Here is a 238259-nt window from a genome sequence, read left to right on the forward strand (position 1 = left end):
CACGTAGCGCAGCAATTTTTTGACCACACCCCTTTCTGTGGCCACACCCACTAATTACCATGTTTGTTTTACAAAATTTGGCAGGTTATGAAAGTTTGAAAATATTTCTCCTTATCTAAACTGTGTTTTTGTGTCTTACAAAGTATCTTATTTGCACCTGTTAACTGTTCTGGGCTCTCTGCTAAAAGCCAATTAAGTGAAAAAACTTTGTTTCTTTTTCTGGCTGTTCAGTGCAGAGAAAAGAGGGACTTTCCAGTACAAATGAGGGACTGCGGGTTGAGCAGTCAAAAGAGGAACTGTCCCTCCGAAAAAGGGACAGTTGGGAGGTATGCATGGTTGCTAGGGGAATTTGGACCCTAGTAGCCAGAGTGATGAAATTGCAAACTGGAGAGCTGCTGAATAAAAAACAAAATAAATCAAAAACCACAAATAATAAAAAATGTAAACCAGTTGCAAGTTGTCTCAGAATATCACTCTCTACATCATATTAAAAGTTAACTCAAAAGGCAACAACCCCTTTAAAATAAAAAATTGCCGTAACGAAGGAAAATACAGTTTCCAGTAAACATTCATGATACGGTTTAAATGGTGAACACACTCGTACTTGTACAATTATGCTTAAAGGGGAACTATCACAAAAATGAAAATGTAAAATTTGCTTCATCATACTGCAATAAGAAACTTTCTAAATACAATCAATTAAATATTTGGCATCATTTCTGACATAATCAAGTTTATCTTCACTATCCCTCTCTCAGCATCTGTTTCTCTTCATTCTGTCTTTATATAGGAGTTGAGTGTCAGATGAATGATCCAATATATCTTATAAGGGGGCTTTCTTTCCTAGAAGATGTATTAGAGCTCACTCTATTAAAATCACCAGAAATCCTGTCTCTCTACATGCAGGATTTGTGCAAATGCCAGTTATTTTGTTTGTACTGGAATTAGTTATTTGAGTGAGCTCTAATACATCTGCTGGGAAAGGGAGCTCCCTATAAGATATATTGGATCATTCATCTGACTCCAACTCCTGAATGAAAAAATATTTAAAAATAAATCAAAACAGCTTAATAAAAAAAAGATGCAACAGGGGTGGGGGGATGAAGCCATTTAAAATTACAAGACCAGTAAAAAGGAAAGTAAGCTATTATTTTATTTAGTCATAATATGCCAATGCAAAACGTTGTAGATTTTCTAAAATTGGCTGAAATGTATTTTATTCTTAAGTCACACTTCATAAATCTCCAATGTCCAGTTATTAAATTCATACCATTCATAGCAAAAACATTAAATATTTCTAGTCCCATTAATAGTGTAGTTGACAGAAATACTGGGGTCATATTCATCTGAAGAATAAACCACATTTTTTGCTATATGCATATGGCTATAAATAGGCTGAACCTTATGACCCATGAAAATGCTATGCAAAACATGGAAAATGAGGTTGGACTGCAGAATTGATATTGAACTGAAGTAGCAGGAGAATGCCATACAAGGTTATAGCAATTGTTACTAGGTTATTTAGGGAATAAAAATTTAGAGATAACATTTCTTTTTTTAAAATAATTTTAATATGAAGAAAACAAGTATCAGTCTCTTGGATATACCATTTTTGAAACTGGCAACACCAAACAACCATAAAAGTGGACCTGTCACCTCCACATAAAAAGCTGCATAATGAAAGTCCTTTGCAAATTAAACATGGAACATTTTTTTTTTCATTAAAACATCCATCCATGTTATAAAGGTGTTTAAATATCTGAGCTGCCAATCAAATATTATCTGCCCCACCTCTATGCCTGAGGCATAGAGTTGGGGCAGTCAATTACTTTCACTTTCCATTCAGCAATTCCTATATCTCACTGCTGTCCTCACATTCCCTCTTCCCTCCTCACACTCTATAAATTTGTAGTGCATTACACATGGGCATTCAGTCCCCCATTCCTGTGCATACACTAGATTTTGGGGTGATACATGATTTGTCTTAATAACAGTTTACACAAAATGGCACCTGCCTGCTTGCTGTGATTGTGTAATTCCAAGACTGAAGGAAACAAAATGTAAAAAATAAATATAGTGTAAGTAAAGTTTATTTTGCGCAACTAACATGATAGAAAAGAATTTGGAATTATTTCGTAGTGTGACAGGTCCCCTTTAATACCAAATGGGGAAATGTATAAAATGTTCCTGTGTGGATTCAGTAATTAACTACTGCCACTTCTTTAACTATCCAGCTGTAAAATGTTAATGATTATAAAACAATAAAACACAAACACTTCATATAGATAAATATAAGAGAAATAATACATACTATGCTGGTAGTCATCAAAAAACATGTTATATCCAACATTAAATGCCACGGGTCAGCTGCATGTGGTATTCCTTAGTGATACTTTGTGCCCTGCTGTACACAGAGTTGCCTGTACTTTGAACAGTGTCAGATCTCAACCTGTTATCTGAATACCTGACTCAAGACTTTTATAATCTTAAAATCAAAACATATAGGCTTTGTTTGCTGAGCAGGTTTGACTCTGAAGCTGCTGTAGTTTAAATTTTAAACAGAAAATATAAATTTAAATATGTGAATGAGGTTTAGAGTAAGAAACAAGCATAATGCAGAGTATTCAGTAGAAAACTGCCAGGGGAAATATGTTTTGTCTATGCATCCAAAGGCAGCTAGAGCAGAATTTAATATTTGATATAATTACTACAATTGTAGCCATGTGTGCCACTGGCTAAGGAAGGTGTAGGACTTCAGGCTTATATATATATATTCATGACACTGCAAATTAATTGGTGGAGAGAAATTCCAGAAAAGATAGGTAATAGAGGGACATTGCATGTAGAAATAGAGCTGGCAAGGTCGATGTGGTTAAAGGAGACCTAAAGCTTAACTAAAGAAGTAGGGCAGAAATGTTGTACATTATGTTTTGTGCTTCTGTACCAGCCCAAGGCAACCACAGCCCTTTAGCAGTAAAGATCTGTGTCTCCAAAGATGCCCCAGTAGCTCCCCATCTTCTTTTCTGCTGATTCACTGCACATGCTCTGTGCTGCTGTCAGTAACTGAATTTAGGGACCCACTCACAATATACAGTACACATAGAATAGAAATGTCACAATATAAGGCTGATTAGTAATGACGGCTGGACTCTCAGAGCCTGGTTGTTCCAGGGCATCTGAATTCATAATCTGTGAATTGGTCTGGGCTGCTAAAGCAGGCAGTAGTTGGCCTTTACAAACAAATTTAAAGACGCCTAACAACAGATTATTTGTGAGTATAAACTCATGCAAAAGGTAACTTTAATGTGCACCAGGATCATGCAGGTCTTAACGATACCCATAGTAAAACACTAAAAGAAGGGGCTTGTGATTAAATGTGTGAAATGGGTTATGTTGGAACAGTAACTTTTATACCATTTTTTAAAGAAATTTTTCTTGACATAAGGGGGCATATTTATCAAAGATCCAGGTGAATTTTCGAATGAAAAAAATTCGAATTTCGAGCTATTTTTTGTGTACTTCGACTAGGTAATAGCCAAATTTGATTCGAATTTGAAAAAAATGTGAAAATTCGAATTTCGAAATTTATCATGTACTGTCTCTTTAAAAATTTGCATTCGACCATTCACCATCTAAAACCTGCAGAATTGCTGAACCTATTTAGAGTCAATTGGTGGACTTTGAAAAATCAAGTTTTTTTTTTTCGGGAAAAACTTCAAATCAAATTCGATCGAATGCTATTCCTTCGATTTGAACGATTGAAATACGGACCAATTTGATCGAAAACGGACCTATTCAACCAAAAAAAACCTTTGACTTAATTTCGGTTGGTCCTTTTGAATTCAATTTAGAAGTTTTTTCAATTTGAAATTCGACCCTTGATAAATATGCCCCAAAGTGTGTGTGTTTTTTTTTGTTTTAAGTTCTGTCATCTTCCAAAAGGCAAAAAGGAATGTATTGTGCCTCCTAGGAAGAATGGATGGCCTGATCTAAAATTATGTTAAATAGGCTGTGCATAATAGCTATACTGGAACTAATTAAACTAGAATGGAACCAATACAATCTTCAGGGAATATACACGTGTATCCTACATGTGTCGTTTGGAATAACGTTTTAATCCCATTCACTATTCTAAGTTTGTACGTATGTTCTTTTCCTTTTGTTATCAAAGTGTTTCACTTAAATAAAATAAGCTTCTGTAGCTGTCCTAATAAACAGTGAGCTGTTAAAAAAAAAACTTAACTTAAACATGATGGCGTCAGTGTAGATATAACTAAGTGGGTAATATTACTCTAGAGGAGATCTTGATAGCTCAGTTTGTCTAAAAATACATGTGCATTGTGCGATTTTGAGGAGCAAATTCAAAATAAAAGACTTTTGTTTTCACTAACAGCACCATTATTTGTGATGTCATGTTCAGCTAACAGCCAGGACTATAATTAAACTGGATTGTGGTCAGAGGGTAATTCAAGAATAAACACAGAGCATAGACAGAAATGTACAGGTTGTTGAGTTGCCCCAGTCTTTCCACGTTTTACTACTTGACCTGTGTTCCATTAATGCACCAACACTAACAAGGGCAGAGCCGGGCCACGCTGGCCAGGCGCTCTAGGCAAGACGGCCAGTGGCGGCTAGGGTTGCCACCTTTTCTGGAAAAAAAGCAACACAAGCATGAAAAATGTCCCTGGGTGGTGCCAAATAAGGGTTGTGATTGGCTATTGGTTGCCCTATATGGACTGCCTACAGGAGGATCTGTTTGGCAGTACACCAGGTTTTTATGCAACCAAAACTTGCGTCCAGGCCTGGAATTCAAAAATAAGCACCTGCTTTGAGGCGACGGAGAGCAACATCCAAGGGGTTGGTGAGTAACATGTTGCTCATGAGCAGGGGCGCTTCGCCAATGAGGCGACTTGAGACTGTCGCTTCAGACGGCAGCGCCCCACTTAGGGTTGCCACCAGGCCGGTATTTTACCGGCCTGGCCAGTAAAAATGATGGCTGATCCCAATGTTATTAATAGGGAAAAAAGATAAATATATAGGAAGGCCGGTATTTTTATCCAGAAAAGGTGGCAACCCTAGTACTTTAAGAGCCGAATTTCCGGGATTCAAACCGGAAATTCGGCTCTTCTAGCGCAGAGAGCGCAGTTAGGCTCTCTGCGCTAGTGCACTGGCCCTCTCTGCTGTCTCTGCTGTGGACCCCTCCGGACCCCCTCAGGCACAAAAAGGTAAGTGCACAGGGGAGAGGGGGGGCGGCAGCAACTGCTGCCGGGGGCAGCGGAGTGGCCAGGATCACCCCTGCTCATGAGCTACTAGTTGTGGATCACTGCATTAGGAGAAGGGCAGATGACACAGCTGCAGGGGCCCTTTAGGGCACAGACACACACTGCGATTTGGGGAGATTAGTCGCCCTGCAACAAATCTCTTCTTCTTCGGAGCGACTAATCTCCACAAACTGCCTCCCCGCTGGCTAGAATGAAAAGCACTTAATTTTCCGAAGTCGCCGAAGCGCCACCCCGCCGGCTATTTTCATTCTAGCCAGCGGGGTGCCAGTTTGAGAACAAATCTCTCTGAATCGCAGCTTGTGTCTCTGCCCTAAAATGTCTTTATTATGCTTTAATTAAGGCACAGGGATTCCACAAGTATTAACTCCATAGGCAAAAATGGAGGCGTAACACCTGACGGGCCCTAAAATTTACAGGGTGATCGAGGCAGCTCCGTCATAGAATAAAAGGTAAAGTCGGCTCGTAGGGGAGGGGAAGATATTTTTATTTCAATGTATGCGGCCTCCTAGGAAATAATTGCGTGTTTGTGGAAACCTACAGTCTTCCCGCCTAATACACACAAGCTTCAGCAGCTATCCAACTTTCCACACTGCGGTGTCCCTATGTTTATGATGCCTGTCTTTCCCCGTCTCTACAATCACTTCCTGGTTGGCCATCACACACAGACAACACGTCGCCCCTGACAACGCAGCATAACCAAGCGCAGTACGAGCTCTATATTTAGAGCATGCGCAGAATGGCTTAACGAGGTACAACGGAAGCGGCAGCTGTGAGGGCAGAGATGGCGCTTGCGTTGTGGAAGCGGAAGCCGAAGGGTAGAAACAGGAACTAAGGGACAGTGTGAAGCATGCGCAGAATTGTTGTCGTAAAGTGTTGCTGGAGTCCTACGTGTCGGTTATCCCAGACCTGAACCTTTTTTGACCCTTATATTATCATTATAGGCGCATTTCCTAATGGATCTGTCAACCTTACCTGGAAGTGAAAGAGAAGCTGTTCTTTTCCTCCAAAAACGTGGAATGTTGCCCAGTCAGAGAGAGTGTGCCAGTGGGCACCCCATGAAATTGTACTTTGGGGAAGAAATATTTTTCAAATGTTTAGAATGTAAAATTAAAAAAATGTTAAGAGTCGGCAACTGGCTTGAAAACAGTCGCCTTCCCTTTGTGCAGGTCGTTCGATTCCTTTACGGCTGGGCGCACGAATTAACGTCTATAGAATGGTGCCAGCATGAGCTGAACATTAGTAAGTCTACCGCCGTTGATTGGAACAGTTACTGCAGGAACGTTTGCCTTGCCGATTTACAAAATCAGCCCAAGAATAAAATTGGAGGAAAGGGGAAAGTGGTTGAAATCGACAAGGCGCTGTTTGTTAAACGCACTAATAACGCTGGACGGGCACATCCACCCCAGTGGGTCATTGGAGGTTTATGCAGGGAGACTAATAATGTGTTTTTGGAAATAGTGACTGATCTAAAGGCTACGACTTTAATGAAAGCCATTTCGGATAATGTGGAAGAAGGCTCAAATATAAACATGGACTCCTGGCGCCATTACAATGCAAAAGACTTAGAAGAGGCTGAATTCAAACAGTTTGCAGTCGATCATCGCTTCAGTTTTTCAGACTCTTCGAAGGACGCACAGACTAAACTGTGGGGTGGGACCAAGTGGTGTAAAAAATACAGGGGCACTACTCGCCAGCATTTAAACTTATATCTAGTTGAATTTCTCTGGCGTAGAAAGTACCTCGATGAGGATCCATTTGATGCACTTTTAGATTCAATTGCACAGTTTTGGCCCCCAGAAGAAAAGTGACACATCCTAGACAGGTTTGTGCCACCACAAGAGGAAAGAAGATGGTGCTTTTAATTTATCATAGGGACGATGGTGCAGTGCAGGTTGTGAAAGTTTTGTGAACATTGTTACCTACTGCCCTTACGTCCAGACTCTGAAATGATATGAAACAAATTTTCAGTACATGTATGTTAGGTGGATGATACTGTTTGAAATCTTTGTGCCAAGAATATTGGTTGGTTTGTGAATTTGGTAGGTTTGAAATTTCAGCTGCTTATGCACAATGTTGGCCAGTGCATAGTGTCCTGGCTGAGAAGCAAGTGAAAAGGAGAACCAGCACCTCTTAACTTCCTGTAGTTCATATTGTTTGAGTTTTCAGCCCAAGAAAATGGAACAATAGAAAGGCCATTCCATGCTTGGCACCTTGTTTATAGATATCTGTTTGGACTGGTAGCAACATAATGGCCACCTTAAGTCTTGAGACCTAAGTAATTCTAAAATGCGTGTGCATGTAGCTACAGCTACAGACATCTATTTTCTTGCCAGGTTCTTTTGCTCTTCTCATTTCCCCAAAATAACCTTTCATTGGTGGTAGAAAACATTTGCATGTGCACCTGAACCCTGATCATCTCACTCTGTGCAAAGTGGACCGGAATTGCATGGCTGTGTATGTTGCTGTTGAGGGAAAGTTCACCATTTGTATGCTTTTATACAATAATTTTAAATTGTAGAGTTTGTTATCATATAAACCTGTCATGCATGGGCTAACTTCCATGCAATCTAATTGTCTAGCCTGCAGGTTGGGTGATTGGATCACAGGCACTTCAGCCTCACACCCGGTTGGCTACATTTCCTTAATCTGTAATGTGAGGCAACATGTATTTTGCACAATGCTGAAAGGAGGTGTGTGTGCCATCAATTCCTGTAGGGCATGCCCATCACAAGTGAATGCCAAAGGCCCAAAACCTTTCATTTCAGTGCAATAATGTTCTCATGTTTATTTTTTGGTGCCCCTTCATATTTATTATATTATCTTCAGTGCAAATCAATACTCCTTTCCTGACCCTGTTTAAACCTTTGAAAACTTTTGACTTATACAGTAGCATTTTAATTGGGGAAAGCATGGCAGCCATCCGAATACCAAATCTTGTCTCTGGCATCAAGTTGATGTGCCATACACAGTTTAGATTTTTCAGGGCCCCAGGCAGCTATAAAACCATCCCCCTGAAGGTTCTCGTGTAGGGGGAGAAAACATTAAATGCTTTCAGTTCCTTCTGAGTTTAATTGTTATTGTATTCTAATAACTTATCAAATAAGTGTACTCTACAAAGTCATATTGATTCTAACAGCTCAAGCCAGGGAAGTGTTTATGGTATGAGTTGGAAGGGTAAAATGTTACAATCTGGGGTACATCTGATAGTTATGTGCAAATTATCTCTCCAATGCCCCAATATACAGCAATGAAAACAAGTATTGAACACGTTGAGCTGTTGGTAACAAGCCAAGTAATCCACACAAACAAAAAAATCAAAACAAATACCGTATATACTCGAGTATAAGCCGACCCAAGTATAAGCCGAGGTACCTAATTTTACCTACGAAAACTTATTGACTCGAGTATAAGCCTAGACACAACTACAGCCCTGTCTCCCAGCAGCACACATTCCACCAAAGTGACCCCCCCCAGTGATCAACCGGACTTCTTTGCAAAGTTGATGGTGACAGAGAATTGCCAAAAGGATTACTGTGTGCATTGTCCCACTGTCCCACTATCATGTGCAGAGGGTGCTGTGTGATATTGCCATCACTGTTAATCTTTCGTATAACCAACAGAGGGCGCTGTGTGATATTGCCATTACTGTTAATCCCTCATATAACCAACAGAGGGCACTGTGTGATATTGCAGTCACTGTTATTCTTTGATATAACCAACAGAGGGCGCTGTGTGATATTGCAATCACTGTTATTCTTTCATATAACCAACAGAGGGCGCACTGTTATTCTTTCATATAACCAACAGATTGCGCTGTGTGATATTGCAGTCACTGTTATTCTTTCGTATAACCAACAGATGGCGCTGTGTGATATTGCAGTCTCTGTTATTCTTTCATATAACCAACAGATGGCGCTGTGTGATATTGCAGTCACTGTTATTCTTTTATATAACCAACAGATGGCGCTGTGTGATATTGCAGTCTCTGTTATTCTTTCATATAACCAACAGAGGGCGCACTGTTATTCTTTCATATAACCAACAGAGGATGCTGTGTGATATTGCAGTCACTGTTATTCTTTCATATAACCAACAGATGGCGCTATGTGATATTGCAGTCACTGTTATTCTTTCATATAACCAACAGAGGGCGCACTGTTATTCGCTGTGTGATATTGCAGTCTCTCCCCAAGTGAACTGTTGGTATAGGAATGATTAAAAGTGACTGCAATCTCAGCTACTGACCGCTGACCCGAATATAAGCCAAGGTAGACTTTTTCAGCACATTTTGGATGCTGAAAAATGGCTTATACTCGAGTATATACGGTAACTCCATAAATGAAGTTATGTGTAAATATACATCCTAAGTAATCCACACATGCAAAAAATGTCTAAGTTATGTGTAATAATACAGGGAATAAGTATTGAGTACATAAAGAAAAGGAGGTGCAAAAAGCTGTCAGTATTTAGAAAGCAATCCTGCCCCCTATCAGTGCAAATCCAGTGAGCACCGTTGGGTCATAATCTGGAAGTGAAAAGAATATAATTTCACCCTAAACCGACAGACCAGAGAGCCAAATATCACTCACCGAGAACTTCAAATAGACCTTGTATTAGCAGATACAGTTGTTTCAAAGAAAACAATAAGTAATGCACTTAACCGATGTGGCCTATATGCACGCTCACCGCGTAAGACTCCAATGCTGAAGAAAAAGCATGTTGAATCTCATTTAAAGTTTGCTGCACTACATTTGGACAAGCCACTTAAATTCTGGGAGAATATTGTCTGGTCAGATGAGACAAAATTTGAATTCTGGATGTCTGCACATGCCATGTTTGGGGGAGAAATGGTACTTAACATCACCCCTAAAATACCATGCCAACAATGAAGTTTGGAGGTGGGAACATCATGGTGTGATGCTGTTTTCATCATATGGTACTGGCAGACTTCATATATAACCAGGGCCGCCATCAGGGGGGGACAGGGGGGACAAGCGTACCGGGCCCGGGCATGAAGGGGGGCCCGGCAGCGCTGCATTTTTTTGAAGATCCGGGCCCCCCTTACGAGCGCCCGAGCCGTACGTCTTGCCTCTTCAGTGCCGAATGCGGAAGTGCCGAAAAGCCGAAGCCGATGCGACGAAAAGACCTGAAGTCACGGAAAAAGCCGAAGTCACGAAGCGCCGAAAAGACCCGAAGTCACGAAAACAGCCGAAGCCGAAGTCCTGAAGCAGCGCAAAGACCCGAAGTCACGAAAACAGCCGAAGCCGAAGTCCTGAAGCGGTGAAAAGACCCGAAGTCACGAAAGGAGGCGAAGTTGAAGTACTGAAGCCATGAGTTCAATTCTACTGAACACCAGTTTGTGGTTTTTTTTTTTTTAATCCCCTGGCCACCAATGTATTATTTTAATATTCTATAGGCCCCTGCCACCAATCTTTTTTTTAAAACTTTTGTTTTTGGGGCCCCAATTTTTTTTTTAACTCGTAAGGGGCCCCTTGCCACCATTGTTTTTTTGGGGTTTTTTTTTTAAAAAAAAATTAATTTTCTTTTTGGTGGCCCCAAATTTTTTTAACTTGTAAGGGGGCCCCTGCCACCAGTTTTTTTTTTTTTTTCAAAAAAAATTATTTTTTTTTTAAATTTTTTTGGGGCCCCAATTTGTTTTTAACTTGTAAGGGGGCCCCTGCCACCATTTTTTTTTTTTCAAAAAAATTTTTTTTTCTCCAAATTTTTTTTTTGGGGCCCCAATTTGTTTTTAACTTATAAGGGGGCCCCTGCCGCCAATGTTTTTTTTTTTTTTCAAAAAAAAATTAATTTTTTTTCAAATTTTTTTTTGGGGCCCCAATTTGTTTTAACTTATAAGGGGGCCCCTGCCGCCAATGTTTTTTTTTTTTTTTCAAAAAAAAATTAATTTTTTTTCAAATTTTTTTTGGGGCCCCAATTTGTTTTTAACTTAGAAGGGGGCCCCTGCCACCAATGTTTGTTTATTTTTTAGTTTTTTTTTACATTTTTTTTGTTGGGGCCCCAAGTTTTTTTTAACAGGGGGCCCCTGCCACCAATGTTTTTAAAAAAAAAAAAATTTTAATTTTTTTTTTTTTGGGGCCCCAATTTTTTTATAAGGGGGCCCTGACCATCAATAGCTTTTTACAACTTGTGTGGGGGGGGGGGTTACTTTTTTAGCGCTGATGTCTGTGTGGTCTTTTAACTGCGATGTGGGCGGGATATGGGGCGGAGCTTGGTCGTCAGTGTGGGCGGGGCCCAGGGGGCCCCAAAAATTTTGTTGTACGGGGCCCCGTGATTTCTAATGGCGGCCCTGTATATAACTGAAGGAAGGATGAATGGAGAAATGTATTCTTGATAAGAATCTGCTGCCATCCACCAGGATGCTGAAGATGAAACGAAGTTGGACACATCAGCAAGACAATGATCCCAAACACACTGCCTAGGAAACTCGCAATTGACTTTAGAGAAAGAAAATAAAGCTGTTAGCATGGCCCAGTCAATCACCAGACTTGAATCCACTTGAAAATCTATGGAAAGAAGTGAAGCTCAGAGTTCATAGAAGAGGCCCCCAGAACCTTCAATATTTGAAGATAGTTTGTGTGGAGGAATGGGCCAAAATCACACCTGAGCAACACATGCGACTAGTTTCTCCATACAGGAGGCATCTTGAAGCTGTTATTAACAACAAAGGCTTTTCTACTAAGTATTATTACCGTAAATACATTTCAGTGTGTTCAATACTTATTTGCTGTGTCATTCCACTTTATTACACATAACTTCATTTATGAACTTTTTTGTTTTGATTTCTTTGTATGTGTGGATTACTTGGGTTGTTACCGACAATCTGGTGTAAATTTCATGTCAATAGAAAACCGTTGACTTCAATACTTATTTTCCCTGCTGTATATCTATTCCACCTACACTTCGCTTACTCTCTTTTGCACTATTGAATGTAACCTTTATCTCAGCACACAATTTTACTTTATTTTCCCTCTTTTAACTGAAAAATGTTCCTTTATTCAGCAGAAAGCATTTCCCCAGCAGAACGTATGACCCTCTCCAGTTACGTGTTGGTAACAATGGACAATATAAGAAATGTTCTGAGAGATGCATCAACTTTTAACCATATCTATGATGTTTTAAAAACCTGCGTTCCTCATAATGTCATATGTTATGATAGCTTAGAAAATTCAAAACAAAAAATAGTATGGTCTACTATAGACAAAATGAATTGTGAATATATATATTTATATATGAAACCGTAATGTGAATGTGTAGTAAGAAAATATGCCTAGACGAAAAGCACCTTCCATTACAAATGACAAAAAAGTAAGATAAAAACCATTTCTTAAACAGGATAACTGGGTTAAACTAGAATATTACTGTTTTTTATTATTTTTACAGTTTATAAAATGTATTTTAATAAAGTTAAGTTTAACGTGAATTACATTAAACTATTCATGGCACTGCCATTAAGTGTTCAAAGGCATCAGATATATATATAAGAACTGTGTATTGTAATAAAATGCCCATAATTCTATTTATTTACATAAGCTTCCTTGCTTTTAGTTTGCATTGCCCAAGACCACAAGTTTTTTTTTTTTTAGAAAAGATAAGGGATTCTTCAAGTGTTTTACCTGTTGCCTGTGCCAAAACAGCTTTAACAGCACACGATGCCTACCATTCAGTGGTGTAACTAGAGTGCGCCAGGCCCCCCGGCAAAAAAATCTTCAGAAGGGCCCAGTACACGCGAAAATTTTTGACATGCAACAATATTTTTTTGCACATTGGAGTCTATGCGCATCCTTTTCACAGCAAAACTTGCTTATCACTAATCCTTAATTTAATCAGTTTCCTTCTAAGTGGTACGGTATCAAATGCTGTATCAAAGTAGCTCACATCCACTGCCATCCCAATATCTAGGTGTCTGTTCACCTCCTAATAGAGCAAAGAAACATTATATTTGTTGTGATTATATTTTGAAGATTTTGTACATAAGAAATTTTGCAGAACCAATAATGTATTTGAAATATATTAAAGCTATGTATATAAAATATTTAGGCTTACTAACACTGGGCAAAATATGTCTCATGGCTGTTTCCTTTAGGAACCAATCCGCAATTTTCTTTAACTAGTCTACTGCTGACAGAATGACAAAAGCACATCACTAATTGGTACCTCTGGGTTACTGGGCATGAGCCCCAGTGCTTTATTTGTTTTTAATGCTGCTATGCCAGTCAGTAGATAATAAAGGCAGAATTGGATCATTCACAAAGGAGATAGCAAGTCCAGAAGAGGAAGAATTAAACTCATGTTGTCTGCAGGCAGTGTTTACTGTTTGACAAAACTCATTACTGGAGGTACACATTAATTAAATATGTGATACTAAAACCTATTGTCTCTGTAATAAGGATGTTTCTTTGGAATAGAGAGAGGCCCAGGCTAGCTCTCGTGACTTTAAAAGCTTCTACTGCCAACTGTGGGCTTACCTTACCAAACGTTACCACTTTTTAGCTAGTCAAATAGTTTCTACCCATTTAATTAAAGTATATTGAAGATAGGTTTCTTCTTTATTAGAGAAAGAAAAATGGGATTTTATTTTTTTACATGCCCTTTAATGTATCCACCCAACATAAGCTGTGTCAGTCATAAATGCACCATACATTTTACCAGGTATTGTGGCTGCCCTGTAATACATGAATTCTGGCCAGAGGTATTAGGGCTCTTACAGACGAGCGCTTGAAGCTGCGCTCCCCTGCGTTCCGTTTTTATGCGTTCAGCCGCAGGGGAGCGAAGGAGTAGATACATTCAGTTTTTTTTCAATGGGGCTGTAGTCACACACGGTCGGATGTAGGTGCCGAACGCAGGAAAAATGCAGCATGTTGAATCTCAATCTGCGTTCAGCGCCTGTGTGAGTACAGCCCCATTGAAAAAAACTGAATGCGTCTACTCCTGCGCTTCCCCTGCGGCTGAACGCATAAAAACGGAACTCAGGGGAGCGCAGCTTCAACCGCTCATCTGTAAGAGCCCTTAACCAATAAAGAACACACTCTTGCCTTTCAAATAAGCTATACCCCAGCCTGTGCCTGCTGGGTATTGCCGAAACAATTAATATACAGTGCGCAAATGATGTAATTTACAATTGTTTTTTTATGCAAAGAAGAAACAATACTCCAGTGGAATTCAAATGCTCTTCCCTGTCGATGTTGATCAATGTGTCAGTTCTCTCTCTTCTGTCCCTTTCTTCATTCTTACATTTAAAAATTAAAAAAAACCTAAAGATAAAAAATGCCATGTTTTTTGATAACTTTCCCACAGAGGCACTGGTGTCCATTACACACGGAGCAGAAGCTTACCATTTGAGATGAATGATAATTATTCTGTGACTTGCATCACTCAAAGTAAATTTACTGAGCACACAACAAATAAATATATTTTGTATTTACTGTATAAACAGCCCATAGATCACTATCACCTGTGTAATACATGCCTGATTATCAATTACACTAACACACAAGTGAGAAAATACTGTATACACGTGGGGGCACATTTATCAAGGGTCGAATAGCGAGGGTTAATAAACCCTCGAATTCGACCCTCGAATTTAAATCCTTCGAATTCGGTGGAGGGTCCCCATAGGCTAACATTGTACCTCGGTAGGTTTAAACTGCTGAAGTATGTAGTCGAAGTATTTTTTAAAGAGACAGTACTTCGACTATCAAATGGTTCGAATAGTTGAATGATTTTTGGTTCGAATCATTCGAGTTGAAGGTCGTAGTAGCCTATTCGATGGTCGAAGTACCCAAAAAAATACTTCAAAATTCGACATTTTTTCCATTCGAATCCTTCAGTCGAGCTTAGTAAATGTGCCCCTAATACTTCTCGCATCCGTCATGTATTTCAGTGAGGCATGAGACATATGTATAGTTGCATAATGCTCTCTCAAACAGTCATTTAAAGGAAAAGAATTCAAATTATTTGGTACAGAACAGTTAATAATAAAAACAAATAACATGCTACTTGTTTCACATTTTTATTTTTTGAGGGTTCAAATTTGTGTAGTTTTAATTGTGAAGTTTTCAACCACAACTAAACTAATTTAAAAAAGCATGGATGTCTACCTATTTGTTAAAGTATACATATATAAAAAACATGAACGAATCTGAAAAAGAATTGGAAAACCTTAAAATTCTCTTTCGTCAGAATTTTCCTTCAAGTACAAACTAAAAAACTGAACACCTCTAAGAGCTCATAGCAAAGAAATATTTTACAATTTGCATAGGTCAACTCCCATTAACTTCTACACAACCTTGCCAGCTTTTAGATGGAGAAGTTCAACATTTTTTTGTTTTAGAATAATTGGTTAAATAATTTTTTAGCTCTAAAAAGTTTGATTTGGGGAAATGAAAAGAATATGAACCTTAGTAAATCTTTGTTGAAAGTAGACCCAGTGGCGTAACTACCGGGGAACAGGGGGTGCGATTGGGCCACCCCCTCAGGGCCCCCCGGCAGCTCCCGTGCCACTGTCTTCTACGGAGTTCCCGGCGTGCGGAGGGGGGCGGGGGGCACGTCCTGCGCCAGGGCCTGCCCCCCTCTAGTTACGTTACTGAGTAGACCACTTGGTTTCTTTATATTTGAGGAGAGGGAATTGTTGAGGATATGGTGCCTTTTGTGTATTTAAAAGGGGAGCCAAGTTTGTGAGTTTTACTTTGAAAGCAGCAAGTAAGTTGCAGGTAAAACTTAGTCCCTTTGTAAAATGTATAATGAAGCAATAGAATTCTTAATGAATCAGATGAAAATTGAGCTTAGGACTGGCCAGATATGGGATGACTGTGATGTAGTTGGCCAGCTTAAATATAGTGTGTGTGTGTGTTAGGGGCAAATTTACTAAAGGGCGAAGTTTTACGATTTACTAACCGGTGCTGGCGTAAATTCACTGGTGAAGTGGATCGACTCGCTACTTCGCACCCAAGATTCTTTAGTGGACATGCCAACTGACCAGTATTTTACCTTCAGAATGTGGGTGTATACAGATCTATGTTATGGGTCTCTGCTGTTCCATGTCCCGTCGCCCTAGAGGACTGTGCACCAGGCAATCGAACAGAGGAGGGCTAGTGAGTGCGTTCACACTGTTTCTACGAATATTGTCTCTGCTGTCCCAGGCACTGAACCCAGAATCGTTCACCCTTTAATTATCACATGCACAGTAGAGTTTTTGAATTATGTATGAGCTGACTACAAGCCTCCTCCTTTTTGTATATATAGGCCTGTGCTAAAACAAATGTGGCTAATTAAATTAATCTCACCAGTTTACCCAATTAAAATAATGAAATGAATGACTGTTAGTAGAATGATGCCAGAATGAATGGATTAAAATCATTAAAGGGGTTGTTCACCCTTAAATTAACTTTTTATGATGTAGAGTGTGATATTCTCATAAAAGTTGCAATTATTTTTTAGTTTTTATTATATGTGGTTATTAAGTTATTATCTTTTTATTCAGCAGCTCTCCAATTTCAGCAATCTGGTTGTTAGGGTCCAAATTACCGTAGCAACCATGCATTGATTTGAAGAGACTGGAATATGAATAGGAGAGGGCCTGAATACAAAGATAATTAAAGTAGCAATAACAGCACATTTGTAACCTTGCAGAACATTTGTTTTTTAGATTGGGTCAGTGACCCCCATTTGAAAGCTCGAAAGAGTCAGAAGAAGTCAAATTATTCAAAAAATATAAAAAGAAAAAAAACAAAGGGCTAACTGAAAAGTTGTTTAGAACTGGCCATTCTATAACATACTAAAAGTAAACTTAAAGGTGAACCACCACTTTAAATAAAAATATTTGGTCTGTGTCATTCTTCTAAACAGTAGAGTCTGTTCTATAGAAAGTCAGTAGCTTTGGAATGCTATTAAGTGTTTAAACTCTCATTGTCTCCAGACATGTTTGCTGTGAGGGAGACTCCAGGATGTCATTACACAGTATTAAAGTATCACCTAGAACTGACATCTGTATATATTAATTACTGGCACCCACATATACAGCTCAATAAGACAATGGTATTGTAGCGATAATCATAAAAATATCCCGTATGAAGAGATGTAATTACTGTAATGACTGTACAGTTCTGGGGGCCTGTTTACTAACATTCTGATATTTTTTGTCACGAATCATATTTTTTCTCTAAAACCCTAAAAATTTAGATATATGAAGTGTAAAAACCTTGAAAAACTCCTATTGATCCTATTGTACTTTTTTTGTAGCCATTGAGACTTCAAAGGTTTTCTGTTTTTTTTTGCTAGAAATGGTCCAAATAATTAGAATTTTTAGTGTTTTTTATATTTTTTAGCGCATGGTTCACATTGTTTTTTGTTTGTGCTTTTTTTTATTCGGATCTTTAAGTAAATGACACGGCATTCATGATTTTAGAGAAAATACGTTTATACATGGGTTAAAAAACCTCTAAAATGGGCCTCTAGGTGTTGTCACTGCCACGTGTGCTTTGGAAAGTTGTGACAGATAGATAAGGCTAATATCAGATGGGATGACAATACTTAGGGATGTTAGCCCTTTAAATTAGCCCTCTCCTGCCATTCCTTTGCAGTCTCCTAGCTGCACGAAAATATCGCATATAAAAAACATGATGTTCTTTTGATGCCCCTGAGGAAGCCCATTGGTGAAACGCGTCAGGCGTAGGTGACGTCATAGCAAGCTGTGGGAAGAAGGAGACGCTGGCAAAAATCTTCTCCCTAAAAGAACATCTTGTGACACCTGTGAAAAGACTTGTATATATATATATGACTGATAACTCATGAAAAAATCCTAACAGGGACCTGAGAAGGAGGGAAGGACACTAGCCATCGTATATTACACGCGACAACCCTACTGTAATCTTGTATGTAGGCATTTTGGCCATAAATCAGTGAAGGATTTTTGGAATACTAGAACTAACTAAATACAGCACGCGATAACCCTATTGTAATCTTTTAAGTAGGCACTTTGGCCACAAATCGGTGAAGGCTTTTGGAAACACTGGACCTAATTATACACATCACTGGAACATTAAGAAAGGTGGAAACCCACACTAGAGCCTGTTCTTTCTGAACACATGGTGCTTCAAAAAGAATGAAAAATACTACACCATATTACTACTTTTTTTCCTGTTTTTTTCACTTTCTTCTTTCCGTTTGCTTTAGGCGCGGATCCAAATAACCTTTATTTTTTATAATACCAGATGGGGCTGTGTATCAGCCCCTAGGAAGCAATCTGCCCCTTACACCCTGCGACAAAACCTGGTGCATGTGTCTACACCCGGGGTGACACACTAGTTCCAGGTGCAGACACAGCCCACGCGCACTAGAATCAGAGGAAGAGATAACGGAAATAAAAGGAAGAAGTAGTGGTTAGACACTTCTAATAACTTCTGTATAGTATGTGCAAATGCACAGGGCCCTGTGAGCTGGGATATGGTTGTTAGTAAAGATGAAGGTGCCCAAACCCTAATCAATCTTAGAAACCCTAATATGCGGGCATAGTCTGGTGGAAATTCTGATCTGACTAGCCACATATGAGACCCCGTGAGATGATGTTATTCTTGGTGTCTTACTCTTTATAGTAACATAGTAACATAGTAACATAGTAAGTAAAGTTGAAAGTTAAAAAAAGACACGTCCATCGAGTTCAACCTTTTTTTTTTTTTTTTTTTTTTATTAACTACCTATCTGCCAGTTGATCCAGAGGAAGGCAAAAAAAACCCATCTGAAGCCTCTCCAATTTGCCTTAGAGGGGGAAAAATTACTTCCTGACTCCAAAATGGCAATCGTAGCCTCACCAATTCACTATACACTTAGGGGTAGATTTACTAAGGGTCGAATTTCGAAGTTAAAAAAACTTTGAAATTTGACCCTCAAATTGAAATACTTGAATATCGAAGTCGAAGGATTTTTAGCGTATTCGATCAATCGAATAGAAATCATTCCATCGAACGATTAAATGGTTTAAATTGAACGATTTTTAGCGATCGATCTAAGGATTTTACATTCGATCAAAAAAACTTAGAAAAGTGCTGTGGAAGGTCCCCATTGGCTAACATTGCACTTTGGTAGCTTTAATGGAGTATTTTAGGATTGGGATTTTTATCAGCTTTGGGCTATAATACATCTCTAAAAATTCAAGTTGTTTTTTTCCATGAAAAATTTGAGGTCTCCCGTCTCCACCAAAAAACCTCGATTTTTTCTGGTCGAGGTTTTTAGGGGGAGAACTCGAATTTTTCATGTGCCCCTAAATGTCCTCCATGCAGGCGAATGCAGAAAACAATAACAAAATAGCGACATTTGCAGTTTTAAAGAGCCAGTGATAGTATGTACATTTTACATAGGTTCTATACAATATAGAATTTCAGTTTTTTTTTAGAATTTAAGTTGCTGGAACCTACATTTTGTTAGTAGTGAGTTAAAAGGACGTTTCTCCGGGTTCTTAGGGTGAAGCGCAATATTAGTGCTGGCATCTGTGCCAGTATGAGGAGGGAGGGGTAATGATGGGTGTGTGTTTCACCAATCCCTTGGGGGCATTACAGTTATAAATAGAAAGATTGTTCTGATGAGAGAAAGCCAGTCTTGAAATATTGAAGTCTCAACCCAGAGGATTGGACATTGTCTCCTTTTACTCCACAAGTAGCTTCATTCAGGTATGTACATTTATACAGGTATGGGATCCGTTATATGGCAACCAATTATCCAGAAAGCTCTGAATTATGGAAAGGCTGTCTCCCGTAGACTCCATTGTATCCAAATAATCTGAAACGAAAACCCTTTTCTGTAATAATAAAACAGTAGCTTGTACTTGATCCCAACTAAGATATAATTAATCATTATTGGAAGCAAAACCAGCCCATTGGGTTTATTTAATGTTTACATGATTTTCTAGAAGACTTCAGGTATGAAGATCCAAATTATGGAAAGGTCCGTTATCTGGAAAACCCCAGGTCCCGAGCATTCTGGATAACAGGTCCCATACCTGTAATTGTATATTTTATTATGTGTTTTTAGATTTCTTGGGGGACACTGGTAATTTACAGTATAGTACAACTGAATCTTTAATATAGCATAAAAAATGAAAATGATAAGGAACAGGTGACTGGGCGATTATTGCGGGTGCTATGTAAAGGGGGATCAGGCATATGATATGTCTTCTGCCAATAAACCTTTCACTATGGCATTGACTGTTACGTAGTCTCTAGATTGGTCTAGATTATCTAGATTAGTCCCTTGGCCAGTTAGGAACCAAAAAACGTTACAGCACCTGGCACCTCACAAGGTGATTTTTTCATTCAGGATTCAGTACTCCAGCACCTTATTTAAATGAGCCATTGTTGTGGCTTTGGCATGTAAGTGGGTCAGACATAATTGATAAATAGTCCTTCAAATAATGATGTTGCAGGCTTTTACTGAACAGAACAGAACCTGTGGCACACACTGATGCTTTGAACCAAGGGGTATATTTATCAAACAGTGACGTTAGAGTTCACCACAGTCCTCTAGAGTGAAATTCCGCCACTCCATTCATTTCTATGGGATTTTGAAAGACGTGTAGTGATGGGCGAATTTGCGCCGTTTTCGTGCGAAATTCCCGAAACGGCAAAAAATTTGCGAAACGGCGCCGGCGTCTCGTTTTTGACGCCGCCACCCGTTTTTCCGACGCCGGTGCCCGTTTTTGACGCCTGCGTCCGTTTTTTCGGAAATTTTTTTTTGACGCCGGCGAATTTTTGCCGCGAATTTTCGCAGGCGTTTCGTGAATTTATTCACTGGCGGCGAATCGCGCAAATTCGCCGCGAATTCGCGCCTGGCGAATAAATTCGCCCATCACTAAAGACGTGTTTATCAAAGGATGAACTTTCACTTTCACCCAATGATAAATACTCTTTTAAAAATCCCATAGAAATGAATGGAGAGAGGCGGAATTTCACTCTAGCAGACTGTGGGGATCTTTAACTTAATTTTTTGATAAATATACCCCTAAGTGTTTATCATTTATTATAGCTCTTCTTTACAGTCATGAATAATCCAGCCTTCCCCGGCACTGGGGGCCCTGCTGTACAGAGCTCACTCACACCCCATAGTCTCTCTCACTCATGTAGCTGAGCAACAATACACAGCAGAGCAACTTAAATCTATGAGGGGACCCGACACGTGCTATTCCCCCCGCTGACTCTTGCTTGCCACAAGAACTGTGCCGCTTCTCCTGCAGCATCTAAGGTTCCCTAACTTGAGCCCAACATACTGTATTTTCTAACTGTGGCTCAGTCACTGTGTCACTACTCCCACTAACCTTCTCATTGGGGTTAGAGATTCCCTTGCTAGATAAACTAGCTAAGGTTCAACTCTGAGCTTTTAAAGGATGAACCTGCCCCTAAGTAGTCACAGAAACCCAGTGACAGGTACCTAGGTCTGTCCTACAGGATCTCAGATTTTGACTCCTAGATATTAATCAGGCCAAAGAGGCTCTTTCTCCCTCTCCACCCCACTAATATAGGTAACATGTCTTAAAACATCACACACTATAGAAAGTAAGCAGGGGGTTCCTATCAGATTACTCTTAGGGGATGCTGCCATTTACTGATGAGATGTTAAATTACACTTTACCGTAACTGTATACAACATTTTTTCTCATTCTTATAGGCACCCTTAGTGATGCATAGTTGATGCTCTACACCAGTGCTGTCCAACTGGCAGCCCAGGCCCCTTGTGTGGCCCCCCATATGAAAGTCTGCCTGCTGTGACTGCTTACCTTGTGTAAACTTTAAAAGTTATCAGTACTGAGATTAACTGGCCCCTGCATTGTTTACTCCTCAAATTCAGACTATAAACTCCTGCATTGTTCACACCTGTAATCCCACCTGCATTGCTCACACCCCTAAAGCCCTGTACTGTTCACACCTCAGACCCAGACTGAAAGTGCCCACATTGTTCACCTATTCACACTCATAAAAACCACTGGATGGGCACCAGCATTGTATCAGTGTACGTAGCACAGTATGAACTGTTCATTTTAGAGTGGTCCTGATAGGTTTCCCTGTCTGATGCTCTATTCTGCCTTCCCTGTGCTCCCTGTGTGTGTCATACTCTGCCTGTCCTATGCTTCCTGTGTGTTTTCATACTTTGCCTTCCCTGTGCTCCCTGTGTGTGCCATGCTCTGACTGCCCTATGCTCCCTGTGTGTGACATACTCTGCCTTCCCTATGCTCCACGTGTGTGCCATACTCTGCCTGTGTGTGCCATACAATGTTTTAGTCCATAATTTTACAAAATTTGCCATTAGGCCCCATAGGGAGTCACATAAGTTTTCATATATTTCTATGAATTAGGAATCGCATTGCTGGAAACCAAACCCATTGCCCATTAGCTAGTTAGGGTGAGATTTTGGATGACTTCTTACTTGTGTTCTTGATTTTCCTAGATTTGCAGGTGACTGTGTGGCTAGTGGTTTCTTTTATCTGTGCCCTTTTTAGCACAGTAGATAGATAGGGCCCTGAAGTTGGATCAGAAACAGGGACTTTAACCCCAAAAAGGGTTGAACACCAATGCTTTCCTATTTCTTTCCCATCAAGGATTGCCTTCTGTATAATAAACACCACTTTATTTAGGCCTAGGACACACTTTACTTTCTATACAGTTGGCACTCACTAAACATCTTTATTTTCAATACATCTTTATTTTTCACAAGTATTACCGGTGAGTGCGTTACTATGTCACTTTATTTATCTTGTTTACCAGCACCCGGACAAGTTGCTTTATAAGTTTAGGGATATGTTTAGGGAGTGCTTCTCCATGCTTCTTATATATAATGTACCCCTTATGTAAAAGATAAGGATATTATAAGTCCATGATGTGTTCCTTGACCATATAAAAGCACAAAGCTGAAGGCCATGGCTTTTTTACATTCATAAAGTTTGAATCCTCTACTTCTGTACGGCTTTTATTGCTTAGGGCCACCAAGTGACATTCATTTGTTTTCCCTGCAGGCTGAAAATGTTCTTCAAATGCGCTGTACTCCTGTGTATTTTAATTATACCCTCTGTGTTTATGGAGGCAGACACTGACAATAGTGACCTAATAAAAGTGAATGCAGAAGTCGTCGATCAGGAACCAGAGATAGTTGTGAATCTTGGCAAAAACTACGAAGAAGCCCCACAAGTTCGCAAAAAGAGAGAAAATGTCCAATCTAGAATCAATAGGGACTTTTGAGCAGGTGGCCTGAACACGGTATTCAGTCTAAAGTATCAGCACATGTAAAGGTTTTAATCAAAACGTGCAGATGTTGCAGGACTAATACTTCAAGAAACACATCACAAGCTCAGTTGTTGGTAAACGTCTGGTGTTGCAGCCCTGCATCATTGGCCTATTGTTGCTTTCACAAAACGCTGTAAAATGAAGTTGGACAAAATCATACTTATTGCATCAAGTGTATAATACCCACACGCTGTAATTGTACTCTATTTCATTTTTTTTTCTTTTGCTTTTCTATATCTTTATCTTCAGGAAAAAAAAAAATCACCTTAAACATCTTACACACACATTCAAGGGAGTGCAAAAAGCGGTACTAATGTAAGAAATAGGCAATTTATATATTGGCCTTTGTGAACTATTGGCTTAGCCATAGGTTTTGTCAAGCCTTGGGTCTCATTGGCTACAGGTTGACCAAGCCATGTATTTGAGTATTTGAATGCGTTGCTTGGCTGTACATTTGTCAAGCCGTGGTTTAAATTGGTCATAGGTTGGTTTGGTCAGTTCCTATGACCATTCAGCTTCTGTAAAGAACTAAAACTTCGTTTCCAACCTTGTCAATATCAGCAGGCTGCAAAAAGATTGAAAAGCAATTAAAAAGTTGAAAACACACATGGCATAATTATTAGTTTATGTTTACAACAAAATGTACACAATACAGAAAACAAACACTTTAAGAATTCAAATTCGACTATTCACCATCTAAAACATGACAAATTGGTGTTTTAGCCTATGGGGAACCTCTACAATAAATTTGGAGTAATTTGGTGTACTTTTGAATCTTATTTCAAATTTGCAGCTCGATCCTATTCACCCGTTTTTTTAAAAAAAATTGTTTTGTTTTTTTTAACGAATTTCGATTGGTCATTTTTTTTTCAAATTTCGAGTTTATGGGAGATATGGAAGTTTTTAGAAACTCCCATAAACTCGAAATTCGCCCCTTAATAAATCTGCCCCTAAGTGTACTGCTTTTTGACCATGCAAACCCGTTTTTTACATTAGCACCACCCTCTGCGTTTCACCTTTGTGCAATAACATGAAATAAATTAATTTGGTTCATAATGTAAATATGATTTCTGTATCCAGTCAGGAAGCTGACGCCAATGATTATATATTTTATTTGAAATTATCTCTGTTTGATTTGCTGGTTTCCCTAGTGCATATCGTGGTCTCGGTGTCTCTTTGCTTTGGTGAATAAGTGACAAAATTGTAATCTAGATTTAATGAAAAGTTATTTTACCTGTTATGTGTATACTTTATGTTCTCTAATGCTGCTGTGTGATAAAGGCAACAATAAATTACTGGCAAAGCAAAAGCTCATTAGTTTTATTTCATTTTGAAAGTCAGAAATAGTACTTTCTAGTCCCAAAGTGCCAAAAGAACCTTTCCTTAACGGGGAAAGGCTCCATCAATCCAAAGTTCCACCGTAGAAGGCTTTGCAAAGTGTTCAGTCTATAAACACAGCTCTGATGAAGCTAGGGAGGGCCCCTTTATCACCAAACCCCTGGCCAGAAGGCACAAAGGGTGCCAAAACATAAACCCCCCCTTAAAATGGAAATGCTCAGTGAATCCCAGGCCCCATGCCAAAAGACTTCACTAATTCTTGAATATTCAGACTCTCCTTCTCCTCCAACTCCAGGCTAGGGAGAGTTCTTTTCCCGGAGTTCGACGGAAGCTTTCCCGGTGTTTCTTCTGTGCATTTTTCAGGGACAGTTGGAGCATGATGGGCATATAGCCCTCCCCTAGGTTTGCAGGGCAGAGCTCTTATGGGTCCAGTTTACCCTCAAATTCCCATGTGAGAAAAAAACACCTAAAAAGAAAAAAAGGTGACACACAGAAGTGCATAATAAAAAATAATAAAATGATAAAACGATGATGTAAATTTATAGCCCCAACCAATGGGCAGAAAAATGCAAATTTTCTCAGTGCATTAGCCAGAAACTGTCAAAGAGCAGCATTAAAAAAAAAATAGTAGGGAAAGCGCCGTACTAAGGCATTGTGAGCTACCACCTCAACGTGTATGTTCAGGAACCCTGGGGTCACAAATCCCAAACTTTCATGTTGGCGCTTTTTGGCCAAAAGATCGGGGTAGGCTGTCTGTAATGGTATGGGGTGTTGCAAACCCCTCCTAAGAACAGAGACTAAGGGGCAGATTTACTAAAGGGCGAAGTGGCTAACGCTAGCGACTTTTCAACAGCGTTGCCACCTGCAGGGGCATCGCTGATTTACTAACAGGTGCAGGCACCAATTCGCTAGCTAAAGAGACTGGCCCTATTGGTCATTCACACTCTACCGCCAGGCGATGTTTGCTCTGGTGAACGGACGCTACTCCGCAGATTTACTAATGGGCGACAATTCGCCAGCGTCTGCTTCGGAAACTTCGCCAGGTGAAAATTTCGCCCAGACAACGCTAATTCACTAACATGCAGAGTTTCATCCTGGTCGCCGTACGCTGGCGAATTTTCGCTAGCGTAACTTCGGCAATGTGAGCAATTCAAAGTGAAGATGCGCTGGCGTTCATTTCTGCCTAGTGAAATTCGCTAGAGGTCTTGCAATCAGGTAATTTACATACGCGGTAAATATAAAGTTGAATGGACATCTTTATGTTGCAGCAAATACATTACATTTACACTGTTTATTACACATGTCCAGGGAACCTTTATAAAGACAATAGAGTTGTTATAATGCCCTACACATGAGCCCACTGTATAGTAAATGTTAAGCTGCTGTTAGACTACAACTCCCAGAAAGCCCTGTTATAAGACTTATAGTTCGACAACAGCTGAAGGCTTGTTACTGGTACTGAAATACAGCTTAATTAAAACACCAAGAAGATAAAAGCCATAAATTAAAAAGCTGTTGCTAATAGTCAGTTTCTAAAAAAACAAGGCTAAAATAAGTAGAAATGATTATATGGCATGTCTGTGGCATGGGCAGCATGTGACCTACATGGTCCAGTACCACCGCTCTTGTGGCCAAACCTCAGCCCTGGCTCACCCCATCTGATGCCGTCTGTGGAAAAAGCGGAATGAGCTTCGTAAATGGTGTTTAGCATTTTATGCAATCCAGGCATGGAGGCGAGTGTGTGAAGAGATAACAAAGGGCCCACAGTCCCCTTGTCCTGTGTATACTGGGCCCTTTCAGGTGCAGATAAGGAAACATACCACAGCTTCAGTGCAATAGCTATTCCCACAAGTCAGGAGGGAGGAAAACTTTATCCACAGGAAGGAAAAGTTTGACTTTGGGTAAGGAGAGGAGCTGGCGGCGCCGCAAGAACAGCGGGCCAATTAAAAATGGATTGCGGGCCGCATTTGGCCTGCGGGCTGTAGTTTGGACACCCCTGCCTTAAGTCTACTAGAAAATCATTTAAACCATAAACAAACCCAATAGGCTGGTTTTGCTTCCAATAAGAATTAATGATATCTTAGTTGGGATCAAGTACAAGCTACTGTTTTATCATTACTGAGAAAAAGGAAATCATTTAAAAAAATTTAAACTGTTTGGATAAAATTGCATCTAAAAGGGTGTTTCATAACTCGGAGCTTTCTGGATAACGGGTTCATACCTGTGCAAGGTTGACTATGCAATATGCACTGAATGCCCAGAGATACAATGGCCAGTAAAGTAGAAGTTGATGCAAAGACAGTGATAGGACACTTGTTCGTACAGGTCTGCAACCCGTATACAAATGCAGAGGTTCATATTGTTTTATAAGCCATTCAATGTAAGACCAAAGAACTATAATACCATTTTATCAGAATGACTGAATTTGGATATATTTCTGGCTTAGTAACCCATAACAATCCATGACTTTCCGACATGACATTTCCAATGTGGACAAATAAATACTGTACAAGACTTTGCACAGTAACTGAATGTAACAAAAAGAAGCAAAAGAAAGCACAGAACAGTTTTATTTAAATAAACTTCTTTTATTCTTAAAAAAAACAGAACAACCTAAGTGCAGGACTGAAGATGAAAAAAGCACACAGTAGTACTTCCGAAGCAAGGCCATCCTAATACTTATCTTTCTACAGAACAGTGAAAACATTATTAGGATATTTCTGTTTTACTAGAAGAGCTCCAGATCACAAAGCATTCCAGTTTCCGCTAGCATGTTTTGTTTCCTTTACCTGTCATGGCCTCTCTATGCTAAAGTTGTATAAATAACAGGAAAAATGGCTTTTTCAGGCCAAACCACAGGATAGGGTGCTCAGTATAAAAAAACGGCCACTAAATGCTATGTTCTTTGCACTATACACTCTACTCTATGGTTTACATCTCAAGCACAGTTCTTTCTGCTCCCAGAGTGAAGTGAAAAGAGCCACACCACTCTATGAATACATTGTGCCTACCTTTGGCTGAGCTGTATGCAAAAGTGTTGGGCAGCATGTGGCATCCCTTTGGATACCCCCAAGCTTGAGTGCCATTTAGACATACAAGCTAGACAGTGAGATGCAGGAGAACCCTGGACTATCCACCTGCCTATGGTGCAGCCTACACTGAAACTAAATAGGAGCAAGTTCTCCATGGATGGGGCACAATTTTAGGATTATAAACTGAGGCCTTGGAAGGAAACACACAGTCACATGACTATCATTTAACATGACAAACTAGCTGTAGATCCTGGCAGGAACTCAATTTCTTGAATTCACTTGTCTGGATATAGTTCATGATTATATTATCTTGTCTGAAGATCAGTGGTTTCATCCCTATTTGTAACTAAATCCTAACAGACCTGTAAGTAAGAATATCTTTGCTAGAATAATAATTATAATGAAACAACCTGTGTTTAAAGGTGATGTTCACCCAACAACCCAACGTCTATTTTGCATAATTAAAGAACATGCAAATGTAAGCAACTTTCCAATATACATTAATTAACAATGGTCAATGATGTTAATGTGGGTAAGCTGTCCTGTGACTTGAGCCAATGAGACTGCAGTGTGGCTGGCCTATGCTCTCAGGTAAAACAGAAATAGCTTGGCAACCATTGGTTACATAGTCAGAAGTAATATCCTTGGCAGGAGTTAACATTAGCACCATATTGATAGACCCTGACTTCAGTATAAAGCAATATAAATGTATATAATGTATATTTACATACAAACATAACACTCAGAGCTTTGGAACAGCTTCTGCTTGCAGACCTCAACACCTATAACTGATGGTGAGGCAAATTCTTGTTAAATGAAATTGTTTTCGGTCATTGATGTGCTACAGAACTCATGTTACGTAGCTAAAGTATAAAATAAAAAAAGTTGAGAAAGTCATGTGCTAATAGGATTCCAGAGCTGTTTTGGCATTTTTTTACAAACATCTCGGTTTTGGTGGCACTAGCTCAAATCACAGACTCAAAATGGGTGGAATTTACACAAAAGCGCAAGGACGTTGGAATGTCGTGCATATATGTGAATAGTGCAGGGCCAGACTTGCTCACTCCAGTCAATTGGTCAGTTGAATATCTCTGCACCCTTTAGTGTTCTTTCCACCAACCAGAAGAAGTGGCAGCAACTCATCACAGTTATTGGTCCATATTTCCATAGGAAAGAATGTAGTTGTGAAAAACGGATTTGCACACTTTGCACAGGAAGAAGTTTATTTTACCCCAGATTAGGATAAACGAACAACTGAATGGTTTGAATTGATAGACCTGAATTGTATAACCTCAACAAGTAGGTGGTTGAAGAGTTGATATGGACTGAGAGTCTGTGATTATTATAGGGTTAATTAACCATAAATGTAGAGATGGAACATTAGAGACCAAAGACCCAAATGAAGCTGAGGGGGGTCAGGAGTATAGTGAGCGCACTGGGGATCCTGACCGATAACAAAATGTGTGCAAAACAGACACAGCTTGGCCACGGTTTGAGGTTCCAGTAATGCATTGCTAGATATTAGCCGAACACCTTTAAATATTTGCTAGAATTAACTTATTTCGCTAGATAAAAATTTCACTTTGGACGTGGGATAAAAAATAGCACCATTTATCTTCTACAGAAAAACTATTATGCACCATGTATAACAAGTAACAGCTGTCAGAATTATATTAATATTATAAAATACACAAACATTTCCCAGACGTAACAGCACAGGAACACAATGGTCTTTCCCGGTTGACCCTGCAGATTGCATTGTTTTTACTAACTTGGCAAATCATACAAAAATTACAATGTACATCAGTTTTCTCTTGATTTGCAGGGTTTCTTAGCTTCCGATTTGCTGTGTTTTAGCTGCAGAAACACAAAATAGAGTGATCTGATATTTAATAGGTGGTGACTTCTAAATTTCTCATATTATACAAGAAGGGGGTACATTATTTTTTATTATACACACCTTCAAGTCATGTGACACAAATAACATCACTTATTACCAGCACCAACTATAACTAGTTGCATCTCTAAACACTGTTTATAAGTGCATTATAATTATATAATTTACAGGATAATTATGGGTCTTGTGTATCATTTACCTCCAAATTGACTGGTAATTTCCACAAATTTTAAAGCACCCCATACACAAATGCATGATCACTAAGGGGTGCAAAACTGCACCCCTTAGTGCTCGTTTAAAGAGCACTACTGTCCAGGTTTTGGTTGCACTTTGCTCCAGATAAAAAAAAATCCAGCACAAGGTGCAGAACGCACCATCCTCACACTCAAGGCACTTGGCATTCCCTAATTTGCAGAAAGCATGTGTCTCCACTCATTCGTCTCTCCACTCATCCGTCCCTCATAAATACATTGCTGCCAAATGCAGGCAGTGCTGAATTCATGGTGGATGGGGGCTGCAGGTTCATAATGGAGCAATTTTTCAATGTGCAAAAAGCATGGCAAATTGCTCCCATTTTTTGCACTTTGCACCCTGCACTGCACTAGGTACATGCCTATTTCATATAATACCAATGAGTCATATGACCCAAGTGAAATCACTAAGCACCACAGGGTTGCCAACTTGTTGCCACAGGGTAGACTATCTTGTTTAAAAAGAGGACATTTGCGTTATACTGAAAAATAAAACTAACAGTATAATAATTAATGTATTTATAGCAAATAATGTTTATGAATACCACAGCAAAGATTTCTATACAAGAATATACTAGGGTTTTCTCTGTCACACACCTGCAGCTTTCCTGTGATCACATCGCTGCTCACATTGTTCCTTCTCATCAAATCGATTGAGGTTTCCACCGCAGCCACTGTAAACAAATGGGCGACATTCTCCAACTACATGGTTATAATACCATTTCAAGGTGTATTTGGCACAGTCTCCCTCCTCCATAGGGAAAGTGCATATATCTAGAAGGATAAACAATGACAAACCACATAATATAAATGTGAGTTATTCAGTTAATGGTAGTGTGTTGGGGGTTGCCTTAATTGAGAATGATTTGGGGATTTTTGTGGACAACAAGCTGTGTAACCCTAAACAGTGTCATGCTTTGGCTACTACAGCAAATAAAGTGCTGTTTTGTAGAACAAAGAGTATTAACTCAAGGGATGCCTCTATATAGGTCCCTGGTAAGGCCTCATCTGGAGTATGCAGTGCAGTTTTGGGCTCCAGTTCTTTAGAAGGATATAAATGAGCTGGAGAGAGTGCAGAGACTAAGTGCTACTAAACAGGTTAGAGGGAGTGAAGATTTAATTTATGAGGGTAGACTGTCAAGGTTGGGGATGTTTTCTCTGAAAAAAAGACACTTGCGAGGGGACATTATTACTCTTTACAAGTACGAGGACATTATAGACAGTTACGATGGGGTCTTTTCCCATAAAAACCACCAGAGTCCACCCCTTTAGATTAGAGAAGAGTGAGGACAATGAGGTTTGGATTGTATTTATGCCTTGGCTTGGATGATTTCATAGGCTATTATATCAAGGGCTAATGTGATACTAAAATCTACAGTGAGTACAGATATTGGTATATATAGTTTATATATATGAGTGTATAGATAGGTCGCTATGAGTATGTGTATATTTTTATTTATTTGCACTGGGGTTTATTTGGATTTTGTTTTTTTTTTCAACCCAAGCTAATTATGTAACCATGTAAAACAATATATCTATCTATAGTAGAGAAGAGATATAATTGCGTTACCTTGATTAGCTACATCTCTTTTCCTTCTCTCATTTGTATCTGGTTCAGTTGGTATGGTCACGTCTGAAAAACAATGAGAATTTATTTCCTCACCTTTGACTTTAAGTAGAGTATAAACTCAAATACTCTTACACTGAAAGACAGTTCTTTCTATCAAACCCATTTCTATTCTTTATATTTCTGACATTGCCAGGCATACGTTTTCCTGTAATAAGTGCCTCCTTGAGGCAGGGCAGATAGAGCATTTCAGCCTTAGAAGAACTCATTCAGTGCATTGTAATAGTACATATCAAATGCTATTACACTGTGTAGTAAATCTTGGATATGCTTTGTAGTTAACTCAGGGAAATCCAACCTATGGCTGTATGGCTTTTGTTAAACTTCCAAGATCCCACTAATACCTGAAAGCTGTTAGTTCTGATGCAGTTAAAAAACACTAAAAGAACAACATGTTGGAAACTAATGATTTAGATTAAACCCCGAAATGCCCAGCGGCTCCTTCTGCTCAAATTATTATTATAAACACTATTCTTCAAGGAACTATTATTATGTATTTGTAAAGAGCAACATATATTGCAACTCTGAACAATAAATGGGTGCATGCAATGAACAGATTACAAAAATGCAGGTAAAGAGGGTGCTGCCCAAACACTGTTTACAATCTCATATCAAAATACCATGACTTCTGCTAGAGCTGGAATCATACATATACCTTTGGCATTCAAAAGAAATTAAATCCAACAGCTCAAAGACTTCAAATATGAGATGGCAATAGGACATCAGTTTTACGTCTAATACATATGGCTAAACAGCGTAACCACAATTTCCTTCCCTATAATTTTGTGTGTTTTAGTGTATTTGTGTTTTGGCAACAACCAGCGATCAACCATTGGCTATAAGATAATAGTGTCTAGAAATCAGGGAACAGATTGTATCTATTGATGGCAGATATAAAGGACATATACAAAAAGCCATCTTGTGCGAGCGTAATGAAAACAGACATACCTAAAGTGATATTTGACTTGTAATTTATCTTATGCCTGGGGTACAGTCAGTGTCGGACTGGCCCACCGGGATACCAGGAAAACTCCCGGTGGGCCCAGGAGTCAGTGGCCCTCATGCTGCTAAACATTTGGCCTATTTCATGGCCATTCCCTATTTCTATGAAAGTGGCTAAATAGATGAAATAATAGATTATAGTATGTAAAGAAAAGAGACTATAATAATAGAGGTTGAGTGGGGAGAGGAAGAAAATAGTACTGAGGGTGGGCCCCCCATCTAAAAACTTTTGGTGGGCCCCTGGTCTGAGGTTTTTTGGTTGGCCCCTGGTGTCCCAGTCCGACACTGGGTACAATGGCAGGAACTATTCACAAGAATGTTGCATGTTTAAAGCAGAGATATGGGAATGACTTGCCATCAGCTAACAGAGAACTCTCCGTTCCATCCTCATCTAAGTCTTCCTTGTAATCCTCCACTGTGTATACATGTTCATATTCAGGATCATTGGTGTTAACCACCACCTTAAGCTCCTTTCCTGCAGAGAACAAACCACAGGCAGTAGAATAAATTAAATATCTTTAGCAGTACAAAATACCAGAACAAGGTATATTTCAGAAACAGGAAGAACCAGATAAGTCTTTTATCAGAAGATATGTGATAGAGAGAGATAAAGAATTGCACAAAATTGCCAGCACTGTACATTATCAAGTAGAATGAACTCCAGAGAGACATCCTTCATGCTTCTCTTATTTTTTATTTAAAAAAACAACATAATATCAGAGCAACTAGGGATAGGTAGACCAGGGATGCACTGAATTCAAATTATTTTTAATTTGGTTAAATGCTAAATCTGAATCCTAATTAAAAACCTGACCTTATCATTGTTAAATGAAATACCTGCCATGATCAATAATTTAGCTTCACTGAGTAAATATCATCAGTTGAAAGTACAATGATGGCTTATGAGATTGCAGTTAGTTTTCTGGGATATTGTTTGACTTCCTCTGGATCAGCTTGTAGAGTGTTTAGAAAAGGATGACCTTGCATATCAACTAAACATGATATGTAAGAATAGAAATAGAAATGCTTGGATTTTGTCTGCTAAAAACATAGGATTTGGCTAATAACTAAATGCTGAGTCCTGTATTCAGTGCATTCCCTCCTTAAATGAGGTAAAGCAAGAGGCAGCATGAATGAAAAGGCCTCAAAGGAAAGGAGCAGTGAAAGAACTATTACCCCAATGATAAGGCAAAGGAAAGCCAACCTTAACCCTTACCTGATGTACATCATAGAATCTTCAGCACTGGTTGTCCAGTATTTGACTGACAACATTCTAGACTCTATGTTTCTTAGTTTCCCTTTGATCTACGTTTAGCAAAATGCATTGTGGCAACAGTAAAGCCAGACCTCAGGGAAATGGTTAACCCAAAAGAATCTGTTGATCATTTCTTAGTTAAAAGCAGTTGCTTAAAGGGCTGGTTCACCTTTAAGTTAATTTTAAGTATGTTATAGAATGGCTAATTCTGAGCAACTTTTCAACTGCTTGTTGTTTTTTCTCTTTTGTATCATTTTTGAATTATTTGCCTTCTTCTGACTCTTTGCAGCTTTCCAATAGGGGTCACTGACCCCATCTAAAACAAATGCTCTTTAAGGCTACAAATGTATTGTTATTGTTACTTTTGATTCCTCATCTTTTTATTCAGGCCCTCCTCCTATGCATATTCCAGTCTCTTATTCAAATCAATGCATGGTTGCTAGGGGAATTTGGGCCCTAGCACATAGATTGCTGATATTACAAATTGGAGAGCTGCTGAATAAAAAGCAAAATAACTCAAAAACCACAAATAATAGAAAATTAAAATGAATAGCAAATTGTCTCAGAATATAACTCTCTACGTCATACAAAAAGTTAATTTAAAGATGAACAACCCCTTTTTTTACAGAAAGCACCAGCCCCAGCTTCTGTTCCTTCTGTAACATGAGACTTGGGGGCAAATTCACTAAAGTGTGAAGCGCTTAACGCTAGAGCAAATTCGCCAGCGTGACGTCATTTCGTTACTTCGCCGATTTACTAACGGGTGCTGGCGTAAATTTGCTAGTGAAGTGTACCTACTCTACTTTGCACCCTTACGCCAGGCAAAGTTGCACTATGATGAAGGGACGTAACTACGGTAATTCACTAACTTGTGCATTTTACTGAACGTTACCTCTTGCGCCAGACTTGCCTTCGCCACCTCAGACCAGGGGAAGTGCAATAGAGTAGATAGGGATTGCTTCAAAAAAAGTTGAAATTTTTTCGAAGTCTAAGTTTTTTGGGGTACCCTCCTTCCCCCCTACATTTCCTAACATATGGCACCTAAACTATACAGTGGCCACATGTGTAGGGCAATATAACACCTGCTACATATACGTCCATTGTACTTTAAGTTGGTGCCGTATGTAAATTAGGTATCACTAGTGTAACTGCGCTTTCCTTGACAAATTAACGCTAGCGCAACTTCGCTACCTTTCACCTCCCTGAGTACAACTTCGGATTTTAGTGAATTAGCGGCACCCTGGTGAAACTTCGCCTGTCGAAGTGCGGCGAAGCCTGCGCTAGAGCAACTCCGCAGGTTAGTGAATTTGCCCCATGATCTGCGCCATTAAAACTCTTGAGAGACCATGCCATATTTGAAGCTTTAAGAATGAATGGGTCAGTTTGAATTGGTTTGGAATGCTTGTAATTGTGTAATTTGGGTCTATAAATCAAGATGTTGCGTGAATTAGGCATTTGTCAACTCAAAGTTATCCACATAATGATTTGCATATCATGAATCTCCATGATTCCTACAAATTAATCAAGATGAACCAGCAAATGGCACTGCTTATACAGAACTTAATTTACGTGCATTATCCAATATTGGATAGGGTTAGATCTGTATTAGTTTAAATGCCATGCTTAGTTGAATGTTACATACCCTGTTATGGCTCTATTGAGCTTACCTAGGGTTGTTATTGTTTAGACAATGAATTTGTATAGAAGAAGACCCATTTGCTTTATCCCAGCAAGAGACCACAAAGCTGAGAAGGTAATAGAACCAGGTCGTTTGTTATCAGTGGGTATTTTATAGATCAGAAAAGGTTCCATTTGAATGCAGAATGCAAACACACCATCATCTTGCTGCAGCACACAAGACTGCTGGTTTAAACTCACCATCATCTTCTTCAATATGAGAGAACTTTAGGGCTGGGACTGGGACAAGACGTGGGTTAGATGGATATGATGGGGGAGATGGATAGTTGGAAAGAAAACCTGGGAGGTTTAAGGACATAACACATGATTTAAAGGAAGGCAGAAGTAGTGGTGAGGATATAAGACTGTATTACATGCATCATTCTATAGCATTCATGTACAGACCAGTTATCAAGTCAGGATCAGTTCAGACAAATAAGGAAGAGGATGTGTCTGTGCCTGACTTCACAATGTGACATGGGACAGAGTAACAAAAAAACAGTCTTCAATGTTACAACATGGCGGCTTCTATAAATGTTTTAATAAAGTGATACTGACATCAAATATGGCAATGAGTAAGACACAATATTATGTGGATGGCATCTAGTTTTGTCCAGACAGGTGTATTGTTAGAGCTACAGAAGAAATACAGACCCGAATGCTCAGGGAGCAACAATGGTCACTTTGTACTTATTCCCTATGGGATGTGCGGTAACCCAACTGCATAAAACAATCCTTAGGCAGTCGGGTTTGTCATTTCAAGATGCTGTATATCTTACAAAATCAGTGCTTCATACAAAACTAAGTGCTATCCCTGGATTATAGGCTCCTGTGAATAGCAATGCTAGATGAGTGAAAAATTCTAAAATTTGATGGGTCAGTTCCATTGCTTCAGTACCGAGTTGTTTTGGAAGCATTATAAGGTCAGTATCACAAAAAGAATAATTTTATGTCCAGTTTCAGTAAATAAGCAGCTATTTTTGTAATCTGATCTAACCTAAATGTGCTATGGCTATGGCCAACAAGTCCTGGACAGGCAATGGCTAAATTCTAATTCTAATGTAATATAAGCTTAAACTTATGGAAATAAAAACTTTCTATATATAAATTAAATATTATCTACCGTTTCTAAACAAATTAAGTTAGTCTTCATTATCCTCCTCTCAGCATCTCTCTCTCTCTCACTTCGTCGCTTTTCATTTTAGGGGGTAATTTACTAAAAATCAAATTTCGATTTTTTTTCCCCCCAGAAACTCAAAAAAATTGTGGTTATCTATTTTTTTTTTTTACAAAAGCTCTAAAAATGAGAGATTTATGAAATGTAAAAACCACAAAACTTTGCCAGGTAAAAGTTGTTGAGGTCCTATAAAAGTCAAAGGGAGGTTCACTGATCCTATTGGACTGCTCTAAGTCAATTAGGACTTTAAGAGGTTTTCTTATTTTTTTTCCACTAGGAATTGTCTGAAAAACTTGAATTTTTAGAGGTTTTCTAGGTATTCATATTTTTATTTAGATTTTTAAATAAATCTCAATAAAATTCATAGTTTTACAGTTTGTGAGTTTAGTCGTGGTTTCAAAAACCTCTAAAACCAGTATAATTCAGCCATTGATAAATAGGCTACTAAATTTCTCTATATCAGAGACTCTATACCAGAAACCGCTGATAACCTTAAAGAAGAAACAAACCCTTTACCAAAAACACCCCCACCCCAGGTAGACCTCCCTCCCTCCTCTCCCCAGCCTAGCTGCCCCCACAGGGTTTTTTTAGGTAAAGGGTTTGTTTCTCCTTTAAAGGGCACCAATTATGACCAAAATCATTTACTAAGTAAATACACTATGTGAAAGTTCAAGAAATCTGATTTTTAAAACAGTTAGAATTGTTTGTATAATGTAAATGATCAGCTCACTATTCCTTCTGCAAGATCTCCCCTATCTCCCCTGCAGTTCTAGCTGAGGCAGCCATCTTGGATTTCACTGGCTCCTCCTACCTATATCTTCCCAGCCAACTGTAGCTCTGAAATCTCGCACATGCTCAGTTGAAATTCCTTGCTTGCTTATCAACCCTTCTAAGCTATTTTCAAATCAGCCAAACCTGTGTGTTAGCTGCTGTTCAGTAGTGCTGCCACCTGCTGGAAGTTACTGTGTGCCCTTCATTTGCATAATGACTTTACCAGCAGGGGACAAGATAGGGAAATCTCCTGATACTTCTAGTGGAGGAGTTTACTAAAACAAGGCATTCTGGGTAGAATACTCAAAGCAGTGTTACAATCTGAGCATGCTCCTGAAATTTGCATATTAGAGTCTCTGTTATAGTCACAGTATGGCCTCCCTCAGTGAAAGAACCCATTTGACAAAGTAAGGGATTTTTTTAAAACCTGCAGTTTTTTTCAAAAAACTATATATGTAGTTTGATTAAACGTGTTTAGCTTGTACTGGTCAGATTGTTAATATGTGTTTGATTTTGGCTGTGATAGGTGCCCTTTAAGCTGTTGGTGGGATGCTGAGAGTTGCATTTTGACAACAGCTGGAGGGCCACAGGTGGGACCTCATTGATGTAAAATGATTTAACAGTTTTTAGATTGTATTATATATCCTTTGTTAGTTTTATTCTATTTATCTCAAAACAGGCATTGAGATGCCAGGTCAGATGATTGATATCCTTTATTTTTATGCTAAACCGCCCATGCTCTTTAATACTGTTTTTAATGTACTCTGCTTTAAAACACACGTGGGATAATTCATCGTGCAAAGGGTGGGAGGTATCATCACAAAACAAAATGCAGTGGCTGAGCAGTTAGTACTGGATACAGGGCAAGCACTAAATATCTAAGATACAGGCACAGGGTCATTCACAGAAAAGACACAGATGGAACCCACAAAAATTGACTGGTCACTAGATGAAATGAATGGGTGACTGATCTAGAGTTAGGCAGCATATTCATGACAGTGCATGTGCATGGATGGATTAGAACATTTAGGTGAATAATGGGCGATGTATTAAACCAACATATGGATACAGTCATGGGTGTGCTTTCCGTGGGGTCAAAACCACCAAAGCTCTAGGGCAACAGTTTTAAAGAATGTATTGTAAATGCTTTTCTGATAGTTCCGACAAATTGATTCATTTTTCTAATATTTGAAAAATGTCATGAATCAGGGTAGTTCTAGAATTGGTGTTAGTTTGTTTTAATCCCATCGACTATAAACTCCCAAGTGCTTCACAAGCTATGAATAAACCCAGTGGCGTAACTATCGGGGGAGCAGGGGGTGTGATTGGGCCAGGGCCCGCACCCCCTCAGGGCCCCCCAGGCAGCTCACGCGCCATGATTCCCGGGCGGTTCCAGGTGTATGGAGGGGGCGGGGGGCCTGGCAGCGCATCCCGCGCCAGGGCCCGCCCCCCTCTAGTTACGTCACTGAATAAACCCCAAAATAAAATGTTATATAAGTGACACTTTAACATGTCAAAACAATAGCTTTTAGTTCCCATGAAGAGGACACCTCCCTAACTCCATCCACCTGCAGATATAGATCTCCAGGTGTTCTTGCACATCTATCATAGCAAATCACACAGCAGTGCTATCATTTCTCTGTTCTGTAAAGTGTTAGGATGACCTTAAATTGCACAGCAGTTGCAAAGTATTACCCACAGGATTTACATGGAATGACAACTGACCTCCACAGGCTGCGGGAGAAAAAGAGAAAAAGAGAAAAGACCAACATTAGTTTGCTAAAAGAATCTTTAAATTTCTGCTTGTTCTTGTCTTTTATACTTTTGCCAGATCGTGTTTAGTAGAAGTCATTGAGAAAATGTTTTACTTTGATTTTGATGTCTACCATTCTAAGGCTGTATAGAGTGGTTCACTATGTGACCTTCAAGCTGCACCGCAATATGTCCATTGAATTAAAACCAAATTGGGATTCGCACTATGCTGTCTTAAGATGGCACAGGTCAAAATCAACACAAGTCTGGCTAGCCCTTGTGTTGCCAAACTATATTTTTCGGCATCCCCTTTGACTGTAAGTTGGGTGCAGGGATTTGTAGTTTAATAATATGTTTTATGGCACCAATAGCCTGTAGCTGCCAATAAGAGCAGTTAAAGGAGAAGGAAAGTCGTTTACCACTTGGGGGTGCCAAATGTTAGGCACCCCCAAGTGAATGTATTGACTTACCTGAAACCCCAGGCCAGTGCTCCTATCAGCAGAAAACTGCACCGGCCTAGGGTTATACCAGTGAGCACCACAGATTGTTTCTCTTCCGGCTTCTTCTTTCTTCGAATTTCCCGGGGCAGACACATGTGCAGTAGAATGAAAAAGCCGACTTTTTAGTTAAAGTTCAGCTTTTCACTGTAATGCACATGCACAGCGGCGAGAAGAAAGAAGAAGACAGAAGAGGAGTGATCCATGGTGCTCATTGGTAGAACACCAGGCCGGTGCAGTTTTCTGCTGATAGGAGCACTGGCCCAGGGGTTTCAGGTAAGTAAATACATTCTCTTGGGGGTGCCTAACATTTGGCACCCCCAAGTGGTAAAAGACTTTCCTTCTCCTTTAAGGGAATACCGACAGTAAACTCTATTAATAATTTAAATGCAGCATGTGAAAGGACTGATCCAGAAAACAGACCCCAGATATAACAGGATAAGAATCTTAGAATATATTTTATTCACAATATTAATAGATGAAAGCCTGAAGCATTTCTGCTGACACAGGGGGTTTTATTATTGGAATAAAAAAAAAAACAAGGCAGAGGGTTGCCCGTTACTGACCTAAGTAATACCCTTATACAACTCTTGAACATGCAAAGCTACATTCTAAGCATAGTATCTAAAAATATGATTTTATGGCTACATATTATTGGTATAATTATAGATTATTATAGATTATAAAAGCAAACTGATCTAAACTGGTTCTCATGCATATAATGGCTTAGGTTGTATTGAAAAGATCCACAAATATAAAGTTCGCAAGGATCGATCAAGACTGCAGGTTAACTGCTCAAGCTAAGGGGCCGATTCATTAACTTCGAGTGAAGGATTCGAAGGTAAAAAGCTTCGAATTTCGAAGTTTTTTTGGGCTACTTCGACCATCGAATGGGCTACTTCGACCTTCGACTACGACTATCGAAGGATTCGAAGTAAAAATCGTTCGACTATTCGACCATTCGATAGTCGAAGTACTGTCTCTTTAAAAAAAATTCGACCCCCTAGTTCGGCAGCTAAAAGCTACCGAAGTCAATGTTAGCCTATGGGGAAGGTCCCCATAGGCTTTCCTAAGTTTTTTGGATCGAAGGATATTCCTTCGATCGTTGGATTTAAATCCTTCGAATCGTTCGATTAGAAGGATTTAATCGTTCGATCGAAGGAATAATCCTTCGATCGTACGATCGTACTATCTGCGCTAAATCCTTCGACTTCGATATTCGAAGTCGAAGGATTTTAGTTCCTAGTCGAATATCGAGGGTTAATTAACCCTCGATATTCGACCCTTGATGAATCGGCCCCTTAGTGTTTATTGTTTAACACAACATGTTTCGAGTCTCGTAGGATTCTTGCGAACTTTATATTTGTGGACCTATTCAGCAGCACACACGGCGGAGGTGCATCACAAGGTTTTGACTTAAAAGTTTTTCGCAGTTTGTTTGAGGTAACAGCACCATTTGTTTTTTGTTGTATTGAAAAGACTTGTTCAGATAACTCACCGCAGTGATGGCTCATTTCCTGCCTGACAAAATTTCGAACTTCTTCTTCCTGAAGACAAAAATAAGCCACATTACTTGTTACAATAGGAATGATTTCTACAGTTCTCATCATAATTTGGGCATGTTAGCTAAATGAAACAAGTCACAGTAACGATCCTTTGCTGTAGGACTGCTTTGCAGAAGTGAAATAATTATACAACATACCACCATGCCTGGACTCCCCTTTTCTCCTTTTGTACCATCTGTGCCAATCATACCCTAAGACATATATTAAATTAGTGTTAAAAAGCAATTATATATGTCAGTCTCATAATATAAAAAAAAAGCATAAGTGAAACCACAGAACCCCCGCCCATACACAACAAAAAATCTTATACATTGCATCAAAGAAGTTCAGTCTTCATCCTTTCCAGTATCCTCCAGAAGCCTAAGGCTGTTGAATCTGTGCAACGTACTTCCAACAAAGTTAACATTTGTACACAACTAAAAGGAATAAACTCAATGGGATGAAAGTGTAAAAATAGTTGATCCTTCCATAAATATGCTCCTAAAATCCCATGCAAGTGAATAGACGTCTCTGAAATTCCCTTCCTTATGGGCAACTACTATTAAAATATAAAAACAAAATAAAATAAACATGAAACCCAAAAACAAGGAAAAAAGATGCATATTTCAGTGTATGTAGGATAAACAGATATGACTCCCCACCTGTTCTCCACGTTCTCCTGGAATTCCTGGGATTCCCCGTGGTCCAATAGTTGATTCCCCAGGAGGGCCTCTCTCACCCTGCGAATGAGGTTAACGAGACTTTTACAGTACGTGCATGCAACAAACTAGACCCTGCCCAGAATTAGTTATAATTTCTCCAGTTAACAGTCTATACAGGTGTTTAACAATAAAAAGTAATTGGGGTCCTGAAAGGATTTTCTGTGAGGCCATAGCTCTCAGAATGACTCTAGACAAGGGCGTGATTATTACTTTTTCTTTTATTATACAAAACGATAGAGAACACTGTACTGTGCTTGCAAGATATACCACTTCCCTTATTCCCATACAATTATGTAAATATGCATTAGTAGTTTATGGCTGATACATGTGACTTGGCATTAATTGTTTCTGGACTGCTGCAAATACAAGGTATTTTTTTTAAGTAAAAAAAATAGCAGGCAACTTTGCCTAAGCATTCAACATCCCTTTAAACTCAAATTGCTTTGGACTAGACTGCAGACTGTCATAGGAAAGATGACACTCAAATAAAGTATCTAATGTCATATTATATATGGTACTACACATAGTTATGAATCCATTTATGTGATTGTTTTACATACCTTCTGTCCCTGAAGACCTTCTGGACCCTTTGAACCAGCAGGGCCTATGGGACCTGGAGGCCCTGCTAATCCATCAACTCCTCTAGGGCCAGCAAGACCAACCATTCCAACAGAACCCTAAAATTAAATCAGTGATATTTAATAGGTGAACGCTATCCCAAAAAAAGTATCCCAACAATGACTGATGGCCACAAATTCTAAGAGATTTTCTGGTTCAATGATGTTGGAAAAGTTTCTAACATTAAAATAAAATTTACTTAAAAATGCAATTTACTTAAAATTAAAATTACTTAAAATTATTTCTGACCCAGAATAATCCTGGCCTTAATGCTGGTAATCTGCTTCCATTTCTTGCTTAAACTAAACATGGTATATAAAGTAGGAACGTCCAGCCTATGACTCTGCTGCTCTTGTAGGACTACAAATCTCAGAAATGTCCAAGAGACCTGAATCAGAAGTTGGGGCTGTCATTATATACTTACCCTGTCCCCTTTTTCTCCTTGGTCTCCTTTTGCTCCCTGCAATCCTTCCATGCCTCTGTCACCCTAAATGGGAAGACCAAAAGTTGAGTGGACTTGGTTCATTGGGGTATATTTATCAAAGAGTGAAGTTAAAGATCTGCACTAGAGTGAAATTCCGCCACTCTCCATTCATTTCTGTGAGATTTTGAACGGCGTATTCTCAAAGGGGTATATTTATCAAAGAGTGAAGTTAGAAATGGCAAAATTAGTGAAACTCTATATTCATTTCTATGGGATTTTGAAAGGCGTATTTATCAAAGGATGAACTTTCACTTTCACCCATTGATAAATACTCTTTTAAAAATCCTATAGAAAATAACGGAGAGTGGTGGAATTTTACTCTAGGGGGTAGATTTATCAAAGAGTTGTTCTCCACAGTCCGCAGAGTGAAATACTGCCTCTCTCCATTCATTTCTATGAGATTTTTAAAGGCGTATTTATCAAAGGGTGAAAGTTCACCATTTGATAAATACGCCTTTGAAATCCCATAGAAATGAATGGAGAGAGGTGGTATTTCATTTTGCAGACTGTGGAGATCTCTAACTTCACTCATTGATAAATATACCCCATTGTGCTTAGGTGTGACCATTTGTATTCTACAATGCACTAATTAGTTCTGAAATGTAACTTCCATAACGGTCATTATTTTACTTTGTTATGATCTAAGGGAGTGACAGCCAAATCTTGAAAACATAAAGGGGTGCCCTTTAATGCAAGATGTCTGAAAACATTAAGAATACTCAAAAATAATTAATATTCTACATACATTATTTCTAGTGATGGGCGAATTTATTCGGCAGGTGCGAATTTGCGGCGAATTCCTGCGGTTCGCCGACGGCGAATAAATTTGTGAATCCGCTGTGAGAATTCACCAGCGTAAAAAAAAAAAACGGACGCTGGCATCAAAAACAAGACGCCAGCACTGTTTCGTAAATTTTTCGTGAATTTCATAGGAAATTCGTGAATTTTTCGGTGAAGCGTAACACCCATATTCACCCATCACTAATTATTTCCAGACTACAACCCTGTTTCATTTTCAAGGGATCCTTACCTTAGCTCCAACAAGTCCTTCCTTTCCAGGCAGGCCTGGATGTCCTGGGATTCCTGATTCCCCCTAGGTTCAAAAACAAATATTTTAATGCACTGTATGATTATATTATCATTTAATAAATTGCTCAGAGAGTCCACTCACAGAATCTCCTTTCCTTCCTGGTAGTCCATGGCGTCCAGGCATTCCAGTGTCACCCTAAAAGACGGCATAAGTATCCTTTAACATCTGCTTAAAACAAAACTTGCAAAGGCACAGTGATTGGCCATGGCATGCAACACTATTTTAGAGATAGACTGGTAAGGTACATAGTACTACATGATGACAAGATAACAACCCAAACTTTGTGTAGAGACTTCAAGTAGGTGACCTCATGACAATGTTAGAATATTCGCTTAAAGGGCATGTAAAGGCAAAAAAATAAAATCCCATTTTTACTTTCTTTAATGAAAATGAAACCTATCTCCAATATAATTTCATTTAAAAATGTGTACAGTTTTTTTAAGAAACCTGACTGTATGCAGTGAAATTCTCCCTTCATTTACTGCTGTGGATAGGAATTGTCAGATGGTGCCTAACTGCTGAGCAGGGAAACAATCATACTTATGAACAGCAGGGGGAGCCCCCGCCTTACTTCCCAGCCATGCAGAACTCAAGCAGCTTTGTTTATGACGATCCCTAAGCAGCCCAGACCACACTGAGCATGTGCACAGTCTTAGTTCTTGCAAAGATGTTTAACAAAGTTACAAGATGGTGACCCCCTGTAGTCAACTTTGAAAGCATAAATTATTTGTTTGATTAGGCTTGTGGTGCATTAAGTTCATGTTTATATTTAGTATACAAAATACAGCATTTCTAGCCTTATTCTATTTTAGACTTTACATGCCCTTTAAAGGCAATAGAGCTAACTTATAAAGCAAAACAGCAGTTGCAGCCATTTTTGGGGAGCACGTTGCAGTGCTGGAAACTAAACTTGGATCTATTAATATACAGTAGAGTATGCAGCTTTGTACTTCTCATACGTTACCTTATCTCCTTTTTCGCCATCTTGCCCACAGATTCCTTTCATACCACGATCTCCCTGAAACACACATTAGTGCACAAACAAGTTATATCTACCCTCTTGGGCAGGGATCCCCAACCTTTTGAACCCGTGAGCAACATTCAGAAGTACAAGGAGTTGGGGAGCAACGCTAGCATGAAAAATGTTCTTGGGGTGCCAAATATGTGCTGTGATTGGCCATTTTGTAGCCCTTATGTGGATTGTCAACCTACAATGAGGCTTTGTTTGGCAGTGCACCTGGTTTTTATACAACCAAAACTTGCCTCTAAGCCTGGAATTCAAAAAAAAGCTCTTGCTTTGAGGCCACTGGGAGCAACATCCAAGGGGTTGGAGAGCAACATGTTGCTCGCGAGCTACTGGTTGGGGATCACTGCTCTTGGGTCTCATGAAAAGCTCCTAATCATTTATTCTTTGCTAAATCTCTTTTGTGTCATCATACATCCACAAAATCAGTACTAGGGAAGCCTAGGACACCTAAAATAGTACAGACCTAGAAGCATGTGCAGGTATGCCTGTACGTCTGTAATCATTCAGTTCTAGAGTCTGAAAATAAATAAAATTGCTAAAATGTTGTACTGCAGTGTTTCTGACGACCACATTTATTTGTAGAGAAGGTCTGCAGACATATATAACCTAAATTATAAATTCAGTAGTGATATTTCAGTGGGTGAGGCCTGAGAGTTGCAGAGCTGTGAGAGAGACTTGGGGGCACATTTACAAAGCTCGAGTGAAGGATTCGAATTAAAAAAACTTCGAATTTCGAAGTGTTTTTTGGGCTACTTCAACCATCGAATGGGCTACTTCGACCTTCGACTACTACTTCGACTTCGAATCGAACGATTCGAACTAAAAATCGTTCGACTATTCGACCATTCGATAGTCGAAGTACTGTCTCTTTAAGAAAAACTTCGACCCCCTAGTTCAGCAGCTAAAAGCTACCGAAGTCAATGTTAGCCTATGGGGAAGGTCCCCATAGGCTTGCCTGAGATTTTTTGATCGAAGGATATTCCTTCGATCGTTGTATTAAAATCCTTCGAATCGTTCGATTGAACGAATAATCCTTCGATCGCTCGATCGCAGGATTTGCGCTAAATCGTTCGACTTCGATATTCGAAGTTGAACGATTTTAGTTCCTAGTCGAATATCGAGGGTTAATTAACCCTCGATATTCGACCCTTCTTACATCTGCCCCTTGGTCAAAAAAGGTAGAACTGCAGAGAACTGAACATTTCTGTCTTGAAGTAGCCTTTCTTTATGATTGTGGATAGGTGGAAATACATTTTAATTATAAATGAATTATTATATTTATCAATTCGCATTATTATCTTCTATTGTATACAAAAGCAATGAAAGTCTTTTTAGATGCTGCCAAATTAGAACTTCCAACAGGCATTCTGGTAGTTGTAGTTAAGCGACATTCTGAGGGCCTCTGGTTGCGAATTCATTTGGATAATTTAAAAAGTGACCTGAACAACTAAATGGAAAATAAAAGACAACAAAGTTGGTTTCTTGTAGGGGCTTACAGCTCAATCTCACCTTTATGCCCTTCAGCCCAAAGATTCCAGGTTCTCCTTTTTCTCCTCGCATTCCTGGGATCCCATCCTTGCCTGGCATACCCTGGGGAAAGAATGCAAGTATGACATTTTCATTGCTTATAACAAATCTAACATGAAGCAATATGAAGCATTGATATAATATAAGCAAACTCACAGACTCTCCTGGTTCCCCAAATGCACCAGTTTCTCCCTAGGAAAACAAGAAAAATTAACAGTTATCCATTCTGTTGCAAATTGGTGGCCGTACCAAGTGTCGGACTGGGGGGCCCAGGGCCCACCAGGCCTGCAGCCTCAGGGGCCCCCAACACTATCCCCCTGCCCCTCAGTCTCAAAGTCCTCAGTCTCTGAACTCCTCCCCTCCCGCGCGCGCACCTCTCTCTCTAGTGCGTGAGCTTGAGCACCTCTGTCTAGGGAGCATCAGCTTCAGGGAGGTAAGGAGAGGGAGTTGCAGGGAGCGGGTCTGGGTCGGTGGGGCCAAAAACAGCCGGGGCCTACCGGGTGTTTTCCCGGCGTCCTGCCGGCCCAGTCCTACCCTGGCCATACCTTTAGAATAAGGTAGACACAACTGATATAATTTCAACATTTATGAACATATCTGTTGGTGCTTTATGGTAATATAATTATGATGTTCCTGTCTTACACATGCACATGTAGCACCGATCCTGTATGATATAACCAGTAAGTTATAGAATTTAAAAAGCGTTCTTACTTTTTGCCCACCGGGACCACGAGCCCCTACAAAGCCGGTGGCACCTTTGTCTCCTTGTTCACCTTTGACTCCCTGTTGAAATGAAAACAAAGAACAATATAAGGACAATGCAGAATATAAGAGCAAAGGCGGTTGGTGTTCCAAGAATGCTGATAATGACAATTTGACAATATTTCAAGTCTTGGCATTTCAAGGCTTCACTTGATAAAGGGCCCGAAGCATGTAGTGGAACATTTATTTCCCCAATAAAGTACTTTGCAGTCAAAGTTCACTGCCTTGGATTTGTCCTGCATTCTACTATATTTTTTTGATCATTTCAAGGCTACAGACAACTGGTCTACTTGGCTTCTTTATCAGAAAATTATTTTGGGGTTACATTAAATTCTAAACTGGATGTGCCCAAGACTAGGGGACATTAGAGGGGTTTTCCAGATTAGAAATATCTGATTTTAATCATATACAACACTTCTACCTGTGGAACATAAGGTTCTTTACAGAAAGCTATCCAATCACCTTGGGACATTTTGAGTTTCTGGTCACAGCAGGAAACTAAGTGACTTTTGCAGTATTTCACATAGCAATATAAAACAAACATGGTGAATTATGTATGACATATAAGAACGATCTGTGCTATGCTACTTGTGTTATAAATTATTCTTATGGCAGCTATCAATAATTAGGTACAAAGGTGTAAGGGAGCTCTGAACTATACATCTGCTACTGTATGACAGCCCATTTAGCCCAGGGTTCCATTAGTGATCAAATTATTTCAAACTGTATAGCCAAAAGGGGGAAGTGTATAAGAGAACACCCACACCATTCCTGTATGATACCCATATTGATGGGTGGTAGGCATGTGCCTAGGCCCAAAGCAGGAGGGGGCACCAGGCATGTACCTTCTCTGCCTCCTACCCATAGTCTGGTACCGTCTACCGATCTGGCCGACGCTCTCTTCCTTGTTGCGCATGCGCATACTCCCTATTCTCATGCATGCCCTTGTGTGTTTTTCCATGTACATGTTTTCACGCATGCGCGTCTTTTACGCATGTGTTTTTGTTCATGCGCGTGACTATGGCATCTGCCCAGACTGGCCCGGTGCTGCTCTGCACATTTGGAGGCCCATTTATCAAAATTCTTATTTGTGTGGTTTTTGAAAACTCAAAAAACTAATTTTTACTAAAATTAAAAATGTCAAGTAACCTATTAAAAGATTCGAATGAAAAAAAAAAAGCATCCGAATATGACAATGAAAACCCCCAAATCCTTGTTTTTGTAAGAATTTTTGTATGCTCAGCAATGGAAACGAACATGCTAACCTCTAAAACCACAAAGCAAACTGCTCCTTTGACTTCTACATTATCTCGCCAGATTTTAGAGGGTGAAGTTTTTCATTAGTATTTTTTGTGGTTTTTACACTTAAAGTGGTTTTTCACCTTTTAGAATGATGTAAAAAGCTATATTCTGAAACAATTTGCAATTGGTTTTCATTTTGTATTATTTTTGGTTCTTGCATTATTTAGCTTTTTATTCAGCCGCTCTCCAGTTTGCAGTTTCAGCAATCTTGTTGCTAGCGTTCAAATTACCCTAGCAACCATGAATCAATAGGAATAAGAGAGGACCTGACTAGAAAGATGAACAATATAAAAGTAACAATAACAATAAATGTGTAGCCTTACAGAGCATTTGTTTTTATTTAGATGAAAGCTGGAAAAAGTCATAAAAAGCAAATAATTTAAAAAAAACAAACTATACAAATAAATAATGAAGACCAATTGAAAAGTTGCTTAGAATTGGCCATTCTATAACATACTAAAATTTAACTTAAAGGCGATCCACCCCTTTGATAAACTTTTTTCACGGTGTAGAATAATTACTATACACAAGGTTTGTTAGCTCTAAAAATAAGATTCATAAATGAAACAAATATGAATGTTAATAAACTGGCACCTTAGAGTGGGATTGCAATTTTCCCCAGTATTTATACATAGCTTTCATCTATAGGTTTAATGATCTGTGGTAGGTGCAAAGCGTTTTGTTCTGTGCCCGCTGCTAGTAAATGATGGCTATTGTGTCAGAGGCAGAGCCGTTTACACAAAGCCAAATCCAAACAAAAATGACTTTATGACAGACGATCCTTACCTTTTCTCCATGCAGACCTTGATCTCCTTTGTCTCCCTTTTCCCCCTCTGAACCTTTTATGCCTCGATCCCCCTGAAAAATATGTTATTTACATGCATTAAAGCCTGCACCTTATAAACATATATTATATTTACTTGCCATTTTGATTAAGCCTTCTACATATTCTCCACTGTACAATTTGGTGATTAGCAATAACAATAATAAAGCTGTCTTTGATGCATTTAATTTTGTTAAATTAAAAGATCTATAATTTACTATTCAGCCTGATCTGTTTCTGTTTTGTGGTTTAATAAAAGCTACCACCGGTATTGGATCCATTATCCAGAAACTCATTATCGAGAGTTCCAAATTAAAGGAAAACTTTACCCCAAAATAAATATTAAGCAACAGATTTGTTTATATCATATTAAGTGACATATTAAAGAATCTTACCAAACTGGAATATATATTTAAGTAAATATTGGCCTTTTACATCTCTTGTCTTGAGCCACCATTATGTAATGGTCTTTGTGCTGCCTCAGAGATCACCTGACCAGAAATACTACAGCTCTAACTGTAACAGGAAGAAGTGTGGAAGCAAAAGACACAACTCTGTCTGTTAATTGGCTCATGTGACCTAACAAGTATTATTTGTTTGGTTTGTTTGTGTGCACTGTGAATCCTACTATCCCAGGGGGCGGCCCTTATTTTTTAAAATGACAATTTTCTATTTATAATTACCCAATGGCACATACTACTTGAAAAGTATATTATTATGAAAATGGTTTATTTACATGAAGCAGGGTTTTACATATGAGTTTTATGCAATATCTTTTTATAGAGACCTACGTTGTTTGGGGGGTATGTTTCCTTTAAGGAAAGGGCGTCTCCCATAGACCCCATTTTATCAAAATAATTTAAAGTTCAAAACAGTAGCTTGTACTTGATCCCAACTAAGATATAATTAATCCTTATTAGAAATAAAACCAGCCTATTGGGTTTATTTAATATTTAAATGATTTTCTAGTGGAATAAAGGTATGAAAAGGACCTTAGTGATCCCCAGTTTTCACCATGCTGTACATACCATCTCTCCTTTATTTCCCCTTGGCCCAGAAGGTCCCTCAATAGTTAGTGTTTCTCCCTGCAGAGTAGCAGTAAAAAAAACACAACATCAGGAAACACCACAACACAGAATACCTTATGAATGAGTACAATAAAAGCCCTACAACTACTTACCTTGTCTCCTTTTGTTCCCAACGGACCTGGGTCACCCTTTGAACACAAAGAAAAAAATGAATATCATCATATCATCTCAGTCACTACAAGATAATGGGATCACCTGGGCTAGGGATTAGGCTGTACTGACTGGATTTGGGATTTATAAAATAACTAAGGAAAATATGGTGTAAGAGAAGCATATCCAATTTGTTTATTACAATATGGAGCCTAGAATAACTAAGTGCTATGTGTATTACCCTGGCTACAATGAAAAATATTCAACTTCTTCCTTAACGAGGCAGGGAAACTATGGAATCTTGTTGGTGGCATCCAAAAATCAGAACATTAATGCTAGAGTGGTGGGCATCATAGTGCACATGAATACTCCAATATATGACACAGCTCCGTTCAAGGTATTGAATTTAAAAAGCCTTTATTAGCATGTGGCTTTTAGATCTGCAGCAACATGACGTTTCCGGCTCACTTGCAGCCCTTTTTCAAAGCAAGTGAGCCAGAAACGTCATGTTGTTGCAGATCTAAAAGCCACATGCTAATAATGGCTTTTTTAGTTCAATACCTTGAACGGAGCTGTGTCATATATTGAAGTATTCATGAAACCGTTTGGACTGTGGGCCACTGGACATGTGCACCGCCTGAACAATTAAGAGGTGGATAGTGGGTAAGTGCTGACTACAACAATTATATCATAGTGCACATGGACAAGGATGGACAGAACCATTGTATGATATCCTCTCAGCTAAAAATATCAAGACAGAAAAATGCTTGAGCATCCACCCTCTTTCTATGTGTCAAATGAAACATTAGAGCAAGGTTTCAGATTTGAAACATTTTCCTTGTGGCCCACCTTGTCTCCTCGTTCTCCTCTATTTCCAGGAAGACCCTGAAGAAGAAGAAGAAATCAAAACATGTTTCAAATCTTTCACATATATCATGATTCCCATCTGTACCAAGCAAATACAAACTTGTAGGGAAGCGGGCACAGAGGACACTGTAGTCTAGCAGAGACACCTCTCTCTAAAAACACATCTTTTATTTGCTTACCATCATCACTTCAGTATGATATTTTAATCAGAAAATAGTTTATAGGAGGAGTTCTGTTAATCTAGGTGTGTTTTGTGTTAAATGATCCATGTGATTCATCAAAGAGAATGATGGTTAAGTAGGCGGGGTCTGTAACAGGTAGCTAATACCAACTGTTTCCCAACTGTATCTTTGGTTGCCTTAATGTGGCCATATAGACCGATTAGGCAGCTTATCTGCCCATGTAGGGGGCATTCCGATGGGTCTCCCCCATCGATATCTGGCCAATATATTGATTTTTCTTGCAATCGAGGACTGCATCAGATAGTTGATGCGTTCCTTGTCCTGTCCTGTTGGCGCCTATTCCCTTCATTGTAATCCGATTGTTTGGCCCTAGGGCCGAACAATCAGATTAACCCGATATCGCCCTGCCTTTGGCGAACATATCGGGTTAAGATAAACTAGTTTGGCGACCTCCCCAAACGAGCGGATCTTATAGTGTATGGCCGCCTTTACTGAGTTATGTCATGAGACATATCCATACAAAATTATCTATAATTGGGCTAAGTTTTTTTTACAACTTATAAACAGACATGGGAAATCTTTGCTTGACTACTGTAACTACAGTAGGTTTGGTTTCACTAAATTCACTAAATTACTTATAAAACTTAGAACATTATTATAAACAGAAAAAAAACATAAAAAGCCTATCATAAAATATATAAAATCAATTCATTTGCAATAACTACTTTTCATAAACAACTCTAGACAGTATATATAGTAGGCCATGCTTAATATGATAGTTTTAAAAGGAATATAAATATCACACAGAGTGACACACAAAAGAAGAAGTGTATATACTAAAAGGTTGGAGGCAAAAACATATACTATCTCAACTTACCAGTGGACCACGGTCTCCTTCTAGCCCTGGTCGACCATCCTCTCCCTGAACAGACACAAATTGGAGAACTTTCAAAAGTGATTGGAGAGAATGTTTTTGCTTATCTCTGTGATGTATTACTTGTACATATCAAGATGGCTAGATATATATGTCTCTTCTAATAGAGAGTTGTCAGTGGCCAAAATACTCACCCTTGGACCTGGATCACCTCTTTCTCCTCTAGGGCCTAACTGGCCAATTCCTGAATCACCCTAAACATAACAGAAAGATATTGTACTGTTTAGAGAAAACAACAAAAAGTTTTATCATGAGTGCATGGTTAGTGACATCTGTACCTTCTTACTAAACATTGCAGTCGTCCACACACTTACATCTTTTAACCATACTGTATTTTTCAGGAGTCTACCCTAGTTATAACTTTTATGAAGACTGAGCAAGAGGCATGAACAGAGCATAGTGGGTTCTTGTCGGAACATGGTTGGGTGACCAAAAATCACCTGGATTTGGATGTTGGGAGGCTGATGTTTCTGATATCAGCACAAAAGTGGTATCATTTCTGGGGATTTGTCATTGTGACTGAATTCTTAGTGCAGCCAATAAGTTGACAATTTCTCCTGACCATGTGTTTAATAGTGTGTGATGTATTTAAGCAGTCGTGTACTGTTTTAGAGTCACTTAGACTGTAAGCTCTACGGGGCAGGGACCTCCTTTCCAATATGTCTCTAACCACATAGTACTTAAGCTCTTTGTCTTGATATGATTTCTGTGTATATTTATTATGTGATTTGTCTTCGCCGTGTATACTTTTATATATATAGTACTTTTATGCACTGTACAGAGCTGTAGCTCCTTAACAGAACTTTACAAATAAAGTTATACATACATACTTGTATTTTTTATATGCATGTTTTAGAACATGCATTGTGTTGACATGTAAGTTTTTAATTTGAGGCCCATTTACTATATAACTATACAAAATACATACATACCTTATCACCTTTTACTCCCGATGGTCCTGCAGGGCCCTTAGATAAAATAGAAGTATATTAATATTAAAAAGTATTGTAAGTTCTTCATTAGGGATGTCGCGGACTGTTCGCCGGCGAACTTGTTCGCGCGAACATCGACCGTTCGCGTCCGCCGAATGTTCGCGAACGTAACGCAACGTTCGCCAATTTGGGTTCGCCTTAGCTGGCGCTTTTTTTTGCCATTTCTCCCCCAGACCAGCAGATACATGGCAGCCAATCAGGAAGCTCTCCCTCCTGGACCACCCCCACACCCCCTGGACCACTCCCCTTCCATATATAAACTGAAGCCCTGCAGCGTTTTTTCATTCTGCCTGTGTGTGCTTGGAAGAGCTAGTGTAGGGAGAGAGCTGTTAGTGATTTGAGGGACAGTTGATAGTAACTTTGCTGGCTAGTAATCTACTTGATACTGCTCTGTATTGTAGGGACAGAAGTCTGCAGGGATTTGAGGGACATTTTAGGTTAGGTAGCTTTGCTGGCTAGTAATCTACCTTCTACTGCAGTGCTCTGTATGTAGCTGCTGTGGGCAGCTGTCTGTCCTGCTGCTGATCTCTCATCTGCATCTGTTCTTCAAACCACTGCCACCTAGCTGTGTGAGCTTTTTCACATTCTGTCTAAATATCAATAATAATACCGTCTCCAGAAACACCACCTGAGTGACGTAGTGTGATTTCTGCCCTTTACAGCACAAAACGCAGCGCTGTGTCAACAATGGATTTTTTAGAAACATATTTGCCCTTGATCCCCCTCTGGCATGCCACTGTCCAGGTCGTTGCACCCTTTAAACAACTTTAAAATCATTTTTCTGGCCAGAAATGTCTTTTCTAGCTTTTAAAATTAGCCTTCCCATTAAAGTCTATGGGGTTCACAACGTTCGCGAACCGTTCGCATTTTTGTCCGGACGTTCGCGAACATGTTCGCGAACATTTTTTCCGACGTTCGCTACATCCCTATTCTTTATGCATCTGGTTGAACAAAACTAAATTTCAAATGATGGTGTCCAAAACATGGTAATATAGGGCCATTCAAACCTTTCATGGTGAAAAGTAGATCCACGAGGGCACACATTTCATCACACATGTAATCATACATGTAATCAAAGTGTACTTATTTGTAAAGCGCTCAAGGCATTCAATTCATAAAACCACTACAGGTTGCAACACATTTTCCAGAATGCCAGGCTTTTCTACCCAACATAACAGAAAGTTGCCACCCCCTGTGCACATGTTCCAACATATCATACTGGGTTATGTATTTAGCATGAGGGAAATGACAGGAACAAGATTTTATACCCTGTGGGCTCAATGGCCACCTGATTGATGCCTCAGATCACTGATTTTAAATGAATACCCAAGCAGACTTGCTGTACTTCAAAGGGATGAATTTACTTGGTGCATTGTCCATGCTCACACTTTTTATATTAGATAATTTGCCTAAAACACAGTACTTGCAATCCCAAAACATAGACACTACTTAAGAAAGGCATATGTTTAGGATATTTAGATTAAATTTTAGATTTAGGATAAGCTGTAGCTTTGAGCAGATGACAATTTTCCCTTGCAATACAAAATCTGGCATAACCAAATAGCCCACCATTGCTCCAGATGCTCCAGGTGGACCTTGTGGTCCCACATTGCCTTCTCTCCCTGCAAATCCCTGCAAACCCTTTAGAAAAAGAAAAACAAATACTTATCTTGTTACATGGTATGATACATTTATGCAGTAATCATATAGATTTATTTTTTAATTTTTTTTAAGTAAGTTTGGACACTTACCCTTTCCCCTGGTTGGCCAAGGGGACCTGGCTGTCCAACTTCTCCTCTTAATCCTGGCTGACCGGGTATCCCTGCAATGCCTTGCAAGCCAGGAGGTCCAGGGGGCCCAGGCAAACCAACATCTCCCTGGGAAATAAAAGGAGTTGGTTTAATTAACTGAAGTGCTTGCAATGTTTGCAATATGTGTCTACTGCAAATCATATAATTTCTGTATATAACTAATCTACAACCCTTAGGGGCAAATTCACTATGTGCCGAAGCACCTAACGCTAGCGTCAATTCGCTAGCGTTGGGCATTTTCGTTACTTCGCAAATTCACTAACGAACGCTGGCGTAAATTCGCTTGTGTTACTTCGCACCCTTACGCCTGGCGAATTTGCGCAACGGACTTAACTACGCAAATTCACTAACGCGCGCATTGTTCTGAACGCTAACTTTTATGCTAGACTTCCTTCGCCACCTCAGACCAGGCGAAGTGCAATAGAGTAGATAGGAATTTCTTCAAAAAAAGTTAAAATTTTTTCTAAGTCCCAAAAAACGCTGGCGTTTTTTCTATATTATGGGTGATAGGCTGAAAAAGATCGAAAAAATTTTTTGGGGCTCCCCTCCTTCCCCCCTACATTTCCTAACTCATGGCAACTGAACTATACAGTGGGCACATGTGAAGGGCAAAATAACAATTTTTATTTGATGTTTTGAAGGTTTCCCAGGCATTTGTAGTGCTCCTTCATATTCCTCCATTGAAATTTGAATTTGGCGCCGTATGTAAATTAACAATCGCTAGCGTAACTTCACTTCGCTTAGCAAATCAACGCTGGCGCAACTTCACAGCCTTACGCTACCCCTGAGCGCAACTTCGGATTTTAGTGAATTTGCGAAGCGCTGGCGAAACTACGCCTGGCGAAGTGCGGCGAAGTTACGCCTGGCGCAACTACGAATCTTAGTGAATGTCCCACTTAGGGTTTACTAAACCTTGAAATTTTCTGGTTGGACTTTTTGGGTAAAACCTCCAATTTTTCGGGATTAATTATGTCCCGATAATGCAAAAAGCCAGATTCAGAAAATCAGATATCAGATATCTTCAAATTGGGATAGGGATATCTCCCATTGACTTATACATGACAGGTCTGAGATGATAAATTCATATTTTAGTAAGGAGCCCCCTTAGTTCTTGTATATTGTCTACTTACTGTAGCAATCATTTGGTGCATATTTTGTATTTTCTTAATTTATGCACTTGTAGAGAGCTTGTAGAGCTAAATGTAGTATTCAAATGTCTTTTGTTATTTACAGTGCCAACGCAACTTAATATTTTACTATTAAAGCCTTCCTATACAGTTCTTAAAACCTACTTTTCAAAAATGATAATTTTGAAGTTCTCTTAAATTATGGTCTCCTGTGATTCTATCAACTGTCACTAATAATATTGTTGCATAGCCAGAGAATTTGTAAACAGATTTCACTGTGGAGGATCTGACTCAAGTGATTGCTGAAAGCAAGAATTCCAAATCCAGGGCTGCCCATGAGGGTGACCATGAGTGTGGAGCTGAATGAAAAACTAGGAATTACTGAGCTGTCCATTACTTTGGTTCTGAATGGGGGACAGATTAGGAATCCTGTGCTATGGTAAAAAACCAAACCTAGCTGCATTGGTGCAAAACCCTCTTAATGGATGATTACTGTAGTGTTAGTCCCACAACAATATCCACCAATTGAGTGGCTTATGACTCCAGTGCATTAAAAAAAAAAAGGATTTAATTGGTCCATCATTTTTTAATCAAACATTTTGTACGCAATGTACTTAAACGCAGACAGAGTTGCATATGATAAAGTACAATATGGACGAAATGCATTGGGTTTATTTGATTTTAAAGCTGAAGATAAAAAGGTAAAGGTAGGATGTTTTACATTATTGTGTACCTTCAAGCCAGGTGGTCCAGTTTGTCCAGCCGGTCCGGGTAGCCCAACTCCAGTCTCCCCCTAGTTAGAGAAGATAGAATAAAGCATCAGGCTCTGTGTAAGTTTTTTAGAATTCTGAGACATTCAGGGAATGGAACCCTACCTTTTCACCTCTGGGACCAGAAGATCCTTTGGAACCCTACAGTAGTAAAACAAATACATGTTAAAATGCACTATTATCTTTAGTGTAAATTAATATTATTTTCCTATAGTTCATGATTCGGAATATAATGCAGTTCATAATTATGAAATCTAAGAAACTCTGCTCTTATTGGTAGGTATGTTTTTGTACAGTTGGGTGAAACATTGAAAACATATCTATGGGGAGCATTTTCTGTGCCTTTGCATTTTATTAAACTGTATTTAACTGGACTTATGTATGTACAATATATACTGTACTGTTGACATTGTGATCTGGCGGCAACCTAGCCAAGATGGGGCCCATCTACACAATGAGCAGAAAGCTGGTCTTTGACATATTAACTAATGGAAAAGCCTTCAATGAGCTGAATCACAGAACAACAACTTTGAATGGCACTTTATTGGAGAAAGTGTGACAAAAGAATTTAATAAACTGGTAGAACTGGCATTTAATAACCAGTTCCCAAAAAAATATTTTTTGCCCTTTTTGGGCACAATATTACTTAAATCTGCAAGTCTCTAACAACAGTCTGCAGCAACAGTTCCAGTTTAAGAAAAAAATTGATGTTTTTACTAGAGATGCACCGAATCCAGGATTCGGTTCCGGATTCTGCCTTTTTCAGCAGGATACAGATTCAGCCGATTCCTTGTGCCTGGCCGAACTGAATCTGAACCCTAATTTGCATATGCAAATTAGGGATGGGAAGGGAAATGACATGACTTTTCATCACAAAACAAGGAAGTAAAAATTATTTTTTCCACTTTTTCCTTTCCCGCCCCTTATTTGCATATGCAAAGGCAGATTTGGTTTTGTATTTAGCCAGATCTTTCACAAAGGATTCGGCTGAATCCCAAAAATAGGATTCGGTGCATCCCTAGTTTTTACAACACGTTGGTTTAATATATGTCCACTAATCTATGGCAAATGTTCTGATTCCTCCTTTTATTCTGTTGTAATTATAAAAAGGATCTAGTTCTAAAACTATATAAGACATACATATACATAATACATCGATACACAATAAAGACAAAAAAAAAACAAGCTTTTCTAAGCAACGAACTTAGAAAACTCAAAAGCAATTCATCTAGCTATAGAATTCAGCAGAAATTTTCATTTTTATAAAGAAATAAAAGTTCAAACATAGAATGGACAATAGCTAATGTTGAAAAGGAAAGATATTTAGTTTAGCAACCTTAAGGTGATCGCCATTTGCATGGACTATAGGGGGCAGATTCACTAAGGGTCGAATTTCGAAGTTAAAAATACTTTGAAATTCGACCCTCGAATTGAAATCCTTCGACTTCGAATATCGAAGTCGAAGGATTTAGCGCTAAACGTTCGTTCGTTCGATCGAAGGATTTTTCGTTCGATCGAACGATTAAATCCTTCGAATCGAACGATTCGAAGGATTTTAATCAAACGATCGAAGGAATATCCTTTGATCAAAAAAAGTTTAGCAAGCCTATGGGGACCTTCCCCATAGGCTAACATTGACTTCGGTAGGTTTTATCTGCCGAAGTAGGGGGTCGAAGTTTTTTTTAAAGGGAAAGTACTTCGACTATCGAATGGTCGAATAGTCGAACGATTTTTACTTCGAATCGTTCGATTTCGTTCGAATTCGAACGAATTTAACCAATTCGATGGTCGAAGTACCCAAAAATACTTCGAAATTCGAATTTTTTTCATTCGAATCCTTCACTCGAAGTTAGTGAATCTGCCCCTAGGTGTGAAATACAATGATAACAGATGTTAAAAAACAATTCCTAGTTCTGTCTAAAGGTGGCCATACATGGAGAGATCCGCTCGTTTGGCGACATCTCCCTCCAATATGCCCACCTTTCGGCCAGATCTTGATCGGTGAAGCCCGTCGGGGGCCCCATACACGGGCCAATAAGCTGCCGACATCGGCCCGTGTATGGCCACCTTAAGAAGGGCTTATGTGGCACTTTTTTGGTTCATTTGTGACACAGGTTTTTTCAGCTGTACCTCTTTTTTATACTAATCCTAGAGGTGGTGCTTACTAGGGGGCTATAGGCTAAGGATCTGGAAAATGGGAAGAGAATTAGCAGTCCAATATCTTTTGTTTCTGTTGTATATTCACATTAACTTACATCTTCTCCTGGATCACCGGTGTCTCCTTTTCTTCCAACTTCCCCCTATTAGCAAATGAGACACATATTAGAATAAGTTAGAATTAGAATACGTGATGAAATTAATATTTATACAGTAGGTGCAGTGGGATTGAGCCCAACAGTATCTATGGATCAGCAGCATTGTACTGCTTTGGCTTTGGTGGTAATATTGTGAAATTAGCTTCCATAATCTGCACATTTGGTGTTCTAAAAACACATGTTACAGGATAAGTAAACTTTTAAAGCAAGTGAATGTAAAATTGATGAGAGTGCTACTCTAAGCACTTTTGTCATTTACATTCATTATTTATTTTCTTTTTATTCAAGGATATTAAAGGGATACTGTCATGGGAAAAAAGTTTTTTTCAAAATGAATCAGTTAATAGTGCTGCTCCAGCAGAATTCTGCACTGAAATCCATTTCTCAAAAGAGCAAACAGATGTTTTTATATTCAATTTTGAAATCTGACATGGGGCTAGACATTTTGTCAATTTCCCAGCTGCCCCAAGTCATGTGACTTGTGCTCTGATAAACTTCAATCACTCTTTACTGCTGTACTGCAAGTTGGAGTGATATCACCCCCCTCCCTTTTTCCCCCCAGCAGCCAAACAAAAGAACAATGGGAAGGTAACCAGATAACAGCTCCCTAACACAAGATAACAGCTGCCTGGTAGATCTAAGAACAACACTCAATAGTAAAAACCCATGTCTCACTGAGACACATTCAGTTACATTGAGAAGGAAAAACAGCAGCCTGCCAGAAAGCATTTCTCTCCTGAAGTGCAGGCACAAGTCACATGACCAGGGGCAGCTGGGAAATTGACAAAATGTCTAGCACCATGTCAGATTTCAAAATTGAATATAAAAAAATCTGTTTGCTCTTTTGAGAAATGGATTTCAGTGCAGAATTCTGCTGGAGCAGCACCATTAACTGATTCATTTTGAAAAATTTTTTTTTTCCCATGACAGTATCCCTTTAAGGGATACGTGCATGAATGAATTTTGTTACAACTGCGCCACCTGCTGGTCAGTTTCTGACAAATCTGACCATCAAGTAGTCAAGGAAGTTGTCAAGAGAAAGAAAGAGGCTGCTCTGATGTTCTTCTGCTTAGGAAAGATTTCTAATTTTTTTTTCTAAGCAGAATAACATCAGAGTAGCCGCTTTCTTTCTCCTGACAACTTCCTTGACTACTTGGTGGTCAGACTGGTGGGAAAAATGACCAGCAGGTGGCGCTGTTGTAACAAAATTCATTCATATTACCAGTACATGTATCCCTTAATATCTTAATATCTTGGAATAAAAAGAAAATAAATAATAAATGTAAATTGCAAAATTTCTTAGAATAGCACCCTCAATTTTACATTGACTTATTTTAAAGGTTTACTTATCCTTTAATAATAAAATTATAATAATAATTTGCACTTTATGACCTGATGTGAGTTATTACGTATATTACTGGTACAATGAAACCTGTGTAAAACCAGGCTCTTGTAAAGTCCAGATGGCAGACTCTAATATTTTATTTTTGACATAATGACTGCCTCTTCAAATCTTTTACTGTAAATGGCAAATGATAAGGGTAACACCGTTTGGAAAAGGATTTGGCCCCCAACACTACACGTTGATACTTTAGCTCTTTTATTACTTATATTTTATGGTTAGAACATACAGTATTAATAGATCGGTAAAAATAGTGTTTACCATTTCCCAGAACTTACCTTCTCCCCTCTTGGGCCTGGAAGTCCTCTGTCTCCTTTTGTCCCCTGAAATACACAAAAGATACTTTATTAGTTAAACGTGTGTGTGTGAGTTTGTAAGGTCTTTACTTTGAGGATAGTTTATTGAAGTTGTTATTGGAGTTTGCACTTTCTTCTTGCGGTTTCTTAAGGTTCTAATTATAGGCCAAAACACTTTGCCACAACTATAACGTCTGTACAGATAAAGGCATTTTCTGAAAAACTAAGGGTCCCTCTTGCATGTACATTTACTTACAGGTTCTCCTGGTATTCCTCCTGCTTGGTCCCCGGGAGCCCCCTGGTATTGTGATGGAAGAAAGAATTCAACAAGTCATAAAGAATATATAGTTTATGCCTATCTCACAGCTAATCAGCTAATGGGGTTTAGGTTGCAAACAGAATAGGCATTGTTATTTACAGAAAATACTTTTTTTGGTACCTTATCTCCTTTTGCTCCAGGGGTGCCAACAACAAACTAATCACAGGAAGGAAAAAACAAAATGAACATCATTCTAACAAAATGAACACATGGATTGTTTTTGTATTTAAAGTGTATACAAACATGGGACACAGGATAGAATTTATATGCTGTAGGTTAGAATGAAATATAGCTGATTCTTTATGATGTGTTTGAGCTGGTTGCCACTTTAGGCTGTGAAACCTCTCTATATCTGCAGAGAAAGACTTTCATTAGAGAAACAACATATTCAGCTGTATCCTACAATGAACTTCTTAGCAATACCAAGAAATAATGCTAATATTGAAGGATCAGGGAAGCCAACTCATTGGCACAAACATTATTAGACTGCACCAAAGATGCCAAACCTATACAGTAGCTACAGTGCATAAGCCTGCAGATGGTCCCTCTAATGCAGTGGCCCCCAAACTTTTTTACACATGAGCCACATTCAATTGTAAAAAGAGTTGGGGATCAACACAAGCATTAAAAGTACCTGGGGTGCCAAATAATGACTATGATTGACTATTAGATAGCCCCTATGAGGACTGGCAGCCTACCGGAGGTTCTGTTTGGCAGTACATCTGTTTTTAATGCAACCAACCCTTGCCAATCCTGGAATTCAATTCTAAGTACCAATATGTTGTGCTTTACAGAGATTGTTCCTCATTCATAACAGTCGCTTCGAGTTTACAATTTAAAATCACCATAACATTCACAATTTATCAGGAGTTAATTATCCTGCCAATAAGTTTTTAAAGTGCGTTCTCTAGAACAGGGCCGTACAAAGGCTCCATAGATTTAACTTCATGATATCATCTTTTTAATTTAATCTGGCCCTCAATTTTGCTATATGATAAAAAAATTGGTTTACTACAGGTAATCAGTTGCATTGCTCTAGAACAGTGATCCCCAACCAGTAGCTCGTGAGCAACATGTTGCTCTCCAACCCCTTGGATGTTGCTCCCAGTGGCCTCAAAGCAGACTATTATTTTTGAATTCCAGGCTTGGAGGCAAGTTTTGATTGCATAAAAACCAGGTGAACTACCAAACAGAGCCTCAATATAGGTTGACAATCCACATAGGGGCTACCAAATGGCTAATCACAGCACTTATTTGGCACCCCAAGAACATTTTTTATGCTAGTGTTGCTCCCCAACTCATTTTTCTTCTGAATGTTGCTCACGGGTTCAAAAGGTTGGGGATCCCTGCTCTAGAACATACAAATTCCAGCCAGGTCATAACTGAACTCAAGACCCTTGTATTGCAAGGCAGAAGTAATAACCATGGGAAAACATGCTGCACCTTATTATGCTGCACCTTTGTCTTTTTTTATTTCCTTTGGTAACATATTTGCCTGTTGTGTAGTGGCTTCTGCCCATCTCGCTAACATCTTTTTACAACTGCATAATACTTACTTCCCCTGGAGTTCCTGAATCTCCTGCTTCTCCTTTGATTCCTACAGGACCCTGGGGGCCCGGCATACCCTATTATGACAAAGAACTGAGAAATGAGTCCTGGAATATTAGAATGTCGTAACACAATGATGCCATACCTTGAATCTTCAAAGGCCTAGTAACACAAAATAATGAAGACTAATGATGTATAAACCTATTTTATAAAGTTGGTCTAGATTTTCTTTAAGTCAGCTCCTTAAAGGCAAAATTCATTATACGCTGGTTAGACAAAATATATATCAGTATAAGTGCCATTGTCTTCAGCTTAATCCTATGCATATTCATGGCATACATTGATAGCCCTACAAAGTGAAATTAAAAATTCTAAAATATTATTTCTAGTCATTTTTTGCTCGTGTTATTTTCTATTTAGGCTGCCTCTTATATTTAAAAAAGAAGGTGCTCCCACAGCACATTGCTTAATACTTTTATCCACCAAGGTTTTTCAGGTGATATAAGGGTATTATTCAAGAATCCATACTCACCATTTTTCCTGGTAGACCAAGTTCCCCATTTTTGCCTGGTGAACCATCTCTTCCTGGGACCCCAGGCTTCCCTGATTCACCCTAGGACCAACACAATAATATATACAATAAAAATGTTAGATGTTATTTACAGCAGGTCTCTGAAATGTTATTATTAAGGAATCTCTGAGAGATCATGGGAGAGGCGACAGACAAAACATACCGATAGTCCTTGAACACCAGGAGGCCCCTGAGGTCCCTAGAAGGAAATATAAATAAGGTCATATGGGACAAAAACTCAACTCATTTGTGGCACTAAAACAAATAAATTAATTCATGGAGATACTTACCATAAGGCCTGGTGGACCAGGTAATCCAGGAGGTCCGGAAATCCCTTGAGGACCAGGTTGTCCCTAATTGAAAAACATTTAATATTTAATGAAAAAACAGATAATATTACTCTACTAAATAGTAATCAGAAGTTCAGAGTGATTTAAATCTATACTTTTATTTGTAAATATATTTTGCTTTGTGTTTCTAAAGATGAAGAGATGAATATCTATCTATCATCTATCTATCTGTCTGTCTGTCTGTCTGTCTGTCTGTCTGTCTGTCTATAATCTAGCTATCTATATACTGTATATATATATAATTATCTCACCCTTTTTGTATGTTCCCCTAACTTGTTTGAATGTGCCACTGACTTAAATTGCTAGCCTTGCCAAAATCGCCACTCTCACCTCCCATGGTCACCTGCTGTGTTATAATTAGGGATTCACCGAATCCAGGATTTGGTTTGTGATTCGGCCAAGATTTGGCCTTTCTCAATTGATTCCAAAAAATCATGCAACTTTTCATCACACAAACGTGAAATGCAAAAATCTCTTAACCATGCGATGCACGTGTGGTTCTCTTTCCCCCTCCCCCTAATTTACATATGCAAATCAGGGTTTAGATTCTTTCACAAAGGATTCAGATGAATTCTAAAATTGTGGATTCAGTGCATCCCTTGTTATAATCCCATAACAAGATGCCAGAAGAGTGGTCAATGGTCAATGAAGGGGGCTACAAATAGATCTCTCTTTAGTTAGCTACTTAGTTATTGTCATAGCCACTATGAATAGATGCCATAAAACTATGGCAACATAGTAATTCTCTACTAAGCACAGTCCCTTTAAAGGAGAACTAAAGCATAACTGAAGAAATAGCTAGAAATGTTGTACATTATGTTTTGGGCTTCTGAACCAGCCCAAGGCAACCACAGCCTTTAGCAGTAAAGATTTGTGTCTCCAAAGATGCCCCAGTAGCTCCCCATCTTCTTTTCTGCTTGATAATTTGCGACGACCCCTGAGCTTAGCTTTTCAACAGCTGCTCAGAGCCCACTGAGCATGTGAATATCACACTTTCCAAGATGGTGACCCCCTGTGACAAGTTTGAAGTCCTGTATCATTGCTGCTATTGATAAGCTGAAACATTAGGCTTGTGCAATAAGTGCAAAATATAAAATATGGCATTTTTAGCCATATTTATTTTGAGGTTTACTTTAACCATATTAATTTTTAGTATTATTCCTTTAACACCTGAACTCACAACCATTCCTATAAGAGATGAGAATATTTTTTTACATTTAAATTGTGTTAAGCTTGAAAGATGCTTTCAACCCCCCCCCCCAAGTAATGAAACATTGTTGTACATGTACATGTATGTATATATGTATGTATTTGGGGTGGGGATGGTGTCACTACACAAGTTTGTTCTGCAGTATTAATCGTCCGAGAAAGATTCCTATTTTACTTACCCGTATGCTGGGCCCTGGTTCTCCTGAGCTGCCCTAAAGAAGATATTTGTCTGTTATTCAAATAACACTTTCTAAAGGATCATTAATGTGATATGCTGATTGCTGAAGTTTTCTGGTTTTGTAAATAGAAACAGAAGCATACCAATTCATTTGTTTAGAAGAAAGATCTACACAATAGGTGATACTCCTGGGTTTCTATGTATAATGTACTGTGTTGACTCACCTTTATTCCAGGGGAACCCTGAATTCCCTGTAAAAAGCAGAATGACGGACATATAAATATATATATTTTTCACAATAACTTGCAATCAGTGTTGCCTCAGTATTCAATTACAAAGGAGACTCATCATAAAAACTAAAATGTTCAGACAATAGAATTGCAAAAATGATATTACTTTACATTTTACTTCAGATTGCATAAGAATATTATTTCCTTATGAACGATCCTGTTTAAAGCAGCAGACTAGTCATCCTGACGGTAGTTAATAACAGTGCATGAACCCTGACAAGAATCATTATACATTATGATTATATTATTATTATATTATAGTATTATAATACTTACTGGGGGACCTTGCTGACCCGGCTCTCCTGGGTTTCCCTGGTTAAAAATAAAAAACATATTATTCAGTGGATAATGCTACAGAATAAATTAACTGCCACTACAGTGTGTTACAGTCATGCAAAGCCACTTGGCCTATTATATTTTAATTGGTGGAGAGCTAATTATGTTACGTGTGCAATGGGATGGTAAAGAGAACCATCAGAATTGGTTAGCAGGTCTTGGCTTAAAGGAGAAGGAAAGCTCCAAGACAGTTTTTTGCCAACATATTAGCCACAATAGTGCAAGCTAGAATACTATATTTATTCTGCAGAATGCTTAACCATACCTGAGTAAACAGTTCTAGCCACTGTCTCTGTTTGTTTAGGATAGAAGCTGCCATATAACCTTGGTGTGACATCACTTCCTGCCTGAGTCTCTCCCTGCTCACATACAGCTCTGAGCTCATATTACAGCAGGGATGGGAGGAGGGAGGGGGAGAGGAGCAAACTGAGCATGCTCAAGCCGTGCCCTGGAGGTTTCAGCTGAAAACAGGAAGTCTGATACAGAAGCCTATGTGTACACAATAGAAGGAAAGAAATGCAGTGTTTCTTTTGACAGAGGACTCAGAGCAGCATTACGCTGAGGGTTTACTAGTGTATTTATATAGACCTTTCTGATAAAGCTTACTTAATTTTAGCCTTTCCTTCTCCTTTAATTGCTCTTACAGTGTAGCCAGCCATTAACTGTTTGTAACTAGAACTAGTGTAAATCTGTGTCACCCTAAAACTATACATTTAGGGGCAGATTTACTAAGCTCGACTGAATAGTTCGAATCCAAAAATATTCGAATTTCAAAGTAATTTTTTGGGTACTTCGACCATCGAATTGGTCAAATTTGATCGAATCGAACGTTTCAAAGTAAAAATTGTTCAACCATTCGATAATCGAGGAACTGTCTCTTTAAAAAATCCTTCGACTCAATACTTCGCCAAATAAAAGCTACCGAATTGAATGTTAGCCTATGAGGACATTGTAGATAGGTTTTGGGCACTTTTTATGATCGAATAAAAATCGTTTTTTTATCGTTTTTATCGTTCGATCGAACGATTTTTATTCAATCGTTCGATCGAACATTTTGACCTAAAATCCTTCAAATTCGATATTCGAATTCGAAGGATTTTACTCGACCCTTTATTCGACCCTTGATAAATCTGCCCCTTACTGTGGCTGGATGAAATAAAGGCACGTTATAACTCCACAGACATAACTATGCAATAGATATTATCCATTATCCAAAAAACACCAAAATATAGGAATGCCAGTTCCTGTATTGTTCTATTTAAACAGCTAGTTCTTTATAGTTGACAGATTTGAAGTTTATCTGTAATGCTATGGCAGTGCCATGTACTTGATAATATCTAAGTTGAATTAATATGTGTTGTTGACAAAACTGTCAAACTGGTTTTTTTAATTTTTAGTCGTCTTAAACCCTTATCCATAAAAACCCAGGTCCCAAGCATTTGAGACAATAGATCCATACCCATACCATGTACCTGTATCAAATTTGAGATTTCTGGTGATAACTGTACAGCAGGACTGTCAGCCGTTTCTTAAATAGGCTGCTTTTTTGTTACACTAAGGGGGTTATTAATAAATCTTGAATTTACCTGGCCTGGCTTTTTGGGGTAAAACTAAAATTTCTATTTTTTTTTCTTTTAAAAACTCGAATTTCTCGAGATGTATTAAAGCCCGATGCAGCAAAAAGCCTGAATCCAAAAATCCACCATCTCAGACCTGCCGAGGTTGTGTATAAGTCAATGGCAGAGGTCCATATTCTAATTGGAAGTCTGCACTGGGTTTAGCTCGAAAAACCTGAAAAAATCATACAATTCGGGGAGAAATCATACTATACGAATTTTTGCTCGTTTTCTATTTCCCGAACTGTTTAATTTGAGCTTTTACAAGAATAAATTAGGTCAAATCGTGAATGGGAGTTTGGTCATGTTTTTTTAATTAAAATAATGAGATAAAATCAGATTTTAGTAAATAACATCCTAAAAATATATGACTATGAAGATTTTCATTCACCCAGGTCATGGCATATCTAATATAAGTAATTAAAAATAAAAACAACAACTGGACTTGCGTAATTATTATATATTATGAGTAATTATTATATAAAGATGTTTCACTACTCATAAAAATATGCATATGCTGTGTATCAGTAGGCTTGAATGTTCATTTTACATGTTTATATATTCAGATATCAGCTGTAATAATTCTCAGCTATTTAAGATGAACTATAAATAGGCAATAGGGGTAAGATATCGGTCTCTGTGCTTATTAAACAAATAAAACATTAATGCTCTCAAAGAACCTTTTATGAAGGCTAAGTGCATTTGGAATACTTTTGAAAAATACTACATGGTAACCTTATTATTGTACGCAGATATGTATTGCTTACATAGGCCAGGAACCTCATTTTAAAAAATAGGTAAGCAGTCAATTCTCAATTTCCAGGACAAACTACCCTTTGGGTGTTGCCTGGACTAGGAAAGGTTCAGACAGTGCTGAAACATCTGATCAGTTTTTGTGCATTGCTATTTCTTAAAAGGGAATGTCACCAATAAGCTTTTTGTATGCTTAATGTTTTCTAGCTACCTGCCTTTCAGTTCACCCTGGAATATAAAATGCCAAATGGTAGATAGGTTTAGTGCCAACCAGAATATATAACTGGTAAACTATTATTATTATTTATCTTTCTACTAACTCCCATCCTTTTATTCCAATTATTCCCTTTCTGCGGTAACCTTAGCAGTGTACCGTGAATCCCCCCTTCAATGTTTTTCAATAAGTACTTTCCTAATTTAGTCTATGTCTGAGCTGGAATCAGATGAGGCACTCTATGTGGCATAGGTTACATTACCATTAAACATAGAGAGACCCAAGTGATCTCATTCTACATTTGTGTGTAGTTCAGAAAATAATATTTCATTGCCCATTATGGATTAATATCTGTGTGCCACTTCCTTTCTTTTATCCAACATTCGTTCTTCCCAAAGATTTGAACTCCCTGTTGATTGATGTTTGAATGAAGCCCCCACCCTTGTCATGGTGCCACTAAGTTGAATGCAAAGACTAGTGACTATTTCTTAATGGAAAACCTATGTCAGTCTTATGCCCCTCCCAACTATTGTGAATTACAAATCTCAGCATCATTAGACCATTTTGTTTACACCAGCAGTACCCATTTACATCCCCGGTATATGTCATCATTATGCAAATGACAAAAAATTATTTCATCAGATTACTGAAGTTAATAAATCTGAGCTCTTCAGACAAACTGTTAAATGAATGAGTGGTTCAGAAACATGCAGTAAGCAGAGAGCCCAGACCAGCAAAGCCAAAGAGAGAAAGAAAAACCTACCGGTCTTCCGAGCACTCCGGGGAAGCCAGGCAAACCCTGTGAATATTTAAGTCCAGTTGGAGGGAAAAAAGGTTAGTCAAGGGTATGCCCAGCAAAACTTTGGGCATTGATAGAATGCCAAATAGACAGAGACCATCAAGAGCACGCAAAGCCATTCCAAGGGCTAGGAGCACCATTTTTAACAAACGGCCCAGACTATGGCCATGCCTGAGAGTTTACTTACAGCTGGGCCAGGAAGCCCACTATTGCCCTTCTCACCCTGGTGCGGAATGGACATAAAACAAACAAGTCAAATGGACAACAGCTATATAACCCAATCCCTGGCCACATTCTGTAGGCAAAAATTCATGGTATAATTGAAAGTAACCAAACTTGTGACAATATACTTGTTAATTAAGTGTATGCAGTGGGCCATGTCTAACAAACAGTGAAAGGGAAGCTCACCACAGCTCACCAGAAGAGAAGTTCTCCTCTGGTGAACCGTGGTAAACTTTTCTTTCACCCTTTGATAACACTGCCCAATACCATTTCAATGTTGCACAAAAATCTCAATAATGGTAACCCTCCCAACAAATACATTTCTCATTATACACCCTTCTTTAGCAAGCAAAGTATTTTATTGTTATTGGCTCTGTCTCTGGAATTGAAAACGTCTTACTAACGTAAGTCTGTTATCTCACCATAAGATCAAGATACTTCTTGCATTGTTTATAAATGCAAAGGGTCAGATGGATCAAAGTGTTAAATTCCCCACAGTAAAATTCCACTGCTCTCTATACATTCCTATGGGATTTTAGAGGCATATTTATAAATGGGTGAATGTTAGAATTCACCATTTGATAAATAGGCCTCTAAAATCCCATAGCAACAAATAGAAAGTTATGGAATTTAACTATGTTTCAGAATTTGATAAATCTGCCCCATTTTGTTTTCCACAATTTACTACTTCCGTGCCCAAGTTTAATAGATCTTTTGTAACATAGTCTTAAAGAGATACTGTCATGGGAACATTTTTTTTTTTCTAAATTAATCAGTTAATAGTGCTGCTCCAGCAGAATTCTGCACTGAAATCCATTTCTCAAAAGAGCAAACAGATTTTTTTATATTCAATTTTGAAATCTGACATGGGGCTAGACATATTGTCAATTTACCAGCTGCCCCAAGTCATGTGTGCTCTGATAAACTTCAATCACTCTTTACTGCTGTACTGCAAGTTGGAGTAATATCACCTCCCTCCCTTTCCCCCCAGCAGCCAAACAAAAGAACAATGGGAAGGTAACCAGATAACAGCTCCCTAACATAAGATAACAGCTGCCTGGTAGATCTAAGAACAACACTCAATATTAAAAACCCATGTCCCACTGAGACACATTCAGTTACATTGAGAAGGAAAAACAGCAGCCTGCCAGAAAGCATTTCTCTCCTAAAGTGCAGGCACAAGTCACATGAATGTCTAGCCCCATGTCAGATTTCAAAATTGAATTTAAAAAAATCTGTTTGCTCTTTTGAGAAATGGATTTCAGTGCAGAATTCTGCTGGAGCAGCACTATTAACTGATGCATTTTGAACAAAACATGTTTTCTGATGACAGGATCCCTTTAAGGTGGCCATAGACACACAGATAATATCATACGAAACTAATTTTCTACAATATTCGGTGCGTGAATGGTGGGAAAAGAGCCTACCGATATCAGCAGAAGACGTGGATATCAGTCGGTTCGTTGATTGGGCTGAACAGAACATTTTAATCGGGCACCTTTGAAGGCAACCAAACATAAGCCAATTGTTTTAAGTGCTGAATCGTCAGATTCAGGTAGAATTCTATTGTTTATACTGGTATCTCTGTTGATTCTGCTCTACACATGTGTATTGAAACAAACTATCTTTCTTGGAAAGATCTTTTCCAAGAAAGATCGTAATTGTTACGTCTATGGCCACCTTAAGAACTGAGACTGAAATGCCCTTGAAAATAAGGCTTGCAAAGAATATTTGATTGAGTTAAAAACCAGAGACATAGATAGATATCTCGGAGTGTTCTGGTGTCTCAGAGACCACTGTAAGGCTCAATTGGGTTTCGATTGGTGCCCATTTTCAATCAGCGTGTTTGAAGCAAGTTATATTTCCAGGATTTTGGAGAAAGTGGGCAAGTCACTCCAGCCCACCTCATTTTCAGATGAGAAAAAAGGGAATACAGATTTGCCAAACATAAAGGTATTCAAAGGGCATCTCTATGGGCAGCACCAAGTACAGAGAGCAATAATGGAATACTGTGCTATCCCAGCTATTTGGCACATAAAATTAATGTCATAGCATAACTTTATAACATAGACTTTGGCAGAGGGCTATGCTTGTAAGGACTCTAATTACCATAGTATTAGTAGGGGTTCTAGATATGGGAACATGCTAGGATCACTGTTGGGAACAAATGGACAAATGGAGTTATTAGGTGCTGAATGTGGCAGAATAATGCATCAAAATATAGAGAAGAAGGCGCACACCCTTTTTAAATAAACTCCAGGGTGCTGATCCAGAGGTGACTCCCCATGAGGGTCTCCATAATATTTAACAGAAAAAGGAATGGATCGCACACCTAATTTTGAAAAAACCAAATTAATTTATTGGACAAAAATATTACAAAAGTTACAAAACAAAAAAACAAAATCATAATGAGCCCAACGCGTTTCGACCTTAAGGGTCTTCCTCAGGGGCACAAAAAATTAAAAAAATCAAAAAGGCCTTTTTGATTTTTTTAATTTTTTGTGCCCCTGATGAAGACCCTTAAGGTCGAAACGCGTTGGGCTCATTATGATTTTGTTTTTTTGTTTTGTAACTTTTGTAATATTTTTGTCCAATAAATTAATTTGGTTTTTTCAAAATTAGGTGTGCGATCCATTCCTTTTTCTGTGGCAGAATAATGGACGGATTTAGATACTGTATCAGAAAAAATGCATTAGGGTCATTTCTTGAAAGATCAAAACCTGGAAACTTGCCTATTGCTGTTGTCTTGTTCCCATCAGTACTTTGACCATTTAGTACATACAGTTATTTTTATTGTAAATCTTACCGGCTTTCCTTCTGGCCCTGCCAGTCCTCTCTCTCCTACGGGTCCCTGCAAGACATAGAGCATTAATGCAGCAGTACATTGAGCCTGTCCATTCAGACATAATTTTAGCCACTGGAGATCTACTCACCGGAGCTCCATCTCTGCCCTTTTCACCAGTGTCACCTCTATCTCCTTTTGGTCCATCTACCCCCTATAAAACAACATAGTAGATAATAAAAACAAAAAAATGCATAAATAAGGCAATTTCATTAAACATTGCTTTATTCTGTAGGTGAAAAAACTTAATTATCATACTATGAATAAAGCCTAAATCTGCAAACATTGTGACAAAAAGCATCACCAAACATTTTTGACCCAACTTTACTCATTTATGGGCCCAGCTTGAAAATCACATTGACGATTGTCTGTATTTACATGTGTTTGTGGCAAGTAACTGACCACACTGGGTAGGACTATGTAGTAACTGGTTAAATACAGTTGATGGGATCTTTGATCCAGTGTATATTTCATGTTATCAGTGCTGTATGGCCCACCAACTCTGTACCAATGTGGCCAATTTAATTGAATCACTGGATTTTCCCATTTGTGGCCTTTGTAAGACTCTTTGAGTACTTTTATGTTTCAAGGAGGCCTTTGACCCATTACGGTGCAGCCATTGCTGAGTCATACTGTTCTGTATATATCAGTCATAGGAACAGAGTATCAGGGCCTAAAGTGAGGAGGTTTTGCATTATTGTGACAGAGACAGTAGTCAGTAGATTGAGCACAATTTAATGATGGAAAACCTCACTTAGGACTTACTACTACAATCAGACCTTATCTCCTTTGGCTCCTTTTTCTCCATCTGCACCTGGATCACCCTGTAAAAACAATATCACAACATAATAATTACAGAATTTTCAACAGCTTCATAAATATGCCCTGTCCAGTGGAGGCCTATTTATTAAAGGTTGGATTTTAGTGGTTTTAGAGGTTTTTTGAAACCACGACTAAACTCACTACGGATGTCATTAGATTTATTAAAAGATCCGAATAAAAAAAGTAAGAATGAAAAATAATGGGCAAAAAATATGAATACCACGAAAATCTCAAAAAATGTGAGTTTTCAGGCAATTCCTAGCAAAAAAAAATACAAAGACCTCTAAAAGTTCAAATTGATTTTAAATGGTAATAGGATGAGCACAGCTGCCATTGACTTCTATAGGACCTTCACATCTTTTACCCGACAAAATTTTGTATTAGTGGTTTTTGTCATTTTTACACTTAACAAATTTTAGAGCTTTTTTAAAAAAATGCTACAAAAAAAACTACAAATTTGTAGAAATTTGTGGAAAAAAGATCAAAATTCGATTGTTAGTAAATAGGCCCTTAGTGTTGACTATTATAACTCAATTTAAATAGGATGTTAATTTTTCATTAATTTTATATATTATAGACTTTAAAAACACAAATTTAAAAATGAAGGACAGTTGCAGATTGTCTTAAAATTCTACAGTCTACAACATATTAAAAGTTATTTTTATGGTGAACTTCCCAGTAGAATGGATCATGATTATAAATAGGATATAATGGGTATCAGTGCTTGTGCTTGACCATCTAGTATCCTTCTTTTAACCAAAGGTGTTTTGGTATTTTTTACCATGGTGTATTGGTACGTTTTTATCTAATAGTCCCATTTCTGAGGCAATTCTTGAAGGTGTACATAAAACTTTTCCATATGAAATGTATATTGCATTTTCAGCTAAGAACATTCCAGACCTTATTTTAATAAGGACATGTGGCAGAATATTATTTCCAAATCTACCAATCAGACTGACCTTGACACCTCTTGGACCTGTTAATCCTCTCTCCCCAGGCAATCCAGTTGCAATAATTTCTACAACTTCCCCCTAAATTAAATTAGAAAAAGTTTACAGAAAACAATGAAACATAGATTTACTGTTTCATTTACAATACAGTATATTTTGAGGTCAATATGAGTGCATTAATGAACCAAAAGCTTTTTAGTTACCTTTGGTCCTGGTGGTCCAACTGATCCCCTGGGACCATCTTTACCCTAAAAAGAGTACATGTATACATTAAAAACATCCACTGATGGTCTACAAATATCATTAGAAACATTATAGCATATAAAAAATGTAAATACCTAAATTTAAAATCTCATATATTGAAGGAAGATGTTTGATTTCAGCTTCCTGGCTAATATATATATATATATATATATATATATATATATATATATATGCTAGCATGATCACAGTGTCACCTAGAATATGTTCTTGCCTGTTCTAGGTAACAGTGGGTTAGTAGTACAGACAACATTTTTTATAAAGGCCTAAGCATTAGCACAAAATGTTGATCACTATAAGCTCTTTAGTGAAAAAGTACTAATTGCTGAGTATGGTGGTTGGAAAATACTGTGGGACATCAAAGAAATATTTGAAATAGAGCAGAACACTGTTATAAATGTATATTTTTGCTGTTCCTGGCTCACGTTTATTCAACAGCAAACAGATCAGGGGCTTGCTAATGCTATTATATGGCTTATGGAACAAAAACAACATTTAAATATTCAAAGAAATACACAAAATCCTCGTTTGACCAAAAAGAGGATCTAAAGATACAATATAATGTTTTTTGTCTCAAGTTAGAAACAACTCACATTGTCACCTCGTTCACCCCGTTCTCCTTTATCTCCCTGTAATATAAATAATAAAAGTGAGACAATGTTGGTGGAGAAATCTCCTGAATGGTGCGTCTTGTAAGGTATTTGTACAAGTCTGGCTTTGTTAGAGAGACAATATTGGTCAATTATTTGACAAATCAAGACACAAGTGGTGCACTCTAGAGTTTACCTGCTAAGAAGGCTCAGAATTGGTAGCTTATCGAGAACTAGAAAGTTTCACCATCTACTCCTTAACATTGTATTATTGATTAGGTTGACTACGTGGCTTCTGAAACTTCAACAGACATGGTGATCATTTCTTTCTCATGTATATTTTATTCTCCAACCTTGCAAATGCAGATGTATAACTTCCAGAAACTCAAACTATCTCCAGAGTTTGGAGAACAACATATTCGATATAGAAAACCATTTTAAATCACATCTCACTTTCTCTCCAGGTTTCCCTTGTTCTCCAGATTCTCCTGCCTTCCCAGGTATTCCAGGAATCCCAGGTTTGCCTGGATCCCCAGTTTTTCCAGGTGGACCTTCAGGGCCTCTCTCCCCAATAGCCCGTCCTGGTGGCCCTTGGGGCCCAGCAGGTCCCAGGTCTCCCTTTTCTCCTTTCTGTCCTCTTTCTCCAGGAAAACCAACTGTTCCCTTTAAAAGTAATGTTACTGAAATTAGACATTGCATTATAAAGAATATCAGTGTTATGGAAAAGAGGTGTAATTCATGGCTATTGTGAATAAATATTTGTGTGTGGCTGTGCAAGGAATAATAAGATATTAGAGTATGTTACGCAAGGGCATGACCACTAATGCTTCTAGCTGAACACACAGTTGGAACCATTTACAAACATATATATATATTATAAGTAGGGATGCACCGAATCCACTATTTGGGATTTGGCCGAATCCCAGAATCCTTGGTGAAAGATTCAGCTGAATACCGAACCGAATCTGAATCCTAATTTGCATATGCAAATTAGGGGCAGGAAAGGAAAAAGTGGAAAAAAATCTTTTTTTATGAAAAGTTACATGATTTCCCTACCCGTCCCTAATTTACATATGTAAATTAGTATTCAGATTTGGTTCGGCCAGGCACAAGGATTCGGCTGAATCTGAATCCTGCTGAAAAAAGCCAAATCCTAGCCGAATCCTGAACCGAATCCTGGATTCTGTGCATCCTTAATTATGAGACTGGTTAAATACACTCAAAGCTTGATGGATACTAGTGACACCATTACAGTTTTTTTAGCTATTAGTTTCCCTCTCTCCCCCCATACACATACAGATTCTGCACTTCATTATCTTACCATTTCTGGCTCTTTGTTCTCTCCTCTAATCCTAAATTTACATTTGCATGTTAAGCAACATCTCACAGGTTAAAACAAATATTACTGTGTAGAAATCTTTATTTTCCAAAAATCCCATTGTCAGTAAGATATCTAAATACGCACATCTCTTCCTGGGGCACCTTTGTCACCCGGAGGACCTGTTTCCCCTTTTAGCTTCATCTGTGTGGAGATGGGGCGTCCTGAGCCATCATCAAAGGTGTCAATGAGATCTTTCAATGAGGAAATCTGTAAAATCAAGAATTTGCAATAACACAGTTGGCCAGATGCAGCTATTGAAAAGTTTAAAGGCATTGATCTCATCAATAGTTTGACAACAGTTTTTGAAGCTCAATGTGCCCATTATGTAAATATACATTTGATAAAGCAGTAGTTGACCTGTTCTTGCCTAGTTGACAAGATGCTATATAATAACAACAATAATAATAATAATAATAATAAAAATAGATAATAATTGGCACATATATGAGAGATGTGGTGGAACTCTATAACGGATTTTGTATATTATTCTACTGGCAATTTAATGCAAAGAGACCTTTTACATTATGAATAATCAGGTCTTGGCCACGGTCACTGGCTACTGAAAGTCAACTTCATGGTTTATAAAATCCATAATTAAAGATCACAAATATTCCAGTGTTGGAATAAGCTTGGTTTTACAGAATTATTTAAAACTAGGTTTACCTTTATTCCAAAAATGCCAAGGGACTTTTCAACATTCTGAAAGACAAAAAATAAATCTCAAATAGATGATGAATGCAATTTATGAATAGTAATTTCCTTAAGCAACAGCATCTAACAAATGTCCACGTCCATAGCCAAATACTAAGCATGGCAACAACATTCAAGACAACCATGACAATACTGCCTGCTGCATTTCCACAAGTACACATGTTGGTCCAAGTGATAGCCATTACAATTATTAGGTTGCCGTTTAAGCTATTTTGTTGTCCCCCTAACTGAACTATGTAATGACCTAAGAGAGGATCCAATAAAAACAAATAATTAGATTAGATCTTTCAGCATGGAAGGTAAAAAAAGATCCATAGTATAGATAGACTATTTCACACAATATGTAGGGGCTGAAGGGTTGTGGAGCATGGGTGGCTCGAGGGAGTGGAATTAAAAAAGTAATGGTTACTGGCAACATATAATGAAGCAGTAGGTACAGGACCCAGTGCCCCTGGTTATGAAGCAGTAGGTACAGGTTCCACTGCCAATTATTTTAACAGGTCTATGGTCTTTTAAAACACCACTATAAGAGTCTGCTTTGTGGGGGCTGATTTAAATATCCAGAAAATACTTACAGCAGCACTTCCAGGGTCTCCTTTAGTTCCCATTTCACCCGGTCTACCCTACACACAATTACAACAAGAGGAAAGTCAAGTTGCAGTAACTGTAAAATATAACCAGAATGATTGTGTCTATCGAGCAATTAACCCACCTGTTCACCCTTGGCACCTTGTTCCCCTCGATCACCCTAGAAAAATAATGAAGACAATTTTGACTGGTCTGTATAGATGCCCCTAACATGGTGCTGATAAATAATTCTGTTAAAGAATGATAATTTCATTATCTCTGGCATGTGTATAGCTCTGAATAGTAATCTGGTCTGCTACAGCTGAACATTGAATACTGTTGTGATCAAGGGTGAAATGCTGATGTGCTTTTTTTTCAGAATGCTCTGGGCAGCCTACAAAACCCAACACAGCTTGGCTGCTAAACTACATTGACATGAATCCTAAGGGGTTGTGTGACAAGTGTGAAGCAATGCCTGCAACCATTTTTTTTCTTTATAAAATATTGAGGAAATTGGTGGGGCACCACTCAGTCTTAATGGACTTAATACCTTGTCCATGGCCTCTGCCACTGATTTCCAAAGTAAACAAGTTCTTAATTAGGCACCAACAACCCTCAAGTATTAGCTGTAGCCTGCAGCAATAAAAATAAGTTGAATAATGCCAGATCTCTTTTACATCCACGGATAGACAAATTTTTATGACAAACACTGCAATTTCCTATTTGTAATCATTGGCGCATGACACATTTACATATAACCAGGGTAACATGAATCCTACCTTTGATCCAGGTTGACCAGCTAGTCCAGGTATTCCCTAATAAAATATTAAAGGCACGTTGGATCAATCACTTCCATGAAACATTTAACTGAATATTAGCAGCAATGCTTTTCAGTAATTACATAAAGCCTCCATCGTAAAACAGTTTAATATAGAAAGAGTACGACAGGAATATCCAGCCTTGATGAACCCCAACTTCCATCTGGAATCAACATATATTAGTAGCCTAGATGTCATCCTAACATTTTTTGAATGTTTGGGAAATAAGTTTGGGAAACCCGTGTGTGTGTATCACATAACAATACTAAATAGAAAATGGAAATAATGATATCACCCACCTGGCCTGGAGGACCAATGGGCCCTGGATTTCCTGGGACACCTGGTGGCCCAGAAGGGCCTACTGAACCTGGTTCTCCTTGTGTTCCTTTTTGACCATCACGGCCCTGCAAAGCAATAGATGAGTTAAAAGGGCTTGCATTTCTGCAAACAACCAAGAAACACTTACAGAATAATATAATTATATTTGTTGTGGTGGATATGCAGTGCATATTTGTCTTAAAGGAGAAGGAAAGCTACAGAGGCATTTTATTGCCAATAGATTAGCTGCAATAGGGCAAGCTAGAATGCTATATTTATTCTGTAGAATGTTTTACCATACCTGAGTAAAAAGCTCTAGAAACGCTCTGTTTGTTTAGAATAGGAGCTGTAGTATTAATGGGGTGTGACATCACTTCCTGCCTGAGTCTCTCCCTGCTCTGGGCTCAGATTACAGTAGAGAAGGGAGGGGTGGGGGGAGAGGAGCAAACTGAGCATGCTCTTGCCCAGGGCAATGAGGTTTAAGCTGAAGGCAGGAAGTCTGATACAGAAGCCCATGTTTACACAATAGAAGGAAAGAAATGCAGTGTTTCTTTTGACAGGGGACTCAGAGCAACATTACTTTGGGGGTTTACTGGTATATTTAGATGGACCTTTCTAATAAGGCTTACTTAGTTTTAACCTTTCCTTCTCCTTTAAGAAGCAAACAAATATATCCCTGAGGTTAAAACTCCCTGTTTTGGATTTTTCAGCCTGTCTGCACCTCTTGACTATACATATATATCCATATCACAAGTCCAGAATCAAGTTAAGTAAAACTAGAAACACATTTGCATTACAAGACTAAGGAAGCATCATACAAGTTTAACCAAGAATACTCACGTCTCGGCCAGCAGGACCCACATCTCCTTTGTCCCCCTAAAGTACAAAAGATACTTTGAAACTCTGTGTTTGCTACTAAGAGTAGATGATAACTAAATATCAAAGATCCAGCTTTTCACAAGGAATGTGTTTAAAATTCAACCTTTTTCACATTTTCCCTAGGGGAAACAAAATGCCTTTTTACAAAATTTACAAATATTTGCAAAATAGAATGAAGCCTTCCCAAGTCAGAATTCTGAGAAACGATCTAGTGGTGTTCAGACACTCAGCCTGTCAGACACCATGAATCAATCAATCCTCAAAGTCTAGTAATTCATGCCAGTATGTAAAATATGCATATTTGACATTGCTGTTTCAAACTTAAAAATATAATTTACTGTTCTTACCTTTCTTCCATCTTCCCCAGGATTTCCATCTTCCCCCTAAAGATAAAGTATCCAGTTAAGTCTTTGTTACTCAGCTACAATACTGGAACATTCTACCTGTACACACAATGCAATATGGGCCAGATACTCACATTTTTACCGTTGAGGCCAGGTTTTCCATCTTCTCCTTGTTTACCCTTGAAAATAGATTAATCACAGATAAATACACCTTTAATGAACTAAATTAGGATTTGGTTATTATTAATTATAATTAATATAATTAAGTATATGAGAAGATATTAGAAGCCACTTTGAGTGCTACTATAATGTTATCAGTTTTCTGCTCTATTCGTTGCAAACATGTTACAGCATTGCACCCTTATTATTATGGATGCAAAAAACAATTAACAAAATAATTTCTTATACAGTGAAATACAGTTACTCAACTCAGGTTATTGGGTTCTAAAATCCTAAAATATGGTTGTACATTAAGGCTTTGTATTTACACCTAGTGGTTGGGTATTGTAGTTCAGGCTGACATGTAGCTATAATACGCAGTAGGAAAGAATTGAAGCAGTTGAATCAAAAAATCTGAAAAACGTATTAAGTTTGAGTAAAGTAAATAAAGTATTTAGTTGTCAGCTTAATGGTACTACAATTTACAGTATAGTTTTTTAGCATATGAAAATACTTTCTACCCGGAACAGCTGTACCATCAATAGAAAATTCACAATTGCTATAACTGCTTACAGGTATTCCAGGTGGTCCAACAGGGCCAATTGGTCCAAGGGGGCCCTGATCTCCTCTAAGCCCAGGTAGACCCTGTAATACATAAAGGTGGTTGATTAGCAGCCAGGGTCAGAGATAAGAGCATGGAAAATTATAACATCTCAGATATCTTGTAGTCTGTTTCAGATTCTGTACTTACATCTCTTCCAGGATCACCTTGCTTGCCAGCATCTCCCTACAAAGCAAACATGTTACTGGAATTAATAGTCAACAACTGCTAGGCAATGCCTCCTATTTCAGGGTGTAAAATACTAACATTGTTTTACCAAGTGAAGCAAAATAGTGTGGTTTACAACTCTGATTTGCAATGTGTGTGTGTGTGTATTGGTGGTAGATTATAACAAGGGCTTTCAGAGTGACTTCCCAAGGCCTAGAGCACCAGCAGGAACCAAATATAAGTGAAAATATTAAAGCCATTTGTCATGCAAACTGATTAACAGTTCTCTATTAGCTTCCCTACTGATTCTTTGTGCTGCATGTGCCTCTCAACCCTATTTGCCTTCCTGATTGACACTTCAATTTATCAGAGAAGAAGGATGGGGACTCGCAAAGTGGTGTTCCCTATAATGTCTTGTAGTTTGTATGTATTTTCTCAAGGTATTTTGCACAGATTATTGTGTAAGTCAATTTGTGTTTGTATGTATGTACATATAGGTATGGGACCTGGGGGTTTCTGGATAACGGCTCTTTCCATAATTTGGATCTTTGTTTCTTAAGTCTACTAGAAAATCATTTTAGCATTAAATAAACCCAATAGGGTGGTTTTGCTTCCAATAAGGATTAATTATATCTTCGTTTGGATGAAGTATAAGGTACTGTTTTATTATTACAGAGAAAAAAGACTATTTGGATTAAATTTGAGTCTATGGCCACTCTGTGATTCATAGATTTCTAGATAATGGATTTTCAGATAACGGATCCCATACCTGAACCACATTTTTGGTGCATTATATAATTTCTTTTGGTTGGTGCTATAACATCCTAGAGGAAGCATTGGTGCCATGGTTTCTCTGGGATACATTTAGGATAAAAACAAAGTTTCTTCCTGGGTTTTTTCTGTGACCACTTACTCTCTGGCCTGGAGTGCCTGGCTGTCCTGGTTTCCCATCCAAACCATTCCTTCCATCAATGCCTGGAGCGCCACGTTCTCCCTAAACATGAAAGGCAGAGTGTTTTGATATATAAATGGTAAAATCAATAAATTTAAATGTTTTGTCTTCCCTTGGTAGGTGCTCACAGGCTCAGCTAATGCACTTCATGCCACTGGGAATCTGGATTATATTTACACAGGATCCAGTGGAATGAAGGACAGCAGCAGGGGCCCTTTAGAAGGAAACTTCTCATTCTAAGCAGAGAGACATGACAGAGAACCAGCTTAGATGTAATAGAGATGGAGGTAAATATAGTTATGTGGATATATGTTTCTGCAGGGAGATTTAGACATAAACTGTGCTAAATACATTATTACATTTTTCATATACATTAGATACTGTAAATGATGTAGATAAACAGAAAAAAAAAATTGGGATTTTCAGGCAAAAATTCTGTAAACATGCGAACTGATCCTTTTATGGGCTACAAATCCCACCATGATATACACTATAGTGAACATAATTTCATTATTATGAACCATAAGTTATGTCAGAACTGCCATTTTATGAGATGAAAGTAGGGGATGTAACAATTTATTTAAACCTTATTATGCAGGGCAACTTTTTAGTACTGTACCAAACCAATTTTCCCCAAACTATTCTGCTTCACTGAACATTACACTGGAGTCTTTTCATGAAGCATAGCTGCTCTGTATACTGTATGTACTAGCTTAGTTTTAAGCATAAACAATCTTTCCAGACTAATTTTATTCCCAAAACATTCAAGTGCGCAAAAGAGATTGTAAAATGTGAAACTATCATTATTTTTTTGGCTAGTGACAAGCATTGCTATTTCAATGCTCAATTAAAAAACAACCGTTGTTTATCTCTTTTTTTCACACTGGAACGGTTAGAAATTACATTTATCTGTCAAGATTGAGATCTTTCTAACTTCTTCCTGGGTCAATCAATTATCTTAACTTAAATTATCTGAATCTATTAAAACACTAAGCCATTAATAGTTTGTTTTTTAGTGGTATGAACATAAGTAAAGAAGCAGTTTAAAACTTCTGCTTTTTTATTGTTTCCATCAATCGATTTATCCATCGTAATTTTGCGTAAATTGCTTCGGGTGACTTTTGGAAAACGCCGCGTGTGATTAGCGCCGACGTTTTTTCATTTTAGCCGGCGCAGAGTTAGGTAAGGCGTTTGGGGAGATTGGTCGCCGCAAAGATGAGGCGATTAGTTGCCAGGCGACCAAATCTCCCCAAAACGCTCAGTGTGGCCTTACCTTAAATGCTTCTGCATACTACTCTTAATATACATTTGGTATTAAATATTCACAAACTGTTCTTTTTTTACTTAGCTACCCCATTGTTCCAATTAATATATAGATACTGTAGTTACAGTCTAATTCTTTTCACTTACATAAGAAGGTTTAATAAACACTCTCTTCACTTACACTGGGAGGTTTGTAGCATGAACATATGATAATTCTTTTTAAAGGGGACCCGTCACCCAAAAAAAATATTCAAAATCCTATTTTATCATATTATTCAAGCAAAATGAACTTTAACTACACTATATTAATTATTTGAATCTTGTTTCCTCTGGAAATTCATAACTATAGCAAGCAGGCAGGAGCCATTTTGTGGACAATGTTAAGTTAAGCCTTGCATCATCTCAGAATCTTGTTTGTGCACCAGAATTGGGGACCCAAAGTCCATCCCCATGCCCTGGCTACACAATTGAATGGTGAAGAGAACTAGGGAATGTGGAGAGCAGTGACATCTAGGAAGTGCTGAATGAAAAGTGAAAGTAATTGCCTAAGGCATGGAGGAGCAGCAGAAAATACTTGATTGACAGCTGAGATGTTTAAATGAGCTAACAACAGCTATGAATGCTTTAATAAAAAATAGAAATTGGATTTCATGTTTAATTTGAAAAGGACTTTTATTATACAGATTTTTGTCTCTGGGTGACAGGTCCACTTTAAGTCAAACTAAAATCTGTACCTGTGAGATCTTAACACAATTGTCTTATATTTGGTTTTGCCTTTAGCCAATGACTTTAATTCTGGCTTTACATAAAGGCAAACCCCTTCACTGTATTCAAAACACTGTGCTAACAACTAGGGAATATTTACATATCTGCTAGAATCCCTCTTGAATTTGATATTCAATAAATCTGCCTCTTTATATACTGTAAGTAACTAGAACATTTTTCAAAGAGTGCAACAACATCAATGCAATTATGCTTCAGGGAATGCCGCAGCTGCCAAAGTAAGATCGCTACTCCTATTCTTACACATAACCTTCTTATAGTATTTTACTTATTGAAATAGTAATGTATTTATTTAATAAATTAACTTTCATGTACCACAAACCATTGTTCCAATTCGTCTGCAAACTGAAGTTGCTACTAGATACCAATGAAGTCATACTTTTAAGTGTTCTTTATTAAAAAGTTCAATGTTTTACCTTTTCACCTGGTGCCCCACGATCCCCTGTCTCTCCCTGTAGTAGAAATATTCACAGTGGTTATTAATAAATATTAAGATTTATGTGGATTATACTGTACTGACAACAAAAAGCAACACAAAGTTAAACAAGTACAAAGAGTTCAATCCAATCCTGTTTACAATCTCTCTGGCTGTAAGACAACTTGGGTTTGCTTATTAAGCAGGAAAGTTGCAGCTTATTTAATTCACCGTATGGGTATTTTAGCACTGACAGTTTGGTTATTTATGACAAATAAATGTTTTACTTCTTTCTAACTAATACATTCAAAGGGGTGCTCTTGTGTTAAAAAGGTGTAAAACTCCCCATATCTTTCCAGAAAATGTCATGTACATACTTAAATTGATATTTATATTAATAATAATTTATACACTACCAGCACAAATATATACAAATAGAAGGAGGTGGGTCAAAGAAGGAAGGAAACTTAAAGGTGACCCACCCCTTTAGGGTAATAAAATACTGGGTGTTTTTTTTTTTTTAAATCCTTAAAAATGTGATCTTTCAAATTCCAGACTCAGACTGCCTGAAAGAGCTTGTGGCAGGACTTTGAGGGTGGTATGGACACATTCATTAGTTTTTTTTTATAGGTTACACACCACATAAAAGTGTCCTGTGTTCCATTACCCTTATCGCTAAACTACCTTTGTCTTGTAATTTCTCTGGTGTAAAATTCACTAACATTGTAAAGGTATATTGGGTTAGCATAGCAGAGAAACCATCATGGCTGAAGAGCCCTTATCAATGCAAGACATCAGGTGACAGCCTTCTTAAAACAGAATGTAATTATATGCCTGAATCTACATACACAGCCTTAAAACCAAAAGCTCACTCAAGGGATTATGGATTCTATCCTTTAGGTCAACTATTCACCCAGAAGCACTGGTTTAATTGCATATGGGAGCACCTGGATAACACCTGAACTGGGAACTGGCACTTATTTGACAGTGTAACAAACTGTAACCTACAGCACTAATACCCCTCCGAATTGTGTCTGTCTGTTAGCCTCCCATTTAGACTGTAAGCCCTACAGGGTGGGGTCCTCCAGCCTTTTGTCTCCTTGACACTGAGCACTTAATCTGTATTGTAATTATATTTTATATTTACGCAAATTGTATTTTTAATGATGCGCTTATTGTTACTTTTAATTTCAATGACCCCTTGTTTGTTACTTCAAATTGATTGTTTTGCTTTACAATGCTTTGCCCTCAAAGAGCGCTATACAAATAAAAATATACATACATACATATGTACTGCCTAATAATTGGGTTATTGTCGAACATTTTGCTGTGGCCTAGACAACATCCATTAAGACTGAGACTTACCCGAGGTCCTGCAGGGCCCCTTAGTCCTTCTAATCCCTGTGCAAAAATAAAGTTTCATATCATATATCATATAATCTCTGAATTAAAAAAAATATTGAATACATATGGATCCCATTAGTGTGTGTGCTCGTTTGTTTCAATACTTGTTAGAATGTGTATGGGTTCTCAATAATAGGATGTGATCTATAATCTGAAACTTTGCTTTATCCAAATAAAGCCCAGAACATATAAATTACACAGAGTGATATATATATGATGGATTTTTCACACTTTGCATTGAAACAGTGGGGATTAAAAAAGAAATAGATTATATTGCTCTAATTAAATAAATCTTGTTCCACCAAGCATTGTATTAGGCACCTACCCTTTCTCCTGGAACTCCATTTGCACCAGCTTCTCCCTTTGCACCTTTCATGCCATGCTCACCAGGGTCACCATCATCACCCTAAACACAACGACCAGTCACAATTTTATAAACAGCACAAAATTGCAGTGTATAGTAGGCTATCTTTTATCCTGGTTAATCAGAGATGGGATTAGCCGCTGTATTTAGATCAACGAGAACACACATCTGATTGGTTGCCATGGGTCACTGCCCAGGTGCAAATTTGCCAACAAATGACCCCCGACTGAAGTGTTTCTCATGAAAGGATTTGGACCCACTCAGAAGGAGGTAAACAGTCATTTAGGGGCAGATTTATTAAGGGTCAAGTTGTGTTTTGCTCGAAAATTCGAGTTTCCGAGGTATTTATTTTTGTCAAAAATCGATTTTTCAGGTTAAAATTTTCTAGATTTATTATAACCCAACCATGGAATCAGCTTGAATCTGAAAATACACCATCTAAAACCTGTCACGGTCATGTAAGAGTTAATGGCAGAAGTTGCTTGAACCATTTGAAGATTAGAAGCCGTCATGTTTTTTGTGTTTTCTTTTGGTGGTTTTTGCTCAATTCGAGCGATTCAGGATTGTTTTTGCCGACAACTCAATAAATTTAATTTTTCAGGTTGTTAACCCCGAACTCGCTGAATCGAGTTATTTGCATTAAAGTTTTTTAACTTTTCCAATTTTCTAATTCTAACTTTCTTATTCTTAAATTAGAAACCATTCCAGTTGTGAGTTCATTCAAGGTTTTAAAAAGCTCACACAACTCTAAAATTCGACCTGTGATAAATAACCCCCTTAGTGTAGCACTCACTCACATGGAAGGTGTAGCTAAATTGTAATATTAAACACTTGTACAGAATGTATAGCAAGCACTCATAGGGGGTTATTTATCAAAATCAGATTTTTTCTGATGTTTTAAATAAATAAAGTCCGACCAAACTAGAATCCACAATTTGCCCTTATTTATCAATAAAAAAACTAGAAAAAAATCAGATCAGGAAAACCATGACTTTTTCGGGTTGTCGCACGAAAACCACAACTTTTTCAGATTGCCTTGCGAAATCGGCGTAAAAGCCCGAGATTATCACACGAAATCCAGCACAGACAACAATATCTTCAAATTGTAAATAGGACCTCTGCCATTGACTTCTACAGTACCTTGACAGGTTGAAAATGGAGTATTTTTGGATTTGGACTTTTTGCAGCCTCAGGGAATAATAAATCATGAAAAATTACAGTTTTTAGCATTCAGAATAAATACATAACCCCATAGTGTAAGTATATAGCACTCATGAGCAGTGATGGGCAAATTTGTCCCATTTTGATTCGCCACGAAATTTGCGAATTTCCTGTGAAATTCATGAAACAGGCGGAAAATGAGCGAAACGCGAATTTTGACGACGGCGTTAAAATAGTTAAAGTTAATGGGCATTTGTTAATCATCGCTGGCGTCTAAATTGTCGCCGGCGTGGAAACCATCACCGGCGTCAGAAAAACTTTGATGCCCGCGAATTTTCACAGCAAATTCACGGATTTATTCACCGGTGGCGAAACGTGGAAATTCAACACTAATTCGCGCCTGGCGAATAAATTCACCTATCGCTACTCATTAGGAACGAAGAGCATTAAGTGGTCACCAACCAGAGAAGATCTAAACCTATTAGGAAATGCCACTAATCAGATCAGGCGGTATTTAATGATGGTCATATAATTTCTTTGTAGAAAGATTACAAAACATATGTACAGATGAACCAGGAGCTCTTACCTTGTCTCCCTTTGCTCCAGCAACCACAGATTCCACGGTGCCCTAAATGAAAGTCCATTGAAACATCAGATAAAGCACTGTATGTGCATATGCTCTCTAAGATATATCACTTAAATATAATACTATAAACAAACTTACTGGTTTTCCTTGTGGTCCTTGTGGACCTTGTGTTCCCTAAGAAATAAAATGCACATTCATTTAGATTTATTGATATGTCTGCTGGTAAAATCATAATGCACGTTGCTTATAACCTATTCATGGTTTACTGTGTCTGTAACACAATTCAGGCTATATAGGCTTCCAATAACAACATACATTTCAAAGGAGTACACTGGAATTTCTACCTCTAAATGTAATACAGTTGGTCCGTATAAATTCCTGTAAAAATTCTGCACACAGTAATTGTGGTGTATGCACAGACATAATGTATTATTGGTTCATACCAACTCACAACGCTACGTACAAATGATAAACAAAGGTTGTGCGAAATTAGTAAGAACATTAATAAAATGTTACATTATAGGTTGTAAACTGCGGGAAGTAAAAAATAGTATTTGGTAACTCACTGGATCTCCACGGTCACCTTTAGTGCCAGGGGCTCCAGGGCTCCCCTAGGAAGAATAAATCATTTTGACTTATAAGGTATACAATTAATATAGGAAGGAGGATATGTGGACCAACCAGCTCTACTCACATTCCTTCCAGACTCCCCTGGATCCCCAGCATCCCCCTTTTCTCCTGGAAGGCCTCTTTGTCCTGGAAGACCCTACAAAAATAATATACAAAAGAGTGTTCCAGAACGCAATCAAAGAAAACCCATTTATAATCATATTGGTTTAAGAAAAGCAGAGTATGTAGTGTAAAATCATGTGCAACTTGTTCTTTACTTTTGCTTAGATGCTATTCCTATGTGAGATTTTACTTCCAGGGTTCCCTTAGTGCACCATGTGAATTACACACTAACCCTACTGTAAAGGCGGCATGAATTGACTAAGAAAAACAAGCTGTAGGCAGTTTATAGATTTGGACACTCATTTTCACCTACAGTAGTAAACTACATGCCAATTGCAAGGTGTGCTATTTTGCTGTTGTCTGGGAAAGCCCCTGTATTGTGGTTAAAAAAATGGTGACGTGTCAATATTTCACACTTTTCTCATAGATGGATGCATACCATTCTGCAACACCTGGAATGTCCAGACATACTCAACATTAATCTGAAATGTAATAAGTATACTTGGCCAAATTTACATAGCGTGTGCCCATAGACCCACTGCCGTTTGTCGCCCCTGTCCCCTCCCCTTTATGTGTACAAATTTTAATTATCTGGGCTGGAGCAATGGGCATTGGCACATGGGAAATTTAAAAGTCGACTGTATCTCCTGAGAGTGTTTTTTAACCAATTCGGGTGTGGTTGGGCAGCATGCTGTCCCCTAAAATCCTTCTGCCACCTAAAATCCAGCCTCCCTAGGTCCGGGCCTTGGTGGCCTTTCCACAAATCCAGGCCTGTAAGTATGGATTTCTTGGATACTGACTTTGCAGGGATCATCCTTACCCTTAGCCCTCGTTCTCCATTCTTTCCTGGGATTCCAGATTCACCCTGCCAGTGGAGAGAGATATATGTAAATATTTTCAACATTATGCAATTCCCGTGCTTTTGAGTTAAGGTCTTTCTCTTACCGGTGTTCCTTCATCTCCTTTTTCTCCGCGCTCTCCTTCTTTGCCACGAAGACCTATCTGCCCTGGTGCTCCAGTTTTTCCAGGCTCCCCATTCTGCCCTGATTCACCAGGTTCTCCCTGAAAAAAGAAGTTGTAGACTTTATTATCCTTCCTGTATCTATGTAGAATATTGAGCTGGTGAACCCTACATCACAACAGTAGAGGTTGATGAAAACATGAAAAATGAAACAGCTCTATAAAATCACCCCTTATTGAAATCTATTTAAAAAAAAAAAAAAAAAATACTTTACACTATAAAAAGAACAAAGGGAAAAAGTACACTCTGCACCAACCCTTAACATTTATATACTAGAAATAGTATATCAAGATCTAAGGGGGGACCTGTGCTTTAGGTGAAATATTTATATCAACACTGTAATGCAGTTAGAAATAACTCCCTGTTAAGAGATATTAGCAACTGACAGAATGAATGAGTTGACTCAGCTCAAGGTGAGAGAACCTGAAAAATGTAAATGAGAGAGAAAGTAAGGAAGAGAGAGGCACACACAGTTTAAATACTCACATGGGGGGGGGAGATTTTGAAAAGGGATAATATGTGGCAGAACACAATATAGAATATTACAAATGAGGAAGAAGTGCAGTAGGTTTGCAAAGAACAAGCAGCCTCAGTAAGGAAGGTTGTGAGAGGCTGAGCTAGTTTTATGTCCCAGGAGCTGGTTCTGTCATAAGGCAAATACCTCACCCCAGTTGGTCCAATGTGAGGAGCAAGAAACTGATGGAAGGGGATATATAATTTAACGTTATACATGATCTAACATAATATATCTCTATGAATCAAGCACATGGAATAAATGTAACTGTACTGTGTGCTGTGGCCCTCAAAACTTGTTCTTACACCTGGAAGAATATGTCTTGGCAAAAATTAAAGAGTTTGCGTTACTATATTCTATATGACTCCGATATACAAAATGTACTGTAAGAATATTATGTAGAATATATGTACTGTAAGAGTAATCTTTTACATGAGCGGATTTTCATCAAACCTGACAAAAAAAAAGTGGGACAGGCTATTTTAACCATCAGGGGTATATATATTATACTGTGTTTACCACACATCACCAGGCTTCGCCATGTAAAAAACTGCATCAAAATAACGGTGGCAAATCTGGCGTTCACATGACGTAAAATTACACACACCATACAATATTTTACACAGCTTTTTGCACTGTTTTTTTGTGAATAAATATGCCTCCAAGTCATGTATTTTCTAACCTCTGCTGCACTTTCGGTGCTGGTACCTTTAAAATGTAAGCCCCGGTACAGCTTCAAGGAATCTGATTGGCTGGAGGGTGAACACTGACCCTCCTTCCAGCCAATCCAGCTTGGTTGGGGATTTGGGGCAAAAGGAGCAGCATTGAAATACTGCAGCAACTCCTCCCCTCCTCCCAATGGTTCTAACATCTATGACTGCAACAGCAGCAGGTCAGTAAGGGAGCAAGGTTGGGTTTTATGTGGAAATTGAGCAGAGAGTGAACAATAGAAAGTAGGGTAAAGAAGAACGTTGATAGAACATAGAAAAAATAGTAAACACAAGTGGAAGAAATGGAATCAAAGAAAGTTAGGGAGAGTGGGATATACAGAAAGGGGGGAGCAAATACAGTATATGTAGAGAACATGGAATTGAGGGGTGTGAATTGGTGAAAAGTGAATGATAGACAAGCAGATGTGAGAGGAGTGAAAAAAGAAAAAAACTGATTGAAGAAGAGTTCCTTGGATGTGAAAAGTAAGAGAAGAAGGGAAGGAAAGCAAAAAAAAAATAAAAAGGAAATAACAGAAAAGCAGAGAACAATTGGAAATAGAATGGGAGTAGGGTTTGCCGTATTTTTTGTACTGTACATATATATGATTTTCTGCCTGTGATTCATGTTGATTCATGCCTTGCAGTGCCCATGCTGGTGGTACAACATAGACACACTGTACACTTTTATTCTGACAATACTGCATTGTAACTGTGAGCTTGGGTAACAATACCTACTACCAATTGCTGTATAACATGCTTGTGGTGCCAATATCCACTGCTTCTCTCTATGCACTCTTCTTGGGGTGTCAATATCAACAGCTTTTTACAATAAATTAACATTGCCAGGCCTGGAGTAGTAATCTAGATATTATGGGAAAAGGGGCTGTGTAAACCCTGTACTTTTGGACTAGTGGGGTGCTGCTTGGGCCTTAGAGAAAATCTCAGACCACACATGGCCAGCGCCCTCTGCTTTATTTGTTATAAAATATACAGTACAATTCCAATGTCCATTGCTTCTAACTGAAATGTGATCAGGATACTATGGTTCGAATGGTAAATCCGAACTTGAATTTTCAAGTTGGTTTTTTGGTCAAAGCTCACAATTTTGAGTTTAAAACCACCAACTTGAATTCAAATTTGAAATTTTAATTCAAATCTAAGATGTATCATCCCCCTACCCTATAGGTCGATATTCGATAGGTCGGCACCTAAAACCTGCTGAGTTCATGTAGTAATCAATGGCAGAGGTCCACTGACCTATTCGAAGAAGTTAATAGCCATTCGATTTTTTTTGTTCAATTTCGACTCAATTCAAGTTTTTGGGTTGGTATCATTCCTTCGAAGTTTAGACATTCAAGTTTTTTCTTTATTAAGATACCATTCAAGTTTTGAGTTCATTCGAGGTAAAAAAAAATTCTAACACTCAACCTTTGATAAAAACCCCCTCAATGTATAATACCATGTCATTACCCTTTTCTCTAATGGGATGCAGCATTGTTCTAGAGATAACACTGGCACTAAACAACTAAAACTGCAAAACGAAACTAATTTAAGCTAATTTACCTAGGACTTCATGCTTCAAAGTACCATCAGTTTATACTTTCCAGAAATTAGCTTTAAGTCAGCCTGTGTGTGCAGCTTCCTTTAGCCTCCCCAAACAAAAAAATCACCCTCTGTCCATGATTTATAGAAACCCTTGAGGGTAGAATTCTCAGAAAACATTTTTTTTATTGTTATACAAAAAACTTACCTTTTGTCCTGTCTTTCCAGCAAGGCCAAGGTTTCCCTAATATAAAAAATATTAACCTGTGTTAATTTTAAACCTAAAAACAATTCTTTTTGAAGTTAACTACAACTGTGACACACTAAGAATGTTGAGAGTCCTGCTTCATAATGGCAACTAGCTTAACATCTCAAAAAAAAAAACAAAAAACTAAATATTAGTTACCCTTTCTCCTGGTTCTCCCTTTGCTCCAGGCTGCCCAGGGATTCCAAATCCTGATGGACCCTGATTAAGAATTGGAAACAAGAGAACTGTAAAAGCAATATTTATAAATTATACATTGTTGCATATAATAATAATAATAATAATGCATAGGCAAGAGGTAATCATTAGTTGAAAAGATGCCAAGGGCTCAGACACCTAGAGCTAACGAGAACAGGCTGCAATACAATGTAGAATCTTTAAAAATATATATATTAAAAAGTGTAGGTGAAGCCCAGGGAGAAGACTAGAGGAATTCTTTATAATAGGGCGACAATGTACATAGTGCAAAAACAGGCAAAAACTCCTCTGTTGAGCCCACCTAAATTAAAATGGCTCACACTATGTCCACATTCCCAAATACAGAAAGGTTAATTTGCTCCTGCTAAGGCTGACCCTAGTGTGTGTGAATGTGATAGGTACGTTAGACTGTAAGCTCCATGGGTTACGAACATAAATAAAAGATGTACAGTATAATTTCAGTGAAGGATCAATACCAACACCAATAATTACATATATCTATTCAGGCATTAAAAAATTATTTTTTTTGGGCTAAGGTCCTACTTTTTATTGTAGTGCATTACCTATTACCTTTCCTGCACACAGCTATACTTTAGGGGTTATTTATTAAACCTCAAATTTTTCTGGTTGGGCTTTTAGGACAAAACTCAATTTTTTTATGATATTTATTACACCCCAATGCTGCAAAAAGCCAGAATCCGAAAATCCGACATCTCAGACCTGTCGAGGTCCTGTATCAATGGGTGAGGCACCTATCCCAAATTGAAGCTATCGTATTCTTCGGTGGGTTTAGCCTGAAAATCCAACTTTTTCTGCGTTTTCGGGTAAAACGAGAAGAAATCAAGCTTTTCTGGAGAAAAGCTTGAAAAAATTTGTACTCAATTTTTCGAGTTTTTTAATGATCAGATTAAATCAAGTTCATTTATTAATAAATAAGGCAACATTGGGCATGGGAGTTTGGTTGAGCTTTTTTAACTGGTACAATGATAAATTCTATTTTAATAAATAACCCCCTTTGTCTAAATATAAAAGAATTTCATGGTCTATTGTGTTCCGTAGAGATTAATGGGATGCCCCAAAAACCTGATCAGCAAAATTACAGGTATTTTCAAATATTATTCTTTTCTACCCACAGAACCACCATTCATTAGATTTCATTTTCTGGCTGTAGAATTGGGATAGCTAAAGCTAACTCTTTAGAAATTGCCTGTGAGCCAGTTTCATATCCGGCTAAATCTTGATTAAAATGCTCCATCAATTCTTTATTAACCACTCACACTTTCTATGGCAGAAAGATGACAGTGAGCCACTACATAAAGGGGCAGAACCATTGTTAAAATTCCACCACTCGCTATTTATTACTATGGGATTTTTAGAAAAATATTTATGAAATGGTGAACTCTAACTTTCACCCACTGATAAATATGTTTCTAAGATTCCCATAGGAATAAATAGAGAGTGCCGGAATTTTAATGTACTGAGCGCGGATTTCACACTTTGATAAATCTGCCCCAAAGTTACACAGGCTTCATATATGTCATGAGACACAATCTTGCTTCTCTCAGGAAGATATTTAGTTTACTCACTCTTTCGCCTTTCTCTCCTTGATCTCCTCTTGAGCCTTTTGATCCTTCTGGTCCGGTTGGACCTCGATCTCCCTAAAATCAAAGACAGTTTACTTCTATAACTGTTTTAATCACACTACTTTCACAAGAAGACAACAGATTTAAAATGATTTGATCTTATCCTGTTACCAAACTATTGACATACAAATTAAAGACTAAAATGAGAAAACAGGAAAAGAGAATTAATTTAGCAATTTGTGAAATTGAATGAATGGGATTATGGTTTAGAAATGTAAAATGCACAAAGAATGTTAAGTATTGTGTTCTTCTGACTGCTCAGTTTCACTTGATTTTTAAAACTGAAGGTTTGCCGAAATAAGCCTGAATCTCGGGGGCAAATCCCTAAATGGCGAAAATTCGCCATCAACGGCTTCACAGCCATCGCAACACTCCGGCAGGCGTAACGCTAATTCACTAAAGTACGAAGTTGCGTCCAGGGCGCCGAATGCTGGCGAATTTTCGCTGTCGTTACTTCGGCAATCGCAGCGAAGATGCGCTAGCGTTGCCTAATTTGCATATGGCGGGAAATGATAAAGTTGAATGGACATATATGTTGCAGCAAATACATTACATTACACAAGTCCAGGGAACCTTACTAAATGAAATAGAGTTGTTATAATGCCCTACACATGAGCCCAGTGTATAGTTTATGTTCCAAATATTAGAAAATGGAGGGGGGGACCCGGTTACCCAAAATAATCTTTACAGACCTTTGCAGGCTATCACTATGAAAAAAGGAAAAGACACCAGCGTTTTTTTTGCACTAAAAATTGAGGAAGTCCTAAGCATTCCATTGCACTTTGCCTGGTCTGAGGTGGCGAAGGCAAGTCTGGCAAATGAGGTAACGTTCAGTAAAATACGCATCTTAGTGAATTTGCGGAGTTACGCCCATTCGCCAGAACGAAAATTCGTCTGGGGTTAGAGTGCGAAACAATGCTAGCGTCTATCTCCTTCACCAACAAAGTGATGCCTGAACTCATTAGGAAATCGGCAAAGTCCCTGTGGGTGGTAACGCTAGCGAATTGCCGCTAGCGTAAGCCACTTTGCCCTTTAGAGAATCTGCCCCTTTTTACCTATCTTTAATTTGAACATCTGAAATTGATGTTGTTTATTAGTGGAATCATTATCATATGCTTTTTACTATGCTAAACTCTCCTTGTCTTGTCATATTAAGGAAAATTGTATTTAACTCTTTTTTTGTAAATTTGTAACAATTCTGTAATTATTGTGAAGTCAAACAGAACGTCACTCTAACATCTGGCTATTCAGCCTTGTTCCAGTTCTGAATGTCACAAAACAAACAGACACAATATGCAATAAACTTTCCAAATTGTCTCCAATAAGGAAAACCATTCCAGGGCATATATCACTTTATAGAGCCTAATCAAGCAAGTAATGAGCTGCATGGGTCCAGTTTTTATTCTCCTGTCACCATAACCAACGAGGGGAAAGTAAAACAAGACTGGTATATGTCGGAATATATCAACATATTCAAAGGAACAAAGACCTCACCTTATCGCCTTTACTTCCTGGAAGACCCAAAGCCTAAAACATAAAAAAATAAAACAAGCATTCATATGAACCCTATGATACCCTGTTTCAAAATCATATATTCATTAGAGATCTAATGTTGTACTCACTGATTTCCCAGGTTCCCCAGGAGCACCTTGATCTCCCTGAAAGGAATAGGATTCCAGGATGTTAAACAATATCATTTTCTTTATGATTATATGAAGAACCAGCTCAGCCTACCTGCTCTATCCATGCTGAGAGAGGTTATAGTATGTTGGCTGAAGTGAAGTCGGAATATAATGTTCCCATGGCAACAATGGGAATGTGGCCTACTTTTTGTAATTTTTTTTTTTTACTTTACTAAACTGCTGGATAAGATTGGTTCACTATATTTCCTCTATTTCACATCTGGTTCACAAAGGAATTATATATTTGTCCAGCTCTAATATACTCTGTTTGTTTTTGTCACTTAAGCTCTAGTTTTGAGGAACATAATCTTTATATATTGCTAAACTTGTTATACAGGCAGGGCCGCCATTAGAAATCACGGGGCCCCGTACAACAAAATTTTTGGGGCCCCCTGGGCCCCGCCCACACTGACGACCAAGCTCCGCCCCATATCCCGCCCACATCGCAGTTAAAAGACCACACAGACATCAGCGCTAAAAAAGTAACCCCCCCCCCCACACAAGTTGTAAAAAGCTATTGATGGTCAGGGCCCCCTTATAAAAAAAATTGGGGCCCCAAAAAAAAAAAAATTAAAATTTTTTTTTTTTTAAAAACATTGGTGGCAGGGGCCCCCTGTTAAAAAAAACTTGGGGCCCCAACAAAAAAAATGTAAAAAAACTAAAAAATAAACAAACATTGGTGGCAGGGGCCCCCTTCTAAGTTAAAAACAAATTGGGGCCCCAAAAAAAAATTTGAAAAAAAATTAATTTTTTTTTGAAAAAAAAAAAAACATTGGCGGCAGGGGCCCCCTTATAAGTTAAAAACAAATTGAACTCATGGCTTCAGTACTTCAACTTCGCCTCCTTTCGTGACTTCGGGTCTTTTCACCGCTTCAGGACTTCGGCTTCGGCTGTTTTCGTGACTTCGGGTCTTTGCGCTGCTTCAGGACTTCGGCTTCGGCTGTTTTCGTGACTTCGGGTCTTTTCGGCGCTTCGTGACTTCGGGACTTCGGCTTTTTCCGTGACTTCGGGTCTTTTCGTCGCATCGGCTTCGGCTTTTCGGCACTTCCGCATTCGGCACTGAAGAGGCAAGACGTACGGCTCGGGCGCTCGTAAGGGGGGCCCGGATCTTCAAAAAATGCAGCGCTGCCGGGCCCCCCTTCATGCCCGGGCCCGGTACGCTTGTCCCCCCTGTCCCCCCCTGATGGCGGCCCTGTATACAGGTATGGGACCTGTTATCCAGAATGCTCGGGACCTGGGCTTTTCCGGATAATGGATCTTTCCATAATTTGGGTCTTCATACCTTAAGTCTACTAGAAATTCATTTAAAAATTAAATAAACCCAATAGGCTGGTTTTGCTTCCAATAAGGATTAATTATATTTTAGTTGGGATCAAGTACAAGCTACTGTTTTATTATTACAGAGAAAAAGGAAATCATTTTTAAAAATTTGCATTATTTGGATAAAATGGAGTCTGTGGGAGACAGCCATTCTGTAATTCGGAGCTTTCTGTATATCGGGTTTCCGGATAAGGTATCCTATACCTATACTGCAGTTAATTCTATTAAACAAAAAAAAGGCAATGGTTTTAGGGCTGCATCGAATCAGGATTAAGTTCGGTATTCAGCCAGGATTTGGCTTTTTTCGATCGAATCCTCATGCCTGGCAGAACCGAATTAGAATCCTTAAAATCATGTGACTTTTTGGTACAAAGCAAGGAAGTGAGTAAATGTTTAACCGTGTGCATTTCTCCTTGTCCCTTCCTGTTTCTACATATGCAAAATGATGGCATGTCCTGTATTACATCACCAATAATAACTTCTTGTGATGCAAGTAGAAACTGTAGAAAAGTAGCCCTGTGGAAGATGGAAAGGAAGCATGTGGCTAGAATCCTGCAAGGAATCATGTCACTATGGCAGGGCTAGATTTCAAGCTGATCCAGTAATACCTTCATAGCAACTTTGAGTAATAAAGGGAAATAAATATGCATCTAGACTGCCAATTGTTGCACCACACTCTCTATGTAGTCCTTGCAGTGTTGTATACAGAAGGGGCTAAAGATGTCGGCACACGAGTATCTGTTGCAACTTCTCCAGCTTGTAGGTCATTCAGAATGCTTAAGGTGGGAAGTGCTAGGGGATAGAAGGCACTGAGGAGTAGTAATGTGTGGGTCTGAAAAATTCAACCCCCACCTGACCTAATCAGCACCCAGCATCAGACTGGAGTACCAGAGGCCCATTGGGGCGTCCTCCACAGGGCCCCCCGCCTCCCCCTCTGAGCCCTCTACCTTTGTCACCTCCCCCCCGGCCACAACCCCCCTTACCTGCAAAATGTTGCCATTGTAGGATCCTCACCCAACCTGTAAGCATGTCTTCTCGTTTTGTATGCTACTATTGTGCACATCTCTTGCTCCAAGACAGGGAATCTTCAGGAGCAGGGAAGGAGAGTACTTCCCAAATCTGACCCACACCCAATCTTAACCCAGAATTAATGGCTAAATTTCAACCCAAACCCACCCCAACCAGTTGTCAACCCATGGGTCACTGAGGGCTTTGGGTCAACCCCTCGATCACTCTTAAGGAGCCTTATATGCAATTCCTTTATCTAGTGAAATGCAGCTTAAACCTGCCAAAGGCACAGGCACATGACATTTGTGTATGAGCCCTAAGGAAAGGAATTGTGCCCATCTAACACTTGTACCTTTACAGAGATGAATGAGACCTTAGGGCTGTCTAGATGTACTCTTATTGGAAAAAGTATGTTCTTTGCCCAAGTACTGTGGCTAGTGATGAGCTTATTTCAGCTGAATCATTTATCCTGTGAGTCCATACAATTTTGGCTACTCACGGTGAATAGATGGTGAAATTCTTCATAATTTCCTTTGACAACCAGGTCAAGAAGAAGATGCAACACATCTCCTGCTTTCCCTGGCTTTCATTTCTGTGGGTAATGCTTGTGCAGTGCAGGAACATTCTACTGCTAGACACAAGCATTGCTCTCATTATTGTAGTCGGTGTCTGTGCCAAACATAAAAGATCTTCTGCTTTGGTAGAGGCTTTACTGACAGGAAATGACAGGCAGTGATCCTGATCACATCTCCTGCATTGATCCCTAAGCAAAAATTTTACGCAAAATTTTTGCAGCAAGTTCACAAAAAACTTTGCCACAGATGAACTCACAGATTTTGCTGCAGAATAATGGATGGAAATTTTTTTTGCTCTTCCCTAATTGTGGCTATGGAAGACAATTCATTCATATTTGGTGACCCTGACTCTGAGGCTTTAAAAACAAACGCATGTAAGCCCGTATCTGTTTTGATCAGTGACCCAACATACTGAGATAAGTTATGATTACTTCTCTAGGCCATTGATCGTCATATTTCTTTTCAAGAAGCAGAAAATACCTTTTTCAGGATTAAAATTAAATTAAGAATGGTTATTCATCAAAAAAACTGATATTGTAAAATTCTTGCCTTGTCACCTCGTGTTCCCAATCCGCCTGCAGGACCCTAGAAATAATAAAGAGAGAAAAAAAGTTGACAGTGACTCCTAAATAAGACAAGGTCCATGTAAGACTGTAGTGAATGACAGTGGTCTGGGCCTCACGTCCATCAACAAAGCTAGAGGACCATCTAAAGGTTCTAGTTTCTAATGGCACAGTCCTTGCTATGGATAGTTCTACTAAACTTTATGAAAACGGTGGAAAAAAAGCTCACAAAACCACTATAACTTCTTAATAACAAACGACCCATTACAGTTTTCTATAGAAGTTAGAACACGCTGCAATAAGAATCTCTACATATTTACATGAATTAAATCTCGGCTGATCTGTTCTGTTGTAATTTATTTGATCTGAATGGTAAGTGGCAGGTCGGGAGATGGGGAAGTCCGATCGTACGTTGATTCATACAATCGGATCTTTGCGTCTGTGGCCAGCCTAAGGGTGAGATCACATGGGGCGTTTTTACAATGCGTTTTTAAAAATGCACGGTCGACTGAAAATACGCCAATGAAATAACACGCACATGATGCATTTTTCAGCCTGTAGTTTTCTTTTTCCAACACGCATTTCTGTTTTTTCTCATTCCCCACAATTCCGTTTTGAAGAATTTTAATGAATTTTTGTGAATAAAAAGTCAAGCGGAAAAGCAATTTATATGCAAAATGTAGCCGGACTTATCGTCAATACGCAACATAATTACGTCACCAGCATACAACACCGCAACTACTTATATATGCGCAATCCATCTCGCAAGAGTTTGCCTGTCATATTGAAAATACACAGTGTATTTCAGTGCATTTCCAAAACTGAGGATCCCAGTGTTTCCTTGGAGTATTGGCGTTTCTGCTGAAAAACGCAAATACTGGCGTCACGTGGTGGATGTTGGCTTGCAAGCGCCACTGGTAATTGCTATAGTTCATATTCCATTATTTTCATTAGAGCTTCATTTTGTGCGTATTTACACTCAAACATTTTTAAAAACGCAAAGTAAAAATGCCACGTGTGACTTCACCCTAATCATATCACATGCTAATTGCATACTCCTATAAGTCCTTGAGGCTATACAGAAATATGCTTCAGCAAACTTCTCATTAAGAATACTTAACTCTCATTACCTCTTAGCATTAATATAATTTGGGCTTTTGCCCCTAGAATTTCTGGATGTGCACATACAAGAATTTTTGTATGGCTTGTAATATGAGCCCATTGACAATTTTTATGTAATTATTTAATTAGTTGGGAAGTGGCCAATGGCAATGGCCTCTGATAGACATAATGGAATAGATATGCAATTGATCAAATGATGTCTCTTATTAATATTTGCAAAAGGAACATTAGAGAAGGTTTATAACACAGTAGAAGGCTTACCGTGGGTCCTGATGGACCAGGCAACCCATTTTGTCCTGGACTGCCCTGGAAATAAAATGAAAAATTAATCACAGCTGATTCACTGTACATTTCTTTAACACAATTCAAAGATGGTAACTTCTCATTGATCCGATGGCTCCACTGGGGAAGTTTATTTATCCAAATCCAAAGTTGTGAATTTTTGTTTTTTTTAATTTTCAAACTTGAAAACATGAATGTTTGCTTATTTATGAAAAAAAACCTTGATCAAATATATATAGGAAAAAAAACTAAAATGCAGTGAAACTGTATTCTACTTATCATTTTCAATGGGTCTACAAACATGAAAAACTCAGATTGATAGTGCATTGCCAAGGTTTGTTGAGTTTATTTATTTTTAAAAAAGTACATTTTTCATTGATCCTCATAACTTTACTAAATTGGCAGACATATTCCTCTTTTAAGGAATTGTTCAGTGTAAAAATAAAAACTGGGTAAATAGATAGGCTGTGCAAAATAAAAAATGTATCTAATATAGACTGGATGTCTAACATAATAGCCAGAACTCTACTTCCTGCTTTTCAGCTCTCTTGGTTTACACTGACTGGTTACCAGGCAATAACCAATCAGAGACTTGGGGGGAGGCCACATGGTTCATATCTGTTGCTTTTGAATCTGAGCTGAATGCTGAGGATCAATTGCAAACTCACTAAACAATTATGTACCATGTGGCCCCCTTCAAGTCACTGACTAACTCGAGTTATAGATCTGAAAAGCAGAAAGTAGTGTTCTGGTTATTATGTTAGACATCCAGTCACTCCAGCCTTTATATATTACATTTTTGGCTAATTAACTATATTAGAAACATTTTTTATTTTGCATAGCCTATCTATTTACCCAGTTTTTATTTTCACACTGAACTGTTCCTTTAAGAGCCTTAATGTCTTACCCTAGAAGACACTACTAGTTACAGTATAATATTATATCTGCCAAACTGAGTTTCTAATAAACTGAAATACAAGTAGCTTGAATATACACATGTGTTATTTATTGCAAATTTCAAGGGCTCTTGGCCTAGTTACATTTACATGACAAATTGAATTTGCACACCTTCAAACCTTGAAATCCAGGAGGTCCACGTTCACCCTGTAAAAGAATCACAATCGTAAGTACTTATATAATCCATCAAACAAGCGTTTGAGGTATTCATGAGTCAGCTGGTTCTTTCTCTTGTTTCTATGACAATGCCATTTTAGTAAACCGTAGGCACAGGGGTTAATTACTTATTTATTCTTGCTTCTAACAACGAACAACTATAAAATACTGTCTTAATACTAGGGATGCACCGAATCCAGGATTCGGTTTGGGATTCGTCTTTTTTCACCAGGACTTGGATTTGCCCGAATCCTTCTGCCTGCCCGAACCGAAGCTTAATTTGCATATGCAAATTAGGGGCAGGGAGGGAGATCGCTTGATTTTTTGTCAGAAAACATGGAAGTAAAACATTTTTCCCCTTTCCACCCCTAATTTGCATATGCAAATTTGGATTTGCTTCGGCATCTCCCAAATCCAAAATAGTGGATTTGGTGCAGGGACTTATTACAAAAAAAAGTTGAAAATGATGAATTGTCTGTTACCAGTACAGTAGTCTAATACCATGTCTCAGCTATTGAGATACAATGAGGTCTGCATTTAGGTTCATCTAAAATAGCAGAGCATTTAATTTAGGCTAATTGATAATGATACCCTCTGTCTGGCGGCATAAAAGGATAGGCCTGGTTTTGGGAGGTTGTCAAATCCCACTTTGTATTTATTGATCAGATCTTACCTTTTCCCCACGTTCCCCATCCTGGCCAGGTGTCCCACGGTCACCCTATCAGAAAAAAGCAGGGGTTGTGCATGAATTTTTGAAGAATTTAGTAGTCTTTAAAATATAGCTAAAACTTGATAGTGTCAGAAGCGCCAATGAAGCAGGATGCCGGTGAAACCAAGCTTGACCTAAAATGTTAAATCTTTATTCATCTTCGTTAAAAACACAACATAGGAGTGGGGGCAGGGGAACCAGCTTTACATGTTTCGTGACCGAAAGTCACTTCATCAGAAGCTTAGGCTCCGCCCCCTATGGGTGCAGATTTTATAAAACCACTCCAATAAAAAATGCAAGTCGGGTTAAGATCAAATGCTAAATGCTTAAATGTTAATATACATGCATAAAGAAATCTCCAAAAATTAATATATACAATATATTCAAAATAATTTCAAATCAATGAGCATATGTTAATGAATATATAATTGCAATGATGATAATGAAGGCAGCAGATTAAACATGATATCCCCCAAAACTAAATTGGAAAGTAAAATAATGATCAATAAATATGAAATTCAAATAATTACCATATATATTGTATTACCATATAAATACAAACAACTCAAATAAATGAAAAACATATAAATATAAATCCAAAATAATCAATTTAACAATAAATATGAAATTCAAATATATATGCATGGGGGATGTGTCAAAATTCATGATCTTTAAAATATAGCTGCCATATGCAGTAGTCCAGGTACAACGAAATAGGCAATTATGGAATATTTTTTGCCCACATCGCAAAATACCTACTTTGGCACCTTGTTCACCAGGTGGCCCTCTGGGTCCCTGAAAAGAATTAGAGAAAAATTGAATGAAAAAGTTTGTCAGCACTGCACATAAAATTGTCCTTTGCGGAAATACCATTCCTTTTATGTACCATGAAACTCAGGTACATTTTACTGTATGTATGAAACTCAGGCACTAGCACTTATAAGTGCACCTATGTGAAGCACAGAAATATATATCAATGGAAAAGACCACATGGATAAAGGGCATTGCATATATCCAACACCTGTATTCATTTTGTGTAAAAATAAATAATATTTCCTAACCGCCAATAAGAAAATAAATCTAATTCTAGGAGGGATATTAGACAGTGAAAGGGTTCAACCACTTGTTTCTTTCCTGTCACCTGACAATGTCTCATCTGGCGACCTTGGTCGGATATTACCTTATTTGAACAGACCAAATGAGGGCTAAATACAGCATTAATTTGCATTACGGAACACAGATCCCCTCTCTCTAATCACTCGGCGGGTATCTAATAAATCATGGCCCCTGTATAGTTATAAGGTAAGTACATAATGGACAGTTCCTTACATGGATTGCTACATTTTCCCTCAAGCTGTGTCTACTATCAGAGATATCACCATTGTTATGAATTTGTTTCTATGTTGCACAACATAGAACAACATAGTGATGCAGTAGATACAGCAATGTTTTGAGGCCACAACAGAAAATAAGGGCACTGTAGAATTTTATGAAATCAATAATGTATTTATATTTCAGTAATTTGGTGTAGCAGACATAATAATTCTTTTTTGTTTCAAGCTAGGGTTGCCTCCTGTCTGGTTTTCAGCCAGAAAGCTCAGTTAAGGGCTGTCTGGGTAAAAACTGCCTGTCTGGATTTCCAGGTTAGAAATCTGACAGGGCTTAAAGTGAATGGAGTGGCAGTCAACTCATCATAACCCCTTGGCATCACAGACACACCCCCAGACTTCCACAAGCCCCCAACATCAACTTCCTGCCCCCTACATCACCAGGCCTGCCCCCTGCCCGGTCTGCATTGGGGCAGAAGGTGGAAACCCTCTTTCCAGGTCAAATAGATAAACATATTACTGTAACTCACTCGGTCTCCTGGATCTCCGGTCCTCCCTGCAGCACCCGGAAAGCCTTCTCCAGCTTCACCCTGGGACCAGAAGAAAATATATAGATATAATATCTGCTACTATATATATATATATATATATATATATATATATATATATATATATATATATATATATAAACAAACAAGGGAAAGTTGTGCTCACCACTAGTTTTTAAAATCATTAGGCGGGGGTGCAATGAGGGTGTGACCACAAAATACATATAGACAAATACAAGATTCCTCTGCACTCAACCCATTATCAATATATTTAAGACAGAGTATATATATATATATATATATATATATATATATATATATATATAATGTATACAGAGTAATATTTATAATATAAATTGATACAGTGAGATAAAGTAATGATAATACATGGCAATCAAAGCATTACCACTCAATACTTAACTATATAAGGATACTTTTAACATTAAGAGACACATCTTCACATAGATATGTTTTAAAAGACTTCATATTTTGCCCAATGTTTAACATATAAGAAAGGTTATTCAGGTTACCATGTGCTCATCTTGCCTGGCCCCCATGCCCATCACTCACCTTTTCTCCCTTTTGCCCTGGAAGGCCTGATAGACCTCGAGGGCCTCCTGGACCTTGAGCACCAGGTGATCCCTTGAAAAACAAACTTATAATTTGTTATGTTTCTCCAAAAAAAAACAACAAATAGTTTTAGATTGATATGTACATAAAATGGACAGCTGTTGCACGTAGCTTAATATTACGAATGGGACAAAATGGCTATATTGATCAGGAAAGTTACGCATTCTAAATTAAATGCTTTGAACAATGGGCCATAGGCAATCATATTGGGAATGACATCTCACTTACAGGGCTTCCTGGTTCACCTTTGACACCAACCCCATTGACCAATCCTGGGAGACCCTGATGGAAAAAATTAATAAACCTCATTATCAAAGTATAATGGAATTTGTTGTTTTTGCACTACGATCAAATAAATACAGTACTAAAACTTTTTGGTAAGGACCAAAGGGAAAAAATACAGACGGGACCTTAGAGAAACAGAGGACCTGGCAAAAGAGAATGCTGGGGTCTCTATATTGGGGGGAATACCTTAAAATCAGGTAATGTATGTCCAACCTGTAGCCCTTCAGGTCTCAGCTCACAGTGGGATGCTGGGAGCTGCAGTGTTAAGGGGATGCAAGCTGGATATTTCTGAAGTATATACTAAAAAAATAACAAATTTTTTGTAAGGGGGTACCCATTTATCTATATAATTAATGTTGATTTGTGTGGATGCACGTATGAAAGTACACTTCCATAAGCATGTCTTTATTGTATCAGATATTTTTATTGCCCATCAGATGGTTTCGGTCCAGGCAGTGCAAGAAGCATTTAGAATTAATGGGCCATGGGTCTTTGAGGCCAGCCCAAGATGGGAGGATGTGAAGGGGAAAAGGGTTGCAGTGCAGGTTAAAGAAAAAGTGATAGAAAATAGAAAATGATTTGTGTGACAAGTTTTGAACCTGGTATGAAAGTAAGATCTTTAGCAGAGAGGCCACAACTAAAGCTCAATGCGTACTTACTATTCTTATCTGAATTGAACTCACGGTTGTAAATAAAGTAAATACAAGTGATATTTGAAGACATCTTGATATTACAATAGATAGTACTACTTCTACCCATTAAACTCTACTTAAGGACAGTTAGATTGTATAAACTGCTTTTTGTTGTAGTTCCTTTACACTAGTTTTTATTCTGTAACATGACTTTTTAACACATACCCATACATTTACAAATACCCCAACCTCAGTCACTTTACTTTTCTCTTTTAATCTCAACATAAGTGTGGTGAATTATAGTGCTGCTCAGTGCCATTAATGCAACATGTGGGGTTAAGTGGGATGACATCTCATCAGATAGCTGATAGTTATGTCTTGTGTAGTTCCAGGTGACACTCGTCCAAAAAGGTCCAAACTCTCTGCTACAAAAATGGTACCACATACAGCTGCTGAATTACTATATCTAGTAGGGATGGTGCAAACCATAATGAATCAATAAAAATCATGGACTACAGAAGGTTGGACTTTGATCTAACGGGTGATGGAGATAGGTAAACTAAAATACACTTACTCTCTCACCTCGGTCTCCTTTCTCTCCCTGGAAAAGAACACAAAATTATTAGCAATAAAAATGACATTTTATTGTAAGTATCGTAGTAACAGGGACAGGATTATCCATGGTACAGAATTCCATAGCAACCAATCAACAGTTAGCTTTTACTAGTCTAGTGTAGTTAGAATTATGAAAGCAAATATCTGATAGTTGTTGTAGTTGTTATAGTTATTCGATTGGTGCAAACATTCTCATGTTAATGCATAACCACTATCTGTAATTGCATCATAGCTTTGTTTAGTTTTCATTGTGTTCTGTTGTGATCTATAGAAGACTATACCTTGATAGATTGCCCTGGGAGTCCTGAAGAACCACTTGGTCCTTCTGGTCCAGGGGATCCTGGGGTTCCAGGGATTCCTCTTTGTCCTGGGGTTCCTGGCTGGCCCGGAATTCCCTAAGACATAGGTAAAATTGTGTTGATGGTAAACAATATATTGAAGATCTGCATTGAAATCTGCCATAAGTTTTATACAACCATCACCTGGTTTGGCACAAACAACAGTTCACTGGCAGAAGAGCCTATGTGATAATTAGGTTGCTAATGAAGGCAGTGGATGAATACTAGAACATCTCTTCTAACTTACAAAAGGTTATATGTGACAGATATATCATTAGCCATGAAACAATTTCAGTCTTGTAACTTGTGGTCTGGAAACATTTAAGACATATTGAGCCATCTGTCCTACTAAACCAAGGGCCTTCAAACTGTCATTCTTTACCAACATTGAAGCTCACTTGTCTTCCAAATTGAGGTCAACAACTGCCAGGTAATCAGAGGAACCTTATGCTTCTTCTAAACACTTGCCAAATATCCAGGGTTATAGTCAGTTAGGAATTCTATTCAAATTGGAAAAGTCACACACTTTGTGAAATTCCAGAAAGGCAGTATGACTATTGAAATGGTGATAGGGTTAAAGTTGGATAAATAATAAAATATTCCACTATACTTACTGGAATTCCTGCCTCTCCTTTTCTTCCGGGAATTCCACCACCACCATTTATAACTTCCCCTGGTTCACCCTGAGACAAAATAATATACAAAAATGATCTTTACCATCACTCTCATGCATTGTATACACTTTTGTTTAAACTGTCCAATGGACAATGAAGGTACACATGCCTATGAACACGGGGCTCCATTTCTTTTTGCCCTGTATTTTATGTAACCACAGTATTCATGCTTCTGAGGCACAAAAGAGTTCATTTTGCCAAACAGTATACCATAATAAGGTTTTATTATTTTGATAAAGGTATTCCCAAATGCTGATTTGCAGACGATTTCTTAAAGATGAAATTGAGGAATTTGGAAGGATTCCCAGCCAATCAATCTTTATTCCCATGTATCAATAGCTATCAGTAGGATGGGTAGTGATAGCCACCATCACTGCTTGGTACAAATTGGTAATTATCAATTAGGTAGCATTATAACATTACTGTTCTAATCTGATAAAACTATTTTTGTTATTATTATGACATTTAATTTCTGAACAAATCTATATGCATATTTTATTCTTTACTGAGATGAGGATTGTGTACTGTATCTAGGGACAAAACAATCTATGAAATAGAGCTGGATATGAGCTTGATTGGAAAGTCACTGTCAATCCAATTGGCTGATGACCTCTTTCAACTGAATTTTTCTTATATAGGTCAGTTTGTACAAAATCAATTTGATCATCCCACAGAAAGAAACACGTCTGGAAATGGCACCTGTTAACACAGTGGGCATATTGGATCATCAGTGACCCCCATACTACAACAAGATCACTTACAATCTACATATCATCTGGTTTCTTAATAAAACCTACCTGGACTCCCTTTTCTCCTTTTGGACCAGCTGGTCCTGAAGATCCTCTTTCTCCCTAAGAGAAGGTATAAATAGAAAGAATCAACTGCGTCAATGAAGAACAGGCAAAAAAGGAAGTTATTCCTAAATAAAACAGTTTTATTCAAATATATTCATATTAAACAATTACAATTCAATACATTATTATACAAATTAAATAGCTGGACACTTACTTGATCTCCTCTCTCTCCTTGTGAGCCTTTACTCCCCTGAAATCAAAGATATTTAGATGTAATAAGGAACTTGTCGCTATGTGGGTATAACTAAGTGTACTTTTTATTCAAACAAGTGTTCTATTTAGTGTATTATTGTTACAATGCAGTTGTATACACAGGGTCAGACTGGGAGGCCTGAGGCCCGGGGAGAGGGTGGTTGGGGGCAGCAATGACAGATTCGGGCAGGGATCAAGTCTGGGCCGGTGGGGCCCACTGGGTTTTTTTCCCAGTATGCTACGGTATGCTGTTTGACCATGTGTATACACAGAATAACTATATAGCAGTGGCTGCAGTGCTGGTGATTATGTTATGTCTCATAATGCTCTAATCTCCAAGGGTTCTGCAAAAAATTCCATGCAGCTGAATACAAAAAACTGCTGCCCAACTTACTAGAGAGCCTGGAGTGCCAGGGTTTCCAGGACGGCCCGGACTTCCAGGGATACCATCAGCACCTGGATCTCCCTACAAGGAAAAGAAAATATGCATATTAGAGAACAAAAGTGTATGACATAGTGGAAGTGGGAAAATATGTATTGTATCTTCTTGTGAATTTTAATTGAGCCTAGTAGATTTTAAAGACCTACTTTTGAGGGGATGTATTTTATGTTGGCACAAATTTTAAATAGATTTAAATATTAAATTTAAATATGAAAAGAATATAGAAATGGACCCCTGTAGCTTGTGCTTTAATCCACCCCTGGGAATCAGGATTTAATTGTAATTCATGTTGTATTCATGGCTGTGATTTGAAGAACAAGACAACCACTGTATTTTCCACCAGCCATTGATCAGGCATTCAATACAACACTCTTTGTGAACTGGACCTGTGGTTTTTTTAAGCACCTTCAAAATAATCTCAACATCAATTGAAAAGCGTCCATGCCCTGCCTGATGATGATACTTGAGTACTATTGTCAGAAGCTACCTGGGATCGAACTCTGAACTATACACTCACAAGCTCCTGCATAACTTCATTGAGCCACTGGAGACCTTTGGAATCTTATCCTACTGGTATGATTAAAGACCTTATACCTTATACGTTTGCTCACCTCCTTCTCCTCCTTGCTCTACCAGGTGTTTGTAATTTGCTAATTAAGGGGCTTTATAAGCCTGTTGCAAACAATACCCTGGTGCTTGATCATTGAAGCTCCCAAGCTAGATCCAGCGTACCACTTGTTCATATGACTCCTTGTTCCTTTGACTCCTGTGCCTGATTCCTGCCTTGTTCCCTGTTCCTGTCCTTGTCCTGCCTGGTTCTCCAATCCCTGCTTCCGTTAACTATTGGATCTCCTGGTATTTGACCCAGGCCTGTCTCTTCAACCATTCTCTGCCTTCAACCTGCCCCTTACCTCGGCCAGTTTATCGGACCCTCCAAGTTTGCCGCTAGTCCTGACCTTTTTGCCTATTCTTCGGATCACTTTTGCCTGCAGCTTGCCTCTGACCACTGACCTGGTAAAAGGACTTCTGTTTTTCTTGAAAATAACGACTTGTGTTGCCTGCACTTTACTTTAAATAAATCTTTCCATGCTACAACATGTTTCTTGTGTATCAGCACCTCAAATACCCGCATGTTACACAGCACCTAGGCTCTTACCTGTAAGCCACTCACCTGTGGCCCAGCCTGACAACTATTTAGGAACAGGTGCAAAATGTCTTCCAGTCTTTTAGCATCGCTAATGCGCAATAAATTTTGCTGTGATATTCAATGGGCTCTCCCCAGGAGTAATTAATAGTGCTACATAACATATGTCTTTTCAAGATGTGGAGAAGAATTGGAAAACTACATTCTTGGCATTAGTTTCAGTAACTTACAGTTTCTCCTTTCTGTCCCCTTGAAGCTGTGCCCTCCCCTGGGGGACCACGAGGACCAACAGGACCAGGTGGACCTGGAATGCCACTGCGTCCCTAAAGCAGAAAGATAAGTATATTCAAGTATTGATACTTTCACATGAAGCTGCTTCTCATTTACATGAAAACCCCACAAAAAAAGTTGATAACTGAGATATGTGAATCTCATGCAGGTTTTAAACACAAAGGGCATCTTTAATAAAATTTTGGTCTTCCAGCTTCCTCCATTAATAATGCTGAGTGATGAAGAAAAAGAAACTCACCGGCTCTCCAGCAGGTCCAGTTGACCCCGTACGTCCAGAACTACCCTAAAAAACAGTTACACTTCCATCACTGTTGAGGCAATTCATTTTGGTTTAAGAAGCAGTTCCTTGTAAATGTACTTATATGAGCCGATTTATTAAAAATCAGCAAACATTCATGACATTTTTAAAATGTAAAGCAATTTCTGTTTTTTTTCTTCTTCAAGGAATATGTTTTCCAGGGATTTACTATTACTGACATCAATATCTTCTTGCAAGTTTTTCCCAAAAAGTGTAATTTAGTGCATAAACCTAAAACTTTTCTATTGGAGTTTTTTTTATTAATCCACAAAAAGATTTGAACTGCTGTTTGATCTTTGATTAGTCAGGTACAAGTAGACTGAATTATTCTTTTTTCAATTTCAATGATATTAGATTAAAATAGAGGTTCCCATACTAATGAACCCAAAACCATGGGGTCCAGACTAAACACCAAATGAACCACAGTCTCAAGGACAATATGGTTGAGATTTCAAGTGACTATATATTTGCTGGAAACTCCTAACATAGGATAACTGATAACTACAATATTTTGCACATATTTCTAATGTTGATTTAATATACTTGTAACCATATTATGAAAAGAGGCCTAAATGGCAAATTCACTAAAGTGCGAAGCGCCTAACGCTAGCGCAAATTCTCCAGCGTGACGTCATTTCGTTACTTCGCCGATTTACTAACGGGTGCTGGCGTAAATTCGCTAGCAAAGTGGACCTACTCTAGCATTACTTCGCACCCTTACGCCAGGCGAAGTTGCGCTATGGCGAAGAGACGTAACTACGCTAATTCACTAACTTCCGCATTTAACTAAACATTACCTCTTGCGCCAGACTTGCCTTCGCCACCTCAGACCAGTCGAAGTGCAATAGAGTAGATAAGGATTGCTTCAAAAAAAAACGCTGGCATGTATTTGTTGCTACATATACGTCCATTGTACTTTAACTTGGCGCCGTATGCAAATTAGGCATCGCTAGCGTAACTTCGCTTTCCTTGATGAATTAACGCTAGCGCAACTTCACGACCATTCGCCTCCCTGAGCGCAACTTCGGATTTTAGGAATTACTGGTGCCCTGGCGAAACTTCGTCTGACGAAGTGCGGCGAAGTTTGGTGAAGCCTGCACTAGCGCAACTCCGCAGGTTAGTGAATTTTGCCCCTAAGTGTTTTCCCAAAAAAGGGGTCTTGAACACAAAAAGTCTCAAAAATACAGGATTACTTACCAGTTCTCCTTTCTGTCCCTTTTCACCCTGTAGTATAAAAAATATTAATTATAAAGAGTAAATGAAATGATAAAGTCATTCTGATAACTGCCTTTAACCACCCCTGCATCTCACTACATCTCCTCACTTGTGTCCTGATTGTCCTCCATTCTTCTCAGAGGCATTACCTTTTAACAACACTCACATTCACTTCCATTTCGTTAAAACCCTGTTTCCTAACTTCGTCTTAGGTTATTGGTTACACCACTCATTTAAGGATGGAATTCCAGAGGGAAGGAGCAGAAAGCAAGGGATTTGTTAGAGAAGGCAAGTTACCATTGCAGCACCACTGACGTAAATCACAGGTCCTCCATATATCCTTCTATAATTGTGGATTGGCCTCTTCAAAACTAATATTAGATCTTACCACTTAAGAGCACCAACAAAGCATTTGTTTGATAATTGCACTTATGGAACACACATATTGATCCATTGGTACTTTGCTTTATACCACATTATATTGGGCTGCCAAGATCTATAATAAAAACATTAGACATCCAATGAACTTACCTGTGGACACTGAACTGTACAAGGCTCCTATACACAACAAAAACAAAAAAAAAAGAAATGTCAATGACAAAAGGGCACATTTACTAAGCTCGAGTGAAGGATTCTAATGAAAAAATGTGAAATTTCGGTACAAATTTTTTGGGTACTTCGACCATCGAATAGGCTACTACGACCTTCGACTTCGATACAAATGATTCGATAGTCGAAGTACTGTCTCTTTAAAAAAAACTTTGGCAGTTTAAACCTAAGGTACAATGTTAGCCTATGGGGACCTTCCCCATTACTTTTCTAAGCTTTTTTTGATCGAAGAAAAATCCTTCGATCGATAACTTAAAATTGTTTGAATCGTTCAAATCGAAGGATTTTATCGTTTATCGTTTTTACTTCGATCGATCGATTGTAGGATTTCGCTAAATCCTTCGAATTCGAAGGATTGGACTTCGAGGGTTTATTAACCCTCGATATTCGACCCTTAGTAAATGTGCCCCATAATGTTTAACTGACCACATAAGGTGGTAAGCTTAATATTTTTATTTAGTATTTTATAATGCTGGATACTTAGGCACTCAGTAATTTGCCATAGTTTAGGTGGGACAAGGACAGAGTAGAGTGGTATGTAGGTCTGATATACTACCCACAGTATCACACATTTAAGAAATCTTTGAAATTCAACAGCAATGCAAATACTATTTCAAAATAAGGTCTTATTAATTATCATAACTATAGTTATCACATTCCATGTATGCCATGTATAAATAATCATTACACCCTTTTGTCTATATTTTGCCCACTAAGCAGTGTAATACAAACCATGCACAAGAGGCTTCTCATTTGCTTAATATTAATAGAACATAATGGGGAATGTAATAAAAGTCGCAAAGAGCAAAACAATTTGCACAAATGAGAATTAAAATTCGCATTTCGCAATGTAATACTCTCCTTTAAGCTATTACATTGCGAATTTTCATTGCACATTGCCCACTTTTAAGACGTGCTTGAAGGTGTCGTAATCTTTTGGAAGAAATGTAACAACTTTTTCAGTAAGAAGTTTTATTACATTCACTGCGCACTTGGGCAAACTATAAAATTCGCAAACCTTATTCCACTTTCAGAAGGGTCGCTAAACAGTTTCTGAGTTTGCAAAAGCTATATTAAATTTGTGCAAAGGAAAATTTGTTCACATAGAGGCAGTGTCGGACTGGGACACCAGGGGCCCACAAAAACCTTTACACCAGGGGCCCACTCAAAGTATTATTTTTTTCCTATACTTACTCAACCTCTATTCTCCTATTCTCTTTTCTTTACATATTATAACCTATTATTCCATCTATTTAGCCTCTTTATTCTCATAGAAATAGGGAATGGCAATGAAATAAGCCACATATTTAGAAGCAGGAGGGCCCACTGACACCTTGGCCCACCAGGAGTTTTCCTGGTATCCCGGTAGGCCAGTCTGACACTGCATAGAGGCATAGCTTTTCGCATTGCGAATATTTTTTCCATTACCGTCTTTTATTACATTCCCCCAAAGGAGCCTTGTATTAGTGCAAAGACGTATTTAGAGTATACTGATCAAAAGGTTTTGGCTCTAAATGATCCTTGAGGTCAATAAAACCTTTGCACTAATACAAAGCTCACTGGTGTTTTTTGTGATATGTTACTGGGCTTGGAGGTGCTGATTCTAAACCACTGTCAGAAGGACTGACTTAACTAATTTGTGTGTAGGGGCTGAGACTGGTTACATTGCAATAGATTACTAAGCTGTACATTACCCACTGTATTTATATACCATAAATGTATAGGCAATACAGAAGCACAGTCCTTACTTCCACTGGGGTTATAATGCAAATTGCTCCTGTAAGGCTGTCCACAAGGCTATTAAGATTGCCAGAATCCCTAGTGAAAAAAACATTCCGAGGGCTTTGTCTGGAGACTATTCGCCGTAACTGCTCCTGATCTGCGCCGTCCATCCCAACTGCCAGAACTTTAAACCCTGCAAAAATGGACAAATCTGATATAATTTCTATTCAGAAATAAAGCCTTAAGTGGACAGTTGTTAAAAAGAGCCTTAAAGGAGCAGTTCAGTGTGAAAATAAAAACTGGGTAAATAGATAGGCTGTGCAAAATAAAAAATGTTTCTAATATAGTTAGTTAACCAAAAATTTAATATATAAAGGCTGGAGTGAACAGATGTCTAATAAAACAGCCAGAATCCAACTTCCTGCTTTTCAGCTCTATAACTCTGAGTTAAGGTGGCCATACACGGACCGATAAAAGCTGCAGACAGACCGTGTCGGCAGCTTATTGGCCTGTGTATGGGGCCCCCCGACGGGCTTCACCGATCGAGATCTGGCCGAAAGTAGGCCAGATCTCGATCGGATGGGACAAAAAATCCCGTCGGATCGCAGCCGCATCTATTCGTTGATGCGGTCCCGCAATTTGACCGCCCATTGGTATTCGTTAGGATACCAATGGGCCCACGATCTGATCAGCCCGATATTGCCCACCTCAAAGTGGGCATATCGGGGAGAGATCCGCTCGTTTGACAACATCGCCAAACGAGTGGATCTCTCAGTGTATGGGCACCTTAAGTCAGCGACTTGAAGGGGGGCCACATGGTACATTTCTGTTTAGTGAGTTTGTAATTGATCCTCAGCATTCAGCTCAGATTCAAAAGCAACAGATATGACACATGTGGCCCCCCCTCAAGTCTCTGATTGGTTACTGCCTGGTAACCAGGGTAACCAGTCAGTGTAAACCAAGAGAGCTGAAAAGCAGGAAGTAGTGTCTGACTGACTTGTTATACATCAAATCACTCCAGCCTTTATACATTACATTTTTGGCTAACTAACTATATTAGAAACATTTTTTATTTTGCACAGCCTATCTATTTACCCAGTTTTTATTTTTACACTGAACAATTCCTTTAAGATGTTCCATGTACAAGAGACTGGATATGATTAACATCCGTTTCCATATTTTCCATATGATTCCTTTCAGACACTACTTATTCCTTCAGTTTAATGATGATAATATCTGTGGATGTAACAGTTTACAGTTGGGTCTACAGGTGGCTAGTGATTGGCGAATCCTTGGTGTTTGCGACGGTGAAAAATTAGCGAAATGCATTGAAGTCAATGAGCATCAAAATAATTTTGACACTCGTCAATTTTGACTCGAGCGACAGTTTTTATACGCACGAATATTTGGTCCAAATGCATTAAAGTCAATGGGTGTCCGAATAATTTTGACGTGGCGGATTTTCCACAGTTTTTGCAGTTTTGCAAATTAATTTGCCGCAAATTTGTGTCTGCCGAATTTATTTGCCCATCACTACAGGTAGCAGCAAATGTAAATGTTATTTACAAGGTAATAAAAACAGTTGCAGACACATCATCCTTCTGGGAACTAAATTTGACAGACTTTTGCCACAACCATTTTCATCCCAACTAGACACTTGCCTGCTCTGTGTTGAAGTATAGATAGGATTGAAAGGGTCAACACCCCTGCATTTGGGACTCTTACACCTTAAATTATCTCTATGGCGAAAGAGTGATGAGCAAAATTTTTCACCAGGTTTCACCATGAAAAAATTTGCATAGATTCAAATGTATTGCACAAAATAAAGTCACCACAGAAAAAAAGTTGCTTGATCACGGCAAAAAAAACCCTACCCATGACTTTAATGTTTTTTGCAAATTTTCTCTGTTTTGCAAATTCTCGGTGAAGAGAAACGGGCCAGATTCGCTCATGAAGAACAAGGTATTTACCTGGGACAGGGTTGCAATCCAGTTTTGCAGAATTATAAACACTGTGCTAGAAAGTAGGGATGCACCGAATCCAGGATTCGGTTCAGGATTCGGCCTTTTTCAGCAGGATTCGGATTTGGCCGAAGCCTTCTGTCCGACCGAACTGAATCCAAATCCTAATTTGCATATGTAAATTAGGGGCGGAGAGGGAAATCGCGTGACTTTTTGTCACAAAACAAGGAAGTAAAAAATGTTTTTCCCTTCCCACCCCAATTTGCATATGCAAATTAGGATTTGGATTCGGTTCGGTATTTGACCGAATCCTTCGTGAAGGATTCAGGGGTGCGGCCGAATCCAAAATAGTGGATTAGAAATTACTGCCTATTCATCATATTGTGAGAGATAACATAAGACAGAAGATTTTAGGAGAATCAAAATGTTATTAGTAACTCTTGGTAATGCCGGATCATTAAGCATGTGATGCCTTTATTGAACAAAGGGAAAACTCTACAACAAGACTGTTAATTCAAGGAAAAAGCAAAAAATATGGGGTCGTGTAGGTCTACTACTGTATTACAAGCCAAAATGGTGGTGGTGCTGCTAAAACCAAATAACTATTTAGGGCTCATTTACCAATGTTACAGACACAAGTGCTGGAGTGCTAAGAAGTACAAAATTGCACTCTTTAGGACCCATACACAGAGTACTTGAGTTGGCAGGCTCTAGATGTGCTCCAAACCTGGTGTTGGGTTAAATGTATGACCCAATGTGCAGAGCTCACTTCTAATGGGTGCAAGGGAGTAATGATGCCCAACTTTTAGCTGCCTGCTCCCAACATGACCTGGTATACCGTTCTTACTATATATAAGTGGCAGCTGTCAGAAGGAGGAATCTGGAGCTGATATCGTAGGTACAATGGGGTCGAGGATAACATTTGGCATGCCACCCACTGGAAGAACTAGGCTCACAGGTAGGTGTTACGTACAGGATTCTCTATCACCTTGCATAATCAACAATCCCAAGCTAATACATTTTTAATGGAGTGCATCCTTCCCCCATCCACTCAGTATACAACAGTGTGGAGCACAGGCAACAGTGTATACAGAGTGAGGGTACAATTCTTTGCACTCTTTGCCATAAAGCACAAGCACCAAATATGAATAGGACCATTTACCTGCATCTTTAATGACTCTTGCTGGTTCTGACACATCATCTCCCGAGGGTCCATCCGCCAACACAACCAATATTCCAGGGACATTATTTCGTCTTCCATAGCTTGTTGTAAACATGTAGTTCTTTGCAAAGTTTATGGCAGCACCTGGTAAAAGTCAGCAATAATATCCATCAAGAATATTACAGCGTTAAATACCATTATATATGCGGGTATGGGACCTGCTATCCAGAATGCTCGGGACCTGGGGGTTTCCAGACAAGGGGTCTTTCTGTAATAGATCTCCATACCTTTAGTCTACTAAGAAACATCTAATTAACCCAATAGGATTGCATACCTCCCAACATTTTCTAAATAGAAAGAGAGACAAAAATGTTTTTGACCTCACCCATTTTGTGGTCAAACCCCCTAATGTTCATTTTACAAACTTTGGCAAATTATGGAAGTTTCAACACATTTCTGTGGTTTTTATGTGTTATTATAATTTTGCTAATGAAGGTGAATTGCGCCTTAAGCTGCAAGTCACAGTTTGCTCAAGAGACCTACTTATCTTAAATAGTTACAATTGTTTCTTTGTTTATCTTAAATTGAAACAAATGTATCTAAGTGCACCTGCCATGTCTTCCAAAAACCTATTAAGTTTTAGAAACTCTTTTTCTGGTTGTTCAGTGCAGGAGATCAAAGAGAAAGTCGGGACATTTCAGTAACAATCTGGGACTGTGAGTTGAGCTGTCAAAATAGTGACTGTCCCCCGAAAAATGGGACAGTTGGGAGGTATGGGATGGTTTTACCTCTAATAAGGATTAATTATATCTCATTTGGGATCAGATACAAGTACTGTTTTATTATGGTTTTGAAATGTTTTATTAAACAGTCTACCGGAGATAGCCTTCTGAAACTTTCTGGGTATCAGTTTTTCAGATAAATTAATTAAGTAAAAAATAATCTGAATAATCGTTTTGTGAGTTGTTACCTTAAAATATTGAGCAGGGCATATTATAGAGCTAAATCAGTGCAAAAGAACGTAATATTGATCCTAACCATTATCTTTTTTCCCCATGCATTGGGCCCAATTTGTAGCACGGCACCTTGAAGTGGTGATGGTTGCACTGACATGTGGGGCAGGCAAGGAGGGTCATCATTGCTTTGTGTACAGTATAAATAGCCCCACGGGGAGCACTTAAGCCCCATACATATCACCTCTGTAGACAACAGCAGTTATTTTATAGTTTGCTCGCTCTGCTGCTGTTTGGTGATTTGTTTTTATTGGCCAACAGGTCCTGCTGTTTTTTCTTTAGCTGGAATCAATATTCTTGCTTTTATATTTCAAAACAAAATCTGTTAATAAAGCAGACTGATCTAATTCTCATTTTGGCTTCAGAGCTTTCAACTAAATGGACAGTTCATAACTTTGCTCACAATAAAGTAAAAAACATACCTATTGAGGTTCCACTTGGCTCTTCAAAAGGAATAGCCCGAATTTGTTGTAGGACTGTGCTTAGATCACTAGAACGATTCAAAAGGATCCAAGGTCTTGCCCTAAAGCTGTAAGAACTGAGACCAACCTAATGGAAAAAAAAATGCAAATTAGAGTAACTTTCCTAAATAAATCAAGGATTAGGAATTGCAGCTATTAGGACTAGTTCCTTCTTGAACCTTGAAATTACTATGTTGAGGATAAATTAAATTTGCTTAAAAAATAAACTGTTTTACTTATTACTGGAAGATTTTATGAGCAGGTATAGGATCCGTTATCCAGAAAGTTCAGAATTATGGGAAAGCCATCTCCCATAGACTCCATTTTAAGAAAATAATTAAAAATTTTTAAAGTGATTTCCGTCTCTGTAAAAACAAAACAGTACCGTGTACTTGTTTTAGACTAAGCTGTATGAATCCATATTGGTGGCAAAATAATCGTACTGGGTTTATTTAATAATTATTTGATTTTTAGCAGACTTGAGGTTCATTGGTGAATTACGGAAAGATCTGTTATCCAGAAAACCCCAGGTCCTGAGCATTCTGGATACCATACCTGTACTACATATATGGGGCACAGTGGGTGATTAGCATTAGGCTTAGTTGGGCAGTCTCCAGTGAAGCTGGGATGGGCTGGGTCTTGACTCGGGTGGAGCTGGGGCATTACTGGGATGAAGGTGGGGAGGAGCATGGGTTGGGGTCTTGTCAGGGGAGGAGTACAAGTTTGTCACTTTTAAAAAAAGAAACCCAATAGATAGGAAAAAAGGTTTTTATCTCAAGAGTCCTAAATCCTGAAATATGCAGTTACCTGGGTGGCATCAGGCCCCAGCTGTCCAATAGAAGACATCACCTTGGAAAGGAAATTTTTCACACCCTCCTCATTGTATGCATTATCCTGGGTTGCATGGACCAAGAAGACGACATCTGTCCGGCCAGTTCCACATGCTAAACAAGCAGCAGGTTGCACAGTTATTATTAGGCATTGTTACTGCACGTAGAACTTTCATACAGTTGGAACTAACTGCACATGTAAGAATGAACCAGAGGTCATATCATAAACCTTTTGTTGGATCAAAACATTGCTGGTTTAACAGATTATAAAATTGTAAGGTTGATGAAATTCTATTACCAGTGTTAGCAAAGACTGAAACAGCTTCACTTTCCCGATTGCCAAACAAAGCTACTGCACGAAATTCATATCTCCCACCAACTTGTAAATTGTCGACATCAATATATCTCTCCTCGCTTGATACCAGACGACTTGTTTCTGGACCCCCTATAGGCAGAAAATAAGGCAAGAGTTGCATAAATGCTTTGTCTTTGGTGTAGAACATGTCTCAGAGGGAATTTAGGGGATTATGAACCACCTACTGCACATTACAATTGACAAAGATATTTTGTAAGGACCGATGATGAGACCCCAGGCCAATTGCTTTTGCACAGCTCATGAAACTCCAATGGGGTGTAGTTAGTTACCCACAAATACAATGATTTTTCCCCACAATTTCAGGGTAATTGTGGCTGTGAACTGATGTGCACCTACCACAATTAATAATGTATTAAAGCACATGCAATCACTGTGAATCAGATGCAATAGTGGCAAAAATTGTCAGGGTCAGGATTGCTCCATTTTGGCAAACCCTGCTTATCATTTACAGCTGAACTGAACTGACCACCAGCGGCAGCTCGTAGACTAACCCCACTCAAGGAGAACCTGATGCTTTGCCTATTATAGGTGTAATTAATGGTAAGCTGAAGGGTCTACTGCCTGATTCCAGCTTTTTTCTATTTTTTTTGTACAGTTCCGGATCATTAACTTGTCATTTCCCAAACTTGTTGTTTCCTGTGTTTGTATATTTTGTAGCTTTAGCTTCTGGTACTTGAACCTTGGCCTGAATAACCTCTTTTACTTTTACCTGAAATTAACCTGTACACCAAATACTATTCTATACTGTCTATTCTACACTTCTGTCCCTTGATGGCACTTCTCTTTTCTAGGTTTGTGCTCTTATCTCTCACTTGCCAGTTCTCTATGCCCTAGTCCAGTCTTCTTTGTTCTAAACCCTCTTTAGGGTTTGGCACCCTTGTCTATTTTTTGGTGTAGCTGAACCCCACACTATTATACCCAGTAGCAACCTAGTACAGCAAAACTCATCCGGAGAGTGCAGGGAATGGTTATAGAAAGCAAAGCACAGGAGTCCAACTACTGGGTTTGGAAGTGTCATGTGAAAAAGCAAACAAAAAATGACATGATGTGTTGTGGAGTAAATTAATTGCTTTTACCATCAGATCTTCTCCAGTAGATCCGGTACCCGGTGCTCCCAGGAACAGTGGTCCAACTCAGTCTTATGCGCTGCTGTGATACATCGGTCACACGGAGGTCTCTTACTGGGGTTACAGAGGGAACTTCCACTGGGCAAAAGTGGGGGAAGACAGAAAAAGTCAGGGAATAACTACTTGAATAGGGATGTAGCGAACGTCGGAAAAAAAGTTCGCGAACATATTCGCGAACTTGCGCAAAAATGCGAGCGGTTCGCGAACGGTTCGCGAACCCCATAGACTTCAATGGGAAGGCGAACTTTAACATCTAGAAAAGACATTTCTGGCCAGAAAAATGATTTTAAAGTTGTTTAAAGGGTGCAACGACCTGGACAGTGGCATGCCAGAGGGGGATCAAGGGCAAAAATGTATCTGAAAAATCTGCCTGTGTGTGCTTGGAAGAGATAGTGTAGGGGGAGAGCTGTTAGTGATTTCAGGGACAGATGATAGTAAGTTTGCTGGCTAGTAATCTGCTTGATACTGCTCTGTATTGGAGGGACAGAAGTCTGCAGGGATTTGAGGGACATTTTAGCTTAGGTAGCTTTGCTGGCTAGTAATCTACTGTTCTCTTTAAACAACTGCCATACGTTGACCTTGTAGGCATTGTTTGCCCAGTTTTTTTGGACGCAGCCACTGAAGCACAGTTGCCAGAAAAAATATGCCATATAAATGCTGAAAATAGTCATTTTTCGCCATACGTTGACCTTGTAGACATTGTTTGCCCAGTTTTTTTGGACGCAGCCACTGAAGCACAGTTGCCAGAAAAAATATGCCATATAAATGCTGAAAATAGTAATTTTTCGCCATACGTTGACCTTGTAGACATTGTTTGCCCAGTTTTTTTGGTTGCAGCCACTGAAGCACAGTTGCCAGAAAAAATATGCCACATAAATGCTGAAAATAGTCATTTTTTGCCAAAAAAAGTGACTCCGGTGTTTTTTCTGGAGACGGTAATATTATGGATATTTAGACAGAATGGGAACAAGGTCACACAGCTCGATGGCGGGTTGAAGAAAACAGTGTGCAAATAATGCCTACAAGGCCAACGTATACACTACTACAGCGGTGGATACGGATTACGTCAAATATATTATGGCTGCTTGAAAAAAGTGACTCCGGTGTTTTTTCTGGAGACGGTAATATTATGGATATTTAGACAGAATGTGAACAAGGTCACACAGCTCGATGGCGGGTTGAAGAAAACAGTGTGCAAATAATGCCTACAAGGCCAACGTATACACTACTACAGCGGTGGATACGGATTACGTAAAATATATGAATGCTGCTTGAAAAAAGTGACTCCGGTGTTTTTTCTGGAGACGGTAATATTATGGATATTTAGACAGAATGGGAACAAGGTCACACAGCTCGATGGCGGGTTGAAGAAAACAGTGTGCAAATTATGCCTACAAGGCCAACGTATACACTACTACAGCGGTGGATACGGATTACGTAAAATATATTATGGCTGCTTGAAAAAAGTGACTCCGGTGTTTTTTCTGGAGACGGTAATATTATGGATATTTAGACAGAATGTGAACAAGGTCACACAGCTCGATGGCGGGTTGAAGAAAACAGTGTGCAAATAATGCCTACAAGGCCAACGTATACACTACTACAGCGGTGGATACGGATTACGTAAAATATATTATGGCTGCTTGAAAAAAGTGACTCCGGTGTTTTTTCTGGAGACGGTAATATTATGGATATTTAGACAGAATGTGAACAAGGTCACACAGCTCGATGGCGGGTTGAAGAAAACAGTGTGCAAATAATGCCTACAGGGCAAATAATGCCTAAAAGGTCAACTTATACACTACTACAGCGGTAGTAAAATAAAAAAAAGTAAAATAAAAAAAAAATGAATATTAAAAAAAAAAAATTAAAGTTGGTGCTGCTGAACTACTAGGAGCAGCAGATTAGCACACCAGTCCCACTCCCCAACACTGCTAGACTAATAGCACTGGGCTCTTATAGTAGTAGTAGTAGTAGTAGTAGTAAAACAACAAAAAAATAAATAAAAGCAGTCCTTACAAGGACTACTGTTATTGCAGCAGTCAGCAGATGAGATCAGAAGCAGGACAGCTGCCCACTGCAGCTACATACAGAGCACTGCAGTAGAAGGTAGATTACTAGCCAGCAAAGCTACCTAAGCTTAAATGTCCCTCAAACCCCTGCAGACTTCTGTCCCTCCAATAACAGAGCAGTATCAAAACGATTACTAGCCAGCAAACTTTCAACTGTCCCTGAAATCACTAACAGGCAGCAGCTCTCTCCCTACACTATCTCTTCAGCACACACAGGCAGAGTGAAAAAACGCTGCAGGGCTTCGGTTTTTATAGGGAAGGGGAGTGGTCCAGGGGAGAGCTTCCTGATTGGCTGCCATGTACCTGCTGGTCTGGGGTGAGAGGGCAAAAAAAAGCGCCAACAATGGCGAACCCAAAATGGCGAACGTCGCGCGACGTTCGCGAACTTCCGGCGAGCGCGAACACCCGATGTTCGCGCGAACAAGTTCGCCGGCGAACAGTTCGCGACATCTCTATACTTGAATACTAAATCATGCATGGATCGCTTTATTATAGTTTAAAACCCAATCAGGTCACATAAAGAGTAATATCTTTATCATCAATACAGGAGGATTTGGGGTATAAAAATAAACATATGATAAAAGGAATTAACAAGAAATTCCAGGAGAAAGTCAAACAAGGAGAACCAAAAAAAACTATACACATTGTTGCACTTTTGTGTTGTGATAACAGAGGATGTTGGGTGAATATGGTATAATCGAGGACTTACGTGTTTTGGCACTGGCAGTGACAGGTTGTCCTTGTCGAGTGCCTATAAGTGCTGTAACTTTCACTGTGTACTTCACTCCTGGTCTCACATTTATCAGTTCAAATGTATTGATGTTACCAGGCACTTCCCTAGATTGCTCTGGGCCACCTACAAAAAAAGAAGAAGCTATGAATGTTTAGCTATTTAATGGATTCTTCTTTTGAACAAACAGTTTATTGTCTCATAAGATTTGATCTCATATTTTATTAAAGAAAACCACTCCCAAACTCCTATGCCCGATTTTAGCTTATTAATTGTTTTAAAAAACCCCCAGATTTAATCGGATTGCGGAAAAACTTGATAAAATCAAGCGAAAACCCGAATCACTTAAATTTTTCAGACTTGGGGCTTTCTGGATAACGGATCTTTCTATAATTTGGATATTCATGCCTTAAGTCTACTAGAAAATTATGTAAACATTAAATAAGCCCAATAGGGTGGTTTTGGTTTCAATATGGATGAATTATATCTTAGTATGGATCAAGTACAAGCTACTGTTTTATTATTACAGTGAAAAGGGAAATCTTTTTAAAAAATTTGGATTATTTGGAAAACATTTAATGTATGGAGACGGCCTTTCTGTCTGAGCTTTTTGGATAATGGGTTTCCATATAACAAATCCCATACCTGTACTTTTTCTGTACAGAAAGCTAAAAAATGGCAGATTCTTCCGTTAATACTGCGACAGGCGATTGGTTGGGATTATCTTTGATTATAACTTCAATAATATTTTAGTATTTCCCAGTACTACCAGAACTATTATACCAATCTTAAAAATGAATATTCTTCCTCTGAATACCCCTCATTTCAATATTTAGTGTAACTACAGCTTTGCAGTTGTACCATCTACGGGGATCCAGGAAACCTTGTAGGATGTAGCTCCTTGTACTCCCACCCAGGTCACACGTACAATGTTGTTCCTTTCAAGAACTTGTAGACTGGTTACACTTCCAACCTGCTCCAGCGCTGCAACAGAGCAGATGAACGGTAAAGAACATTAACATAGAACTTTTACATAGGGATGATAGGTTAATATACAATATTTATGAATTCAAGTATAGACTGTTTATAAGTAGGTTAATATTTGCTTTATTTCTACTAAATATCCTGGGAAATATAATGGCATAGCACACAGTGGTTCCCAAACTTTGAGGCTGGCAGGTTCATTTTGAGTTACTCTGGGAAAGAAAATAGCACAACACACAGTGATTCCAAAACTTTGAGGCTGGCAGGCCCATTTTCAGTTATTCTGCCATGAGAGGTGATAGAGCCCAGCTGCCTTCTCCCCACCCCTATCCTCTCCTGCTGTGGACCCAGGATGAACCAGTTGGGGGAATAATGGATGTATAGAACAGAACCTATGTTTTATATATGTAGGACCCCATAGGGTTAGATCCCCTACTGGTTTGGGTATTCCACTACTAGTCTGGTAATCCCCTATTAGCTAAGCCCCGATCATTGTTACCTATGCCCCTGGGTGAGATAGTTTTCCCTATTGGCCCAGAAGGTTATTAACCATTTCATGTTAATGTTTAATACAGTAAGTGGGAGCATATCACTTTTCCTCTTTGGCCTCAATCTCCTGACCAGGGTGAATGCTGCTAGGAGCCTGGGACACAGTGAAGAATAGTGTACTATGACCCATCCCTTTAGTATAAATTGGGATTTACAGATTGGAGGCAAGTGTCCTCTGCCTGAACCTCTGCCTGAAAGTGTAGGGGCCACAGTTTGGAAAAGGACCCGGTCTACCTCTACTTCATTTGTATATCTAATAAACCATTTTGATGACTTAGAACCTCTGGGATTCTAATCTTATCGTGTAGTGTGAGAAATCAACCAACTCACTTAACATCACTCCACATAACATTATGAATGCCCAGATGAGAGAGTTATAGTATAACCATGATCTTCCTTAAGAGCAGTCAAAGCACCAGTTAAGGTCAATATAGGGTTACATATACTAAGGGAGACAAACTCGTACTTGAAAGTTACATATTTTCATATTGTTGTTTTCTCATATTTGTGGGTGCAGCCATGGATGCTCCAATGAGGTTATAAAGAGCAGGGTAAACAAACTACAATTCATGATGTTCTCACTCTAGATTGAAAAAAAATAACTCTTACATACTGAAACTACATCATTCAATATGAAAAGACGGTGAAGTGAAGTGGCTAGGGGTTGCTGTTGTTAGTGATGCATCAAATCCAGGTTTGCTCTTGGATTCTGGATGAATTCCCAGCACACCTTTCAGAATGCAGAACTCTGTTTTGTCTGAATCCTTGGGGGCAGATTTATCAAGGGTCGAAGTGTAAAAAACGTAGAAATCCGACCATTGAATGGCATTACTTCGATATTCGAAGTAGAAGTTTTTTTTGTATCAAATTTGGCCATATTTGTTCGAAGTTAAATCATTAGATCGTACGTTGAAATCGTTCAAATCGAACGATTCAAATGATTTAATTGATCAATGGAACGATTTTACTTCGACTTCTAAAAACGTAGCCAAATTTTGGATATAGGTTCTAGGAGGTCCCCATAGGCTAACATAGCAATTTGGCGAAGTGTCAAAGTGTCAAAGAGACAGTACTTCGATTTTCAAAGTCAAACTTTTTTACTTTGAATCGAAGTCAAATTTAGGCCTATTCGATGGTTGAAGTATCCAAAAATTAGTTCGAAATTCAACGTTTTTAAATTCACTTCGACCCTTAGTTAATGTGCCCCTTGGTGTTTAGTGGAATGGGAATCCTTATTCATGACACTTTAAAGCTCTGGATTACTGAACAGAACATTTTTTTATTTGTTAACACATAATGCATAATTTTTCTCAAACTTTAATATGCAAATTAAGGTATCTATTTGGTACAGTTTTCAGGCAAACTTTTTGTAGATAAGGATCTGGTGAGGTGAGGTTAACACAGTTCATAGAATTTCAAAAAACCTGTAACTGTTCCGACCTATAGTTTTTTATGACTAGGGTCAGACTGGTCTCAGTATACATTACCTGTTTGAGCAGTGATGGCAACTGGGTTACTCTCCCTGTTGCCAATAATCGCTGACACAAAAACAGTATATGGAGTGCCAGGATTTAAATCAGGGATATCCACCGAAGTGATGTCTCTTGTTACTATTTGCGAAACTTCAGCACCTATCAAAAATATGAAATAAAATATGTATATATATATAACAAATCATTAGTTAATGGTAAGGAAGTAAACCTGGATATATTAAATATAGACTTCTGGTGCTAGATACAGACATGCTCACAAACATGACGTTTTCCACTTCCGTGTTTATATATTGACACAATGTCAAAAGGTTTAGTTTTTCATTTGTATGTTTTTACTGTTACTGCCCACTCTTAAAAGATCAAAAATCCCCCACAATAGCTCTGTATAGACTGAAAATCCCCTGTATTTACAGATCAGTAGACTAGGAAGTGACAGGGATAGCTGCTCAATTCTGTTTCTGTTCAGCAGGTGGATCAATAGGAAACACCACAAGCATGAAAAATGTTCTTGGGTGGTAAAAAAAATTAGTGCTGTGATTGGCCCTGTGGAGCCCATATGTGGACAGGCATCATACAGGAGACTCTGTTTTTACAGTACAGTTGTTTTTTATGCAATTAAAACTTTCATCCAAACCAGGAATTCAAAAATATGCACCTGCTTTGAGGCCACTGGTAGCAACATCCAAGGGATTGGGGAGCAACATGTTGCACATGATCCACTGGTTGGGGATCATTGATAGGTGTAGATCAGTGCTGTCCAACTGGCGGCCTGCGACCTACCCTTGTGTGGCCCCCCACATGAAAGTCTGCCTATTGTGACTACTTACCTTCTGTAAACTTTAAACGGTATCAGTACTGAGATTCAATGTCCCCTGCATTGTTTACACCTCAATTTAAGACTTTGAGCTTCTGCATTGTTCACACCATGAATGCCCTGTACTGTTCACACCTCACACCATGAATGAAAGTGCCCACATTGTTCACATCTCATGTAACTATGTAACTGTTCATATTAGAGTGGTCCTGATAGGTTTCCCTGTCTCCTGCTCTATTCTGCCTTCCCTACGCTCCCTGTTTGTTCCATACGCTACTTGTGGGACATGAGCCTGGTAGGGTTTGTTCTGGGGGTTTGTTAGCATTTGGAAATTGTTGTTAGGGGCCCCTAAGGTGTTTAATCGTGTGCTGGGGGTTGCTGTCCTATCCCAGGGGAGGAGGCAAATGAATTTAAGATATGTTTTAATATGACTTAAATTTTTCACATATGAGTAATGAGTGATATCCCTGCAGTGAACACCAACCATTTGTTTTTTTAGTGTGCTACCACCATTAATGGGGCATGGTCTTAAAAGTTCTTGTGGTAAAATGGATGTGGCTCAAAATGGGTGTGGTTTAAAACAGGAAGTTTTCACTACTGGTTTCCCTTATCAGCCCTCCACCACGTAGACTAGAAAAATTCCGGCCTTCGGTACCAAAGAAGTTGGACAGCACTGGTGTAGATGATTTATGCACTGTTTAAGTTATGTTCTCACTGACCACTAGATGGCATTGTCTATCAAAGGGACTCTTAATTTTCCTTTTGTATATCTCCCTTTTACTGTTTATCACATGAAAAGTCCTCAGCGTTAGTTCTTGCAGCCCTTGTATAAAGTCCTATATCAGCAGCACAAACAAGATGTAAATAACTGGTAAAATAAAATAAGTACATATTGTGTAGAGATACGGGTATTAGTATTGACTAACCATCACTACGTCTCCAAGTGATCCTGTAACTAGTGGCCCTTGGAATGGGGCTCCATGCGATTCTGATTGTGGTTTCTCCAGTGCTCACAACTCTCAGATTGGTAACTTCACTCACAGAGTCATCTTCTGTTTAGGAGAAGGAGAGGATGTTAGTTATGCCTATGGCCTCTCATATCCAGGGTTGTCTTTAATGGTTCAGACATACCATGAGATATAGTTACTGAATGATTGTGATGTGGACTGTGGTTACAGACAAGCATTTAGAAGGGGTGAGCTGTAGTATAGTGGGATTATAGTGGGATTATGACACCATTAATGTCAATTTAGAAGAAAATGCAGAAAGGCTTAAAGGACATGTAAACCCCCTCCACACAAATTTAATCAGTGAACAGCCTCTTTGAAATCTTTAGATACCTGCCACTCTGGTTGTTAAAAGTTTAAGAGTAAGTCTGCAGCATCCCCTTAATCACTTAGAAATCCTTCTCCTTCTCTAACTCACTCTGCCCCCTCCCTCAGGAATTTGCTTTGGCTGTTGATTTATGAGCATGCTCAGTTCAGATTACTAAACACACCCTCCAGTCTAACAGTCAATGAAGAGATAACATTGCTGGTTCCCAAAGAAACTCTGCTCTAGCTGTCTGATCCTATTTTTTTCTCCTAACCATCTCTTCTAAGCTCACTACAGTGCTCAACCCCAGCAGAACTTTTTATCAAAATATGTTGTGCCCGTGTAAAGCTGTATTCTGCATTACATGAACTTTACAGCCTACGTGTCCTGTTTGCAGATGTCAATGTTACTGATGAGGTGTCAGAGGGAAAATGGCAGCTTGGTGAAAGCTATTTGTTTTAGGAAAATGTGATGGCTTTGGCAAATGGAGGGGGTGCATGCAGTACAAATGATGTGGCTTGGGTGGGGAAGATATGCCCAACTTATATACATGGTAGGAAATGTAGGCTTTATATGTCCTTTAAGTGCAATGCAAGGTAAAACATTTTTTAAAGATTACTTTAGAAGAAGTTGCTGTTTAGTAGTTAAAATAAATTGTTCTTGCATTGAGCATATTTTGCAGAACTAGGTGTCCCATAAAATATTTACCTGTCTGTGCTGTGATAGTCACAGGGCTGCCTTCTGAAGTACCAACCAGGGCTGATACACCAATTGCATAGATAGAGTTGGCCTGCAAACCTTCAATGTAAAAAGATGTCACATCGGCAGGCAGGGTCCTGGTCAGTTGACGACCTTAAATGAACATAAGTCATTCAAAAATATTATGATAAATAGCTGTTGAAAATTAAATAGTAAACTTTTGTAACTTGAATTTTTATTGAAAAGTTTTTCACAAATAAAGATATACAAACACAAGTAATAAAGTGAATAAGTAAGAAAAAATACAAAACAAATAGTAAACTTTTCAAATTTTTTTTTTATATCAAATGCAATAAATTTCTGAATATTGCGGTAAAAATTAAATGATCTGAAAATGCTGATTTTATTTAAAAAATACTTTAAATTGATAGTAAGGTTTGGAAAATGGCACGGTATTGAGATAAAGGGTTGTCAGGAATCAGGATATTGGGAACTTTGAGTCTTCTTTTACCAAAAATTTTGAACTTTACTAAATAGGGATAATTTAAAAATGCGGTTGAATTTAATGGGATAACATCAGATCAGAGCAAGTGAAAAAAATTAAAGTTAAAAAGGTGCTCAAAAATTGAATTCTAAACTTTTGTACTAAATAAGCCCCTTAATCTGTATTTCTGAAAATGTGCATATGATTTGGCATGATGCCATGGCTGTGGCAATGGTTGTCATGACTGTATAACCAGCAAATTCAAAAGTACATAAGAACCCCTACAACAACAAATCATTTCCCCTGCCGGCAAATATTACCCCTATTGTCTGCTGGATGCCAGTGGCCATCCAGTTATCCACTGTGTGACAATATTAGTCATAATTTTACTGGCAAGACAAGACTATTGTTCAACACATTGCTACTAGGGGTCACTGTAACATAACAAATCACTTCATGGGAGAGTGAGTTGGAAATTTCAACTTTTGATTACTAAGTCAAATCTTTAAGAAACATAGTATAGTCAAACACTTCCCAAGTGGTCCAATTCTTATCTCGTAATAGGAAGGAATTGCAAATTATTATTATTATAGGAACAGGCTATTAAATTCTTGTCTGTCCATTATTTAAAAAAAATATTTACAAAGATTAGCTGGGCTAGATTAGGGTAATAGAGGAGAACCGAAACATTAAAACAATGAAGCATATCATACATGTCTTGATAACTTTCTGTTCTCTGAACTATTTCGATGAAATGATTTATATTCTTTGATACATGTGTCTATTCATTACTAAAAGTGTTAGTAAGTGTTGGCAAATGAGAAAAAAAAAATTTAGCAACCCTTAGGATTTCCCAGTTCAATATTTAATTGATTATATGTCCATACACAAAATAAGTCCTGTATTTACTTGGATAGTACAGGTAAGGTATCCGTTACCTGGAAACCCATTATCCAGAAAGTTCGAATTACAGAAAGTCTCCATTATAATCAAATAATTAAAAACATTTTTCTCTCTAATAATAAAACAGGACCTTGTACTTGATCCAAACTAAGATATAATTAATCCTTATTGGAAGCAAAACCAGCCTATTGGGTTTATTTAATGTTTACATGATTTTTTAGTAGGCTTAAGGTATGAAGATCTAAATTACAGAAAGATCCATTATCTGGAAACCCCCAGGTCCGAAGCATTCTGGATAACAGGTCTCATACCTGTATTGAAGTTTGACTTGAAAATAAGTCTTAAGTTGGCAAGGTGAGTGGATTGAGGTGTTGTCAAAGTAAATAAAGGTATGGTTTTCTTGGATCAGGAGGAGGGTGATCACAGATGCCAAAATGTTTTATTCAGGAATGCTGGCAAGTATGAATACCCTGAGAGCATCTAAACATAGTTTGGTGGCTATTATTAAAATTCATAGGTTTTTTTTCAGGGATTTGACAAGTATGCATATTCTATTCATTTTAAAGCTATACTCTAGACACTAAAACATGCCAAACTTCTTAATATGACAAACCTCTGTGGCATGCAAGTGCCAATAATGTTTATTACCATCAGCTTGTCTCCAGGTGACCCGGTATCCAGTTGCTCGAGCAATGCTAGTCCATGCAATGCGCAGGCGGTTGGCTCCTCTCTCCAGCACTCGAAGGTCTGTAACTCCACCCACTGCTGACTCTAAACACAAACAAGTTTTTAGACTCATATTGTTGTAGATAATCATTTCTCATTGGTAGATACAAGTATATTTGTTGGCGATAGAATCAGGAGGGTTTGTTGGACAAGTTGCATTGATTTTTATCTTATTTATCATCAGAATCATACTTTCACAGAAGTGCAAACTATAGTGGGTAGGCTAAAAGATCATTTTCTTTTTAATATTATTTACTCCCATGTTGTAATCCAAAGCAGCCAATAAGAATTTTGCCTTCAGTAGCCTTGCTACTTTTGACATGTTATAGGTAACAGTTGGGTTACTACTTCATTAAAAACTGTGTTTATCCATAGTAGTAAAGGGTAATGGCTGGTATCACATTGCTGAATTATGCATCCCAGGGTTAAGCCAACAGGCCAGGGCCACTAACAGAGACCCCTTTTTTGACAGAGGTCCCATAAGAGTTCAAAATATAGTGTGACTAATAAAATCTATTTTTAAGGGACCCGGTAACATCTGGGTCACCTGACCACAGTCACCATAGAATTGTAGGAAAAATGTTTAATTTTGATACAAGAGAAGCTATAGCCTCTAGCTGTGGAATGTTTTGGTGATCACCCACCTGTCCTGACATTGATTGTCACTGGATTTCCTTCTCTTGTATCCACAACTGCAGTTACACGTACAACGTAAGTGATGCCCTCTTGTACATCCCTCAGCTCGTATACAGTTTCATCCCCTGAGATCACTTGAGTCTCCTCAGTACCATCTGCAATTGATAAATAAAAAAGTCAAATTTAAGTTCTCGGAGTTACTCTACAGCATCATCTAGGTCAGTGATCCCCAACCAGTGGCATAGGAGCAACATGTTGCTCACCAACCCCTTGGATGTTGCTCCCAGTAGCTTCAAAGCAGGTGCTTATTTTTTGTATCTGGCTTGGAGGCAAGTTTTGGTTGCATAAAAAACAGGTAGCCAATCACAACCTTATTTGGCACCTCCAAGAACATGCTTAATGCTTGTGTTGCCTGATCTAGGATCATCTAGTTTTTAATTCAGCAAATAATCAGTATTCTGGCTTGATGCACTCAATTTCTCTCAAAAAATCAATTATATATGTATTTTAAGTCCCTAGGAGGTATCTATAACTAGCAGATTTCAGCATATATACTGTAACTAAGAGGAGTAGTGCAGAAATATACAGTACACTTCGGGGTTATATAGTAAACCTCAATTTTTTTCTGGTCAAGGTTTTTTGGGGGGAAAACCTCAAATTTGTAGAGAACAAAAAACTCAAATTTTTCAAGATTTATTATACTCCGAAGCTGCTAAAAATCCGATTCCGAAAATCCACCATCTCAGACCTGCATAGGTCATGTAGAGGTCCACAATTTGAAGATATCGTGATCTGGCCTTGGTTTCATCTGATAATCCAAAATATTTGGGGTGATAAGAAAAAATGGAGTGTTTCAGACGTCAAATCGGAGAAATTCATCCAATTTGAGTTTTCGCTTGATTTTATTGAGTATTTTGACTTATTTTTTTAGTAAATATATTAAAATTGAGCTGGTTGAGCTCAGTTTAATAAAAAAAAAATTAGATAAATTTGAGTTTTAGTAAAAAAAAACCTTTGTGTCTTCCCACAGACTTCCATGTCTTTCCTAGTAAGTTGAAAAAACTGCATAAACATTGGTTGATTACTGACATTCTGGGGACCATGCATCTATTGGTGCCCCCCATGAGCATACACTTGGGATTTATTTTGCCAATATATTTACCATTTAGGCAAAACCTCAAATACATTTTTGTCTGAAAGTTTGCTTAAAATGATGGGTCAGAATAAGTTTTGGGCTTAGCAAACAGTAGTTTCCTTGGGATGGAAATATTTAATAATGGCTGGCTGATGAGGTATAACATCCTGATGGGAAGGTGGAGCAATGTTATAATAATATTCTGCCCCACAAGTTCAAAAAATCTGAGAAACATAAATATTTTAAACCTGGTAAATCATCATCACAGGGCTAAACAGATGGTCTATTAAATTAGAATCAGTCTCATTAAAGGAGAATTAAACGCTAAAAATGAATATGGCTAAAAATGAATATGGCTAAAAATGCTTTATTTTATATACTGAACTTAATGCACCAGCCTAAAGTTTCAGCTTGTCAATAGCAGCAATGATCCAGGACTTCAAACTTGTCACAGGGGGTCACCATCTTGGAAAGTGTCTGTGACACTCACATGCTCAGTGGGCTCTGAGCAGCTGTTGAGAAGCTAAGCTTAGGGCTCGTCACTAATTATCCAGCAGAAAATGAGCTTCCCCTGTAATATAAGCTGATGCTACAGGGCTGATTATTAAATTCTGATGCTAATTGTACTGGTTTCTGTGCTGCCATGTAGTAATTATCTGTATTAATTACTCATCAGCCTTATATTGTGACATTTCTATTCTATGTGTACTGTATATTGTGAGTGGGTCCCTAAGCTCAGTAAGTGACAGCAGCACAGAGCATGTGCAGTGAATCAGCAGAAAAGAAGATGGGGAGCTACTGGGGCATCTTTGGAGACACAGATCTTTACTGCTAAAGGGCTGTGGTTGCCTTGGGCTGGTACAGAAGCACAAAACATAATGTACAACTTTTCTACCTACTTCTTTAGTTAAACTTTAAGAACATATTCCTATATTAAACAATTATATATTTTTTATACTAATAGTGATTTTTAAGCATACTTTTATCATTTTACTTGCTGATTGCAATAACACCAAGCGGATTATAATGATCTGTAAAATGTTTTCAGGATCTGGAGCCAACAAAATATGGAACCACTTCTGTCGCTGAAAAATGAAGCTCTTCTGTTTCAATAAAAGATCCGTTCTGTTTCCTTCATTAAGTAAATGCTGTTTTTACAGTAGCTAAAACTTTAACGCATCAAAATGCAATATATTTCCAACAACCCACAACTAAGTTCACCATAATGTTGTCTTGGCCTATTGAAATTGCCAGACATACTGACCCTCTGAGTTCCTGATGAGTATCCGATATTCAGTGGCTCCTGGAACTCCAGTCCAGGAAAGACGAATACGTCCCCTTCTAATGTCCAGCACACGCAGATTGGTTACAGAGCCAACAACGGAAGATTCTAAAAATGGGGGACAAGCAAATACAGTACCTAATTAAGCAATAGTACACAAAGGTGAATGAATGGGCATTGTTAGCCTCCATAATAGAAGTGCACCAACATATCAAGATGAAGTCTGAGATTTCCAGACTCAAGAATCTATTTTGTTTTATTATACAGAGTATAATAAAGTTATACAAAGTTATCCATACAAATTCTAGTTTAATATTGGTCTGTTTACATGGTGTGAGATGCTGAGTTGCTTGAGTTAAATGTTAACACAAAGTTTGCTCCATCTGTACGTTCATCAGAAGCTGTGGAAGACACAGTGACAAGCAATACATTTTTAAGATGAGACTAGTGGGTTGCTCAGGAGTGCCACTTTGTTGGGACATGTGAGGCATTACCTATTCGGACGCTGATAGGTACTGCTGTGCCCTCTCGTCTGCCAACAAGTGCAGATACCAACAGATTGTAGGATACACCGTCCTGTAGGCCGTCAATTTCAATTGTGTTCTGGGTTCCTGGGATGCGCCTTGTTCTCTCAAATGTTCCTGTTAAGTGAAGAATATGCCCAGTGTTAATAAATCAGCCCCATAATACATTAATTAGACAGAAATGTAACACTGGATGTACTAGACAGGTATCTTACCATCAGCACTGCGGATTACAACTCTGTATTCTGTAGCTGCTGAAACTCCAGTCCACGCCAACCGCACTCTTCTGCCCACTGCCTCTATCACCCTCAGGTTTGTGACAATGCCAACTGGAGGTTCTGTTTCTTTAACAAGACATATTTTAATGGCATTTTGGGTCTGTATTACAATAAAACACAACTCTTTATTGTTATAAAGTGGATGTGGGTAGCATGTTGGTGCACCACCTGATAGGGAACTGTGGGGATGTGTAGGTTACGATCTGTAATATTTTGTTTAAGCTCACCTGTGTCTGATGTAGTTGCTTGGGTTGCCACCTCTCTCCCATCATACAGAGTAAAGAGAGTGATCTGATATTCCGTTCCTGGCCTCAGGCCTGTAATGGTGTGTCTGTTGATGCCGGTAGGGAAATTTACCACCTGAGGAGCCTTGCCGCCACCTACAATTCAGTGCCACAATTTGTTATCAAACCAAGTCCCGCATCTCCTATTCCATTTATCTAACGTTAAGTACTTACCTCTACCTCGTCTCCATTCCAGCCTATACCCAGTCGCTTCTGGAATGATGTTCCATGTCACTTGAATTGATGTGGGGCTGTCTGCCAATGTTCTTAAAACCTGGACTATTCCTGAATCTGGCAGTAAATACAATTGCAACAGGTGTTTGAAGGGCCGAATACAATAACATTCACAGCAGATAGACTATTTAGGCACCATCTCTCCCTACTATATCTGCTATCCCACAGTCACACTCGCTTCCCAGAGACTATTATCCCTCTGTTACTATAGGCACCATCTCTCCCTACTATACCTGCTATCCCACAGTCACACTCCCTTCCCAGAGACTATTATCCCACTGTTACTATAGGCACCATCTCTCCCTACTATACCTGCTATCCCACAGTCACACTCCCTTCCCAGAGACTATTATCCACTGTTACTATAGGCACCATCTCTCCCTACTATACCTGCTATCCCACAGTCACACTCCCTTCCCAGAGACTATTATCCCTCTGTTACTATAGGCACCATCTCTCCCTACTATACCTGCTATCCCACAGTCACACTCCCTTCCCAGAGACTATTATCCACTGTTACTACAGGCACCATCTCTCCCTACTATACCTGCTATCCCACAGTCACACTCCCTTCCCAGAGACTATTATCCACTGTTACTATAGGTACCATCTCTCCCTACTATACCTGCTATCCCACAGTCACACTCCCTTCCCAGAGACTATTATCCACTGTTACTATAGGCACCATCTCTCCCTACTATACCTGCTATCCCACAGTCACACTCCCTTCCCAGAGACTATTATCCCACTGTTACTATAGGCACCATCTCTCCTTACTATACCTGCTATCCCACAGTCACACTCCCTTCCCAGAGACTATTATCCACTGTTACTATAGACACCATCTCTCCTTACTATACCTACTCAAAACACCCATGTCCCATAACTGGCACCTTCTCACCCTCTTGTACCTGATATTATACAGTCACATACAATGAACTACACTCCTGAAATTGTACCTGTTTTAACTCTGGTTGATGCAGCTGGACCTTCTGTTGATCCATACAATGGGTTTACAGACACAGTATACTCAGTGTTGGGCAGGAGGTTTTGTAAAAAGAATGAATTTGTATTGGCATCCACGTCAAAATCCTTTGCATCTTCACCTAAAAGAGAAGGAAACAATGATAACATATTTGGGAGTCATACAAGCCAGTCTGTATTTAAAGGCCCAAGATTTAAACATATTTACATTGTACAGAGCTACAAAATGAGGACAATTTGGGGATTGCTAAATGCTTGGAAATTCGCTGAAGCTTCAGGCAGAGATTAGATGTTGGTACAAAGTTAGGGCTTTTGAAGAATAAGGAACAATGTAATTACATGTCTTTATTGCATAGTGCTACATTTATAGTTATAAAGCTTTACACAATCTTTGCACTTGAAACCTGTTTGGAAATTAAGAATCCTATTACGCTGCTGAGGGACAGGCAGACAGGGCTGTTTTTCACCTTTTTCTGCTGAATGTAAGTGGTGAACAAAAGACCCCGGGGGTCATTTATAAACAGTGGGGGAATTTGCACCTGGTTTGTAACCCTTGGCAACCAATCAGGTGATTACTTTCAGAGCTCGACCTGCAGCTGGCTGAAATAAAGCTAATCACTGACTGGTTGCTATTGGTTACTGCCCGGATGCACATTTGCCCAATGTTTATAAATGAACCTCCCTGTATACCAGTGCCTTAAATCTCATTCTGGCAGACCTTCCAATATAAACTCCCTTAGGGGGCAGCCCTCTTCTATTGTCATGCTGAGGATAGAAGTGAGCAAGTCTTTAAAGGGCAAGTCAACCCCAAAATAAAAATTTGCCAAATAAAACATAATTCTAAGCAACTTTCCAATATACATTTATTACAAATCGTCAGTGCTTTTAAAGTTATTTGTAAAAAACAATTGCTATTGAAAGCTGCATTTGATTACTTCCGGGTTGTTACTTTTTAAACAATGTTGCAATGTTCCCCAACAAAGACAGGTCTGTTAATCAGCTGCCTTGTCTTAAGGTGGCATCTGAGAGATCTTTCCGCGATATGCCGACCTTGAGGTGGGCGATATCGGGCTGATCCGATCGTGGGCCCTAAGGCCCAACGATTGGATCATAACGAAGGGTAACGGGAGGTCGGATCGCGGGACCGCATCAACAAACAGATGCGGCCACGATCCAATGGGATTTTTAGTCTTGTCTGATCGACATCTGGCCGACTTTCTGCCAGATAACAATCGGGGAAGCCCGTCAGAGGGCCCCATACAGGGGCCAATAAGATGCCGACTCGGTCTGTCTGCAGCTTTTATCGGCCTGTGTATGGCCACCTTTGGGCCAGATTCAATTCAGTGAGAAAAAGGTTTATAAGGTGAAAAGTCATGAAAGAGATTCAATTTGAGATGCAATTCAATTCAGAAAACCTTACTGTTTATCACGTGAAAACCTCTATTGACGTCAAGAGAAAAAAAAAACAGAACTGAATTTTGTGGAAAGTTTTTTCTCCTCGCATTGAATCTCGTCAATGACTTCTCACATGATAACCTATGAAATAACCCTGTTCTCACTGAATTGAATCTGGCCCATTGTATCAACAGTCTGAGCCACCAGGAAGAGAATAGAAAGGGACAAACACTGCTTTCAGTTGCAATACAGATAACTAATTAATTTCTAATTGGACCAGTGTTGTTAGTGGAGTACCGCAGGGCTCTGTACTAGGTCCCTTGCTTTTCAACTTGTTTATTAATGACCTGGAGGTGGGCATTGAAAGTACTGTTTCTATTTTTGCAGATGATACTAAATTGTGCAGAACTATAGGTTCCATGCAGGATGCTGCCACTTTGCACAGTGATTTGTCCAAGTTGGGAAACTGGGCAGCAAACTAGAAAATGAGGTTCAATGTTGATAAATGCAGGTTATGCACTTTGGCAAAAATAATATAAATGCAAGTTATACACTAAATGACAGTGTGTTGGGAGTTTCCTTAAATGAGAAGGATCTAGGGGTCTTTGTAGATAACACGTTGTCTAATTCTGGGCAGTGTCATTATGTGGCTACTAAAGCAAATAAAGTTCTGTCTTGCATAAAAAAAGGCATTAACTCAAGGGATGAAAACATAATTATGCCTCTTTATAGGTCTCTGGTGAGGCCTCATCTGGAGTATGCAGTGCAGTTTTGGACTCCAGTCCTTAAGAGGGATATAAATGAGCTGGAGAGAGTGCAGAGACTAAGTGCAACTAAATTGGTTAGAGGGACGGAAGACTTAAATTATGAGGGGAGACTGTCAAGGTTGGGGTTGTTTTCTCTGGAAAAGAGGAGCTTGCGAGGGGATATGATTACACTTTACAAGTACATTAGAGGACATTATAGACAAATAGCAGGGGACCTTTTTACCCATAAAGTGGATCACCGTACCAGAGGCCTCCCCTTTAGACTAGAAGAAAAGAACTTTCATTTGAAGCAACGTAGGGGGTTCTTCACAGTCAGGACAGTGAGGTTGTGGAATGCACTGCCGGGTGATGTTGTGATGCTGATTCAGTTAATGACTATAAGAATGACTTGGATGATTTCTTGGACAGACATAATATCAAAGGCTATTGTGATACTAAACTCTATAGTTAGTATAGGTATGGGTATATAGAATTTAATTAAAAGTAGGGAGGGGTGTATGTATGGATGCTGGGTTTTCATTTGCAGGGGTTGAACTTGATGGACTTTGTCTTTTTTCAACCCAATTTAACTATGTAACTATGTAACTATGTAACTTAAAAACCATAGAAAAATAGTAATGAATGTATCGTCGCGTGAGGGGAAAAGTGTTCGCAAAGGCAAAATTGTTCACTTTGCGAACATTTATTCGCATTGCATGACATTTTTGCGTTAGTGACCTATATTACAAAAATCAGCAAACTGGGAGATGTAGCATTGGGTAATGCATTTAGCAGCACACTGAAGCTCAGCTAAGTTAGATGCTTCTCTAAACAAATTTGTTTTAAGAGAACTTTTGAAGGCAGAAAGATTGGGAGAAAGTTGGACAGAATGTGGGAGCGAATTCATCTTAACATAGTAAGTTAGGTTGAAAAAATGCACATCCATCAAGTTTATCCTTTTATGTCTAAATATAAACTGCCTAACTGCTAGTTGATCCAGATGAAGGTAAAAAACCCTTCTGAAGCCTCTCCTATTTGCCTCAGAGTGTACTATGAGCTATCTTTCATAAATCCATGCTAAAAGGCCATCCAACCCCTTCTTAAAGCTCTAATGTATACCCACATTCAAGACAGGTATGTGGGAAGGTAAAAAGAGGTGTTGAGTAGCAGGTCAGAGGAGTGTAAAAAGTAGGCTGGGGCAGAGTTCGGAACTGCTTTGAATGTCACAGTCATTTACTTGAACTCTGACCAGGATTTGCACCAACGTCACTCAAGTCTACATGACCATCTTTGACAATCTTTAGTACGAGCTGTGTGCTTGGACCTGTTTGGGTCTAATGTATTTTGTCTTGGCAGGAGCAAGCTCATTTAAAGCAATAGAGAATGTGCTATAGTAGACAGTGGTAGCCAAATTTGAACAGAAGATGGTTGAAATATTGTCAGGATCAGCTGGGATTCAAACTCTGGGGTTTGGGTTCCTGGAAATGTGCACTCTCCAGTTGAGCCACTGGAGGCTCTCATGGCTGCTCTTGATCAGTCCTCTTACAACATTCATTGCAGTTTCTGTCTGCTCCCTTGTCTCCAGCCACTTCATTAGTCTCATGAATTCTTCATTCCCCTAATCAGAACCCCTTTTAAACCTGTCCCTGACCATAACTCCTTGCTTGGTTATTTTGCATCCTAGCCCTGATCTTGTTGTTCTGTGCCTTGATTCCTGTTCCTTGTTAGAGTCAAAAGAGGAAGAGAGATGTGATAAGTCTAGAGTATGTAGGTCACGGTATGTGTGTATTTGGGAAACTGCAGAGTGCAGAGAGGGAGAGTTGAAATGTGAACAGATTTAATTAAATAATTATAATAGTTCTGGTTGTGAGCCAGTACATGTGAATTTATTTTACCAAAACATCTGCAGTGTGAGAAACCAAAGAAACCCATTAGGATTGAGCACTTAACAAAATACCCATCAAACATTAACGTTTCCACTTCGCTCTGAAGGTTGTTTAAGGACTTTATTTTTTTTGCTCTTTAATTGTCTCACTCACTATATCATAAATCTCCTGTGTTTGAACAGATTCCAAATACCTAAGTGGGCACCTCCCTGCATACACCGTGAACCACGTAGACAATGCCAGGCCCGGAAATGGGCTCCGGGAGACATGTATTTGCTTTCCCATCATCAAAGGCCAAAGGCGTGTTCTGGCATGATTTAATTTTGTGGTGAGATAAGGTAACACTTGGATGAAACATGCCAACATGACTGATTGCACAGCAGTAGAGCCTGAGCATACATAGGGAGAGCAATGATAAAAAGGTATTGATTTGCTTAAACAGAATTCAGTCCCTATGTATAAAGAAGTTGTGTAAGTAGGTGCTCTGTAAAGCTGATGCTACAAGGCATCTGAAACTCAAATAGTTCCTATAGTCTTCAATGGGGCTGAAATCACTAGCAGAGATATCACATAAGGTCATTTAAGGCCAATAACCTTCAGTACTGTCACACAGTCTCCCATCATTGGGAATTGTCAGATATGGTTTTGGGTGCTTCTCCACTAGTTGAATTACAAAATGCACCGTGTGCCATAGTTGTAAAAGACCTAATTAAAGAGTGCAGGAGCTTTCTTTGCTGCTAAGCATTCTTTATCGTCCAGCAGCTCAATGTCTAAGGTTTTATGCCTCAATGTGTGCTACTGCAGTTGATTTAACATTATTTAATTATTACTGTCTCACCTTGCATAGGCATGACTAGGATTCTTAGGCATAGGCATGACTATTAACTACATATGTGGTTCTTATAACCAGTGGCGGAACTACCGGGTGTAAGGTCCGCAAGGACCGCTCACCCTGGTGGCCTAGTGGCCGGCGGGGACACCCGCCAAGTGCTTTCTTGTCCTTTGAGTGCCGGTTCTCCTATGGTGTGCGGCGCGCACTTCCAGGTTTAACGCACTGGCGTGATGACGTCATCACACAATTGGCCCATTGCCTGCCTGACTATTCTACACTCTTCAGTCCTGATCCTTGCCTGTCTGATTATCCTGTGAACGCTGCCTGTACCGACCCGGCCTGTCTGTTTATTCTTGAACTCTGCTTGTGCTAGCCCTGGCGTGCCTGACTACTTTTTCCATCCAATATCCTTGGTAAAACAATGGTGCCCCTTTGCTCGTCCAGAACCCTTTGCTTGGCTCCTCTCTTATTAAGATTTGGTGACATCCAATTAGCTGAAGTGAAAGGCAAAGCAAGAGCCGAGACCAGGGAGCCTAGCACTGGTTCTGGATTTAGGGTGCTGAACATGACACCGGGGGTGAAGGGGGTGCAATTGGACCTGGGGCCATACCCCCTCAGGGCCTGCCAGCTGATCGCTCACTGATGTAGCCGGTAAGAACATCACTTCTGGAGGGGGGGGACTGGCGCCAGCCAGTTGCGTTACTGCTTATAACCCCTTAGGAAATGTGCATCTGCAGTGTCAACTGGCTAACACTTTTGGAATTGCAGTGTCACCTAGGAGCTGATACTCATAAAAGTTGCTTGTTCTGAAACCCATAACCCACTGGTGCTTGGCCACTTTCACTGAAACTACTGCCAGTGGTGGTATCCTGCCAGATTTGGAGGTCAGGAGAGAACTATTTACACTCATGAACCTAGCAAATGGATAAGAGTTGATGACATTGATTATATCATCAATATAGTGACATCATCAATCCAGCACCCTGGGAAATAGAACATTCTGTATGGCTTAGTGAAATACATGATCTCAAGTAGATAGAGAAGCTTTAACTTCACATCATGCAGAACACGGAATACGTGGAACAAGGGTTCAATGGTCAATTCCTTTTGACTATATACAGTATATGGATTTCCTAAGCCTGAAAACATTATGTGTACAATAAGTAGCTCCATATATGAGTGAACTGGACATAGCAGTAGCAAGAAAATTACCTGACTGTGACACCCATGAAATACGATATCCAGTGGCGCCACTGACCCTATTCCACGTTGCAGTCATGCTCTGCGACGTAACATCCTGCAGGGAGAGCTGCACAACCCCTTCAATTCGCTCTAAGGTTAGAACAGGTAGGTGTTATTGCACAGTAAGTGACAGTCTTGACACAATTATAAAGCTGGTTTACTATAGCAAGTGCAATTTGCAAAGTTAAAAAAGAACAGTATTCTTCCCATCCATGTGTGTCAAAGGGATGGTTCAGCTTTAAATTAACTTTTAGTATGTTATAGAATGGCTAATTCTAAGCAAAGTTTCAATTGGCCTAGATTATTATTTTTTTTAATTAGAGTTTTTTTAATAACTTGCCTCTGTATCCTCTTTCCAGCTTTCAAATAGGGGTCGCTGACCCCACCTAAAAACATATGCTCTGTAAGGCTACACATGTATTGTTATTGCTACATTTTATTACTCATCTTTCTATTTATTCCCTCTCCTATTCATATTCCAGTCTCCTATTTAAATCAATGCTTGGTTGATAGGGTAATTTGGACCCTAGCAACCAGATTACTGAAATTGCAAACTGGAGAGCTGCTGAATAAAAAGCGAAATAACACCACCAATAATAAAAAATGAAAACCAATTGCGAATTGTCTCAGGATATCATTCTCTACATCATACTAAAAGGTGAACAACCCCTTCAATGCTGTTTATAGATGTGATTTAGCCTCAACACCAGTTGATTCTACTCTGCCTGGATGCAAAGTACAAAGTGCTTGGATGCAAGGGAGCCCTGCAGTTAAAATGTGCCTTGAGAAGGTGAGGCTTCCAGAGATTTCATTGCATGTGACACCAACCTATACATAGGCTTGTACCTAATGGATTGTAAGCTAAAGCCTTTTTGGTAATGCTCACATTGGTAGTTGGTACGCCACAAATAATAAGCGCATACTATTTTTTGGGAGTCCATATATAATCTGGAATTCTTTAAAAAAAATGTGATTTTACTTGCTTTTGCTTGTGTTAATAAATAACTTCTTATGAGCTAGCTATTAATAAATGAGTAGCTATTAATATAAGACAACAAGATGCACAACTTACGAGTACGGCCAGTAATTGTAACAGGATTTCCAGTCTGACTCTGGTAACGAGGGTACAGAATGAGAACATATTCAGTGTCAGGTTTTAGGCCACTGACAGTATCTGATGTGGCTCCGGCACCCAAGGTCCTCTCTGCTGTCCGACTGTCACCTGAGGAAAGAAACAAAGAGACAACAACATGACTTCAGCACAAGCAAGTGGCGTATTCAGAAGCTACAGTGAAGCAAATTGTCTTTAGGAACAAAATATTCTGATTTATCCGATTAAGCACCAGGACTGGGAATTAGTTTTCCCTTTGGAAATGCAGCTTCATTAGGGTGTGGTAATGGGAATTTGTTTTAATGAGATACAAGCCAGAGCCAGCAGCAGGCCTGCCCAATTAGGGTCTAGACAAGAATTGAGCTTCTAGAGGCAAATAACTGACAGTTTATAAAGGCATGTAAAATATTTTACAACATTGTCCTTACACATAAATTAATGATGTGCATTTCCAAAATAATCCATTAGAAAGAGCAAATCAGTGTATGGTCACTCTAGACCTGACATTAACCGATGAATTCAGTAGGACACATTTAAGAGGCAAAACATTTCTATGAAAAGGGATGTAAAGTGCTTTGTAAAAAATGGTGCCGCTCAATGTCATAGGCAGGCAGCAAATACAGGACTCTCCTGCACCTTGCACCAGGAGGGGCTCCCTGCAGTAGTTTCCATCTAAATGAAGCACAAGTGCCGCCCATTACCTTTCCCCTATGAATAAGCCACAGTAAGACAGTAAAAATTCAGCACCTTTGGGCCTAACCATCCAAAATAGCAGGATAGACGTTGGTTCCAGACATACATTTGGATAAAAAAGCAAAAACCGGAACAGTGATTACGAGCAGGGCGTCCACCATTGTATGATCATTTGCAGAAACATTTAACATTTCCAGGCCACTACCCTTAGTTAGACATTGGTTCCAGACATACACCAAATAACTCTGATAACATACCTCTTATAGCGTAGGTAAGCCGGTAGCCCACTGGGGATTCAGTTCCAGCAGGGGTCCATGCCAGTCTTAGAAAGGAGGGACCGGACTCCACTATGCGGAAGTTGGATATGCCAAGAGGACTCACTAAAAAAACATTTTAAAGGAAACATTTAGTATTTGATGCCATTTGGGGCTACAATTATGGGACCTGTTTACCAGAATGCTTGGGACATGTGTTTTTCCAGATAATAGATCTTTCTTTAATTTAGGTCTTTATTCCTCAAGCCTACTAGAAAATTATGTAAACATTAAATAAACCCAATAGGATGGTTTTGCTTCCAATAAGGAAAAATTCTATCTTTGTTGGGATAACGTACAAGGAACTGTTTTATTATTATAGAAAAAAAATATTTTTAAAAGTTTGGATTATGTGGATAAAATGGAGTCTATGGGAGATAGCCTATCCGTAATTCGGGGCTTTCTGGATAACGGATCCCATACATTCATGTAAGCATTACTAAAGGCTACTCAAACTTGCCTAATATAAACCCCTACATAGCTCTATACCTCTCCGTTACCCTGCGCTGTGATACCTGGATGAATGCCCATACCTTTTAGAATTTCTGAGAAACCACATCTATTGCAGAAAGTGGAATGGGCACAAATATGTATCTCCATCACCCTCTATCATCTCGTGTAAGATATGGCCTGATGAGTATGAATATCCGATTAACTTGGATATAGACACAGACCTCCACAGTATCAGCCAACGAGAATAACTTACCTGTCCTTCCTCTGCCAGACACAGAGTCCCCAATGCTGTTAGCGTACAAAGCTGTAACAGTGACTAAATATTCAGTCCCAGCTCTCAGACCCTGCAGCACGGCGGCAGTCTGTCCTGCAGTAAAAGTGATCTGTAAATCAAATATCAGAGAACAGTAACTAATAGTATTTCATGCCTTGCACAAAGTCAAACTGAATGATGGGATGATTGGAAAAGGCTTGTAGTGTAGTATAGGATCCTGGAAGTTAACATCAAAGCCCCATAAGCAGTTCACAGTAGTGCCTTAAATATCTGTTGCAATGTCTTCTTTGAGCAGAAGACATTTCTATTTCCATTTGTTATATTCAGTAAGCCAGTTCCATGAAGGATGGACCATGGCATATTTTATTTGCATTTATATTATAAGTGTAATACTATAATTAACAAGGGCCTATTTTTGAACCTCTGTCCAGACCTGTTCATAGAATCCTGTACTCTGTATGGTCTTCACTAGGGGTTTCCTATACAACGCTGTCATTCATTTAAATTAGCTATTCCCTGTATTATATACACCTAGGGGTCAACTGATCCTGGTTGTCCTGGTCCAAATAATACATATTATATATTAAACAAGGTTCTTACTTCTCTCAGCTCTGATGGAATCTGCTGCCCCAGACCTGTGAGAGGAACGTACAGGACTTTATAGCCAGTAACTGGGCCAGTTGCTGCAGCCCATTGGATTCGCATGGAGTTGGCTGTCTGATCAGAGAAAACCAGGTTGGAGGGTCCTGTGTAAGTCTGGGAAGCTGCAGAAAAAAAGAAGGCTTTATTTCAAAGAGTGTAAAGAACATGTAACTGATCCCTATGTATTTTATATCTCAGGTTCAAATGTGAGCACAATAATGTAGGTGTCCACCTAAGTTGTAATTTTAACTACAACACTGATTATCCTCCATAATCAATTTATGTTAGTTGTAGTTTAGCAATGCTGACAAAAAAGACTTCAGGGATAGTCTTTTCATTAGATCATCTGATCGTCATCCTATTTTCCTTCCATGTTACCAAACCAAGGGTGGTTCTAGCATCTCAGAGTTATGCAAATAGGGCCAGTCTATATTACTCATAGTCATAATATAGAAATGTACATTTCAAGTGATCAGTAGACCTGGAGCACCAAGCAAGTGACCCAGGGGATGTGCATCAGTTGCCCATAAATCCTATTGGGACATTACTCTTCAGTCTGTAAGAATGGTATGCAGAGTCCATAAAACAAGTCAGCCTTGAGCTAACTTCTTTGGTATGTAATCTTTCCCATAAAAACTTTCACATGACTTAGGATAATGGGTGTAACCTTTGCATTTCCACAGCTATGATAATGCCACTCAGTTTTGTCTATCTTGTGTCCTTCCTATTATGGTTTTAGGGGCACACTGCATAAGTCTATGTTGTACTAAAATTTCTTCCTATGCTTTCAGCTTCTCTAATGTACTAGCAGAGCTCTGATGTACCTACAAGGGTCCTCAAAAACTCTGAGCTTGCATTGCTGTGGCCTATGATAAGGTTTATGTTTGCTAGTTCCTGGGCCAAAAATAGCTATTGTCAGTTGAAGAAGCTTAGTTACTTTCCCAATTTCCATGTGTCTAGGCAGCTTTTATTGATTTTTAGATTCTGCCTTGGACAAGACCCCACTGTTCCATGGTTTTTTGTGGCACAAACTTCTGTAAACCTTTCAATACCCTGTTGTGTGATGTTATCCTTAAAGAGGATGCAGTAGAATTCATATCCTAGTAAGCAAGGATCCATGGTCTTATGTCATTGAAAGCTGGTCATGAAGAAGACCAGACAATGCAGCTGTCTTATGAAAATTATTACATAAAATCACTCAAAAATTTATATATAGCATAGAGCTTCTCGGTTAAAGGTGCAATTCTGCAATAAACTAATGAATTTAGTGCCTCTTCAAGGTCATTTCTGTAGTACTCATAAAAACCAAGACATTAGCTAAATATAGGACTCAAAGAACTCAAAGATACATTTTAGTTTGTGGGAAAGGTCAAACTTACTGGAATCAGTAATCAAAACACCACCAGTGCTGGTGCAAACTTTCCGAGTCACCACGGGGAGCAAGGTGCTAAGGATTCTGAAGTCATTGACGTAGAAGAAGAAATCTTCAGTTGGAGTGGATGCCACTCGGGTCAACTCCCGACTATCTGCATTCTTAATTCCTGGTGTAATGGAAAGCCATTATTAGGCAGACACAGAGAAATATGTTGCTGCTTCCCTGACAGGCAGTGGTGTTGACTAACTAGCTTTGTTCATACCACAACTGAAGCCAGATAGTGTGAACCAAAGACTTGGTTTTATGATATGATTATTTAGGTTCACTTAGTCTTCCTCAGTTGCCTTGAAAATGTGTTTGTAAGCATTACGGAGCATTCCTAAAACCTCAGTAGGTTGGTATTCTCACTTATGATGACAGCCTGGAATAAAAATACATCCTGGCATTATTTGTACTAGTTTAGTATCTTTTCTGTTACCCATGAGAAGCTGGAAGTATCAAGACACCCCTGTCCTAGCAGTGAAGTTACTACAGACCAGGTCCTGGGCACTGTATTAACTTACCCACAGCAAACACTTTGATGCCTTGATTTTTAAGTCTTTGAGATGGAGGGTCTATATCATCCTGAGATTTTCCATCTGTTATCAAAACTGCAACCTGAAAAGTTAAATTGAAAACAAAATGTCTAGTAGCGTGATTTAACAGGTCATCCTTGTTGTCACAGCTACAAAACATACAACAGAGCAAACAAGTCTACAGTTAGACAGTAATAAGAGCACAGATGAAAACTACTGCAGTAAATTAGAGGACTTCTCCTCAAGGGAAACTATTTTGACACGTACAAGATAAGAATATCTGTTACATAACTATAAATAAATAGTCAGTGTTATTAATCCTTCAAGGCAGATATGGTACGAAGCCTAAAGCTTTGTTGTCCATTTAAGGTCATCTTTTAATTTCCGAATCTTCCTCATCATATTGATTCTATAATCATTTTTTATTTTGAACCATGATTTTGATCCTTAACTATCTCAAAAAACAGGCATCATAGGTCAAAAAGCTTTCAAGTTAATCATCAAACTAATTTTGGTCCCTACAAAGTCAGCTGATGCCTAGTGATGGGCGAATTTGCGCCGTTTCACTTCGCCGAAAAATTCGCGAAACAGCGCCGGCGTCTTGTTTTTGACACTGTCTTGTTTTTGACGCTGGCGTCCGTTTTTGATGGGCGAATTATCATGGGCGTTTCGCGAATCGTGCAAATTCGCGCCTGGCGAATAAATTCGCCCATCACTACTGATGCCCTATATTGATATTTGAAGAACTTGTGATCATACGGTATCTAAGATCCATACCTAATCCCTAATTGTTAGTCTGCCTTTTGATTCTGATGTTTGATTATATCCTAAAATATAAAGAGTATAATTCTATGTACTTGGGAGCAGTTCATGGTACCTTAGGGACATTGGGTCTGATGATTGTAGGTCCAAAGAAATTATCCCCGGCATATCTCAACCCAGCACCGGTCCTTGTGTTTCCACCTTTGTAGCCCAGGTTTCTGAGAGCTTGAACCACTTCTGTCCCATTCCGGTGAGTGGTAAATGTAAACTCTGTTCTGCAGATAATAAAAGAGACCCAACAACAACTTAAAAACTAGAGCTTTTGTGACATTCAAAGACTAAACTGAGTAGCTTTTATTGAATGGTTTGGAAATGGACAGATTCTGATTGGACATGGTAGGAAAGGCATTTTGGTGACTATTCAATGGCTCTCCAAAAAAGTCACTGTTTATAAGCTAAGAATCTGTTTATACCCACCTGGGATCATCACTGTATTGCACTAAGCCAAAACGTACACCTTCCCTGCTGATAACATTTATAAAGGGAATGGTCACCCCTTCCATAAAGGTCTTGATCATCCGAAAATTTGCCCGACCAATACTGGACGAACCATCGACGATGAAGACAATATCCGAGTCATAGACATTCTCGCACCTTGCTGCAAAATGAGCAAATGTTCATGTTCAGCATATTCAAACTTATTTTTGTTTTAATATTCTCGCTGCAAAATATATACAGTATATATAATACATTTTCTTAAAGGTCTATCATATTATGAATATAATAAATCCCTGGACTGTGACACTAACTCTGGAATGTGACCAATGAAGCTTTTATGCTAATCCTGTGTTTAACATTTTGACAGCTGGAAATGTATAATTAATTCCAGTGGAACTTTCCTCTTTTCATTGGTAAAATATCACATCAGCGGGGGAAAATCATATTCACCAGGGCTGTAAATGACATCTGAGACAAAATTGGAAGTTGTGTCTTAAGTTACATTTTCCCTCAAATTAATTTATTTCTAGGACTCTTCCAGCTGATTCCGCTCAGAGGTCTGACATTTCTATTGAGCTGCTGTGCCAAGAAGTTATTGTAGTCGAAACCAGAATCCATAACTGCGAGTTGCAGTACAGGTATGGGATCCGTTTTCCAGAAAACTCCAAATTACCAGAGAACAGGATCAAATAATTCAAATTTTTAGAAATGATTTCCTTTTTCTCTGTAATAATAAAACAGTAACTCATACTTGATCCCAAATAAGATATAATAGATCATTACTGGAGACAAAACAATCCTATTGGGTTTGATTAATTCTTAAATGATTTTTAAGTAGACAAGGTATGGAGATCCAAATTACATGGATATCAAGATTCCTTATAAAGAAAATCCTAGTCCAGAGCATTCCGGATAATAGGTACCAGTTTGCACCTGCAAAGGAGGAAAGTAAGTTGTTTCCATAGATTGGAATATTGCCACATTTTTTAATTAAACAATGAATGTTTGTTATGAAATAACTTCTAAATGAAGCATCTACCGGACCATTTTAATCAGCTAAAGACTGACCAGACTTGATTGCCCACTAATTTCGTTTTGATTTAAGATGAATCTTTTCCAGAACTGCCAGAGCACCAGAGAATCTCATGATGGGCCTCTGCCATGGACAGTGGACATCAACATTTTCTTTTTTACACCTATGCTCTATATGACACCTATTACACTTATTATAATGGTTTTGAGAATGGGCAGTAGGAGGCTCAATCTGGTATGATGGGAAATGCATGGAAGAGTTTGGGCAAACAGGAATATACTTCAGGCATTAAACTAATTATGGTAGAACAGTTTTCCATTCTTTAAATGTTCTTTAAAAAGTGCTCAAGAATCTATACTACTGAATAATGAAATTCCTTGGGATAACAAAGTGAAACATTGATTATAGTGTGCACCAGGCCAATAACCATAAAAGGGTGGTTTGCCTTCACGTTAACGTTAAAGGGATACTGTCATGGGAAAAACAATTTTTTTCAAAATGAATCAGTTAATAGTGCTACTCCAGTAGACTTCTGCACTGAAATCCATTTCTCAAAAGAGCAAACAGATTTTTTTATATTCAATTTTGAAATCTGACATGGGGCTAGACATATTGTCAATTTCCCAGCTGCCCCAAGTCATGTGACTTGTGCTCTGATAAACTTCAATCACTCTTTACTGCTGTACTGCAAGTTGGAGTGATATCACCCCTCCCTTTTCCCCCCCAGCAGCCAAACAAAACAACAATGGGAAGGTAACCAGATAACAGCTCCCTAACACAAGATAACAGCTGCCTGGTAGATCTAAGAACAACACTCAATAGTAAAAACCCATGTCTCACTGAGACACATTCAGTTACATTGAGAAGGAAAAACAGCAGCCTGCCAGAAAGCATTTCTCTCCTAAAGTGCAGGCACAAGTCACATGACCAGGGGCAGCTGGGAAAAATGTCTAGCCCCATGTCAGATTTCAAAATTGAATATAAAAAAAAACTGTTTGCTCTTTTGAGAAATGGATTTCAGTGCAGAATTCTGCTGGAGTAGCACTATTAACTGATTCATTTTGGGGAAAAAATGTTTTCCGATGACAGGATCCCTTTAATATGTTATAGAATGGCCAGTTATAAGCAACTTTGCAATTCATCTTCATTATTTATATTTTAAACTTTTTTTAATTATTTGCCTTCTTCTGACTCTTTCCAGCTTTCAAATGGGAGTCAGTGACCCCATCTAAAAAAACAAATGCTCTGTAAGGCTACAAATGTATTGTTACTAATATAATTAAATCACTCATCTTTCTATACAGGTCCTATCCTATTCATATTCATGTTTCTCATTCAAATCAATGCCCGGTTGTAGGGTAATTGGGACCGTAGCAACCAGATGCTGGTGCTGAAATTTCAAAATGGAGAGCTGCTGAATAAAAAGCTAAATAACTTAAAAAAACACAAATATTAAAAAATGAAAAACAATTGCAAATTGTTTCAGAATATCACTCTCTACATCATACTAAAAGTTTACTCAAAGGTGAACAACCCCTTTAACATTATCCAATCAGAGATAAGCTTTCCAACATTCTAGAATGAGCCACACTAACTTCTGATTTTAATGATTTTATTGGAATAAAAAACAATGTGAGCCCTGCTACAACATAATTAGATGCATTTAACATAAGTTTAGGTCAAAGGAATTTCCATTTATATTATTGATGGAAATGGTTTCATTCAAATGTCAGTAGAATTTATTTATTGTGCCCTTACAGCAGAGTCAGGGTTAACTTCAGGTGCCTAAAAAGCCCGTGGTAAGATATGAGATACGAGTACTGAGAGTAAAGCCAGATGACTGGATTTATCTGTATCTGTAGAAATATCACTCAGTAGGGCTGTCTATCTCATATCTGGAGCAGAAATCATCTGGAGGAAGCTCTTTAGTCATACTCATCATTCTCTTTAATTGAGATCATTTTTCTCTTGGGTCGGGAAGGTGTTTCTTACTGTGTATTGAATTAATATTTTGGCTACAAAATACAATATCGAAATTGACCAGACTTTTTCAGTCCTGCAAAGATGATTCTTGCACAGATCATGTTACCTTAAGTGGCATATTTATCAAGGGTCGAATTTCAAATTGAAAAAACTTTGAAATTTGAATTCAAAAAGACCAACCAAAATGAAGTCAAAGGTGTTTTTTTGGTTGAATAGGTCAGTTTTCGGTCGAATAGGTCCGTATTCGGCCGAATTCGAATCGTACGAATCGAAGGAATAGCGCATTTGATCGAATCCGATTCGAGGTTTTTCCCCAAAAAAACTTTGATTTTTCAAAGTCCACCAATTGACTCCAATTCTTGGAGGTCCCCCATAGACTAAAACAGCAATTTGGCAGATTTTAGATGGAGAATGGTCGAAGTCGTATTTTTAAAGAGACAGTAGTACATGATAAATTTCGAAATTCGAATTTTTGAATTTTTTTCAAATTTTAATCAAATTTGGACTATTCCCTAAAATATAGCTCAAAATTCACCTCAACCTTTGATAAATCTGCCCCTTAAAGTAAACCCTCAAAACATTGATCAGAGCGCTCTTGCAGTTCACATACCGGTAATTGTTTTCTAGTTTTCAAGAGCAGTTTTTACACTGTTAATGTAATGAATTTGAAACAACAGTACCACCTCCTGTTCAGTGTGGATGACTGGCACAACCAGTAAACAATTAAAGGACCAGTAACATCAAAATAATATTTTAAAAAAATTGGTTAGTATACAGTCTTTATTAAGAAATAACTTACCGAAACTCCGCTTGCGCTCTTCTTCAGAAAAGGCGATCCATTGTGCGGTGCTCGATTTCTCCTCCCTGCCTTCCTTATAGGAGATAGCCAGGGAGGAGATATCGAACACCGCATGATGGATTGTCGCCCTGTTGCCTTTTCTGAAGAGGAGTGGAAGTGGAGTTTCGGTAAGTTATTTCTTAATAAAGGCTTTTAAAGTTTAATTTGTCTTGGTGTTTTTTTACAATGTATACGAATGAATTTTAAAAAAATTTTTATGTTACTGGGTCCTTTAAGTTAGTGAAAAAAAGTGTTGTAATGTTGCTTTGAAAAAAAAAAAAGTTTAGGAGCAGAATGGAGTCATTTGAAAGGAGTCCATTCTAAAAATAGCAACATTTACATTTTTTTTCACTAATTTTCTACCGAAAAAATGAACAGCAGGTGGTGCTGTTGTCTAAAATTTATTGTATGAGCAGTGGAAAAACTAATGAATACCAAAGTGTTCAGTAGAGCATCTTGGGCAATTTTATATGAATTTGTATTTGGGGTTTACCTTTAAAATATTCTATTATATTATTATAAGTAGGGTTTGCTTTTATTTTATGTTCAGTAAAACATTTGCAGAGGCTATTCAGAACAGGGATCTTTATTGATGTGAGTGAGAGCAGCCGAGACTGCTTTACACTGATATTGTCACTAAAACTATTATAGAAGTGTTCCTACTCAGTGGTAAGGAGGGGTGAGTCTACCTCCGCTACACATACAGTAAAGGTCCAACCTCCCTTATTTAAGGCATACAGCCTGCACAACAGAAAATAATCCTTCTCCTGGCACAATACAGAACACACAGCACACTCTGCATGGATAGGGCTGTCAGATCTGTGCTTCAAAGAGCTGCACAACGTATGGTATGGCCATTAATAATCAGTAATATCATATTGCAATTGGCCTTTTAACCTCATCCACAGACACTAACACACACAAAGGAGTGGAAATTGATGCTGCTTTCCCTTAGGAAAGGCAAAACGTTTTATCAGTTTAAACACAGGACACCATCATTGCTGTTGTTTGAACCTTAATTCTGTTGACTGCAAGGACTCGCCTCTGGGCATTTGTAAGGTGCTGTTAATAAATAAGTGCCCTCGAGAAGAACTTGTACTGAGCTTGGAGACGTGGATATATTTGCACAGATGACTCATAACCCCTGGAAGGTGCATTTTCTAGTGAAAGTAAACTTGACAAGGCTGTACTATATTTCATAACTCAAATCTTTCAGATCCCCTAAAGGAGAAATATTACACTCCATGCATAAAAGTTATATGCTTTCTTATGGTCTGGAGGCTTTACTTGCTTGCCTCCAATAGATTGTAATAGCCTGCCATCAAGAAACGTGTGAAAGTTATTTTTATTGCCATATTCCAGCCAGCATATCTATCTATCTATCTATCTATCTATCTATCTATCTATCTATCTATCTATCTATCTATCTATCTATCTATTTAAATATATATAATATAAAAAATAAATAATGAAACCACATGAAAGTTGCTTACAATTGGCCATTCTATAATATACTAAAAGTCAACTTAAAGGTGAATCACCCCTTCAAACTCAATTAAATTCTTGAGCTAATTATACTGTAGTTCTGTAGTTCTGAATCTGCCTGAACAAAATTGTACAGCAGTGCAGAAGAATTTGAGAAGAATTACAGTTCCATGGAAGAATAAGAACCAAAAAGTGATTTCTTCTCTTGATATCCACGTCACATACAAATCAGGTGCAAGTGGTGGACATTACCTTGTTGCGCTGAGCTTCTTTCAGGATAAAATGCTAATGAATGCAGTGCCACCAATAGGGCAGTAAACCCTCTCATCTTCTGAGCCTAAAAAAAAAGAAAATTTTAGTTGTCTGATAAAAGTTCAGATGAATTGATTACAATTGTAGTATTCCAGACATTTCTTTCACAAATACAGTCGATACATAGGAACCACTGTTAGGTAAACACACCCAAAAAAGGTCTCTCCTTTTTTACCCACATTTTATCTGATTCATCAGACCAGACTCAATGGGCACATTGGCACTTAGCACAAATACAGGTATGGGACCTGTGATCCAGAATTAAACCCAAAAGGATTGTTTTGCTTCCAATAAGGGTTAATTATATGTTAGCTAGGATCAAGTACAAGCTACTGTTTTATTATTACAAAGAAAAAGGAAATCATTTTTAAAAATGTGAATTATTTGATTAAAATGGAGTCTATGGGAGACAACCTTCCCATAATTCGGAGGATATTGGGTTACAGATAACAGATCCCATGCCTGTATATGGAAGTTTAAAGAGTGTTTAATGAATGGTGTCAATAAGCAGAACATTAGGGATCAGTGGTTGGGGGCCAGCCTTGCCTTGCAGCGCCCCAGGCAACCCAGCCAGCCGTGGCGCCCTTTCCACCGCGCAAACAGGAAGTACGCGCTCCTTCCGGTATGCTCTCCTCCACCCCTCCTCCTCCACCCCTCCTGTATGTGCACGCGCACAAACAGTACGCAGGACTGAAGAGGAGAGGAGCGCACTCAGCCGGACTAGGGGTAGGAAGTGTAGAAAGGTACGTGCCTGGCACCCTCCAAGCTTTGCGCCCTAGGCACGTGCCTACTCTGCCTACCCCTAGTTCCGGCCCTGCCTTGCAGACATTGGTGCAACTGTAGTGGAAGCAGACCCCGCAGTCACAGGGGGATCCTGCACTGTGGGGTCTGCTTCCTCTATAACAAATAAAAATCCCCCTCCTCCTCAGTTGCTGCATTACTTGCTGCGGAAAGGGGGCACAAGTCGGGGTGGGAGTGGGCGGAGTCGTGGGGAATGGGCATGGTGGAGGCGGTATGTGAGCGGGAGGATGGTGATCGGAATTTCTGGGCCCCTCTGAAGATTTTTTGCAGGGGGGGTACTTGCAGACAGCTGGTTATTCTTTACTGAGCCATCAGACAAGGCTGTCTCTGGCTGCTGCAAAGAAATACTAAAGAAAGGTAAAAGAGCCTTTCTCTTGTATGTTAGCAATATTATTCCAAGTGAAACAAGGCATCAAAATCCCTTTGTAAAGTGAGCTTCAAAGATACCTTCTACCATGATAAAACATTAGCCGAGTTGCTAAATAGAGACCCTTTCTATAAAAAGAACCTTAAATGCAATGGGCTTTTGGAAATTCCCACTGCAAAATCTAATAATGCTTGTCATTCAAATACTTGTCTTCAAAATGTTTATCTTTCAATCTTTTTCTCTGCCTTCTGTGTAAAAAATGCAAGTCTCCTAGCTGTTCCTAGAAATCTGGTGACCCGTACCCTCATAAAAATGTCTCTCCTGTCAAATTAGTGTTCTGTGCAATTCCCATTTTGCTCTTGGAACTAAAGCATCTCCAGATTGTTTTACAAGATTAGCACCCGTTGTTCAGCCTAAGCCTCCTCCGTTATGCACTTTGCCAATGATTTAAATATAGATAGGTGTAAGATAATAAATACTATCAGTGAAACACATTAGGTGAAACGTGGTTCTCCATACATGGTTGTAAAAGAACTAATCTTAGCAACAATACATCAATGAAAGAGAGAGTTTGAGAAGAGCAGAATCCAGACATTGTGGTCCAGCAAGGGGTTACAAATTAGGAACGTCCATCTATCTTTAGCTGTTGGTCACATGTTGAGGATGTTGAGGGTGCACTTCCACAGTAGGGGTGGACATACAGGTTGTGATATAACTAAACTTTATTACATCACAAAATAATGTGTAAATTATAATTTTGCAAGAGCATCTGTTGGCTAAGGAGACCTTCTGGAGCTGGGTGCTCAGGGAAAATGGCCTATGACCAGGGCCCTGGAATTTCAAGTCCACAGAGGCCCAACCAGCCCCACACCAGTCTACTAAATAGTGTCTATGGCAACTTACAGCAGCTCCTCTAGCATTTGCCAGAACCCACAGATTGGCAGTTCATCCTGCCTATGACATTATGGCTTTGGGAAGATATCATGGGGGTTATTAGCTGCAAGGTTATGTCACATAGCTGCCTTCTGTTCATTGGTTGATACCTAGTTGATAGGACTTTATGCCATCTACCACACAGATTATAAAGACTACTGGCTTTGCTAATATAGAAGAAGGCTTGTAAATGTCAATTCCAACATGATGGGTCTTAATAATGTGTAAATAAACAAGTCTGGATGGGTTGGATGTCTAGACTAGAGCTGAGTGAAGTGAAGTGTTTTCAGGCAGTTTGAGTCATCTACAGTATATGCTATTACAGCCAGCCAGGCTTTGCCCTTATCTCTACTGCTCCACCCCCCCCCCCCCCACTTAATCAACATCTATAAGATTTCCTTCGACTTTCTTACTTTCAGAGGGCAGAGCTTATTGACATAAGGCTAAAGACGCAGGTGCTGGTTCTTTTTGATAAGTTCAGTGCGGCTCAATGGTGGAGGGTTAACCAGTTGTGTAAACCATCTGGTGTGGTGGAAGGAGCTTGCAGGGATTACTCCACCATTCCTGGGGTCAATTTTAGACAATAATTGTGAATTTTGCACACTGAAAAATCGGAAAATTATTTATTGGCCCCAAAAAAACATACAAAACAACAATGTTTCAGGTCTTGTGAAGTGTGTCATATTTTAGGAGGGCTTTATATATAATAGATAATGGAGGAGACATCACCAGTCCCACTTCTAAACTGATTCCCTAGAAACACCCAGTGCATAAAACAACATACATTTTAATCAGAATTCATGGTTTAAGTTGATCAAAGTCTCTTATAATGCCATTGGTATAAAACGTCAATTGGTAAAAAAGTTAAATTATAGTTTTTTTTTTCAATAGTTCATAACATTTACTTTCATGTCCATAGTGGTTGAGACTCCATAATGACAATAGCTTGTAATCATTAGTCATAATAAGGGTAAAATCCACAAGAGCCATAAATATCCTGTAAATCATTTCATTATAAATGGTGCTTAGTGCCTATTGAAATAAAATGGGTGGGTGGATCCTACTTTTTGGAAATACAGACAGTCAAATGAGTAATCACAACAGATGGTTTAAATAGTGTTGCAAGTAGCGGTTACTGAACCCCAGCTCAAAGTCATTTTACGGGGCCTTCTTAAAGTTTACCAATATATATTAAAATTGCCCAAAAATTAGGAACCTGCTGGCCCCCTTTAAATTCCTGGGTCCCCTTACAGCCCGGGTCCAAGCCTTCAGCACAAAAGCAACAGATTTGCGGCTCTAGTTAGCCCCTAGCAAATTGATGGACTTGACTCAATGACATTTGCTGCTTGAATAGTTCCCATTCTTTCTACGGCTTCTGGGTGAAGACACAAACTTGACTCTTCTGTGAATCTGAACCTGTGAATCTGAACCTGTGAATAAATCATCGGTGCGCCTGTCCTCCATGACCTGAGGTTGATCAGTATGTGTTCATGAGTTCACATTGAAAGAATGCTGGGTTTTTATTCATTCATGTGGCTTTTCATCACAAAAGACGCATGTAAGATAGAGAACAATTTGTGTGTATGTCTATAGCAGGGGTCCCCAACCTTTTTACCCATGAGACACATTCAAATGTAAAAAGAGTTGGAGAGCAACATAAACATGAAAAAGTTCCTGGGAGTGCCAAATAAGTTCTGTGATTGGCTATTTGGTAGCCTCTATATGGACTGGAAGCCTACAGGAGACTCTGTTTGGGAATTCATCTGATTTTTATACAACCAAAACTTGCCTCCGAGCCTGGAATTCAAAAATAAGCTCCTGCTTTGAGGCCACTGGGAGCAACGTCCAAGGGGTTGACTATTAGAGATGTCGCGAACTGTTCGCCGGCGAACTTGTTCGCGCGAACATCGGGTGTTCGCGCTCGCCGGAAGTTCGCGAACGTCGCGCGACGTTCGCCATTTTGGGTTCGCCATTGTTGGCGCTTTTTTTTGCCCTCTCACCCCAGACCAGCAGGTACATGGCAGCCAATCAGGAAGCTCTCCCCTGGACCACTCCCCTTCCCTATAAAAACCGAAGCCCTGCAGCGTTTTTTCACTCTGCCTGTGTGTGCTGAAGAGATAGTGTAGGGAGAGAGCTGCTGCCTGTTAGTGATTTCAGGGACAGTTGAAAGTTTGCTGGCTAGTAATCGTTTTGATACTGCTCTGTTATTGGAGGGACAGAAGTCTGCAGGGGTTTGAGGGACATTTAAGCTTAGGTAGCTTTGCTGGCTAGTAATCTACCTTCTACTGCAGTGCTCTGTATGTAGCTGCAGTGGGCAGCTGTCCTGCTTCTGATCTCATCTGCTGACTGCTGCAATAACAGTAGTCCTTGTAAGGACTGCTTTTATTTATTTTTTTGTTGTTTTACTACTACTACTACTACTACTACTACTACTACTACTATAAGAGCCCAGTGCTATTAGTCTAGCAGTGTTGGGGAGTGGGACTGGTGTGCTAATCTGCTGCTCCTAGTAGTTCAGCAGCACCAACTTTAATTTTTTTTTTTTAATATTCATTTTTTTTTATTTTACTTTTTTTTATTTTACTACCGCTGTAGTAGTGTATAAGTTGACCTTTTAGGCATTATTTGCCCTGTAGGCATTATTTGCACACTGTTTTCTTCAACCCGCCATCGAGCTGTGTGACCTTGTTCCCATTCTGTCTAAATATCCATAATATTACCGTCTCCAGAAAAAACACCGGAGTCACTTTTTTCAAGCAGCCATAATATATTTTACGTAATCCGTATCCACCGCTGTAGTAGTGTATACGTTGGCCTTGTAGGCATTATTTGCACACTGTTTTCTTCAACCCGCCATCGAGCTGTGTGACCTTGTTCCCATTCTGTCTAAATATCCATAATATTACCGTCTCCAGAAAAAACACCGGAGTCACTTTTTTCAAGCAGCCATAATATATTTTACGTAATGGCGAAAAATGACTATTTTCAGCATTTATATGGCATATTTTTTCTGGCAACTGTGCTTCAGTGGCTGCGTCCAAAAAAACTGGGCAAACAATGCCTACAAGGTCAACGTATGGCAGTTGTTTAAAGAGAACAGTAGATTACTAGCCAGCAAAGCTACCTAAGCTAAAATGTCCCTCAAATCCCTGCAGACTTCTGTCCCTCCAATACAGAGCAGTATCAAGCAGATTACTAGCCAGCAAACTTACTATCATCTGTCCCTGAAATCACTAACAGCTCTCCCCCTACACTATCTCTTCCAAGCACACACAGGCAGATTTTTCAGATACATTTTTGCCCTTGATCCCCCTCTGGCATGCCACTGTCCAGGTCGTTGCACCCTTTAAACAACTTTAAAATCATTTTTCTGGCCAGAAATGTCTTTTCTAGATGTTAAAGTTCGCCTTCCCATTGAAGTCTATGGGGTTCGCGAACCGTTCGCGAACCGCTCGCGTTTTTGCGCAAGTTCGCGAATATGTTCGCGAACTTTTTTTCCGACGTTCGCTACATCCCTATTGACTATGAAGATTTTCATTCATCCAGGTCATGGTATATCTACTTATACTAGATATCCAAGGGGTTGGCGAGCAACATATTGCTCGTGAGCCACTGGTTGGGGGTAACTGGTCTATAGTGTCATGTTCAACCCATCAACTCAAACACTTTTTTTTTAAAGTTCCATACATACAGTATGTGCAAACTAGATATGTAGAAGTTATGCCTCAAAGCAGATATATTTAGAATAATACGCAGACATAAGCCATGAGCAAAATCATTTCAAGACCAACCGAGAACATCAGGACGAATTGTGTGAAGGTACAAGTTGGAGAAGGCCTAGGCTAGAAAGAAAGGGAGCCAGTTGCTCATGTCCCATATTGGCACTTTAATTCAATAGTGGCATGCATGATGCTTGCACTGGCTGGACTGCAGACTTTGATCACTGCCCACCATGAATTATTGATAGAATGGGTCTATACTGGTGGTCTCTTTTATACTTACACCACCATAGAGACCAGGGATCTCTTTTAAATAATGGTGGATCTACCAGGGGGAAGGCCCACTCTGCAGGGTCACTGCCTGGACAGCATCAGTGCAGAGCTGCTAGGAGGCAAGCTGGTCGGGAAGGGGGGCACGATGCAAGGGGACCCTGGTGCAAATTTTTCACCCAAGCTCATGATGCACTAGTGACATTGCTGTTTTTATGTGCTGATGACATTTCCTAATGTGCGTGTGACTGTGATAGGGAATGTAGCTTGTAAACTTCACTTGGGAAAGCATGATGTGAATGACCATAAACAGTGGCGTAACTAGATATTACTGGGCCCCACAGCAAATTATTTTTCAGGCCCCCAAAATGTTTTGGGGTTGACTTGTTTCTCCAATATTTATTGAAATTGTATATGAATTAGGGCCTCATGGGGCCCCTATACCTCCTGGGCCCCCCTGCAGCCGCAGGGTCTGCTTCCTCTATAGTTACGCCCCTGACCATAAATGTGTCGGCGTTATCTAAATATAGAATAATAAATGAAAATGTGCTTCTGCCAGTTTAACTACAGATAAACCCACCATGTGGCAGACACAGAGCAAAGCGCACACATGTGCATGCCTTCCTGAGAGCTGCGCAAGGAAGAACTATTTCAGCTGTAGGCAAAAGCCAACACAAGGATGTCATTCTCATCATGGTAAAGAGCATATGCCGGAAACTTTGGGATTTTCTGTGCTATTTGATGGGGGTGTGTGATATATTAGAGAGGAGATCTGGGAAATGTGTCATCTAACTACTCACTGGAGCAAGAAATGAGCCCACAAAATTCAGCATGTTCTTCTTCATCTGTATTGAAGCAGTGTGACAAGCCCTCCCAACAATTATCATATTCACTTGTATTTATTGCATGTGTCATACCTAAAGGCAAAGTGGGTAAAATTGAACTCGGAACCCCCACACTGCAAAGCAGTAGTACTAATCACTGAGCCACAGTGTTGTGTATCTTATAAGAACAATTACAAGTATGGGACCTGTTATCCAGAATGCCAGAGACCTGGAGTTTTCTGGATAAGGGCATGTTCTGTCATTTTGATCTTCATACCTTAAGTCTGATTAGTCTGATACCTTAAGTAAACTCATTTAAACATTAAATAACCCCAATAGGCTGGTTTTGCTTCCAATAAGGATTAATTATATCTTAGTTGGGATCAAGTACAAGCTACTGTTTTATTATTACAGAGAAAAAAAAGCAAACATTTTTAAAAAGTTATTTGATTAAAATGGAGCCTATGGGAATTGGCCTTCCCATAATTCAGAGCTTTCTGGATAAGTGGTGTCCAGATAACGGACCCCATACCTGTACATAGAATTAAAGATATCCAACTTGCAACCCTACCAGCTTTAATCTACAAATCCCCGTCAGTATCTGATATATACAGGGCCGGATTTACATAGTGGGCACCCCTAGGCCCACTGCTGTTCGTCGCCCCTGTCCCCTCCCCTTTATTTGTGCAAATTTTCATAATCTGGACTGGAGCAATGGGGATTCTCGCACTGGAAATTAAAAAAATTATTGTACCCAGTGTTTTTGAACCAATGTGGGTGTGGTTGGGCAGCATGCCGCCCCCCTAAAATCCTGCCACCCTAGGCCCGGGCCTAGGTGGCCTTTCCACAAATCCGGGCCTGGATATATATATATATATATATATATATATAAATATCAAACACAATATATCATTACACATTTGCATTATGTTCTCTGTTTATTGTGGTTTTCTTTTTGGGCAGCTGGGAAGCTTGGATCCCCAAGGCAAATGATCTCTGCTTTAACTCTAATAACAGCCTTGTGTCCCAAGACAGAAACAGATTAGACATCCAGAGGGAAATTCTACACAGGGAGGTTTATTGATTCAGGGAGCCGTTGCATAGGAAATTCAGAAAGAAGGCTTTGAAGCACCTTTGTATTAAATATAGCTGGGAAAAGAAATTAAAGCACAAAAGTGCTGAGGACAATCCATATTTCTTTTAATTTGGGGTGAGTTAAATTCCCTTTTTAATATGGAGGTCCTATTCTTGGTTATTATGAGTAACGATGACTCTATTTATATAATTGTTCATTTAAATACTCATTGCAATACTTTGCATCGCGCATGCACATTAGCCAATTAGATTGCGGGGCTGGGCCCCTTGTGAATCAGAATGTATATACTGTACTTGTAAACCTACACTCACGCATATGTTACTGCATTTATCTGACTTTAGTAGACAAAGTGTTATTTCTCTATAATAATAAAACAGTAGCTTGTACTTGATCCCAACTAAGATATAATTAATCCTTATTTGAGGCAAAACCAGCCTATTGGGTTAATTAATGTTTAAATGTGTTTTTACCAGACTTAAGATATGCGGATCAAAAAAGAAAGACCCCAAGAAAACCCCAGGTCCCAAGCATTGTGGATAACAGGCCCCATACCTGTATATATAATCATTATTTTCTTCAGTTACGCCGTGGCAGCTGTACAGTGAGATTACTAAACAAATACCAGAGTGATTCCTCCCCGGCACCAAAGCAAGACATCTGTTAGCTGAGCAAATCAAACCTTGCAGAGTGGGTGTGCCTCGCACAATAATGTGTAACCTGAGGCATAAAGGTGGGTAACCTGCCTACAACTGCTGTACTTGTTCATGATCTCTTAGTCAGGTTTGCTTTTATACTGTATTAACTGTTAAGGGACCTTGCACTGTGGAAACTCTTACATTGCTTTGCACAGGACATATGTACATAATAATAATGTACAGCTGGCACAAAATACGGTAACATGGTGCCCGCAGGGTGTCTCAGCATGGACCATTTACGACTGGCACAGTGGAACAAGGCATCTGGCACGGGTCTTGGGCCTTCCATCGTCTAACAAGTTGTCTCAATATGGATCTTGCACATTTGTGCACATCTCAATATGGGATTGGGAAGCTTGGGTTACATTGGCTAACAAGATGTCTCAGGTCTTGGGCCCTTTAAGCTTGAGCAGTATAACAACCAGTCTAAACATGGCACCTTAATTGGGCATAGTATAAAAAGATATCTCAGCATGGAAGCCTTAAATTTCACAGAGTAACAATGAGTCTCAACATGGCAGGTCTCGACTGAGAATCAAGACTGACATTTCAAGCACACAGAAACTCAAAATCCTGCCACCAGCCCAATAAATAGTAACTGTCTCTATGGCAACCTACAGCCGCACTTTGATGTTACCATATAGTTTTAGTTAGGTGCAGATATATATCTATATTTGCTTTTCTTAGGCTAAGAACACACATGCAGATGTAGCGAGCGGTTTTGACGCGGTTCATGCCGTGGTTTTTCAAAAACAGGCCGACTGCCGCGTATCTACCCTATCGGTTTAAGCTTAGTAAATGGCCGAATATCGCTAGTGTATACGTGGCGGTCAGCATGGCGCGGATACCACTCGCTACTTCCACATTGTGTCCATAGCCTTAGTGTAGCAGTGTGTCTCAATTAGGGATGCACTGTATCTAGGATTCGGTTTGGGATTCGGCCAGGATTCGGCCTTATTCAACAGGATTCGGACTAGGCTGATTCCTTCTGCCTGGCCGAACCGAATCCGAATCCTAATTTGCATATGCAAATTAGGGGCAGGGAGGGAAATCATGTGACTTTTTGTCACAAAACAAGAAGTAAAAAATATTTTCCCCTTCCCACCCCTAATTTGCTTATGCAAATTGGGATTCGGATTCGGTTTGGTGAGGGAATTTGCCCCTAAAAGTCAACTTAAAGGAGAAGCACCCGTTTCAGATTTAACAACGTAACCGGCATAAGATATCTCAATATGGGAGCTTTAAGCTTTTGTAGTACAACAGGGTATCTCAATTATTAACCTTTAAACTTGCACGGTGTAACCAATTGTCTCAGAATGGGACCTTTAAACCTTTAAAATGTCTAAGCATGTCACCTGTAAACGTTCATTGGCACAGAGTTACTCATTGGCACAGAGTAATAAGGCTTCACAACTTTACGTTCAGGACAGAGAGGAAATGTGACAAATGACATATTTTTACAAAGACATTTTTAGTAGTAGTATGTCAGTGATTTCGAGCGCCCCAGCTGTTTTTGAATCATAACCTATCATTATAATCACTATAATTATTACCTCTTAGTGGACGCTGGGATTTATAGGTTGGCAAGAGCTGCAGGATCACCTTTTTATTGATTTTTTTAAAAATAAATTTGGGGTTCTATAACTTCCTCTTGCTCTGTTGCTTGTAGATTTGAGACAGATTTTGCCATTGTGCCCACAGGAATTCACTGTCACATTAGGAAAAACAAGTCTCCGGAAACTATGACCCTTGTCCCTGACTTGCTTTGTTTTCTAAATTCTGCCACCTTTGTAATGGCTGCATTTTTTTACCCCTTCCCCCTGGACAAGCCCGGCTGCTTAAGTGGCTGTATTTTTTTGTAACTTATGTTCTAAAGTCACCCAATGGTCTATTCTATTAATTGGCTTGTTAAGCTCCATTCTGATGTCTCCAGACTATTGTGCCTTATTCACAGGCTTGTTCTGGTTCATTGTAAAGGGCAATGCCAGAGCCCGGCACATTTCGAGCAAAGTCATTGTGTGGCTGCCAAATACAGCCCTTCCCTTTATTTATAGAAGCAGAAGCCCTTCTGGCTCCTTCCCTCACATTCTCAGCGTGGGCAGGGGGGTTGCTCTTGGTGCATCAGAGGATTAACCCGGCAGCAATTTGTGGGACAATTAACTTGTACTTTGTCTGAGGTATAGAATAAATGATATGATTGTATTGTACACAAATTTCAGTTGGGGACATGATAAGTCAGACTTCAGAAGTGATCCCAGTGCCATGAATTCACATCAAAGCAAGGCAAGTAACATCCTGCACACGGCACAGAGACAGCTCTGGAGAACACATGGCTTCAAGTTCAAGAATATGTTTGTGGCAGCTCGTATACTAATGAAACCCCCCCAGAGGTGGTACTAGTGATTCTAATCAAAAGAAACAACAAAGTTCCATTGTCATGACCGAAACTGTGTGGGCCCTGTTGTTGCAGAGGGCTATATCCATATATGTCACAATACATAACTGAAAGTTGCTGGGATTCATTAACTAAATGTGGGACATGGTGCAAAGTGCAAAAACTAGTGCCATATCCATGTTTTTTGCCCCTGTAATGCAGGTAAACCTACGTAAACCTACGTTTAGAGACCAAAGTTCCCACTATGAATAACTTGCTGCTTGCATTCGGAAGCACTGTATTTGTGAAGGTTTTTAAAATAATTATGCTCCATTGGGCATTTTTTGTGTAGGGCCCTGCCACCTCTAAATATTAAAAGTATTGTAAAGTATGGGAAGCACTCACAACAGCAGATTTTCAAGTTGAAAAAGGGCCAGTAGGTCCGAAACATGTCGTGTGGTGACACAATAAACAGCATAATTGCAGTTAATCTGCTGTTGTGAGTGCTTCCCATACTTTACAATACTTTGGATATTTACAGGGTGCCAGAGACGGAGCATCCAGGGAACCATCACAAGAAGTAAGGCACAAACACTAATCAGTGTAAAACCCCCTGCTATAGACCTCTAAATATTAGCCCTGTCTGCCAAACTGTTTAAAAAAAAAGTTGCAAAAAAGAAACTTTTCTGTGTGAAAGGTGAAGTCCTGCGCAGAACCAATTTCTAAGACCCGGACCCGACCCAAACCCACAACCTGCAGCTCGCAACTCGATCCGCAACCCACATATTTGCCCACGTAATCCGCTACCGACCCGGACCCGCAACTGCCTTAAAGGAGTAAAATATAGACAATATTACATAAAATAAGAAATTTAGATGAGACCCACAACCCAACCCTCGACCCGCAGATCCGTGACACACAGACCCGTGGCTTTACCCGCACCTGAAAATCCTCCCCTCGTTTCACAGGGTGCCTGCTTTTTTTGCTGGTTCCCGGCCCGCTGTAGGACTCTAGTGCAAGGTAGCATTAATTGCACGGTATTCCTTGCAGCTTTAAAGGGACAGTATACACCTAAAAATGCCTTTAGCTAAAAATGATCAATTTAAATAGGACTTGTATTGAAATTACATTTTGCCTATCATTTTAATTATTAAAGATTCATGTTTTTTCCATTATAAACAACAAATTGGAAGTTTGGGTTATCCTCACTGAACTCTCCTCCTCCTTCCTTTATAAACAGGTACCAGAAGTAACGGGAGTACTATAGTACATCTGGCATCATATTCTTGTATACAGCAGAAACCATAGATATTTCTCATTTAAAACAGTAGGCACAAAGTATGTTCAGGACAAGCCCTATTCATTCAAATGGGGTGTAAACTGTCCCTTTTAAATATATTTCAGCCCAATCGGACATCTGCTGCCAGCTAAAGAGATTCTATTTAGATTTACAGTAACTACTGTTGAAAACAATTCTAATAATAACTATATCAAGCTATCCGGCATCTCCCTATTTTGAGGAGGTAAGATTTCAGATGGTGCCTTTCCTTATACACCCTCACTTAGTAAGAATGAATGAGATCATGTCTTAAGACTCCTCCTCCCCCGAGGGATCTCCAATGGATATAGCATCTAGATTCCATGGATTTAACTCACTCCCCTCCTATTGTGAGATAACCTAGATATCAACAGTAATAATGGAAGTATAGGATCTATTATTGGGATTGGAATGCTTGGGTCTGGGGTCTGTTCCGGATATGGGGTTGCTTCTGAATTTGGAGAACTATGCCTTTAAGGGTAGGGGCACACTGGCCGATTCGGGGAAATTTAGTCGCTTGGCGACTAATCGCCTTGTCTTTGCGGCGACCAATCTCTCCGAATGCCTTCCCTCTCTCTTGTGCTGGCTAAAATGAAAAATTGCCTGCGCTAAAGCACATGCGGCGATTCTGGCGACTTTGGAAAACGAATTGCCGCGTGCTTTAGCGCAGGTGATATTTCATTTTAGCCAGCGCAAGAGAGGTGGAAGCAGTTCGGGGAGATTGGTCGCCGCAAAGACGAGGCGATTAGTCGCCAGGTGACTAAACCTCCCCGAATCGTCCAGTGCGCCCTTACCCTAAAGCTATATCCTCATATTTTACAACAGGGGTTTCATTATTATTTTTATAATGCAGAAGTCATGTCACAAGTCAAATGCCATTAAGCACCAATTATATAGGGAATTATGTACCCCCTTTTGTAAAAAATAAGGATATTATAACTGATGACATCACTAAGCACTGTTTATAAGGATATCTTTTATAGGATATTCATGGCCCTTGTGTGTATATTTTTACAGGCTAGTCATGGTGATGGTGTATGATAAGAGTAAAAATCGAAACGTATGGATGTATTTGTTTGTATGTTTGTTGTTCTTTAATACAGTTAAATTTTAATTATAGACAAAGTTAGAGTGCTCACCGGTAACCAATCAACCTTTTCAGGTGTCAGGTGCTAGACAGTCTATAAGACCCCCTGCTCAGGGTCAAAATATCATGGAAGTCCAAGAAAACCGTAGCACACAATTTGTAATGCAAAGAAAAGTGTTTTTATTGGCTCAAAGTAGACATCAAAAAGTTTGGCAACTAGTGATGGGCGAATTTGCGCCGTCTCGTTTTTGACGCCGGCGCCCGTTTTTCCGACGCCGGCGCCCGTTTTTGACGCCGGCGTCCATTTTTCGAAAAAAAAAATTTGACGCCGGCGAATTTTTTCTGCGATTTTTCGCGGGAGTTTCGCGAATTTATTCGCTGGCGGCGAATCGTGCAAATTCGCCGCGAATTCGCGCCTGGCGAATAAATTCGCCCATCACTATTGGCAACGTTTCGGGCCACACTGGGCCCTTTATCAAGCCTAAATCAAGTTTTAATTATAGCACCAGGCTTCATTCAGAATGTCGACTCCACTGAAGGCCCCGTGGCTGCACAAGCCAAACTAATACAATATGACTTACAACATCTTTATGACCATCATATTTTACTTCAGCAGCAGCACAGTATATGCCTTGTTCTTATTAAGAAATGGAATTCGCACACATCCCTTTGAAACGTTTAATTTATTGGGCTGAATATCGCTGCTTAAGGGGGGGTCGTGTGGGTGCTGAGAGTTGTAATTCAACAACTGCTGGAGGGCTGCACAGAGAATTTTCTAAGAAAGGAGCAGTGTGTTTAAATGTTCAGCCCTGGGCTCAGCTGCCTGACCATTGATGGAAGAGCAACGATGGTTTCCCATGGAAATGAGATTCCACTTTTAGCATCAGGCCATACATTAGGCCGGACAATAAGAGACAGGTCAACAACAGGACGTTTATGTGTTTCGACCAGACTGTTCCATTCGGGAACAAGGAAAGCTCAGAATTTGCTGTCAGGATGAGCACAATGTTCAGTCTAACATTGAAAGGCCACATTATAACCCTACCCCCAGCAGACTCAGAGTCAAAGTGAAGCAATATATCTTCTGCCCTTTATGCTGGAGATCATTACCCAAGAGCTACATACGCACCAACACACCCACAGTAGCACCCACACTAAAGCTGCCCGAAATTTGTTTAGGCTGTTTGGTCAATTTCGACAGTCTATGTCACCTCAAATCTCAATATACTACAGATATGGCACCTGTTACCCAGAATGCTCGAGACTGGGGGGTTTCCGGATAATGAATTTTTCTATAATTTTAATTTTCATAGCTTAAGTCTACTAGGAAATCATATAAATAGTAAACAAAACCAATGGACTGATAATTAAGTCTTAACTTGGATCAAGTACAAGGTACTGTTTTATTATTACAAATAAAAAGGAAATCATTTCTAAAAATTTGGATTATTTGGATAAAATGTACTCTATTGGAGATGGTCTCTCCGTAATTTGGAGCTTTCTGGATAAGGGGTTTCAGATAACAGATCCCATACCCGTATACTGTGATCCTTTTGGATCTCAGTTTGTCTGTCCAAACTCAAAATTTAATCTGCTGATGCCCCTTCTTGCTCTTGGGATGGGACCGTTTTTAATGAGGGATTGTGAACACCCTCCAGCTTTGCATATCTGGTCTATCGATCACTGTTTAGCTGCTCATATTTTATATTAAAGTGCATTGTGCCGATGCTATATATAGTGAATAAGGTACCCCCTCTTGTAAAATATAAGGATATTATAAGTTACCGAGGAGTTTCATGACCATATAAAAACACGAGGCCGAAGGGCGAGTGTTTTTATACAGGTCATGGAACTCCGAGGTAACTTCTAATATCTTCATATTTTACAACTGGGGGTACTTTATTATAATACACAAATTTCAATGAGTCCTGACTGAAATGACATCAGAACTCACAGTTTATAACTGATGACATCAGAACTCACCGTTTATAAGGATATCATTTACAAGATATTCATGGCTTTTGTGTATTATAAAATAATAACCCCTATTATCACTTTGGCAAATGGCAGGTGCTAAAGATCATACATGCTCTTTGTATATGTCAACTGCTTATGAATGGTGTAATTAAGTGACTCAAGAAATTTTGTACTGTCCAAATCCAAGGGAAAGCCAATTTGCATTTTTTTATTGTCATTAATTAAGACATAATTAAGTCATGATAACATTGCCTGCATGCAAGCCTGCTGTCCTCTATATGTCCCATTAGATGGAAAGCTCTTGGGAGCAGTAAAATTAGATGCCAAATCTTTGTTTGTTACACTGTATATAATTGTAAAGCGCTGGTATGAATAAAGGATGCTGCTGCCCCAAATACACTTGCACACTTGCACACTAACACACCTGCAATAACCCCCACACTACAGCTGGCACTATATATATATATATATATGTCCAATTTATTTGGGTAATTTAATTTTGACCATGTTACCCGGCCTGCCTATGTATGACCCCTTTCAGGGACAATTTCAACAATTATCCAGCATCAAAAGAAATAATACAAACTTTACCTTGTTTGTAAGAGCATAATCCAAAGGTATAAATTCCCTTGCCTTTTCAGGATGCTGGAAACTGAAGCTGAGATCCTCTTGCCCTAACACGTCTATGGATCCTGTTGTATAGTTTTCAGTTCCTCCTCGAGACTTTGGAAGCTGTCACAGGATGGGAGATTATTTCTTAATACTTGCAAGAACTGCAAAAGAGAAAGATACAAACAGGGTTCCCATAAAGTCTCTTTCCAGATATTCCCCTCACTGCTTCTTCCTTGGCTTGTACTTTCTGCCGTCCCCTCTCATAAGATTTTTTTTTAACATGTGCCCTAAAGCCAAAAAAAAAAGAGTTTGAGTCTGTAATTAATTCTGCAGCCCATCCCCTGTTCCCCTCGGCCAATCAGCAGAGAGGGATTTACATTTTGGATACAACCTCTGGCCACCAGGTGAATGGATAAGAAGCTCTTTGAGACAAGAACGTTCTCCTTTAACACTTAAATGAGCACGAGGAAAGTTTTTTAGAACTAGAGAGAGAAGGGTTAAAGTCCAGGAATATCAGTGTAAGCCCTAATAGAATTTACAGAATTAAATCTATGTCTCCCAGGAGAACTCAAGTTAGTTAAAGATGGGGATACTATTAAAGGAAGCAAGATTATTATTATTACTGATATGTATTTTTAGAACGCCAACATATTTTGCAGCGCTGTAAAATAAATGTGTTTATACATGAATAACATACATATAACATAAAGAATTACATACATAGTGACCAGTAACCGATACAAAAGGTGAAGGCCCTGTGCAAAAGAGCTTACAATCTAAAGGGAAAGGGAATGAGGCACAAGGTGTGGGAGTGGGCAGGATTAGGAATAAGCAGGTGAGAGGTGTAGCAGATGGTATTGCATTTGGTAGCTAAACTGAATGAGGGTACGCTTCTCTAAATAAATGTGTTTTAAGAGATCTTTTGTAAGCAAGAAAAGTTGGAAGAAAGTTGGACAGACCGTGGGAGTGAATTCCATATTCCATTTTTAGAATTGCAATGCAGAGTCTCCACAGCTCCATAGATGTAGAACTGTACCCCTGCCAACACATTGTAGTGCCCAGAATTATAAGGCAAGAGGCACCAGTACATTTTTATATTTTTAAATTGTAAGCTCTAACAAGCACAGCCCCTGCACCCCCTGTATGAGTCAGTATTTGTATATAATACACAAGAACCATGAATGTCCTGTAAATGATATCCTTATAAACGGTGAGTTCTGATGTCATCAGTTATAAACGGTGAGTTCTGAAGTCATTTCTGTCACATGACTCACTGAAACGTGTGTATTATAATAAATAAAGTACCCCCAGTTGCAAAATATGAGGATATTAGAAGTTACCTCAGAGTTACCTTCAGCCTGGTGTTTTTATATGGTCATGAAACTCCTCTGTAACTTATAATATCCTTATCATTTACAATAGGGGGTACTTTATTCACTATATAATACAGAAGAGCCATGAATATCCTGTAAATAGTGATGGGCGAATCTGTGTCATTTCGGCAAAAAATTCGCAAATTTAGAGTGAAATTCTCAAAACGTCGGAAAATTTGCGAAACGCATTGATGTCTATGGGCGTCAAAATAAATATATCAAATATTTATAAAACAAATACATTTTGACGCTAGCGACAATTTTTATATGCTCGACTATTTTGTCCAAATGCATTAAAGTCAATGGCCGTCCGAATAATTTTGATTTTTCACAGGCTAATTTTTGCCGCAGTTTCACAAATTTATTCGCTGCCGGCGAAACGAGGAAATTCGCCACAAATCCATGCCTTGTTGTTTGCTTCAGGAATTTTTTTCGCCCTTCACTACCTGTAAGTTATATCCTTATAAACGGTGCTTAGTGATATCTTCGGTTATAATTGGAGCTTAGTGATGTCATTTCTGTCACATGACACACTGAAACTTGTGTATTATAATAAATAAAGTACCTCCTGTTGAGTATATGGTGGCGGAACTCCTCGGTATAATATCCCTAAGTCTACTAAACTAACATTTAAAGGAATAGTAACACCAAAAAATTAAAGTGAAGACTACTATAATTTATATAAACAAGCTGCTGTTTAGCCATGGGGGCAGCTATTCAAAGCTGAAAAATGAGAAAAGTCATTGAAGTGAATAATGAATACTCTCTGTAAAGCTTTGTGTAAATATGTTGGTGATATTTATATAAAGGATAATAAATAAATACATAAATCAACAAAACCTACAATAGTCTGCATTCGGCCACTAGGTGGAGTTTACAGGGAAACGAGCAGTAGCATAAATCCTTGGAGAATGACATTGCTGCAAAAGTACAAATTGCTCAGAGCCCCATGTGAAATCAGCAATGGTTATGTAGGGCTTGGACTGTCCTGGCCCCAGCAAGCAAGCACTAGTTTCTAATTGGAGATAGTTACATCATATATAGAACACTTAACTTAGTTGGTCTATGCAAGGAGAATGCAGATAAGAGATATACTGTTTATACTGTACCACTAGCATATTGCCTGGCACACCAGCCCCATCCCACCTGCAGGAAAAAAACATTGGAGCATTTACTGAATAATTTTCCTTGCAGCGTCTGTAACACAAAAATGCAATAAATGCCTCTGCGAGGATAATTTACTACCAAAAAAACGGTCTCGCATGGCAGGCTCATTCACTTTTCGTGAAGGCATGAAAATTATTTTTAAGGGTGTAAAAACAAAACCATAACTTAAAAATTATTATTAAGACTTCTGCTCCAGGGAAATAATTTTCAGAACTACAGGATGACAATTAACGACAGACTCATCCATAGCTTTAGATCTCTTGAAGTTACTTGAAGTCCTTTCATTTTTTCTACTGTTTCATTAGTAGCAATGCCCCTCAGAGGTGCTCAGAGGATGAGCGGGATCCCAAAATAGGAATCATTTCCAGAATGGCTAGCCTTTAGTAATCACCTCCCACATACAGAGATATCATCCAGCATGAGATGTTGGGTTAATGAGTGGATGTTTCCAAAGGCTTCTGGCAAAACAATAAGGGGCACATTTACCTAGGGTCGAAAATCGAGGGTTAATTAACCCTCGATATTCGACCATCGAAGTAAAATATTCGAAGATATTCGAAGTCAAAGGATTTTGCGCTTTTCATACGATCGAACGATTCGAATGATTTTAATCCATCGATCGAAGGATATTCCTTCGATCAGGAAATTGTTAGGAAGCCTATGGGGACCTTCCCCATAGGCTAACATTGGCCTCGGTAGGTTTTAGGTGGCGAACTAGGGGGTCGAAGAATTTTTTAAAGAGACAGTTCTTCGACTATCGAATGGTCGGATAGTCAAACGATTTGTAGTTCAAAACGTTCGATTCAAAGTCGAAGGTCGTAGTCAAAGGTCGAAGTAGCCCATTCGATGGTCGAAGTAGCCATATTCGACCATTCGAAATTCAAACTTTTTTTCCTCTATTCCTTCCCTCGAACTAAGTAAATGGGCCCCTAAATGTCATAAAAAGTAGTCGAGAATAATACCATTCTGTGGCCCCTATACTTCCTGTGCCCCCCTGCTTCCTCTGTAGTTACACCCCTGATACCATTTTGGTTCTAATTGGTATGGAGAAACCTAATGACATGTCTCATAATACAGGTATGGGATCCCTTATCCAGAAACTCATTATCATTTAGAAAAGTCATTTCCGATAGGCTCCATTTTATCCTAATAATCAAACTTTTTTAATTTCCTTTTTCTCTGTGACAATAAAACTTGACTAAAACTAAGATATAATTAATTCTTATTGGAAACAGGACCAGCATATTGGGTATATTCAATATATATGTGATTTTCTAGTAGACTTAAGGTATAAAGATTCAAACTAGTAATTCAGAAAAACCCAGGCCCCGAGCATTCTGGATATCAGGTCCCATACCTGTATAATAAAATTTCTCACTTATTTTAGTACAAGAGCAGGAAACACACCTAACTAAAATAAGCTCTAATGACACATATAAAGATTTGATTAACCAGAGGTAATTGGCCACTCCAAAATAAAGTTGTGATTTTTGTTTTTGTTCTAAAAACAAATGCTCTGTAAGGCTACGCATTTATTGTTATTACACTTTCTATTCAGGCCCTCTCCAATTCCAGTCTCTTATTCAAATCAATTCATGGTTGCTAGGGTAATTTTGACCCTAGCAACCAGACAGGCTGATATTGCAATCTGGAGAGCTGCTGAATAAAAAGCTAAATAACTCAAAAACCACAAATAATAAAAAATGAAAACCGTTTCAAATTGTCTCAGAATATCACTCTCAAACTGAGAGGTATATTTATCCATGAGTGAAGTTAGAGATCACCACAATCTGCTAGAGTGAAATTCCGCCACTCTCCATTCATTCCTATGGGATTTTGATAGGAGTATTTATCAAAGATGAACTTTCACCCATTGATAAATACTCTTTTAAAAATCCCATAGAAATTAATGGAGAGTAGTGATCTCTAACTTCACTCTTTGATAAATATACCCCTTTAAAAGTTTATTTAAAAGTGGACAACCCCTTTAAGGAGCCTCCCTAAAAGCACCACCTAATGTATATTCATATATTTCCAATAGAATTCTTAAAGGGGCCATTGTTTAATTCATAAATAGCAATTCTGTGTTTATGAGCAGAATTAGTTCCATATTTATGATACCCCAAATAAAATGCTTACTATCTTAGACCCTATAATGCCTTGCGGCAGTGTTACAATACTGTTGCTGAAGCTGCTCCTGGTCACACTGTGCAATGACTAAATGTACTTTTGCCACCTGACATGCTCGGACTTCTCAGCTGCTTTTCACTCTGCAGGTCTCTGACTTTTCTGAGGGGCACATTTTTCAAAGGTGGAATTTTTTGGTGATGACACTGCTCATAGCTTCACATCAATCTGCCTGGGGTATTAACTTTGTGAAGGATGTTGAGTTATGAATGGGATAGTGTCTAACTGATAGTGACATAAAGGGAGAGGATTATGGGGTATCAGTGTGACAAATAAAGGTACAAATGACATCATGTTCCAGTCCGATGAATTCTACCTTAATTTACTTCTGTTTGACAGATTTGAGTAGAATTATTGATGTTAAGTTTATTCAGGAAGAAGGAGAACTGTTTGTATAGATTGCCTGGGACTTACTGTGCATGCCATGAATAACTAAGGTAGTTGAACTGTAGTTAATAACCTCTGGGAAGGGTCTGTGTCTGTGACCAGGTATAGTAGGGAGAGATGTGCATATAGTAACAGTGGGATAATAGTCTCTGGGAAGGGAGTGTGACTGTGGGATAGCAGGTATAGTAGGGAGAGATGTGTCTATAGTAACAGTGGGATAATAGTCTCTGGGAAGGGAGTGTGACTGTGGGATAGCAGGTATAGTAGGGAGAGATGGTGCCTATAGTAACAGTGGATAATAGTCTCTGGGAAGGGAGTGTGACTGTGGGATAGCAGGTATAGTAAGGAGAGATGGTGCCTATAGTAACAGTGGGATAATAGTCTCTGGGAAGGGAGTGTGACTGTGGGATAGCAGGTATAGTAGGGAGAGATGGTGCCTATAGTAACAGTGGGATAATAGTCTCTGGGAAGGGAGTGTGACTGTGGGATAGCAGGTATAGTAGGGAGAGATGGTGTCTATAGTAACAGTGGATAATAGTCTCTGGGAAGGGAGTGTGACTGTGGGATAGCAGGTATAGTAGGGAGAGTTGGTGCCTATAGTAACAGTGGGATAATAGTCTCTGGGATGGGAGTGTGACTGTGGGATAGCAGGTATAGTAGGGAGAGATGGTGCCTATAGTAACAGTGGATAATAGTCTCTGGGAAGGGAGTGTGACTGTGGGATAGCAGGTATAGTAGGGAGAGATGGTGCCTATAGTAACAGTGGGATAATAGTCTCTGGGAAGGGAGTGTGACTGTGGGATAGCAGGTATAGTAGGGAGAGATGGTGCCTATAGTAACAGTGGATAATAGTCTCTGGGAAGGGAGTGTGACTGTGGGATAGCAGGTATAGTAGGGAGAGTTGGTGCCTATAGTAACAGTGGGATAATAGTCTCTGGGAAGGGAGTGTGACTGTGGGATAGCAGGTATAGTAGGGAGAGATGGTGCCTATAGTAACAGTGGGATAATAGTCTCTGGGAAGGGAGTGTGACTGTGGGATAACAGGTATAGTAGGGAGAGATTGTGCCTATAGTAACAGTGGATAATAGTCTCTGGGAAGGGGGTGTGGCTGTGGGATAGCAGGTATAGTAGAGAAAGGTGGTGCCTATAGTGGCAGTGGGGATAATAGTCTCTGAGAAGGGACTGTTGTGGGAAAACCTTTATATAACTGCTTCCAAACCTGTTATCCTACAACAACTTAAAAACCATAAATTGCCCCATTTTACTAGTATTTATTTTCCAGACAGTGCTCTCCTTTTACCAATATGCTATTGGTAATGTGACAGTTGGGTTGGGAGTACAACCTTATAGAAAATAAATTTGTGACCTTCAACCTTCTAGTAGTTCTTTTACAACAGTGGTTCTGTAACTGTCACATAGAAGAAAATTTAAACCCCTTGTGCCTGGAGGGAGGTCATCTTGATGTTTTTTTTTTATGTTTTCATTACTTCTGTCTTTCATTTAGGAATCCTTAAGAATATTTCACCACTGACTACAGATTTACTCTTGTATATTCCTTAATACAGGGGGTTCTTAACCTCCTTCTCTGTGGATGTATATGAAGTCTAGGAGTCAGCTGCACAGTCCAAAAATTGATGTATACGGGTATGGGACCTGTGTACTAGAAAATCATGTAAACATTAAATAAACCCAATAGGCTGGTTTGGCTTCCAATAAGGAATAATTATATATTAGTTGCAATCAAGTACAAGCTCCTGTTTTATTATAACAGAGAAAAAGGAAATCATATTTAAAAGTTTGGATCATTTGGATGAAATGGAGTCTATGGGAGGCTGCCTTCCGCAATTAGGATAACGAGTTTCCGGATAACAGATCCCATACCTGTATATAATTGAATTACTAGTGTCTAATGCAATTAGAAATTTAACTTTATTGAAGGGAATCCTCTAAACCCAAAGCATTTTTGTCAGTATCCCTTAAAGGAAAACTATACCCCCAAAATGAATACTTAAGCAACAGATAGTTTATATCAAATTGAATGACATATTAAAGAATCTTACCAAACTGGAATATATATTTACATAAATATTGCCCTTTTACATCTCTTGCCTTGAACCACCATTTCGTGACTCTATCTGTGCTGCCTCAGAGATCACCTGACCAGAAATACTACAACACTAACTGTAACAGGAAGAAGTGAGGAAGCAAAAGGCAGAACTCTGTCTGTTAATTGGCTCATGTGACCTTACATGTGGTTTGTATGTGTGCACAGTGAATCTTACGATCTCAGGGGGCGGCCCTTATTTTTTAAAATGGCAATTTTCTATTTATGATTACCCAATGGCACATACTACTAGAAAAGTGTATTATTATGATAATGGTTCATTTACATGAAGCAGGGTTTTACACATGAGCTATTTTATGCAATATCTTTTAATAGAGACCTACATTGTTTGGGGGTATAGTTTTCCTTTAAGAACCCCTGCACAAACACAGTTTTTAATCCCAGAAAAGCGTGACCTGGCAAATAAATTAGCACAGTGCATAAATAAATCGTTTGTTCACTTATTTTCCACTAGATCTGCCACCTCCCCCTTACATTCCATTATACCATTATATGTTTGTTTTTGCTTTTCTATTTTCCATATTTAAATGGATTTTCTTAAGCCGCTATCAAGGTCATTTTAGACCACACCCAAAACCCCCCTAATCTACCCAAACCTTACATATATCATTCAGTGGATTCTCCTTTTTCAGGTGCCAGTAGACCACAGGGGGTACAAGTGTCCCGGGCCCGGGTCTGAAGGGGGCAATGCACATTTCCGAAGTCCCGAACAACCAAAATGCAGAAGTGCCGAACAGCCAAAGTCCGAAAGCGCCAAAAATAGCCTGAAGCCACGAAGACAGCAGATGCCGAACTCCCGAAGCAGCGAAAAGACCCAAAGTCACGAAAGTAGGCGAAGCCCTGAAGCCACGAGTTCAATTCCTCTGAACACCAATTTGTGTTTTTTTTAATCCCCTGGCCACCCATGTATTATTTTAATATTCTATAGGCACCTGCCACCAATGTATTTTTAAAAATATTCTTTGGGCCTCCAATTTTTTTAACTTGTAAGGGGGGCCCGGCACCAATGTTTTTTTAAAAAATATTCTTTGGGGCCCCAATTTTCTTTAAACTTGTAAGGGGGGCCCTGGCACCAATGTTTTTTTTTTTTAACTTATAGGGGGGCCCTGTCACCAATTATTTTTTTTAAACTAAAAAAAAATTTGCAGGGGGCCCCCGAAAATGTTGTTGTACGGGGCCCCGTGATTTCTTATGGCGGCCCTGATCTATCCTAAAGCAGTAACGATGTCCCTTGCTCTTTGGGTCCCATAGAACAGCCAACCCAGTGTAGAACTTGATTGATGCTCATATTTAGAGCATGTGTGCAAAGTCAATCAGAATCTCAAGAGATTGGGGAGATGGGGGAGAAATATAATTGTATGTGGGGTCCTGTAGCTTCTAGTTACAAAATGAAGAGCGAGGAACAGCCTGCCCCCTACATTAAGGAAGCCAAAAGGACATAGAGCTTATTTATAGGTCTCATAGGGGAAGAAAGAAGCAGCCTTTCCCCTCTGTAATGGAAGAAGTTGCCACATACTGTAATAATACTGTTATTGTATTTTCCTTTCATCAATGACATATTCTAAGGGCAAAGGGCCCCTCTCAGGCTGAGGCTCTGCATTGCTACCGGCCTGATTTAACCATATCATTATTGAACTAAACTCTGCTCACATTTGGCACCCAGCTGGGTTAAAAAGCCACTCTCAGTGCCAAGAATGTGTTTTTAGCCTGTTTACCCTTTGGCAGCTTGTTTCCAACATCACACTGCTATATGATTTCTCTGACTCACCCACCCACACCAGAGGTGGATGCGCAGCCATGGATGAGCCGGCAGCTGTACAGTGTCTGCGAAACGCATTGGGATCTTACAAGCAATGAATTCCCTCGCTTACTTACTCATTGCTATCCAGACTTCTGTGCTTAGTCAGCCCACCGAACATCCTGAAAATGTCTCATGGATTAACATGATGGAAAGAGTTTGAACAATTCCAAAAGATGTTTCTTTGTTTGCTCTTTAACCCTTCCCTGGAATGTTCATCTATATCTTGCTGGACACAACGGGTTAAACCCAAGGCATCCTACACAGATAATATCCATGTAAATTGTATATAGAGGCATATCAGGCTGCCTTGTGGTGCTGGCACAAGAATATGTTGAATGCTGCATTCATTAAAATTCCATACAGAAAAGAGCTTCACCGTTATAATAAACCCTTATGGATACGAATTTCGAATTTATGTGATTTTTTTTTTTACTGTAATAAATTTGAATAAACTCACAACTGGAATGGGAGGTTATTTAAGAAAAAATTAGAACGTCTAATATTCGGTCGAATAGTCCCGACCAGAAAATTTTAATCGAATTCCGAAAAAAACTTGAATGTCAGGAAAGCAATTAACATATTCAAATGGTTCAATGGAGCTCTGCCATTAACTCAGCAGGTTTTAGGTGGCGAATGTTCGAATTAGAACTGTTTCCATAGTCGAGGTGTGATAAATCTCACATTAACATTGACATTCAAATTGGGGGATTAAAATTTGAATGTGTGAATTAACTATTCGATCATTAATAAATCTACCCCTTAGTGTCAGTTGAACCTGGTGTATCTCTTCCCGAGCTGCAGCCATTGTAAACGAAGTGGTACAGGTATAGTATCCGTTATCCAGAAAGCTCTGAATTATTGAAAGACCGACTCCCATAGACTCCATTATAATCAAATAATCAAAATTTTTAAAAATGATTTCCATTTTCTCTGTAATAATAAAACAGTCGCTTGTACTCGATCCCAACTAAGATATAATTAATCCTTATTGGAAGCAAAACCAGCCTATTGGGTTTATTTAATGTTTCAGGTAAGTCAATACAATCACTTGGGAGTGGCACCTCCAAGTGAAACAAGCCTTTACTTCTCCTTTAACTAAAGTAGTAGCTTGAAATGTTGTACATTATGTTTTGTGCTTCTGTACCAGCCCAAGGCAACCTCAACCCTTTAGCAGTAAAGATCTGTGTCTCCAAAGATGCCCCAGTAGCTCCCCATCTTCTTTTCTGCTGATTCACTGCACATGCTCTGTGCTGCTGTCACTTACTGAGCTTAGGGACCAACTCACAATATACAGTACACATAGAATAGAAATTTCACAATTTAAGGCTGATTAGTCATTAATACAGATAATTACTACATGGCAGCACAGAAACCAGTGCAATTAGCATCAGAATTTAATAATCAGCCCTGAAGCATCAGCTTATATTACAGACCAACCTCATTTTCTGTTGGATAATTAGTGATGAGCCCTAAGCTTGGCTTCTCAACAGCTGCTCAGAGCCCACTGAGCATGTGAGTGTCACAGACACTTTCCAAGATGGTGACCCCCTGTGACAAGTTTGAAGTCCTGGATCATTGCTGCTATTGATAAGCTAAAACTTTAGGCTGGTGCAATAAATGCAGTATAAAAAATATGGCATTTTTAGCCAAATTAATTTTTAGGGTTTAGTTATCCTTTAATGTGGAGCAGAAACAAAAATCCATATTACAGAATAATCCCATTTAAATGAAAACAAACATTATAGAATATTATAATAAGAAATGCTGTATTTTTTTACATGGCGAATCTACAATCCCAGAGGTTGACAACATGTATAACAATAATGATTCAGGGCTTCAAAGTGGACCCCAGCAGCTCCCCATCTTGGATCTTGCCATTGTTTGTGTGTCATGGGCACTGCACATGCTCAGTATACCCTGCTGCTGAGATACTAGGAGAACATAGTAGTGCTTAAATATGATCACAGAAAGTGAGGTTACATCTGTCATTAGTGATGGGCGAATTTATTGGCCAGGCGTGGATTCGCAGCAAATTCCTGCGATTCGCAACCGCGGAATAATTTCGCGAAACCGGCACAAAAATTAGCTAGCGTCCAAAAAAACGGACTCCTGCGTCAAAATATGACACCGGCGTCAGAAATGAGACGTCGGCGACATTTCGCAAATTTTGCGCCGTTTCGCGAATTTCGCGGGAAATTCGCAAATTATTCGAAGGAATATCCTTCGATCAAAAAAACTTAGGCAAGCCTATGGGGACCTTCCCCATAGGCTAACATTGACTTCGGTAGCTTTTATCTGCCGAACTAGGGGGTCGAAGTTTTTTTTAAAGAGACAGTACTTCGACTATCGAATGGTCGAATAGTCGAACGATTTTTACTTCGAATCCTTCGATTCGAAGTCGTAGTCGTAGTCGAAGGTCGAAGTAGCCCATTCGATGGTCAAAGTAGCCCAAAAAAACCTTCGAAATTCGAAGTTTTTTTACTTCGAATCCTTCACTCGAATTTAGTGAATCAGCCCCTATGTATTATGTAGAGATAGATATTCTAAGACAATTTGCAACTGAATTATTTTTTTTATTGGTTTTTGAGTTATTTAGCTTTTAATTCAGCAGCTCTCCAGTTTGCAATTTCAGAAATCTGGTTGCTGGGGTCCAGAGTACCCTAGCAACCATGCACAGATTTGAATAAGAGACTGGAATATGAATAGGAGAGGGACGGAATAGAAAGATGAGTGATAAAAAGTAGCAATAACAATACATTTGTAGCCTTACAGAGCATTTGTCTTTTAGATGGGGTCAGTGACCCCCATTTTAAAGCTGGAAAGAGTCACCAGAAGAAGGCAAATAATTTCTGAGACAGCGTGCAACTGGTTTTTATTTTTTATTATTTGTGTTTTTTTTAGTTATTTAACTTTTTAGTAAGCAGCTTTCTAGTTTGCATTTTCTGCAGTTTGCTTGCTAGGGAACAAATGACCCTAGCAACCATGCAGTGATTTGAATAAGAGACTGGAATATGATTAGCAGAGGGAACAGAATAGAAAAATAAATAATAAAAAGTAGCTATAACAATAAATTTGTAGCCTTACAGAGCATTTGTTTGTAGGATAACAGGTTTCTGGATAAGGGATCCCAAATGTGTTTTAGGATCACAGGTCATTGTCTCATTACTCTTACATTTACTCATATGCCTGGCCCAGTGGGGGGTCTCTTGCCTACACTTTGAGGTGTTTATCTCAGTCAATATTCCAAGTGATTTATAAAACCAGCTGAGATTATGAGTTCAGCAGAAAATGAGAGGAAGGTAATAAACACGCTTTCTCTCCCACGCAGAGACCCCAAAGGAATACGTGTTATGACATTACACAAACCATGATTTAAATCACATGAACTATTTCTTTCCAAAGCTGCCAGAATAATTACTATCAGCGTGGAAGTACAAAGACAGTTATTTCCATGATTGGGTTCTCTGAGTTCAATGGATAAGAAAAGAAAATGAAGTTGAAACTAGGGATGCACCGAATCCAGGATTCAATTTGGGATTCTGCCTTTTTAAGCCGGATTCGGACTCGGTCGAATCCTTGTGCATGGCCGAACCGAATCCGAATCCTAATTTGCATATGTAAATTAGGCATGGGAAGGGAAATTACATGACTTTTTGTTACAAAACAAGGTAAAAAATATTTTCCCACCTTTTCCTTTCCCTCCCCTAATTTACATATGCAAATTAGGATTCCGATTCAGTATTCGGCCGAATCTTTCACGAAGGATTCTGGGATTTGGCTGAATCCCAAAAAGTGGATTCGGTACATCCCAGGTTGAAACTAAAATGATCATGTACATACATATACAGGTATGGGACCTAATATCCAGAACGCTCAGGACCAGGGGTTTTCCAGATAAGGGATTTTTCTGTTATTTGGATCTGCATGAATTGTCTATTTAAGATTAATTTAAACATTAGTTAAACCCAATAGGATTGTTTATCTCTAATAAGGATTGATAATATCTTAGTTTTAAAAAAAATCTGAATTATTTCATTAAAATGGAATGTATAAGAGACTGCCTTTCTGTAATTCTGCACTTTCTCGATAATGGGTTTCCAGATAACGGATCCATACCTGTATATATATATCTATATATCTATATATCTATATATACAGTATATATAGATATATATATATATATATATATATATATATATATATATATAGATATATAGATATATAGATCTATATATATACAGGTGCTGGGATGCACTCAACCAAAGGGTATGTATTTTCGTCACTTTAAAATTCTCAAGGGTTTGAGAGATTTCTTAAAATTTCTCAGGTGCCTTTATGTTTGGGAAATAAACATAAGAAATGAAAAATTTAAGATATTAACTCTCTGGCAAAAATATACAAGAAATAGAATCTGAATTCTCAACAGTGATCGAGTAGGAGCGTTATTAAGTGCTAATATCATTATAAGTTAAATGGGTAGTTCGGCTATGTTAACTTTTACAGATTCACTAAGCTCGAGTGAAGGATTCGAATGAAAAATACTTCGAATTTCGAAGTATTTTTTGGGTACTTCGACCATCGAATTGGTTAAATTCGTTAGAATTCGAACGAAATCGAAGGATTCGAAGTAAAAATCGTTCGACTATTCGACCATTCGATAGTCGAAGTACTTTCCCTTTAAAAAAAACTTCGACCCCCTACTTCGGCAGGTAAAACCTACCGAAGTCAATGTTAGCCTATGGGGAAGGTCCCCATAGGTTTGCTAACCTTTTTTTGATCGAAGGATTTTCCTTCGATCGTTGGATTAAAATCCTTCGAATCGTTCGATTCGAAGGATTTAATCGTTCGATCGAATGAAAAATCCTTCGATCAATCGATCGAAGGATTATCGCTAAATCCTTCGACTTCGATATTCGAAGTCGAAGGATTTCAATTCGAGGGTCGAATTTCGAAGTATTTTTAACTTCGAAATTCGACCCTTAATGAATCTGCCCCTTAGTATGTTATAGAATGGCCAATTCTAAGCAATTTTTCAACTGGTCTTTATTTTGTCTTTTTATAGTTTTTGAATTATTTGCCTTCTGCTGACTCTTTACAGCTTTCAAATGGGGGTCACTGACTCCATCTAAAAAACAAATGCTCTGTAGTCTCTTATTTAAATCAATGTATGGTTGCTAGGGTAATTTGGACCCTAGAAACTAGATTTATTAATTGCTGAATAAAAAGTTAAATAACTGAAAAACCACAAATGATAAAAAAATGAAATCCAATTGCAAATTGACTCATAATATCACTTTCTACATTATACTTGGGGGCCGATTCACTAACTTCGAGTGAAGGATTCGAAGTTAAAAAAGTTCGAATTTCGAAGTTTTTTTTGGGCTACTTCGACCATCGAATTGGCTACTTCGACCTTTGACTATGACTATCGAAGGATTCGAAGTAAAAATCGTTCGACTATTCGACCATTCGATAGTCGAAGTACTGTCTCTTTAAAAAAAACTTCGACCCCCTAGTTCGCCATCTAAAAGCTACCGAAGTCAATGTTAGCCTATGGGGAAGGTCCCCATAGGCTTGGCTAACTTTTTTTGATCGAAGGATATTCCTTCGATCGTTGGATTAAAATCCTTCGAATCGTTCGATTCGAAGGATTTAATCGTTCCATCGAAGGAATTATCCTTCGATCGTTCGATCGAACTATCTGCGTTAAATCCTTCAACTTCGATATTCGAAGTCGAAGGATTTTAGTTCCTAGTCGAATATCGAGGGTTAATTAACCCTCGATATTCGACCCTTAGTGAATCGGCCCCTAAAAGTTAATTTAAAGGTGAACAACCCCTTTAATAGCATTATGAAAATTGCAATGTTTTTCTCGATCATTGATAAATCTGCTGTATAATTTGCTGTAAAGTCAATGTCATTATGAAAGATGCTACTTTTTTTGTCCACGGGCACAATGCAGCTTCCCCTTCACAAAATTTCCGCTTATTAGCACCACTTGCTCTAGCGCATGCACCTGAATATGCATTCAACCTGCACATCTCTACTAAATTATCATTTATGGCACACTAATAGGAACACTGTTGGTACAAAGGTGTGTTGAATACAAGGCTCTAGTCTACCAGTAACCACCAATAAATGCACAATTGGCACAAGAGGACAGGGTATAGCTGCTCTGCACCAGCTTTGTATATTGTGCACTGATGGACACAAATATGAGTACTTCTAAATATGCAATACATGTTCAACCAGATTCAAGTTTCAGATTTAATTCTCAATATTCATATCTATTGTAGTCAAGACAGGAGTTCTTAATGGGTAAGACCTTCATCAGCAGCCAGGCTTTGGCTGTGCCAGAAATCTCTGTAGTTCTCTCCAGCCTTCACTGAACAAGGAGGCCACTTTAGGAAATTCCTGGGCTACACTTTGAGGACATCCCTGCATATCTGGCTGTTTAGCTTATCTCCATGTGTGGCTTAGCGTGTGGTTTCAGTGATACAACGTGCTGCCAGGAGAAAAACATAAACACATACTGTGCTAAGACTGAGATGAAGCTTCTTCTCCTTGTCATCTGCCTTTCTAATGCCTCTCTAATAACAGTAGAATAAAGTTTGCACCAATTATAGGGTCTGCTGAGACTGGAAGAAATGTGCCAATGGGAAGGGACAGCTTAAGTACATGCATAATAAAGCTTCTCTACTGTGAATCAGGGCTAATCTCCCCGAAATGCCTTCCCATCTGCAAGAATGCAAAACGCAGGCAGGATGACATACGTATCGATTCGGAATTCCGAAGTCGCCCGAAGTTTCCTCATGAGGCAACTTCGGGCTACTTCGGAAAACTAAGTGCTACGTATGCCATCCCACCGGAGATTCACATTCTTGCCGACGGGAAGGCATTTAGGGAGATTAGTTGCCCACAGTAGAGAAGATTTGTCACTGGGCAACTAATCTCCCCGTCTGCCACCAGCCAACTAAATGAGGTTGAAATCCTAAATACTGTAAGGATAAGAGGCCAAAATTGCCTTTGACATTAGGAAAATCATTGTGAAAGTGGATGATGAAATCAAAATGAATGTAGGTTCCATGGTAAATAATGGATTAGATGGTTAAGGCAGAATGGATGGGGAATCCCTTGGTCACGTTGGGGAGCAATGAAAAGTCTTTAGAGGACCTCAGACCTTCAGTGGTACAGCCCTACTCAGTGCCAGTGGGGATAGCTGATAAAATGAAACTGAGGAGAAAGTTTTACATAGTGTGCCAAGTATTTGAACAGTATTGCAAAAGAAAGTTCTGCTGATGTGTCCACCACAAAGGCACATGCCATTCTGTATGTATATATATTATAGTTTATATAGCACTACCTTAGTAGTTATCACCAAGCACCACAATTGGCTGCTAACAAAAGACCCTGTTTATAAACACAGTAGAATGTAATACTTTTATAACAGTGGGGCAGATATATTACTATATTTACAACCACACGTTGAACAAATCAACCTGTTGTCTATATTGGAATGGAAACTTCATGATCATAATAAATTAAACTAAGGAAAGTCAATTTAACTTATATAACATTATTTTGATAATGTTGCCATACATTTTCCATGAACTGGAGGTTTTTGGTTGCCAGAACACCCTCAATAACAACCGTATTACAACAAACAAATCTCCTTCAAGGGATGAGAATTTCTATAACAAGAGATTATGCCCTGAAGCTTGATGGCAGGAAGGCTCTGGGTCTATATTAGTAATTACTGCTCTACTTTCCTAAAAGATTAGTTAGAGGAAATGTTTGCTAATACAGGGCATCTATGTTTTCATAAGAGCTGATGCTACAGAGGAGGATGGGAAGACACTCACACACACTCCATTGTATAACCAGATACATCTCTCATCAACTGTCATTCACTAGAAGAATTACCAAGGAATTAGACGAAGAATTACCAAGGAATTAGACACAACTTTATGCCTCAAAACATTTGTTTTGCAGGATTAATGTCAGGATACAGAAGTAAGGTTTCCTTGTCACTGCACTTTATAAGCCTACCTCCTGATATTCTCATTATAAGAACATGGATATATTGGGACGTGCCCCTGATCTGCAAGTCCATGCAGCTTCCTGATAGGCCACGTGGCACAGGAGACCAAGAGAGTCCCAAAATGAAAAGTAGCGTGGACTGAGCTTGCTCAATGTTTCCTTTTATATAGATACATTAAAGTGGGAATCTCCATCACAATTATGTCTGTAGCTTTAGAGGAGGAACCTACACACACAATGGGGGTTTCCCCATTGGCACATGAAATTAAATAACTGAGGATGGTACATATAACTGCATGAGATACTTAGGGGTATAGTTATCAAAGAGTGAAGTCTGAGATTGCCAAGGTCCACTAGAGTGAAATTCCGCCACTCTCCATTCATTTATATCGCATTTTTAAATCCATAATTATCAAAGGATGAACTCTCAATTTCACTCATTGATAAATACTCTTTTATAAAACCCATAGAAATGAATGGAGAGTGGCAGAATTCCACTCTAGTGGACCTTGGCAAACTCAGACTTCACTTTTTGATAAATATACCCCTTAGACTCTAGTCTGGGAGTGTCCAAGGGGGTATTTATCAAAGAGTTCAGTTAGAGATTGCCACAGTCCTCTAAAGTGAAATTCCGCCACTCTCCATTGAAAGGCGTATTTATCAAAGGACGAACTTTCACTTTCACCCATTCATAAATACTCTTTTAAAAATCCCATAGAAATGAATGGAGAGTGACGGAATTTCACTCTAGGGGTCTGTGGCGATCTCTAACTTCACTCTTTGATAAATATACCCCTAAGGTACGAGTACGATAGTCAAAGTAGACGGTTTTTTCCTTAAAATTAAAATCGTTCAATCGCACGATGAAATCGTTTGATCCTTACAATTTAATCATACGAGCGTACGATTTTTTACAAAAAAATCTTCGATTTCTCAAATCTTAGCCAACGGCTCATATAGGTTATAGGAGGTTCCCCCAAAGGCTAAACAGCGATTCGGCAGGTTTAAGGTGGCTAAGTGTCGAAGTTGAAGTTTTTTAAAAAGACAGTACTTTGATTTTCGAATGGTCGAATTTGTGAAGTTATATCAATTCGATTCGAATTTTTGCCTATTCGATGGTCGAAGTTCCCAAAAATTACTTCGAAATTCGAAGTTTTTGAATTCGAAAATTCACTTCGACCCTTAGTAAATGGGCCTCTCAGTGTCTTGTGTGACCAGACTATGTGAAACCACATGAGCATTGGTTTTGGACTGTTTGTTTCAAAACCCCTTATGACATCTACGGGGTAATTTACTAACACTCAAATTTATCTCATATTTTTATTAAACCAAGCTTGGCCAGACTCCTATTCACGATTTTAAATTATTTATCAATAAAATAATTCGAAGAATTTTTCAAGTTTGACGCCCAAAACAATCAATTTTTTTTCAGTTTTTCCGAAAACGCCAAATTTTGAGAATTAGCTGACAAAACCCAGCGCAGAAAGTGATATGTTCAAATTTTAAAAGGGACATCTGCCATTGACTTCTACATGACCGTGGCAGATTTGAGATGGCGGATTTTTGGATTCTGACTTTTAGCAGCTTCAGGGTATAATAAATCTTGAAAAATCCAAGTTTTTTTTCCCATGAGTTTTCCCCCCAAAAACCCTTGACCCGAAAAAAAATCAAGGTTTAGTAAATAACCCCCTAATATTGGTTATTTAGCCAATTAGCACAGTACAGAATATCTAGGGCAGCAAATAAGCCAGTGATTCCCAACCAATTGCTCTTGAGCAACATGTTTCTCCCCAACCCCTTGGATGTTGCTCCCAGTGTCGTCAAAGCAGGTGCAAAAATTCATTCTCCACAAATCTCACCCTAACAAGCCTGGACATCACTAGGCAGACAGCCCCTATTGTCAGTCTTATAAAGTAACAAATGAGTTGCTTAGTCCTAGTTTATTTCTATATAGACCCCTGAGGATCTGTGCCTAGGGCAGCAGCTTTAGGGGGTTGGCCCTTGGGTGTCTACATTGATATAACAATTACCCCAGCCCATTGCTCCTCTTTTCTGCAATCAATTTCGGGGGGTGGTCAGAGGTCCCGTGCCTAGAGTAGCATTGGATCTAAATACAGCCCTGTATATGAGCACAAAATTAAATAAAAAAGTATATGCAGGTATGGGATCCATTATCCGGAAACCCAATATCCAGATTGCTCCAAATAATGGGAGGGCCGTTATCTGTGGCCTGTTATTCAGAGAGCCCGGAATTATGGGAAGGCCATCTTTCATAGACTCCATTTTAATAAAATGATTCAAATTTTAAAAAATGATTTCCTTTTTCTCTGTAATAATAAAACAGTAGCTTGTACTTGCTCTCAACTAAGATATAATTAATCCCTATTGGAGGCAAAACCAGCCTTTCGGGTTTAACTACTTTTTAAATTATTTTTAAGTGGACTAAAGTTATGGAGGACCAAATTACAGAAAGATCTCTTATCCAGAAAAAGGTGCCGAGCATTCTGGATAACAGGTACATATTTAATTCATCCTGCAACAGATGGGAATGATATGTTTGGCACTTGAATCAGGAACAGACATCCTTGGGTCAACTTGACAAATCTGCTCAGAGTTGTTCTCTCAGCATTTTGAGTTTATTGGACAGGGGAGTCGTTTCCACTTTCTCAGAAAGATTCATAAAAAATCCGACCCCTGACCCCTCTCCTATGGCTGTATTCAACACTCCAGGCTTAAGCCACTGAATAGGCATTTTAGTTTTCAAAACAAAAGAATAAAGGGGGTATTTTATCCATTTCTACTCAGCATCTTCTCTTTCAGAGGAAAATACCCGTCACAGATCTCTCTGACAAATGTGATGATGATGGTTCCAAGTCACGGGGGGTCCTGCCATTCAGTGAACTGGTTTTCAGGCTTTTAATGCTGGAGATGAGTGGGGGGAGGTTGAAGAAGGCTCATTGGGAATTATTTGCTAAAGTGTGACCAGAGGATAGATCTAAAATGCGAGCAGTCAGGCTAAAATAGCACTAAGGGGGGATATTCATTATGAATTAACTTTTAAAAGTTTTTTATTGCGCATTTGACAATACAGTGAGTTGCATATAACCAAAATACACCATGAAAGTACATATATCATTGCAATAGCTTGTCAAATTTACAAGGTATATTCACACATTCAGGGGCACATTTACTAAGGGTCGAATATTGAGGGTTAATTTACCCTCGATATTCAACTGCCGAATTAAAATCCTTCGACTTCGAATATCGCAGTCGAAGGATTTTGCGCAATCCGTTCGATTGAACGATTAAATCCTTCGAATCGAACGATTCGAAGGATTTTAATCGATCGATCGAAGGATTATCCTTCAATCAGAAAAGTGTTAGCAAGCCTATGGGGACCTTCCCCATAGGCTAACATTGGCCTCGGTAGATTTTAGGTGGTGAACTAGGGGGTCGAAGAAATTTTTAAAGAGACAGTACTTCGATTATCGAATGGTCGAATATTCGAACGATTTGTAGTTCGAATCGTTCGACTATTCGACCATTCGATAGTCGAATTACTTTCCCTTTAAAAAAAACTTCGACCCCCTACTTCGGCAGATAAAACCTACCGAAGTCAATGTTAGCCTATGGGGAAGGTCCCCATAGGTTTGCTAACCTTTTTTTGATCGAAGGATTTTCCTTCGATCGTTGGATTAAAATCGTTCGAATCGTTCGATTCGAAGGATTTAATCGTTCGATCGCAGGATTAGCGCTAAATCCTTCGACTTCGATATTCGAAGTCGAAGGATTTCAATTCGAGGGTCGAATTTCGAAGTATTTTTAACTACGAAATTCGACCCTTAATGAATCTGCCCCTATGGCCCCCTCAGGGTTATTCTGAGAGAGTTACATTTCCTGCTGTAGGGGATAGACATCAAGCCAGTTCTCCAATATTTTACCAAATTTGTCAGGCAAACCACACACTTTATATGTTATTTTAATCAGTGGGAGCATAAGATTTACCAGATTTATCCAATGTTTGTATGAGGGGGGTTTGGATTGTAGCCAGCGCTGAACAATGGCTTTCCTTGCGTAAAACAACAGTGTCCTGTATAGTATTCTAGTTTAATTGTGTGGAACTAAATCGTCTAGTACTCCAAGAACACAGGCATCAAGAGAAATGATTTGAGGTAAGTGTCATTAAGGCATTGAACCACCTCCCCCCAGAAGTTTTGAATCTTTGGGCATGTCCTATGAATTAACTTTTAGGGGTTTGAATTTATCTCAATATTTTCTGCTACAAACTCCGATTAAATCCGCTCGGGTTTTTTGCCCTTATTAATTATTACATCTTCCTGAAAATTTACTTTTCAGGAAAAAAACAGATTTTTTTACCCGAAAACTCAGATTTTTGCCTGAAAACTTCAGGGGTATTGCACAAAACCTAGCGCACATCACAAAATCATTGGGACCTCTCCCATTATTTATATGCAACCTCAACAGGTCTGAGATGCCGGATTTTCTGATTCGACTTTTCCATCCTTGGGGTTTAATAAATTCCTGAAAAATTTGTGATTTTTGCATTCGGAGTTAAGTAAATAACCCCCTTAGTATGATGTTGACAATGGCAACTGGCACTTGAAATGGCATTTATTGTGCACTTCGGCAGAAGGCAAAAAGCAGCTTCAGCTGCTCCATAACTTGTCCGTCTGAATAACATGTTAGGGAATGGGTAGGGTGTGGGAAGGGGGTTAATGTCTCCCTTATCTCATAAATACAGTTCTGACAAATGCAGGTAGAACTGTATTAAAGGGGTAGTTGCAGGTCTCCGAAACATGTGGCAATTCTGGGACAAAGTGTGCAAAGTGTAATAAAATTGCTTTTTTTTGCACTTTGCATAGTGAATTCCCATACTAAATTGAACTAAACAAATTTATTAGAATTAATAATTCATGCTGTCATACATTCCATTCCAAAATAATCTGTGAAATCTGTGGATGAGAACTGCCTAAGCATTGGCGTAACTATAGAGGAAGCAAATCCCGCAGTCGCAGGGGAGTCCGGGGAACAGGGGACTCCATGTTAGCAGAGAGGGGCGGATGGGTATCAGAGTGGGCTGGATCCTTCTGAAGATTTTTTTGCAGGGGTGCCGGGCGCACTCTAGTTACACCACTCTGCCTAAGAGAAGGAGTGGACTTTTAACTTCAAGTGTGGGTAAAATCGATACAATAACCTTTCAGCACAGATATAGCAAAGGAGGGGACACCCTATGCAGGTGGCTGGCATTGGGGGACATTTATAACAGCTTGGAAATGTAGATACTGTGGGGGTTCACTCGCTGGTAGGCTGCAAATGAGGCGACTTCACACACCAGGATCGGTTTAAGGGTTTCCTGCCCGTATTTATTTTCCAGCGGCTGCAGAAATTTCCCTTCGCAGGGGGAAGGTGAACGAAAAACAGCATTTCAACAGAAATATCCAGCCTCCTGGCTAACACAAAACAAATGTCATTCTTTCTCTCCTGAAGTTGAGAACACCAACAGTTTGTCTCTCACACCTTCAGCCCTGCTGCTCAGTATCAGGTGAACTAAATAGGCCTAGGGCCCTACTCTTGGGGATTCCAAGTAAGACCAGCCCTGCATCATCAATTACAAAAACTTTGCAGAGAGACAAGGGGTTTATTTATAAGAGTGAAGAAAAACACTATGGGTTAAATTTATCAAAGAGTGAAGTTCCGCCACTAGAGTGAAATTCCGCCACTCTCCATTCATTTCTATGGGATTTTTATAGGCGTATTTATCAAAGGGTGAACTTTCACTTTCACCCACTGATAAATACGCCTTTCAAAATCCCATAGAAATGAATGGAGAGTGGCGGAATTTCACTCTAGTGGCGGAACTTCACTCTTTGATAAATTTACCCCATAGTGTTTTTCTGCTAACAGCACTACTGGTCTCACCTCAGTAACAATATCTGAGAATCCGTGGCCCAACATACATTCCATCAATCACTTTTCCCCAGGAAACTGGGGACCTTTTTGTCACCATACCACAATACCACAATACATATCAACAGCAGAGTTGACTATAACCCACAAAATCTGTTTAAGGTGACTTTGGTTAAAGGGAACCCCATCTTCAGCTAAGCTAATTATAATTGTGGAGCTGCACGGGACCTAAGAACTGTAAAGTTAATTATCCTGCACCTTAAAGGGGAACTATTAGGAAAATATAAACGTAATACAAGCGTTATCGTACTGAAATAAGAAACTTTGTAAATACAAACAATTAAATATTCTACATAGTTTCTGAAATAATCAAGTTTATGTTCACTATCCCTCTCTCAGAATCTGTTTCTCTTCATTCTGTCTTCATGCAGCAGTTGGGTGTCAGATAATCATTGACAGTTAGATCCAATATATCTTATAGGGGGGCTCCTTTCCTAGCAGATGTATTAGAGCTCATTCAAAGAACTTATTCCAGTACAAACAAAATCTAACAAAATAACTGCCTTTTGCACAAATCCTGCATGTAGAGAGACAGGATTTCTGGTGATTTCAATATAGTTAGCTTTAATACATCTTCTAACCAAAAGGAGCTCCCATTTGTGTTTTTTGAGTTATTTAGCTTTTACTCAGCAAATCCCCAGTTTGCAATTTCAGCAATCCGGTTGCTAGGGCCCAAATTAACCTAGCAACCATGCACTGATTTCAAAAAGAGACTGGAATGAGAATAGGAGAGGCCTGAATAGAGTAATACAAAGTAGCAATAACAATACATTTGTAGCCTTACAGAGCATTTGAAAGCTGAAAAGAATCAGAAAAAAAGGGAAATAATTAAAAAACAAAACTATAAAAAATAATTATGTAATGAAGACCAATTGAGAAGTTGCTTAGCATTGGCCTTTCCATTCTATAAGATGATAAATTAAAACAATGAAGTGTTTTAGAGGAATGACAATATGATGTACTGTTGCCCTGCATTTGTAAAACTGGTGTGTTTGCTTCAGAAAGACTACTATAGTTTATATAATCAAGCTACTGTGTAGCCTTGGGAGTCGCCATTCATTCAAACACAGGATGCAAAGTAGATAGAGAAATTCTGATGATTTCCATTGTATACTACAGAGCTTATCAGCTATCTGCTGTGTATCCTTCCTGTGCCTTTTTTCTTTTTCAGCTGGGAATGGCTGCCCCCAAGGCTACACAGCAGCTTGTATATGTAAATTATTTTAGAGTTTCTGAAGCAAACACACCAGTTTTACCAGTGCAGAACAACATTACATTATATTTTCATTACTTTAAAAGACTTTCATTTTTTGTGTTACTGTTCCGTTAAAGGTGAACCACACCTTTAATCCACTTGCACTTCAATACATTTAGGTCACAGAACATTGATCTTTAGTTTGCCAACTGCCAATATTAAAGGCAAAGTAGCCACCTGGTGTTTAAGGGTCAGGGCAAACGCTCAGATTCGGGGAGATTAGTCACCCGGACACAAATCTCATCTTCTTTAGGGGGTGACTAATCTCCCCGAACTGCCTCCCGCCGGCTAGAATGTAAATCGCTGACGGGATGGCACTCAGAGTGCTTCATTTTCCGAAGTCGCCCGAAGTGAAATGAAGCTCTCCGAGTGCATCCCGCTGGAGATTTACAATCTAGCCGGCGGGAGGCAGTTTGGGGAGATTAGTCACCCCGAAGAAGAGGAGATTTGTCGCCGGATGACTAAACTCCCCGAATCTGAGCCTGTGCCCTGACCCTTAATGGACCCCTTCAATCAAATGGATCAACTATATGGATAAAGTCGGCAGTTTTTTTGAACATGTGGCAACTCCCATTCTGCAGAAAACAAAAAAGGAAGCTTAGACTTTGCTGCCCTGCAGGCTATGTCTAAATTGCTTTCTTTCACGGACATGTTTATATATTGTACTCTAATGTGGAAAGTAGGAGATATCGGCATTTAAAAGGCTTTGCAGGTTTTTTGAGTCACTGTCTATATTGTGGTTGGTATGAAGTGCTTTCTTATCGGCTGTGTCTCTTACACAGCACTGAGTGTTTGTCTGTGTATATATATGATTGTGTAGTGTATGCGGAGTATCAAAGCAACCGCAATCTGGGTGTGGGTCTAGGGACCGTCTGGACCTCCCATGTGCCAGGATACATCTGATAATGGTGCAGTTGGATTAAATACTGCTTTTGTAAATAGACATGGTCAGGAGGATTAAAGGAAACCGCATGTAATCAAAGGGACATGTTTTTCCTTTGCAAACATTTATGTGATTTTAGATGACATGATTGGTGCTTGTTCCCTTGTATCAGATTCAGCAGAGTTCCATGGAAAAGCATTCGATTGGAAGTCTATTAAGGGATCAGGTTAGCCACACTATCAGGCCAATGACCAGGCAGAACTATACATTTATCACAACTTTTGCTTAGGGGTAATAACTTTTAGAAAACAAGTGCCCAGCGGGTTAACAAAAAAGCTGTAGTATAATATATATATACTGTAAGTCAGAGTGAAGTTAGAGATTGACACAGTATAGGGGTGTAACTACAGAGGAAGCAGACCATGCGAGGGGGGGCCCAGGAGCAATAGGGGCCCCATGTGGCCCTAACTCATGTACAATTTCAATAAATATTAGTAAAAAAAGGTCAACCTCTAAACATTTTGGGGGCCTGAAAAATAATTTGCTGAGGGCCCAGTATTATCTAGTTATGCCACTAACACAGTATATAAATTGACAGCCACAGCCCCTTACCAGAGGTCACTGTTACTATAGGCACCATCTCTCCCTACTATACCTGCTATCCCACAGTCACACTCCCTTCCCAGAGACTATTATCCCACTGTTACTATAGGCACCATCTCTCCCTACTATACCTGCTATCCCACAGTCACACTCCCTTCCCAGAGACTATTATCCACTGTTACTATAGGCACCATCTCTCCCTACTATACCTGCTATCCCACAGTCACACTCCCTTCCCAGAGACTATTATCCACTGTTACTATAGGCACCATCTCTCCCTACTATACCTGTTATCCCACAGTCACACTCCCTTCCCAGAGACTATTATCCCACTGTTACTATAGACACCATCTCTCCCTACTATACCTGTTATCCCACAGTCACACTCCCTTCCCGGAGACTATTATCCCATTGCTACTTTATGCACCATCTCTCCCTACTATACCTGTTATTCCACAGCCATACTCCCTTCCCAGAGACTATTATCCCACTGTTACTATAGGCACCATCTCTCCCTACTATACCTTCTATCCCACAGTCACACTCCCTTCCCAGAGACTATTATCCCACTGTTACTATAGACACCATCTCTCCCTACTATACCTGCTATCCCACAGTCACACTCCCTTCCCGGAGACTATTATCCCATTGCTACTTTATGCACCATCTCTCCCTACTATACCTGTTATTCCACAGCCATACTCCCTTCCCAGAGACTATTATCCCACTGTTACTATAGGCACCATCTCTCCCTACTATACCTTCTATCCCACAGTCACACTCCCTTCCCAGAGACTATTATCCCACTGTTACTATAGACACCATCTCTCCCTACTATACCTGCTATCCCACAGTCACACTCCCTTCCCGGAGACTATTATCCCATTGCTACTTTATGCACCATCTCTCCCTACTATACCTGTTATTCCACAGCCATACTCCCTTCCCAGAGACTATTATCCCACTGTTACTATAGGCACCATCTCTCCCTACTATACCTGCTATCCCACAGTCACACTCCCTTCCCAGAGACTATTATCCCACTGTTACTATAGGCACCATCTCTCCCTACTATACCTGCTATCCCACAGTCACACTCCCTTCCCAGAGACTATTATCCCACTGGCTGCTACTACAGACACCAAATCTATCTAATATACCTGCTATCCAACAGGTGCAGTCCCTTCCCTCTCCCTGAAGCTAACCTTCTACTATAACTGCTATCCAGCAGCCACTAGGGGTCATTAATTATGTACAGGGCATAGTTCAAAGTGCAAATTGCCATGTTTATTGCTTTTTTGTATTGTTTTACAATTAGTACCCAAGGTGCTGCTTTTTGCAATCTACAATTGCAAATACCTGCACAGAATACAGTGTTGTCTGCAGCATTCATACATTTGAGGACTGAGCTTGGGGTAGTATGTGGGCAGGCCCGGACTGGCTATCTGTGGGTTCTGGCAAATGCCAGAGGGGCTGCTGTAAGTTGCCATAGACAGTCACTATTTACTGGGCTGTGTAAATACCCGTATACCTGAAAACCAGGGCCTATTTTGATTTCCAGTCCAGACCTGTATGTGGGCATCCCCTAACCTGGGTTTTTAATCTGGCGCAAGATGCAGAGCACAGCAATGTCCTTGACACAATGCTGTGTGAATGAATAGTAAGTAGGGGGTCTAGCACTTGCACCCAAGGCTGTAATTAATGAGCACTTCTGTCCCTTCCTAGAGACCATTATCCCCCACTGCATTATAAGTATCATCTACCACCCCAAGTCCCAGTCCTTTCCCTAATCACCAAATCTATGACAACTAGTACATCTGTAATATTTTCTTAGAAACCATCCAGACCCTGTTAGACACTAACAGATAAAATTACTTTCTCTGCATAAAAGCCTTAGGGGCAGTTACCTGGACTGTGGATTCCACACATTCCATACACCTCTGGCAGGAATTTCACAGCTCTGTCTAACTGTACTGGAGCAAGACATTCAGCTGGATAAGGCAGTGGATCTCTGCACAGCTAGCTAGTTTATTATTATTTATTAGTTATTAGTAGAGAAAGATTATTATAACTGGAATAATTAAAGGTGTGCGTGAGTCCTTGTTGTTTATTCTCATACTGCAGCATTGCCCTCATGCAAGAAAATCACCAGCTAATGTACTAATCCCAATAAAAATGAAGCAGCTCTTTTAGTTGGGAATTTCATGAAAGGTGTAGTTCACCTTTAAGTTAACTTTTAGTATGTTATAGAATGGCCATTTTTTAACAACTTTTATAATGGGATTACATTTTTATTTTTTACAGTTTTTAAATTATTTGTTTTACTTTTCTGACTCTTTCGAGCTTTCAAATGGGGGGGGGGTCATTGACCCCAGATGACATAAAAAAACTATTGTTTTAAGAGGCTACAGTGTTATTGCTATTATGGTGTTTATACAAATGGACTGTAGATGTCACTGTGCTCAAGACTTATACTGTGCATACTTTCTATACAGCTTGTTGTCTAAAGGTGGCCATACATGGAGAGATCCGCTCGTTTGGCGATGTCACCAAACGAGCGGATCTCCCTCCGATATGCCCACCTTGGGGTGGGCAATATCGGGCTGATCCGAACGTGGGCCCTAGGGCCCGCGATCGGATCCTAACGATGCCTAACCGGCAGTCGGATCGCGGGACCGCATCAACGAACAGATGCGGCCGCGATCCGACGGGATTTTTAGTCCCTTCCGATCGAGATCTGGCCGACTTTCGGCCAGATCTCGATCGGGGAAGCCCGTCGGGGGGCCCCATACACGGGCCAATAAGCTGCCGACTCGGTCTGTCGGCAGCTTTTATCGGCCCGTGTATGGCCACCTTTAGAGTTGCTTACTAGGGATGGGCGAATTTGACCCATTTCATTTCGCCAAAAATTTGCCGCTGGTGAAATGTCGTCGATGCATGCCGACATTTTTTTTGACGCACGTCTTTTTATTTTGACGCATGACACCATACAAGTCTATTGGCGTCATTTTTTCGGCGAAACAAGGCAAAAAAATTCGCACATCCCTATTGCTTACTGTTGTGTAATGGCAGCATGAGCCTGCTAATAAAGCACTGTTATACTCTACTCATCCTCCGCTACCAAAACATAACAAATTGGCAACAAGATGTCTCTTCTACCTCTGTAGCAGCTTGCACCTTTTCTCCCAAACCCTATTGAACCTACTATACCTTTTATTGCTTGGATCCGTATGTTTGAAAATTATCACTTTTTATTGCTTACCCTTGTATTCAGGCCTTTCCTAATCATATTCCAGTTATTCATATCCGATTCAAACCAGTGCATGATTGCTATGGTAATTTTGCAACAAGATATCTGCTGGAATTCCAAACTGGAGAGCTGTTGAACAAAAGGCTATAAAAATGCAAAAACCACAACTCGTACAAAATGAAGACCAATTGCAAATTGTCTCAGAATTGTACCCTCTACACCATACCAATGGTTAAATCATATCAAATAATCTCCTTGTGTGCTTTTAAAGGGGCTGAAAGCCCCCTCCATGGTTGGGTAGTGCCCCTCTAGAGCCTTTTGCTGACTTCAGAGTAAACTTATTAAGTGACATCATTGTATCAATAAAGTGAGAAGCGTACATGCAAGTGATTACACATCGTGACTTCATATTTACTTACATGCACATATAACAGCGGGATTAATGATGCCTCTGGAAAAGTGTTAGAATTTGAAATATTTGTTTTACATTTTGAAAAACCTGATGAATGAGATTGTAATATTTCAAGTTGCGTTCTAAGTTGAGAAGAGCAAACAAAAGAGAATAGTCTCATGGCACACAGTAAGACTCATTAATATGAATATATAATAAATACATTTATAGACCAGCATCAATATCAACTCCATTATAAAAACAGCTAGAAAAAGGTTAAGAAAAATTAAAAAAAAAAACATGAAACCTGCTCAAATTCAACCCACACACACATTAATATTTTGTAGAAGCACATTTTGCAATTACAGATTTTTTGGGGTAAGTCTGTATCATCAGTGTCGTCTATTTCATGGCCATTCCCTATTTCTTTATGGGAAAAAATGTGTAATAATGGAAGAATAGAGTAAGCAGATATACAGTAAAAGACTAGTAGAATAAAAAGGTTGAGTGGGCCCACAGTTTAAGGTTTATCTGGTGGGCCCCTGGCATCCCAATCCGACACTGTGTATAATCTTTGCACACTGTTTGGGACGTGTTTCTTTTTTCAACCTAACTTACCGTATATACTCGAGTATAAGCCGTCCCGAGTATAAGCCGAGGTACCTAGTTTTACCTCCAAAAACTGGGAAAGCTTATTGACTCGAGTATAAGCCGAGGGTGAGAAATGCAGTAGCTTCTGGTAAGTTTCAATCAAAAAATTGAGGGTTTCTGCTCCCATTGGAGGTGCCGGCGTCTCGTTTTTGGATGCCGGCGACCATTCTTGGACGCCGGCGAATATTCTTGAAGACTATTCTTGGACGCTGGCGACTATTCTTGGACGCTGGCGACTATTCTTGGATGCCGGCGACTATTCTTGGATGCCGGCGACTATTCTTAGGCGCCGGCGACTATTCTTAGGCGCCGGCGACTATTCTTAGACCGTTTTTGCGCTTGACCTGAGTATAAGCTGAGGTAGAGTTTTTCAGCATATTTTGGGGGCTGAAAAACTCGGCTTATACTCGAGTATATACTGTCCTATGTTACTATGTTACCCCTGATTCTGCATTGGATTGTGTCCATTCACCTTGTTTGTACTTAAGTTCTCCCTGTGTTACTTACTTGGCCTCGATTGAACTTTTACCCAAGCTTCAGAGTTCAGCAGAAAAAGGTTCTCTTGCTGTATTTCCCTGTATTAAGCATGATCCATTATTCTATTTTAACAAGACTGTGAGTTCCTACTGATAGAGCAGCCCTATGGTTCAATGCTATTCCCACCAATACCTTCAGCAATACTTATTATGCCAGCGGCTTAAACATCTTTCTTCAGCTCCCAGTTCTCTGTCAAACCTCAAACTTAGATTTTCTCTTTTCTCAAGGGATGACCTGAAAGTATTGAATGTATTGAAAGCAGGGGTGCTTTGCCAATGAGGCGAGTTGAGGCTGTCACCTCAGGCGGCAGTGCCCCACTAGGTACCAGGTGCAGCAAAAATGCTGCTCCTGGTACTTTAAGAGCCGAATTTCCAGTTCTCAAACTGGAAATTTGGCTCTTCTAGCACAGAGAGCGCAGTTAGGCTCTCTGCACTAGCATACTGGCCCTCTCTGATGCCCTCCTGGACTCCCTCAGGTACAAAAAGGTAAGCGCACGGGGGAGGGGGACGGCAGCAACTGCTGCTGCATCAGGCGGCGGAGGGGCCAGGATCGCCCCTGATTGAAAGTATTGAATGGTACTGAATGCCCAGTAACCTGTCCAACAAAGTTGACGGAAGATGTACTTTTTTCATTCTTTTTAACTATTCTGTTGCCTTTAACTAGTCAAACAATCTACTCTACTTAGGAACACAATTGTTTATTGGGTCTTTTCTTATTTCTCATACACCTCATTCAATGTCTTCTATGTCAATACTGTGTTTTTACCTCTCTCTACTGTATCTGTACAGTAACTTTTCATTTATCAACCACCCATCCTGTACCAATGATGAACTGTAGAACATTTGCCACTTATTAGTGGGAGTGGGGAAATGTAAGGAAAGTCACACAGTTTACTTCAAAAACACACATCTGTGTACAGAATTGTTGTAAAAAAAAAAACTAAGGCATCCCTAACCAGCTTTCAGATAATCCCCACCTCCAAGTAACTGTTAATTCTTAAATAATCAATAATTCTCCTGTCTTATGTGTAGCAACTGCAAAAGAGCTCTTTTAATATAAATTGATCAGTCCTGCTCTGTTCCATATCAAACAAGTGCTCTGACCCATATCCAATATAAGTGTATAGATTGAATACTTGCCATAAAGCAAGAGGAGGCTGCTGCTTTTAAACAGAAAGGGAAGCAAAAAACTGTAAAAAGAGCACTTTCTTATGCTCAAAAATAAGCACCTGCTTTAAGGCCACTGGGAGCAACATCCAAGGGGTCGGAGAGCAACATGTTACTCACAAGCTAATAGTTGGGGACCACAGTTCTAGAGAGATCTCCAAATTAACCCACTCTTGTGGGCCCTTCAGTAGCCTCCAGCAATAGGATACGAGTTACCATGTGTTTCCAGGAATGCACCATTCATGTTCTCTTTATTTGTGTATGTAGCTAGCACCCAGCACCCACTAACTTTTTTGAGTTCAGTTGTTTGCTAGGTCAATTGAAATCTATGGGGAATTTATAGGGTAGGCAAATGTTAGACTGGCTTAGCAAGGAGCAAACCCAAAAAGCAAAGGGTCACACATGTTCTCTAATGTCCAACCAATCAAACGCAAATGATAAGTCCAGGTCCTTATTCTGCTGTTTCAGAAGAGTTTATAGAAGTCTTTTTGTGTCTCTCACCAGTTGTTCATGGACCCTTACTATTAATTCGATTTTCAAGATACAATTTAGGGGGGGTTGTTATTTGTGGGAGAGGGTGTGTTGTTTTAAGCCTCAAGGTCTCATCACCAGCAACAGCTTCTTTTGGAGCCCTATGAAAATAACTGGCAGTTGCAACTTATAAGGGGCCTGTTTATGATTTTGAGGTACTAGGTACAAAAATGGGCACAGGACAGAGCACACCAAAATGCCACATACAATACGCTTATTCTACTTGTCCCTATCTACGTTAGTGCCATGCGGCATGTTTTTGGGTGCAGCTGCTTTTCTACATGAGGCACATGTACATATACTTAACCAGACAGTGAGTACAGCTGCACAGAAATTCTTTTCAACTTAAATAGGGTTTATATTCCACCGAAGAATTGGACTATGGCAAGTTTTTACTCCAGATTTAATCAGTAAAGGCACTTTTTATGGTGGAAGGGAAAAGGCTCCAGGCTAAAGGGTTTGGGTCACTTTCACCCTCTATTCCACATTGAAGCATAGTGAGTTTGAATCAGCCAATCAGCCGTAACAACTCTTACATATCTTGCAATCAAAACCCACCTGCTGCTCCCGCATATTTAAGGTTGATTCACTTATCACTGTTTAGGATCTGAGGACTGACATTTCACTGCTGAAGATTAATGAGACACTGAAAAAGCAAATCCAAAGGTGAAAATAGTTTCCCTTTAAGGACGAGTAACACCATCAAGTAAAAACGCCCTAAAATAATATACACAGAATGTCTCTTAAGGGCAAATTTTGCTGAATATTACACTTCAACATTTAAAGGGAAATATATATCCCTCTTGACATAAGTATATTCAGTTGGATTAAGTAGAAGTAGTGTTTAAACACCATCTGAACTACCAGAAATAAAGATAAATGTATTTTTTATCTGATCTGACAATTCCCCCACTTATACTTTAGAAAGATCCAGCCCCTCCTTTACCTTGTTCCAGTGTAAAGTGATGGATTCTGGGTCTTGATGTCCTTTTATTTTCCATAGTGGGCGGTGCACGGCTTCTCTGGAAAGCAGAAGGAGTTCAAGTCCCAGAATTCATCACTTCACACTGGAACAATGTGGAGGGAAGAGCTAGATGACTTAAAGGGATACTATCATGGGAAAAAAACATTTTTTTCAAAATGAATCGATTAATAGTGCTGCTCCAAAAGAATTTTGCGCTGAAATCCATTTCTCAAAAGAGCAAACATATTTTTTAATATTCAATTTTGAAATCTGACATAGGGCTAGACATATTGTCAATTTCCCAGCTGCCCCAAGTCATGTGACTTGTGCTCTGATAAACTTCCATCACTCTTTACTGCTGTACTGCAAGTTGGAGTGATTTCACCCCCTCCCTTTCCCCCCCAGCAGCCAAACAATAGAATAATGGGAAGGTAACCAGATAGCAGCTCCCTAACACAAGATAACAGCTGCCTGGTAGATCTAAGAACAACACTCAATAGTAAAAAACCATGTCCCACTGAGACACATTCAGTTACATTGAGAAGGAAAAACAGCAGCCTGCCAGAAAGCATTTCTCTCCTAAAGTGCAGGCACAAGTCACATGACTGGGGGCAGCTGGGAAATTGACAAAATGTCTAGCCCCATGTCAGATTTCAAAATTGAATATAAAAAAATCTGTTTGCTCTTTTGAGAAATGGATTTCAGTGCAGAATTCTGCTGGAGTAGCACTATTAACTGATGTGTTTTGAAAAAAACATGTTTTCCGATGACAGGATCCTTTTAAGTCTAAGTAGGATTGGGAAATGGCTCTTACGAGTAGGGTTGCCACCTTTTCTGGGGAAAAAATACAGGCCTTCCTATATATTTATCTTTTTTCCCTATTGATAACATTGGGATCAACCATCATTTTTACCGGCCAGGCCAGTAAAATACCGGCCAGGTGGCAACCCTACTTACTAGTCAAGGATAGACTATCATGGTTTCTTTTTAATCTGTGGAATCAGTGTAAACAAAATACATTTAGATTTATTTCCTGCAAGTCAGACAGTGTTTAAGCACCTTATCTACATAAGCCCAACTGAATGAACCAAATATCAAAAAGGGGAGTATATTTACACAACACGGGCTTCAGATGCATGGATTTGCAGCCAATCTGAATTATCAAGTCCAATGATAGAATTCTTCTAAAAAGAAGAAGAAATGTCTTCTCCTTGCATAAGCTTCACATGACTCACGGGGATCTGGTTTAATTGTGGGAAAACACAAAGGAAGGTATTTCCCCAATTCAGTTGGTTCACCAGAAATAAAGACCTTTTCCAATTACTTTCTATTTTACTTTCTATTTCCATTTACTTTCTATTTTCTATTTCTGACTCTTTTCCTAACATTCTAATATTGAAATGTAAAAGTTTTATTTTTCACCTTCTTATGCCTTTCTATAGCAGCTCTAGGAAGGAGGGTCGCTGACTCTGTAACTGATCTAAATGAATACATTAAAGGGATACTATCATGGGGAAATTTTTTTTTGAAAATGAATCAGTTAATAGTGCTGCTCCAACAGAATTCTGCACTGAAATCCATTTCTCAAAAGAGCAAACAGATTTTTTTATATTCAATTTTGAAATCTGATATGGGGCTAGACATATTGTCAATTTCCCAGCTGCCCCAAGTCATGTGACTTGTGCTCTGATGAACTTCAATCACTCTTTACTGCTGTACTGCAAGTTGGAGTGAACAACTCCTTGAAGGAGGATCGCCGCCAGTGGTGTAACTAGATATTACTAGTGTCGGACTGGCCCGACGGGACACCGGGAAAAAACCCGGTGGGCCCCGACCCTCGTGGGCCCCCGCCGGGCCAGTCCCCCTCTCCCAATATTAAAATTTTGAAAAAACAATAAAAAGTTTTCGGCGCATCACCGCTCACGCATGCGCACAGAGAAACGCAGCGCAGAGTTTGGCGCGTTGCAGTAGGGGGGCGGGGGGCCGAAGGGGGGCCCTGGACTAGCAGTCCCGGTGGGCCCCCCAGTCTGGATATTACTGTGCCCTTCAGCAAATAATTTTTTAGGCCCCCAAAATATCTAGGTTGAACTGTTTTAGCAATCTTTATTGAAATTGTATATGAATTAGGGCCTTGTAGGGCTCCTATACCACATAGGTCCCCCTGCAGCCGCAGGGTCTGCTTGCTCTGTAGTTACGCCCCTGTTTGACATGAGTAATGTGTTTTACTTGCATTGATCCAAAGCTCATGCAAGGGGAAGGCTTTTCAGTAGACCTGTAGCCCATTGTAGCGCAGATTCACTGGGGGTGACAACTCTCCTTGTGTGCCAGTGCCCTTAGTCTGCACTTAGTCTAGAATAACATTTCTAGAAAGCATAACATGTGCACTTGAAAAAGTCCTGTGGGGCTTTTGGGGCAGCCCATGAATATGTATTATCTACAAGACCACCACACACAGTAGGTCAGTAGAAATTGCTTTATACAGCAGAGCTGATGGCAAAGATGAAAAAAAAATATTTTACTTTAGGGCAGAGACAGACGCTGCTATTTAGGGAGATTAGGCACCCAGCGACAAATCGCTTCTTCTTTCAGCGACTCATCTCCCAGAACTGCCTTCTTGCTGGCTAGAATGTAAAACGCTGGTGGGATGGGACTCGGATCGCTTCTGCTTTCCGAAGTCGCCCGAAGTTTCCTCGTGAGGCAACTTCGGGCGACTTCAGAAAATGAAGCTTTCTGAGTGCCATCCCGCCGGCAATTTACATTCTAGCCAAGGCAGTTCAGGGAGATTAGTCGTCTGAAGAAGAATGGATTTGTCGCTAGGCGACTAATCCCCCGAAATAGCAGTGTGTGTCTCTGCTCTTAGTGGATGCACTTTCAGATAAACCATAGTTAGTGTTCCTGGTCCTTTAACCTCTGTGCTGACACTTCCCATCAATCCTTATCTGCCAGCTCCATGTTGGATGGGTAAGGTGAGACTGGCACCATTCCATCACTGTCTAGCTAGGGGGAACCAATGGTCTGGGAGGGCAGAGACAGTCATTTTTGTGCACATGCCGGACTGGATGGAACTTGCATTTGGCTCTGCACAAACAGATCTACAGGAGGGGCAGGCTGGGACCTGTCCCTCCTCAACTTCCCTCCTATCCATTTGTGTATTTGTCCTTTCCCCTGACTTCATTCTTATCCCTGCTCAGTATTCATCCCTAACAGGTTTCTGTGTTCTGACAGGTATCGCTGCTCGCTGCGGGTAGCACGACGGCTAATGAATGCAGAGATTATTGCTAAAAACAAACATATAAAACATTCCAAAAAACTGGCAAGGGGAGAGGTAAAGGGAATCTGTCAAGAGAAATAAATGTGCATCATTATGCAAAAAAAGGATGTTTAGTGGTATGACATGAGTTTTCTGAGGTGCGACAGGATTTATCAAGCCCCAATATAATTCAATGAGTTGCATCTTTGAGTGCAAACCATGGGGTATGTTTCTTGCACTTTGCACTTGCCTTGTTCTTTCCTTCCTTGCTATATAATAGAATAGAGAATAGTAGCACCATTCTCTCAAGGCACAAGACTGGATCAATTAAAGGTTCACCTTTAGTTAACATTTAGTATGTTATAGAATAGCTAATTCTACGAAACTTTTCAACTTCATGTTTTAATTTTTATAGTTTTTTCATTATTTATATAATATATTATATTATTATTCTTCTGACTGTTTCCAGCTTTCGAATGGGGGTCACTGACCCCAGTTAAAAACAAACGCTCTGTAAGGTTATAAAGTCATAATTATTGCTACTTTTTATTATTCATCTTTCTATGCAGGCCTCTCCTATTCAATGCTGCCTTTTCCAGACAGATATAACTGTAGGAGCACAAGGAAAGAAGATAACTTTGCTACTGGCATTCTGCTTGTGCAAGTCTAAAGTACGTTATATAATTTATTGGCAGCCCACTCTCAGTATTATTTGGGGCCCTGGCACACAGGGAATATCCCCACTGGTATTTCAGCCATCAGAGAAGCTCCCAAAACCACAATTGCCGCTTCTATTTTGCTTGAATGGGAAAAATGCCACAACGCAGGAACTGGTGCTTTTCAGCCCAAAAGCCAGCAGGAGGGTCACACAACAACAGTGCAGTTGAAGTCATTTACCCCATCATTGCTACAGTCTCACTTACCATTTAAACTGGATATTTTCAGAATCCTGTCCTGCCTTCCCATGGTGTGGTGTGACTCAGACCATAATTCTGCAATGTCTATGAGAAATGTGCCCATGTATCTGAGTGTCTATATACTTTGTTTCATGTTAAAATAGATAATGACATAACAGGGGGGATATCTGGTGCTTTATTCGTATATATGGTGCATGAACAGTGCAAAGCTGTCTAAAAAGGGGTGCCAGAAGGGGGTATAAAATACCTGCCGGGGCCGGTATTACAAATTTACCGGCAATGTAGCTGCCGGTAATTTGTAATACCTTAAACAAAAGCCCTTGGCAGAAACTTACCTTTCCTTAGTCTTCTGCCCCTCTCGCGATGGGGCCCCGTCCCCTTTTGCAGCACGCCACACACGGCCATGCCCCTTTTACGTCACAGTCCGCCCATTTATACATGTCTCCGCCCCTTTTTATGTCACGCCGTTACCACCCCATCACTGGCCGGTAAATTTATTAAAAAAAGGTGGCAACCCTAATAATGACATATGAAGGCTCATTAACTGCAAGCACAAGTGCCAGTCAGCAGCATCAAGGGCAAATAAGGTCTTGAGCTGTATTAAAAGGGGCATAGAGTCACGGGAGGAGGGGGTCATTCTTCCACTGTATAGAGCACTTGTAAGGCTCCATCTAGAATATGCCGTACAGTTTTGGTCTCCATCACTCAAACAGGACATTATTGTATTAGAGAGGGTACAGAGAAGGGCAACTAAGCTGGTAAAAGGTATTGAAAATCTTAGCTATGAGGAAAGACTGGCCAAATTGGGGATGTTCACGCTGGAGAAGAGGCGCTTAAGGGGAGATATGATAACTATGTATAAATATATAAGGGGATCATATAACAATCTCTCTAATGCTTTATTTACCAGTAGGTCTTTCCAGCTGACACAAGGTCACCCATTCTGATTAGAAGAAAAGAGGTTCCGCCTAAATATTCGGAAGGGGTTTGTTACAGTGAGAGCTGTGAAGATGTGGAATTCTCTCCCTGAATCAGTGGTACAGGCTGATACATTAGATAGCTTTAAGAAGGGGTTGATGGCTTTTTAGCAAGTAAGGGAATACAGGGTTATGGGAAATAGCTCATAGTCCAAGTTGATCAGGGGACTAGTCCGATTGCCATTTTGGAGTCAGGAAGGAATTTTTCCCCCTCTAAGGCAAATTGGAGAGGCTTCAGATGGGTTTTTTGCCTTCCTCTGGATCAACTGGCAGATAGGTAGTTAATAAACAAAAAAAAAAAAAGTTGAACTCGATGGACATGTGTCTTTTTTCAACCTTACTTACTATGTTACTATGTTACTATGTTACTATGTAAGTGCAGACCTGCAAAAATGGACACAAAGCTGTGAGTTTATCAATGTCATTCATTGCACCCAAGCACAATCCTGGTCCTTGTGCGGAGTGCAAATGCACCAGTCCAGGCTGCTGCGTTGGATGGAATCCTGCGTTGTTGGAAAACATTTGCGCCCTAAAGTTGCAATGTCTACACTGCACTGCGGTTTTATACGGGTGGTTCACCTTTGGGTTAACTTTTGGTATGTTACAGAATGGCTAATTCTAAGCAACTTTTAAATTGGTCTTCCTTATTTATTTTTTATAGTTTTTGAATTATCTTCTTCTGACCTTTCTCTCACTGACACCATCTAAAAACAAATGCTCTGTAAGGCTACACAGTTATTGTTTTTGCTACTTTGTATTATCGATCTTTCTGTTCAGGCCTCTCCTATTCATATTCCAGTCTCTTATTCAAATCAGTGCTTGGTTGCTGGGGTAATGTGGACACTAGCAACCAGATAGCTGAAATTGCAAACTGGAGAGCTGCTGAATCTAATTGCAAATTGGCTCAGAATATCACTCTCTACATCATACCAAAAGTTAATTTAAAGGTGAACAACCCCTTTAAATGAGACTTATATGATCAACTGAAGGCTGTTAGTGGATGCTGGGAATAGCGAGTAACTAATGTGCTCTCTTACTGACGAGCGTTTTTATCTGCGCTCCCCTGCGTTCCGTTTTTCTGCGTTCAGCCGCAGGGGAGCGCAGGAATAGACACATTACGTTTTTTCCAATGGGGCTGTACTCACACAGGCGCATGTAGGTGCCGAACGTAGGAAAAATGCAGCATGTTGCGTCTCAACCTGCGTTCGGCGCCTACACGCGCCTGTGTGAGTACATCCCCATTGGAAAAAACGTAATGTGTCTATTCCTGCGCTCCCCTGCGGCTGAACGCAGAAAAACGGAACGCAGGGGAGCGCAGGTAAAAACGCTCGTCAGTAAGAGCCCTAAAGGAGCATTGAGAACGTGTACCCTCCCCAGCTGATCACTAGTGGGAACAATTTACTAACACAGGGCAATTAACTATAGCAACAAACAGCAGTCAGTTTATACCAATCTCTTGCAAATTGGTTGCTAAGATCTACTAAACTTCCTATTTGGGCAAAGTGCAATTTTAAGAACAATTGCCATGCTTTTTCCCACAATGCACCATTCCCTCCAGAATTCTAGCATCATAGTGGATGCAAGTGGGTGCTTCTCTTGACACAATTGCAAGTGGCATCTGTGCCAAATTCTTTGGGTGCAAGTGTGCTGCACCCATTGACACAGGGTGCAAAGTGAACCCTGGAGCTTCCACCTGGTCAGATGGTGGTAGCTCCAGGCTCTCCTGCATTAATAGGTGCAAAAGTGCTTGATTCAGAACAGAAGGCAGTCTGAGCTGCGCCACTGCACTTGCGGATGTAAATGAGCCCTTTTGTCTTGGTATGTGTTAGACATAGCCACCCCAGGGGCACAGTGATAGGAGAAGCCGTGGCTTTTGAGTTGGGGACTTGTAGATGGATTAAAAGGTTACACAGTTTTTATATGTTTGTATAAATTGTTCTCTGTACAATTGTTTTATTTGGGTGCTTGCAACTTCTAGTTACACAAGTAACTGTGACTAATAGTGTTTAGCATGCATCACGTGCAACATAAATGTTTCAGGGGGGTGAGAAGAGCATTCCCTGGATCTAGAGGTGCTTCATTTGTCCCCGCTGGATTCTCCTTCTCTGAAGAAAAGTAAAGACAATAGCTCAAGGTGATCTCTGGGAAAGTCACAAGACAATCTCTTAGTGCCCCCAATGTAAAGTCAACCCCAGCAACACATGATAGTCTCCATCCTAAAGCAGCTTCTTATGTAGGCTACAGTGTTCCTTATAGTGACTCGCATATCCCACAGTACTCTCACCATTGCACCACAAAACCCATGTGATATCACTTTAGAATCTGCAATTCACTGAGTGTCCTCCTTGTCCGCCATACTGCATCTTGTCATGTCATCACATAATAAGTGACAATGCCCACAAAAGTACATTACACAATCCATAGTGCTTCTAAATGTGCCAGACATTGCCCCAATGCTCCCTACATTACATTACAGAGCCCTCAGTGCTGCCTTTAGTTAATTTCACTCATTCTTTTCTCAGGTGGCTATTAAAAGAAGTTGGGAACCTGCAGTTGAGACTAAAGTGGATGAGATGTAGCCATTTGGAAGCTACAGTTATAAGAGTAGTCATATTAGGTGACTCCAGATCAGAAGTAGCTACTGTATGTTATTTATGTTATATGTGCTTCTATTTAAGATCCTTTGGTGACCAGCAGTACATCTTTGCTACAGAGCCGAATACAGAATATATTACTCATATATATGTGGGGGAAGAACTATAAAGGGAATCTCCACTCAAACACTGTTTCTAATATACAGTAATTGAAACATTTCTGTGGTTTTGGTTATTTGTAACTCTATTTACTATTGGAAGCTGTATATTTTTGTCTGTTTATATGTTCTGCTTTGTTGCTTTTAATTCCAGCAAAGCAGAGAAAAGAAATGTACAAAAATGACACTCCAGATACAGTCCTGCAGCGGGTCGGGTACCAGCGGGTTACCCACAAAAACCTGCGGTACACTGCGGGTAGAAGTTCAGGGTGCGGATATAGACGCAGGTCGGCGGTTTGCAGGTCGCGGGTCGGGCCGTGAGTCTTCTCAATAGTGATTTTTATTCCTTTTTTTATCACGCCCACTTCCGATGATGTCACTTCCGGTTTACAATGACAACACTTCCTGTTTTACTCCTTTCTTTCTGATCACGCCTACTTCTGATGATGTCACTTCCGGTTTATAATGACAGCACTTCCTGTTTTACTCCTTTTTTCTGATCACGCCTACTTCCGATGATGTCGCTTCCAGTTTACGGAGACAGCACTTCCTGTTTTACTCCTTTTTTTCTGATTGCGCCTACTTCTGATGATGTCACTTCCGGTTTACAATGACAGCACTTCCTGATTCTTGATGGTCAGCGGGTCGCGGGTCCGGGTTGCAGATAAGGTACTTGCGGGTCAAGTCGGGTAGAGAGTCCAAGCGGTTAAGAATGCGGGTTACGGGTCCGGTTGCGGATTGCAGGTTGCGGGTACGGGTCAGGTTCCAAAAAATGGACCCGCGCAGGACTCTAACTCCAGACAGCATTAAAGAGAACTGACCTCTGCTACATTTGTTTCAAGAGTGAGAACCAGAGAACAGCAAAGGAACAAATTAATACTGTTTCAGCTGTAGTTGGGTTTAGTGTAGGACCCTGTAGGCTCCACTGTGTATCTACACCGTATATAAAAGCTGTTTCAATGCTTTAAGAATTAGTCCTGCTATTGCGTAATAAAAATTTGAGACGGGGGGGGAATCCCTATGCTGCAATGATTCACTATCCGGCTTGTGTAACCCACACTCCAGTGGGGATTCCATTTCCTACTGAGCAGACATGTAGGAGGTCCCCTGGTGCACATTATCTACAGTGCGTATGTACTGATGGTCCATGCAATGGTTTAGTTGATAAATGCAGAGAATTTGCTGGCAGAAACAATAACCACACACTTTTATTTCCCCCTATGGTACCCAAGCAGCTGTAGCAATACCTGATATAAGGTTAAATACCCTTACTCCCTTAACCCCATTTGCCCTATTTCATTTTATTACAGCACCAACCTTACCTAGTTTCTCTGCCAACTCTGCCTGACATTAGACCCCCCAGAAATAATCTGTGCATTAACAAGGCTCTTACTAATAAATCTTCCATGGCAGGGTGATAGTTGAAGTAGTAGATTCCAAAGTAATATTTATATGTATAATAAAGTCGGAGTGCCCCTGAATTATGCAGAATTAGAATAACCTATTAGATGACTATTCAATTTTGAGGTATGATGTCTCCAGCTTGGTGATCTATGGGCCTAGGGTGAGAATAATAAAGGGTCAATACTCTATATTCGTAGTGTAGGACCCACTGGGTAAGTCTCTGGTGCTCTTGAAAAAGAAGTCTATGAGCAGTGGTTGCAGGGTTGAACTGGGCTGGTGGGCCCCAGACCTCATGGGCCCCGCTGACCAAAGTTCGGTCCCTTGGACTCTGGAAACCCTTCCCCACCTCTTCTCCCCCTGTTCACAGAGCATTGTGGTGGGGCATTGGCCAGGGGATACGTTGCACCAGGGAGAGGGGTTGGGCAGACATTGAAAACATCGACATTAAGGTCACAGCCTGGCGGGCCCCTGGACACTTCAGTCCAACACTGATTGGTTGTGCTGCTCACATAGTTACATGTCCTTTAGATTAGCAGTTCAGAAACTATGGGGCTGGTCCCGTGGAGCAGTGGCAGGAGAGCTCAGCCTGAAGTCCAATTAGGGTGAAAATTGGGGAGAATGGCCATTTGCTCTCTTAATTACACATGAAAGCCCAGCCTGAAGGCCAGTTAGGGTGAATATTGAAGAGAATGGGCATTTTCTCTCCTAGATTCACCTGAAAGCCTAGCTTGAAGTGTCAGTTAGGGTGAGATCTGGGCTAAATAGGTATTTGCTGCCCTAAATATTCTTGAAAATATGACTGAACAAATGATACACCAATATTTTCAGATTTCTGTACTCATATTATCAGCTAAAGTGAGTTTTGACCAAAGGTTGAAGCTGAAAAAGACGGACAAAAAATGCTGCTTTAAAGGAACACCCTGAGTTCTACAATTCCAATTCAGGGGGAATAGCCTGGGTCGGGAGGAGCCACAGGGCCCACAGGTGCCAGAGCCCACCTGTTTTTTTCCCGTTGTCCCTCTGGTCCAGTTCAACCCTGGCAAAGACTTTTTGTAGGGTCCCCGACTCCCCTCCTCCAAACAGGCACAGCCTGGAATCACCCACAGGAATAGCAGGTCCTAATCAGGCCCCTCTACTCCCACCCCCTGAAGGCACAGGGTTTGCTCTGCCTTAAAGGAACAGTAACACCAAAAAATGAAAGTTTTTTAACGTAATGAAAATATCAAGTGGTGTTGCCCTGCACTGGTAAAATTGAAACACTCTACTATAGTTCATATAAACAAACTGCTGTGTAGCAATGGCGGAAATTGAAAAGAGACTTTATGGCACAGGTTAAATAGTGGATAACAGATAACACCATTATGTTCTACAGAGCTTATCTGCTATCTGCTGTGTGACCTGAGCCTTTTCTCCTTTCAATGGCTCCCCCCATGGCTACATAGCAGCTTATTTATATAAACAATATATAGTAGTGTTTCTGCAGCAAACACAGCAGTTTTACCAGTGTAGGGCAACACTGCATTATATTTGTATTACTTTAAAACACTTTTTTGATGTTACTGTTCCTTTAAGCCACTGCCACTGTCGGTAGATTCCCTTTGTGCACAATTAAAAATAACACTTTACTCTGAAAAGCATTTCTAGGGAAATGTAATATTGTGCTGGTGTAAGCAGGGGTTAAAACAATGTATTTGCTAAAGATATATTTTGATGTTCTGGTATAGTTCCTATCATAGTTGGTAGCTGACACAGTTAATGTATGTTATTTGAGCATCCTAAAGCTTTCATTGGCTTTTCCCATGTCAAAGTGACTTGCAGAGGCACCTAGTTAAAACCTTCACATTTGGTCTTCTCATTCTGTATCAATAGAGCATTATAGAATACAGAGATATGTTTATATATTTCTATTACAGTATAACACATTGGAATAGGATACTCAGCATATAGGAACTGTTCAGGAAACCTCCATATGTAAATATTTAGTTGGGATCCCAAAAGACAGTCCCTGAACGGAAGAGGGTTTTCCTCTATCATTAGACGTAACCCCAAGGAATGTCTGCAGTCAGAAGCCAGAAATCCAGCTGTTTTCTCATTTAAGGGCCAATTTAATGGCTTCTGTTTTGTCTCAGATAATGCAAAATCACTGTCCATAATGTTAGTGTAGTCTCCCTGGGAAGTGATAATTACTGAGCATTAGGCCCATTCCTTTTTGTGTCTCTCCTAAAATGCACTCTTTGTTGGAAGAGTTGAAATTAGGATGCTGAGCTAATGAGCCACTAATTAGTATGAAGCCGTGTGAGTGAAAATGTTAATGATGCAGTAAATGCCATGGGAGACAATCTACAGCAGCTTTGCAGGTGTTTCTAGGGTTGTCACCTTGTCAGAGAGAAAAAGAATACAGGTATGGAATCCGTTATCCAGAAACCTGTTATCAAGAAAGCTCCGAATTATGGGAAGGCATTTCCCATAGACTCCATTTTGTCCAAATAATTCAACATTTTAAAACATATTACTTTTTACTCTTTATTAATAAAACAGTAGCTTGTACTTGATCCAAACTAAGATATAATTAATCCTTCTTGGAAGCAAAACAACCCTAGTGGGTTTTTTAATGTTTTAATTATGTTTTAGTAGACAAAGAATGGAGATCCAAATTACAGAAAGATCCCTTATTCAGAAAATTCCAGGTCTCAAGCATTCTGGATAACAGGTCTCATACCTGTCCAGGCCTTTGCATATTGCTACCTTTCTTTCCTATTTAATAACATTGGGTTCAAGCCTTATTTTAATCTAAGTAAACGGTAAAATATCACCCAGATTGTCTCATAATTAAATATCATCTTTAGTGTCCAGGGTTGGATTTGGGGTCCAGGATACTGGTCCCCCCTTGTTTTGCTGCGTTACCCATTTTGCTTTCAGAAATGTAAAAATCTAAAAAATGTTTGTCTCTTTTGGGAGGTGTTGATGACTTTCACGGAAAGGACAAGATACGCAGTGCTTTACCTTAGTTATAACAAACAGGGAACAAATGGTGGATAACAAACCAGGGTTTACAGAGTACAATAGGATTAGAGGACACTAAATGCGAGAGTTTACAAAATAAAGGTAAGGGTAAGGGCACATGGGAAGGTTGTGTGAAGGAGAGTATTGAGAGATCAGAGATTAAATATAGGGAGGGGCTTCATTGTTAAGGGCCTTGAATGTGAGTGTTATTAATTTGAATTTGCTTCTAGAGGAGATCAGGAGCCAGTGAAGGGAGTCTATGGGAGATATCCTTTCTGGATAATGAGTTTCCGAATAAGGATCCTATACCCCTATGTACAAAAGGCAACCTGCAGTGCTTCAACTGTTATTGAACCTCAAATGCACAACAACAGCCAGGCAGAAGTAACATCAATTAATGATGTCACTAAGCCCTGTTTATATGGAGGATCATATACTTCATTAATCGCCTCTTCTTCAGCGACTAATCTCCCCGAACTGCCTTCCCGCCAGGTAGAATGTAAATCGCCGGCGGGATGGCACTCGGATCGCTTTGTTTTCCAAAGACGCCCAAATCTTCCTCACGAGGAAACTTCAGACGACTTCGGAAAAAGAAGCGATCCGAGTGCCATCCCGCCGGTGATTTACATTCTACTTGGCGGGAAGGCAGTTCGGGGAGATTAGTCGCCGAAGAAGAAGAGATTTGTCGATGGGCGACTAATCTCCCCGAATCTGAGCGTGTCTCTGCCCTTATAAGGCCTTGCATATTTACAAAGTTGACAGGACTTACAAAAGGTATATTATCCTTTATCGTTTGAGTAGGGCCCATAGACACTGTTATTGACATGCTAATATCCTTTATTTATGTAGCACCGACATATTCTGAAGTGCTTTACAGAGATTATACATATCACAGTTATACATATCACAGTTATACATATCACAGTTAATTATCAGTAGATAATTAACCTGCCTGTATGTTTTTGGAGTGTAATTAAAACACACAAACTCCTTGCAGACCAGATAGTGTCCTGGCTGGAATCAAACCCAGGATCCCATGCTAACAGTTTTGCCATCCTGCTGCCCAATGGCACTATAACATCAGCTGCTATGGGAGTTCTATGAAGGCACTGCTATCTCTCGACGTTGTAAATTATGGATTCAGGTATAGGAATGTGCCACTTATATAGTGAATATTGTAAAGTATGAAGATACCATAAAAAGGCCATGTAACTCTAAGGTGACTTCTAATATCCTCATATTTTACAATAGGGGGTACTTTATTTATTATAATTTATTATAATATTTATTATTAAAATTCACAAGTTTCAGTGAGTCAAACAGAAATGACATCACTAAGTACCGATTATAACCAATGACATCATTAAGCACTGTTTATATAGTGAATAAAGTACCCCCTCTTGTAAATTATAAGGATATTACAAGTTACCGAGGAGTTTCATGGCCATATAAAAACACGAGGCTGAAGGCCGAGTGTTTTTATACAGGTCATGAAACTCAGAGGTAACTTCTAATATCCTCATATTTTGCAACAGGGGGTACTTTATTTATTATAATACACAAGTTGCAGTGAGTCATGTGACAGAAATGAGATCACTACTCACCGTTTATAACTGATGACATCACTACTCACCGTTTATATAGTGAATAAAGTACCCCCTCTTGTAAAATATAAGGATATTATAAGTTACCGAGGAGTTTCATGACCATATAAAAGCACGAGGCCGAAGGCCGAGTGCTTTTATACAGGTCATGGAACTCCGAGGTAACTTCTAATATCCTCATATTTTGCAACTGGGGGTACTTTATTTATTATAATACACACGTTTCAGTGAGTCATGTGACATAAATGACATCAGAACTCACCGTTTATAACTGATGACATCAGAACTCACCGTTTATAAGGATATAATTTACAGGATATTCATGGCTTTTGTGTATTATAAGGATATACTTTACATGATATTCATGTTTTTTTGTGTATTATATAGTGAATAAAGTAGCCCCTATGGTTTAATATAAAGATATTATAAGTTACAGAGGAGTTCCATGACAATATAAAAGCACGAGGCCTAAGGTCATGGAACTCCGAGGTGACTTCTAATATCCTCATATTTTGAGGGGGTACTTTATTTATTATAATACACAATATATTTATTATAATACACAAGTTTCAGTGAGTCTTGTGACAGAAATGACATCACTAATCTCCAGCTATAACCGATGATATCTTTATAATACACAAGACCCTTGAATATACTGTAAATTATAGGAAAAAAAGAACCCCAATTGCCTCCCACTCGTACCGCAGTTCCTCAGATATTACACTACTTATAAAGTATTTTGTGATTGCGTGAGGGCAATTACTGAACGTTAAAAAAAAAAAAAAAAAAAAAAAAAAAATTACTAATGTGCTTGGTTTGCACAAATTACAATTATATTAAAGTGCCAGTGCTATAAGAATTAATTCAGTTAAATGTACTTAGACTTAAAGGTTGATAGATACTCAATACAATTAATGCTTTACACAAATAAATAATTAACCTTTTACGCCAGTGTATTATCCAATACCTTATATTATCACCCACAATTAATCCAACCAGGAATTAATGAGAATAAAAATACTAAAGTGCTTTAAGTGCTAAAAGGTTTCTTGTAAGGTCGCAATTACTAAAATTTCATAATTGCTTACAAATTAATTAGTTGTAAAGTGCTAAAAAGTGCCAAGTAATTAATGATCAATAATAAATAGTGTAGTTGATATAAAGAGGACCGCAGTTAATGGGATAAATAATTTAAAAACACAAATTGCTCAGGTTAAAAAGGTTTCAAGTAGGAAATAGAAAATTGGAGATAAGGAGAAAGATAAGGAGACAGAATACCCGGGACTTGTGGTCTTGAGTTATTAACTAAATCCTGTTCTGCTCTCTTACAGAACAGGATTTAGTTAATAACTCAAGACCACAAGTCCCGGGTATTCTGCCTCCTTATCTTTGTGGTGTCCCAGGGATAGAAAACAATTTAGGTAGCAGCTTTTGGGACAGCTCCACCCTCTCCAATTTTCTATTTCCTACTTGAAACCTTTTTAACCTGAGCAATTTGTGTTTTTAAATTATTTATCCCATTAACTGCGGTCCTCTTTATATCAACTACACTATTTATTATTGATCATTAATTACTTGGCACTTTTTAGCACTTTACAACTAATTAATTTGTAAGCAATTATGAAATTTTAGTAATTGCGACCTTACAATAAACCTTTTAGCACTTAAAGCACTTTAGTATTTTTATTCTCATTAATTCCTGGTTGGATTAATTGTGGGTGATAATATAAGGTATTGGATAATACACTGGCGTAAAAGGTTAATTATTTATTTGTGTAAAGCATTAATTGTATTGAGTATCTATCAACCTTTAAGTCTAAGTACATTTAACTGAATTAATTCTTATAGCACTGGCACTTTAATATAATTGTAATTTGTGCAAACCAAGCACATTAGTAAAATTTTTTTTTTTTTTTTTTTTTTTAACGTTCAGTAATTGCCCTCACGCAATCACAAAATACTTTATAAGTAGTGTAATATCTGAGGAACTGCGGTACGAGTGGGAGGCAATTGGGGTTCTTTTTTTCTTTTACTTATAGAATTAATTTAAATCTCTGACTTAGGTCAGACCTCTGCCTCCGCCGTGGGTTAAATTCACTTTTGAAAGGATCACCTTGTTTTTGTATACTGTAAATTATATCGTGAATAAAGTACCCCCTCTTGTAAAATATAATTATATTATAAGTTACCGAGGTGTTTCATGACCATATAAAAACATGAGGCCGAAGGCCGAGTGACTTTAAACAGGTCATGGAACTCAGAGGTAACTTCTAATATCCTCATATTTTACAACTGGGGGTACTTTATTTATTATAATACACAAATTTCAGTGAGTCATGTGACAGAAATGACATCACTACTCACCGTTTATAACTGATGACATCAGAACTCACCGTTTATAAGGATATAATTTACAAGATATTCATGGCTTTTGTGTATTATATCCTTATAAATGGTGATTAGTGATGTCATCAGTTATAATCAGAGCTTAGTAATGTCATTTCTGTCACATAACTCACTGAAACTTGTGTATTATAATAAAAAAAGTGCCCCCTGTTGCAAAATATGAGGATATTAGAAGTCACCTCGGAGTTCCATGACCTGTATAACCTCAGCCTTCGGCCTCGTGTTTTTATATGGTCATGAAACTCCTCGGTAACTTATAATATCCTTGTATTTTCCAATAGGAGGTACTTTATTCACTATATAATTTACTAGAAGGAGACACATTTTTTAGACTACAGGGTATAAGCATATTTATAGGGCAGTCATATATTTTGTGTATTAAACAGGGAGAGGGAGAATTTATGCCCCAGACACAGTTAATATGTGGCTCTTAGCATTTTGGTGATTATGTTGTAAAATCCACTAAATATATGTTTAACACAACACAAAAAGTATTATTGAAAAAGATGAAGAAGTGGGTTGTGCTGGACTTTCTCTTAGAGATAAGGAACACCAAAGCAAATGGGTTTGTTAATTATAGAGTCAAAGTGGCTGTTACTTAAATGGGGATTTACTGACCATCATTAACACATTTAGATGTTTCTCCCTGGGAAAGAAGGGGACCGAAGACTCAATACCCAGCTATAATGTCCTACGCGATTTTTTCCAAAGTGGAGCATGCATGGTCTCACAGATGTTATCATACATGTTTAAATGTCTTTATTCTGTATAACTATTCACAGATATCTGTTTAGCCAACACATCCTTGATATGTTATTTTCTATTGCTCCTATTTTCCTCTAATGACCTTTATCAGCTCCAGGATCTCCCCCCCCAGAAAGATTTCAGATGATACATGAACTGGGATGTTCCCGAGTGATTCCTGGTGTTTATCATAGCCAAATAATGTAATGATGGCCTCAGGGTACAAGGAAATTATTTAGATTGTGTTTCTTTTGATGTAGAAACTTGAGTTAAAGTTATTATGTCTGGGCTTTCTTTTCAGACAGACTGACAGAAACAAAAATCAGTCTTCCTCTTGGATGATCTAATGGCATGGATTGATCCCTAGAATCCACAAATGACTGATGTCTTTTTGGCAGGGCCGGAACTAGGGGCAGGCAGAAGAGGCACTTGCCTAGGGCACAGCGGTGGGGGGACACTATGCATGTACCTCTTCTTTCTGCCTACTCCTAGTCTGGGTCCTAAAGTCCTGCACAGGATCCTTCTGATGAGCATAACTCCACTGCATGCTCACTTCACCCCCTCTCAGGTTGGGGTGGGGGGAGAGGTTGTCTAGGGTGCCTGGCCCGCAACTGCTTCTTAGCTTCCATATTCATCATATTCACACTATCAAGTACAGGTATATGGTCTATTATCTGCAGGGTCAGAATGGGTCCAACATGGAGATACAGTGATCTATCTCAAAGTTAGTGATGGGCGAATTTGTTCCGTTTCGCTTTGCAAAGAATTTCTGGCGGAAAATTTGCAAAACAGCAACTTTGACACCCATTTAGTCAATGGTTGTCCGTTTATTGTTGTGGCGTTGAAACCGTCATCATCGTCAACTTTTTTAGACGCCTGCGAATTTACACTGCAAATTCGCAAAATTTATTCACCTGCGACGAAACGGCCAAAATTTGCCGTGAATTTGCGCCTGGCGAATAAATTCGCCCATCACTACTTAAACTCAGGCCTGGATTTGTGGAAAGACCACCTAGGCCGGCAGGATTTTAAGGGGGCGGCATGCTGCCCAACCACACCCACATTGGTTCAAAAACACTGGGATGCCATCATTTTTTAAATTTCCCATTCACCAATCCCCATTGCTCTGGTTCAGATGATGAAAATTTGCATGAATACAGGGGAGGGGACAGGGGCCATTAACAGCAGTGGGCCTAGGGGTGCCCACTATGTAAATCCGGCCCTGCTCAAACTACCCCCTTTTTCATTAACAATTAGCACAGCCCCGGGCCTTAAAGATAGAACTTTGCCACCATGAGTTGCACTCAAATTATTGACACCTTCCAGTATCCTTTAAATAGTCACCCCCACAGTTTTTCGGAGAAAAAGAGACTTTGCAGACATATATTGAAAGAGTCAGAACTCTGTCCCCAGGCCCTTTATTATTATAGACTGCCCAATAATTACTCTTAGATAGAGCTGCTGAGCAGACAGACAGGTAGTAGTAGTATAGAACTGCTTATATCTTTAAAGGGCTAAAAAAAAGTTGATTGCATAGGTGCTCAGAAGAGCACCCTGAACAAAATGACATCCCCTTTAAGCAACAGCACAGGATTGAATTTCAGTCCCACATGGTTCATTGTTATAATACCTGAATGGCCAGTTAATTATAGACAGCAGAAGAACAAATTACACAGGGCAAAAAAAAAAAAAAACATAAAGGGGAAACAGAAAAGCAGAAAATCTGATATTTTGTGCCGTGGGGAGGATTGCTGTCAGTTGATATTAAAGGAAATAATAGAGTGGGCTTCCTGAAAGGAGTGGGAGAACAGAATGAATTGGGGGGATGAAGTGAGCGTGTAATGTATGGCTTTTAGTGAGACACAAAAGTAATGAGGATGATATTTAGCAAGATGATATATCTCAGGAATGTGATGCTCCTCCGGGGCTCAAGGCAAGCATTGCTTGGAACTCCAAAAATCATGATGAAACAGAAACTCTGTGTTTCTCCCAGTGACGGCCCCTAAAGGTTTGTGCCTTGGGATGCAGCAGGCAGAGCTCCCCAACAAGCTGTGTATTAGAGCAAACATGCTTAAAATAGAGATGTGCAGATACTGCTCTGTATTTAGCTCTGAGGTTGGTGATTTATGATTTCCTGGCCGGATTAGAAACACTTTAATATTCCTCACTGTCATATGTGACATCAGCACCTCAATTCAGAACATTCCTTCACATTTATGGGGGTGTTGCAATGGGCTGGTGCTCCAGGCTACGGTTTGGGGCTCCAGAGCTAAGTTTGTTATGACATCAGAGAGCTTGCACAGTGCACATTTGTTTAAATGGATCAATATTAAGAGTTGGCTCCATTTGTATATACAGTAGTCATGCACAGTGAAGAGAAGGAACAGTGCATCTGCAGATCCATCTCCATTGTACATCCTGATCTCCAGAGTTGCAAACAAATCTCTAATTGTATGTAATATTACCCATACTTTTGTCCAATGCTGTAATTTTCTGCCTGCTACAACTCTTCATTGCTTATATACAGGGCCTTGATGCTTGACAAAGGGGTTTACCTCGAAACACTTTAAATAAACCCTAGAAGTGTTCATGCAGACCTGTGTGCCATTGGATTTTTCTTGTGAACTTGCATTGGGAGGTGGCCGAGCCTCCACCTGTGTGCACCAGGCCCATCATCAGCTTACAAGTAGGGTGTGCGAGAATACACAACTTGTTCTGGTTATATACAGGGCCGCTACGTCAAGGTAGAATCTGCAAACCGGTACCTACTCTAATCTAAATTGTACTTTGTTTTCGAATGTGTCTGCATTTGTAATGTACAAATAAGAGCCATTTGGTTTAATCCCTTGGTAAAAAGGTAAAAAAAAAAAATCCACTGGTGGACAGGGCCACCTACACAAGAAATAAAAATCCATTGGTGGCTTTGGCTCCCTTCGGCATCTTTGGCTTCTTTCAGTGGCTTTGGCTTCGTTTGGCTGCTACTTTGGTGACTCACAGGGGGTGGGTGTCCAGAAATCCAGGAAGTGCAGCACAGCTGGGTCACACTGAAAACTTAAAGGGCATGTAAAGGCAAAAAAATAAAATCCCATTTTTTTTTTCTTTAATGAAAAAGAAACCTATCTCCAATATACTTTAATTAAAAAATGTGTAACGTTTTTACAAGAAACCTGACTGTATGCAGTGAAATTCTCTCTTCATTTACTGCTGTGGATAGGAATTGTCAGATGGTCCCTAACTGCTCTGCAGGGAAACAATCATACTTATGACCAGCAGGGGGAGCCCCTGCCTTACTTCCCAGCCATGCAGAACTCAAGCAGCTTTGTTTATGACGATCCTTAAGCAGCCCAGACCACACTGAGCATGTGCACAGTCTTAGTCTTGCAAAGATGTATAACAAAGTTACAAGATGTTGACCCCCTGTAGTCAACTTTGAAAGCATAAATTATTTGTTTGATTAGGCTTGTGGTGCTGTAAGTTCATGTTTATATTTAGTATACAAAATACAGCATTTCTAGCCTTATTCTATTTTAGACTTTACATGCCCTTTAAAAGCAACTGGGCCTGTTCCCTCTGTGCCCCCCTGATGGCAGCCCTGCTTATAGGGCAAAGTTCCAATGTGACTTAACCTGCAAGCATAACTGTAACTGCACAGGGGCAAAAGGCACCAGCTTCTTCCAGTGGCAGAAATATGCACAATTGGCAATGGGTGGCCCTGAAGCTTAAGGAGGGGTCCACTGGGTGTTAGAGAAAGAGAAGTAAATGTGCTTTGAGATTCATTGAGAAGTAAGTGGGGTCCATGTTTTACTTTTGCCCTGGGTCAGTTCAAGACATTCTGCGGCCGAACACTATGCTGACATGGGTACGAGTAAAACCTGTAGAGTTAGGAATGTCACTGCACAATAAAAAAGCTCTTTGAGTAACGTGCCCTGTGGTTGGGTTCGCACAACCTCAAAGAGATCAGCCCGGTGCACAATATTAGAGGGTCAGCAAACTCACAACTGGATATAGAAGAAGGATATTGGCACACGAGGCAACTAGCGTTACGCTAGTTGCCTCGTGTGCCGATATCCTTCTTCTATAAATGTCTGTAATTCCCACCCACTGCCTGATTTTATCCCAAAACGACCAAATCTTTAAACTCATCAATCACTGATCAATTTTGTGAACGATAATGTTGAGCCGATCGTTCGTCCGCAGATCGTTCATCCACCACCAAACATCCCATAAGTTGCCGATATTATCGGAAACGTTCTGGAATCGGTCGTTTGGAAGTAAAAATCTGCCTGTGTACGGCCACCTTAACCCAGCTGAATATATATATAGTGAATAAAGTACCCCCTCTTGTAAAATATAAGGATATTATAAGTTACCGAGGAGTTTCATGACCATAAAAAAACACAAGGCCGAAGGCCGAGTGTTTTTATACAGGTCATGGAACTCCGAGGTAACTTCTAATATCCTTATATTTTGCAACTGGGGGTACTTTATTTATTATAATACACAAATTTCAGTGAGTCATGTGACAGAAATGACATCAGAACTCACCATTTATAACGGATGACATCAGAACTCACCGTTTATAAGGATATAATTTACAGGACATTCATGGCTTTTGTGTATTATATAAAAATTAATCTCAAAAAGTCACCCATGGTAAAGTGTCGCCTGCAGCTATTCCTCCCCCAGCTGAATACAGAGAGAGGAGACACATGAATGCACGGGGCGAGGTATTTGCTGCTGATTAATATTCATATATTGCTATTTCAGTATCTATAACAAGTGACAAACACCTTGGAAAATCATTAAGGGGAAATGTATATTTTTCTCCCCAGACGGTCTCCGGCAAAACAGAAATTAAACGTAAGGAAATATCTCATTAAAGGAATGAGCTGGAGAGGCGTTTACCTGTCCCAAGGGTATAAGAAAGCAGAGTTTTAACATGTAGAATTTGCTGTATATGCTAACCACAAGAGAACAACTCACTGAGCCTAAAGCAAGTCCTCAGCTGCACAGACAAACGTTACTGTATCCAATAATCCCAGCAACTTCCAAGTTCATTATAGGACTGGAAATCTACAGCATTTACCCAACTATAAAACTGCAACTCCAGCATTCATGTATTTAGACAGTACACTTCAACTGACATTTGCCAGTTAACAATTAAACAGATTTGTTTTCCGTCAGTGGTGTAACTTTGGGGCGACCATGCCACAATGCACAAAAAATATCTCAACCTACTATACCTGCTATCCCACAGCCCCGAGGCTATTATCCCCCTGCTACTATAGGCACCATCTCTCCCGAGTCCCTACTATACCTGCTATCCCACAGTCACACTCCCTTCCCAGAGACTATTATCCACTGTTACTATAGGCACCATCTCTCCCTACTATACCTTCTATCGCACAGTCACACTCCCTTCCCAGAGACTATTATCCACTGTTACTATAGGCACCATCTCTCCCTACTATACCTGTTATCCCACAGCCACACTCCCTTCCCAGAGACTATTATCCACTGTTACTATAGGCACCATCTCTCACTACTATACCTGCTATCCCACAGTCACACTCCCTTCCCAGAGACTATTATCCACTGTTACTATAGGCACCATCTCTCACTACTATACCTGCTATCCCACAGTCACACTCCCTTCCCAGAGACTATTATCCCACTGTTACTATAGGCACCATCTCTCCCTACTATACCTGCTATCCCACAGTCACACTCCCTTCCCAGAGACTATTATCCACTTTTACTATAGACACATCTCTCCCTACTATACCTGCTATTCCACAGTCACACTCCCTTCCCAGAGACTATTATCCACTTTTACTATAGACACATCTCTCCCTACTATAACTGCTATTCCACAGTCACACTCCCTTCCCAGAGACTATTATCCCACTGTTACTATAGACACCATCTCTCCCTACTATACCTGCTATCCCACAGTTATACTCCCTTCCCAGAGACTATTATCCCACTGTTACTATAGGCACCATCTCTCCCTACTATACCTGCTATCCCACAGTCACACTCCCTTCCCAGAGACTATTATCCCACTGTTACTATAGACACCATCTCTCCCTACTATACCTGCTATCCCACAGTCATACTCCCTTCCCAGAGACTATTATCCACTGTTACTATAGGCACCATCTCTCCCTACTATACCTGCTATCCCACAGTCACACTCCCTTCCCAGAGACTATTATCCCCCTGTTACTATAGGCACCATCTCTCCCTACTATACCTGCTATCCCACAGTCACACTCCCTTCCCAGAGACTATTATCCCCCTGTTACTATAGGCACCATTTCTCACTACTATACCTGCTATCCCACAGTCACACTCCCTTCCCAGAGACTATTATCCCACTGTTACTATAGGCACCATCTCTCCCTACTATACCTGCTATCCCACAGTCACACTCCCTTCCCAGAGACTATTATCCCACTGTTACTATAGGCACCATCTCTCCCTACTATACCTGCTATCCCACAGTCACACTCCCTTCCCAGAGACTATTATCCCACTGTTACTATAGACACCATCTCTCCCTACTATACCTGCTATCCCACAGTTATACTTCCTTCCCAGAGACTATTATCCCACTGTTACTATAGACACTATCTCTCCCTACTATACCTGCTATCCCACAGTCACACTCCCTTCCCAGAGACTATTATCCCACTGTTACTATAGACACCATCTCTCCCTACTATACCTGCTATCCCACAGTTATACTCCCTTCCCAGAGACTATTATCCCACTGTTACTATAGACACCATCTCTCCCTACTATACCTGCTATCCCACAGTTATACTCCCTTCCCAGAGACTATTATCCCACTGTTACTATAGACACCATCTCTCCCTACTATATCTGCTATCCCACAGTTATACTCCCTTCCCAGAGACTATTATCCCACTGTTACTATAGACACCATCTCTCCCTACTATACCTGCTATCCCACAGTCACACTCCCTTCCCAGAGACTATTATCCCACTGTTACTATAGACACCATCTCTCCCTACTATACCTGCTATCCCACAGTTATACTCCCTTCCCAGAGACTATTATCCACTGTTACTATAGGCACCATCTCTCCCTACTATACCTGCTATCCCACAGTTATACTCCCTTCCCAGAGACTATTATCCCACTGTTACTATAGACACCATCTCTCCCTACTATACCTGCTATCCCACAGTTATACTCCCTTCCCAGAGACTATTATCCACTGTTACTATAGGCACCATCTCTCCCTACTATATCTGCTATCCCACAGTTATACTCCCTTCCCAGAGACTATTATCCCACTGTTACTATAGACACCATCTCTCCCTACTATACCTGCTATCCCACAGTCACACTCCCTTCCCAGAGACTATTATCCCACTGTTACTATAGGCACCATTTCTCCCTATTATAGGAGTCTGCCCATTTCATACAATTAATGCAAATGACAGGCTTCATTCAGGTGTTCTTTCATTGATAATCTGCCTCGTGCTATGAGCCCAAAGGTGTAGAGAAATAAGGCAGATAATTACATTATTACTGTTGTCGGAGAAGGCATGAAGGCTACTGGAGCTAGCACAGTGTAAGAGATTGTGGATTCAACTGTTAGGGGGCTGATTCACTAACTTCGAGTGAAGGATTCGAAGGTAAAAAACTTCGAATTTCGAAGTTGTTTTTGGGCTACTTCGACTATCAAATGGGCTACTTCGACCTTCGACTACGACTTCGAATCGAAGGATTCGTAGTAAAAATCGTTCGACTATTCGACCATTCGATAGTCTCGTTCGACTATTCGACCATTCGATAGTCGAAGTACTGTCTCTTTAAAAAAAACTTCGACCCCCTAGTTCGCCATCTAAAAGCTACCGAAGTCAATGTTAGCCTATGGGGAAGGTCCCCATAGGCTTGCCTAACTTTTTTTGATCGACGGATATTCCTTCGATCGTTGGATTAAAATCCTTCGAATCGTTCGATTCGAAGGATTTTATCGTTCGATTCGAAGGATTTTATCGTTCGATCGAAGGAATTATCCTTCGATCGTTCGATCGAACTATCTGCGCTAAATCCTTCGACTTCGATATTCGAAGTCGAAGGATTTTAATTCCTAGTCGAATATCGAGGGTTAATTAACCCTCGATATTCGACCCTTAGTGAATCGGCCCCTTAGTGTTTCAGTAGAAATAAATGCAAATTTAACACCAGTTATAAAAAGAATAGAGCTTGGCATGATAAAGCTTGTCTGTGCAACATTAGACACACATATATTTTTGGAAATAGGCAGAGGTCCACCCAAACCTTTCATGCTTGAACCTAAAAATCTTCAGTCTCCCAGCTGAGGAACATCCCTGTACAGTACAGTTAACTCAGACGTCTCAATGAGAAGATGTTGGGGATGTGCCAGCAGTGCTGGTGGTGCCTGGTTGTAGGGCGGCGTTCCTGTGCTTGTTATGTTCTGTCTCAAGTGCAATGGCACGGAATAACGTTCTCCTCTGCCTCTCACCTGGAATTGGTCCTGTGCCAGTTCTGCTTAGATCTCTGACCTGTTTGGTGATTATGAGGAGAAGCCAGGGAGGAGAGTTGCAATTAAATAAGACTGTGCTAATGCATTATACTCTTGTAACTACAGGAGGAATGTGCTTTAAAAAAATAGCATTTTGCGCTGATTTTAAAAAGCATTCTGCAAAAACCCTACTAGTCCCAACCATCTGTTCCACTTGCTGCTGCCTCCTTTCCCAAGCTGTGCAGGGGAGCCAACGGCATTCAGCACACTGCACTGTAGGACAGGAACCAATCAGCAGTTAGGCTGACCTGATAGGGAACTGAAGCTTGACTTTGCTTGTGTGACTGCAGGACTGTGATTGGCTGTCCCTTTCCTTTTGCGCCTCTGGCAGGGACAACTAGGACACCCTCCTCTAATTAGACAGGGACTGTAGATCTATAGGGAGCTCCAATAAAGGGGCTGTTTTTAAAGGGAAAGTAAAGTCTAAAATAGAATAAGGCTAGAAATGCTGTATTTTGTATTTTTGTATTTTGTAAATGAACTTACTGCACCACAAGCCTAATCAAAAAAATGATTTATGCTTTCAAAGCTGGCTACAGGGGGTCACCATCTTTGGAAGACCAAGACTGTGCACGTGCTCAGTGTGGTCTGGGCTGCTTAGGGATCGTCATAAACAAAGCTGCTTGAGTTCTGCATGGCTGGGAAGTAAGGCGGGGGGCTCCCCCTGCTGTTCATAAGTATGATTGTTTCCCTGCAGAGCAGTTAGGGACCGCCTGACAATTCCTATTCCCAACAGTAAATGAAGGCAGAATTTCACTGCATACAGTCAGGTTTCTTATAAAAACAGTGCACATTTTTTAATTAAAGTATAATGGAGATAAGTTTCTTTTTCATTAAAGAAAGTAAAAATGGGATTTTATTTTTTTGCCTTTACATGCCCTTTAAAGATGATCATTTTTAGCCCAGAGTGAAACCAGCACCATTTATCATTCATTATTACTTACACGTTGGGGGTGGTGTTTAATTTATGCTATACAGTATGTCTCGTTTAAGAAAGAAAAATGACAAAACACAATTCACCAAATTTGGCAACCCACAGGGATACTATCACTTTAACAGTGGATAATAATATAAAACACAAAGGCCTTGAAAAACCTTTCAAATTAATCCTTATAAGGGGCTTATAGCATAAAAAAATGACATTAAAAATGTGCCCCCTGTTGTGAAATATGATGGTGTTTGATGTCACCTCAGAAATGTAAGTAGATTTTAAAGTGCTTTAATATTGGGGATGCAGCGTCCAGAACTTTGTTATAAAGAGGTTCTGTTCTTCTTTAAACAGGGGCAGCCCTCAGGCAATAAAATAGTAAGTTCTGGCTCATTATAGCAGTGGTACCTATTTATTACTCAGGCCAATGAGGCATTCTAGTAACTACAGCAGACCCAAATTTTTTTACGTGTTTCCTATACAGGTCAGGGATCCATTATTCGGAAATCGTTATTCCTGAATTACAGAAAGGCCATCGCCCATAAACTCATAATCATACCATTCAGATTTTTAAAAATGATTTTCTTTTTCTCTGTAATAATAAAACAGTACAGGTATGGGACCTGTTATCAACAATATTAGGGACCTGGGGTCTTTCGGATAATGGATTTTTCTGTAATTTGGATTTTCATACCTTTAGTCTATTAGAAAATCCTTTAAACATTAAATAAACCCAAGAGTCTGGGTTTTGCTTCCAATAAGGATTAATTATATCTTAGTTGGGATCAAGTACAAAGTACTGTTTTATTATTACAGAGAAAAAGGAAACAATTTTTTAAAATGTGGATTCTTTGGATAAAATAGAGTTAATGGGAGATGGGCATTTGTAATTTGGAGCTTTCTGGATAACGGATCCATACCTATTCCTTGTACTTGATGCCAACTAAGATATTAAGATATTAAACAAGTAATAACATTACGACAGCAAATATTATGCAGATGAAGAAAGACAAGTTTAATTTTTACCCTGTTTATTGCACTGCACTTTACCAGTAGAATTTAATTGCAACATTAATTTGCTAACTCTGTTGATTAATTGAGCCTTGTTAATAAATTAATGAATGAATTTGTCTATTAAGGGGTGGCATTTGAATGAATTGGTGGGGTAATAAACCCTTTTAGTTTAGGAACAATCAACTATTTTTTATCACCAGCCTTTGCGGCTGACTGATTTCACATTATTTATTTGCACTAGCACTTTACTTTATTTATTAGATAGCACTTCCTTATCAATTACCATTATTATTATTAACTACCTCAGTCTTTCAACTTAGGGCTGGGACACACTGGGCGATTTGGGGAGATTTAGTCGCCTGGCGACTAATCGCCGCGACTTTCCACGACCAATCTTCCCCGAATGCTTCCCCTCGCTCTGCGCCTGGCTAAAATGAAAAATCGCCTGCGCTAATCACACGCGGCGATTCCGTTTTCAGAAGTCGCCCGAAGTTTCCTCGTGAGGCAACTTCGGGCGACTTCGGAAAACGAATCGCCGCGTGTGATTAGCGCAGGCGATTTTTCATTTTAGCCAGGCGCAGAGCGAGGGGAAGCATTCGGGGAGAAAAGTCGCTGCGATTAGTCGCCAGGCGACTAAATCTCCCCAAATCGCCCAGTGTGTCCCTACCCTTAAAGGAACAGTAACATAAAAAAAAACCACTTTTATTTTTTTGATGTTACTGTTCCTTTAAGGTTTGAATTAACTTGGTATCGATACAGTATTAACTATTTGGTGGGGTTTCTTTCTCTAATCTAAAAAATTGTTAGCCAACTAAGATATTATTAATCCTATTAGAGGCAAACCCAGCCTATTGGGTTTATTTAATGTTTAAATGGTTTTTTGGTTGATTTAAAAGGTGGAAATCCAAATTATGGAAAGACCCCTTATCCGGAAAACTCCAGGTCCTGAGCATTCTGGATATCTGGTCCCATACCTGTGCTATCTAAACATATTGTGACTTTATAGAAGTAAAAGGCTATAAGTAAAGCCTCAAGCGAACCTGGCCTAATCCTAACATTGCCATAAACATCTTATTGTCTCTGACTAATACTAATAAGTCTTCCCGGTTATCACCCAGGAAAAGCTTTAGGAAGCTGGAACATAAAACCCGCTAACCTCACTGAGCCCATTTGGGTTTCTCTGATTTACGAGAGCTGTAAAATTACCAGCATCCTAAAGGGATTGAGCCTGGTTCCCCTATGACGTTATTTAGAATGCATGCATTGCTGAGAAAACATGTCAGGGCTACTCACAGCAGTCGAACCCTTGGGTGATTTGACACAGTGTCTTACATTTAATTTCAAGGAATTCGGTGTAGTTGAACTAGCCTGATGAAGAGGTTAAAAATGCTGGCAAGTGCATGCGCTTGGATTTATGGTTAGGCTTATTTGAGTGGTATGAGAGCTGTTTTGGTTTATCCAACGGAGGGGGGGCAAAATGTTCACAAATGCAAAAAATGCGTATTGTTTGGGGCGGCAAGTTCTGACAGTCACCCATAATCTATTAATCACTCACTGAAATGTATAGACGCTCCTTTCAACGCTGTACTTGAGCAGATTAGAGGCTGCAAATCCCTCTGATGCTTCTGATTTCTGGTTGGCTAGAGCTGGGGGTCGGCAGCCCTCTGGCACAATTAGGCACCTTTTAGCAGGTCATGGGTCGGACTCTGCCCACGGCTCTCTCCACCAGAGTAATGACAGCTTGCCAGGATGGGGTCATGAGTGGGGTGACTATTTTTGGCCCTCTCATCACTAGCGCTCAAACCATCACACAGTAAAGCCCTCTGGCTGAGGTTATGCTACAACACCCATCATCCCATCCAAACTTTGGCTTTAGTTCACCTTTAAGCTACCTTTTAGTATGATGAAGACATTGATATATTGAGACAATTTGTAGTTAGTTTTAATTTTTAATGGTTTTTCAGTTACTTTATTATTTTTGTTCAGAAGCTCTCCGGTTTGGTATTTCAGCAGTAGTGATGTGTGGGCCGGGCCGATACCCACGGGACCTCACACTCTTCTCCGTGGGTGGCGGGCAGGTTGAGTTCTTCTCCTGCTCTCCCCACCCGCCACCGTCAAATGCTGGCGGCCGACTTCTTCTTTTATAGACACTGAGCCTGCTCATCCCACCCCTTTTGTGACATCATCGGCGGGGCAAGTCTATAAAAGGAACCCGCAAGTCAGGGTCGGGTGGTGAGAGGGAGTGGGGAAATCCGGACCCGCACATCACTATTCAGCAGCTATCTGGTTGCTAGGGTCTTGCTTATCCTAGCACCATGGCAGTGGTTGGAATGAAAGACTGAACCATGAGGAGGAGAGGGACTGAATAGGAAAAGAAGTTATAAAAAGTAGGAATAACTAACAGTCTAGCTTCACAGTCAATCTTTTTTTGATTCCCTTTTGAAAGCTGGAAATAGGCAGAAGAGGAAGGCAAATTACTAAAAAAAAAAAAAACTATAAAAATAAATTATTGTGACGAGTTTCAAGGTCCCTAGGATTAAGATCTTCTATCACATACTTAAAGGTAACTTAAAGGTGAAAAGCACCCCTTGATTAAAAGTTGGCAGTTCAGAATTTTAGCTGCTATTTGGTTGCTAGAGTACAATTTAACTAGTAACTAGGCTGTGGTGTGAATAAGAGACTGCAGTTTAAATAGCAGAAGGCCTGAATAGAAGGATGAGTAATAAAAGGTAAAACATTATGAAAAAACTGCTGCTGGTCTCAGTGACCCCTCCCCCTCCTCCATTTGAAAGCTAGAAAGAAAGATATAAAAGAAATTAAGACCTATTAAAGTTTCCAGTAGAAGAACATTCTATAAGATGCTAAAAGTCCCATTAAATGTGAACTGCCCACTTTAAGTTTGTCCCATTCTAATTTTTCTTTACAGCCTGTATTTTAAATACCCTGCTAAAGTTTTCTTAAAGGGCATGTAAAGGCAAAAAAATGAAATCCCATTTTTTCTTTTAATGAAAAAGAAACCTATCTCCAATATACTTTAAAACAAATTTGTACCGTTTTTATAAGAAACCTGACTGCATGCAGTGAAATTCTCCTTTCATTTACTGCTGTGGATAGGAATTGTCAGACGGTCCCTAACTGCTGAGCAGGGAAACAATCATACTTATGTACAGCAGGGGGAGCCCCCGCTTTACTTCCCAGCCATGCAGAATTCAAGCAGCTTTGTTTATGACGATCCCTAAGCAGCCCAGACCACACTGAGCATGTGCACAGTCTTAGTCTTGCAAAGATGTTTAACAAAGTTACAAGATGGTGACCCCCTGTAGCCAACTTAAAAGCATAAATTATTTGTTTGATTAGGCTTGTGGTGCAGTAAGTTCATGTTTATATTTAGTATACAAAATACAGCATTTCTAGCCTTATTCTATTTTAGACTTTACATGCCCTTTAAGGAGGAAGCACACACATAAACATGTAGAATCGAGAAAGAACGGCACAGGGAACCTCAGACCTCTCCTGGTCTTACAATAAGACTGATGGGCCTACATGAATGTGCTGATGTTGAACGGGATGATAGAGAACAGCAAGGATAATAAAAGGTAATGTGCAAAGGTTATGTACAAAGCAAGGCATGATGAGATATGGAGTGTAAGAGGAGCGGCACCAGAAAAGCCACAAATAGATCAGAGGACGTGAGGGAGGATAATTCAGAGAATGGAGACTGCAGGGATGCACCGATTATAACGAGTCTTCTTATCTTATGTCACCACATCATTACTGAATTCCAGTATTCACTATCCCGTGTTCAACCGCAAATCACCTCCAGCCACTTGCTCATTTAATTTTCCACATTCATCTCTCCTTTAAAGGGGATGTAAAGGCAAAAAAAATAAAATCCCATTTTTACTTTTTTTAATGAAAAAGAAACCTAACTCCAATATACTTTAATTAAAAAATGTGTACTGTTTTTATAAGAAACCTGACTGTATGCAGTGAAATTCATCCTTTGTTTAACTTGCTTTGACAGCTGCAGTTAGGAAACTTCAGGCGGTCCCTAACTGCTCTGCAAGGAAACTATCATACTTTCAAACAACAGGGGGGGGGGGGAAGACTCCACCTTACTTCCCAGAACTCGAGCAGCTTTGTTTGTTTCCCTGTAACAACTGTGTAGATTTGTATCCACAGACCCAGTGCAGTCTGTATATTCTGATTATCAGTCTAGCTGTATCAACATCTATGGCAGATATTATTTTACTTGTGCTGTTTTGATAAATTTAGGACGATCCCTAAGCTTAAACCTCCCAACTGAAGCCCAGACCACACAGAGCATAGTATACAAAATACAGCATTTCTAACATTATTCTATTTTAGACTTTAGTTGCCCTTTAATCTCTCCTTGCTTTTCTACGTTATAGCTTGTGCTTTGGTTACTCCATACACCAACTCTTCATCCGCTCTTAGTAGTCGCTCTTAGTATGAAGTAGGGGGTGGCAGCGAGACAATTGGCTTTCCTTTTTTATTATTTGTGGTTTTTGCCTTATCGACGTTTTTATTCAGCAGCTCTCCAGTTTGCAATTTCAACAGGCTGGTTGCTAGGGTTACATCACCCTAGCAGCCATGCATGGATTTG

At 39.3% G+C, this 238259-nt stretch overlaps 1 protein-coding gene and 1 long non-coding RNA gene across 4 annotated transcripts; one reads left to right on the forward strand and one right to left on the reverse strand.

The window, feature by feature from the left end:
* Window positions 1-19713: 19713 nt before the first annotated feature.
* Window positions 19714-23431, forward strand: LOC121403122. The gene is made up of 2 exons (XR_005967068.1): window positions 19714-19963; window positions 23296-23431. It is a non-coding gene; the product is annotated as an uncharacterized LOC121403122 (long non-coding RNA).
* Window positions 23432-27473: 4042 nt separating this feature from the next.
* On the reverse strand, window positions 27474-173038 carry LOC108714669 (collagen alpha-1(VII) chain). Of its 3 annotated transcripts, none has more exons than XM_018259085.2 (121): window positions 172729-173038; window positions 156617-156701; window positions 151005-151185; window positions 150643-150802; window positions 149754-149847; window positions 149195-149356; window positions 147774-147937; window positions 147153-147282; window positions 146390-146512; window positions 145401-145550; window positions 144299-144418; window positions 138203-138349; window positions 137184-137300; window positions 136953-137105; window positions 136663-136785; window positions 136418-136564; window positions 135906-136031; window positions 133515-133661; window positions 132793-132915; window positions 130767-130910; window positions 129671-129796; window positions 127925-128068; window positions 125766-125888; window positions 124884-125030; window positions 122052-122180; window positions 120898-121044; window positions 120577-120713; window positions 119731-119857; window positions 118296-118439; window positions 115199-115365; window positions 113373-113399; window positions 112824-112850; window positions 111567-111611; window positions 111268-111360; window positions 109846-109917; window positions 109414-109449; window positions 109203-109256; window positions 108346-108414; window positions 107675-107788; window positions 107353-107379; window positions 106090-106143; window positions 105802-105873; window positions 105214-105273; window positions 104115-104150; window positions 103320-103364; window positions 102602-102637; window positions 101513-101557; window positions 100116-100151; window positions 96604-96639; window positions 96476-96508; window positions 94925-94996; window positions 93282-93341; window positions 93084-93119; window positions 90034-90150; window positions 89909-89953; window positions 89051-89122; window positions 88923-88967; window positions 88495-88530; window positions 88357-88398; window positions 86571-86651; window positions 86207-86242; window positions 84843-84878; window positions 82342-82422; window positions 81411-81446; window positions 81233-81304; window positions 80635-80679; window positions 80504-80539; window positions 80118-80153; window positions 79259-79363; window positions 78921-78956; window positions 78287-78322; window positions 78150-78197; window positions 77527-77562; window positions 76948-77070; window positions 75936-76145; window positions 75486-75521; window positions 74835-74879; window positions 74641-74712; window positions 73639-73683; window positions 72951-73013; window positions 72824-72868; window positions 69760-69795; window positions 66354-66389; window positions 66012-66038; window positions 65789-65821; window positions 64341-64403; window positions 64214-64249; window positions 64012-64092; window positions 63488-63556; window positions 62052-62087; window positions 61869-61910; window positions 61595-61639; window positions 59855-59899; window positions 57705-57740; window positions 57563-57622; window positions 55643-55768; window positions 55461-55532; window positions 53832-53867; window positions 53034-53093; window positions 52843-52887; window positions 51766-51801; window positions 50919-50954; window positions 50767-50823; window positions 49702-49773; window positions 47563-47634; window positions 47008-47043; window positions 46834-46914; window positions 45262-45315; window positions 44379-44432; window positions 44238-44300; window positions 43148-43210; window positions 42666-42782; window positions 42046-42123; window positions 41542-41595; window positions 41338-41386; window positions 39316-39324; window positions 35844-35942; window positions 33066-33185; window positions 31652-31714; window positions 30679-30855; window positions 27474-29790 (listed from the first exon to the last, which is right to left on the reverse strand). In XM_018259085.2, exons 2-121 carry the CDS (start codon window positions 156690-156692, stop codon window positions 29765-29767), a joined length of 9279 nt encoding a protein of 3092 aa, XP_018114574.1. In that variant the 5' UTR covers window positions 156693-156701; window positions 172729-173038; the 3' UTR covers window positions 27474-29764. The 3 variants fall into 3 exon arrangements, with proteins under 3 accessions (XP_018114574.1, XP_018114573.1, XP_018114575.1); XM_018259084.2 differs by having other exon boundaries at window positions 136663-136791; window positions 172729-173037; XM_018259086.2 differs by lacking the exon at window positions 35844-35942 and having other exon boundaries at window positions 136663-136791; window positions 172729-173037.
* Window positions 173039-238259: the final 65221 nt, after the last annotated feature.

The sequence above is a fragment of the Xenopus laevis genome, chromosome 4L (genome assembly GCF_017654675.1).
Source record: "Xenopus laevis strain J_2021 chromosome 4L, Xenopus_laevis_v10.1, whole genome shotgun sequence".
In the NCBI taxonomy this organism is placed as follows: domain Eukaryota; kingdom Metazoa; phylum Chordata; class Amphibia; order Anura; family Pipidae; genus Xenopus; species Xenopus laevis.

What these genes read in the sequence shown, in the direction of transcription:
- LOC108714669 (XM_018259084.2), bottom strand. Translation starts at nt 156,692, where the DNA reads ATGAGAGGGTTTACTGCCCTATTGGTGGCACTGCATTCATTAGCATTT. An exon ending in AAGGACCACAAGGAAAACCA is followed by an intron (nt 88,399 to 88,494) that starts GTAAGTTTGTTT and finishes ACTTTCATTTAG; the next exon opens with GGCACCGTGGAATCTGTGGT. An exon ending in TGGGAACAAAAGGAGACAAG is followed by an intron (nt 50,824 to 50,918) that starts GTAAGTAGTTGT and finishes GCTACTCTGCAG; the next exon opens with GGAGAAACACTAACTATTGA.